The sequence below is a fragment of the Eleutherodactylus coqui genome, chromosome 3 (assembly GCF_035609145.1).
Source record: "Eleutherodactylus coqui strain aEleCoq1 chromosome 3, aEleCoq1.hap1, whole genome shotgun sequence".
Taxonomy (NCBI): Eukaryota; Metazoa; Chordata; class Amphibia; order Anura; family Eleutherodactylidae; genus Eleutherodactylus; species Eleutherodactylus coqui.
The window spans coordinates 114,786,183-115,074,540 of NC_089839.1; the positions used below are offsets into that span (position 1 = coordinate 114,786,183).

The 288,358-nt window shown below is 44.2% G+C and overlaps 2 protein-coding genes and 1 pseudogene across 2 annotated transcripts; 1 reads left to right on the plus strand and 2 right to left on the minus strand.

Moving 5' to 3' along the window:
- Nucleotides 1–15,787: 15,787 nt before the first annotated feature.
- Nucleotides 15,788–59,644, minus strand: SLC22A2 (solute carrier family 22 member 2). The gene is made up of 11 exons (XM_066594556.1): nucleotides 59,237–59,644; nucleotides 56,811–56,914; nucleotides 52,349–52,503; nucleotides 49,705–49,873; nucleotides 48,167–48,281; nucleotides 43,007–43,113; nucleotides 41,676–41,890; nucleotides 26,192–26,300; nucleotides 23,383–23,495; nucleotides 20,160–20,259; nucleotides 15,788–15,895 (listed from the first exon to the last, which is right to left on the minus strand). Exons 1-11 carry the CDS (start codon nucleotides 59,642–59,644, stop codon nucleotides 15,838–15,840), a joined length of 1,653 nt encoding a protein of 550 aa, XP_066450653.1. The 3' UTR covers nucleotides 15,788–15,837.
- Nucleotides 59,645–72,187: 12,543 nt separating this feature from the next.
- IGF2R (insulin like growth factor 2 receptor) lies at nucleotides 72,188–239,620 on the minus strand. Its single transcript, XM_066595978.1, has 48 exons — nucleotides 239,516–239,620; nucleotides 202,242–202,384; nucleotides 198,621–198,736; nucleotides 193,995–194,093; nucleotides 191,290–191,422; nucleotides 184,615–184,735; nucleotides 181,266–181,365; nucleotides 177,433–177,595; nucleotides 176,768–176,936; nucleotides 174,248–174,351; nucleotides 172,486–172,647; nucleotides 165,773–165,913; nucleotides 165,525–165,668; nucleotides 161,091–161,222; nucleotides 159,612–159,759; nucleotides 158,052–158,229; nucleotides 156,062–156,177; nucleotides 154,004–154,166; nucleotides 152,960–153,136; nucleotides 150,749–150,850; nucleotides 150,506–150,607; nucleotides 148,204–148,378; nucleotides 147,383–147,553; nucleotides 147,141–147,284; nucleotides 142,910–143,091; nucleotides 129,810–129,897; nucleotides 128,898–129,107; nucleotides 125,802–125,932; nucleotides 123,220–123,317; nucleotides 122,061–122,191; nucleotides 121,688–121,884; nucleotides 121,467–121,593; nucleotides 120,210–120,332; nucleotides 119,238–119,500; nucleotides 117,007–117,216; nucleotides 116,151–116,294; nucleotides 115,892–116,053; nucleotides 114,563–114,764; nucleotides 100,662–100,808; nucleotides 99,784–100,018; nucleotides 99,367–99,500; nucleotides 91,993–92,110; nucleotides 87,911–88,051; nucleotides 87,099–87,280; nucleotides 84,117–84,303; nucleotides 82,870–83,019; nucleotides 81,622–81,691; nucleotides 72,188–77,310 (listed from the first exon to the last, which is right to left on the minus strand). The coding sequence occupies exons 1-48, from the start codon at nucleotides 239,596–239,598 to the stop codon at nucleotides 76,924–76,926; spliced, it is 7,305 nt and encodes a 2,434-aa protein (XP_066452075.1). The 5' UTR covers nucleotides 239,599–239,620; the 3' UTR covers nucleotides 72,188–76,923.
- Nucleotides 239,621–283,553: 43,933 nt separating this feature from the next.
- LOC136620907 (ADP-ribosylation factor GTPase-activating protein 2 pseudogene) lies at nucleotides 283,554–285,362 on the plus strand (annotated as a pseudogene).
- Nucleotides 285,363–288,358: the final 2,996 nt, after the last annotated feature.

The following is a 288,358-nucleotide window of genomic DNA, read 5'->3' on the forward strand; positions in this document are numbered from 1 at the left end:
TTGGAGGTAGTGTGGTGCTTAGCTAAGGTATGCATTGCTAATGAGGGCTTTTCAGAAGTAAAAGTTGTTGGGAGGGGGGGGGGCACTCTTGTCGCTATTGTGGCTTAATAGTGGGACCTGTGAACTTGAGATGCAGCCCAACATGTAGCCCCTCGCCTGCCCTATCCGTTGCTGTGTCGTTCCCATCACTTTCTTGAATTGCCCAGATTTTCACAAATGAAAACCTTAGCGAGCATCGGCGATATACAAAAATGCTCGGGTCGCCCATTGACTTCAATGGGGTTCGTTACTCGAAACGAACCCTCGAGCATCGCGATAATTTCGTCCCGAGTAACGAGCACCCAAGCATTTTGGTGCTCGCTCATCTCTAATGGCAACACATTTCAAAGATGCACCAACTCTTTCTTTAAGCCAATGAACATAATTGCTTAGCTGCTCATTCACACAACAGCTATACACAAAACAGACCTTTACCCAAGGAAATCCGTTGTCATTAAAGGTCTCTCATCCCATTATCTGGTGTCCTGAGATTGCTTCTACAGCAGAGCGGCTTACTCTCCTTTCCTCTGGCTTTCTTCTGCACTGATCTCATGCAAGTCCCCTGACTGGTACTGTTGTGTAGAGGGCTGGAGCCATGCATTAAAGCTCTATAGGTGGTTGTGCACCCAGTGCAACACCATTATGTGAGTTTACCCACCTGGGGCTATCTCTCTGTTTTATGGTGGATCTGCACATTGGAGCACTGTCGCTATTTATTGCTTTTTAGAAAGAATAAGCTTTCTCCTAGCAACCCTTCCAAGATAAGCCATACTTGTTTAGTAATTTTCTGATTGCACTGCCATGAACTTGAACATTTAACATGTTAACTGAGTCAGAGCCTTTAGAGTCAGAGATATAGCTCTTCAGTTGTTTTGCAATTTCCTGAGCTTTTCCCTTCATAATCTTGGGGTAAATTTGCTCTTATGTCTACATCTGTAAAGATTGTCAACTATCTTGAATGTTTTCCACCTGTGAATAATCTTTCGCACTGTAGAATTATGGACTCCACATTGTTTGAAAATGCCCTTATAACCCTTCCAAGAATGATGGATAGCAACAATTGTTTCTCTAAAATTTTTGCTAAAGTCTTTCCTCCTTGGCATTGTGTTGACACATACCTGAATGCTCCAGTCCAGCAAACTGCCAAAACTACTTTTAAAGAGGTGGTCACACTTGCTGATTATCAGTTAAGGCACTTTTACACACAAAGATTATTGCTGAAAAGATGGCTTTTGAGCGATCATTTTGCTTAAACTACTAATTGGTACTAATACATATTAGTACCAATTAGTAGCGTGTGAGCCGCCAGGAGCTATATTCAAAGAACAGCAGTTGGTCTGTTCTCTGAATACATTCCCTTTGTTCAGTCGCGGGGTTGACAGCTATGACAATGTAATCAGCGCTCCCCGGGCAGAACACAGCGTGCGGTCCTTCGTATGAGCTCTTCTGCCGAACGACGGATTTCATGCTGAACTGAAGATCATCATTTAGCAAAAAAGTGAAAGATGGATACGTTTACACACAATGATTATCGCTCAAAGGAATAAAGTTTCGAGTTTCATACTGCATCTATCTATGCTGCCGCTGACTTCATTTTTGGATTATTGCTCAAAACATGGCTTTTGAGCGAATTTTGCGTGATAATCATTGTGTGTAAAAGGGCCTTTAATCAAGCACAGTTGATTAGCAGCATCTGGCTGCTACCAACCGCCTTAATTTCTATGGAAGCAGTAAGGGTGTACTTAATTTTTCACTCTGTTTCTGCATTTTGGCCTAATTTTTGTTAAATAATGACACTGTGTAATTTGTCATATGTTGTTGTTCATCTGAGCTTGTATTAACCTAATTTTAAGACCTTCTAAGAATGAGATTTTTATTAATTATGTCATGATACATAAAACCGTGGAATTCAAAGAGGGTATATAGTTTTTTCTCATGACTGTGCACTGCTCAAAAATATTAAGGGAACATTTGAATCACACACCAGATTTTGATGAATAAAATATTCAAGTTTACTCTTTCACATCTGTCACATGTGCTCAATTTGAACCTGCTCTCCGCTGTGATGAAAACAAGGCACCAATGTCGGACCTGCTAAATTTTGCATTCTCTTGCGAAATCCAATCAAGCTGCACAATGTTAGACTAGAGCAAAGGTCCCACCACAGGACATTAGACCCTCATGGTGTCTGCTTGTGACAATTTGGTCAGAAAAATGCAGACCAGTAGCCCACTGGAGGTCATTTTGTAGGCCTCTGGCAGTGCTCTTTCTGCTTTTTCTGTCTTTCTGTTCCTCCTCGCAAAAAGGAGTAGATACCAGTCCTGATTATGTGTTAATGCTCTTCTATGGCCTTACCTAGCTCTTCTCATATAATGTCCCACGTCCTGATATCTGCTCTGTGCTCTTGAGACTGTGCTGTTAGCATACCTTCTTGTGATGGCACGTATGGATGTACTATCCTGGAGGACCAGGACTACCTGCGTAGCCTGATTGGGCTGCAGGTACTGCATCATGCCACCAGTAGTGATAAGGACACAAGTATTACTATAGAAGAATCAGGAAGGATAAGCAGAGAGTAACTGTGGCAATCACCTTCAAAACTATTTCTATATGGGGTTGCCTTGCTGTTGCCTTTCCAGTGCACCTGTCGTCACTTTCATTTGATCTAAAGTAGGTGAGATTGATTCACAATCATGTATGCTGCCACTTGGGGTTGTACTGTGATACTTAAGTGTTCCTTTAATTTTCTGAGAAGTGTATTATTAGTCTGTGTTACTAATATTTTCTAGTAATTTTTTCATTTTAATTCTTTCTCATCTTGAGCTTAGGAGTCTAGGAGAGTCCTACTAAATGATTGACAATTATTTCTGTATGCAGTCAGTAAGTAGGACCACCCACTGGACTTTGATGACCAGAATGACTAAGGACACACTGTATATGAATATGTTCAGCTCCTCCTGCTTTGTACATTGCTGCCCATAGATCAGACTGCATTTTCAATGTTACAGGTTCCTTTTTATAAACATAATTCAATATATATCTAAAAAAAAATAAAATACCACTATTGACTAAATCATCCATACGAAATATTCAATCCCTATTGAAACTTAGGTGAGGTGTGGAGTTTGTAGCCCATGTAGCATAAAAATAGGTGAGTTTACAGCACACTAATGTCCATAAAATCAGTCAATTATTTAAAACACTATAAGTAATCCATGAAAAGAACACATAATTACATATTATTCATGAAACATGCTGCTAATAAGGACATACATGCCAAGCTAGTGCATGGCGATTGGCAGAGCGCAACAAGTGCGCAATGTCCACACGTGTACCTACCACCATGGCTGGCACACAGCATATTACTGCTATATTTAAGCCCGGACTAAGCCTAGTTAGGACAGAGACAATTGGCTGTAATGTGTAAAGAATATCTTTCACTGCAGATATTAATGATTATAAAACTATAACTTTGGTTTTTTCCTTTTTAAATTCAGTACTTGCTCTATTTAATCACACCTTGCACCCACATTCTAACAGTTATCTTCTGGACTCTGACTCATTCACCTGCAGTTCATTCCACTTATTAGCCCTCTGCAGACTGCGTACCCTTCATATTCACTTTGTCATGGCTTATTTGTCAAATGTACTCTAAAAGAAGAGCAGCAAAGGCAGCCGGCAACAGAGACGAAGTTCGGCAACTAAATGCCAATTTTCAGGAACCGGCAAGGAAAGACACGAAAATGGACTGGAATGAGCGTTGCAAACAATTTGAAGCTGAAGCCATGAAAGGCTATATTCAAGGTCTATTCTCACAGGCCAAGATGGCCCAAAAACCTTTTACGGCACGCAGTGGCACAATCAAAGGCAAAAACTGGAAGGCACTGAGTGACCACCATAGTATCAAGGATAGGTGGAGGGAATACTCAGAGGAACTAAATGCCTGCAACCACATACCTGGACCATTGCGTGAGATGGAGCCTATGGACTTGGAGCTCTCCATTATGGAGTCAGAAGTGGTTATGGCAATGAAACAACTAGCCAAAAATAAAGCACCAGCCATAGATTATATACTGGCAGAGCTATTGCTGCCAATGCCAGTGAAAACCATCACAGCGCTGTGCCAGGCAGTATGGGTATTCACACAATGGCCACAAGACTGGAAAAGATCTGTGTTCATCCCTTTACCTAAGAAAGGCGACTCCCAGAATTGCTCGAACTACCAAACAATAGCCCTCATTCCACATGCAAGCAAGGTCCTTCTTAAAATTATACAGGAAAGACTGAGATCAATAGTCGAAGTGGCACTCCATGATAAACGGGCAGGATTCTGGCAAGAACGCAGCACCTGTGACCATATTGCAAACCTGCGATGGACCATGGAAAAAGCTTGAAAATAGTAAAAGAATATCTACATGTGCATCATGAACTACATCAAGGCCTTTGATTGTATTGACCATGACAAGCTGTGGCAGGCTCTACAAGAGCTGGGCGTATCAGCACATCTAGTCAAGCTGATAAAATCCTTTATACCAATCAAGAAGCCACTGTGAGAACACAGTATGGGGATACAGATTGGTTTGGGAACGGCAAAGGTGTCCAACAGAATTGCATCCTCTCACCCTTCTTGTTTAAAGAGGTTGTCTCGCGGCAAACCTCAAAATTTTACCTTACCCCATTCCCCCTGTCACCCCCCTGGCATAAAATAGCAAATTAAAGCGGTTTTTAAACCGCTTGCTACTCACCGATCCGATGAAATAAGGACTTTAAAAACTCTTCTCCCAAAGATGGCCGCCGGTCCTTTCCCAGGGATGCACTGCGTTTTTCTCCCATGGTGCACTGCGGGTCTTCTCCCATAGTGCACCATGGGCTCTGTGCGTTCCATTGCCGATTCCAGCCTCCTGATTGGCTGGAATCGACACATGTGACAGGGCGGAGCTACGATGATGACGCGGTGACCAGCTCTCCGGCACGAGCGGCCCCATTCACCAGGCAGAAGACCACACAGCGCAAGCGCGTCTAAAAAAGCAAGAAGACATCAGAATTAGACGGATCCATGGCGACGGGGACGCTAGCAACGGAGCAGGTAAGTGAATAACTTCTGTATGGCTCATATTTAATGCACGATGTATATTACAAAGTGCATTAATATGGCCATACAGAAGTGTATAACCCCACTTGCTTTCGCGAGACAACCCCTTTAACCTATATGCGGAAATGATCATGCGGAAAATAGACCTAGATGAAGTGGAAACCGGGGTGAAAATTGGTGGAAGATTTGTGCGGGTGACACAACTCTGCTTGCAGAAACAGAAGCAGGTCTGACACAGCTGATATGTAAGACTAAAACTGAAAGTAAAATGGGCCTCTACCTGAATTTAAAGAAGACAAAAATTATGACAACTGAGAATCTATGCCAGAAATAAAACGTAGAATAGCATTGGGGCAAAGCACAATGCTAAGCATGGACAAAATCTGGAAAAATAGGGATATCGGAATAGTAACTAAACGCAGGATAGTGCAAACCACTGTTTTCCCCACAGCCATTTATGGATGTGAAAGCTAGACTGTGAAAAAAGCTGATAGAAGGAGGATTGATGCGTTTGAGCTGTGGTGCTGGTGAAAGCTGCTGCGTATGCCCTGGACAGCAAGGCCGCCTGCAGATGGGCGGAAATTCCGCTGCAGGATTTCCCGTGGGATTTCCGCCACTGGAAGCCTGCATAGGATTGCGTTAACAAATGCAATCCTATGCAGACGGCCGCGGTTTGGCTGTGCGAAATCTCGCGCGGCAAACAAACCACGGTATGCTCTATTTCTGTGCGGGGCTCGCAGAGCCCCGCACAGAAGCGTCGCTCACCCGCCACCCGCTCCGGTCTGTGCATGCCCGGCAGCCGGCACATGAAAGAGCCGGGGGCGCGGGTGAGTATGCGCTGCTCTCTGCAGGCGCTCGGGTCGGGTCCTGCGGCGAGAATTCTCGCTGCCGGATCTGACCCGGCTGTCTGCAAGTGGCCCAAGAGTAACAAACAGAGAAGTCCTGAATCATATAAGACCCGATATATCACTAGAGGGGAAGATGGCCCGCCTCAGGCTCACATATTTTGGCCATGTAATGCTAGAAAAATCTATAATGCTTGGACAGATCAGTGGCAAAAGAAGACCTGTCTGCCAAAGAACACGATGGCGGATACTGTCAAAACTGATACTAGCATAAACATCAACCAACTGAAAGAAGCAGTGCAAAACCAAAAAACATGGAGGGAGCTCGCCTTCAGGGTCACTGAGGGTCGTAAACGGCTAACAACAACATTTTTTCTTTCTTTTCCGAATTTTACCTGTCTCAAGTCGCTTCGCCACATTGTTTGCCCTCTCTCTGGTCCTTGCTGCAATTGCATTCCAAGTTAATTAAAGCTACCATCATTTATGGTTGCCACCTGATTGTCACTGCTGGCATAACCCTAAGAGACCACCTTCTCATCTAGAGAACCACTCCCTTACAGTACAAATAAACCATCCCAGTGATGCCATGCAGGTGACTCCTCTACCAGATGACCAAGAATTTCTTCCGGATCAGCTCAATCAAGCGATTATGGATCATCAACAGTCTCTCCTGGATACCTTTCAGGATGTGTGTCAACTGTGCTGCCATGTGCTCTGCAGTGGTATACTTGAAAGCCTAAGCATTGCCCAGTGGACTTTTGCATTGGGGAGGGTATTTTGGAAGAAGGGCGTTCTCACTGTATTTCATGACCGTCTGCTGATTATGGGGTGCCTCCAGTGTCTATGTCAAGTCCGCCATAGTCTTCTGTGCCTCCAATATCCAGGCTTATGCATCCTCCAGTATTGGTGCCTCCAGTGCCATGTCCGGCACAGTCTGCTGTACTTCCACTGCGAGGTCTGTCACGATTTGTTATGTTTCCAGTGCTTGGTCCACCATTGTCTTCTATGCCTCCATTGCCAGGTCTGTCATGGTCTGCTGTGTCTCCAGTGCCAGGTCTCCCAAGCCTGCCAAGTCCCCTGTGCTACAGGGATTTATTGGAAGGGGCCCTAAGAGGGGAGGTACTGTTATGAATAGCACTATTTGCCGCCTCCTCTGGCCTGCTTCATGATGTTTGATCCAGGTGGTCATGGACAAACCTAGCTGTTTTGGCTGCACCTTGCTCTGCTCTGCGTAACCATACCATGCACCAACATTCTAACAGTTAACATCCTCCCAGTCTGGATTCTGCCTAATTCACAGACTTTCATTCCCGTTTACAGTTCCCTATATGTACCCTTCATGTTCCTTTTTATCGTGTTTTCTTTATCCAGCGTATTCTGTCTGTTCTGAGTTTTACCCAGCTCAATTCACTTTGCCTTGCTCGTCTTGTATTGCCTTGCTTTTTCTTCTGGTCCTTGCCTTCTTTGTATCCTGAGTTAATTAAAGTTACTATCATCTACTGCTAACTCCTGCCTATCACTGCTGGCTTTACCCTAATGGGCCACTTTCTCGTTTAGAGAAAGCCCCCATTACAATATGCCATAAATGCCTGATAGATGTAGCTCCAAACTCTAAGACGTTCACATTTTTTGAGAACTGAGATCCCCTGATGTATCCATCCCACCTGATTAGGTGACCTCAGGCCTCCACATCCAGGATCCTATTGAATGCAAAAGTGGATGGAATTATGGAAACAGCTGAGCTCGCTGTGCCACGCTGTTTCTGTAACTCCCATAAGAGTGAATAGGAATCATAAAAACTATGCAGTTCATTGTGCTACGTGGTTTCCTTACAGAAATAGCATAGCAAGCTTGGCTGTTTCCATTCTTCTGACCACCTGTGCATTTAATCACAGCCTGGATGCAGTGGCCAGAGGTTACCTCACCAGGTGAGACATGGCTGGTGGACTTCCTTTCATAAAAGTTGGAGCCTATCAGACATTTATGGTATATACAATTGACATGCCATCAATGTCTAAAATGAGAATACCTCTTTATATACATACTTGTTACTGTTTTAATCCATTGTAAAGCTTGTACTATTCATGAATTATTTACTAGAACCTAGGCAACTCAAAGTAAAAAACAAAGCTTAAAGTTTTTCGGCTATATGTCTAAGATCATTTCTATTAATTAATTAATAATTCATTAATTAATTAGTTATCCAAATTTAAGCTCAGTGACTTAAAGTACCTGTTGCATCTGAACTGAACACCAAAACACCTTGTCCAGATCAGATGCAATTCTTGCCCACAAGACGGATATACACACAAGAAAGTAATTCCAGGAACAAAAATGATATATAACGTAACTGAAGAGGGGGAAATCTCTCTCCAACACGATAATATGGGAAGAACCTGCCTGAAAGCCGCTGCACCACAGCAGTACTATTTAAAAATAGTACAGTATATGCTGGACTATGTTTTTTTCTGTATGAAATGTTAATGGCTGATGTTATGCAATGAATGCAACATGTTGTGGACCAACCTTCTTCAAATATGCTATATATATAGGCCAGTGCATTGTGTCATGTTGCTTAGCCCGCAAATCCTCAAAAGTCTAAATGCTTTAAATAAAAACACTGCAATGGCAAGAAGAAAAAAGTTGTCCATTGTAACCTTTTATTTCTGTTTGCTTATTAATCACATTAATACAATAAAAATAGTATTCTCAACTTCAGTTTCAGCTGTGATAGCTTTATGCTTGAAATACTTCCTTAAGATTATTGTTTATACAAAATATACAAGTAAATTAGCAGTTGAAGGTGATATCTAGAAACAGTTATTTTATGGTGGTTTTTACACCTGCGACCAGGTTTCCACTTTCCTGCTCCATTCTTAGAGCCGGAAAGGGGAATCCACATGGCCGAACAGCTCAGTCTCAGAACCGAACCGAACGGTACCAGATGGATCCAATTAACTATTATGAGGCCCGTTCAAATTAACGCTCAGCTGCCCGGCATTTGAAGGCTGCATGCAGTGCTTTTGCTTCCGGCGTTTTGAGCCGGATCTGCAATCGAATCTCTGACCGGATGTTCCACCACAGATGGGAGACTGGCCTTATAGTGTTTTCCAAAGCACGAAACAGGTTACAAACAAAGGGAATATTCTAACTCTAAGATGTAGTAGCCTTTTCTAGAGCACACTGATGACTCCTTCCACCTATATTCCTGTAACATTGCATGCCAGTGTTTTTACAACTACCAAACTTTCTTATAACAGAGCCTTGATAATCTTGACACACATTTACAAAATGTGCGTGACAAATGGATTTCTGCTATATCAGTATCTTAAGGCTTAGTAACAGAAAATCTTATATATACTGTATTTAGTGTTTCATATACTTCAAATTAAGCACAAATTAACACCATCCAAAGCTTAATGAAAAAATAGCTAACTCAGAACAGTCAATAGTGGTGAAAGAATAATATTTGTGGTTGTAATTTTTGTAATTTAAAAAAGTACTTTGATCTAGTTGTTGTATGTGCAATAAAGTGTACCTATAGTTTGAACAAAACCTCTACAAGTGTTATAATCCATAGAGTAAAAAAGTCTATATTTCCCTGTCGGTTTTTTTAAGCTAAAACTTTAAATATACAGGAAAAGTGGAATAAAGAATATAGTCTATGGGCTTTAAAGGAAAGTTTCATACAGCGTTTTTGATTGGAAACCGAACAGACCCCATTAATCAATAGGCTACATTTGTCGCTGTTCGGTTCCATCATAAGATGGACCTGTTCGACTACGAGATTCCCCTTTCCTGCTCTACGAACGGAGCAGGAAAATGGAATTCCCAATGCAGATCTGAAAGACGCCAAAGTTATTCTAATAGTTATTCCAAGACATCAAAAGTATCTAGCATAAACATATCCAGAAACTTCTAAACAAAGAATACACTACAACACGACACCTTTAAAATAAATGACCTGGCTGTTAACCATTCTTTCCCATGTGTTTCAATGTATTTTTAGGTGTCAACAAAAACATTAACAAAGTTGCTAAAATATGAGAAATGACTTAATGCCACACTAACCTCCTTACCTCCCAGAGTGAGCTGTAATCCAGATATCTACTTGTTGCATGGAACAAAAGTAGTTGCTCTTGTATAAACCCAGATAACTTATATCAATTCTGCTCTCTTAATACTTAACACCACCAGTCCACCACCAAAAAATGTTATGATTAAATGTTACAACGGTTACAAAGTGAATTTCAGGCTTTAACACAGATGTGCAGAGCAGCACAAACAGTAACCCCTCCAACTTTCTGCATCGTACAAACTAATTGAGCTGCTGCTAGAACAGGCAGGTTTGTTTCTGAAAGGCTGCTGAATGGACCCTCTAAATAACAACCACCTCCCATTTTCTGGCCACATACAAGCTCTGTTGATCAATGCTAACTACAAACTGTAATGTAAACTGTGTTACACTTTGTCTCGTAGTGACATTCTGGATATATAAATTCTGTGGATGAGGAAATAAATAATTTCATTGATGACTTCTATTTAGACTTCTAGACTTCTATTCTCAAACAGAATAAGGCATTTAACCTTTCAGAGGAAGTCTGCCACCAGATTTTGGGCAACCAACTGAATACGCAGGTAGATGCCCAATGATATGAAGAGTATAATGGTACTTTTTTTTATTTTCCAGTGTGACTCCACTCTCTAGATATAGCCTGTTTTCTGGACTGCGTGCTATATGCAAATAAGGGTAGCACCGTTTGATGGGTGTTCTGTGAACCGGCTGTATCCCTGCCCATCGCAGATGAAACCTCACTAGAGATGAGCGAACCTACTCGGTCACGCCCCTTTTTTGCCCGAGTGCCGCGATTTTCGAGTACTTCCGTACTCGGGTGAAAAGATTCGGGGGGCGCCGTGGGTGAGTGGGGGGTTGCAGCGGGGAGTGGGGGGGGAGGGAGAGAGAGAGGGCTCCCCGCTGTTCCCCGCTGCTACCCCCTGCTCTGCCACGCCTCCCCCCCGCCCCCCAGCGCCCCCGAATCTTTTCACCCAAGTACGAAAGTACTCGAAAATCGCGGTGCTCGATCGAGTAATTACTCAAAACGAGTATATTCGCTCATCTCTAAACCTCACCCATTCAGTACTTTATTATGTCTCCATATCCACCCACTAGAGAAGAAAGTGCATTGTGTGACGTCAGTCTGGCCAGGAAAGAGTTACAGCACATGTGTCTGCTTGCTTAACATGTTACAAGCAGAGTGATGCTGGAGCACCTGACATTTCCAGCAGGCAGAGCTGGAGATGTCTCAAAGTACTGAATGGATGGGTTTCATCTTCGATTGCTTTTTGCATGGCAAGTTGTATTTTTCAATGCTATCATTTAATATACCACATAATTTACTGGCGAACTTTAAAAAATTTCTAAGTGGAGTAAAATGGGAAAAAAATTGTCATGAGACAGGGCCGCAATATACTGATCGCGAAGTGGAAATGGAAGCAGTACTAAGTCAGTCCAAGGCATGTTATGACACTTGAGGTTGTATGTTTGTTATCGCCTTGGGTTCTCCCTTCTTTGATAAAGGGTCATTGGAGTGCTATGTTTAAATTCCCCTAGATGGTTTGTGTTTTTCTGGGCTGGCTAAACTTCTTGAGAGTGGGGTTATATATTTCAATTTCTAGTTACTGATTATTCATCTATTTTGGGTGAAGTTGGTCTAGTCCTTTTTCCTAAGTGCTGCTGTTTGGATTAAGCTAAGTATTTGGTGTATTGATTTATATCTTAGTGTTGTTCCTGCCATTGCTAATGCTGCCATTAGTTGTTACCACCTGCCTATTAACATTTTCTGTCTTTACCAAGGGTCAGTATAGGTCAGCCTAGGTTCAGGACATGGGGTCATCCTTGTCAGGACATTCTCCCCACTTTAGGCTGGGGTATTTTCCCCCTTTTGGCTGGTAGTGCTAGATTTCCCTATCTTTTCCCGTTTGTGTGGAGTGGTCATTTTTGTGTTTTAGGGCTTAGTCAGACGGGCGTTTTTTCACGCGATTTGCGCATGTGCATACGTCCGGCGATTTTTTAAAACCATTGCTTTGCAATGGTATCGGACACATGAGCGCTTTTTATGCGCTCGTCCGATAAATTATAGAACAGAAATCGCAGATCGCACCTATCTGCGATCTGCGATTCCTGTTCTCTTCTCTATATGCGCTCAATGGGGCCGGCGGCAGCAGCGCCGACCCCATTGAGAACATAAAGAAGACAAATCATTCTTCTCTGCTACAGCTGTAACAGCTGTGGCAGAGAAGAACGATGTTTGCCCATTGAATTCAATGGAGCCGGCAATACAGCCGGCTCCATTGAAAGCAATGGGCTGCCGGAGAGCGCAGGATGAATTGTCGGGAGGGGCTTAAATATATAAGCCCTTCCCTGCAATTCATCCAGAAAAGTGTAAAAATAAAAAAAAATGTATACTCACCTTTCCGCTGCAGCCGGAGTTCAGCGGCGGCCGCCGGCAGTTCTCCTGAACTGCTTCTCTATAGTATTCAGCAGCCGGGGCTTTAAAATCCCGCCTGCTGAATGAGCTGCCTCTAATTGGTCACAGCCTGACCAATCAGAGGCAGCTCTCACTCACACACCCATTCATGAATTCATGAATGGGTGAGTGACTGCTGCCTCTCATTGGCTCAGCGCAGGGACCAATCTGATTGGTGGGACGAACAGAATTTGATTGCTTTGAAGGTTTCAATCTCATACACTATTGTCTTTATAATATTTTAGGTTGATACAGATGGACTTCGAGCCCTAGGTTTTAATATATACCTAATAAAAATTACGTTAACTGCCTATACTGTGAAAAGTTTAGTTTCTTCTATATGTCAGTGTACTGCCACTGTGATAGCGTAGTTTTGTATTTCAGTTTAACTTTGGCTATGTCTGTAAGTGGCATGTTCTGCAGAGTAAATTCCTTACACTATGTTAATGAGGTTTATTACCTGAGACAAAGACAGAAAGTCAACAAAAGACAAGGTACACAAGATTTTCTTTAGAACAATGGAGCCAACAGAGATTAGTCAAGAGTAGAAATGAGCGAGTACGCTCAGATAAGGCAGTTACTTGAGAGCATCCCTCTTCTCGAGTAACTGCATTCTTGTCTGAGCAGGCTACCCTCCGCCGCCCCCCGAGCCTGCTCGGACAAGAATGCAGTTACTCGAGAAGAGCGATGCTCGCTCGAGTAACTGCCTTATCCGAGTGTGCTAGCTCATCTCTAGTCAAGAGAAACTTATCATTCTTTACACTTCAAAGGAGAACCAGTTTGGATCAAATAAAGGATAGAGCTGTTTGGCTTTGTAACACCCCTTTCGGTTTCAACCTGAAATCTACCTTTTTGGCTATAAAAGCTGTATCTTACTACAATAAATCAGAGAATATACTAGTAACACATCAGATTGTGTTGCTTAGAGCATTTTCTCCGAGTTTGTACCAACCACCTAATATGGCACCCACAATTTGCACTAACAGTTTCTATAATGAGAAGAATCTACCTCTAGCACCAGGTTCCGAAGTAAAATTACCTGAAAGCGACTGCTCTGAGAGACTTTGTCTCTCCATACGGTAAGGATTGGTGGTTCCATTTCCCGCCTCTTTAGTGGAATCAGGAGCCTTGCCGCCTTTCTTAGAAATTTTGGGAAATTTTTGATAAGCAAATCTTATTTTTCACTAAATATTTAATAAAGTGCCTTTATGAATTCCATGCCTCCAGTATCTATCAGAAGACATTAACCCTTTAAGGACCAACATTAGTGAAGTTACAGCTCTTGGTCCTGGGGATTTAATTCTGGCCTATAGCGAAAATACAGTGCCGGATTAAAGCTCCTTCTCCGGCTGTTGGTCACAACTGAGGATCCTGAGGAGAAGGTAGGAGCTTTTTTAACTACTTTTGCCTTCTTTCTTGCAAGTTCCATAGTACTCAATAAGTGCTATGTAGTGAAGTATTACTTCCACTATTCGACCCGGTGATCACATGACCGCCGAGTGCTCACTAACACAGCAGAGCTGCAGGGTCCTAGCAGACCCTGATTAGCTCTGCTAGTGACTACACCAGGGGGCAGTAAAACCACCACATGGGTATAATCACAAAAAAGTGTTAGTTCTTTAGAACCAAATACCCTGGTACTTAAGGGGTTAAAATCAACTTTGCTAAACAATCTGGGGTACAAATTGAGCATCAATATGTTTTACTATTTATTTAGTTAATTATTTTTATTATTTATTCACAATTTTACATTTTTATGGTGTGTTTCTAAACTTCTGGTGAGTACTGTATTCAGCTTTCATATATAAAGAAATGTTAAAGCTCAAGAGAGATAGAAAAAGTAAAATTAAGAAAATGTCCAGTTCCTCTAAAGCTTTGTCTCATGTATGAGTCCAGCATGTATTGATTTCATATCTTTTACCATACCGCTATCTGGTGTTATGTGCACTAAAAAGTAAACGCAGTCAATAAGTGTTATATTATAGCATTAGACTGATCAACAGAAGCTAAAGTTCAAAGATATTTAATATTTTGTAGATACAGTAATAGTTACAATGTTCTAGTTCATATCCTTGTAAAGTACTTATACCACGCTCCCCTTAAAAAATTTACATTTAAAGTGTATGAGCATACACTGGGCTACAACAAACACAGTGCAAGTACCCCTTAGAGCAGTGTTTCCTAACCTTTTCAGCCTTGGAGCATCCCCGGGAAAACATTTTTACCACAGGGAACCCCCTCACTAAAAAAGCGGGTGTACTCAAGGTGCGTCGCTAGGTGCATAGCTTATCACAACATATAATTTTACTTCCATTATTCCAATAGCCCCCTATAGTAATTGAGCCTTTTCTCACTAATCCTGTAGTAACAGTGCCCCCTTTCAGTAGCCCCATAAGTAATAGGGACCCTCTCAGTGGCCCCATTAGTGATATCGCACCCCTTAGTGGCCCCTGTAGTAATAGCATGTCACAGTTGCCTCAAGACCTCCGATGTCCCCATAATTCCTGCCACACACACCCACATCTTTTTTATATGCTCACATAATGCCTGCCATAGATGCCCTTAAAGGGTCCCAACCTCAAATTCACCCATAGTGCCAGTCTGATATGCCCCCCCATAGGGTTTGTGGCCTCAGATACCCTACAGTACCCGTCACAGATGCTCCCAACACATGTTGACCCCTTCTGTGCTGCAGCCGAGCAGCATCTCTACAAATCTGCTGATCTATTCCAACTCACTCATTACAGACGCTCTGGACGCCGCGCTGAAGCAATCCACTAACTCCTCCCTCTGATCCTGTGCTACTGCTAATAGGTATATGTACAAAGCATAAACAGATTCTGGGGGATGAGTCAGATGATTGGGTCAACGTGGCATCCAGAATGTCTGTAATGAGTGAGTTGGAACAGGTCAGCAGGCTTATAGGGATGCTGTCGGGCATAAGGTTTAACATGGCTGCCTAATGTTTTTTTACCGGCTTTGAATATAGTCAATAAAAAACAATTACCGCCATCGCCAAAATTACCAGCTGTGCCAGCTGCGGCACCTCAAATGGGTTTCCATGGCGCACCAAGATGCTGCGACACTCTGGTCGGGAATCACTACATTAGAGATAAGGTATGTAACCTCCACGATAGAAATAACTCAGGTTGAGAACTTAAAAGGTTCTAAGTAACATTATATGTGAACTTCACTTGATGATCTATCAAAGAATAGTAAAATGTTTCCCTTTTCTGCTTAAAGAAAAGATTTTAAAAAATTAACACGATTTAAGACTGCTTTATTTTCTTTATTGCTTTTAACTTCTAATAGAAAAGTCCATCTTCACCATCTATCATTCTCTAGACTTTACTTCCAGATACGTAATCTTTATTTTGTTTGACTCGTGTTTTCTGAAATTCAAAGGAAAAAAAACATTAGCATCTATGTGAATTGAACTATTTCAATTAATGGACTATCTGGTTTGGGGCTAATAATGCTCAAGGGGGTTTCTCTGGAATTTTGTATTTAAAGTGGCTTGCCATGCTGAAAAATAATAAAAGAACATCTACTTACCTGTACCAGCCCCCGCAACTCCAGCACCAGGTGTGTTTACATCCTCCAGTCAGTCTGTATATGAGACGTCACAGACCTCACCTTTCATGGGGAAGTTGAGTCTGCTGTTGTGGATCTCAAAGCTATTGACTTTTTTTTATCTTCACAATTCTGTGTTGTTTTGTCTTGTGGATATTTTAGATGATTCTTTACAGATTTGCTGTGGATATTATCCACAGTAAGGCCAAATGCCCACAGACGGAGTATCAGCCGCGGCCAGACACCTGCCATGAATTCTGCAGCAATGTCTATCCACAGACATGCTAGGTTAAAAGATTCTCCCCTGCCCATGAGTGGAAATCAACTGAGATTTTCCGCTCACGGGGGAGTATTGCAGCATGTTTTATTCTGTGCGGAAAATTACACGGACGGCTTCCATTGCAGTCAATGAAAGCCATCTGTCCCGCGATACTTCAGCAGTGAGCACTGCAGAAGTATCGCGTGAATCCGCATCATAGCCCAGCGCTTGACGCGCCGCTCGCCAGCCGAGATACTCACGGTGGAACCGGGCAGATGAGTGTAAGTTTCTGGGGGGTACCGGGTCTGATTCCACAGCGAGCTTTTGCATTCGGAATCAGGCCCGGCTGTGGGCATGAGGCCTTAATATGACCCACGAGGAACTATTGATAAATAGTACCGCTAACTGTAAGCATAAATAGCATGGCTAAATTTACACATTTTCGCTCTATAACCACTATAACTCCTTTTTTTTTCTTCCACAGCAGGAACAGCAGCACTCTGTGTAACAGCAGCGCTGATAGTACGGTGGAAGGAAGGGACTAAGCTGTTGGGGGAGGCGGGAAGGCAGCAACAGTTCTTGTTGGAGCTCACCTCCAATTAGTGGCATGTATGGTTGGCGATGCAGAGGAGAACTACTCTCTTCTGCACTGCTGCCTGTACATACCGCCGACACTATTGCAGGATTGTGCGTCCTCATCATACTGCTATAGAGTGAGTCATACACTCGATTTAGCATGCATGTGCCTGAAGTTCATGAGAATTGGCTGTCAGACAAACGAGCGTTTAACCAGCAGCTACAGTCAGGCACACGGTGGAGGAACGGGAAAAAGTGTATGTATACAAATTACAGATTTGAGCATCCTTTCCGCTGTTGAATCATTACGTTGGGTTACTTCAGCCAAGGTGGCAAACTCTCTTTTACAACAGAATATGACTATTATACGAAACTGAACAGAAAATATTGTGCTGTTTGTATATTAACCGATACATAAGGGTCATTTTAGACTAGCCGATTCTCATTTGAACAAGCAAGTGACGTTACCGCTGGCTCATTGGCTCTCGTGCAGCCTGTTTAGACAGCCAGACACATTGTTGGCTTGTTCAAAGTAGCATTGTTAAATAAAGCTGTTTAGAAATTAAATTCCACACTTTGCCATGTAAAACTTTTCTATAGTTTGTACTTTTTCTCACTTTTGGCTGTGAGCAGGCAGAATTGTATCCATTTAATGTTATGACTGTGTAGAGCAGGGGTCCCCAACTCCAGTCCTCAGGGACCGCCAACAGGTCATGTTTTCAGGATTTCCTCAGTGTTGCACAGGTGATATAATTATTGTCGGTGCCTCAGACATTGCCACAGATGTTTTTGCTATAGGATATCCTGAAAACATGACCTGTTGGGGGTCCCTGAGGACAGGAGTTGGGGAACACTGGTGTAGAGGAAACAGGAGATTAGATTCTCTGTATTAATAAAATGAATGTCCAATTCCAATATGTGCAACCCCTAAAAATGCTATGTACCAGACTGTTAAATCTATTCCAGCTATGAGTTGGCATAGATTCGCCTTTTCCCATTTTGTAAAAAGTGGCATACGAGGTGCAAAACTACCAAAAAGTCACACATTTTTGTATAAGTATGACTTGTGCAAAACTTTGTGACTTTTTAACTCCAGAAAATTGGCATATACTGTTCAATAAATTACCCCCCATGTGTCTCTGCTGAATATTTTGAGTGTTTTACTTCCCTTTCTGTTATTTATGGAAAAGTCTTGGATGATGATATGCGACACAGTTAACAGAATACGATAGGACTGAAAAGGAACAATGTTATGGAATTTTAGGAAACCATTTAGAAAGCAAATAAACTTTTACGGTACTGTTACACAATCCTGACTTACTAGCTAAGGCCTAGCACCACAACTATTGGCACTTTAGGAACAAACAGGATCTCACACTTGGTATAGAATAATTATAATACGACAACACACAATACCAATAAGACATCTAGAACAATAGATTGCACTTTATTGGTATGGTCCATTAACAGAATAATTCTCTGTATCTTGCGGTACCCAGATATACTGTAGTTCACATAGACGGTACTGATGTATAAGGGTTTTGGCCCGACTTCAATTGGAAGTCCAATACTTGCAAATCAAGCTTTTAGTAAATCTCTACTGTCTGTCTTTCATCCGCAGCAGGCCTGCTCGGCTCTTAACACATCCTATTTGTGTGCACACACAATCAGTTTTTATTGAGGCTTGTCTCACTTACAGTAGTTTTGTTGTGGTATTGACTGTGACTGGTTCTGGCTAATCCAGAATCAGGAGCGTTCCTTGACTACAAATCCTGAAACTCCGGATGGGTATCTCAATGTCCTACTGCAGCTGGAGACTCTGCATGGATGCTCTCCCTCTCGCAGATTATCACCCTTTGGATTTGCAAATCGCGATGGACAACACATGAGCACCCTGTCCATATGCTGTCTGATCTGTGGGACACCACACATTACATGTCCTATAATTGTGCAAGACTCGCACAATAATAGATCATGGAGCAATATTTCAACTCAGATCATCGGTCTGAGTGAAAAATTGCTCATGCACATAAGCCCATTCAAATGGGATTTTTTTCCCATGCGAGTTCTGTCCATATTGCAATCGGACGGAAGTCATGCTGAACATCGCCCACGTGCAAGAGCTGTTACATAAATATACATTTTCTTTCTGCGAACAGGCTCATCCTGATGTGGAGTTTGAGAAGAATGCTTTGTGCGATGACCAATAAATTATGTTCCCTCCGTTGCTCCCCTTACCCTTACCCAGCATGAATCTCTCAGTAGCATTAAGCCTTTCCAAACCACTGTCTGATGTCTTCCTACATTCTGATTAAAGCCTGTGCAGCTGCGATGTTGGAAGGTGTCCAGCAGGGTATTCTTACTATATATTGCCGTCCGCTTTGTTGTCGGGGCCTCTCCGGCATGTCACATACTGCAGTACTGGCTCTAGCCAGCAGGTGGCGCCATTATATAATGGTAGAAAGAGAAAGCCCCCTAGAACCCTGAATCCAAAATTGGATTGCAAAGGGTTAACCCCTCTCTTCTGTCTCTTCATATATTTACTGACTACATACCTTTTAGTGACCTGAGGAGGTTTTAAAATGTTTACATTGAACCAGAGGCAAGGAACATGGAACTATAGGCTTCCAGAAGGCGAGTTCCTAACTAGTTAACCATTTCCATTGAGCAGGTTTGTTCTCTCCATATCTGCCTTGGTTTCCTCCAGATGCTCAATTTTACTCCCACAAAGCAAACACATGTTGTAAAATGTTTATTCCCCAGTTTGTATTTGTGTGACATAAGGGAAATCAGACTATAAGGCCGGATTCACATGAGCATATGCTTATTTGCACCACGCTTTTATGCATTGGACATTGCATATTTGCGTGCGCAACAGCATTTTTTACTGTACTGTACACAGTGGTGTGTGCAAAAAATATGCACCAATGTTCTCAGCCATTGAAATGGCCAATTAGTTTACTGAGCTTAAGATGTGTTCCTTCCCTGCACAAGTGCGCAGGAAAATAGAGCATGCTGCATATATTTTTTGCGCGATCAAATTGTGCGCACCAAATACGTGCAACTGAGTGAGCCCATTGAAATCAATGGGTTCTATTTTCTGCACATTGTGCACGTAAATATGTGGTGCGCAAATGCATGCACAAGCGTGCATCCGGCCTATGACCTTCTGCCACAGGAAGGGATTTATATTATATATGTATTGTATGAGAATATTAACTCATTAATATAACACTTATTTAACTCACCTATGCAAATTCTCTGCATCCTCGATAGTTTCTGGGAGATCACATCCTTTAGTTTCAGGAAGCAACAACACAAGTATCCCGGAAATGACTCCTATAATAGCTATGTGGAAAAAAATAAAGGTGAACTAAAGAAAAGTCTGGTAGAAGACCCTTTAATCATTTCACCACCTTTGACCCTGCAGCCTTATTATGATGTAAACTTAAAACCTTCCAAAAGCCTGACAAGGAGTTTATATAGGAAAAATATCAACATATGAAGAAAAGGAAAGTGGATAGAGCAGTACCGACAAAGATCAACCCCTTAAGGACCCGGGTCTTGTAATCCTAAAGGATCAGACACTTTGGGGGGATTTTACCCATGTGGTGGTTTTACTTCGCTATTTTTTTTTCAGCTACCAAAATTATTTTTTCCTGCATTTGGTTTAATATTCCCAATCATTGATGACTTGTTATAAAGTCACTTTGAATTGAAAGAATGCTGACACCCAATAGCTGGCACTGTAGAGGTACTTTTCCATCTTACTTATGTGCATTTTTTTGCCCCATGACAAATAAGGCAATTTTTTTCTGTGTTTTTGGTTTTATTAGGGGTAAAAAGCTAAAAAAAGGATTTTTTAAAAATTTATAGTTGTTTATTTTTAAAATTAGTATATTTATGCTAATATAAAGTACGGGAATGGGTTCCTCATTTTGTTTCGAACGTTTTGATATATATTTTGTATAGTCTTGGATTACAGGGTACATAAGGCCATGATGGTGTTAGTTGGCGTTGGCTTTAGGTCATTTTCTTTTTTATGTATATACTAGCTTACCCGTCGCGTGTTGCTGCGAAGACAGACATACATACATTCATTCGTTTTTATATATCTAGATAACAACCAATCACAGGGCAGCTTTCAAGTTACCTTAGCGGTATAATAAACAACCAATCACAGCACAGCAGCTTTCATGTTACCTCAGCAGTATAATATATAGCAACCAATCACAGCACAACTTTCATGTTACCTCAGCGGTATAATATAAAGCAACCAATCACAGCACAGGTTTCATGTTGCCTCAGCAGTATAATATATAGCAACCAATCACAGCACAGCTTTCATGTTGCCTCAGCAGTATAAGAAATAGCAACCAATCACAGCACAGCTTTCATTTTACCTCAGCAGTATAAGAAATTGCAACCAATCACAGCACAGCTTTCATTTTACCTCAGCATTCTCAATATCCAGCAATTGTCTTGCGAAACGTTCGGCGGATGCATCATTTTGTAGTTGAACACGCATCCCGTTACTCGTAATGCCTTTTGCTTTTGTGCTTGAGATGGAAATCAAACGATCTTTGTCTGGGGGGCATAACTGTCAACGATGCTCGCACGCGCGCCACCTATCGTAGGATAGATGTGCTATGCCAGTAATCTTCCCAGGAGTGTACTCAACAACTTCCCAAAGTTTCATGGCGATTAGCTGAATGGTGTAGTAGCGCAAAAAGGACAGACAGACCGACAGACATTCCTTTTTATATGTATAGATGACATCAGGAAGTGAAAGAAATAGATTCTGTACGCAAAATTTGGACGCTAATTCTTTTGCACTTAGAATTGAATAATCGAGTTGGGACCCATTAACTTTTTCTATTTTTGACATAATCAATGCTCGTGCCAAATTTCAAGTTTCTATGACATTGGGAAGTGAGAAAATTAGATTCCGTACGTAAAATTTGGATGCTAATTCTTTGGAGCTTAGAATTGAATAATCGAGTTGGGACCTATTAACTTTTCCTATTTATGACATAATCAATGCTCGTGCCAAATTTCAAGTTTCTATGACATTGGGAAGTGAGAAAATTAAATTCCGTATGTAAAATTTGGACGCTACTTCTTTGGCACTTAGAATTGAATAATGGAGTTGGGACCTATTAACTTTTCCTATTTATGACATAATCAATGCTAGTACCAAATTTCAAGTTTCTATGACATTGGGAAGTGAGAAAATTAGATTCCGTACGTAAAATTTGGACGCTAATTCTTTTGCGCTTAGAATTGAGTAATCGAGTTGGGACCTATTAGCTTTTCCTATTTATGACATAATCAATGCTCGTGCCAAATTTCAAGTTTCTATGACATTGGGAAGTGAGAAAATTAGATTCCGTATGTAAAATTTGGACGTTAATTCTTTTGCGCTTAGAATTGAGTTATCGAGTTGGGACCTATTAGCTTTTCCTACTTATGACATAATCAATGCCTGTGCCAAATTTCATGTTTCTACGACATCGGGAAGTGAGAGAATTAGTGGCAATGATGGAAATCAAACGATCTGTGTCGGGGGCGTAAATGTCGACGACGCTCGCACACGCGCCATTTATCATAGGATAGTTGTACTATGCCTATAATCTTCCCAGGAGTGTACTCAACAACTTGCCAAAGTTTCATGGCGATCGGATGAATGGTGTAGTAGCGCATAAAGGACAAACAGACAGACATACATTCAATTTTATATGTATAGATTTTTATTTTGTTCTGTTTTTTTAAACTTATTTTTGTAACTATTTTTTTTACCATTTATTCACATGGTCCTTTTTTTATACTTTTCCACTGTAGGTGGGGTGTCCATAGGAGCCACATCCTTGGGGACCCAGTTACAGGGGGAAGCATTCCCTTGCAGTGACAATAGTCACTGACAGAGCTGATCAGGGTCTGCGAGAACCCTGCATCTCTGTTGTGACAGAGAGCACTTGGAAGTCACGTGATCGCTGGGTCGCATAGTGGAACATAGCATTATGTACTACGGGTCGCATAGTGGAACATAGTGCTATGTACTATGTACTAAGAAGTGAAAGCGGAAGTCTTTGTTCCACTATGCGACCCAGCGATCATGTGACTTCCAAGTGCTCTCTGTCTTGGGAAAGGAAAAGGCAGAAGTGGTCCTCATCTGTGTCTGACAGCCGAGAACCGACCTGCTCCTGCTTGACTGCAGGAGCAGATGCTTACATCCTGCCCCATACTTCTACTATCGTCCGGGATTAAAGCCCAGCACCAAGAGCCGTATATTTACCTTGCGTGATCCTTAAGGGGTTAAACTGTAGTCTGTAGATTTGGTCAAGCAGTGTGGCTGTCTGTACTGGTAATCATCAAGGATGGTCACAAACAGGAGATATTTTTACATTTTAACAGTAAAATACTGAAAATGTTTTAGAAAATATCATAATTGCTTTAATGTGGCTTTCTTACCAAATACTATAAGCGGTAGTTCTTGCCAAATATTTGCTAGTCGGTAAACAATGAATGGTGTTATGGTTCCACCAAGATCGCACATAGATGAGCAGACCATTACGCCAAGGTTCCTGAAAATGTATCACATAGATAAATAAGGGTGGTCTCACATCTGCATCAGGTTTCTGGTTTCCTGTTCCGTTTTGAGAGCAGGAAAGGGGAATTCACTGGCTGAACGGTTCTGTGTGTGGACGGAACTGAACAGCGCTGAATGGACCACATTGACTATAATGGTGTCTGTTTGGTTTCTGCTCAGCTGTCCGGCATTTTACTAGAAGAAAAAGTCCTGCATGCTGCGCTTTTCCTTTCTGTATTTTGTGCCGAATCAGTGAGAGGTCCTCCGACCGGAGGTTCTATCGTAGATGTGAATCTGGCCTGAGACAGCAATGAGGCAGTGGTTGTAGAAAGAAGAAAAAATCAAATGAGGATTTGGCAGACGATACTGTAGCAAGCAAAGTGTAGTAAGTTATATTTCCTTTCCACAGCCATTTAGTTATTCTTACAACAAATTATGGAACACTTGTATGAATGCCAAGTCATTTGCTTTACCTTTCAAAATTACAGAAAGTAATGGTATGAGTCTCCAAGCTCATAAGATGGTTCAGGTACTGAATGGCTTTGTAAAGAAGTTGACACAATCCTAAAGGATTTAGATACAGCTTGAGTGTACGTACAGGTGCAATCAATTTATTCAAGCCCCATCGCAAATGAGATTTAGTTGCCAAATTTACAAACTTTCAGCTGCTTGCAAAAATCAATCAAACAAGAACACTTTAAATAGCTCAACACAACTAAGGATGGTTTTACACCAGCATCGGGGGTTCTGCATTCCTGCTCAGTTCGGGGAGCAGGAAAGGGGAATCTCCGTGTCCAAACAGCTCCATTTCAGGACGGAAGCGAACAGCGACAAATGGACCCCATTGACAATAACAGGGGGCTGTTTGGTTTCTGTCCAGCTGCCCAGCTTTTTCATGCTGCACTTTTTCTTCCAGTATTTTGAACCAGATCTGAGATGATTCTCGCAAATGTGAAGCCTTAAAAACCCAATAGAATCCATACTGATTGAAAAGAATCTGCATCCACACTTCGTCCTGCAGACATTTCAGTCCTGTGTGAAAGGTCCCAAAGTTGGTTTCTGGTGATAGAACCTGCCTACGAGCTAAACAGGCTGCGCGAGAGCGAACGAGTTAGCTGTGACATCACTTGAAACGAGAATCGTCTCATGTAAAAAGACTATAAGGTAGTTGGACCCAATTTGTCTAGGTGAACTTTGTTAGGAAATAAATCTCTCTGTGGCCATATTGTTCTACTAACAAATAAACTAATCAATTATGCTGCCATATTGTAAATATTATTGCAAAAACACAGTGGATCTTTTACTGCTTATTTTGTGCTTCAATCTCTTTGTAGCTTAAAAAATATTATTAAACTTTTTTTCTACAAATAATTAGAGGGCCACTCCAGCTAAAACAATTTTCTCCAGCCCTGCCCCCTCACCTGATTGCCTGTCTGATTCTGGAGGTCTCATCTCTGTATTCCAGCCACTTCCATGCAATGCAAACCCATTTTATACCTACCAGACACCAACTTGAGGCTGAGATGTTTTACATCAAACCAATGATGCATCCTCACAGCAGTAATTAAGGTTATACCATTCTGCCTGCTGGGCAGACAGTTTTATTATCATCACTTTCTATATTCACCTAAATAAGCTACAGACCATAAGTATACAGTCAGGAGGATAAGCTGTGATTTCCTCTATTATAACTGTGCGACATAAGCTGTATGATCATCATCAGTACCTGTATCCTCTTGCAAGCTGTTTCAGTGGTAGATCCATATTACATCATTACACAGACCAAGAATCTGACTAGAAATTAACTACATAACATCAAGTATATCTGAGCTGATCAGAACTGAGATCATATGACCATCTGAGAAAAAAGAGGCTGGAAGTTTTAGATGGAAAGAAATTACTAACCCAGGTAACAATACCCCACTTATATATACTGGGGGGCTAGCTGCATAATGAATGAATTTAAAAAATCATCGGAGTGGCCCTTTAAATCAGCATAGTACCGTATATACCGGCGTATAAGGCGACGGGGCGTATAGGACGACCCCCCAACTTTCACCTTATACGCCGGTAATACAGTGGAGAAAAAAAAAATCATTACTCACCTCCCCCGGCGTTCTGTCGCGCTCCGGCAGGATGTCGCTCGCTCCTCGTCCCCGGCGCAGCATTGCTTTCTGAATGCGGGGCTTGAAATCCCCGCCTCCAGAAAGCTAATACACACACGCCGTCAGCCAGTTACAGCCATTCAATGACAGCATTGAATGGCTGTGATTGGCTGAAGGCGCACGTGGCTTCAGCCAATCACACCCATTCAATGATGTCATTGAATAGGTGTGATTGGCTGAAGCCACGTGCGCCTTCAGCCAATCACAGCCATTCAATGATGTCATTGAATGGCTGTAACTGGCTGACGGCGTGTGTATTAGCTTTCTGGAGGCGGGGATTTCAAGCCCCGCATTCAGAAAGCAATGCTGCGCCGGGGACGAGGAGCGAGCGACATCCTGCCGGAGCGCGACAGAACGCCGGGGGAGGTGAGTAATGATTTTTTTTTTTTTACACTTTTTTTTGGTATTACCGGCGTATAAGACGACCCCCGACTTCAGAGCAGATTTTTCGGGGTTCAAAAGTCGTCTTATACGCCGGTATATACGGTAATTGTATTTTATTGCAATGCATTACAAAAGTCCACACCTGATAAAAGTTGGATACAACTCAGCATTGACCAAGCAAATCATCTCGTAGGAAAGTGTAATGCCCATTCTGCTCACACATCCCAGCGCTATCTTGAGTCCAGAGAATCCTACAAAGGACAAACACAAGAGAGCTGTTATACTAAGGGAAAAGTTATGTACACTGGTATTTTACACGCCAATCTAAATGCAGTGTGAACTTGACTAAACGCGCAAGCCTTGTAGTAATCGTGAAGTATGTATGGCCAATCCTTGCTCCAGAATGTGAAACCTAGGCTAGCTATGAGTTGGCATGGACTTCCAGTAAAATTTACATCAGTCTCTGACATACATTATAGTAAATCTCCCTGGCAGTGGGAGGATGCGCCTCTTTTTTCTAACATCGTCCAGTTTTACACAAATTGCAATTATAGAGCAAGAAATGAAGAAAATCTAATTTTTTGCACAGATGCAGTGTGTATATGTAATTTTTTTTCATCCTGTTAAATACATTTCATTGTTAGGCCTTAGTCAGACGTGCGTTTTTTCGCGCGATTTGCGAATGCGCATGCGTCCGGCGATTTTTTAAAACCATTGCTTTGCAATGGTATCGGACACATGAGCGCTTTTTATGCGCTCGTCCGATAAATTATAGAACAGAAATCGCAAATCGCACCTATCTGCGATCTGCGATTCCTGTTCTCTTCTCTATATGCACTCAATGGGGAGGGCGGCAGCAGCGCCGACCCCATTGAGAACATATAGAAGACAAATCATTCTTCTCTGCCACAGCTGTAACAGCTGTGGCAGAGAAGAACGATGTTTGCCCATTGAATTCAATGGAGCCGGCAATACAGCCGGCTCCATTGAAAGCAATTGGCTGCTGGCGAGCGCAGGATGAATTGTCGGGAAGGGCTTAAATATATAAGCCCTTCCCTGCAATTCATCCAGAAAAGTGTAAAAATAAAAAATATATATATACTCACCTTGTCCCGGCAGATGGAGTTCAGCGCGGCCAGCCTGCAGTGGGTGTGAAGGGGGTGTGAGTCAGACTTGCCCCTGATTGGCTCAGCGCTGAGCCAATCAGGGGCAAGTCTGACTCACACCCCCTTCACACCCACTGCAGGCCGGCGGTGCTGAACTCCATCTGCCGGGACAAGGTGAGTATATATATTTTTTTTATTTTTACACTTTTCTGGATGAATTGCAGGGAAGGGCTTATATATTTAAGCCCTTCCCGACAATTCATCCCGCGCTCGCCAGCAGCGCATTGCTTTCAATGGAGCCGGCTGTATTGCCGGCTCCATTGAATTCAATGCGCTGGACAGCTCCAGCCCATTTCTAATGAAACGCGGCTAGGAGCAGATTTTTCGGGTGATTTTTTGGCCCCGGTCACGCAATTTGCGGATGCGCATCCGTCATGCGATCCGCAAATCGCACGAAAAAACGCACGTGTGACGAAGGCCTAAAATACATTTTCTTATATATGTGCTACAAAATATTTCAGCTCTGGGCCTGTACCCGTTCCCATACTTAAACCGGGCTGCAAAACAAATTTATATACATGTTCTAGCCCCTAGACATAAGCTTTCCAAATACAACTCATTTCCTGGACTATGTGAAAATTAGTTTGTAGCCCTTTTTGCTGTGTTCATGGTTTTTGTTGCATTTTTGAACCACAATTAAAAAACACATCAAAAGAAACTGCATACCCTGTTAAAAACCGTATGTAAATTAAAACAATGCATACAACTTTTTTTAAACCAAATATTTCCCTGGCAACTAGCAGTAAACTAGAGGGCAGTAGAATCAATATCTGCATTATCCTCTAGGTTTAAGTCCGGCCACTAAGCCAAATAGGCTGACATTTCTTGGCAGGGAGATAGCTTGTGTCTTGAAGAAGGACATCCCAAAAATGTAAAGAGTTCTCTAGGGAGTGCGACAATTCAGATTTATTTTGTGATGCACAGGCGCACCTCCACCGTGTGGTGAGGTGGGGCGGAATGGGTTGCACATCATAAGCTATGCTACACAAACAAGCAGAAATGTAAGACCAGGCAGCATTGCTGCAAGTATGCGATTACTAAGTGCAGCAGAGCGGAGGGGAAGGGGGTGCACATCATAAGCTAGGCCTCCCCAAACGGGCAGACATGTGAGGGCAGACGTCGTTCCTGCACATATATAATTATTAAGCTAGCAGGGATAGTGCCTTGCCCAGGATTAAAACTTGATCGAAAGACACATAAATATGGATTGAGATTTTGAAGAAAATCTGTGTTGCCCATAGCAACTAATCATAGTGCAGCTTTTATTTTACCTCAGCTGTGTAAGAAATGGTTTCTTTTTGATAATAGTATTTCCTATCCATTGTTTGGTCTTCTTTTAGCATGCCGCGCAAGTCAGATCTAGTGCGTGGCTATAAAAGAGTTTGAGCTATGAAAATTACAAATTAGAAGCCTGGGGCTAAATATTGTAAGAGCTATTATTATGACTGGAATAGCAAAAGGAGAAAGGGTTTTAATTCCACACTTTTTCGATAATACAGACGGATTTGCCTTTTTAATTCAAAAGGCTGCAATTCCCTCTAAAAATAGCATTTCCGATGACAATAAGGCTCAAGGGCAAACACTTAAGGTAGCAGGTGTACATTTAGGAAAAACATGTTTTTCTCATGGACAACTATATGTGACGTACTCATGTGTATACAGCCCACAAAACATTCATATCCTAGCAAAAGATGACAAGACTAAAAACGTTGTGTACAGAACTGTGCTGACATAGCAGATTGCAGTTACATTCCTTTCGCTATTTCAACTTCTTACATTTCAATATACAGCAAAACACAGATTAGATTATAAAAATACAAATTCCTTGCAGATGAAGTCGCATGTAACTAACTAGTGTATATGTGTATATATATATATGTGTATATATATATACACACACACAAAGCATAGGATCCATCATGCATATAACCTCCAACAGACATCAATAAGTTATCTGCAGGTAGGGCCACTTTAACTATTAGGACAACTAGGGACATCGAGAAGATGTTAAAAAAAATAAAAACAGTAAAGAAAGTTTGTTTTACAAAGTTTTAACAAAAAGCATTAGTCGTTGGTGATTTAGAAAAAAATCTGGTCAAAAAGACCTATTTGGTTCTGACATTCCCCTTGATCCGCTTACCTACCTACTACATGTCCCTTCAGAATTTCAGGACTACTACAGTAGTACCAGGCTGCTCCTTCTCATCCTCACAACAGCCGAACACCTATTCGCACTGTTTTAGAAGTATATTGTCCTTCCAGGTTAGATCTCTATAGTTGTGTCAAGTATGTACAGACTCTATCCACAATACACTGGGTACATTTTATTCTATGGGCTCTTTGAGACTCTTACGCCATGTCTGTACACATGAAAAGGCTGCTGCTCTTGACGCTACCTGCCTACCCTCTTATGAGACTGTGCGAGCATGCTTTCACCCCCTTTTAAATATTAATAATAACCTTTATTTATATAGCGCCAACATATTCCACAGCGCTTACTAAACAGGGGGTAACAGATACAAAAAACAAAAATACAAAAACCACGGTTACATGTAGTAATCAATTGATGGAAACAGTAGGGGTGAGGGTCCTGCTCCAACGAGCTTACATACTACAAATAATTGGGTCATACAGAAGGTAAAGGATCTGGAGATGTGCACGGTATGGCGGGGTGGAGAGTGTGGGATGCTATACACGGTATTAGTGTATCTTGACGCCACCAGGAAGCTGGAGGTTTGACAGAGAGAACGCCCCTGTCACACCCCCAGCTCCCGATAGGGCCAAGAGACGAAGGTCGTTGCAGCACAGTGTGCATTGATGACTGGCTGCCCTGCTGCCTTAGGCTGACAGTGACTTCAATGTTACCGGTCTAAGCTGCCAGTATTCACATGTAATACTGTACGCCTAAGATGGGAAGTAATCGTCAGCATAAGGCAGCAGGGCAGCCAGTCATCAATGCAGACGCTGCAGCAATCACTGTAAGCAGAGCGGCCGTCCCCGGCTCTCAGGCAACCAGCGCCTCAGAGCTGAGTAGCGGCAGCCCCTACTGCTCCCTGACGGCTGCTCAGCTGCACACCGGCATGCTGCCACTGCCCGCTTATCTGTTCCGCCAGTGGCACGGGTGGGCGGCCGGAGGCTGACTGTAGCTTCCCAGCAGCTGCCGCAGGCTCACTGTTTCGTGAGGGCTTCTCCATCCCCTCAATGCTGACAAAGTAGCCGCTGTCCACGCATCTGCTGCTCCGCTGGCCACACAGCCGGCTGGCTGCCCCTTCACTGCTTTGTCCCGCTAGGCTCCACAGCCTCTGTGTTCCTTGCCAGCTGCTCCCCCGCTCACTGGTGCCTAACTTGCCGCTGGCCACGCATGTGCTGCTCCAATGCCGGGACAGCCAGCTGACCGCCGCCTCCTCTCTGCAACGTCCCGCCTGCCATCCAGGATTCATGGTTAATGGGCTTGCAGGACCTACAGCCCAAGCACATAAGCAGCTAATCACTGACTGGGGACGTCACCCCCCGTCAATCTTGACTCCACCAGGACTTCCTGGTGGCATCTAGATACACTAATACACATAGACAATGGTCAAAATTGAGCCATACAGTGGCTGAATCGGTGTGAGTGCAGGGGGGGTTGATTGCAGCTAGCAGGGATTGCAATCAGTAGGACAAGGAGCATGTTATCAGGTAGAGGAAAGACAGTTTGGTTTAGCAGATATGGTATGCCTCCTTGAAGAGGTGCATTTTTAGAGCACGCCTGAAGTTCTTTCTGTCAGAGATTGCCTGGATAGTTTTGGGTAGCGTGTTCCAGAGGACTGGTGCTGCTCTGGGGGACTCTTGGAAGCGGGAATGAAAGATTTGAATTAAAGGGGTGCTTAATCTGATTTAGTTAGCGGAGTGAATGGTGCGGGCTGGGTGCTGGATTGAGATGAGGGAAGCAATGTAGGGCAGTGCGGTGCTATGGAGAGCTTTGCAGATTAAGGTAATGAGTAGAGATGAGCGAACACCAAAATGTTCGGGTGTTCGTTATTCGGAACGAACTTCCCGTGATGCTCGAGGGTTCGTTTCGAACAACGAACCCCATTGAAGTCAATGGGCGACCAGAACATTTTTGTATTTCGCCGATGCTCGCTAAGGTTTTCATGTGTGAAAATCTGGGCAATTCAGGAAAGTGATGGGAATGACACAGTGACGGATAGGGCAGGCGAGGGGCTACATGTTGGGCTGCATCTCAAGTTCACAGGTCCCACTATTAAGCCACAATAGCGGCAAGAGTGGGCCCCCCCCCCCCCAACAACTTTTACTTCTGAAAAGCCCTCATTAGCATGGCATACCTTTGCTAAGCACCACACTACCTCCAACAAAGCACAATCACTGCCTGCATGACACACCACTGACACTTCTCCTGGGTTACATGCTGCCCAACCGCACCCCCTCCCCCCCACAGCGCACACCAAACTGTCCCTGCGCAGCCTTCAGCTGCCCTCATGCCACACCACCCTCATGTCTATTTAGAAGTGCGTCTGCCACGACGAGGGACCGCAGGCACACACTGCACAGGGTTGGCACGGCTAGGTAGCGACCCTCTTTAATAGGGGCGGGGCGATAGCCCACAATGCTGTACAGAAGCAATGAGAAATATAATCCTGTGCCACCGCCATCAGGAGCTGCACACGTGGGCATAGCAATGGGGAACCTATGTGCCACACACTATTCATTCTGTCAAGGTGTCTGCATGCCCCAGTCAGACTGGTAATATGCACCTTAACAGTAACCGCGTTGGTGGTAATGTGGTGGTGACTGCGGACCTAGTACCACGGTTGTATTTTGTTGGTTTTCGGAATGTGGCCAGGATTAAGTGGGCCGTGGCGGGGGGATGGTGGGGGGGCTCTCTTGTAGTGTCGGTAAAGGTGAAATTCTTGGACTGCCACCAGACGAACCAATGCAAAGGCATTTGCCAACAATGTTTTCCCTGTTGGAGGAGGAGGGGGATGTTTTTGAGGCACTACGTGTCCTCTCCACGTGTCCGTGGTTATATGCACCTTAACAGTAACCGCGTTGGTGGTAATGTGGTGGTGACTGCGGACCTAGTACCACGGTTGTATTTTGTTGGTTTTCGGAATGTGGCCAGGATTAAGTGGGCCGTGGCGGGGGGATGGTGGGGGGGCTCTCTTGTAGTGTCGGTAAAGGTGAAATTCTTGGACTGCCACCAGACGAACCAATGCAAAGGCATTTGCCAACAATGTTTTCCCTGTTGGAGGAGGAGGGGGATGTTTTTGAGGCACTACGTGTCCTCTCCACGTGTCCGTTCCATGTAAGCAATAGTAGCACTCAAGACAGGCCCCAGTAACAATTCTGAAGCAGCAGTATAGCGGGAGCGCAGTCTTCGTTCCATGTAAGCAATAGTAGCACTCAAGACAGGCCCCAGTAACAATTCTGAAGCAGCAGTATAGCGGGAGCGCAGTCTTCGTTCCATGTAAGCAATAGTAGCACTCAAGACAGGCCCCAGTAACAATTCTGAAGCAGCAGTATAGCGGGAGCGCAGTCTTCGTTCCATGTAAGCAATAGTAGCACTCAAGACAGGCCCCAGTAACAATTCTGAAGCAGCAGTATAGCGGGAGCGCAGTCTTCGTTCCATTTCAGTAGCCTTAGTATAGCCAAGGCACAAGTGACATTTATGTAGCTAAAGTGTAGGCCAACCCCACACACCTTTCTGTACCATGAGTGCAGGCGAAGAACATAGAAATTACTATGATTACACTGTAGGTGAGGGCCCCAAAAAATTGGTGTACCAACAGTACTAATGTACCTCAGTAAAAATTGGCCATGCCCAACCAAGATGGCAGGTGAATCGCTTTGGTTAATGTGGCTTAAGTGGTAACTAGGCCTGGAGGCAGCCCAGTGTAACGAAAAATTGGTTCAAGTTAAAGTTCCAACGCTTTTAAGCTAATTGAAACTTATAAAAATTGTTCTGAAAAATTATTTGAGTGAGCCTTGTGGCCCTAAGAAAAATTGCCCGTTCAGCGTGATTACGTGAGGTTTCAGGAGGAGGAGCAGGAGGAGGAGGAGGAGGAATATTAGACACAGATTGATGAAGCAGAAATGTCCCCGTTTTGGATGGTGAGAGAGAACGTAGCTTCCATCCGCGGGTGCAGCCTACGTATTGCTTACGTATCGCTGCTGTCCGCTGGTGGAGAACAGAAGTCTGGGGAAATCCAGCCTTTGTTCATCTTGATGAGTGTTAGCCTGTCGGCACTGTCGGTTGACAAGCGGCTACGCTTATCTGTGATGATTCCCCCAGCCGCACTAAACACCCTTTCCGACAAGACGCTAGCCGCAGGACAAGCAAGCACCTCAAGGGCATACAAGGCTAGTTCAGGCCACGTGTCCAGCTTCGACACCCAGTAGTTGTAGGGGGCAGAGGCGTCACCAAGGATGGTCGTGCGATCCGCTACGTACTCCCTCACCATCCTTTTACAGTGCTCCCGCCGACTCAGCCGTGACTGGGGAGCGGTGACACAGTCTTGGTGGGGAGCCATAAAGCTGGCCAGGCCCTTAAAGACTGTTGCACTGCCTGGGATGTACATGCTGCTCGATCTACGCACATCCCCTGCAACATGGCCCTCGGAACTGCGCCTTCTGCCACTAGCGCTGTCGGCTGGGAATTTTACCATCAGCTTGTCCGCAAGGGTCCTGTGGTATAGCAACACTCTCGAACCCCTTTCCTCTTCGGGAATCAGAGTGGGCAGGTTCTCCTTATACCGTGGATCGAGCAGTGTGTACACCCAGTAATCCGTCGTGGCCAGAATGCGTGCAACGCGAGGGTCACGAGAAAGGCATCCTAACATGAAGTCAGCCATGTGTGCCAGGGTACCAGTACGCAACACATGGCTGTCCTCACTAGGAAGATCACTTTCAGGATCCTCCTCCTCCTCCTCCTCAGGCCATACACGCTGAAAGGATGACAGGCAATCAGCCGGTGTACCGTCAGCAGCGGCCCAAGCTGTCTCTTCCCCCTCATCCTCCTCATGCTCCTCCTCCTCCTCCTGTACGCGCTGAGAAATAGACAGGAGGGTGCCCTGACTATCCAGCGGCATACTGTCTTCCCCCGCCCCCGTTTCCGAGCGCAAAGCAGCTGCCTTTATGGTTTGCAGGGAATTTCTCAAGATGCATAGCAGAGGAATGGTGACGCTAATGATTGTAGCATCGCCGCTCACCACCTGGGTAGACTCCTCAAAATTACCAAGGACATGGCAGATGTCTGCCAACCAGGCCCACTCTTCTGAAAGGAATTGAGGAGGCTGACTCCCACTGCGCCGCCCATGTTGGAGTTGGTATTCGACTATAGCTCTCCGTTGTTCATAGAGCCTGGCCAACATGTGGAGCGTAGAGTTCCACCGTGTGGGCACGTCGCACAGCAGTCGGTGCACTGGCAGCTTAAAGTGATGTTGCAGGGTGCGCAGGGTGGCAGCGTCCGTGTGGGACTTGCGGAAATGTGCGCAGAGCCGGCGCGCCTTTACGAGCAGGTCTGACAAGCGTGGGTAGCTTTTCAGAAAGCGCTGAACCACCAAATTAAAGACGTGGGCCAGGCATGGCACGTGCGTGAGGCTGCCGAGCTGCAGAGCCGCCACCAGGTTACGGCCGTTGTCACACACGACCATGCCCGGTTGGAGGCTCAGCGGCGCAAGCCAGCGGTCGGTCTGCTGTGTCAGACCCTGCAGCAGTTCGTGGGCCGTGTGCCTCTTATCGCCTAAGCTGAGTAGTTTCAGCACGGCCTGCTGACGCTTGCCCACCGCTGTGCTGCCACACCGCGCGACACCGACTGCTGGCGACATGCTGCTGCTAACACATCTTGATTGCGAGACAGAGGAGGAGGAGGAGGAGGAGGGTGCTTTAGTGGAGGAAGCATACACCTCCGCAGATACCACCACCGAGCTGGGGCCCGCAATTCTGGGGGTGGGTAGGACGTGAGCGGTCCCAGGCTCTGACTCTGTCCCAGCCTCCACTAAATTCACCCAATGTGCCGTCAGGGAGATGTAGTGGCCCTGCCCGCCTGTGCTTGTCCACGTGTCCGTAGTTAAGTGGACCGTGGCAGTAACCGCGTTGGTGAGGGCGCGTACAATGTTGCGGGAGACGTGGTCGTGCAGGGCTGGGACGGCACATCGGGAAAAGTAGTGGCGACTGGGAACTGAGTAGCGCGGGGCCGCCGCCTCCATGATACTTTTGAAGGACTCCGTTTCCACAACCCTATACGGCAGCATCTCAAGGCTGATGAATTTTGTGATGCGGACGGTTAACGTTTGAGCGTGCGGGTGCGTGGCGGCGTACTTGCGCTTGCGCTCCAACAGTTGCGCTAGCGACGGCTGGACGGTGCGGTGCGAGACATTGGTGGATGGGGCCGAGGACAGCGGAGGTGAGGGTGTGGGTGCAGGCCATGAGACGGTCGTGCCTGTGTCCTGAGAGGGGGGTTGCATCTCAGTGGCAGGTTGGGGCACAGGGGGAGAGGCAGGGGTGCAAACCGGAGGCGCTGAACGGCCTTCGTCCCACCTTGTGGGGTGCTTGGCCATCATATGCCTGCGCATGGTGGTGGTGGTGAGGCTGTTGGTGTTGGCTCCCCGGCTGAGCTTTGCGCAACAAAGGTTGCACACCACTGTTCGTCGGTCGTCAGGCGTCTCTGTGAAAAACTGCCAGACCTTAGAGCACCTCGGCCTCTGCAGGGTGGCATGGCGCGAGGGGGCGCTTTGGGAAACACTTGGTGGATTATTCGGTCTGGCCCTGCCTCTACCCCTGGCCCTGGCCACCGCACTGCCTCTTGCAACCTGCCCTGCTGATGCCCTTGACTCCCCCTCTGAAGACCTGTCCTCCTGAGTAAGCGTTGCACACCAGGTGGGGTCAGTCACCTCATCGTCCTGCTGCTCTTCCTCCGAATCCTCTGTGCGCTGCTCCCTCGGACTTACTGCCCTTACTACTACCTCACTGCAAGACAACTGTGTATGATCGTCATCGTCCTCCTCACCCACAGAAAGTTGTTGAGACAGTTGGCGGAAGTCCCCAGCCTCATCCCCCGGACCCCAGGAACTTTCGAATGGTTGGGCATCAGTGACTATAAACTCCTCTGGTGGGAGAGGAACCGCTGCTGCCCAATCTGAGCAGGGGCCCGAGAACAGTTCCTGGGAGTGTTCCCGCTCCTGAGCAGGTGTCATTGTAGTGGAGTGAGGAGGCTGGGAGGAAGGAGGAGCAGCAGGCAGAGGATTCGGATTTGCAGCAGTGGACGGCGCAGAACTGCGTGTTGACGATAGGTTGCTCGAAGCACTTTCTGCCATCCAGGACAGGACCTGCTCACACTGCTCATTTTCTAATAACCGTCTCCCGCGTGGACCCATTAATTGGGCGATGAATGTGGGGACGCCAGAAACGTGCCTCTCTCCTAATCGCGCAGCAGTCGGCTGCGACACACCGGGATCAGGAGCTCGGCCTGTGCCCACACCCTGACTTGGCCCTCCGCGTCCTCGGCCGCGTCCACGTCCTCTAGGCCTACCCCTACCCCTCAGCATGCTGTATTACCAGTGATTTGATTTAACAGGCAGGAAATAAATTGGCGCAAGACTGCAGGCCAAATATAATTTTTGCCCTTTTGGGAAAACGAAAGGCCCCACTGCCTCTAGTGAATGAATAATCTAAGTTTAATAACTGTGCTGTGTCCCTGCTTATGTGTCACAGAACGTGAGGGTAGCAGAGTTATTATAACTCTGGCAGAGAAGGTATTTTTTTTCCCAATTAAGGAAAGCAAATGGCGAAGCCAGCAGTAAAGCGTAGCTGGGTGCGTATGATTTAGCAATGTTTTTCACACAGCTCACACGTGTCCACAGGCGTAAGGACGGACAGAGGCTGGACAAATAGATTTGTTTTCAGTTTTTTCCCACCAAAAGGCAGCACTGCGTATATTCAATGAACATGAGAAGTTTAATAACTGTGCTGTGTCCCTGCTTATGTGTCACAGAACGTGAGGGTAGCAGAGTTATTATAACTCTGGCAGAGCAGGTATTTTTTTTCCCAATTAAGGAAAGCAAATGGCGAAGCCAGCAGTAAAGCGTAGCTGGGTGCGTATGATTTAGCAATGTTTTTCACGCAGCTCACACGTGTCCACAGGCGTTAGGACGGACAGAGGCTGGACAAATAGATTTGTTTTCAGTTTTTTCCCACCAAAAGGCAGCACTGCGTATATTCAATGAACATGAGAAGTTTAATAACTGTGCTGTGTCCCTGCTTATGTGTCACAGAACGTGAGGGTAGCAGAGTTATTATAACTCTGGCAGAGCAGGTATTTTTTTTCCCAATTAAGGAAAGCAAATGGCGAAGCCAGCAGTAAAGCGTAGCTGGGTGCGTATGATTTAGCAATGTTTTTCACGCAGCTCACACGTGTCCACAGGCGTAAGGACGGACAGAGGCTGGACAAATAGATTTGTTTTCAGTTTTTTCCCACCAAAAGGCAGCACTGCGTATATTCTATGAATAATAACTGTGTTGTGGCCCTGCCTATACAATTCTTTCCCTGCAGTATCAATGGAGGGTGGAATGCTCTGCAGAGGCGATTTTGAGAAGCCCAAAAAAAATGCAGCACAGCTAACAGCAGCCTGGACAGTACTGCACATGGATAAATATGGCCCTAGAAAGGACCGTTGAGGTTCTTGAAGGCTACACTCACTCCTAACACTCTCCCTGCCTATGCAGCACTTCTGTCCCTAATGCCAGGTGCAACGCTCTGCAGAGCCGATTTTGAGAAAAAAAAAATGCCACTGCTAACAGCAGCCAACACACAGCTATCAGTGGCCCTAATAAGGACCTTTGGGGGGTCTTGAAGCCTACACTAACTACCAATTCTTTCCCTACAGCAGCTCCGGTATAAACAGCACTGTCCCTCATCTAACTCACACCGCATCTGAGGCGAGCCGCGGGAGGGGCCGACTTTTATATTAGGCGAACACCTGATCTCGCCAGCCACTCACAGCAGGGGGGTGGTATAGGGCTTAAACGTTGCAGGGGGAAGTTGTAATGCCTTCCCTGTCTTTCAATTGGCCAGAAAAGCGCGCTAACGTCTCAGGGAAGGAAGTGAAAGTAACCAGAACACCGCATGGTGTTCGTTACGAATAACGAACATCCCGAACACCCTAATATTCGCACGAATATCAAGCTCGGACGAACGCGTTCGCTCATCTCTAGTAATGAGTTTAAATTGAATAATATATTTGACAGGTAGCCAGTGCAGTGACCATCACAGGGCAGAGGCATCCGAGTAGCAGCTGGACAGGAAGATGAGCTAATAGGTACATATTGTGCCTTTTTTATATGTAGTTAGCGCAGCCTCCTTTTTCCGTTTTTTTCCTCCTCACTTACAAAAAAATTATAATTTTTTTTTAGTTTTTCTGTTGATGTAGCTACACAAGGGCCTGTTTTTTTGTGAAATGAGTTGTGTTTATCAGTGGTACCATTTAATGTACCATATAATTTACTAAAAAACTTTTTTTTAAAATTCTAAATGGCATGAAAAATGAAAAAAAAAAGTTATTTGGTCATCTTTTTAGAGTGGGTCTTGTTTTTTGTACACACTGCAGAAAAAATGACATGGTAACTATATTCTTAGGGTCAGTACAATTACAATGATACCAAATTTATATAGTTTTAATTTTACTGTACTACTAAAAATTTGGGAGGAAAAAAATTTTTTATGCCACCATTTTCTGACAGCCGTAACTTTTCTATTTTTCCGTCAACATAGTTATGTGAGGGCTCGTCTTTTTGTGGGATGTCCTGTAGTTTCCGTTGTGGTTAGTATGACTTTTAGATCGCTTTTTATTACATTTTTTCCTGTAGATGACGTTACCGAATCCACACCTAAAATCCCAAACATTTCTACATCAAAAACCACAGTGCAGATTATGACTCTGATTTTGGTGTGGATCCTAAGCTGATTTCACTCCTTCTGTTAAAAGATTTCGACAAAGATTTTGATGCAGTTTTTAATGAAGAAATGATGCAGGTTTTGGTTTAATTTTTAACTGCAGAAAATCTGCATTATTTCTGCCATATGCAAACGTATTGGTTTTGGCTTAAAAAAATGCATGAAAAACTGCAAATGCACTTTCCAAAAAATGCTGTGTGTGAAGCCACCCTTAGTGTAATATTCACTGGGTATATCCCTTAAAATATAACTTTTATTAATCAATAAATATAAAATGATTGGGCCTCACAAAAAACAGACAAACTGGAACTAACAAACACAGAGCAAGAATTTTAAACCCTGGAAAAGGACCAGAGAAAATACATGCAATTGACACCTCTATTACAATGCAGAAGTATCCTGCAACGTGAGACACTCTAATGCACTCTTTTTCAGTCACCATTGGGGATGGATGTCACCCAATAAAGATTAGAGGACCATATTAGGATGCGTCCTTCACAAAAAGATGAAAGGAGGATGATCGTTCCATCAAGGTAAGTGGTTTACGGAACACCTCCAATGGTGACGTACATTCGGGCTCCTATTGTGTCTCATCAACAAGGATCAGAATTATTAGAGGTGAAATGACAAGAGGCCACCAGGCCTATGTCTTCTTAGTACACAAACCCTCTTAAATAAGAGATAAAATCTGGTTCTTGACCAGGTAACTGCCCTATCTGGATAATAGCACCGGGCTAAAGATGCTGAAACAGTAGGACACCAGCAGCAGCCTATGATAGGTCCTTGTCCGTGATGAAAAAAGAACTGTATATAGTTTCGTTTAGAATGGACAAACCACAAGCAAAGCTTCTGCTGATGCCCCCCGAGAAAAAATACACAAGTGGCTGATAGATTATCAACCACAGGTTATCAATCAATGAAGAATCAAATTCTGCTAGAAATAACCAGAGAACCACCATTAAGGTACTGATGCGTTCTCATGCAGAATATAGCTTCAATAACCATTCAGAACGAGATTCAGAAAAACCTTCTGAGAGAATTATTAATGCAGAAATGGTTCGTACTGGTTCAACGCGTTTCTGTCATACACAGACTCATCAGGAACCGTAATCTATGATGGTGTCATCAAACACGAAATTGTCCTTGGTAGTTATAACGTTTCTCTAATCTATGATACAAAGGTGCCATACACTGAAAATAATGCTGTTATCAGGCAATGAATATGAAACCCTGAACTTCCCTAAGTAGTTAAGTCCTCCTAGATGAGAAAAGGAGGAATTCGCTCCTCTAGATAAACCTAACCAGATTAAAACGGGACACTAAAAAAGAAGATAACGCGTCCCAAATAACCCAAAAATTGATTAAACCCCTAAAAAAGGGGAGTTTTGGGATAGAAAAGACAAACTGGGAACAATATCCACAGAAAACCAGCAACCCCACGATATGTGGAGAAAGCTTCTAACACAAAGGTAAACCCTAATCCGGTAGGAGACAGAGCAAAAAGTTGGAAGAAAAGAGTGAGAACAGCAGCTTCTGTCTTGATGGTATCATCTGTTTCTGACAACTGATAGTCACCAGTTAGCTCTGATCATGGCAGTTAACTATTTAGATACCTTGGTATGCTCTACGCACATTTAAACAGTCATGGGAGGAAGGACGCCTTCTGCCGCGCCCCATCAGCACCCCCTACAATGTTATTTGGGGTTGCCAATGGACAAGCATTACAGCCCAGCACCTATTGAAGGTTCCCAGAGCTGCCATGCATAGATGCCTATCAAGCCATGCCCGAAAACAAATTCTGCTGCCTAATTCTCTGTAACACACACACAGAAATAACAGCTACATGGAAGACAGTGTATAGCCGTACTAAACAGTGTAGATTCCAGTAGCTGTGTGACAGTAATTATTTATTATCCATTTCCTTCCCACTCTCCTTTGCATAGACTTCAATGGGCAGCATGATACTAAACCAGCCTCTACTTCCTGTTTATCTGTCTTTCTGTGTATGTTACTAAAACTGACTTCACTTGAAAACAGGCAGTGGACAGCAAATTAGAAGGAAGGAAAACCCATTGTAGCCACATAAGCACAAGTTACTTGTGACAAGTCAGTGACCATTTAAGTCTGACGTGGTAGCAATCAGTCATAGGAAGCAGTAAATCAGTAATGGAGCAAAGGACTTTTGGCAAAATTCCTTCTCAACTTGAAATATGTCAGCAACCCCCAAACAGTGACCTAGAACACATAACCTGTAAGATTTCTCTAAAGAAAGACCTTCAGGCCCCTTTTGATTGTTTTCATTGAGTGACCATCACACATACTTTGACAGAGTGCCAGTTTCACTTCTTTCCTTTCTCCAATCTGTCTTTGATATATAAAACCTTTCCCCTAGACATAGTGAATAGAAACCCTTAGTCATCATTTGATGATTGAGTAAAGTTTAACTTGTAGTTGTTGGTTTTGGTTGCTTTTTTTAGTTTGTATTTTAAACATGCAACAGTTTGATTTACCTTCGGGAATAAAAGCGGTCAGTAGACATGCCAGCCCTGTTATTACACACGCCACTGCCCACGGGTACCTCCGTCCAATGCGATCCACTGTCACAATTATTATTAGGGCTGAAGGAAATTCAACCAGAGCAGAGATGAAAAAGTCGAAGTAAATGTTACTGCTAGTACTTCCCATGTGCATAATAAGTCCCTGGTAAATAACTGCACATGAAAACCTGTAAACATAGGAAATTAGAATTTAGGCTTCATAACATTGCACATCGTTTAACAATGAGGGATTATTCTTAGGTGAAGCTCTTAATGTTTGACCACTGCCCATTGCCAATCAGTACAGTAAATGGGCAATGGTGCCCCTCCATTTTCTACATAGGTATAGTGGGTTGTCTGTGCAAGTGACTATGCTTCGTACTGCAGCACGTAGAGGTTCGACCACCACCAATCATAAGGATAGACCATCAATGTCAAAGTTTTCCCATTTGATCAGGACAAAAAAATCTAGTAATACAGCAGGGACCTTCTGAGGAAATTGGATCCCAATTATTACCCTGTGAAAACCTCAGAACAATGCAGGCTGCTGTCCCTACTGGTATGCAAAAAAGCTCTCCTTCCTCTCCTTTATTGACTTATAGAGTACCTATCTTCCAATAGCATCACCTATTGGAAGATAGGTACTCTATAAGTCAATAAATATCTGACCCTTTAAAGGGACACTGCAAAGAAAAGAGATTTACCAGCAGCACAATCTAATAGCTGTTTCCAGCAAGGCAGTTATAATGCACAACTACAAGGGAGCCCAAATCACGGATCCAAATCAAAATCAGAAGTAGTCAATGTGGCAGCATAAGCAGTGCACAAATATCAAAAGATATGCTTTATTTTTCCATGATGACAGACAGCAACGTTTCGACTACAAGAGTCTTTTTCAAGCTTGAAAAAGACTCTTGTAGTCGAAATGTTGCTGTCTGTCATTATGGAAGAATAAAGCATATCTTTTGATATTTTTGCACCATTTATGCTGCCTTGTTCTCTTTCTTTAAAGAGACAGTGTCTTCACCTTTCAACTCCACAAACAATGTTATGGGGCTCAAAGGTGAGAAGAGTCCAGGGAGCTCTGTCTTATACTTACCAGTTGCCCCATTCTAGTGATGCATACCCGCATGCTAGCAGCTTGATTCCTTCTGTTGGCGCACCTGCCATAGAGATGAATGGGAAATGGATACACAGAAATGGTCAAGCTGCTGACCTGCGCCAACTTCATGGGGGCACAACACTGGAATGGGTTATATCTAGAAATGAAGAAACTGCTATAAAGAAAGGATAAAGATCCTTACCAGATGTACATAAGAATAAATGTGTATTTTCTAATCTGAGGTGTTCTGACAAGGTCTGAAAAAGCAGGAACTTTCTTGTCACCAATTTCTTCTTTTTCCATCAGATTCTGTACATAATAAAATATAGGTAAAAAAATAAAGCATTAGTCGTTAAAGTGAAGTATTGTTTTTTTTATACAGCTGATACTGGCCATGCCTCTTTTTTACTTTTTCGCAATCAAAACTTCTGACGTAACCCATCCATGTTTTACATGGTCAGCAATTCATTTAAACTGCCAGCATGTAATAATACTTTCCCCTGCAGGAGATATTTATGGCCATCTACAGCAGGGTTCCCCAACTCATGTCCTCAGGGACCACCAACAGGTCATGTTTTCAGGATTTCCTCAGTGTTGCACAGGTGATGTAATTATTGCCAGTGCCTCACACATTGCCACAGGTGTTCTTACCATGGGATATCCTGAAAACATGACCTGCTGGTGGTCCCTGAGGACTGGAGTTGGAGACCACTGATCTACAGCTTCCAGGAGATAATAGTTGATCCTCTAGGGTTTTAAAACCCAGTGTGCAACAAATAGCTGGGTCGGAGCAGAAGCTACTGCTCCGACCTCTATGTAATGGCTGGAGCTTCTAATTGCAAGCGGAACTCTCATTGAAATAAATGGGACCCCAGCGTGCAATTAGAAGCACAGCTCCCATTGATTTCAATGAGAAATGTGCCTGCAATTTCAATTGCCGGCCACTACACAGAGGTCGGAGCAGTGGCTTCCACTCCGACCCTGGTGAATCCTTGCACTGACAACCGGCGCTGCCTGGAAAACTCCTTTAAATTTAAAAAGGGATTTTTTCATGAATCAACTCCTCTTAAAGGGGTTTACCAGGTGAAAACTATTGGGTACCTACCCCCGTGTCTAGGTCACCAATACAGATCAACAGGATTCGCTACCTGGGATGCCTGCCACTCATCTGATGAGAGGGAGCTACAGATAGTCAGAAGTCTCAAAACGCTGTATCTACTGTAGTTCACTAGACTGGTATACTACCATACCGAGCCACTGCAGTTCGGACAGCGTTTTGGCCCTACCAGCCATTCGCAGTTCATTCACCATTAGTTTTTGTCTGGAAAACCCCTTTAAGTCCTGTCAGGCCTTTGCTTTATGTTTTTTTCATGATTTTTTTTGTAACTGGAATTGTCATAGCAGTGAAAATAATCCTTTGTGTAATTTGTTACAATCAGAACTATGTTAGGTCTAAGTAAATCTCATAGCTACATCACACACTGTTAATGATGTGCTTGTAGGAATCAATGAAAAAGCAGCACAGGAAAAGATTTCTGACTTTTTGATTTCCTGCAGCAGTTCTAGTGATGCTTTTAAAGCCAAATCTCAAAAATGGAGCCCTTTAATCACTGTTGTAAGAACTATATCTGTGGTCATTAGGAGTTTAAAAAGTTCAAATTTTTTTGTGCTATATGAGCAGGCAGGCATGAAATTAAAAGTTAGTTTCTCAAATAAACCATATTTCTTCTGTACCAAAGCAGGAAAGTATTCTGTAAAGGCTGCTGGTAATCACCACTAGTGGGCGCTACATAACACATATTATAAGTGCAGTGTCTGGCATAATTATACAGTGAGAGTGAGAGAAAAATGTCTCAAGGCGCAGTGACTCCAAAAATGGTGATGATGGTGAGATATAAAGATTTTATTACATGAGGAGTAAAACCAGCAGAACAAATGCGTTTCGGGGAAAAACCTATTTTTCAGTAATTGCTGGGGCATGACATGCTGGCTGGCTACAATAAGTATTTAGGCTGCCATGCCAGCAAGGTCAATAGGGAAACTATAGGAAGAGGACCAGGATGCCAAAGTTCTACACCTTAAAATACAGGGGCTACACCAGGCTAGCCCCTGTTTTTTGAAGCGTAGAACTTTGGTATTAATTATAGTCAATCTATTGGTCCACAGGAGGCAATTTTGTTTGACTGGGGTTTACATCTTAAAGGGGTTAAGTCAGCCATCTAATTAGTTGCAGTGATTTTCCAAAAACTAACTAAGGGTTGTGAATGGGCGAAAACAACAACAACAAAAACACTAAGAAGTACAAAACTTTTTGAAAACTCATGGAAAACTAATGAAATGGGAACCATCATTGAAATAACAGCTTACAACTTTCAATGATACAAATCTAAATAAAATGTTGAGTAATTTTATAATACTTTGCCCTATATTTTTAGTGATTTTATAGTTACATGATGGAAAACAGCTATTGTGCTACATTTCTCTAGTTACTTCTATTAGAACAGACTAATTGAATTGCAAACCATTTATATCATCTAGTTTCAGTTGCATAACGTATTTGTGGCTGTAGCTGCATGACTAAAGGCCCATTAACACGCAAAGATAATCATTCAAAAGATATGTTTTGAGCAATTATTTTGCATTAACTGCTAATAGACACTAATGTCCATTAGCAGCTTATCACCTTTATTTGCATGTAAATGAGCCTCCGGGAGCTGTATACAGAGAACAGGAGGTGTTCTGTTCTCCGCATTCAGCTGCTTTGTTCTGACACGGGGGTGCAAGCTGAATACAATGTAATCAGCGCTCCCGTGGAGAATACAGCACTATGGATAGCAAACACAGCATGTGTTCTGTGCTATCTTCTCTCCGGCTGAATGGATTTTATGCTCACCTAAAAATCATCATTCAGCTGAAGAGTGAAAGATGGAAGCATTTACACACAATGATTATTGCTCAAAGGATGGCTTTTGAGCAATAATCGTTGCGTGTAAATGGGCCTTAATAGTGTGTCTGTTACAAGGAGTACTCATACAGGACAACTAACTAGATTTAGGTCCCTTTCACACAAAACATCAAAGGAATGATAGCTCTTCTGCTTTTCTACTCAACAATCGATCGTCGCTAATGAATGGAGGTGGAGCTGGTCGGTGAACTTTAGAGCCTACCCGCCTCCATTTACAGTAAGCAGGCAGTCATTCATAAGTGATACTGCCTGTTTATATGGACTGATCCCTCATTTTTATGCATGCAGAAACTGAATGACGAATGAGAAATAAAGTAATTCTCGTTTACCATTCGGTTGCGGTATTTACACTGAGCAGCAATCATTCAGATTCTCACTGGATACAGGAATCTGAACTATTTATCAGCCCGTGTAAAAGGCCCTTGCTTGATTCCTAAAACCGTGGAAAATGGGATACATTGTATCCATATATTATTTTTTATTCTTCCAATAAGCACTTAAAGATTGTTTTCAACTTCCATTTACTAAGACTCAATTACCTTAATATACAGTACTGGGTAAAAGTTTTAGGCAGGTGTGGACAAACTGCTGCAAAATAAGAATGCTTTCAACATCAGAAATAATAATAGTTTTTTGGTCAATTAACAAAATGCAAAGTGAAGAACAAAAGAGAAATCTAAATCACATCAATATTTGGTGTGACTGACCTTTACCTTCACAACAGCATCAGTTCTTCTAGATACAATTGCACACAGTTTTTAAGGAACTTGACAGGAAGATTGTTCCAGACATCTTGGAGAACTAACCACAGATCTTCTGTGGATGCAGGCTCGCTTAAATCCTTCTGTCCATTCATTTAACCCCAGACAGATGGTGATGAGATCGGGGCTCTGTGGGACCCATATCATCACTTCCAGAACTCCTTGTTCTTCTATACACTGAAAATACTTCTTAATGACCTTGGCTGGATATTTAGGGTTGTTGTCCTACTGCAGAATAAGGCCAGATTCACATGAGCATTTGCATAATTGCGCTGCATTTTTGCACATAGGAGGTTGAGTATTTGTACGCACAACTATGTTTTTTACTGTACTTTTTGCATACGCAAATCATCTTCATTTTCGTGCACAAAAAAACCCGCAGCCATGGTCCTGCACATTCAAATGGCTAATTAGCCTAATAAGTTTCATATGTTCTATTTCCCTGTGCAAATGCACAAAAATAGAACATGCTGCATATTTGCACAACAGAATTGCACAAGCAAAATACACGCTTGCAAACGAACTAATTGAACGACGCAATGGGTTCTATTCACTGCGTATTGCGTGCGCAAATACAGTTTTGTGGATCTAGGCTAAATTTTGAGCCAATTACACACCGCCTATTTTTGAAAATAATTTTTACTTTGCAGCATTTTTTCCACACCTGTCTAAAAGTTTTACACAGTACTGTAAGAGGCAGTTACCTAGAAATGTTCTTTATATCACTGGTTTAACAGTTTCTTGTAGTGTAAAATAATTGTACTCTTATTACAATGAATCACTGTAAATACTATGAACTTTCAGGTCTGCAGTGTTAAGTAGAAGGCCAGCTTCACACTGGCGATGGGCTTTCTTGCAATGCGAGAGTGAGTGAAAACGCATGATAATGAAACAATGGTTTTCAATGGTTTCATTCTCATTTGCGATGTCTTCACTCAACCCTTCCAGCATTAAGAAAAATCTGCGCTATCGCTCATTGTTGTCAATGGGGCCGGCAGCAGCAGCGCCGCACCAGCTCTATTGAAAACATAAGGAGTACATTGCGCTCCCCTGCCATAGCTGTGAAACCTGTGATAGCTATGGCAGTGGATTTCTTCATCCCCGCGGGGATGAAGGAATCCCCTGCACAGCTGTCACAGCTGTGGCAGAGGTCCTCGATGCTATCCCATTGCTTTCAATGGGGCAGGCGCTGCTGCCAACCTATTGAAAGCAGTGGGTTGCAGGCAACCCCTACAGCGTTGATTTTCGAGGGTTCATGGAATCCCCCTGCCATAGCTGTCACAGGTGTCACAGCTGTGACAGGGGAGAGCGGTGTACTCCCTATCGCAAATGGGAATGAAACCATTGAAAATCATTTGTTTCATAATCATGTGTTTTCACTCACTCTCGCATCGAAAGAAAGCCTATCGCCAGTGTGAAGCCAGGAGAAACCACCTGAGCCTTTAATATGGCAGGCAGCAAATGTCAGATTGCCTCAGACTCTCAGCAGGCGGTGCATCACAGCAACATAATGGTAAAAACAATAACAAAAATAAATGATATTGTAAGACAAATGATTGATGATGAAGTTCTTAATTAAAATTGCAACTTCAAATATAATGTTACTTCTCATAAGAAGAATAGATAGTGCCATTACTTCTATAGTATCGGGAACGGCTTTCTTGTTTCTCTTGGCAATTTGATTAATAATTGCAGTAGCTTCAGTTTTACGTTTTTGGGAGATAAGCCATCGAGGGGATTCTGGAACACACCTATAATAAAAGAAATGTATCTAGCAAGGGATGAAGTTGTATCAATGGATATCATTTATACAATACAACCAAGTCACGTCATCCATAATAAACCTCAGTAAAAAGTGTCAGCTCTTCTGGTCCAGACTCGGCTCCATAGTAAGAGGGATAGTCATGTAAATGTCTATCTTGTCTAGTAATCTCGTGCAGACGCTGTGCCCAGGGATTACTGCGCTGCTACATTAATGCTGGCGGGTACATGCGCCATTGAAGATTCTGGAAGACTTTTAATTATCTCCAAGAACACTAAAGAAGTGATCTGCGCATAGCACTCAATGAGCACTGTGTACTAAACAATGAAAGTGAAAGTGTTACTTCCACTATGCAACCTGGTGATCACATGGGATCACCGCTGGGAGCCCCCTGTTACAGCAGAGCTGCAGGGTCCTAGCAGACCCTGATCAGCTCTGTGAGTGACTGATGTTACTCCAGGGGGGTGTTTTTCCCTGTAACTGGGGCTTCTATGGATGCTCTAGCTACAGTGGAAAAGAAAAAAAAGACCCTGTGAATGACCCCAGAGGTCTTATATAACATCATGGGGGTCTTAGATAGTAAAATAAAAAAAATAGTTACAAAAATAAATGTAAAAAAGTTACAGAACAAAGTAAAAATATATACATAAAAAAGAAAATGACCCAAAGCCAACCAAAACGAGTGCTGTATGCACCCTGTAATCCAAAACTATACATATTTCAAAACATCCGAGACAAAATGAGGAACTCATTACCGCACTTTATTTTAGCATACATATACTACTTTTAAAAAAAACTATACATTTTAAAAAATCATTTTTTTAGCCTTTTACTGCCAATAAAACTAAAAAATGGGGGGAAAAAGTTTGTGAAAAAAGATATACAAAAAAGCCCTATTTGTCACAGGAAAGAAAAGCAGAAAAAATAATTTTGGTAGCTTAGGAAAAATAGGGTAGTAAAAGCACCACATGGGTAAAATCCCTGAAAAGTGTCAGGACCTTTAGGACCAAAACACCCTGGTGCTTTAGGAGGTTTACCAGTCTCGCTCATAATACTGCACTATAAATGGACCCTGTATGGCAGGATATGGTGACTACAGGTCCCTGATACTCTGTGTGCCTCTGTGAATATGACTACCTCTGAAACATGGAATGCTATTGAGATGTATACTGTAAATAAACTATTAGAGACATATATATAAATGTTTTATGTAAATGCAAGATTTAGAGCTTGAAATCAATGCGACCCTAGCCTGCAATTACAAGTGCGGCCACTACGCAGGGGACGGGGCAACAGCTGCCTGTGTATCCCGGCACTGACCGCCGACACTGCCTGGAAGACCCCATTAAAAGAATAGAAAATGTGCCCGAGTATAAATGAGGATTAGTTTAAAGTACAGTACAGACATTTACCAATAGTATGTTAAAAACACAAAGTTTGGCAAGGTGACAACCAGTTGTAGCCATCTCCAATTAGTAATGCCGTAAGCCACTCCTGAAAGTGCTAGAAGTCCAACGGTGAATGCTACTTGGTACACAATTCCTACTATTTTCCTGTATTCCAAGCCAACAAATTCTGCAACTAAAAATAAATTACAAAAATAAATTATTAAAGTTCTGGAACTACTATGTGAAAGAAAATCTCCAGAAATGGCAAGTATTAGTTCAGTAGATGAAGTGCTGAAACTTTTTGATTTGCTCTGCTGTGGAGGTGAGTTTTTGAGTTTTGTGCTATGTAGTATGCCATTGGGATCGCTGCTAAATTAAACTCTATACTGAGATATCATAGACTGTAGTACAGCAGATTCCAAAATCTTGGTTCAATATGTACTGTGTGCCCACTGTATGGATGTATGCAAACATATAGCTGAAAACTCAAGTTCAAATAGCAGCAGAAATTTAAGTCTATTCATTGAAACACAGCTTCTAACTTGAGTGTCTATTATGGACTGTACCAATTTTGGCCTTTTTGTATTTTTTCGATTGATCTTAACCATATATATAAATTAGTGACAACTTGGGGGGTTGAATGAGATCGCTGTCTTTCTGGTAAGATGGTTGGCACAGACAAAAAGGAACACTTCAGACTGGATTTCCGTTCAAACTGGCTGCTCCAGCTTTTATTTGCTTGTTTCTTCACAGCAGAACAAGTCCCAGCACTTCATATCACAGTGAATAAATGTCATACCATAGGAACAATACATAAACCCTGGGCCATCTGAAAATTAATTATATGGTGTTCCTCGCTAAATCAGGATTGCAATCAATATAAGGCCGGGCTCACACGACCGTATTTGGCATCGTGCAGGCTCCGAGATACTGAGTACTGGCTTCATGCTGCCCATAGCCATGTACTATCATGGCTAAGATCTCGTGTGAGCACCAACATGGCCGCCTGTGGCAGATTGGTACAGCATATAAAGCGCACAGTACGCTGTACCGACCTGCTCATATGAGCCTGGCCTAATTCAAACCCTACTGAAAATTAGATTTGCCAGATTTACAAACTTTTAGCTGTTCGCAAAGCAAAAAACAAAACAATCAAACAGGAACAATTTAAATAACACATTGTAACTGACACAACAAGAGGTTTCTGCAAATTTAAAACAAAATGTCACTTTTACTGACTACTGCAGTCTCAGAATTATTCAACCTCTTTGAGACAAGCGTCTTTAGTACTTACTAGAGCACCTTTTGCTGTTATGACCTGCTGCAAAAGGCCAAATGCGGGTTAGATGGCCGGGTTGGATCCCCCATGCGGGATCCTGCAGCGGGATCCAACCCTGCGCCCGGCCTTTGACCTCTGCGGACCCCCTGCGTACCTGTCTGCAGCGCCTTCCATCTGTATGCGGATTCCGCAGCATGTCCATAACTGTCACTGTGGATGGGCTGCAGATCGGGTGGCTTCCATTGACTTCAATAGAAGCCGTCCATGGGAAAACCACACTAAAATAGGTCACACTGAGATTTTCCCTCCGCAAGCAGAAAATCGCTATTGATTTCTGCTCGTGGACATGGAAAAGCATTTTTGCATAGCATGTCTATGGGCAGTATTTGTACACCCATAGACGCCGTGTGCATTGGGCCATAGTCAGACATCAACCTCTGATGGTGTTCCTGAGAAATCTTAGCCTATTCCTTATAGTGTTCTTCTCAGTGCATGCTTCATTCTTCCTCGTCCAGACATACAGCTGACCCATAAACCTGTAAAGTTCCAGATTTGTTTCAGCACTTCACAGAAGATAGTCTAAAACTTTCTGGGGCTTATTTATATAGTTTTGAGCATATTGTCTTGCAGCTGACTTTTCTTGTACCTTTGGCTCAGTAGAGGAGTTTGGGCATGAAGACCTTCAGTATTTAGTATGCACCTTACTGTGCAAATGGAAACCTCAGTGCCTGCTGCCTTCAAATCTTCCTGCAGGTCATTTGCTGTTACTCAAGGATTTTTGACCACCTGCCTCCTGAGAAATCTTGTGGCAGGTTTGTGTCACCTTCTGGGTAGATGCTACAGTGGCCGAAACCCTGGCTCAAATTTCCTTCTGCGGAGAATGGCAAATTTTGAGGCACTCGTCGAGCAAAGTTTTCAAGCTAGCTTTGGAACCAGGAAAGTTCACGATGGTACCATTAAACTTAGCATAAAAAGTTGTGCAGGCCTCCAATTTTTAGCTTTTATGATAACATAGTTCTAAATTTATTAAAAAATGCCATTTTAATCATTGTTGTGCGCACACTTCCAGACACCCCCCTAAACAGGGGGGTCTAACTCAGGAACCATTAGCTGTAGGAACCTAAAACTTTGGGAAATTTCTTTTGATACCATGGGTGTGTAATACACAAATTGTGAACAAAATCTGTGATATGAAGGTGGGGCACATTAGACCACTTGACAAGGAATGACTCAATAAGTCAATTTTCTGGACTTTGAGAACTATGTACAAATTTTAGAGTTATGTCTTAGAAAAATACTTCTCATTAGTTTAGGCAAAACAATGGATCGGTCACATTCAGTCCAAAAACTATACTTTAACTTTTAGTTGACTTTATTGCTTCAACATACCTAGAACGTATCCTGACAACCAACTGCCTTTGCTAACTAACCCTTGAATGAAGCGAAAGGTAACAAGCCATGGATATGTTGGAGCAAACGCCACTAGGACACCAAACACGGCAGTGATGAAGAGTGATGCTAATAAGCACGGCTTACGACCAAATCTAAAAGAAAAAATACATTTTTCTTTTTAGAGTTCATTCTTTAGTAAGGAATGTAACCAATATCTCATATTAACTCAAAAGAAACTGTATTGTAATTCAAGCTCAATCCTGTTTGCTCCCACTTTGGTTATCATACCAAGTTAATAAAATAATACGTGTTCCCTAAAAAAGAAATACAATTAAATTAACCCCTTCAAGACCAAGCCTGTTTATGCCTTAATGACCAGGCCAAATTTTGGAAATCTGGTATGTGCCACTTTAACAGGAAATAAGGGAGATGGAGCAATACCTCCGCAGTGCTACCTATTGGAAGGCAGCATTTCTTCAAGTCAATGTTAGACTCTCTATACAAACCTTCTAACAATGACCAGGAATTAAAAGCAAAGTCAGACTCCATGCACAGCTTGCCCCTAATCAGTGTGCAGCAGGATTCTGGCTTTGCTAGAGAGAAGCCTGTGACATGGGTTAGAAACACTTTATTTTCTCCTTAGGGAGAGCACCTAGATGGTGAGTGAGCAGACTTAACCCCTTCAGTGGCACACCCGGAAATATTCTGGGATGAACTCCACTGCCCATAGTGATATAGCCCAGAAAATTTCCAGGCTATGTTTCACTATGAGACCTGCAGGACTTCAAAAAAAAGAAGCAAGAAGATATTACTGATCTGTCAGCAACTTCCTGCTTCCTTTTTTAAAACTCCTGCACTGTTTTTTACCATCAGCTTTTCAGAAGCCGGCTGATGGTCCCTGTGGCAGGAAGAGCTGGTGATCGGCTGTCAGAGGATAGCTTGACACCAGCTCTTACAATGGAGAAAACCTCAGATCTCTGCTGTTTAGCCCTTTACATGCCACGGACTATGCAACCGCAGGCCTCCCTCTATCAGATGATAGCCGGGCACCAGCTCTTACAGCAGAGAACGGAGAAAACCTTCAATCTCTTTTGTTTAGCCCTTTACATGCCGTGGTCTATGAGACCGCAGCATGTAAAGAGCTGTCACCATAGGATCCCCCGCAATGTGATCAGGGGGTCCTAATGGGTCTCTGTGAAAGTTCCCTAAAAAGGACAAAAAAATTTTAAAAAGTAAAAAAAAAAAAATATTGTAAAAAAAATATAAAAATAAAAACGCCAAAACACCATCTTTCTCCCTTTACTTTAAAAAAAATTAAAAACAAAATTACACATGTGGAATCCCTGTGTTCCTAATGACCCAGATAAGGAAGTTACTACATTATTTAACCCCTTAATGACGCAGCTCTTTTTTTCCCCCCTTTCATTTGTTCCTTCTCCCTTTTAAAAAATCATAACTCCTTTATTTATTTATGGACGTCGCTGCATGAGGGCTTGTTTTTTGCAGAACGAGTTGTATTTTTCAATCGTGCTATTTAAAGCACCATATAATGTACTAAAAACGTTTACAAAATTCTAAGCAGAGTAAAAATTGAAGAAAAAAAAACATTCGGCCATCTTTCAGTGTGTTTTGTTTCTACGGCGCACAAACCGCAACAAAAATGACATGATAACTTTACTCTATGGGTCAGTATGATTGCTACGATACCAAACTTGTATAGTTTTTTTTTTTGGTGTAGTACTTATATTTTTTCAAAGACATTTAATTTTTTGAAATATTTTCTGCTGCATAATAACTTTTTTATTTTTCCATTGTGCGAGGCCCCTTTTTTTGGGGATGTCCTGTAGTTTACGTTAGTACGGATTCGGAATACATACAGTGCATTTCTGTCGTTCTTTTTTTTTTTTACGGACTATGTTCCCCACGTGGGGTAAATAATGTGCTACTTTGATATATTGGACTTTTATGGTTTTATGATTTAGATTTTTTTTATCATAGATATGGCAAAAGGAGGGTGATTTAAACTTTTATAACTTTTTTTTTACAACTAATAAAACTTTATTGATTTTATTTTTACTTTTTTTTAAGCCCCCTGGGGGACCACAACTAGCGATACTTTGATAGCTCTTGCATTATGAGGTAATGCTGTACGATTGAAGTTATTACCCGCGGGTGTCAGCTGTAATAAACAGCTGACGCCTGCGCTGTATGAAGAGAGGTTGCGCTACGATCGCTCTTCATACATACCCCGACGCTGCAGGACATAAATGTACGTCCTGGAGAGGGAAGAGGTTAATCTGCAGGGTGTACGGCATGAAAAAAAAATTGAAATGTGGCAAAAATAGTTAATTTAGCCTATTTCACCAATAAAAAACGGAATAGAAAGTGATCAAAATGCTGCACGGATCAACAAATGGTACTAATAAAAAGTACAACTCATCTTGCAAAATTCTTACAGAATTACAGATTTTGTTAATCTTGCCCCTGGAAAAATTTAATAAAAAGCAATCAAAATTTTACACGTTCCTAAAAATTAGATAAATGATCATCCTCCAAAAAACAAGGCCTTCTAGAGCTCCGGCAATGGAAAAATAAAATTAATATGGCTCTTGGGATGTGGCGACACAAAAGCAAACCTTTAAGAAAAAAAATGTTTTAAATGTACAAAAGTAGCAAAACATTAAAAAAACTGTATAAACTTGGTATCGCCGAAATCGTGTGACTCAGAGAATAATGTTATCACATTATTTATTCTGCACGCTGAATGCCGTAAAAAGGAAATCCAAAAAACAAATGGCAGAATTCTTTTTTACCCCAATCTCCCTACAATTTTTTTTTACAAAAGTTATACAATACATTGTATATACCCAAAAATTATAGCATCAAACAAGCCCTCATATGGCTGTGTCAATGAAAAAGTTATGGCTCTTGGAACGCGACTGGAAAATTAGTTGAAATTAAATGATTGTCCCATTTAAAAACCTGTCCTAGTAGGTCTGACAGCGTGGTAAGAAACCAGTCACTCAAGGGGTTAACCCCTTAGTGACCACACTTTTTTGTTTTTTTCCATTTTTGTTTTTTCCTACCCCCTTTTATAAAAACGTAACTGCTTTATTTATCCATTGACGTCGCTGTATAAGGGCTTGTTTTTTGTGAGACAAGTTGTATTTTTCAATGGTACTATTTAATGTATCATAGAATGTACTGAAAAACTTTTAATAAATTCTAAGTGGAGAGAAATGCAAAAAAAATTACATTCCACCATCTTTCAGTGCGTTTTATTTCTACGGCGCATAGACTGCAACAAAAATTACATAATAACTTTATTCTATGAGTCAGTTCGATTACCACAATACTAAACTTGTATTTTTTTTTTTTTTGCTGTACGACATATATTTTTTTAAAGATATTAAATGTTTTAAAATTATTTTCTGTCTCCATCTTCTGCGCACAATAACTTTTTTATTTTTCCATCGATATAGTTGTGTGAGGGCTCATTTTGTGTGGTACATCCTGTCGTTTCTGTTAGTAGCATTCTAGAATACATAGTACTTTTTGATCGCTTTTTATTAGATTTTTCCTGGCAACAAGGTGACCAAAAAGCGCATTTCTGGCGGGGGGGTTTTCGGACAACGTTCACTTTGCGCGGTAAATAATGTGTTACTTTGATAGAACAGACTTTTACGGATGCAGCAATACCAAATATGTATTTTTGTTGTATTATTTAGATTTTTTAATTTTAAATATGGCAAATGGCTTTTTTTAACTTTTATAACTTTTTTTTTATATAATTATTAAAGCTTTATTGTTCTTATTTTTACTTTTTCTTTTAGTCCTGGGGAACAACAACTAGCGATGCTTAGATTGCTTATGCAGTATGATGTAATGCCATAGCATTACATCATACTGCATTCTGCCAGGCAGCCTATCAAGCCACCCCTCGGGGATGGCTTGATAGGCATTCGGCCATAACAGCCCTGGGACCTTTCAGAAGGCCCCTAGCTGCCATGACACCCGCACGGCTCCCCCGATCTCACCGCGGGGGGGCTGTACGGGACCCCCGGAGATTATTCGGGGGATTTAAATGCCGCTATCAGATTTGGCAGCGGCATTTAAAGGGTTAACAGTCCTGATCGGCCGAACGGGGCTGTTGCCTGGAGGTGTCAGCTGCAATAAACAGCTGACACCTGGGATGTATGGAGGGAGATAGCAGCAGGACGTAAAAGCACAATAGGGTGGTCACTAAGGGGTTAAAAAGCCATTTATGGATAATATTAAAATAAGGGAGATGGAACAATTCCTCCACAGTGCCACCTATTGCAAGGCAGCATTCCTTCATGTCAATGTTAGACTCTTTATACAAGCCTTGTAACAATGACCGGGGTTAAATATAACAGAAGGGGTTAAATATTAATTCACTTGTGTCCCACAATTGAACATATAATAAACAGTGCAGTACCTGTCTGCAATATATCCAATAAACATAGAACCTAGAAAGAATCCAAGGTTCACAAAGGACTGAAACAGATCCAGCTTCCAAGCATCATCACATACAAGATTAAACTGAAAGAAAAAAATTGTGCATTAAAACATTAGCGTTATTGGACTTGCCAATGTAAATGGACATTTATATCAGATGTTAATAATATTTACAGAGAATGTGTCACTATGAAAATGCCCCAGAACTACTATAATGCGTGAATAGCTGAAGAGACACAGTTGTCGAAAATGTAGTTACTATAAGGCCTCGGTCAGACGGGCGTTTTTTCGCGCGATTTGCGCATGCGTCCGGCGATTTTATAAAATTGCGGAATCTGCGATCTGCAGCCCAAGCCACCCATGGTGAAACATGGGCGTCCGCACCTGAATGCGGATGCAGATTTGATTTGCGGATTTCTGAATGCGAAAATGACATCGCTGCACGCTCCATTTTTATTTGAAGTCAATGTAAGCTGTCCGATCCGTGGCCCGTCCACAATTGACATTGCGGATGGACCACAGAGTCTGTGGGAAAGCAGAAGTTTGAAATAAAAAACTCCACTGCGCATGTGAGCCTGCACACATCCACAGTAAAGAAAAAAGAAGACCCGGACAGGTACACAGGGTTCTTGGCCATGGGCAGGGCTGGATTTTAGTGCAGGCTCCCACATGTGGAATCAGACCCACCGGTGAACATGAGGCCTAAGTCTAGGATATTTCTAAACCATGAAGATTAGTTCTTCGGGGTCTGATCCATATATGAGTTAGGGTTGGTTCACATCTGCGTTGGAACCGCCAGTCAGAGGTTCCGACACAGATCTGGCACAAAATACCAGCATGCAGTGCTTTTCCTTCCGGTAAAAGCTAAGGCAGCTGAGTGGAAATTGAAGTGCTGTTTGTTTCTGTCCTAAGACGGAGCCGTTCAGCCAGGGGATTCCCCTTTTCTGCTCCACCCTAAAGGAACTGTGCTGCAATTCACTGAATAGAATTTCAATATTTATAATGGCACAATGAATGTGCAGTATTTACTACAAGAAAACAGGCCATCCTTATGAATAGATAACATTGAATCTGCAGCTGCATTCCATGTGGACTCAGCTAACATACTGTTCATATCTGCCCTGAATCTTCTGTTCACAACTGAAGCCAAACACTGTTACAGTCCATTGAAAACCAGATCTAAATGGTTCCCAACATTTTCATTGGCCATTAAGTTTTGGGAACATGTTGTGGATGCTGCGAACCCCACAAGCTGGAAGTTTGGAACTGACTCCTGCAAGGACTCGGGTGATTTACTTAATTGTATGCATTTTTTTTTATGCTTAACTACTTATTTGAGAGGATCTATTGACTTGTGAAATAAGATTACACAGATTCCAAAAATAGCTTCTCTTTAACCCTTTCCAGTCCATTGTCAGACCTCACCCGACATTGAGATTTCCCTGCATAGCTGTTCTGCATATATAAATTGCAGAATGCAGGACAAACATGCACAGAAAAAAATGTACTGTATCATTTAATTCAAATTTCAATTTTATTAGTAATCAAATTATATATTAAAAAAACAAAAACTGACTGCACCCTATAATGTCCCAAACTATGAACAAGTGGAGTAACTGCTCTGAAAAGGGCGACCCCACATATGTATATTACAGTATGCAGGACAGTGCTCTGACATCAGAGGTTGCTTTGCATATGTATATTATAATATAAAGGACAGTATGTATCGGAGAACTGTCCTGTATAGTGTTAAAAACATATGCTATACACATTGTATGCAGTCATAAGATGGCTTTGTATGGCACTGTATTACAGAGATAGATAGATATGAAATAGATAGAAAGATAAATAGATGTGACATAGATAGATATATGAGATAGATAGATATTCATTAGAAAAATTAGAAATGAATAGAGCCTTATATTTGTTAGTAAATCTCAGGTTGACAGGAGTTAGAGGGACCAAGTAGTTATTAGTTGGTTTCACCCCTGCCATACCCTAAGTGAATATAGCATCATTCCACCTGAACTAATAGATTAGGAGAGTGGAGCACCATAAAAATCTCAGTCATATGGTGACGGACGTCAGAGAATTATTCTTTTACCGTTGGTGATACATACATTGTTAGTGCGACACCTAATGATATTTTCTGAACCAATTAAGACTGCACTCTGTCCTCCCCTTCATTGATATTGATGTAGGTGTACCTACATGCATAATTTAGTTTTCCTTCTTTTTGCACGTGCGTCAGAAGTTTTTCATTTTTAATATTTAATAAAGGTTAGGTTTTAAGCAAGAGATTAGAATCTACACAGTGAAAAAAAAGTAACAGAGTATTAGGTCAAAAAATACAGGTATTTAAATCTAATGTAATATATGTATATTAGATGCTTTCTACTAACTTACCTCTGTCACAATGGATGACCCAGTCGTGTCATAAACCCAACCATTTGTACAGCTGGTAAGAGTGATGTTCCTGTAACCATAATTTGTAAAATTATTTAATGGATCAATGCAACTCAGAGACGTCCTGTTCCAGTCAAAATCATATTGAAGACACTGACTGGTCTGAGTGGAGTCATCCGGCCATGGAACGGTATAGTTAATCTCCTCTTCAATACTCCAACCACATTTGTTCCTCAGCTCTTCAACCGCAGGATTGCTGCATCTAAAGTCAGGCACAAAGCCTAGAAACACGATGCCAACGTATATCGGTGTAAACACAGCAGAAATTAAGCACATGATAAAGAACATCTGCTTTTGGAACAAGCCAAATTGTCCTATGTCTTCTAAAATATTATCAAAAGAAGTCATTGTTGGAGCGTATCACAGGACGTCAGTGGAAGAGCACAGCCTGACCAACTATGAACTGAAGTGCAAACTTCTAGAAAATATCTAGTATCTGTAAATCTGTCATTAACAAACGTAATTCTTAGCCAAAGATACGAGTTAGCTATCTCTCCGCCTATTACACATTGTATTATATGCTAAATCAGTATAACCAGCTAACAGAGACTTGGCAAAGTTTATGTTATTTAGCATTTTTAATTAATTAAACTAAGGACATAACCCCTCTTCCTCCCTGACGAACCTCTGATTAGGCATTTATTGTTAGATTGTTAATTTCAATAAAGTATATGGTTAATGTTCCCTTATAACCTCCTAACTATTACATGGAAATCTCAAAGGGAGGATCAATCTTATTTTTCATCGTATTGGAGTGCCTCGCAGTTCGGCCGGTCTCATACGGTGGTAATTAGCTGCATGCCGCATGCAAGAGACACTGCGTGAGCACGCAGCGAGTGTGCAATGACGTGGGCTTGCTGCGAATTCACATGCACTATCTTCCTTTTATATGCACAAAATACACTCCAAGATAGAACATGCTGCGATTTTTGTTTGCTTACATATTTTGCGCGGCTCATGGTTTTTTTTATCGGCTGTTTTATGTCATGCTGTAGACTAAGGCCTCATGTCCATGGGCAAAAGAAGAATTAAAATCCGCAGCGGATTTTAACTCTTCTCCTGCACGTGGATCCGCATCCCATAGGGATGCATTGACCACCCGCGGGGTAGATAAATACCTGCGGATGGTCAATAAAAGTGATTTTTTTAAAAAAAGGAGCATGAAAAAATCTGGACCATGCTCCAGGCTTCTATTGAAGCCTATGGAAGCCGTCCGGATCCGCGGGAGACAAAAATCGGGATTTACTCACCCGCTCCGGTTCTTCTCTTCGCCGCAGCACCATCTTCTCTACGTCGCGGCCGGATCTTTTTTCTTCGGGCCGGCGCATGCGCAGGGCACGTCACCGACGTCATCCTGCGCATCCGCCGAGCCGAAGAAAGAAGATCCGGCTGCGACGGAGAGAAGATGACGCCGCTGCGAAAAGGAGATCCGGAGCGGGCGGGAGGTAAGTTTATTCTTATTTATTCTTATTTTCAGCGCTCATGTCCGCGGGGCAGGAAGGACCCGCTCCAGATTCTCCATGGAGAACCCGGAGCGGGCCTGATTTTCCCCATGGACATGAGGCCGAAGGCCCAATGTCCACAGGCGCATTTTAATTATAAAATCCGCGGGAGAACCACACCCCTAGCCGCCCATAGGGATGCATTAGCGTCCACAAGGTAATTTTAAAGCATGCCGATGTGATTTCTTCCCGGCGTGCGGATCGCACGCAAGGGGAGAAGTCGTAGCATGCTCCATTTTTCTGCAAATCATGATCCGCAGCGGATTTTAACTCTTCTCCTGCACGCGGATCCGCATCCTATAGGGATGCATTGACCACCAACGGGTAGATAAATACCCGCGGATGGTCAATAAAAGTGATTTTTTTTTTAAATGGAGCATGAAAAAATCTGGACCATGCTCCATTTTCGTGCGGGTCTCCCGCGGGGACGGCTCCCGCAGGCTTCTATTGAAGCCTATGGAAGCCGTCCAGATCCGCGGGAGACGAAAATCGGAATTTACTCACCCGCTCCGATTCTTCCCTTCGCCGCGACTCCATCTTCTCTCTGTCGCGGCCGGATCTTTTTTCTTCGGGCCGGCGCATGCGCGGGGCACGTCACCGACATGCCCTGCGCATCCGCCGGGCCGAAGAAAGCAGATCCGTCCGCGACGCAGAGAAGATGAAGCCGCGGCGAAGAGAAGATCCGGAGCGGGCGAGTGGTAAGTTAATTCTTACTTTTATGCCTCATGTCCGCGGGGCAGGAGGGACCCGCTACGGATTCTCCATGGAGAATCCGGAGTGGGCCTGGTTTTCCCCGTGGACATGAGGCCTAAGGCCCAATGTCCACAGGCGGATTTTAATTATAAAATCCGCGGGAGAACCACACCCCTAGCCGCCCATAGGGATGCATTAGCGTCCACAAGGTAATTTTAAAGCATGCCGATGTGATTTCTTCCCGGCGTGCGGATCGCACGCAAGGGGAGAAGTCGTAGCATGCTCCATTTTTCTGCAAATGATGAGGGACGGCTTCCACTAAAGTCAGTGAAAGCCGTACAATCCGCAGCACAGCCATAGGTGTCACTGTGGACGTTCTGCGGATCTGCGGGAAAGTAGGAGATTTAAAAAAAAAAAATTATAATAATTGCACTGTGCATGTGTCTGGTGCTTCCAGACACATCTGCTGTGCTAAAGAAAGAAGAACCGTCCGGCACGGAGGAGACCCGCGCTGGATCTGGACGGGTAAGAAAATGTTTTTTCTGATCTGTGTCTGTGGATGGATTCTGCTGAGGGATTCAGCAGTGGAATCCGTGCGTGGAAGTGGACATTGAAGCAGCCACTGTGGGATAACTATTGCCCTCCTTGGTTCAATGTCAGAGCTGGAAGATAGACTTTGAAGTCTTTTTGTTTATAAGGATCATTTGGTGTTACGGCAGGCACTATTTACTAGGGCTACAACCCTGGTGAGTTCTATTTTATGTATATCTGAAACACCTCTTATTGCTGTCTGAGGGTGCTGTCTATTTTTATTCACACTTTTGCAATGTCCAAAGTATCATAGTTACATCTGCATCATACAGAAACCTCCCGTGTGCTTGATGTCCATTGATTGAACTGTGTATTTTTTCCTCTCATGCTTTTTCAAATGCTATTCAGAGCAATGAATACAAAGAAAAATCACCCCCCCCCCCCCCACAAAAAAACCTACAAAATAGTCCAACACATCCAGACATTATGAAATGCATGCAAATGCGCCCGCATCCATGGCTGAAATCAAAGAGGAAAAACAATGTGCAGCCATATTTAAGAACCTTAAATTTGTTATTATACTAAAAAATAGCAATAATGCAATTCACAATAATCCATGTATTTAATGATCATGTATGTCTTAGGGCTTCAGGTAGTGTTGAGATAGTTGAAGTCTAAGGATCTGTTTGTCAGGGTCCTCATACTGTAAAACTGTCTCTATGGCAGCTACTTTGAGGGAAAAATGTAGTCATAGAAATATCTTTCACAGATTAACAAACCAACAGCTCCACAAGGTCAGACCTCATCTGGAATACTGTGTCCAGTTCTGGGCACCCCACCATAAAAAAAGACATGGACAAACTGCAGCAAGTTCAGAGAAGAGTTACCAAGATGGTGAGCGGTCTGCAAATCATGTCCAATGAGGAACGGTCAAAGGATCTGGGAATGCTTAGCTTGCAAAAAAAGGTCTGAGAGGAGACTTCATAGCTATCTATAAATATCTGAAGGGCTGTCACAGAGCAGAGGGATCAGCCCTATTCTCATTTGTACAAGGAAAGACTAGAAGCAATGGGATGAAACTGAAAGGGAGGAGACACAGATTAGATATTATACAGTGAGGGTGATCAATGAGTGCAACAGGTTGCCATGGGAGGTGGTGAGTTCTCCTTCAGTGGAAGTCTTCAGAGGCTGGGCAGACATCTGTCTGGGATGATTTAGTGATCCTGCACTCAGCAGGGGGTTGGACTCGATGACCCTGGAGGTCCCTTCTAACGCTACGATTCAAGGTTTAACTAATTTTACTTTTTTCCATGTAAAGGCAGAGGAGTGTTTTTGATGTAGAGTGTTAATAAGTGGGTGATGGACAGACAGATGAAAAATGAATACTAGTGGATAACATTCATACCCTAGGAATGCTGCCTTTCATCAAATGTCTAATATGAGTGCCTTTAGGGTGCATTCACACGGAGCCGAATTGCTGCGGACTTGGTTACCGATTTTGAAAGGGTGAGAATCTGCAGCAAATGAGCTGTGTTCATTTCCAGTCATACTTGAATGTTAGCTGGATTCAGGGAGTTAATATTTGTTACCTTTTCTTGACCTAGAAATAACTGCCAAAATATGGGAAAATGCAAGAACTAACCAAGCAAGTAATCCTTAATTTTTTATTCAGTCAGTGTTGGTCAAAGTTAATGCTTGTGCAAGTCAAACATCATATATCCAATGCCAATAGTGGAACAAAGATAGCAGCTTTCAGCTCTTATATATAGAAGGAGCAGTCCTGAGCAAGAGAAAAAAACAAAAAGAAATGAACTCTTCATTCTCAGGATCTGTGTGAATCCCAATCTATGGCCACTCACCAACAGCGCCACTTTTAATTGATGAGCATCCTTGGCATGTGGATCCAGATGAAAACTATAGCGGAACAGAAAATCATTGATCATTTAGGGCGCTTTCACACGCCAGTATTTATGTTCAGTTTTTTGTGAGCCAAAACCAGGAGTGGGTCTAAAATACGGACGACATGCAAATCTTTCCATTATACCTTCTCTCCACTCCTGGTTTTGGTCCACAAAAAACTGAACATAAAAACTGTCGTGTGAAAGCGCCCTAAGGCTGGGGTCACACAGGATGGAACGTCAGCGGAATTCTTGTGGAATGGCCGCACTGAAAAAACGTGAGATTAGCTGCAGATTTTGCAGTCGGCATTCCGCAGCATGTCAGTTTTGTGCAGCTTGGCTGCAGCGTGTGGATGAGGTTTTTTGCAAAATCTCGTCCATTTTGCTGGCTAATCCTGGGATCAGGAGCTGTGGGCGGACTTTCCGCACGGAAATTCTGCCCAGTGTGAACCCAGCCTAACTCTTACTCTTGTAAGCTACAGGTTACTTTAAGCCAGCGGACTACCAGGGTTTGAGTCCAAATATAGGATGTCAGCATTCCAATGCAATAGATGCAATGATGTCACTGCATCAGGTTGCACTATGAACAGCAGTCTGTAGGAAGAGGACCCAAATGCTTGTTGTAAGTTGAGCGTTTCATGGTTTTTAATTTTTTTTTAAATTAATTTTCTTGGGTGCAAATTGAGCACTATTAATATAAAGGTTGCACAAATCGTTTTACCATAATTACGGTATAGGGTCACAAAGGTGGAACATTACTATTGTGTGGGGCCAAAAGAGATCACTATAAGAGTGTGGGACACCAAATGAGGCAATATTACCATCTGGGGCACTGTAGATAGCAAGTTTGTGCAGAGACAGAGAAGAGGTGCAGAGGATGCTGGAAAGCAAGGAGCCAAAGATATCTTAAATGCACGGAATGCTTTGACCATTCTGATCGCTTCACTGAGAAATGCCACGTTTCGGAAAACAGACTGGCCGAACTTGCTCATTCAACTCCTACTGCAACCCTAGCAAGAAATGTTCATGAAACATCTACAGTTGTATTGACCTCCTGTAACGGGACTTTTTATACATCACCTCACTCTGTAATTGAGAAGCCTAAGCATGGCCCTATTTTATATGCTTCATCTGCTTTTGTAAATTATGCAAGTCATTTCAGAGCAAGCTAGTAGTATAGATATGCAAAAGAATTTATATATATATATATATATATATATATATATATATATATAATGAACCAACTCTACGCAATGTTCTTCTAGCTCTGACTAAAAGCAATACTGTTTTGGCTTCCCTCTTGGCTCAGGTTGGTAGTCTGAAAGAGGATGTTGAATTTATCATACATGATTTGCAGAAAGTTAATGAAAGACGGTCTAAAGCAGACATGTATTAATGAAAGAAAATATTGGCTAAAGTATTTCATTGGACAGGTCAATTTGTCCAATCAAATACCTATTGTAGTTAAGGACACCGTCTGGCTTGGGGGCTCGGTGCTGGTGCCTCGTACTAGGCAGGGGGTATAGCTATGGCCCTGTATTGTAATCAATATAAGGACATTCCTCTTGACCTTATACTTGACACACAACACAGTTTTGCTGCATAGTGCATGGCTCTAACCCCTTCTGAGAATTTGCCCAAGCAGCTACTTGGGGAGGATTTTCTGTCTTTTGTTAATAGGGCCATGGTTTTTCTGTAAGTGAGGCTCTGAAATAGGGGGACACTGGTGTAACAATGATCCGGGCAGGAGGTGGTACCCTTCGTCCAGTAGTGGGTGCACCAATTCCCATACAATTTTTCCTGTAATTCCTAGAAAGGGGGCATTATAGCAGCTCAATTTTGGTGTCCTTCTCTTCATAAATCCTGAATGTATGGGTGCACCCTGGTGTAATCTTGCACAGCTTGTACATTTTCACACCATAAGAAGCCCTCGCACTGGGCGGGTGTTGGTAGAATCGAAGCCTTACTTTGAAATGTACCAGAGACTCAACTACAGATATGTTTTTTTCTCAGGTGTGTATGCCTTGGCAAACTCAGCATTAAAATGCTCTACTACCAGCCTGGGGTCATCGCTGGGTGGGCACTGCATAGTCATTATAATGCAGAAGTTTTAGGATTGCTTCAAAGCACATCCTTGACATAGCCACGTGGAACATTGGGGTCTGGTATAAATAAAATATCCATGCTCCAATAGCCCCATACATAATATAATCCCCCAAAACTTTGCAATTGATGCATCCAAAGGGGTCCATTTGTGAGTTTTGCAAAACCAAGGTTGGGTTATTTCTCTGATAAAATTCTGGGTATATAAAATAGTTCAGGCAACAATGTGGCCAATAAAATCATCCAAAAAAAACCACAACAACTTAAAGTTTACCCCTCTGAGACCTGCTGTATTAAATTGTATCCTTGAGTTCCCAGTAAAGTCAGGGGCTTGAGGTCTGAACTTTTCTGCAGTAATCCTCTGCACCTTCAGAGGACTCCAATTTATCTGATACTCAGTCCATGGATGCCTTCGCAAGGGTATAGGACTTCAGGCTCATTTGGTGATGAGGAGGATAATGCCATAAATGTGGGGTGACAATGTATGTCTGAAAGTCAATGAGTATCAAAATTGTATTTACTGCAGTGGTTTAATATGGGTATTAGATTAAACTTAAACTGTCCAAAATAGTAACATAGTATGTCAGGCCGAATGAAGACAATGTCCATCTAGTCCAGCCTATTATCCTCCTGTGTTGTTGATCCAGAGAAAGGCATAAAAACCCAAGAGGCAGGAGTCAATTAGCCCTTCTGTGGGAAAAATTCCTTCCCGACTCCCTAATGGCAATCAGACTAATCCCTGGATCAACCCCTAATAGTTCCTACCTGCCTGTATACCCGGATTAACAATTAACCTAAGATTTATATCCTGTAATATCCTTCCGCTCTAGAAAGACATCAAGTCCCCTTTTAAACTCCTCTATGGATTTTGCCATCACCACATCCTCAGGCAGAGAGTTCCACAGTCTAACTGCTCTTACAGTAAAGAACCCTTTTCTATGTTGGTGATGAAACCTGCTTTCCTCTAGACATAGCGGATGCCCTCTCGTTACCGTCGCAGTCTCAGGTATAAACAGATCATGGGAGAGATCCTTGTATTGTTCCCTCCTGTATTTATGCATAGTTATTTGATCGTCCCTTAGCTGTCTTTTTTTCTAAAGTAAATAATCCCAATTTGGACAGCCTCTCTGGGTATTCCAGTCCCTTCATTCCATGTATTAGTTTAGTTGCCCTTCTTTGAACCCCCTCCAGCACTGTAACATCTTTCCTGAGCACCGGTGACCAGAACTGTGCGCAGTATTCCATGTGAGGCCTGACAAGTGCCTTATATAGTGGTAAGATAATGTTCTTGTCCCTCGCCCCTATGCCTCTTTTAATGCACCCCAAGACTTTATTTGCTTTTGAGGCTGACTGGCTTTGGTTACTCCAGTTTAGTCTACAATCCACTAATACCCCCAGGTCTTTTTCCATCTCACTTTTCCCTAGCAGTACCCTATTTAGTGTGTATTGGTGACATCCATTTCTCCTGCCCATGTGCATATCCTTACATTTATCAACATTGAACTTCATTTGTCATTTTTCTGCCCAAGTCCCCAGCTTATCTAGGTCAGTTTGTAGCTGTACATTGTCCTCTGTTGCATTGATTATATTTAGAGATGAGTGAGCATACTCGCCAAACCTAGCTACTCGAGCGAGTAGTGCCTTAGTTGAGTATCTGCCCGCTCGTCTCTAAAAATCCGGCTGCCGGCGCGGGTGACAGGTGAGTTGCGGCGGTAAGCGGGGGGAGAGAGAGAGAGAGAGAGAGAGAGAGAGAGAGAGAGAGAGAGAGAGAGAGAGAGAGAGAGAGAGAGAGAGAGAGAGAGAGAGAGATCCCCCCTTTCCTCCCCGCTGGCAGACGAATCTTTAGAGACGAGCGGGCAGATACTCGACTAAGTACTCGAGCGAGTAGTGCCTAAGTCCAGAATGGCCCTCCCTCTCATTGGTTCCCGCACAAGTTGGGTAAGGTAGTTATCTTTAATTGATCTCAAGAACTTATCACCCCTATGAGATTTGCAGGTTCCGTTTTCCCATTTTATATCTGGAAAATTAAAGTCCCCTATGATAATTATTTCATTGCGGTTTGACACCTCCTCTATCTGCCTTAATAGTAAGGTTTCAGTTTTGGTGGTCTATAGAAAACCCCTATTAGGATTTTGTTATTTTTTTTCTCCCTGTATTTCTACCCACAGAGATTACACATGTTCATCTCCTGCCCCTATATCTTCCCGTAGTCTCGGCATTAAGTGCGATTTAACGTACAGACATACACCCCCTATCTGGTTTCCACGGTCTCTTCTGAAGAGATTGTAACCCTGTAAATTTGCCGCCCAATCACACTCATCATCAAGCCATGTTTCCGTTATTCCGACTATAGCATAGTTTTCATCAGTCATTCTCGTTTCAAGCTCACCCACTTTACCGATCAGACTTCTTGCATTCGTGGTCATACAATTTATACAGATTTTGTTTGTTCTTTAAATTCATTTTGTTGCTAGTGGTACTATTAGCTGATCTGTCTGTTCTAACTGTACTAACCCCATCCCCTGCTCGACCCCCCTTCCCATTGCTTAGACCCAGGTCGCTAGCTACACTGACTACCCCCCTATTTCTCTTTTTGCCCTCCCCCCCTAGTCCCTAGTTTAAATACTCCTCCAGCCTTCTAGCCATCTTCTCCCCCAGCACAGCTGCACCCTCCCCATTAAGATGCAGCACGTCCCTACGGTAGAGCCTGTAGCCGACAGCAAAGTCAGCCTAGTTCTCCAGGAACCCAAATCCCTCCTTCTTACACCAACTCCGGAGCCACTTGTTTACCTCCCTAAGATCCGGCTGCCTTTCTAGTGTGGCCTTAGGTGCAGATAGTATTTCCGAGGAAACTACCTTGGAGGTTCTCACCCTAAGCTTGGACCCCAAGTCTCTGAAATCATTTTTGAGGGCCCTCCATTGACCTCTAATTTGTTCATTGGTGCCAACGTGCACCATGAGCGCTGGATCCTCTCCAGCCGCTCCCAGTAATTTGTCAATCTGATCCGCGATGTGTCAAACTCGAGCGCCATTAAGACAACACACCGTTTGACGATCCCGGTCTTTATGGCAGATCTGTTCCCCTTATAATTGAGTCCCCCACCACTATGACCTGTCTAGCCTGCCCTGCGCCTCCTGTCCCCGTCTCACTGAAGCAGTCATCTCCCTGGCGTTCAGAGGACATGTCATGCTGCAGCGGTGATGGCTTTGTAATGGCATCCCCCTCATCTCCCAACGTTGCAGACTTGTTGGGTTGTGCCAGTTCAGGACTAGCCTTCCTGCTTCTCTTCCCTCTACGCCTCCTATCTGTCACCCAGCTAGCTGCCTGCTGCCCCTGCTCTTCCGTACTACCGTCCGCCCTGCCTCTACCCCAGCGAGTGCCTGCTCAGTGAGCAGCAAACTCTTTTCCATGTTGTCAATGGCTCTCAGTGTTGTTGCCAGTTGCTCATTTAGATCCAGGATTTGGGCTTCTAAATGTGCAACGTGCACGGTATCTTGCGCAACAGTATGCACCCTCAATCAGCTGATCAAGGACCGCATACATTGCACAAGTAGCACACTGGATGACATTGCCAGGCATGGAGCTCATCCTAATGGGGATCTACAATTTACTTCTGGAAGTAGTGAAGATAGGCAGCAGCGTGTGAGCAAGTATATGCGCAACCGCTCACATGCTGTTATATAGACTGTGCAGATTTAATGCATATGGTCTGGAATTGTGTTAAAGTGTGTGAATTTTGGAATAGAGTACAAGATAATTAAAGATATATATCTTGTTGATATTGGTCTTATTCCCAGACATTGGGTATTGGGTATTGTTCATGGGCATATAATCAGAAAGCATGGTTTCAGATGTGGAAGTTACTTACTACCCGTTGTATGGAGCCTGTTCTCGACAGTAGGAGATTTTGTTGCAAAGATAAGAGAGGTTATATTCTTGGAAAAGGGAATGGATTAAAAAAATAAATAAAAAAAAAAAATTATATATATATATATATATATATATATATATATATATATATATATATATATATATATATATTTTTTTTTTTTTTTTGTCGATGGGGAATTTTTTTTTTTATACAAATCACTCATACTTGTCTCTTTCTGTGGCTCACTGTCCAGCACGGGAGCCACTGTACCCACTTCACTGACGCTAGCTGTGGTCGTGTGACATTCACTGCGCCGTTCAATGTTACTACTCAGCCAATCCCAGGCTTCCGCAGCCATGGCAGAATCACTGCTGATGCCACAGAATGGCTGAACAATCATATACACAATGAACGGCATGCGACTGCGGCCAGCTTCTTCCAATGGGGAGCCACTGAAGGGGTCAAATATGGCTTTTATCTTTTATAACATTCCACCACTATAAACAGAAAATTGGTTTCCGGAAAACCCCTCTAATATCTATATAGCATCTATTGTTGGGCACAAAGTGAACTAACCTTACACGTTGGTTTAAAGTGCTTGATCTTTTCTTTCACGGGAGAGGTATCAATGTTACCTATTGCATAGATACTTTGTGCATGGGGGGGGGGGGGGGCAATGCAGTGACCTTGAAACTGCACCTCTATTTTGGGGACACTTATAAGTTACAGATCCTCGTGTGCCATCCTAAGCTTTCGCCCATGACCTGAAGGTTGCGGGTTCAATCCCTGAATGGTTCAGGTAGCTGGCTCAAGGTTGACTCAGGCTTCCATCCTTCCAAGGTCAGTAAAATGAGTACCAAGCTTGCTGGGGGTTAAAGATGACTGGGGAAGGCAATGGCAAACTGCTCAGCAAAAACAGTCTGCCAAGAAAACGTAACGATATGATGTTAACCTAGGAGTCGGTCACGGTAAGATAGATAGATAGATAAAGCTCCAGTAGACAAGAAATCATTCCTACCCCCATCCCACATTATAACGATGTTCTTACTTATTACAAGAGAATAATGCACTGTGCTGAGGAAGTAGCTCTAGTAGACACATTCTCCATGTTGCATTGACCAACGTTCTAGTGAGAGGTGGCTGGTTCACAGGCAGCAAAAGCTAGTTATATAAAAACAGTAGATTATTCCAAGTCAGGCCTCCTGCCCATGGGCGGGTCGGACCCCGTACATGGGATTCCCACAGAGTTAGACCTGGTGTCCAGCTGGTGACCCCAGCTTACCTATCCGCAGTCTTCTCTTCTGCACATGTGCGGCCGGCATACATGCACAGTACAGAGGACGCCACGTCATCACTATGGCGATGGTGGGCACATGATAATTGCAGAATGGCTGCGGGACGGACTGCTGTACGTAGCCAACATAAAATCGCAGCATGCTATGATTTCTCCCCTGTGAGCGGGAAAATCGCAATCGATTTCTGCTACTGAAAAAAAAACAAATTATTGTAGACAGCAGTACACTTACAAACCACACTTGTCAGTTGTGGGAAGCATCACACTACTGCACGCTCCATGTGTGATCCAGACCACGGATCCATATAGCCAATTCGTTTATGAAAAGTACAGGAGCAGCAATACGGTGCAATTTACATCCTCATATCCAGAGGAGGTTTCTTTATTGTGATCCACATAAAAGTACGTTTCGGCTGGTATAACCAGCCTTTTTCAAGATTTCCGCTCCTTGGGAAGGAAATTGCGTTTTGCCATAGCATGCTATGGGCTGGATTTGCTGCAGAATGCAAATCCGCCTGTGTGCAAGAGGTCTCACTCAGTGATTTCCTAGATCATTGCAATGCAACAGATGCGGCCTATTCTGTTTGTAGCTCTAGGCAAATAGTTATGGATGACACAAGCATGCAAGAAAACAGTGTTAATAAACTTATCACTGCAAAGGGGAAAATCAACTCACACATCACTGCCAGCAGCCATATTTACCTGTATACTAACACAAAGATCTACAAAAGGGCAGGTAGCTGTGTGAGCGGCTGTTCATCAGTACCTTGAACTTGTGCTATGCTCTTCCATATAGCAATCTACCTCTGCATTCTGCTAGGAAGTGGTGCTATACCTGCCCTTATATATCTCTGTAGTAATATATAAGTAAATATGGCCGCTGGCAGGAAAACATGAGGTTGCCTTATCTGTTCTTTAGCTCGCCCTTCATATTTGACGGGTAGACAACGTGATAATCTATCACATCACACATAAGGAATAACACACACACATTTTTGGTTTAACTTATGTTTAATTAATTTGCAGAATACTTTTATATTACAAGTGGATCAAAAATGGAAAAAGTCCATTGTACCAATCAAAACCAAAGAAATCAGAAAATACAAAAATGGGCAGCAGATTAGACAAACATGATGTACCTGTAGTCAGGGTTACACATTAAACAATGCAGAGCATTGGCTCTTAAGCAGCACTATAATGTCCATTTTATTTCCACTCTTGTGTATCTCATGTTACCTTTGCAGCAAAATAAGCTTTGACTTTCAAGTAGTACATCAAATGCGTCAATTACTTACACTGTACACAGTGTTATTATTAAGCACAGTACCTTTTCCTGATTAAACCTAGCAATAAATAACGGTTTAGCCCACTTCACACTGACATTAAACAAATACTACACTATGTGCATCATAAACCGTATTCTTCAGACTATGAGATGCACTTTTTAAACAAGAAGAAAACTAGCTAAAGGGTCCCTGCTTCATATACTCCGCCGTCAGGGGGATCTGGCAATGCCATACCCAACTGACTGCTTCTTTATTGATCTGGTAGAGAGTTAATAAAGTGCTCTTCACTGAGAGAACTGTGCGGATGCTGTTAAACACCATGCACAGTTCTCCCTACTGGGCACCGGCACCTCTACACCACAGCTGCACTCGCACCCACGAGTAGAGAAGACCTAAGTGCCATTTCTTCCCACTAGTTCTCAATCTTAAAGTGCCCCCAGAGCTGCAATGATTGAAGCAGCCCTCTACGCCTAAATCACATCACACTACATTCTTGGGACCTGAAGAACAAACAGTGGGAGCATTTACTTATGCATGGCTTCTCAGCAGCGCGTCAACCAGCAATGTACTTAAACAGATGCAGTTGCCTGAATAGTTTGGCTTTTTCTTTCCTGCTGAGACCCACAGTCTAGTCATGGGACAAACCAGGACCTCGATTCAGCCACCCACCACATCCAGCTACATCTCCTTTGGACCTCATGTCCAGTACACCCACCATCTGAACAAGTGCGATTTCCACAGCTGAGTCTATTCCAAACACTGTCCCTGTCTGACACAGCAGCCACTTCTAGAAAAGAAAGTCAGTCTTAGAGAGACAATCTGTAGGAGAATATTGGTTACGGCTATGGGTGATGTACATTATCCTGCTAATTCAGTAGTTTCCTGAGCACCACTGGTTATCCTTAGTAAACGCCAGGTTCATTTATTTATTATCTGGTTTGCTCTTTTAGCTACCATTCCTGGTTACATTCCAAACCCCTTTAATATTTTTAATATACCATATACCAAATATTAAACCCTGATATTAAAAGGGAGTCTGTCAACAGTTTTGACAATGCAAAACAGCTGACAGCACTAGGTAGGGACAGGAAGAGTGCTTTTAAGACATACCTATGATGAAGCTCTTAAAGGCAGCTTCAATGTAAAACCTTCGATCGCAGCACACAGCACCTGTAAATGCGCCAGAGGCGGTCCCTCTCTCCGACTTGCTTCACAGCTTCTTTCTTCTATTCCAAGACAGGAGAGCAGTTTCAGTAGGGGGGGTTACCTCCAGGGTACTTGCACGAACGGTGTGCATCGAGATCAAAGTTCTTGCTTTACACTGATGCGGCCACGAGGGCATACACAGGTATGTCTATTCCCCTTCCCGCTGCCTAGTGCATTGTCTAAACCTCTGACACAGTACCTTTAACCCCTACATCTCCTTCGACCTTGAGGGAAGTCTTACTTCGTATGAAAGATTCTTGTCCTATTTTCTACCGTCTAAATATCTATTGCCTTATAGTCAGATGCATCTTATAGTCGGAACAGTCAGTCAGGTCTTTCTGGGATTTTGTGATTTTACAAGCTTGTATTTAATGATTTAATGTAAAATAAAACATCATGCAATTATTCAATAACTTTTCAATATACTTTGTTTCAAATCTTGTTTTCAGGATCTCTGATTGGTGAATAGAGAAGTTCCTGCTTATAACTAGACCTAACTTAAAATGTATGTAGCTTATTAATTGGTGTGTCTGAGTTGTATCATCTCAGTACAACCCCTTCCACTAACTGTCATATACTCACCTCTATCCAATTCCACCGTTTCCCATGACGGTGCTTCGATTTCTGTTGACAGCTGCAGTCCCGTCCAGTTTGATTGATCGGGATTGATCACAGAGCTCTCTTATTGGCTGTAGCCCCTGTGACGTGCTGTAAATCGTGCAGAATTGCAGCTGCCAAGGGACTGGAACAGGGGACAGAGCACAGTCATGGGAAACAGCGGGAATGGGTAGAGGCAAGTATATGACAGTTTGTTATGTTAGATCATAGAAAGGGGTTGTACTGAGATGGTACAACTCTATCATGAGATTCATGCTGCCCAATCCATGGCCATCATGAATCCGGGGACAAGGATGCCCGTTGCTTTATTCTGAAATGCTGAGTCATTTCAGAATGAATACACTTTTGACTCGAGCTCATGGGGGAGAAGTCGCGAACTAAATTAATACTGATAGCTCTCTCTCTATACACAAGTAAGAAGAGGAGCTGTCAGTCTTCATGCAACAGCCCAGAAGAAGTCGATGCGGCCCACCCCCATGACTCAGAGCCTTACAGAGTCAAACCTCAAGAAGTTTGTTTATTCTGAAAAGCCACAGTATTTAAGAAAAATGCACCCACAGGAGCAACAGGTATCCCTGCTCCAGGTTCATGCTACTCGTAGTTCGGGCAGGATGAACCTGATGATAGGATCCTCATAAATGTATTGGAGCTCTCCTATAAAGGGTTTCATCTTCTGAATATAAAAACAATATTTTTATCCTGTAAAAGCAAGTAGAGATGTTTAAAATTAAATAAGTAAAATATATTAAAAAGTTGCATTATGTATCATTATGCAATAAATAAGCTTTTACTTGGAAAAATGCAGTTTTTTAAGCAGAAAAAAAGTCACAATTTTGCATTATGTTTTTCAGTAAAAATCAGCTCAAGGAAAGACTGTGAAAATAAATGATGCACATATATAGTACAGTAATTCAATACAAGAGTGAACTTAGGCTTATAGACACTAACAATACACCCAGTGTCGTCTTCATACTAGAAATGACTTGAGGCTTAAGACCAGAGATCGTCTGATCAGCAGACTACCAGAAAAAAAAAAAAGCAGGTTTTCAAGACTAAATGGCTTCAGGCAAGCGAGAGCTGTATAGTAGAGCTATATGAGCAATGGTTAAAGAAAAAAAAAAAGAGCAAAATTAGAACGTGGGATATTATACCCTTTAGTGGGACAAGAGGCACTCTGCTCTGCACCTCAGTCTATGGTTTGAATGTGTTGTAATTTGCTCAATTTAAGATTGCCTATAAAGGAGTTGCCAAGTTTAGGTCCCATCTACATCTCCGTCGCAGACTGTTATGCTGAGCTGTTTTTTCTAGTGAAATGACAAAAGCCATGACGGAATACAATGGACCTCTTTATAGTCAAGGGGGTCCATTGGGAGTTGTTGGTGTCAACCATCTAACAAACCTGCTGGGATTCACTACGATGGAACAGAAAAATGGAATACCCCACTTACAGAGATGAATAGTGTCCTAGAAAACCCATTTTCCAGTATTCTAGGGAAGCTTGAGCTAATAGAGGGGATTCCCTGTTTAAGGCCTCCATGTGTAAGGAGAGTGGATGCAAAGTCTCTCTCTGGAGGATCTGTACTGTGTAATGCTTAGTTTCCCCTATGTTAGTGCTATAGGGATCTTAAACATGTGCTTTTTACAGCTGAGCGCTCTGATCGCTGGGGGTCACAGATGTAGAACAGTCTGATCATCTTATCATCATGAAATACTCCTAACAATGAGAGATGACCAAAGTGAACACTGCTTTGAAAGTCCATAAGTGAAAATTAAGGCTTCAGTAGGGCATCAATTTATAAATATGAATGGATGGACTGGCATGAAAGAATAAAAAATGCTAAGCTGACAGCATCAATACAACTGATCTTAACGCCACGTACAGATCTTGTATATGGTTGCTTCAAGTTTAATGGCAGTTTCCGATATACACACTGTAATACCTTTTAAATTGGACACCGTGCAAAGGACAGCAGCAGATATGTACATATATTTATATGAGAAACACTTCAGAATTTACCACTTAAACCTAAAAAAGGATATTATTAACACATGAAATCATTGTCTGGATTCAACACAATGGTACCTGTAAATATTACCAAATAGGGAGTGCATTTCTTGATCTGTACCTTCATGGATTTAACACCCTGCCGGCAGGAATAGTAGAATGCTTTATTCAGCCAACCTGAGTTGTAGTTCATATGAATAAATAAGTAGTCAAACTTGGTTTGTGTTGCCAGAGACAGAGGATCCGGTAGGAATGGAAATAGCTTGTATCTCCTGACTTCCATTGATTGCAAAGAGCAACTTACACAATACAAGAAGATGCCAGCTCCCATAGTAAGAAAGATAGTTCCAATGATTACATTTTCCATTTAGTGCAGGGATTCGTAAAACAAAATAATGCACGTAAAGCTTCCTTAAAGTCTCCAGTGCAGAAATTCCACCATTGCTGTAAACCTAGAATGAAATAAAGATTCCCTGTCTTTCCATGTATTGATTTTATTTCAACCCATAAAGGGTTAAAAAAAACTTTTGCGAATATTTGGTTGCGGTAGCATTGTCCATTCAAATAATATTTCATTTTAGGCACAATTAGGAGGAGGGATTAAGTATGGAGAATTGCGCTACACATTAAGCATGTCCTCATCACTGTCATCATGAAAGGAAGCTATATTCAGCTTGTCTTCCTTTTTCCGTGGACCAGATCTGGATTTTCCAGTCTGTTCCTGTCCTCCATTAGCTATTCCTATCAAGTTCTCATCACTTCCAGAAGCATACTGGCCTAATGACCCCTTTGAATTCCTCTGTTTGTTTCTTGCAGACTGTATTCTGACTTCAGGGACGGTTAGGACCTCGTCTTCACTGTCAAGATCATCAACGTGCAGGGACGTGAAGGCTCCAGCCTTAACACTTTTAACATGACCATTTTCATGATGGGGTTTTCCATGGTTGGCAGATACTTCTTCCATCAGCCACTCGGTCTCATTGTCGGCTTCTTCTTCTGTATTGATCTGAATGATGCAAACCAAAAAGGCAAATTAAATCACTGAAAAAGTGAACGGAAGATTACGAGTATGAAACGTTTAGCAGTTGAAATAGGGGAGTAGTGAAGTCTGTGCTTGTGTAGCTATGGATTTAAAGGGATCCTAACTTTTCAGACAATGTATGGTCATCTAATAGCCTGTGTGCCTCATCAATCTTGTAATAAACAAAAAGCAATTGTAATGAAAGGGTAACAGCTGTAAATCAAGGTTGAAATGAAGTCTCTCGCCACTGCCCATTAGGCATTCAGCTTCTCTAGTAACTGGGAAGTTTGGATATCTTAGCTGTAGGGGCAGGACCATCTTCACAGGCAGCTCCTGTGCACTCACACAGCTCTCAGACCCGCGGTCCGTCTGTACACAAATCTCTGCCTCTCCTAATCTTAAAATTACCTCGCCTGCTATCTTTATATTGTACATATTATATGTGTCTCCAGTCTGCTGTGGACAAAGCAACATAATCCGTATTGGTCTTTATTAGCTGCTTTATTAGCTTGAGTGTTTTCATGTTACTACCATACATAGAGCATATACAGGGATATCTATCCCCCCCCCCCCCCCCCCATGTCTGTCCCTCTATATCTGTCTATATGCTGTGATCATGCAAACACCTAAGACTTAGTAAAGCAGCTAATAAATATCAATCTAATAAGAATTATACTGCTTTGCCAACAGCCTACAGATAGGTGCACATAGCAGCCTATGTAAATAAAACATGAGGAAAGGCAGAGATTTTGTACACACTGACTGCAGATCTGAGAGCTGTGTGACTGCAGGGGAGCAGAGTCTGTGAAAACAGCCCTTACCCCACAGCTAGAAACACATCCAAACATTCTAGTTGCTAGAGGAGCTAAATGCCTAACAAGCAGTGGATTGCAGAGAGGCTGCATTTTTAAACTTGATTTATAGTGGTTATAAAAAACAAAGAAAAGAAAAAGTATAATACAAGGTTGACGAGGCACACACAAGCTATTAGATGAGCATAAGTGGTCTAAAAAGTTAGTGTCCTTTTAAAAAAGCATTTTAGTTTTATATAAATAAAGCTCATCACTGTACAAATTAAAAGATTTACAACTTTGAAGTATACTTTGGGGGGCGGGGGGAAATAAAACATTTTTATCAAAAAAGGTGCACAGCTCTACATGGTATATTAACCCCTTCACACTATATGACATCCCCGCGGTCCCCACGGGGATGAAGCAAACACCTGCCACAGCTGTGACAGCTGTGGCAGAAGTCCCCGGCAGTCTCCATATCTTTTCAATGGGGCTAGCACTGCTGCCGCTGGCCCCATTGAAAAGACTGGCAATATCCCGGTCTTATTTCAGCGTCTTTCTTGCGCTGCGAGGCGAGAGTTTTCACGTGCTCTCGCAGCGCAAGAAAGAAAATATCGCCAGTGGGTGTCAGCCCTTAACTAAATGGGATGATCCTCTACTATTCTGGCTAGAAAGAATTCATGCCGTAAAGATGAACTTACTACCCCAGATTCTATATCTATTCCGGACTCTACCTATTCCAATCCCACCTGCAACGACACACTTTTCAATTCATTTGGGCATCTAAACGCCCCAGAATCAAGAACACTCTAATGTACTATCACAAGAGCAAGGGAGGTCTCTTTGTTCCTAATTTGGCAAAGTACTACATGGCGGCACAAACAGCCCAATGGATTACGACATTGGGCGGACCTGCGGCCCCCCTGTAAGTTGATATAGAGTCCGCCAGAATAACCCCCCCCCTAACCGGATATGGACAGATGGTCCTGTGAGTACAAATCTATTGCTAGTCCGCTCACTTATTACTCGAGAATCTGGAAAAATATTCTGTTTTAAGTATAGCTTATCAACAAGGTCCTTCTAGCATGCTCCCTATTGTCTCAAGAGTAAGATCCCCCCTATTCTGGACCTAGTCCATTTTCAATGGTGAAAGATCAACAAACTGACTAATCTACAACATTTTACAATAGGATCCCATCTAATAACATTAGCTCAATTCCAGGCCAGATTTAACTCCCCTGAAACGGAGAATTACTGAGTCATTCAGGTTTTCCATTTTCTACACTCTTTAAATCTGCCAACAATAATTCCTGAATTGACAATGTTTGAGAGACTCTGTAGATGTGATCCCCTGAGAAAAGGAGCTTTGTCCCTGATATATAATATATTGAACAATCCTCACACGGAGGGCAAGCTTCCATTTATGTTAAAATGGGAAACGGATCTACAAATTACTATGTCAGAAGAAAGGTGGTTTCATTGTTGCGAAATTGTTTCCAAGGGCAGCCACCAGGTCACCCTAATGGAATCCTCTATAAAATTATGCACCGAACTTATCTGGTGCCTGTTAGGATAAATACATTTTTTCCTTCTGCTTCACCCCTATGTTTTAGGGGGGTGTACAGAGATGGGGTCCCAATTGCATATTTGGTGGACGTGCCCAGAAGTGGATAGACTCTGGCCACGGGTCCTTGGCTTACTGCATAGACTATTCATAGGCCCATTCCTGAAATCCCCAACGATGTTCCTGCTAGGGGACCGCCCTCCTGGAGTTAAACATCAAGCCCACAAGCTTATTCAGAGTATATGTATGACGACCAGGATCCACATAGCAGCTAGATGGAAACAGCCCAGCCTGTCATTTAGAGCAGTGATGAACAGGATCTCACAAATCGCCTTCTTCGAGAGGTTAAATGCTATGCAATCTGACACTGGAGAAATATGGAGTGACGTGGGGACCGTGGATCGAATTAGTTGATATTCCCGGCCTAGGATATAATCTACTTTCAACCTAGGACCATCCCGATGACCACAAAAAATAGAGTTTTTTATATGTTCAAGTCTACTGTAACTGAGACCCCAGTGAGAATGGAGAGGACCTTTGTTAAAGTTGGTTGAGTTATGTGGTTTAGATTTATAACTCAAGATTCTATTGATATTCTATCGAGTAATGACAATAAATGAGAAAATTTGTAACAAAAATTTTAATATGTCAAATAAGTAAGTGATCTTAGTCCTCATAATCAACATTTTGCCCCCTGCGGAGGGATAAATGATGGCACGAATGATATGTATATTAAATTTTATACTTTAATAAAATCTTTTGAAATGAAAAAATCTAAATCATAAAACAAAAATACATATTTGGTATTGCCCTGTCCGTAAAAGTCAGATCTATCAAAGTAGTGCATTATTTACCCCCATCGGTGAAAGTCATCCGAAAAAAAAAAAAAAAAAAAAAAAAAAACAACATGCCAGAAGGAGTCACCCTGCCTCCCAGAAAAATAAATTAGCGATCAAAAAGTCGTATGTACTCCAAAATAGTACCAATGTAAACTACAGGAGGTCTTGCAAAAAATGAGCCCTTGGACAACTACGTTGACAGAAAAATAAAGTTACTGTGCGCAGAAGATGGCGGCAGAAAATAAATTTTAAAAAATTAAATGTCTGGAAAAAAAAATAAAAGTAGTACAGCAAAAAAAAAAAAAAACATATAACTTTGGTATCGTTGTAATCGTACTGACCTATAAAATTGTTATGTAATTTTTGATGCAGTTTGTGCGCTGTAGAAAAAAAACGCACAGAAAAATGGCAGAATGACTTTTTTTCATTTTACTCCACTTGCAATTTTTTTAAAGGTTTTTCAGTCAATTATATGATATATTAAATGGAAAAATACAACTCAGCCCACAAAAAACAAGCCCTCAAACAGCTATATAGATAGAAAAATTAGTAGTTATGATTTTTTGAAAGAGAAGAGTAACCGAAAATGAAAAAAAGAGAAAAAAAGGCAGCATCCCTAAAGGAATAAACACCAAAATATTAGTGCAAAGCCCTTGAGAAATTCCTCACTTTGTCTTTCAATTTTAACCCTTTCTAATCCAGAAACACACACACACATAAATTTTCTCATTCATTTTCAAAACATTGCTAATAGAATCATCATGATAGTTCATTTTTGTGTGTTTCTGTTAAGTAATTACCAGGAATCCACGATGCGCTTCCCCACCCAAAATAAATAAGAGCTGGTGTGTGCGAGTATCAAGGAAAATGGATTGGAAAGGGTTAAAGATCTGTCTGCTGTTGATGAATGAAAATACTTCCGTTTTCATTCACAGACTGCGAACACGTGTATTGCTAGTCCTGCTGTCAGCTGAGAATTAGACAGTTATATGCAGTGTAGGCAATGCCCTGTGAGCTAAAGAGCCTAAGGCAAGTACTGTCTGGATTGTGCATTGCTTTGTGGAGAGGCCACTGGGGGATTTCAGTGCAGAGCAGTCATTACCTTGGTGTATTTGTAGGACACACTGGAACTTCTCCGGCAGCAGTTGGTTAGCTTGTACATAACAGTTTCCCTTAGAAGGAAACATAAATGTCAACATGTAACACGGCATTTTACAAATGAAACCAGAGTAAGCAAACCAGCCATGAGTTAGCAGTAAAATCCAGTAACAAATTACTGGTCTCCATGTTAATTCTTATCAATGTAGAGCTTTAAAGGGGCTGTAAGATTTCCCATCATATGCTTTAGTTCTCACAGCTTAGGATGGCTATGTTGGAGATCTAGCAAATCAAGTGTAAAAGAAAAAAAGTGAAACAATTGCCAGTAGCAAACAATCAGGTTTCAGAGTTGGAATTTGACTGACCACTATCGCCTATACCTTTCCTTTCAAGATATATTGTAAGTGGCACCCTCTACATCTAGAGGTAAGAAGGTTTCTACACAACATAGAAAGGGGTTCTTTACTTTAAGAGCAGTAAGACTATGGAACTCGCTGCCTGAGGAAGTGTTGATGGCGAATTCAATAAAAGCATACAAGAGGGGCCTGGATGCCTGAGCAATACAATATTACAGGCTATAGTAACCAATCACTTCAGAAGGGTCAGTGATCCAGAGACTATTACGATTGCCAGATTGGAGTCCAGAAGCAGTCTTTGTCCCTTAAATGGGGAAAATGGGGTTCTAGCCTTCTTCTGCATCAATACTGGGGGGTGGGGGAGGGGGGGGGGGGTGGAGTAATAGGTTGAACTAGATGGACATACCATGTTTCCCCGAAAATAAGACAGTGTCTTATATTAATTTTTGTTCAAAAAGGTTTAACTTTTTTACATGTATAGCTGCCTGGACACTATTTAAATTGACTTTTTTAAATTAACTGTTAGCAGGGCTTAATTTTGGAGTGGGGCTTATATTTCAAGCATCCTCAAAAAGCCTGAAAAATCATTTCGCATCCTCAAAAATTCTGGAAAATCATGCTATGTCTTATTTTCAGGGGATGTCTTATTTTCAGGGAAACGGGGTAGTATGTTAGGCTTAAAAAAAGTCCTGTGTTACTATGAACTGACATTTTAAGGTGCCAATTTGGAGACCAGCTTTTAGCCTGTAAAAGACTATGAAATGATTCCGAAGTAATTTACCATGTAGTATTTCAAGTTATAGTTTAGACTACATTCATACCACTTTCGGTCACATGTTAAAAAAGGCACTGAGCATAGACATTCAGTTATATGGCTATAGATTAGAATTGCTTACCTTCTTTCTTTCTTGTACAACAATAGTACAACTAAACAAGCGACAAGAATCACTAGAAGAATGCTGAGAATGGCCCCCACAGCCTGGCTTCTGCCAGACAAGCCTTGATATTGATTCTCATCATCAGATGTCTTACCGATATCTACCTGCCTGTAAAACACACAAGTCATATATAAAAAACAGAATGTTATTTAACATCAACATTCTAGTAAAGGGAAGGAACAACAAGTGAAGTCCTACAAATTTAACATGACAGATACTTGAGGCAAAGGCAAATGGAAGACACCCATTAACCCCTTGAGTGGCACGCCCGGAAAATTTCCGGGACGAGCTCCACTGCTCATAGCAACATTGCCCGGAAGATTTCCGGGCTATGTATCACTATGGGAACTGCAGAGCACAATGCCACAAGCTGTGACAGTGTGCTCTGCCTGCACAGACCCACAAAGAACAAAGCAAGGGCTTTGAAAAACCAGCAGAAGATATTGCCGATATGTCGGCAACCTCCTGCACTGGTTTGTTTACAGGTTGCCATAGAGACCATCGGCTTGTCAGAAGCAAGCCGATGGTCTCTGTGGCAGGGAGAGCTGATTGCTAGCTGTCAGAGGACAGCTAGGTACTAGCTCTTACAGCAGAGATCAGAGAAAACCTCCGATCTCTGCTGTGTTAACCCTTTACATGCTGCAGTCTATGTGACTGCAGCATGTAAAGGGCTGTCACTGCAGCATGTAAAGGGCTGTCACCATCGGACCCCCGGAATGTGATCAGGGGTCCTGATGGGTCCCTGTGGAAGTCCCCTAAAGGGACAAAAAAAAAAAAAAAGTTAAAAAATTATACAAAAAATAATAACACTTGTCTCCCTTTACTTTGTAAAAAAATCAAAAATACAATCACACATGTGGTATCCATGCGTCGTACTGACCCAGAGAAGGAAGTTAATGGATTATTTAACCCCTTAATGACATGGCCCCTTTTTTTTCTTTTTTCCCCCATTTCTTTTTTTCCTCCCCCCCTGTTTAAAAAGTCACAACTTGTCCCGCAAAAAACAAGCCCTCATATGGCTGTGTCAATGGAAAAATGAAAAAGTTATGGCTCTTGAGACGCAACTGCAAAATTAGTTGAAATTCAATGATTAGACCATTTTAAAAAACCTGCCCTGGTGGGCATGACAGGGTGGTAGGAAACCCGCCACTCAAGGGGTTAATGGTGTAGACCAGAGCTTTGCAGAGCTTAAGACCGTAACTTACATCAGTGGACAAACAGCTGCCGTGTGCCAGGTGAACAAATACTGACAGTCAGCCGTTTCATGTAGAAATTCTGGTTGTCCCTCTCCATGGGTTGGACTGCAACGCAACAGTATGGAGGAGGTGGCATTTTTCGTAGGGTCTTTACCACACCTTGAGCTTGAGGTGAAAACTACATCCAAATCATCACCTGTTAAAGAAAAAAATTCACGGAATAAGTTTTGTTCTGTCTATTAGAAGAAAAGACATGTATATTTAAAAGGGGCTTCCAGGTACGAATACATTCTTCTTCTTCTTCACTTAAAAGGGGTTTTCCAGGGACTGAATTTTTTGTAAATCTCAGTAATTGCTTCTAAAATAATAAACGAGCCCATGTTCCCCCAGCCTATGCTCACTCCAAGGCACAGTAGGTCAATTGCTGTCTAATTACATTACGGCTGTAGCCAAACACTGACATTGGTGGTACCAAGACTGAGACTATTTGGTCAGTGGTCAAGTGCTTATGATGGCTATGTTGGAGTTGGTGACTGCAGGACCAAAGCGTTTAGATCAGAGGGATAGAGCAGCCCATGTGATTGAGCATTGTTCAGCAAGTGCCTAGTGCATCAGCTTTATGCTGCTGAAGGACCCCAGAATTATAGTTCTGGAAGCTTCAGAAAGAGCACATGAGTTGTAGCAACAAGTGCAAACAGCTGGCTATAGGAAGGTTTCCCATAACCTTATCTCAAGTGCAGGGAAGGAGCAAAGTGCTAGAGTCTCCCTAGGGCCCCAGTGAAAAACCTGGATAAGTAGTATGGGAATTGTGTGTAGAAAAATGGTATCTCCATTCGCCATCTCCTGAGTTGGATATATAGAAGTGGATTTATTATGAAGACATAAATAAACATGAGTTTTTCTGTTAACTACCTTCCTGACTCCTGTAGCACCTTTTTGCACGCTACATGACAACACTAAAGCGCTGTGGAAATCGGCCATGAAACTTGGCCTGATATCGCGCTTGTGCAATGTCCCCGCGGATGCAAGCTATTTGTGTATCAAAAATGCCTCCCATCACTTTTGGAAAGTTGCAATTCTTTGGCATAGCTTTCAGCCACAGTAGAGGATTAGCAACGCAGATGAATACAGGCTTGTTGATTTTGAAGAAACAGTCACTGAGGCCATTAAAAAAAACCTCTGTCTCTGCTCAACCCATTTAGGTCAATCTGATTTCAAACACTTGTGAAGACCATTTACACACAAATACCACTCAAGTAGCCTCTATGGTGTCTACATATACACATACTTCAGTAAATGCTCCATTTTAGCACAGGCAGATCTGTGCTGGGTCTAGTCAGTTATCACAGGTTGACGGGACCAATAAAGCACAAGGACTGAAGCTTCCGCTATTGTGTACACTGATCGCGATGTACACAATCTAGCAGATGGAAACTGTAAACCCCACCCCCAAAAAAACACTTCTTACTTCTCTATGCAGCCATTGTGCTGGAGCGTCATGTTTTATGGCGCTTTAGAATAAAACCCCTTGAAGGAGGTTGTGAAGATAAATTGGCAGCGATTCAGGAGTTTAAAAAAAAAACAAACTTTAAGGTCTAAAAACACAAATATACATGTCTACGTAGGGAGTGAAACAGAAAATTATTAACTTCTTTAACCCCTTCCTGCTCCAGGGCGTAAGTTTACGTCCTGGAAGCGGGTTACGTCCAGGGGATAGCACAAGATCATAATTGATTGCGCGCTATCCTGCAGTGGGAGGCGGCTGTCAGTCATAGCCGGCCTCCTGCTGCAACAACGGGGGTGCATCAGAGATGCGACCCCCGCTGTTAACCCCTTCCCTGCCGCGATCTATGTAGATCGCGGCATGGGAAGGGTTCACAGAGGGAGCGTGCTCCCTCTGTGAAGTTGCCGGGCTCTAGCGATATAATCGCAGAGAGCCCAGCTGGTTGCTATGGCAACAGGACGCCAGATACAGGTGTCTTGCATTGCCATAGCCTGTGATCGCTGTATAAGCGATAAGGCAGGGCAGCACAGAAGTCCTGCCATGCTTTATCACAGCGATCATCAGTGCTGTGCCTTAAGTCCCCTAGAGGGACACAAACCGTGTTAAATAAAAAAAAAAAAAAGAAAAATGTACTAAAAAGAAAAATGTAAAAAAAAGTTTAAAAACTTTGTGCTTTTTGACATATTAGTATTAAAAAGGTAAAAAAAATTAAAATCCCACATATTTGGTATTGTCGCGTCTGTAACGATGCGTACCATGCGTTGCAAATGCTTTTGACTCTGCATGAAAAAAGCGTTAAAAAAAAGCGCTAAAAAACTGAGGCAAAATGCTAATTTTTAGCGTTTTGCCTCCCTAAAAACGCAATATAAGTGATTAAAAAAAGCCGTATGTACCCCAAAATGGTACCAATAAAAACTACAGCTTGTCTTGCAAAAAATAAGCCCTTACAGAGCTTTGGACATAGAAAAATAATAAACTTAAAGGACTTTGAATGCAGCGATTTAGAAAAAAAAAAAAATGATTTCCAAAAAAAGGGGTTTTATGGAAAAGTGGAAAAACCAAAAAAAAAAAAAAAAAAAAAAAAAAGAAGAATTTTGGTATCGTTGTAACCGTACCGGCCCGCAGAAAATAAGGATTGTGTCATTTATGCTGCATGATTAACGCTGTAAAAGAAAAATAAAAAAAAATATATGGCAGAATTGATGCGTTTTCCCTTTCTGTTATCATAAAAAAAATAATAAAAGTTTTACAATATAGTCTCTGTACCCGAAAATGGCACCATCAAAAACTACAGTTCGCCACGCAATAAATAAGCCCTTATACGGCCGCGTCGACGGAAAAGTAAAAAAAGTTATGACTTTTGAAAAATGGAGATGAAAATCCGCCAAAAATCGTTATGTCCTTAAGCCTTTTTTTTTTTTTTTTATAAAGAAAAGGATCAGGATTCTAATGTAGCTCCTGTAACATAAAAGGAAGCATTTTCTCACCATCCAGGTAATATTTAGCATTTCCAGCAGAGCCGACAGCTCGAGTGAAATTCCCATTAATCTTTACTTGGCATATGCTGGCTTTATTACATTTCTGATTAATTGAGTCCTCCTTTCCAGAAAGCTGAACTTCATAGAAGTACTGATCTGTGGTCCTTATATCACCACTAGCAGTATATGATCTATGGGGAAAAAAAATGTTTATTATTATGTGTGTGATGAGGTGATCGTGTCTTTTTATATTTGGGTATTAAAAAGTTACAATAGTTTTTTTCTCACTTAACCAGTTTATTAATTTAAGTTTCCAATGGAGCGCTGTTCTGCATAGTATAACATACATAGGCGGAATAGCTTCTGACATTGGAGCGCTGTCTGGCATCATATCATAATATTAAATAATAAATATATTTATTTATCACACACACACACAGGCTTCTGACACCAGAGCTCTGTCCTGTATACTGTAACACACGTATGCAGAACAGCCTCCAACATAGGAGTGCTGCAGGAAAATCTTAATGTTGGATGAGGGCAGACACTGGATAGGAAAAGGTCAATTAAAAAAAAATTACTAATGAAATCTTCATTATTTTTGTGTGTTTCTGTTGAGTAATTCCAAGGAATCCAAAATGCACTTTCCCACCCAAAATAAAAAAAGAACTGGGGAGTCTGTGGGCGGCAGGAAAATAGGGTTAGAGAAGGTCAAATTTAAAAAAGTTACGAAATCCTTCACAAATTACAGACCTCAGTCAACCATTATTCAACAACTCTAAACAAGATAAAACCAGTATAACCCCACCTCACACACTTACTTGATGAAGATGCTGGTTAAATTAATGTTTACATTTTCTAAATGTATCATTCCATTTGCCATCATAACTTCTTTTGGTTGAACAACGCATGCTGCCCGGGTCTCCCACTTAATAGAACAGCGACAAGACTGTAAATCAAGCCTAGAAGAATTTGCAGACAAGATACCGGTAAAACAGCCATCAACTATATATTCATCTATCGGATGGGTAAGACATTTTGGCAGGATCCACTGAATTTAATTGGAGCATTCCTGTATGGAATTTATCTGACACGTGACCCAGACGAGCAGCATACAATGAAGTGAGAAAGGTTTCCATGGATCGATTTCAGTGTGAATGCACATTACAATGGGAAAAAGCAAGTGATCTGAGTGGCTTCAAACAAGGCAAGGTTATCAGTGTCACGCTAGCCCAGCCAGAACTTTAACGCCTTAGTGACCACCCCATTGCCTTTTTACGTCCTGCTTACGTGGGATTTAATCCCCAGGGACGTAAAAACATGCTTCCTCTGGGGATTAAAGCCATGTGGGCTGTGGACGTGACAGCTCTATGCGGTCTGTTCCCAGAAGAAGAAACCTGGAGCTGTCATGATGGGCCGCTGGACCCCCCCCCCCCCCCCCCGTGTCACACAATTGGCGCTATGCAATGGATACGCAACTACAATACAAACAAAAAAAGGTGTACTGTGCATGATCGTCTGTGTGAGTAGGCAGTTATGCGCAGTACATTACACAGCCATACACGGGGCCCTGGCCAGGCTCTCAGCTGGAATCCACTGCAGGTCTCCACAAGCAGATTCCACATACAGCCATGTGAACCTGGCATTATTCAAATCCCTACCTATAATGCCGACGTTATTTACAAGAAGTCGCCAGGAACGTTCGCCTTTCTGCAGTTCCAGGAGCAGCTTGTTGAGCGTCTTCTGTTTGAGACCGCCGCACCTCAGCATGTTTACGAAGCCTCACAGAGCACCACTTTCTACACCCCATCTCTGCCACTGAGGTCAAGAAATACCCCCCGAAAAAGCATGAGAGGAAGGATACCTGATTTTATTGCCCCATGTGCGCATCCCAACTATGGCTCTGTAATTACCACTGTCTTCGGACATACCACGCAGTTTACATTATTACTTTTATATAAGATTTAGGAAATGTTAAAAAGGTCGCGGAGAGGGAGGATTCTTTTTAGGCAGTCAATTTTTTTTTTTTGCACAAGTGAGCAACGGGACCTGGAATTTATTTATTCAGTTGTGCACTGAGGTCCAATGGGTGTTCCCTCCATTATAGGCCGAGCCATGTAACCGGTAAGTAGATTAAGGGCACAATGGGTATGTTTCTGAACACAGGACAAACAGGGGTATCCATTTTGGTGTGAAAGTCTTCATTCATATGTGTGCTGTACAAAAAAAATATTATATAAATATATATATATATATATATATATATATATATATATATATATATATATATATACATACATACATACACACACACACACACACACACATATACATATATATATATATATATATATATATATATATATATATATATATATATATATACACACACACACATATACATACACGATTTTTTTAGATTGATACAATTGCCAGAAAACGAAAAAACGCGATTTTCTTCCTTCTGCTTTACTCAGATTCATTCAAAAACTGTGGGGTCAAAATAAGCAGTACACCTCTAGTGGTCTCGTTTTCAAAATAGGGTCATTTGTGTGTTTTTTTTATTGCTTTGGCCGCTTAATGGCTCTACAAGTGGGCAATGGGACCTGGAATTTATTCAGTTGTGCCCTGAAATACGATGGTTGCTCCCCCCATTATAGGCCTAGCCATGTGTCCTGTAAATAGATTAGGGCCACAATGGGTATGTCTCTGAACACTGGACAAACCAAGGTATCCATTTTGGGTTACAAGTATTCATTCATTCATATGTGTGCTGCACAAAAAAAAACAACTTGTTTTTAAAATGACAAATGCCAAAAAAATTAAAATTGTATTTTTTTTCCTTCCGCTTTGCTTAGATTCATTAAAAAACTGTGGGGTAAAAATATACTAGAGAAATTTGTTAAGGGATCTAGTTTTCAAAATAGCGGCATTTGTTAGGGGTTCTCCATTGTTTTGGCCGCTCAAGGGCTCTACAAGTGTGCTATGGGGCTTAAAACACCTTCAAGGAAAATGTCTGTTCTGAAAGCCACCCGTTGCTCCTTTTATTTTGTGCCCGTTGTGCATACAGACATAATTTTAGGGCCACAATGGATATGTTTCTGAACACACGACAAACAGGGTATCCATTTTGGGGTGTAAATTCTCATTTTTATGTGCTCTATAGAAAAAGAACCTGCCTTTAAAATGACATATTTGCAAAAATATGAAATTTTATTTCTCCTCTAAATTGCATTAACTCCTAAAAAAGAACTGTGGGGTCAAAATACTCATGACACCCCTCAGTGAATATATTAACCTTTTACAATCCAATTTGCATCCTGGTTTTCCTATGGGGCTTACTCTTTTTCTGATGTTATACAACGGCGCTATATCCTGGCTAAAGCAAGTACTGCATGAGGTGACATGTTGGATAGGCTGTGACAGCAGAGTGGCTGGCAATATACAGTAAGAGAACCCTGACGGACATCTTCCAACATAGGAGCTGTACAGCCTTAAATTATAATGTCTTAAGATGTCAGACAGTGGATTGGAAAGGGTTAAGGGGTGTAGTCTTTAAAATGGGGTATCATTCTGACACCTATGATCCTTTGTAATGATGGCTTTGTGTAGGAGTGTTCCTCAAAATGTTGATAATTATGTTAAAGTTAAACATCTCCTAAACAGTTAAAAGAAAAGTTTTTCAAATGTGCGTCCAGAATAAAGTAAACAGATGGAAATATGTATCTTATCAAAAATTTGTACAGTATGTTTGCACATATTGCAATTGAAACTATGAAAAAAGACAGTTTTTTTTACATTTTTTTCCTAATTTGAAATACAATATGTGGCAAAAAACCAATGTCAAAATCACTTGGCTACGCAAAACCTTAACGGAATTATTCTATGTTAAAGTGAAACATGTCAGATTTCCAAAATTTGGATTGGTCATTAAGGAGCAAACATGCTTGGTCACTAAGGGGTTAAAGACAACTAACCTTGTGGGGCTAATCTCCCACAAAGGTGTCAAAATTTATGCCAAGAAAAGTGTGATCAAAGGAAAACAACCACTGAACCAGCTCCAGTGCCATGGCTGTTTAAGAGAAACAGAAAAGCAAGACTCCAGGTAGGCAAAAGAGTGCAAAAACTGGAACACTTGGAAGTGGAAAAACATCGCCTGGTCAGATGAATCCAGATTTTCGTTACACCATGCTGATGGAAGGTCAGAATTCAACACAAACTCCATGCATCGAAACCCCCTTCCTGTCAGGTATCAACAATTCAGGCTGCTAGGGGTGGAGTATTGGCGTGTAATGCTTTCTTGGCACAACCTGGGTCCCCTGATATGTCAATTGGTGCCATAATAAATTACTGTGGTTCTGAAGACCAAAAAAGTCCAACACACTACTAGATGGGTGTCTGTAATAAAGTGACCAGTGTATGTAGCCATGTTGAGATTTTAAGTTTAAATAAAACAATAAACACGTTTCTAAAAGCTAAAAAAAAGAGAGCTCAGACTTAAATGGGTTTTCCAGGGAGAATACTATTGATGACCTATCCTCAGGATAAGTCACCACTAGGTGATCGGCTGGAGTCGGTCATTGAAATCAACATGAGACGTGCCTGCAGTTACAAGTGAGGTTGGAGCAGAGACTTCCGCTCTGACCTCTGTGTAATTGTGGCGCTGTCTAATTTTATATGCCAGTCCCATAGTATTGTTCAAACCTAGAGGGGGGCTATATGGGAATGCAGATAGCAGAGGGGCTTTGCAGCTCACTTATGTTGACTAAGACATATGGCATACCTGCTTGTGGCTTTACAAATGGCAGGTTGGGTGTTGTGTACCCAGTGGTTCCATGGACAGAGTAATCCAATCTCTGAACAAGTTATTATAGAAAGAGGAGATACACAATATGCCACTTACTTTTCTAACACAGGCTTGCCGGTTACATTCTTGCATATCAAATTTATAGTAGTTGAGAATCTTTGGCGGCCATTATTGCAGAACTCTCCATTTGAATAGGTGACTAAAATGGCTTTATCTGGTGGATGTACAGAAGGTTTATAAGATAAGTCATTGCTGAGCATTTCATTTACTAATATAGATTACATTAACAACAACTCACTTTACATAAACTTAGAGGCTCTGTCAAGGTGTCACAAAGGTAAACTCCCACCATACCCAAATTAGTCCTGTCCCACGATTGCAGAGCCATTTTTTATTTTTATTTTTACTTTGGCTGCCTACATTCCCCCGCAACTGGATGGTTATTTTACATGCCAAACATGTAAGGGAATAGATAAAATTGACAAGCAGGTGGTCGCCACTATCCAGTGTCAGGCCGCCTGCACACAGCCGGGTTGGATTCCACAGTGGAATTGACCCTGTGCCTGGCCGGTGACCCCAGCGTACCTGTCTGCTCTCTTCATATCTGTGCTGCGAATGTGCCAGCCAGCACGCCGGCGCACATGTGCAGTACAGACTGTGCCGTGCTGTCGCTAGACGATGACGCAGATCCCGTGACCTTTCCGCAACGATGATTGTGAAAGGGTCATGAGGTAGACGGCTTCCACTGACTTCAGCTTGTATAGAAGAAATCGCTTTTTGCCATTGCACGCTATGGGCGGCAATTTCTGCGGAATCTGGAGGCAGACGCCCGTGTGCAGGTGGCCTCAAAGAGCTGAGAATCTAATCCGCTCTGTCACTGTACAATCACTATGGACAATGTTGGAGCACAACTCTAGCAGCATGATCTTGTGAGACTCTGGGCTGTTCACAAATTTCACCATAAAGGTATAACCCATTAACAATATTTATTACACTTATTTGCGGAAATACATTAAAAAACACTTTCTGATATTAAAAGTAAAAACAGCTCACAGTTTAACCCCCCCAACAGTTTAGGACAAGTTGTTCATTCCACAGGAAAAGGACATTTAAAAGTGTAGCTTGTTCTAATTTGAACGGCTATATCTTTGGTTCTATCAGAGCTACCAATATTTTTTTGGTGTCATTATATAGTGAAAATTCTTGGCTTTAAAATGCAGCCCTTACAGAATTGGAGCTACAGTCATCTGAAGTGGAGTGAGGACTACTGAAGTTACAGCTGTCACTTTTTAATCCGTGTGTCCGGGAAGAGAAAGTGAGGGAGAGGGGAGACCACCACACAGCAGCAAATATCTACAATCCTCCTGTATATCTCCCTGTCCCACTGGAGTGGGTGGCATGAAAGGTTTGTTCATGTTATTACACACTTCCCCCATCAACCAGAGAGGATATTTGCTCTCTGATTGTCACATATGGGGTTTATCCGAAAAAAGTAGTGAAATGATGGGGACTTGCTCATCTAATCACTCCAGTTTAACCCTGCAGATGCTGCAGTCATTGCTGACCGTAGCATCTGAATATTTATACAGAATATATTTTTTTTTAAACCAACTTTTTCCCCCTTTCACAAGGCTTTAAATAATTTAAGAATATAGAAAAAAAAGCCCTACAGATAACTGGTATCAGTACTCCAAAATAACAACGGGCATACATATGTATACTGCTGTGTATATAGTTATATCAACCCCAAAAGGATAGTCTCAATGCACAGATTAGGAATATATATAAAAAATATATATTTAGCAATCATATTAAAATATTTCTATTTAAAATTTACAAGTTTAACAAGAGTGCAGCCCTCACACAAACAGTACATCAGTCAAATATGCATTACTAGAATGGCTGATGTCCCATATGCGTGTTACAATGTAGAACAGTGCAATGCAGCATCATATCAAAATACATTGATGGCTTCTTTTGGGCGAAACACTGTCAGAGTGTACATCTAGGTCTGTGCTTTATATGGTATAAGTATGCTCAGTTATTTTGCATTGTAACAGGTTACTGCAATTAATAAACATTATAACGCACCATTATACTAAGGCATATTTGACTAATGATCTACTGTTTTTACTGACCTCACTAATGAACTTTAAACCTGCACATTTATCGTTTTAAAGGCGGTGGCTTGGCTGACTACTGACAGTCAGACGCCTGCTCTAACCACCAATAGCAAAGAAACCTCAGATCCTGGCAGTTTAACACCTTACATGCCACAATCCATACCAACTGCATCATGTAGGCAGATAACAGAGAGAAAGGGCTCCTATCACCCACTGGCATTCCATAGTGCGATTACAAGGTACAAATGGGTTCCCATGGCAGCCAGAAGCAGTAATCATACAGTTCTAGATAAGAAGGTTATTGGACTATTTTTACTAAATGGTAAATGGTGAACGCTGTCAAAATAAAACCTGAAAAGAATGGTGGAATTTCTTGGTGGTTTTTCTGTTCCCCGCCCGCAAAAAAGTGTAGTAAAAACACATAATATGTACCCCAGAGTGGTGCCATTAAAAGATACAACTTGTCCCACAAAAAAAAAAAAAAAAAAAAAAAGAGTCGATGTCGACAAGTTATAACTCTTGGAATGACACGATGAAAATCGCTTGGTCCTTAAGGCTAAGAATAGGTGTGTCAGTAAGCGGTTAGGCCACTTTCACACAGGCAACAAAATTGCACGATTTTCAATGGGTTTCTTCACATTAGCAATGTTATGTAGGCTGCTACATTGAGAGCGAAAAAAAATTGCGGGATGCTGAATATTGCCTCGATTTGCAATGTTTTGTAGCCAAGTTTTCCCTATGGAGCCTTCCTTTGTGTTGCATCACAACCACAAAATCGTGGTTTTGGTGCGGTGTCTGGAAACGTTTACAGTAGGAAGTCCTACTGTTTGTCCATAAAATAAGCCCTAGACACATAAAAAAAAACAAAAAAAACCCAAACAAACAGTACATTACCTAACAGGCGCTGTCTGCTCCGCTACACTTCTCATCCGACAGTTCCTTCACACTAGCTTGTGGTCTTCAGCTAGTGCATCCTGGTCAGGAGTTCAAAAATACCGCCTCCAGGAAGCGCTGGCACTGATTGGTTCTCGAGAATTGCGGCTCAGCCAATCATTGCAGCGCTCAATGAACCAATCAGAGCCATTCAATGCAGAAATTGTGCCAGAGCTGCAGGGGAGACGTGCAGCAGAGCTGAGAGCACCTGTCAGGGAATGTGTTTATTTTCGGGGTAGGGTTTATATTGTCAGACCCTCCCCCCCCGAAAATCCTGGCAAAAGAGTGCTACGAAGTTGCAATATCACCGCAGGAAAACGCAGCGATATCGCACAGAATACAGCTGCAATATTGGTGCGTTTTTCTGGTGGCGATATCACTGTCGCCAGTGTGAAAGAGTTGCCTTAGGACAAAAATCAGCTGTCACTAAGGGGTTAAAATGCACTTAAGGCGATTTAAATGAGACAAATTTAAAATCTACAATTGCAAAAAGTAACATTTTCGGGACGGTTTTTCAAATTTTAACTTTTGGGGGGGGGGGGGGGGGTGTTAATAATGAGGTTATTGCAGCCTGTACAGTAAGCATATGGAATACTGTGGTGCAAGCATTCCTTTCATGCAACTTGCAGCATATAAGTTACTAGCTGATATACCCGGCTTCACCCGAGTTAATTTGGTACTGGTATCTGGTGTTCACACGGAAAATCTTATAAAGTCGTGGTTACTTTAGAGATACTGAGGAAAAACATATGTTCACCATTTTGCATAGTTCTCTGCGTTACCCAGGAAACACCACGTGGAGGTAACCATGCGACGTTTCCTTCATATAAAATGACATCAGGAAGTGAGAGAATTAGATTACGTACATAAAATTTGGACACTAATTCTTTTGCGCTTAGAAATGAATAATCGAGTTCGGACCTATTAACTTTTCATATTTATGACACAATCAATGCTCGTGCCAAATTTCCCGTTTCTATGACACCGGCAAGTGAGAAAATTACATACCGCACGTAAAATTTGGACGCTAATTCTTTTGCGCATAGAATTCAATAATCGAGTTGGGACCCATTAGCTTTTACTATTTATGACATAATCAATGCTTGTGCCAAATTTCCTGTTTCTATGACACTGGAAAATGAAGAAATTACATTCCGCACGTAACATTTCGACGCCAATTCTTTTGCGCTAGAATTGAATAATGGAGTTGGGACCCATTCGCTTTTCCTATTTATGACATAATCAATGCTCGTGCCAAATTTCCCGTTTCTATGACATTGGGAAGTGAGTGATTTAGATTATGTACGTTAAATTTCGACGCCAATTCTTTTGCGCTAGAATTGAATAATCGAGTTGGGACCCAATTTCTTTTCCTATTTTGGAGATAATCTATGCTTGCGCCAAATTTCATGTTTCTACGACATCAGGAAGTTGGAGAACTTTTGGCGAGTCAGTCAGTCAGTGAGGGCTTTCGTCTTTATATATATATATATATATATATACACACTAGCTGATATACCCGGCTTCGCCCGAGTTAATTTGGTACTGGTGTTTATCTGGTGTTCACACGGAAAATCTTATGAAGTCGTGGTTACTTTAGAGATACTGAGGAAAAACATATGTTCACCATTTTGCATAGTTCTCTGCGTTACCCAGGAAACACCACGTGGAGGTAACCAGGCGACGTTTCCTTCATACAAAATGACATCAGGAAGTGAATTAGATTACGTACATAAAATTTGGACACTAATTCTTTTGCGCTTAGAATTGAATACTCGAGTTGGGACCCATTAACTTTTCATATTTATGACACAATCAATGCTTGTGCCAAATTTCATGTTTCTATGACATTGGGAAGTGAGAGATTTAGATTATGTACGTAAAATTTCGACGGCAATTCTTTTGCGCTAGAATTAAATAATCGAGTTGGGACCCATTCGCTTTTCCTATTTGTGACATAATCAATGCTCGTGCCAAATTTCCCGTTTCTATGACACCGGAAAGTGGGAAAATTACATTCCGCACGTAAAATTTGGACGCTAAATCTTTTGCGCATAGAATCGAATAATGGAGTTGGGACCCATTAACTTTTCCTATTTATGACAATCAATGCTCGTGCCAAATTTCCCGTTTCTATGACATTGAGAAGTGAGTGATTTAGATTATGTACGTTAAATTTCTACGCCAATTCTTTTGCGCTAGAATTGAATAATCGAGTTGGGACCCAATTTCTTTTCCTATTTTGGAGATAATCTATGCTTGCGCCAAATTTCATGTTTCTACGACATTGGGAAGTTGGAGAACTTTTGGCGAGTCAGTCAGTGAGTCAGTCAGTGAGTGAGTCTGTGAGGCCTTTCAGTTTTATATATATAGGCTAGCTGATATACCCGGCTTCGCCCGAGTTAATTTGGTACTGGTGTTCACACGGAAAATCTTATGAAGTCGTGGTTACTTTAGAGATACCGAGGAAAAACATATGTTCACCATTTTGCATAGTTCTCTGCGTTACCCAGGAAACACCACGGGGAGGTAACCATGCGACGTTTCCTTCATATAAAATGACATCAGGAAGTAAGAGAATTTGATTACGTACATAAAATTTGGACGCTAATTCTTTTGCGCTTAGAATTGAATAATCGAGTTGGGACCCATTAGCTTTTCCTATTTATGACATAATCAATGCTCCTGCCAAATTTCCCGTTTCTATGACACCGGAAAGTGAAAAAATTACATTCCGCACGTAAAATTTGGACGCTAATTCTTTTGCGCTAGAATTGAATAATTGAGTTGGGACCTATTAACTTTTCCTATTTATGACATAATCAATGCCCGTGCCAAATTTCATGTTTCCATCACATTGGGAAGTGAGAGATTTAGATTATGTACGTAAAATTTGGACGCTAATTCTTTTGCGCATAGAATTGAATAATGGAGTTGGGACCCACTAGCTTTTCCTATTTATGACATAATCAATGCTAGTGCCAAATTTCCTGTTTCTATGACACCGGAAAGTGAGAAAATTACATTCCGCACGTAAAATTTGGACACTAATTCTTTTGCGCATGGAATTGAATAATGGAGTTGGGACCCATTAGCTTTTCCTATTTATGACATAATCAATGCTCGGGGCAAATTTCACGTTTCTATGACACCGGAAAGTGAGAAAATTACATTCCACACGTAAAATTTGGACGCTAATTCTTTTGCGCATAGAATTGAATAATCGAGTTGGGACCTATTAATGACATAATCAATGCTCGTGCCAAATTTCCCGCTTCTATGACACCGGAAAGTGAAAAAATTACATTCCGCACGTAAAATTTCTACGCCAATTCTTTTGCGCTAGTATTGAATAATCGAGTTGGGACCCATTAGCTTTTCCTATTTATGACATAATCAATGCTCGTGTCAAATTTCCCGTTTCTATGACACCGGAAAGTGAAAAAATTACATTCCGCACGTAAAATTTCTACGCCAATTCTTTTGCGCTAGAATTGAATAATCAAGTTGGGACCCATTAACTTTTCCTATTTATTACATAATCAATGCTCCTGCCAAATTTCGAGTTTCTATAACACTGGGAAGTGAGAGAATTAGATTCCGTACGTAAAATTTGGACGCTAATTCTTTTGCGCATAGAATTGAATAATCGTGTTGGGACCCATTAACTTTTCCCATTTATGACATAATCAATGCTCGGGCCAAATTTTAAGTTTCTATGACATTGGAAAGTGACAGATTTAGATTAAGTACGTAAAATTTCGACGCCAATTCTTTTGCGCTAGAATTGAATAATCGAGTTGGGACCCAATTACTTTTCCTATTTTGGAGATAATCTATGCGTGTGCCAAATTTTATGTTTCTACGACATCGGGAAATTGGAGAACTTTTGGCGAGTCAGTCAGTCAGTCAGTGAGTGAGTCAGGGAGTCAGTGAGGGCTTTCGTCTTTATATATATATATAGATGTATAAACACTGAGATTTCTCAGGCAGATATACAATACACTTAATGCAAAACCCATCTGCCAGGTCTTCGAGTCATCGTGCTCCCTGGCAATTCCACTTAATGCTAACTCTGTGGAGCTGCATCATGTTCCTTACTCCTATTACAGGAGGTCATAGACCACTCTTGCCACAAAGGGTATGTTCAGTGAGGAAAATACAGATTTTCCATAGATTTCACACGGGTATTTGATTTACTGCAGATTACATTAAATAAGTGATATGCTAATTATTTCTGTGACGTGGCCTTTATAAATCTGTAGAAGTAAAATTTGGACTGTATGAACGACAAAGATTTCTACTGGAAGCAGATTTGCATGTGAACAAAGCCAAAGGCTGTCATATGGCGACCGCGTTGGGTGTCCTTCCTGCATCGGTCTCTGTAAGCACAGTGAGACACATTATCACTTACCTTGTAATGTGACGGTCTGAGTATGAACTTGGCCTAAAACCTGGAACTGGCCCTTGCTTTCCCGACACACGCTTGCCGTTTCCGAGCAGGAACTCGGCCCTTTGTTCACACTTTGGCAAAGATTAAGATAATACCTATGCAAAACACAGAGAAGCAATAGTTCTAGTAAGAAAATGCAATCCTTTAGACCAGTGTTCCCCAACTCCAGTCCTCAGGGACCGCCAACAGGTCATGTTTTCTGGATTTCCCCAGTATTGCACAGGTGATGTAATTATTGTGAATGCCTCAGACATTGCCACAGGTGTTCTTACCATAGGATATCCTGAAAACATAACCTGTTGGGGGTCCCTGAGGACTGGAGTTGGGGACCCCTGCTTTAGACTGCAGGCACTAGTGTAGAACATATCAGTCATTTACCTATCACCATTTGCTATAAAATCCCAGGATCCAGTCATGGAGGAGAGCATTCGAAGGTCGTAGGTTTGGTGATTAAATATGAATTTGCAGTCCAATTTTCTTGGAAGACAGGCCAGTTGTGTTTTCCATTCAAAGAGAGCAGAGCATTCCTTGGTCGCGCTCTGTAGTTCAGGTGATCCCTTTCCAGAATTTTCATCACATCTAAACAAGATGGTGGACTGCCTGATGTCAGTTGCTGGAAGTGAGCAATGGAACACAACATAGCATGAACAAGGTTATCTGATGCTTACGACTTAATATTCCAGCCTGTAAATTCATCTATAAATAATAAGAGGCACAACAAATCCCAGTGTCATGCGTCACGTCATTGGGCCCCAGTACTAGGCACAACACTGTAGCCATAGGGGTTCTCCGTGGACATTGTATTTTGTAAAACCTTGCTCAACCTGCAATATTAAAATAACATATTACATTCTCACCCATTCGCGCTCCCTGCTGCTGCCATCTCACTGGCTCACCAGTCACTGATAGTCTTCACTACCGGGTGCAGGGAGCTGATAATGACGTCCCCGACAAAAGGGTCATGTGACCACTGCAACCAATCACTGGCTCCCTGTGAATAGCTGCTGTGCTCACGTGACCCAGTGTCACATCGTCATAACGCCCCTCCCGGAAGTGAAGTTCAGCAGGGACTGGAGAGTCGGTGTGACGGCGGCAGCAGCAGAGAGCACGGAAGGGTGAGAATGTAATCTCTAATTTTCAATACTGCAGGGAGAGTGAGCAAGGCTTTACAGAATATCATGTCCCCGGAGAACCCCTTTAAGTGTTCTTTTAAACAATTGTGAAGCTATAGAAAATGAATTCCTTATTAAACCAACCTGAAGAACAGTAGCCCCAGTTTTCAGTTTTCTCAGGATCGGCAGCAGTCGCACACCACAAGCGTGGCCTGTCTTCTGTTGTGCACGTATTATACGTTTTACCTTTATAGGTGAATGGCAGTCGGCAGGGAACGCCGTCTTCAGTCACTAATGGATGAAAATGAAAAAAAAAGCATTGTAATACAAAAAGCTTTTAAAAGATCAATAACATTTACCAGTGCTAACACTATGCCCTCTGGTTGAGGAACCCACAAGCTGGTATAGAGATGCTCCTATAAGTGTGCCTATTAAATTCCTGCTCCTGCTTGTAAGTGCACTAAGTCACCCATTAGTACAATCTCCCCTTTATTGCCAATTAAGTAATATCAACCAACAGATTATCATAATTCTAAAATTGTCACAGAGGCTTATAGGGTAACTAGCTGATATACCCGGCTTCGCCCGAGTTAATTTGGTACTGGTATTAATCTGGTGTTCACACGGAAAATCTTATGAAGTCGTGGTTACTTTAGAGATACCGACGAAAAACATATGTTCACCATTTTGCATAGTTCTCTGCGTTACCCAGGAAACACCATGGGGAGGTAACCATGCGACGTTTCCTTTATATAAAATGACATCAGGAAGTGAGAGAATTTGATTACGTACATAAAATTTGGACACTAATTCTTTTGCGCTTAGAATTGAATAATCGAGTTGGGACCCATTAGCTTTTCCTATTTATGACATAATCAATGCTCGTGTCAAATTTCCCGTTTCTATGACACCGGAAAGTGAAAAAATTACATTCCGCACGTAAAATTTCGACGCCAATTCTTTTGCGCTAGAATTGAATAATCGAGTTGGGACCTATGAACTTTTCCTATTTATGACATAATCAATGCCCGTGCCAATTTCAAGTTTCTATCAAATTGGGAAGTAAGAGATTTAGATTATGTACGTAAAATTTGGACGCTAATTCTTTTGCGCATAGAATTGAATAATCGAGTTGGGACCCATTAGCTTTTTCTATTTATGACATAATCAATGCTTGTGCCAAATTTCCTGTTTCTATGACACCGGAAAGTGAGAAAATTACATTCCGTACGTAAAACTTGGACGCTAATTCTTTTGCGCATGGAATTAAATAATCAAGTTGGGACCTATTAGCTTTTCCTATTTATGACAATCAATGCTCGTGCCAAATTTCCTGTTTCTATGACACCGGAAAGTGAGAAAATTACATTCCACACGTAAAATTTGGACGCTAATTCTTTTGCACATAGAATTGAATAATCGAGTTGGGACCTATTAGTGTTTCCTATTTATGACATAATCAATGCTCGTGCCAAATTTCACGTTTCTATGACACCGGAAAGTGAGATAATTAGATTCCATACGTAAAATTTGGACGCTAATTCTTTTGCGCATAGAATTGAATAATCGTGTTGGGACCCATTAACTTTTCCCATTTATGACATAATCAATGCTCGGGCCAAATTTTAAGTTTCTATGACATTGGAAAGTGACAGATTTAGATTAAGTACGTAAAATTTCGACGCCAATTCTTTTGCGCTAGAATTGAATAATTGAGTTGGGACCCAATTACTTTTCCTATTTTGGAGATAATCTATGCGTGTGCCAAATTTCATTTTCTACGACATCGGGAAGTTGGAGAACTTTTGGCGAGTCAGTCAGTGAGTGAGTGAGTGAGTCAGTGAGGGCTTTCGTCTTTATATATATAGACTAGCTGATATACCCGGCTTCGCCCGAGTTAATTTGGTACTGGTGTTTATCTGGTGTTCACACGGAAAATCTTATGAAGTCGTGGTTACTTTAGAGATACTGAGAAAAAAACATATGTTCACCATTTTGCATAGTTCTCTGCGTTACCCAGGAAACACCACGTGGAGGTAACCATGCGACGTTTCCTTCATATAAAATGACATCAGGAAGTGAGAGAATTAGATTACGTACATAAAATTTGGACACTAATTCTTTTGCGCTTAGAATTGAATAATCGAGTTGGGACCCATTAGCTTTTCCTATTTATGACATAATCAATGCTTGTGCCAAATTTCATGTTTCTATGACATTGGGAAGTGAGAGATTTGGATTATGTACGTAAAATTTTGACGCTAATTCTTTTGCGCATAGAATTGAATAATGGAGTTAGGACCCATTCGCTTTTCCTATTTATGACATAATCAATGCTCGTGCCAAATTTCCCGTTTCTATGACACCGGAAAGTGAAAAAATTACATTCCGTACGTAAAATTTGGACGCTAATTCTTTTGCGCATAGAATTGAATAATGGAGTTGGGACCCATTAGCTTTTCCTATTTATGACAATCAATGCTTGTGCCAAATTTCCTGTTTCTATGACACTGGAAAGTAAAGAAATTACATTCCGCACGTAAAATTTCGACGCCAATTCTTTTGCGCATGAAATTGAATAATGAGGTTGGGACCTATTAACTTTTCCTATTTATGACATAATCAATGCTCGTGCCAAATTTCATGTTTCTATGACACCAGAAAGTGAGAACATTAGATTCCGTACGTAAAATTTGGACGCTAATTCTTTTGCGCATAGAATTGAATAATCGAGTTGGGACCCATTAGCTTTTCCTACTTATGACATAATCAATGCTCATGCCAAATTTCCCGTTTCTATGACACCGGCAAGTGAGAAAATTACATTCCGCACGTAAAATTTGGACGCTAATTCTTTTGCGCATAGAATTGAATAATCGAGTTGGGACCCATTAGCTTTTCCTTTTTATGACATAATCAAGGCTCCTGCCAAATTTCCCGTTTCTATGACATTGGGAAGTGAGTGATTTAGATTATGTACGTTAAATTTCAACGCCAATTCTTTTGCGCTAGAATTGAATAATCGAGTTGGGCCCCAATTTCTTTTCCTATTTTGGAGATAATCTATGCTTGCGCCAAATTTCATGTTTCTACGACATCGGGAAGTTGGAGAACTTTTGGCGAGTCAGTCAGTCAGTGAGTGAGTCAGGGAGTCAGTGAGGGCTTTCAGCTTTATATATATATACTAGCTGATATACCCGGCTACGCCCAAGTTAATTTGGTACTGGTGTTCATAAGATTTTCCGTGTGAACACCAGATAAAGTCGTGGTTACTTTAGAGATACTGAGGAAAAACATATGTTCACCATTTTGCATAGTTCTCTGCGTTACCCAGGAAACACCACGTGGAGGTAACCATGTGACGTTTCCTTCATATAAAATGACATCAGGAAGTAAGAGAATTAGATTACGTACATAAAATTTGGACACTAATTCTTTTGCGCTTAGAATTGAATAATCGAGTTGGGACCCATTAGCTTTTCCTATTTATGACATAATCAATGCTCGTGCCAAATTTTCCGTTTCTATGACACCGGAATGTGAGAAAATTAGATTCCGTACGTAAAATTTGGACGCTAATTCTTTTGCGCATAGAATTGAATAATGGAGTTGGGACCCATTAGCTTTTCCTATTTATGACATAATCAATGCTCGTGCCAAATTTACCGTTTCTATGACACCGGAAAGTGAGAAAATTACATTCCGCAAGTAACATTTCGACGCCAATTCTTTTGCGCATAGAATTGAATAATCGAATTGGGATCCATTAACTTTTCCTATTTATTACAATCAATGCTCGTGCCAAATTTCTTGTTTCTATGACATTGGGAAGTGAGTGATTTAGATTATGTACATTAAATTTCGACGCCAATTCTTTTGCGCTAGAATTGAATAATCGAGTTGGGACCCAATTTCTTTTCCTATTTTGGAGATAATCTATGCTTGCGCCAAATTTCATGTTTCTACGACATTGGGAAGTTGGAGAACTTTTGGCGAGTCAGACAGTGAGTGAGTGAGTCAGTGAGGGCTTTCAGCTTTATATATATATATATAGATAGATATCTAGAGATGAGCGAGTATACTCGCTAAGGACTAATCCTCGAGCGAGTATGCGGGTGTCGGCAGGGAGAGTGGAGGGGAGATCTCGCTCACCCGAATCTTTTCTCCCAAGCGGGCAGGTACTTGAAAAGGACAATACTCGCGCGACTATTTGTCCTTAGCGAGTATGCTCGCTCATCTCTAGTAATATCACATCAACTATACCCACAGTTCTCTAGTCCTCGTCCCCCACTGAGATTATTTAGAGGCCACAGCATCACCATCCAAGCTCCTGTCATCAGTGCTCACACCCTGGGCACCATGATGCCAGGAGTTTGGGACAGTGTCAGTGTGGGCTTCGATTGGCAGCAACAGTCATCAGGCTTCTGGCAGCTGTCTGCGCTGGGAAACGGGGTTGTACTTGGCATTGTGCGCAGAATTTTCCACTGGGGAATATCCACAGCATTTTCACTACGTGTGAACATATCCAAAGTAGAATGGTCTCAATAGCACAAATCATGGTTGGACCAGTTGACTGCCATATGTATTATATATCTACTTTCCTTAAGCTAATTTACTTGTTCAGAGCCCTCCCAATTAGAGGTTTTAATAAATTTGAGCAGGACATGATTAGAGATGAGCGAACGTACTCGTCCGAGCTTGATACTCGTTCGAGTATTAGCGCGTTCGGGATGCTCGTTACTCGTAACGAGTACCACGCGATGTTCGGGTTACTTTCACTTTCATCTCTGAGACGTTAGCGCGCTTTTCTGGCCAATTGAAAGACAGGGAAGGCATTACAACTTCCCCCTGCGACGTTCAAGCCCTATACCACCCCCCTGCAGTGAGTGGCTGGGGAGATCAGGGGTCACCCGAGTATAAAAATCGGCCCCTCCCGCGGCTCGCCTCAGATGCGTTGTGAGATAGCTGAGGGACAGTGGTATCGTGTTGGAGCTGCTGTAGGGAGAGTGTTAGGAGTTAGTGTAGGCTTCAAGAACCCCAACGGTCCTTCTTAGGGCCACATCTAACCGTGTGCAGTAGTGTGGAGGCTGCTCTTAGCAGTGTTGCACATTTTTTTTTTTGGTATATCGGCCGTGCAGAGCATTGCGCCCTGCAGTAATACTCCAGGGACGGAATTGTGTAGGCAGGGCCAGAAGACATATATTATAGATTGAATATACGCAGTGGTCCTTTTGAAAAAAATATTGAAAAAAAATCTATTTGGCCTGTCTGTCACTGTGCTCCGTGTCTGCTGGGGGTAGTAGTTCTCCAAATAAATACGCAGCCAGCTAAGTGTTACAGCAGGCTTGCGCCAAATTATTTCCTGGCTCTGAAATCACCGGTCTGTTGCAGTTAATAACAGTGCAACACTGCAGTTCCGTGACACAGTCCAGGGACAGAATTGTGTAGGCAGGGCCAGAAGACATATATTATAGATTGAATATACGCAGTGGTCCTTTTCAAAAAAATATTGAAAAAAAATCTATTTGGCCTGCCTGTCACTGTGCTCTGTGTTCTGGGTCTGTGTCTGCTGGGGGTAGTAGTTCTCCAAATAAATACGCAGCCAGCTAAGTGTTACAGCAGGCTTGCGCCAAATTATTTCCTGGCGTTCCGTAAGCGAACTCAGCCTCCAACCACAGGCCAATAAGCGGCACATTTAATTACAGTGTTGCGTTTCTGCATTCCTGGTAATACAGCATGCTGAGGGGTAGGTGTAGGCCTAGAGGACGTGGGCGCGGCCGAGGATGCGGAGGCCCTAGTCCGGGTGTGGGCACAGGCCGAGCTCCTGATCCAGGTGTATCGCAGCCGACTGCTGCGGGATTAGGAGAGAGGCACGTTTCTGGCGTCCCCACATTCATAGCACATTTAATGGGTCCACGCGGTAGACCTTTATTAGAAAATGAGCAGTGTGAGCAGGTCCTGTCGTGGATGGCAGAAAGTGCTTCCAGCAACCTATCGTCCACCCAGAGTTCTGCGCCGTGCACTGCTGCAACTCAGAATCCTCTGGCTGCTGCTCCTCCTTCCTCCCAGCCTCCTCACTCCATGAAAATGAGACATTCTGAGGAGCGGGCAGACTCCCAGGAACTGTTCTCGGGCCCCTACTCAGATTGGGCAGCAGTGGTTCCTCTCCCACCAGAGGAGTTTATCGTGACTGATGCCCAACCATTGCAAAGTTCCCAGGGTCCGGGGGATGAGGCTGGGGACTTCCGGCAACTGTCTCAAGACCTTTCAGTGGGTGAGGGGGCCGATGACGATGAGACACAGTTGTCTATCAGTGAGGTAGTAGTAAGGGCATTAAGTCCGAGGGAGGAGCGCACCGAGGATTCTGAGGAAGAGCAGCAGGACAATGAGGTGACTGACCCCACCTGGTTTGCTATGCCTACTGAGGACAGGTCTTCAGAGGGGGAGGCAAGGGCAGCGGCAGGGCAGGTTGCAAGAGGCAGTGCGGTGGCCAGGGGTAGAGGCAGGGCCAGACCGAATAATCCACCAACTGTTTCCCAAAGCGCCCCCTCGCGCCATGCCACCCTGCAGAGGCCGAGGTGCTCAAAGGTCTGGCAGTTTTGCACTGAGAGTGCAGACGACCGACGAACAGTGGTGTGCAACCTTTGTCGCGCCAAGATCAGCCAGGGAGCCACCACCAGCATGCGCAGACATATGATGGCCAAGCACCCCACAAGGTGGGACGAAGGCCGTTCACCGCCTCCGGTTTGCACCGCTGCCTCTCCCCCTGTGCCCCAACCTGCCACTGAGATCCAAGCCCCCTCTCAGGGCACAGGCACTACCGTCTCCTGGCCTGCACCCACACCCTCACCTCCGCTGTCCTCGGCCCCATCCAGCAATGTCTGTCAGCGCAGCGTCCAGCCGTCGCTAGCGCAAGTGTTTGAGCGCAAGCACGCCGCCACGCACCCGCACGCTCAAGCGTTAAACGTGCACGTAGCCAAATTTATCAGCCTGGAGATGCTGCCGTATAGGGTTGTGGAAACGGAGTCCTTCAAAAGTATGATGGCGGCGGCGGCCCCGCGCTACTCAGTTCCCAGTCGCCACTACTTTTCCCGATGTGCTGTCCCAGCCCTGCACGACCACGTCTCCCGCAACATTGTACGCGCCCTCACCAACGCGGTTACTGCCAAGGTCCACTTAACAACGGACACGTGGACAAGCACAGGCGGGCAGGGCCACTATATCTCCCTGACGGCACATTGGGTGAATTTAGTGGAGGCTGGGACAGAGTCAGAGCCTGGGACCGCTCACGTCCTACCCACCCCCAGAATTGCGGGCCACAGCTCGGTGCTGGTATCTGCGGCGGTGTATGCTTCCTCCACTAAACCACCCTCCTCCTCCAACGCAACCTGTGTCTCGCAATCAAGATGTGTCAGCAGCAGCACGTCGCCAGCAGTCGGTGTCGCGCGGCGTGGCAGCACAGCGGTGGGCAAGCGTCAGCAGGCCGTGCTGAAACTACTCAGCTTAGGAGAGAAGAGGCACACGGCCCACGAACTGCTGCAGGGTCTGACAGAGCAGACCGACCGCTGGCTTGCGCCGCTGAGCCTCCAACCGGGCATGGTCGTGTGTGACAACGGCCGTAACCTGGTGGCGGCTCTGCAGCCTCACGCACGTGCCATGCCTGGCCCACGTCTTTAATTTGGTGGTTCAGCGCTTTCTGAAAAGCTACCCACGCTTGTCAGACCTTCTCGGAAAGGTGCGCCGGCTCTGCGCACATTTCCGCAAGTCCCACACGGACGCTGCCACCCTGCACACCCTGCAACATCGGTTTAATCTGCCAGTGCACCGACTGCTGTGCGACGTGCCCACACGGTGGAACTCTACGCTCCACATGTTGGCCAGGCTCTATGAGCAGCGTAGAGCTATAGTGGAATACCAACTCCAACATGGGCGGCGCAGTGGGAGTCAGCCTCCTCAATTATTTTCAGAAGAGTGGGCCTGGTTGGCAGACATCTGCCAGGTCCTTGGAAAGTTTGAGTAGTCTACCCAGGTGGTGAGCGGCGATGCTGCAATCATTAGCGTCACCATTCCTCTGCTATGCCTCTTGAGAAGTTCCCTGCAAAGCATAAAGGCAGACGCTTTGCACTCGGAAACAGAGCCGGGGGAAGACAGTATGTCGCTGGATAGTCAGAGCACCCTCATGTCTATATCTCAGCGCGGTGAGGAGGAGGAGGAGGAAGATGAGGAGGAGGGGGAAGAGACAGCTTGGCCCACTGGTGAGGGTACACATGCTGCTGGCCTGTCATCCTTTCAGCGTGTATGGCCTGAGGAGGAGGAGGAGGAGGAGGAGGATCCTGAAAGTGATCTTCCTAGTGAGGACAGCCATGTGTTGCGTACAGGTACCCTGGCACACATGGCTGACTTCATGCTGGGATGCCTTTCTTGTGACCCTCGTGTTACACGCATTCTGGCCACTACGGATTACTGGGTGTACACACTGCTCGACCCACGGTATAAGGAGAACCTTTCCACTCTCATACCCGAAGAGGAAAGGGGTTCGAAAGTTTTGCTATACCACAGGACCCTGGCGGACAAACTGATGGTAAAATTCCCATACGACAGCGCTAGTGGCCGAAGGCGCAGTTCCGAGGGCCTGGTAGCAGGGGAGGCGCGGAGATCAGGCAGCATGTACAGCACAGGCAGGGCAACACTCTTTAAGGCCCTTGACTGCTTTATGGCTCCCCAGCAAGACTGTCACCGCTCCCCAGTCACGGCTGAGTCGGCGGGAGCACTGTAAAAGGATGGTGAGGGAGTACGTAGCCAATCGCACGACCGTCCTCCGTGACGCCTCTGCCCCCTACAACTACTGGGTGTCGAAGCTGGACACGTGGCCTGAACTCGCACTGTATGCCCTGGAGGTGCTTGCTTGTCCTGCGGCTAGCGTCTTGTCAGAGAGGGTGTTTAGTGCGGCTGGGGAAATCATCACAGATAAGCGTACCCGCCTGTCAACCGACAGTGCCGACATGCTAACACTCATCAAGATGAACAAAGCCTGGATTTCCCCAGACTTCTCTTCTCCACCAGCGGACAGCAGCGATACCTAAGCAATACGTAGGCTGCACCCGCGGATGGAAGCATCGTTCTGTATCCCCATCAAAAACGAGGACCTTTTCGCTTCATCAATCTGTGTATAATATTCCTCCTCCTCCTCCTCCTCCTCCTCCTGCTCCTCCTCCTGAAACCTCACATAATCATGCCGAACGGGCAATTTTACTTAGGCCCACAAGGCTCAGTCATATAATTTATCTAAACAATTTTTATACGTTTCAATGCTCATTAAAGCGTTGAAACTTTCACCTCAACCAATTTTTATTTTAACTGGGCTGCCTCCTGGCCTAGTGACCAATTAAGCCACATTAACCAAAGCGATTAATGGGTTTCACCTGCCCTCTTGGTTGGCCATGGGCAATTTTTCTAATGTACATTAGTACTGTTGATACAGCAATTTTTGTGGGCCCTCGCCTACAGTGTAATCAAATTAATTTTTAGCCCACCTGCTTTACAGCTGACGTTACATCAGCTGTGTTGGGCACTGCAATGGGATATTTTTATGTACCGCCGGTGGCTTCCTGGCACCCACCCATGCTGTGGGTCCACAGGGAGTTGTAAATGCATCTGTGTCCACTTGTAAAGAACCCCAGTCTGACTGGGGCATGCAGTGTGGGCCGAAGCCCACCTGCATTAAACATGACATTACTACCTCAGCTGTGATGGGCAATGCAATGGGATATTTTTATGTACCGCTGGTGGCTTCCTGGCACCCACCCATGCTGTGGGTCCACAGGGAGTTGTAAATGCATCTGTGTCCACTTCTAAAGAACCCCAGTCTGACTGGGCATGCAGTGTGGGCCGAAGCCCACCTGCATTAAACATGACATTACTACCTCAGCTGTGATGGGCAATGCAATGGGATATATTAATGTACAGCCGGTGGGTTCCAGGGAGCCACCCATGCTGTGGGTGCACACGGAATTCCCATTGTGGAGTTGTACCTGCCTGTGACTATTTATAAAAAACCGTGGTCTGACTGGGGCATGCAGACACCTTGACAGAATGAATAGTGTGTGGCACATAGGTTCCCCATTGCTATGCCCACGTGTGCAGCTCCAGATGGAGGTGGCACAGGATTGGATTTCTCATTGTTTCTGTACAGCATTGTGGACTATCGCCCCACCCCTTTTAAAGAGGGTCGCTGCCTTGTCGTGCCAACCCTCTGCAGTGTGTGCCTGCGGTTCCTCTGGCAGACGCACTTATAAATAGACATGAGTGTGGCGTGGCATGAGGGCAGCTGAAGGCTGCGCAGGGACAATTTGGTGTGCGCTGTGGACACTGGGTCGTGCAGGGGGGGTTGGGCAGCATGTAACCCAGGAGAAGTGGCAGCGGAGTGTCATGCAGGCAGTGATTGTGCTTTGTTGGAGGTAGTGTGGTGCTCAGCTAAGGTATCCATTGCTAATGAGGGCTTTTCAGAAGTAAAAGTTGTTGGGGGGGGGCCCACTCTTGCCGCTATTGTGGCTTAATAGTGGGACCTGTGAACTTGAGATGCAGCCCAACATGTAGCCCCTCGCCTGCCCTATCCGTTGCTGTTTCGTTCCCATCACTTTCTTGAATTGCCCAGATTTTCACAAATGAAAACCTTAGCGAGCATCGGCGATATACAAAAATGCTCGGGTCGCCCATTGACGTCAATGGGGTTCGTTACTCGAAACGAACCCTCGAGCATCGCGAAAAGTTCGTCTCAAGTAACGAGCACCCGAGCATTTTGGTGCTCGCTCATCTCTAGTAATTTTAGAAGATTGATTGCCACAATACTTTCTGCCTCTAAAATGGACAATAGTTGAACACCCCTAATAACACATTTCCTCTGAACTATACCTAAAATTCAGGAAATCCAGTGTTTTGAAAAAATAGTCCATAATCTAGAAGATAAACTTCTTATTTATGAAAACATTCTGGTCCGTTTGATCTTCTAATTACATTGCTTACAGTTTTTAAAGGGGTTGTCCCGCGACAGCAAGTGGGGTTATACACTTCTGTATGGCCATATTAATGCACTTTGTAATATACATCGTGCATTAAATATTGGCCATACAGAAGTTATACACTTACCCCCTCCGGTGCTGGCGTCCCCGTCTCCATGGCAACGATGAAGCCTCTTCTCTGGTCGCACGAACAGTCGCGCTTGCGTAGAGTGAAATCCTCTGCTGGATGTGTCCGGGCTCACAAGCTGCGTCCTGGCTCCAACCTCTTCTCCGCGTCATCGTAGCTCCGCCTCCGTCACGTGGTGCCGATCAGCCAATGAGGTGGCTGTAATCGGCAGTGGAACGCAAGACTGGAGAAGAACATCCACGGTGCACCATGGGAGAAGACCCGCGGTGCACCGTGGGAGAAGACCAGCGGCGCCATCTTTGAAAGAAGAATCTTCAAAGCTGCAGAACAGGGATCCAGGTAAGCGAATTATTTTTTTTTTTAAATAACAAATGGATTCGTGTTTACTGTGCACAATGTGGGGGTCTGTTTAAAAAAAAATTTTTAGGTTTTGGCGCGGGACAACCCCTTTAAGATCTATGCTATATATTCTCTTGTTCTTTAATTCATATGGAATGGAAAGGACATTTTGGGACTTGCAGTTTTTAAATTTTTTCCATGCCTCTTATCTTTGTTAACTTGCCTGTTAATTAGTAATTTTACCGTCTAGTTTTGTTTTTTCCATGGTCAATGTGAGAATTCGAAGATATCCAAAATTTAGCCACTTACTAATGGTTGCTTTAGACAACGATTATCCCTCAAAAGCCATCGTCTTAGCGATAAATAAATATCTCTATCTTGCGGTTGTGCAGTTTTCATTAACGATTCACACATCGTTGTCTTTCGGTCCACTTAAAATCTGTCGCTCGGCCGTTTGCTTCTTGTTTGATTAAAATGATATTCGTTCAGTCGTTCAACGATTTTAGGGGAGTTTTTAATCGTTTGGTGGGGCGTACATTCAACAGGCTACAGGCCCAGCGATTGGCTAATGGGAGGACAAAGCTTTGTTTTTAAAATGCCCACCTGGTGCTCAACCAGACTATCGCTCAATTATCGTATATTTTCCGTTCAATGCAAACACTACATAACGATAATACAAACCCTGCTGCTATGTCCATTTTCTAACGATTTTCATTAGGTTAAACCGTCCGTCTTTAAAAGCAAAACCATCGCTCACTTTTAATCGCTATAATGAAAATTGGACAATAATCTATGGGTCTAAATGGGGTCTAAGAGATTTTGTTGTTCGCTATTGTATATTTTCTCCATAATCAGGATTGATATGCTGTAACATATTTTTAGTCTGACCTTGTTGTTTTACCCTTTCACCCCTCATTCTTCTAATTGCTCTTAATATTTCCTAAATCATCCTTTTTATGTTATCGGCTCAGTCTTAACCTCCTGCATCCTGAACTATGGTTTTTTCTTTTTTTTTTTTTTTTTTTTTTTTACTAAAGAGCTTGAAAAACAAAAATACACCAAAAACTGCATAAATTACAAAACCTGTATATGCTGCAAGGAACATAAATACCTAAGATAGATGTCCTGACTCCTGCACAGCTAGATGAAAAGCTCAAAAAATATTCTATATGGAGGGGTGTTTGCAGTTATTTCAAAAAGGTACAGAAATTGTATAAGTGCAGTGCTGTCCATAAATGTGGTAGATAAACCTTACAGAGCACAAGGAGAAACATAAATAAGCCAAAATGAAACACAAAGAACTATGGTATGTCGAGTGCTGGCATGTAGTAGTTTTCTAATTCGGGATGACATTTATGTTCCTATTACCGTGTTTCCCCAAAAAGGAAGACCCTGTCTTATGTTAATTTTTGCCCCAAAAGAGGCACAGGGTTATATTTATATATTTGGGGGGGGGGGGTCTTATACTCACCTAACAGGCCCCATTCGGGTCCCTCCCGCTAGGCTGCGGGACTCCGGCAGTCTTCTGTGTAGTCCTTAAAGCCGACGAAGCATCACTTGCTGGTGACGGGGCTTGAATACCCCGCCTCCAGCAAGCAATTGCTCTGACTGGTTCAGAAGCACCGCCTCAGCCAATCAAAGCCATCAGGGGGTTGGACCAGATGACCCTGGAGGTCCCTTCCAACTCTACCATTCTAAGATTGCCGGTGCTCGATGAATGGTTGTGACTGGTTCATCGAGCGCCACCTGTGATTGCTCTGATTCAGGAGCGCCGCCTGAGCCAATCGCTTGCTGGAGGCAGAGTATTGAATCCCTGTCACCAACAAGAGATGCTCCATCAGCACTGAGGACTGGACGGAAGCCTGCTGGAGCGCCGAAGAGGCTAGGTGATTATTTTTTTCCTTCATGTAGTGTAGCTAGGGCTTATTTTTGGGGCAGGGGTTAGATTTCAAGCCCTCTCCGAAAATCAGGGTATGGCTTATTATCGGGGTAGGTCTTATTTTCGGCTTAACACAATAGTTGTATGCTGGAACCAGTTATTTGAAATTCATATATGCTGTAGGTTCTACAGATTACAACTATCCGCTAAACTACATTCTGTACATTAAAGGGATCCTGCACATGCCAGCGGTGCAATTTGCAGGCATGTGAAGCAGAGTAGATTGACATATAGTTTTATGGGGAAAGATTCATATAGAACTTGTATTTTATTCATTTAAACATCGCCTCATTCTGAGTTGAACAGTCCAATGGGCGGTCCCATCAGTGATTGACAGCTGTGTATGACTGTACCTACAGGGGTAGTTCCCAAGACCGCCCATTGGACTGCTTAGCCCAGAATGAGCAGATATATAAATGAATAGAATAGTTTTACTGAATATTTCCCCATAGAACTATATATCAATGTGCATAGCTCCTCCTGTGCTATAACATCATGCCTGCAGATTGAAAAGCGTGTTCCAGCTGACAAATTCCCCCTAAAACACAAAACTAGCAAAATACTAAAAAAGAAGAAAATGAAATGAGATATTAAACAGCACAACAGAATGCTTCATAGTTACCTGGTGGGCAAGGGTCTCCCCCAACATATTGAAGTAAAACCATATTATCTTGATGACGATACTCCATTTTCATTGCATTTGCGTTTCCGAAAGAGACTGCTGTATTTCCAGACTGAAGACATACAGCTCCACTACATTTACCAGTTGGCACATTTTGAGCCGGAGCGCAAACTCCAATATAGTAAGGATTAGGACCCGGTGTCTGAAAGTGAAAAAAATCTTATATCATACTGCACATAAGTTATTTTGTTTCCAGAGATTCTTCAAAAGCTTTGCCTGCTACATTGGAATACCACTTTTTCTTGTGCATACTTGAAATAAATCATTTCAACCCCTTCAAGACCAAGCCTGTCTGTCTAATAGGCCACGTATACCTGTGCACTTTTCTTTTCATTTAACCAATGGGTTTCTAGAAATGAAGATGTTTTGTAATTGGTTTTCATTAAACATTTCAGATAGTTTGATTTGTATGCTTGTATGGGTTTTCAAGGCAATGGACACTAGAGGACTGAAATCTTAGCAAATTCTGTCAGAGGGAACTGAACTGACGGCTCCCTCCTGTTACGGAGTGTATTCACAGCCTTTCACTGAGCTTTTACAGAGGGCTGTATGACTGTGCGGGGAATGGTGGAAAAGATTAAAAGGGCAAAGAGCAGAGAAAACTACTGCTCTGCAGGTGAAACTTAGAAGGAAGCGTAGCACTAAAAGTACTGCAGCAGCGACTTCAATCTCAGTATTGGCTGTGATTCAAGAGGTCGGACCCCTACTATTATAAAGTGATGGTATATCCTAGAATCTAATCAGCTGACTAAAATCTTTAGGCTTAACAAATGTGAGAATAAACCTAAAGACTATAATTGAGAAGGAGCATGAATCCGGCCAGCTTAGGGCTCACATGTTCATGGCAATGCTATACTCCTCTATAGTAGTACACTGCATGTTTGCATTGCAGACCTCTAGATGATCCATGTGCTGCCATATGATGTCTACTTGGGACACAGCATTCTCCATAAATTTTATGGTAGATTCTCATATAAACCACAATAAAAAAAAATCCAGTTGCCTCAGTGTAAAATAAGAGACAGACAGAAATACCCTACAAGCAGTGGTACTACTGACTGTTACAACACAAATCAATACTATGGTCACATGCGTGAGCCCTTATAACAGGCAGCGTGTTAGCTCTACATAATTTATTACATGATACTCTCATAACCCTCTTGATAAAGGACAGCAGAACGCTCTTCCTTCTTAGCTTGTCTGGCTTCCCTTCCGTACGTTACAGTTAACTGCATTCTATTACTAGGCATACATGCATTTCTTTCTTACATGGTACGGCTCTTTCGAGAGGCTGGAGAAATTAAAAGTGTATTGTAGCTGCTGATCCGTAAGTGAACATCCTGAAACACTTTCCTTATCCGGGCACACTAGTGGGGTGTCCCATTCAAAAAGATAGTTGCATTCGGAAAACTGGGCGAACTTTGGTCTTCCCTATGGAAGAATGATGTATGAAAACTAAAATTAGTTTATCAAAGTAGAATATCATTCTGAAAAAATAAACAAAACTAAAAGCAATGTACAAACTTACCAGATCTGTGCCTGCGCTGCAATGGAAGAGAATAGTGGTAGAATAATAGCCTGAAGAATCACATTGTGTCCGGCTGTCCATTCTTATGGTCACAGTTTGTGTAGTTTGATCAATCTGTGGAGCACCTGATGGGCGGCCAATGTCCTTTTTAATATAGTGGGGGTAAAAAATAAAAAGATAAATATACTCTATTTTAAAATCCAATAAGTGTAAAAATAATACAAGGATACTCTCTAATAATAACTGTAATAATTGGCCAATAACTGCAGAGAGTATTGAGTGGTCGCTACAGTTCCAAATTATGTATCATAAATTACATATAGCCCTTCTAAGCCTTATCATGACTCGATAAATAAGACTTTTAGAAGACTTTGGTGTCCTACATGTACATGGCAGAACATAAGTTTTGCACTTTTCTTTGTACTTCTGACTGGATCACCAAACGAGAATCTTTTCATATGTAATCCGTGGCTTAATACTATGCACACTATGCAAAACGTTTGCTCTTCACCATCTTTGAACCAGCATTTAACATCATGCAGACCATAAAAGGTTTGTATCAATCTGCCATATAGTATGAAGAGGATGCATGTCACTAAGAATTCTATCATCCTCTAGTAATGTCTGATGGCTGAAGGATATAACACACATACATGTGGCTTCAGAAACCTATTGGAAAACCATATTAGAGGGTAGAACTTCCTTTCTACCTGTTCCAGCTCATTGATGACTGTCACAAATGAGGGGCGCCCTTTCATTAACTTAAAATGCTCAAATAGAATAGTTTAAAGTTAGATTTCTGTTCTATCCACAAACTCCCTTTCAAGGAAAGTATACCTCAATCATGTGCACTTACAATGGTTTCACCAGCAGGGGTCGCTTTGCATACTGATGCCCCAGGGGGACATTTCACATTAACATCATCATTTAATGGCTGGCAGATATTGATGTAGAAATCTGAAAAGCCATCCTTCTCAGTGCTTTGTAGGACTTCATAGTAACCAACGCGTTTGATCAGCGGACTCAGATCAATAAGGGATGTGCCATTTTTCACGGAGCATTTAATCTGTACAACAAATAAGTTAAAACATTATTTTAGTGATTCAAAAGGAAAAAGATTATATTTCATCACATGATCGGGATCCATATTTTATAAGCTGCAATTAATCAGTGATGGTTCCCATGAAATGACAGGAAGCAAAGAACGTTAACCCCTTAAGGAATGCCTTTTTTTTTTCATTTTAACTTTGTTCTCCCCACTTGGAAAAAAAAAATCATAAACTTTCATTTCTACATCAACATAGATGTCTGAGGTCTTGTTTTTTTGCAGGATGAGTTGTATTTTTCAAGGACACTATTTAGGCCTCATGTCCACGGGCAAAGGAAGAATTAAAATCTGCAGCGGATTTTAACTCTTCTCCCGCCCGCAGATCCGCACCCCATAGGGATGCATTGACCACCCGCGGGTAGATAAATCCTCGCGGATGGTCAATAAAAGGGATTTTTTTTAAAAAAGGGAGCATGAAAAAATCCGGACCATGCTCCATTTTCATGCGGGTCTCCCGCGGGGACGGCTCCTGCAGGCTTCTATTGAAGACTATGGAAGCCGTCCGGATCCGCGGGAGACCTAAAATAAGAATAACTTACCCGCAGCGGACCGGGAAGGTCTTTTCTTCACGGCTGGATCTTCTTGCTTCGGCCTGGAGGATGTGCTCGGCGCATGTGCGCGGCACGCCGCTGACGTGCCGAGTACATCTGCCGGCCGAAGAAAGAAGATCCGGCCGTGAAGAAGAGAAGACCTTCCAGGTCCGCTGCGGGTAAGTTAATTCTTATTAATTCTTCTTTTCAGCGCTCATGTCCGCGGGGCAGGAGGGACCCGCTACAGATTCTCCATGGAGAATCCGTAGCGGGCCTGATTTTCCCCGTGGACATGAGGCCTTAATGTACCATCTGAAAGACTTGAAAAACCATCTTTAGGCAGGTCTTGTTTTTAAAGTGTACATACTGCGGCAAAAATAAATTTACACTATGGGTCAGTACAATTTAAATTATAATTTTTCTTCCTGTACTAGGTTCAAAAAACAAAATATCTTCATACAAAAAAATTCTGTCACCACCATAACGTTACATTTTTCTGGTGACCTATATGTGTTCGAGATAATTTTTTGCAGGATGTCCTGTAGTTTCTATTGCTACTATTTTGGAGTGCATTTGACTTTTTGATCACTTTTTACTACATTTTTTTCTTGGAGGTGGGGTGGCAAAAAAACAAACAAACAAACAAAAAAAACAAAAAAAACAGCACAATTCAACTTTCAAGTTTTTTTTCAGCCAACGTTCATCATACAGGACAAATAATGTCCGAACTATCAAAGTAACGCTGCTACAGACAGTGGTACCAAATATGTTTTTTGTTTTTCTTTTAATGTTTTGCAATTTTACTATAAATATTGCAAAAGTTTTTTGGATTTTTTAACTTTTACTTTATTTATTTTACTTATTTTTACTTATTTTTTTTAGTCCCTATAGTGGACTTGAACTTGTCATTTGATTGCTTATGCAGTATAATGCAATACCATAGTATTACATCATACTGTGATCTGATAGGTAGTCTATTAAGCCAAGCCACAGGTATAGTTCGACAGGCAATCAGCAATGGCAGTGCTGGGGGCCTTCAGAAGACCGTAGGCTGCCATGGCAACCAAATGGCACATCACAATCACATTGGGGGGTGGATTGCCTTTTGAGCCCCCTGAACTTCAATTAGGGATTGCGGTTAGAAGTGACAGTGGCGCTTAAAGGGTTAACAGTTGCGATCAGCGTGAACACTGATCGTGGCTGTTGCCAGCTGTAGGAAACAGCTCGCACCCAACATTGTAAGGAGCGGGATCGGCTCCTAATAACCTTCCATACAAAACGACAAATGCATAGGACATAAAATTATGTCCTGTGTTGTTAAAGAATTAAAACCATGCAAAACAACAACTTTTTTTTTAAAGTATATTTGAAAATTGTGTAACTTTTTGTTTTAGAAAGAATACCCCTTTAATATTAAGCCCCCTTTAAAAGGTTTGCCATCATACACACCTCTTGCTCACAGGCTAGGTGCGTATGCCAGGAGAACTCCCAAGTACAGGTGTCCTTTATATAGGAAGTCAGAGAGGGAAGACGGCCTGCAGCCGTATCTGCTGCACATACAAAAGTAAAGATGCTACGGTGTTTTTTCAGGGGGTTCTTGTCACACTGATCCCCATCTTCATAACTGAGTTTCAGCATTTGGTCCACATAAGAGATTCGCTTTTGTGATTTCCCGGCATTTATATATTTTCCACCTTGTGATACACACACACCTGTATGGCAGGCAAGACCATTAGCAGGGCAACATATACATATATAAGATGACAAACGGCAAAATATACAAAACAGTCTTTCATTGGAAGTTTAAATATTCTTTGGCCAAAGATGACTCACTGCTAACGTATGTTATAGAGTAAAATGTATCAAAGCTGAAATGCATATAATATAGGAGATCTCAGACTGTACTGGCTGTATATTTTAACCACGGTCATTAATGAACAACCGTCATTTAGTTTTATGCCCGTATCCCTCTATTCATCTGTGTTCAGCTGCTTAGATCTAGTGAGCACAGGATGTAGTCTATTCAGTGCCTGCAGTCCTCTACTCTATTACTGGCACATAAGCAGTCCATATTAGAATTTGGTAACAAAGCTGCTGACACTTGTTAAGTTATAAAAAAAACTATTTCCTTGGGCTCTCTTATGCCATTTTCTGTTCCTGGCTCACAACAGACCTATCAAGAAAAGACGAATGCAACTATTTCCGAGCAGAGGCAGCTTCTCCTAACAGGTCTGCAGCTGTCCGTGAACAGAAGAGAAAAAAAAATGAGATTAAAGTTACACTTCAAGGTTTCGTTCACGAAAACATACATTTAAATTTTTTTTTTTTAAGTCAAATTTTTTTGCACCAAAATATGCAGCTTTTTCAGCATGATACATTGTCCACTATATGTTCTGTACTGCGAAGAAAAGGTTTACTCACCAACTCCAGAGCCACATGAACTGTTGTTAATATCACTGCAAATATTTAACTGAATTGATCTTTCCCGATCCTCAATGCGATAACCAGCCTTGCTTGTCAATGAAGCCAGATTAAACTGATAGCCTGGGGGAGTAAAGCCAAGACGCTACAATGCTTGTTTATATACAATGCATCAAAATTAGCTATGCATAGAATCAACTATATGTCCAAATTCCTCATCATGGGTTAGATCATATATGTAAAAACATAATTTTTCACCCAAATTGGAAGCAACAGTTCTTAAAATGAGGAGTAAAGTTCTACAACCTCAGTTCCAAAAGTTGGTCCGCTGTGTAAAATGTAAAGGAAAAAAACCATGTAACGATTTGGAAATTTCATATAACCATATATTATTCACGAAAGAACATCGAACACATATTAGAGGAGGGGGGAGAAACACTTCTACATTTTATTTTAAAAAATGAAGTCATTTAGAAATTGATGGCAGCAACACATCTCACAAAAGTTGGGACAGCGGTAACAAGAGGCTGGAAAAGTAAGTGGTATTAATGAAAAACAGCTGGAGAGTCAATTTTCTACTAAGGGTTCATCCACACTGGAGTATGCTTTTTTTTTTTTGCGCATGCCGCAGCGCAACATACTTTGACTGTGTACAAGGCTTTTTTTTTTGCGCGTGTATCTGGCTGTACTTTTTGCACTTGCAGAGCATGTTTATTTGTGCATAGCAGATCAACATGCTCCGATTTAAATTGCTATTTAGCCTAGCGAGTTCCGTGTGTTCTTTTTTTTCACTGAATTGCATAGCATATTGTGCATGCATTTGCGCACACCGCACAGAATTCTATGGGGACCTTTGGTGCGTAAATGCGCAGAACGTTAGAGCAGGACCTATTATTTTGTACGCAAAATTGAGAAATATGTACGAATCTATTGACAATTATTAGGTTATGTTCTCTGTGTATTGCAAGCTTAAATGCATGAAATATGCCATGTGAAGGAACCCTAAATGACAAGAATGTGTAGAAAAAGAGCACGTTAGAGAGTTAGAGTCTCTCAGAAGCAAAGATGGTCAGAGATTCACCAATCAGTGAAAAGAAACACGTCTAAAAATTGTAAAACAACCTCAGAAAAATGTTCAACGTAAAATTGTGAAAAAACTTTGAATATCCCACTATCTACAGTATATAATGTCAAAAGATTCAGGGAATCTTGTATATTTAAGCAACTTTAATACAAACATCTGCAACATATCAATACCTGAAGCGGGGTTACTGACTCGACACTCATCATGTGTGCTTTCTGTCAGTGGACATGCATACGCTGTGACCCACAGGAAAGTATAGTCACAGTCCTGTAACATTGTGATTAACTGAGGTCTTGATGCCTACAAAAGAAAAAAAAGGGCGAATTGAGAATTGTTATGTATCCAAAATGAAACAATATGTGAGCCAAAAACATTTCACCTGCAAATAACTTACCGCTGTGTTCAAGTCACACATAAATCTTATTGTAGTCGTCTTAAATCTTATACCATCAGGGCAACGGTCTCCATTTTTATACTCAAGCACAGGCACTCTATTTTCCCATCTTGGACTGGATGCAAGTTCACCTAGATTTGTAGCCTTGTTCCCCTCCAACAAACAGGCAGCAGAACCATGGGGGCATGAAGCGGGCCCTTGAAACCAAGAAACAAAAACCACACTATGCATCTTTTCCCATTAACAGAGAAGAGAACATCTTCACTTGAAAAGATATCAGACATCAGTTAACCCATTCTGTCTAGAAGTAATTTTCATATGTGCCAAATAATATGGCATGCTGAGCCTATTAAGAATACATAAAAAGTCTTACCCGTCTCTGGCACTAGAGGTCTGCATACATTTATGTGGTATTTGGCGTTTGGATCAGTTGGAGAATCTGCTTCCCAGTTTTCATCATAATGTGACAACGGTGACAGATCGTATGACTTTCCAAGATTGTCCCTAGAAAGATATGCAACAAACAATGCGAAAAATAAAAAACATTGCAACAAAATCATATTCTGTAATGTAATAAAAAGCACAAGGCATCAACAGAATGACATTAATCAAAACTACTCAGGGCCCTTTTACGCAGCATGATTGTTGGGCGCAGAGGTGACAGTCGTCCCACCGATAATCAGTTCTGTGTTTTCACAAGGAAGCAATGATTGCTCAGTGAATGGAGGAAGATTGATCCAGCCGCCCCGCCTCTATTTACAGTAAACAGGCAGTCATTCATAGATAAATGGCAGCCTCTGTGTCTGCGTGTAAACAGGAGAGAGGTCAGCGGTCACAGACTCTGCAAAGGCTGTCCCCGGAATGGAGCTGCAGGCTGGGTGAGTGGAATGTCTGTAGGGATGCTGCCTGGCCAGAGGCCAATAGGTTGGGGAGAGAGGGTCACTATTACTACTGGGGTCAATATAGAGGACACTATTACTACTGGAGCCACTATGGGTGTTAATGATATTATATGTGGATTGCATTAAACTGCTAGAATAAAGTGGTCAATAGAGTATTTCAGATTGGACATATACAGATATTCAAAAATTGCAAATGTTGACTGCAATTCGTTGGCTTAACAGAAATATAGTGTATATTGTGATATTATTAGGACCGCATGCTTGCTGTTGAATACCTTAGCTATATTATACTTTTATGCTATATTATACTTTTATAATCTATGCCATTTTAGTGTGGTAGCTCTTCTATTGTATATTGTTCTCTATGTAAAGGAGGCAAGAGCGGTAAACTCAAGCCTATCTCGGGCAGCAAAATCCTCAAGCTTCTGTAATTCTGCCCCATGAACTAGTTCTCTGCAAGTATGCCAATGGGATGTGGGATAAGGCACATAAAGGGTTTATGTACTACGGGCATTAGAGAGTTAGTAAACTTGAATGAGTTCAGTCACCAATAAGAAATTTGAAAATCATGACCCAGAAAAATGCAAAGCATGAAATGATAATAGTGCGCTGACAACAACAAAATCTTACTTGAAGGAGCAGTCAATGGGTTTGTAAGGTAGACAGGCCAGCGGTGTACGCCATTGGAACTTGTATATGCAATCTGGAGTCTCTTTTAAAAATACAGGCTGAAATTGAAGATAAAAAGAGATCAATTTTAAAGATATCTGAATTTATACTCCCAGTCCTACCTCCATAGACCGCAGCTCGGCAGCTTCACTACTATGAACTAGTGGCAAAAATGGTGCTCTTCTGTCCAGATTAAAAAAGACTGACAAGCACAGTCACAATGCCTTCTTATTAGACCTAATTAAACACTGGTGCTGTGCGGATGCAAACAAATCCTGGCTTAAACTAGAATCTTCACACACTAAAAATTGGCCGACTGTCCTCCTGGCATCGGTGATTGGACTCTGCTCTGCAGCTGGTGGCTCGGGGGGAGTAGCTGCTAAAATTCGGGTGTGGAGTACAATTTGTATCTCACCGAGCACATCTGCATCTGTGAGGACCCATCTCTCGCTCTCTCTATACAGTCTGACCTCGCTGATGCCGAACTTCTGTCGAAAAAGGTGGTCCCAAGGACATGAGAGGACAATAAAAGATATATGTCAGGGGAACCGTGGTCATCCCCTCTTCCCAAGTGAAAGATTGATTCGGTGTCTGAGACTCAGTAATATACACATACATTCAAATCAGCAGCTAAATAAAAACCAACAATAAAACCTCCACAGCCATACCAGGGCTACTGGGGGAGCTCCTGCAACCTAATCAAGTCACGCATAAAAAAAAACCAAAAACTTACGAACTCCCTCTATCGCCTGCTCACAGACACAAACAAACTGAAAAAACAATGCAATTCCTAAATTGGAAAAAAGATCTTAACAAAATGTTCCCCATTACGGCATAAGACAAGGCACTAAAATGGGCATATAGATTCAACTGCCTCAGTTTCTCACTGGGAACAGTACAGAAGCTATTAAACAGGTGGTAATACACACTCGTGCGTCTTTCCCAGATGAGGAAAAATTCTTCCCCTGAATGTGGTTTACTCCATCCTCCATATATTTTGGTCATGCTCCATGCGGTCTGCTTTTTGGAATCAGGTTCACTGGCTGCTCTCCAGACTGCACATAGCCAACGTTCGGCTTACCCCTGAAATGGCACGACTCTTGCTAAATAAAGAAAGTCTACTAACTCACATAGAGTAGTCACTTCCCATATATTTCATGTTGCGAGACTTCTGATTGCCAAAAAGTGGAGGTCACCACACTGATCCCCAAAGTTGAGGAATTAGAAGACACCCTAGATCTGAATTTCTCCTATGAGGAACTAACCGCGTTTCAGCAGAATAGAGTGACTAAGTTAAAGAAAAATTGGGAACCCTGGACTTTATTATTTCAGAGTAAGCAGAAAGGACTCCCAATCTAAGATAAGCACACAGGTCTTAACTTAACGCATATTTGCCTTTCACTTCTACAGGGCAATGTGCCCCACAAGGAAGTGCCTCTCTCCTTCCCACCCCACCCATCATCTGTTCCCTTTCCCACTTTGTTGCATTTGTTGACCTGTGCATTACTAATGATGTAAGACTAAAAAAAAAAAAAAGGGAAAAAAACAGTTTTTATTTGGTTTTCAAAAAGAGACTGACAGGGGCAGAAATTATGCGAGATGGACCAAAGGGGTCCCATATTCACCCCTATGGCTCTGTTCTGGTTTCTGTCCCCATACAATTTTCTTACATGCAAAATGAAAACCAAGACAGAGAGGGCACTGTAGTGTTTAAACCAGGTCTGCACAACTCGGCATTAATTGGGGGCCAAAATTAAAATTGGTGAACCTCTTCGTAGATAGGTTATAAGCGGCTTCCTCACAAATTGACCTACTAAAACCTATCTATCTTATAGTTTCATAATTAAACTATTTTGCAAATTGCTTTGCTAAGAGGTACAACTTTTTAAAACACAGTTTGCACAATAGATGGCAGAGCCCGATCACTCTAGCTATGACAGATTAAACGCAACGGTTAGAGCAATTTCCCCATCGCCTCCCTATCCGTGACACCCTGCTTGGCTGAGAGTTTTCTGCCAAATTTGTGCTTATTTCACCTCTTGCTCTGCTCTAGGTGGTTTTGGGAGCCAGCTGGTAACAGCAGCTAACTGGCTCAAAGCCCTGAGCAACGGAACCTTATTGCTCGAGCAGATGTTCACTTCTGGCCGGTAGCATCTCTGTCATATTACCTCCACTTAAAATTGGTCTCTACAGGTCTTATTAAAATTGGATTTGTAATTCCATGGAACTCAAGGCATGCAATTTGTACAGCGTTTCTATATTTTTGTCCGCCCCCTGTATATTGGGTTGCAGAAAGTTGAAGAGACATCACAGGGCACTGTTCTGTTTCTGTACCTTCTCCTCCTACGCCTATGATCAGGTAAGTGTATAGAATATTAACAAGTTCCATAATACCTCCATTGCTACTGTTAAAGCAACTTTTACAAACACTTTACAGCCCATAAAAATAAGTGTGATTTGTCCATATAAACATGGAAAAACCACAATCTTTATCTGTTTTCTGTTCCTCCACTAGACAACAAGGCTTCCACGATTACACAAACCTTTCCTTCGGTCTTGTCACAGTGAAATATTATAAGAGTCGAACGATTATATTTATTGTGGCAGATTGCTCCTCCGGTGTAATTTAGCATAATAATTCCATCTTCATATACAAGCTTTTGATTGGTCAAACCTAACAACGATAAAAGCAATGTATTAGGTAAATTGAACTAATGTCAAAAGGGAACACCACTTTTGAAAAACAGTGAGAAGAGCTCACAGATTGGCTAGGTCAGGTTTCTGTAGCTTCCATAGACCTGAAAGGAGGAAGCCACAAGTTTACATGACCACCTCTCCAATCAGATCTGTCTGGATGTGGCAGGATTCCCATCTGGTGGATCAGAGTCACATATTGTACCGACCGTGAAATGGAAAACTATCAGACATTTATGGAATTTTCTAAGGTTAAAAGCCAGATAGATCTTTACAAACTATCCATTACTGCCTAATTCAGCCTAGCCATTTTTTAAAATAAAGCTAAAAAGAAAAAAAATTAAATATAAGAGAACTGACAATTACATTATGGCCACCTTCACAAGAGCATATTACGAGTGCATTTATGCAGCCGTAATCGTACAACGGTCCTGGCTCGACCCAAAGTATCCTGACCCAAAGTCAGACCATCATAGATTCCTATGATGCTCAGAGTTCAGGTCAAGATATGTGCAGTCAGATGAAGACTTGTCCGTATTAACCCTTTCCAATCCAGTGTAGGAAGTCGTCCGACATTGAGATTTCCCTGTATAGTTTTTCATGTCGGGCGAGGTCAACCACATGTTTTTAACACTATGCAGAAGAGAGTTCTGATAGTGTTAGAAACATATGCTATACACATTGTGTGCAGTTATAGGATGCCTCTGTATAGCACTGTATTACAGAGCTAGATGGATCAATAGACAGAGTATTATATAAAATGTTATATTAATATACATACATTTACAGGATTATTACAAATGATCTTCCTGATGTGAAACACTCATAACTCACCTTTAATTTTCAAAAAATTGCTAATAACATTTTCATGACAGGTCATTTTTGTGTGTTTCTGTTCAGCAGTTCCAAGGCATCCACAACAAGCTTTCCCACCCAAAATAAATAAGCAGGGGAGTGTGAAGGTGGCCGGGAAATTGGATTGGAAAGGGTTAAGCTTGTGTGAAACTGGCCTCTTAGGCAGATTATGCTTCGGCCCTACAACTCCATTCTAGTGCTCAATCAGGTTGACCACTCGTTGGCGGTCCATCTGCCAATGTGAACATGGAGACACGCAACTGACCAGGACAGCTGTTGGAGTAAGAACGAGTGTACTAACAATCGTTTGTCTCTGTCATATATGAACAAGAGCCAACCCACACGCTTTGTTACAGCAGATTGATCCTCGGCCCCTGTAAAAGGAGGCTAAGCGACACTTCAATCTGCCCTGTACAATAACACATTACATGTGGAGGTGCAGTTTTTTTAGACATCTCACACCTCAGACAAAGGCACGATTTTATGGGTAAAAATTTTAACACTTCATTTAGTTTCTCGGGAGCATTTAGTCTGGCATGTTAATCAAATACTATACTTTGTCTTTTTGGGGTTTTTCAATACATTTTTTAATGTGTGTTACTATAGTCCAGAGATGGTGAACCTATGGCACACATACCAGAGTCAGTACGCGGCGCCCCCTCCCTGCTGGCACGCGCACCAGCAGCCACTTACCACAGTAGTGAATATTGTCCGGGGTGCACCCGGGATCCTCCTCAGACTGGGACCGCTGTGTTTGTGGATGGGGAAGGGGTGGGGGGGGTCACCATTACTACTGGGGCAAGAGTGGGTTACCCTATAAGTCCTAAGGGGGACACTAACGAGACCACTGTGGGGACCACACTTCCTACTGAGACCACTGTGGGGACCCCACTTCCTATTGAGACCACTGTGGGGATCACTATTACTATACGGGCTACTGTGGGGGGTGGGGGGGCACTATTACCACTCGGGCTACTGGGGGAGGGGGGGGGTTGGTCACTATTACTACAGAGGCAACTGTGGGGGAAACTTACTATTGAAACTATTGGGGCTACTGTGGAGGTCACTATTACTGCTAAGGCCACTTTGGGGGATAATATTGCTACTGAAACCACTGTGGGGTCATTATTACTACTAAGGTATGTTTACACTTGGCAGAAATGCTGCAGAATGTTCTCAACGGAATTTTCCATGGCAAATTCCGCAGCATTTCCGCATCCAAAAAGCAGTCAAAATCTGCACCCTGTCCTTTGAAAAAGCCCTGCCCTTTTTACAACAACGGAGGTAAAATCATACGTCATGATGTGTTGGCACTTTGCGATAAATAAGTGGGTTTTGGGTTGCAGTGTGGGCACTTGGTCTGTAAAAGCTTCTCCATCACTTCTATAGTCTAATAAGAGAAGCCCATCAGAAAAAAACATAAAAAGGGGTAGGGGAGTTGAAAGGAGCCACACCTAGGGCATGCTGCAAGTAAAAAAAAAAAGTGAAGTTTTGTTGTTTTTTAAAACTCTGGAAAGAATATGAGGAATTACGAAAACTCGACAGAAAGGGCCACTATGTGTGAAACTACTCTTTAAATAGCAAAACTGAGAGTATTTTAAGCCTGGAGCTATCCTTTAATGCCATATTCACATCTGTATTTGCCATTTAGTTATAATTCTGTCTTTCTCTCTTCCATTTAACTGAGCAATAAAAATAGGGGTGCGGTCTCTTGCCAATGCTTTTGACTTTGCTGATGGAGCAGCTGAACATTGGGATCTTGCAGGATTTAGCATATGTGGGGATTTGAATAGGTCCTACGCCGTTGGGATTCTGTTTTTTAACTGAACAAATAACGCAGCTATTCCTCTAGTTAAAAAGGCAGAAAGCAAAAACGTAATGAAAGCAAAAATAGTAAGCCTTCCTTTTTTCGAAAACCAATTGAAATCCATGGAGAGAAAAATGCTTCCGTTCTTTTCAGTTTTAATTCCGGTAACGTAACAGACACACGGAATTATGACACAGGCAAAACGCAGATGTGAATGTAACCTGAGGGAACCATGACCTATTTGTGCGATTATGTCGGATGTGTCCGATTTCTCAAAACATACCTGCTAGTATTCCCTTCTTTGCGTTCATTTGACAGGATGACACTGTTGATCCTGCGGGTGCCTGGGACGAACACTCAGATCCATGAATTTCCCCACAGACTTTCAATTGGTAATTATATTGACCATCCACCACTTCTACAACCTTTTCTCCAAGTGTCCGTAGGTCATAAACATAATCATACTTTGGGTCTTTAACTTGGCAGTTGTCACCTGTATAAAGCAGACCTCATCCCTTAATATGGAGAAAAACTTTGACACTACAGGTATTACATCTGTACATAATATATGGCTGACAATAAGAAATAGATCTTTAACATATGGTTGGAAACCGGTTTATGCATGTACTCTAATGCTGGTAACTGGCGTTCCATCTATAACCCCAGGTGATCACCCCGAAACAGCCATCTGTGTATGGTTATTCTAGCTTTGGCTCACCATTTCCAGTTGTTTTTATAAGGCTTTATTTTTTTTTTTTTTTTTTAAAAGTCTGACATTGACTTGCAGGAATGCTGCAATCGAATAGGTGGCGCTGTATAGGCATTATTCCATCTTCCTATGTGCAATATGTGGTATATGGAAATCTCCATTAACAGTAATAATGATATTGGTATGCCTTTCAGCTTAAATATAGGCATGGCCAAGTTCTACACTGCATGCCCAAAACCAAGAATTCCCAAAAAGATTTCTACCAGAAGAAAATTATATTCATTTGTTTTAAAACTAAGAATAGAAATGATACAGTATATATGACTGCAGTCAAAAAGACCGTAGCTATAAACTTTGGGGCATTTAATGAGGTCTAAAAAAAGGGGCAGAGTAACTCTGTAACATGCCATAATCTTCATCTTGCAAAAAACAGAGCTGAAAAGGAAAAGTTGGACATCTTCTGGCATGAACTAGTTCTTCTCCTACCTTCTGCTCTAGCAACAGGACAAGCCTCAGAGGTTCTCCATAAGAAAACATATTCACAGCCATCTTGCTCTTGGAACACAGGAGACCCCTGTTGAAAAAGAAATCCCAATAAATGGTAAAAATAAACTAGAATCTAGGAATTAACATACCATATATACTCATGTATAAGCCGACTTTTTCAGCACATTTTTATATGCTGAAAAAGCCCCCCCCCCATAGCATTACATCATACTGTACAGGACAGATTGTTCGTAACTTGCGAAGTTTGTAACTCGAAGGTTCGCAAGTAGGGGACTTATCTGTACTCGAATGAAAATAATTTTTTTTAAAAATCTATACTTACCTCTTCGCTGCTGCCGGGGCTCAGGCGCATCTAGCCACTTTGGTCCCATTACTGTAATGAAGTTCCTTCAGCAGTCAGGGATTTAAAATCCCCGGCTGCTGAAACGGCTGCGTCTGATTGGCTGAGCGCTCAGCCAATCATAGGCAGCGCTCAGCCATTCATTGAATGACAGCTGAGCGCTGCCTGTGATTGGTCACAGCGTTCAGCTAATCACAGGCAGCGCTCAGATGTCAATCAATGTAGCAATAAATAAATGATTTTCATTGTCAGAGTTGCTACAAACATGGCAATACCTGTTATGTGCTGCTTTTCAAAAAATTTCTTTTACATTTTATCCATTTAAACTGGGATTTTATAGGTATTTTTTGAACTGGATCGTATAGGTCGAGTTACAAAGCAGACATGGAGGTGTTTCTTAAGCTTCCAGCTGCCATGAGAACTCAATGGTACCTTGCAACAACACTGTGGGGTGTCAATGGGTGACAAAGAATTCCCCCTCCCCTGTCATCTGCATATATGCTGCAGTTGCTATTGATTGTGGCACGTAAGGGGTTGAAATGCCAGGATCTGAGCAGTCTATTCTTCTGGCGGTTACAGCATGAGCCTGGCTGTCAATAGTCAGGTAAGCCACAGCCTTAGAAAGATATATGCGCAGGTTAAAAGCCCATTAGTGAAGTCAGTAAAAAGGTATGCTGGCCATCACTAAGGGGTTAAAAGTCTACAGTTTGGCACACCCCGAGTGAGCCTTCTCGGAGATACTGATGTGACGTCAGACGGAAGTGACGACAGACACCAGGAGCAGCGCGCCGAGACAGAGGCACGAGCGGGGGGCTGAAGGGGACATCGGAGCAGCGCAGCAGCCGATACCGGCGCCAAAGCAGGTGTGGGGGCAGTAAGGTGAGACCGGAGCAGAGCAGAGCAGTAGCCGGCGCCAAGAGGCCACCAGGATTCCAGCGCCAGCAGCAGCGAAGGGGACCAGAACGGAGCAGCAGAGCAGCTGAGACAGGAGGGCAGAGTGAGCGGCTGCCGGGAGTGCGGGTGACGTCACCAGGAGGAGTGGAGGAGCCGATAAGTATCTTCTGTGTGTGTTTGTGAGCAAACTGTGTGTCTTCTGTGTATCTGAAGCGATCTTCTGTGTGTGTCTTCTGTGAGCGGTTGCAGCAGCGCGTGAGCGGTTGAGCGGAGGCGGTAGCGTGTGAGCGGAGTGTGAACAAGTCTATCTTCACTACTTCCACAAGTAAATTGTAGATCCCCATTAGGATGAGCTCCATGCCTGGCAATGTCATCCAGTGTGCTATTTGTGCAATGTATGCAGTCCTTGATCAGCTGATCGAGGGTGCATACTGTTGCGCAAGATGCGTGTACGTCGCACATTTAGAAGCCCAAATTCTGGATCTAAATGAGCAACTGGCTACACTTGCTGCTCACTGAGCAGACACTCGCTGGGGTAGAGGCGGGGGCGGATGGTAGTACGGAAGAACAGGGGGAGCAGGCAGTAAGCTGGGTGACAGATAGAAGGAGGCGTAGAGGGAATAGATCCAGGGAGGCTGGTCCTGAACTGGCACAACCCAACATGTCTGCAACGTTGGCAGATGAGGGCGATGCCATTACAGAGCCAGGACCGTTGCAGCACTACATGCCCTCTGAATGCCAGGGGGATGACTGCTCTGGTGAGACGGGGACGGGGAGTGCAGGGCAGGCTAGACAGGTCCTAGTGGTGGGGGACTCAATTATTAGGGGGACAGATAGGGCAATCTGCCATAAAGACTGGGATCGTCGAACGGTGTGTTGTCTTCCTGGCGCTCGAGTTCGACACATTGCGGATCGGATTGACAGATTACTGGGAGGGGCTGGTGAGGATCCAGCAGTCATGGTGCACGTTGGCACCAATGAACAAGTTAGAGGTCAATGGAGGGCCCTCAAAAATGATTTCAGGGACCTAGGGTCCAAGCTCAGGGAGAGGACCTCCAGGGTAGTTTTCTCAGAAATACTACCTGTACCTAAAGCCACACTAGAAAGGCAGCAGGATCTTAGGGAGGTGAACAAGTGGCTCCGGAGTTGGTGTAAGAAGGAGGGATTTGGGTTCTTGGAGAACTGGGCTGACTTTGCTGTCGGCTACAGGCTCTACCGTAGGGATGGGCTGCATCTTAATGGGGAGGGTGCAGCTGTGCTGGGGGATAAGATAGCTAGAAGGCTGGAGAAGTGTTTAAACTAGGGACTGGGGGGGAGGGTAAAATGAGAAATAGTGGGGTAGCCAGTGTAACTAGCGATCCGGGTCCAAGCAAAAGGAATGGGGGTTGAGCTGGGGGTGGGGTTAGTACAGTTAGAACTGATAGATCAGCCATAAGTACGAATAGCAACAAAACAAATTTAAAAAACAAAAAAAATGATATAAATTGTATGACCACGAATGCACGAAGACTGATTGGTAAAGTGGGTGAGCTTGAAACGAGAATGACTGATGAAAATTATGATATAGTTGGAATTATGGAAACATGGCTTGATGATAAGTGCTATTGGGCGGTGAATTTGCAGGGGTACAATCTCTTCAGAAGAGACCGAAAGAACCAGAAAGGGGGAGGGGTATGTCTGTACGTCAAATCGAACTTGAAGCCGAGGCTACGGGAGGATATGGGGTAGGAAACGAACAGGTGGAATCTCTGTGGGTAGAAATACAGGGAGGAAAAAATAACAAAGTCCTGATAGGGGTCTTCTATAGACCACCAAAAGCAACAGAAAAAACTGAAAACTTACTAGTAAGGCAGATAGAAGAGGTGTCAAAGCGCAACGAAGTAATTATCATGGGGGACTTTAATTATCCAGATATAACATGTGAGAAGGAAACCTGCACATCTCACAGGGGTGATAAGTTCTTGAGAGTAATTAAAGACAATTACCTGAACCAACTTGTGCAGGAACCAACAAGAGGGAGGGCCATTCTGGACCTAGTACTAACCAACAAACCGGAACGTATAAAGGGGGTGCAGGTTGAGGGGCACTTGGGGAACAGTGACCATAATATAATCAACTTCCAGCTGTCAATCAATAGGAAGCCTTATCAGGGAGCGACAAAGAAACTAAACTTTAGTAAAGCAAAATTTGATGAGCTTAGAACTACCATCGGTAACATTAATTGGGACAACATCCTCAAAAATGCCAGTACGGAGGACAAATGGGAAAAGTTCAAAAGGATCCTAAATCACTTCATATGAGCAGTTCATTCCCATTAAAAATAAAAGAAACTCAACTAAAAGGAAACCAATGTGGCTCGACAAGATGGTAAGAGGGGCAATAATCGAAAAAAAGAAAGCGTTCAAACTACTAAAGCAAGAAGGCAGCGAAGAAGCGCTAAAATCATACAGGGAAAAAAACAAAATATGCAAAGATAAGATCAAAACTGCCAAGGAGGAAGCAGAAAGACGGATCGCCAAAGAGAGCAAAAACAACCCGAAGCTATTTTTCAACTATATTAAAGGGGTTGTCTCACGGCAGCAAGTGGGGTTATACTCTTCTGTATGGCCATATTAATGCACTTTGTAATGTACATCGTGCATTAAATATGAGCCATACAGAAGTCATTCACTTATCTGCTCCGTTGCTAGCGTCCCCGTCGCCATGGATCCGTCTAATTCTGATGTCTTCTTGCTTTTTTAGACGCGCTTGCGCTGTGCGGTCTTCTCCCCTTCTGCTCGGTCCAGGCACGAGCGGCGTTCTGGCTCCGCCCCCTTCTACGCGTCATCACGTAGCTCTGCCCCGTCACGTGTGCCGATTCCAGCCAATCAGGAGGCTGGAATCGGCAATGGAACGCACAGAGCCCATGGTGCACCATGGGAGAAGACCCACGGTGCACCATGGGAGAAAACCGCAGCGCATCCCTGGGAAAGGACCGGCGGCCATCTTGGGAGAAGATTTTTTAAAGTCCTTATTTCGTCGGATCGGTAAGTAGCAAGCGGCTTAAAAACCGCTTTACTTTGCTATTTTATGCCAGGGGGGGTGACAGGGGGAATGGGGTAAGGTAAAATTTTGAGGTTTGCCGCGAGACAACCCCTTTAACAGCAAAAGGATTTGCAGGGAGAGCACTGGCCCTTTAAAAAATAATGCAGGAGAAATCATTGATGATGACGAAGGGAAAGCAAATCTACTAAACAGTTTCTTCTCAAGTGTATTCACAAACGAAAAGGAAATGCCACACAAGATGCAGGGGAATAAAATGAACTCCTCACAAAATATCTCATACCTAACGCAGGAGGAGGTGCGGAAGCGACTAAAGAAGACTAAAATTGATAAATCGCCGGGCCCAGATGGATTACACCCAAGGATACTAAGGGAACTAAGTGATGAGATAGCTAGGCCGCTATACCTAATATTTCTAGACACTATCAAGACCGGTGTAGTACCATTGGATTGGCGCATTGCCAACGTGGTTCCAATTTACAAAAAAGGGAGCAAAAGTGAGCCTGGTAACTACAGGCCAGTAAGTCTCACTTCAGTAACGGGAAAAATTTTCGAGGGGATTCTGAGAGACGCCATCGATGAGTACCTCAAGGAGAATAAGGGAATAACTCCTCACCAGCATGGGTTCATGAAGGGTCACTCATGTCAGACAAATCTGATCAGTTTCTACGATGAAGTAAGCTCTAAACTGGACCAGGGAGAATCTATTGATCTCGTATATCTGGACTACTCTAAAGCGTTTGACACCGTGCCACATAATAGGCTAATATACAAAATGAGGCAGCTCGGACTGGGCGAAAACGTGTGTAAGTGGGTAAAAAATTGGCTCAATGATAGAAAGCAGAGGGTGGTAATAAATGGTTCGTACTCTGATTGGACCACAGTCGCTAGCGGGGTGCCACAGGGTTCAGTATTATGCCCCACTCTATTCAACATATTTATCAATGACCTGATAGAGGGGCTGCACAGCAAAATATCAATATTTGTGGCGGAGCATGCCGTTGGAGGAGTAAGGCACGCTGAAAGAGGGCTCCGGCAGAGACAGCAAACATAAGCGACTTACCGGCTTACAGCAGAAGTAAGGAGGAGAAAATGGGACGCAGGAGAGCCCACAGCACCTCTGGCCGCCTATCCGAGCCAGAAAAAGGAAGAATGGAGCACTTCTTGCGCCCACAAACGAACGCGGCCGGCGGGCGCGGCAGACCCAAGATGGCGCCGGCGGGAAACCCAGCGGGACAGAGAGGCAGTGCGGACAGCGAGGAGACGCCGGGAGCGACAAGCGCTGAGAACAGAAGCCGGGGCCGGCCACAGCACTCACAATCAAAGGCAGCAGCCGACCGAGAAGGACCGGGGGAGGAGCTGGAGGGAGAGGAAGAGCAGCAGCGCGGCAGCATGTCAGAAGAGGAGACACCAGGTGGAACAGGCAGCAGCAGGGGCTCTCTGGAGGAGCTGAGCCGAGAGACTGGAGCAGCAGAGGGGAGTAGGCTTCCACCCAAGGGACACACAAACAGCATGGCAAGGGAACGCCTGAGCCATGGAAGGTACTGTACCACCCCCCACCTCACACAGCCTAATACAGCAGGCTTAGGGGGAAAAGGACAGGCTCATAGCCCAATGAGGCAGTGGAGTGACCAGGTGGAGCCCCTCAGCCCAACAAGCATCCCCCCTGCACAGACCCCAGGAGTAGGCTCAAAAGTATGCATGCAGACAAACTCCCCAAAACAACCAGATAGCAGTGAAGAATGGGACTGGAGAGACCACCTACGCTCCTTACCCACTAAGAGAGACCTAGACAGCGCACTGCATAAACTAGAGCTATCCCACAAAAAAGACATAACAGCACTGCAAAAAGACATCATACACGTGGGCCAACGTCTGACGGAGGTGGAGGACACACAGGAAAAGCTACTAGATACAGTGGAATCACATAGAAAAGTTATTGAAACCCAGTCTACACAAATATCAGAACTATTCCTCCACCTGGACGACTTGGAAAATCGTCATAGGAGGAACAACGTACGTATACGAGGGCTAGCGGAAAGCGTAGAGCACAACCAGCTGAGAGAATGGGCACAGAAACTCTTCAATAGCCTCCTAGAGAGACCCCCAGACGAGCCTATCGAAATAGACAGAATCCATCGCACGCTGGGACCTAAATCCACAGACCCTGCAAGACCACGTGACGTGGTCTGCAGGATTCATTTCTTTCAAGAAAAAGAACTGATCATGCGCAAGGCTAGAGAGACAGGAAACCTGTCTCACCAGGGATCTACTATTCTCATTCTCCAAGACCTATCCAGACGCACGCTACAACTGAGAAGAGGCCTGAAACCGCTGTTGGCGGCACTGAAAGAAAAAGAAATCCTGTATCAATGGGGGTACCCCTTCCAGCTTCAGGCGCGTAAGGGAAACAAAAGGGCCCCCCTCAGGACCCTGGGAGACCTTCCGGGATTCTTAGGCACCTTTGAGCTCCCAATGATCGCCCTACCAGACTGGCCCCATCAAGAGGGGGCGCTAGCCCCATCCATAAGCTCGTCATGGCAAAAAGTCGGTAGAAAAAACAAACGTTGAGCGGGTGTTTAGTCGTATGCGGATGCAAAGCGCACTTATGTTTAAGCAATGCATATATGCCTGCAATTTTCACCATTTATTTCGTTACCAGGTCCGTTTGAAAGTCGTTCCTCACATAGCTAAAGAACATTGTCGGTAAAACAATATTCATTTTGTTGGTTTCATAGATCTGCCGGGGTCATCTAAACAGGTGGCCTCACCCTCGGATATCTGTACCCCCAAATAGGGCACGCAGCCAAAACGCTGCTTTGAAATTCGTTTCACAAAAGTAGGGTTATAATGTTTGGAGGCACTAGGCCTCTTGTTTCTTCAGTTTTTCGTTTCTTTTCTACCGTTGCCATCCCTCCCCCTCCCCTCCCCCATCCCAGGCCCCGTAGGGGTATAGGTGACGATTACCATCAGGCAAACCTGCACTCGCGCAATTATGGTTAATGTAACCACATGCTCATACAACGTTAAGGGGATGAACACCCCTGAAAAAAGGCGGCAGGTTTTATATCATCTGCATAAGAAGGGGATCATGGTAGCCATGCTACAAGAGACTCACTTCAAGGCAGAAAACACCCCACGTTTTTCATGCAGATTCTACACTACATGGATACACGGGCCGCACTCCACAAAAAAAGCAGGAGGAGTCTCGGTAGCATTGCACAGGTCTCTACAACATACGGTCATCGACAAACTGATAGACCCATTCCGTCGATACATCTTTGTAAAGTTGGAAATAATGGGCTCAGTGCTGTCATTCGCTAACATTTATTTCCCCAACCAGGACCAGGCCGCCTTTGGAGTGAAAATTCTGCGTAAGCTGACCAACTTCGCCGATGGTACAAGCATGATCCTGGGAGGGGACCTCAACATGGTGATGGATCCGGAGGTAGACTCATCGGCGGGTAAGTCCCCCATCTCCCACACAGCACGACGCACATTGAAAAAAAGAGCTAGAGAGAATGCAGCTGGTGGACGTGTGGAGCATATTACACCCAGGCGTCAGGGATTACAGTTTTTACTCAGCGGCCCATAATAGTTACAGCCGAATAGATCACCTCTTCATTTCGCACAGGCTGCTAGATGCCAACCCAGCATGCTCAATTGGCCCATTTCTGTGGTCCGACCACGCGCCAATATATGGAGAATTCACCAACGCGGGCAGAATACCCAAAATAAACCAGTGGAGACTGAACGAGAACCTCCTTAACGACGCATTATGCGTAAGCGAGATAAAAAAAACGATCGAGACTTTCGAAGTCACTCACAGGGACGACCCAGCCGATTTCCCAGTCAAATGGGAAGCACTTAAGTGCATCCTGAGGGGGGGTCTTCATATCCCATGGGGCCCGCCTCAAAAAGGACAGGTCAGCAAAATTGAAAAGATTATTAAGCGAACTACACGCCAAAGAGCAAATAAACAAGGGCCACCCAGAGGAAACTTTGAAAGCCGAAATCTCTACAATACGACATCAAATATTGTCTATTCTGGACCAGAGGTCGATGGGGTTCAGAGACAGAATGCGAAGATGCGCATTCGAATACGGAGATAAATGTGGGAGATGGCTGGCCAGAACCCTACACCCCAAAACTCCGATGACCCACATCCCTAAGATCCAGAAACAAGACAGGGGAGATCCTAGAGGTCTTCCATAAATACTACAAAAACCTATATGATATAGAAGGCAATCCCAACACAGCACGGGGAGGGGCAGAAGGGGGGGTAGAGGAGTACTTGGATAGCTATGACCCAGGCCGGTGGACCCAGAGGAATCCACCAATATGGAGGTCGTCTGATAAAAGAACTTAAAACAGGAAAAAGCCCGGGCCCAGACGGGCTCACTGCCAAATTTTATAAACTTTTCAGAGAAGAGCTGTCCCCCATGATCCTGAAAGCCTTTAACGCTATAAACAGAGGGTGCCCCTTCCCAGACCAGGTGCTTCAAGCACACTTGGCCGTACTGCCCAAGCCAGGGAGAGATCCCACGGCATGCGGGAACTATAGGCCCATTTCACTCTTAAAAACGTAGACGTAAAAATATATTTGCGAAGTTGATAGCAACCCGAATACAGCCCTGTATACCAAAACTTATACATAGAGACCAGGTTGGATTTGTCCCAGGGAGGGAGGGTAGGGACAACATAATAAAAACCATGTCACTCATGTCACGCGCCCAGAATGCGGGGTCCCCGCTCTGCCTCATGGCAATAGACGCAGAGAAGGCTTTTGATAGAGTCGGATGGAGGTTCCTGGAAGCCACTCTGGGGAGAGTGGGGCTGGGACCCCGCATGAGGGACTGGATAATGGCCCTATACCAAAGACCTTCAGCCAGAGTGAGGGTCAATGGGACTCTATCAGATAACATCCTCATAAAAAATGGAACGAGACAGGGATGCCCACTGTCACTGTTCTTATACATTTTAACAATGGAATCCCTAGCTAATGCCATTAGAAAGAATGACTCAATCAGGGGCGTCAGAGTGGGACAAGCGGAACATAAACTTTCCTTGTTCGCGGACGATGTCCTCATATACCTGTCCAGCCCACACGTGGGTATCCCGGTCCTACTGCGGGAGTTTGATAGATTTAGCACAGTGAGTAACTTTAAAACCAATTTACAGAAAACGGAAATGCTGAACATATCCCTCCCACGACGGGAGATGAGGTCCCTACAAGGGCAATTCCCATTCAAATGGCAAGCCAACTCGATTAAGTACTTGGGGGTTCAACTCCCATCAGAACCGGCGGATGTGATCAAACTGAACTACAAACCGCTCGTAACGAACCTAGAAAAAGACCTAAACAAATGGAGCCCGCTATTCCTGTCTTGGATGGGAAGAATCAACGCAATCAAAATGGATGCGCTTCCGAAATTATTATACATCTGCCAGGCTTTCCCAGTCAGGCTATGTAGGCCCTATTTAAGGCACATCCGATCCCTAATTACTAAATTCATATGGCGGGGCCGTAGACCCAGACTAAAATTCAGCACGCTAACCAGAGCTAAGGAGAGAGGGGGACTGGGACTACCAGACTTCTCATTATATTACAAGGCCAACATAGCCAACTGCGTGGTGAACCTCCTAAAACACAAAGAGTCCAAGCTGTGGGTCGAGATCGAATACGAGCTGGACCCGAGATTGGCACAAAGTGCATTCTGGATAACGGGCGGCCTAATTAGAGGTTCCCCCGATCTGTCCCCCCTGCTGAGACAATTGACAGAGGCCTGGTCGGATCTACTGAGAGGCTACCCGCTAGTCTCGGTCCCGGGCCCACTCACCCCACTGTTGGCAAATCCTCAATTTAAAGCCTTTGAGCAGAGAAAATCCCTGTTGATCACTCCCGCTAATACATCACCACGCCTGAGAGACGTGTGGGGACAGACGGGACTGAAACAACTAATAGAGCTTTTCCCAGAGGGACGGGTTCCCCCGGGGGCATGGATGGAATACCTGCAGATGAGAGGTTCACTGGACTCCCTGTCGCCTGGACCAAGCCCAACACAAGAACTCACACCCTTTGAAAAAATAAGCATGTCCACGGGCATAATCAAACACACAATCTCTCTGCTCTATAAGATGTTGCTGGAGTGGGAGATGAGGGACACCCAACCGGGATACATAGCGGCCTGGGAGGAGGAGCTGGGCAGGAGCTTCACACCGGCGGTATGGGAGAGGGCACTCGCCCTGACACACAAAGGGTCGGTCTACTCTAGACTACAGGAATTGAACTACAAGATTGTGTCACGCTGGTACAGAACCCCAGAGCGGCTGCACAGAATGTTTCCACAGACCACCCCCACTTGCTGGAGATGCCCGAACGCAAGGGGAAATATGTCACACGTATGGTGGGAATGCCCCGCTGATAGCAGCCCTGTGGGAGGACGTGGCCAGGTTACACAATCGTCTATGCAGGAAGGAAATACAACTTACACTAGAAATAGCACTGCTATCTATGTTCCCGGGGCCCATCGCAGAAACCAAGATGGGCCTGCTCCGCTTCTTTGTTCAGGCAGGTAGACAAGTCATTCCGAGGTTTTGGTGGTCCACGGATCACCCCACCAGGAGACATTGGGTGGAGGCGGTCAATGAGCTGGCAAGGTTCGAGGAGATGAGAGCGGAGGAAGTGACATGACTGTTGAAAAGTTCTACGCGAACTGGCAGCCATGGCTAGACTTCAGGGTGTCCCCTGAGGCCGCAGACTGGATAAACCGGGGAGCGCCGCCGCCTTAGATGTGCCATCAGACACCCCGATACCGGGAAAGAGGGAAATGGGAGACACCCATATACAACGTCCGCGGCAGTGCTACCCCTCGGCGGAGCTGACCAAACCCCGGAATGCCCCCACGTACGGCAGCGCGAGATCTACTATTGAGACATGATAAAAGCGCGTCACCTACCCCTACCCCTACTTCCCTGTCACCCCACAACCCCCTCCCCCTGTCTTGTCATCTGATTTGTTCTTCCCGCTGATATCTTCTCAGCATCTTACGGTCACTTTCTTTTGTTATAAGTGTACACCAAACGATTTAGATTTTAGGTTTTAATAAAGAGAAAATCTAAGGACAACAAAGCTCAAACGCTGGATAGCAGAATATGCAATGGGTGGGAGAGAGTCAATGTAAGAAATTTTACTGAATGGTATTCAATGTAAGGCAATAAGAAACGATATGTATGTATAACGTGATATGTCCTAATAAAAACATTTTGAACCAAAATATCAATATTTGCAGATAACACAAAATTATGCAATATAATTAATGCAACGGAGGACAATGTGCGGCTACAAACGGACCTAGATAAGCTAGGGGCTTGGGCAGGAAAATGGCAAATGAAGTTCAATGTTGAAAAATGTAAGACTATGCACATGGGCAGGAGAAACAGATGTCACCAATATACACTTAATGGGGTACCACTAGGGAAAAGTGATATGGAAAGGGATCTGGGGGTATTAGTGGATTGTAGACTAAACTGGAGTAACCAATGCCAGTCAGCTGCTACAAAGGCAAATAGAGTCTTGGGGTGCATTAAAAGAGGTATAGGGGCGAAGGACAAGAACATTATCCTTCCATTATATAAGGCACTTGTCAGGCCTCACATGGAATACTGCGTACAATTCTGGTCACCGGTGCTCAGGAAAGATGTCACAGTGCTTGAGGGGATTCAAAGAAGGGCAACTAAACTAATACATGGAATGAAGGCACTGGAATACCGAGAGAGGCTATCCAAATTGGGACTATTTACTCTAGAAAAAAGACGGCTAAGGGGTGATCAAATAACCATGTATAAATACATGAGGGGACAATACAAGGATCTCTCCCAAGATCTGTTTACACCTAGGACCACGACGGTAACAAGAGGACATCCGCTACAATTAGAGGAAAGTAGGTTTCATCACCAACATAGAAGGGGATTCTTTACTGTAAGAGCAGTTAGACTGTGGAACTCTCTGCTGGAGGAAGTGGTGATGGCAAAATCCATAGAGGAGTTTAAAAGGGGACTAGATGTCTTTCTGGAGAGGAAGGCTATTATAGGGTATAAATCTTAGGTTAATTGTCAATCCGGGTATATAGGCAGGTAGGAACTATTAGGGGTTGATCCATTAGGGAGTCGGGAAGGAATTTTTTCCCCAAAAGGGCTAATTGGCTTCTGCCCTTGGTTTTTTTTTGCCTTCCTCTGGATCAACACAGGAGGATAGACAGGCTGGACTAGATAGACATTGTCTTCATTCAGCCTTACATACTATGTTACTATGTATCTGAATACTGTTTTTGGTGATTCAGACAGAACCCTCAGATGGAAAGCTATGGCATCCACAGAAACATTGTGTGAAAGAAGCTTACCTGCAGTCTCACCATGTATTGATTTACCTGCTCATGGATTGTAACTTCTATTAAACTGGAAATTGAAAGGGCCTTAACCCTTTCCAATCCAATTTGTATCCTGGTTTTCCTAGGGAGCATACTCTTTTTCTGTCGTTATACAATAGCCCTACATACTGGCTAAAGACAGTACTGCATGAGGTGACACGTTGCATAGGCTCCGACAGCAGAGAGACTGGCAATATACAGTATACAATATATATACACAATATACAGAACCCCGACGGATGTTTTCCATTATCGGAGCTGTACAACCTTAAATCATAATGTCTTCAGAGGTCAGACAGTGGATTGGAAAGGGTTAATTAAATTAAAAAAAAAAAAAAAAAGGATTTCACTAAAAAGAAAATGGAGATACATACTATATTGTGGTCACACTGAAAGATAATCCTGGTCGAGTAATGCTCTTTGTCGGAGCATTTGTCCCCACTCATATAAACTATGATGAGGGTTCCATCAGCGGACGCCTGGGGACTCATCTGGATGTAGCCAAGATTTATATGTTCATTGTCTGAAGTCTTCATGCAGGACCCGATAGCGCCCCCTAAAAATACACACAAGATGACTGAGTAAAAGTCTGCAGGTCTGATTCATTGAACATTTCAAGTAAAGGTGGATCAGTTGGCAGCATCATAATGTAACAGCATTATTCACATGCATGGCTTTCTGGAAAGCAAGATTTCTAAGTGGTCACCTTTCAGCATGTTAACCCTTTCCAATCCGGCGTTGCCCCCACCCCCACTCCTCCTGCCCCCGTTCCCTGCATAGCTCCAATGTCAGACGACGTCAGACACACTTCTAACAGTATACAGGACAGCGTTCTGATATCGGAGGCTGTTCTGCAAATGTATGTAACAGTATACAGGATGGTTATAGTATGCTGTAACATACATATGCAGAACAGCCTTCAACATCGGAGCTATGCAGAGAAATCTTAATGTTGGAGGAGGGGTGACATTGGATTGAAAATTGTAAATTTTATCAAAAACATTTGTTAATAAAATCATCATGAAGGCTCATTTTTATCGGTTTCTGTTGAGCAATTCCAAGGAATACACATGTCGCCTTCCTACACAAAATAAATAAGAGATGAGGAGTGTGCAGGTGGCCGGGTAATTGGATTGGAAAAGGTAAAATTTTGTTCTATTTCCTCCAGGTAATTTTCCTTTGCAAATTTTCCCATAATTCCTTTCCTTTGTGTAATTTCCATTCCTGGTTTTGGCTTATGTGTACTGATCCAGGGTCTGGAGCATGGTCAACCCCCTCCCCTTGTCGCATCCATGATGTGCATAAAGATCTATTTACACAGGACGAATGTCGGGCAAACGATGCCTGACAATCGTCCATGTGTCTCTGCGCTCCCGTGCTCCTGCACGGGAGCTAGCAGAGCTGGCTCGCTCACGGAGTGGCCAGCACGGGGGCAGGGCAGTGCAGGAGATTTCTCTCCTCTCGCTTTCCCGCCGCTCTCCATTGAGATAACATAGCGGCCGTTCACTACTGAACAGCCGCTGTTTAAACTGAATGATGAGCTTCATTGCTGATCTCTTATGCTGCATCAACGATGACCGATGAGCTTCATCACTCATCGTTCAGTTTAAACAGCCACCGTTCAGTAGTGAATGGCCGCTCTGTTATCTCAATGGAGAGGAGTGGGGGAGTGAGAGGAAAGAAATCTGATGCACTGCCTCACCCCCCTGCTGGCCGCTCCGTGAGCGAACCAGCTCTGCTAGATCACGTGCAGGAACACGGGAGTAAGGAAACACAGGGATGAGTGTCAGGCATCGTTTGCCTGACATTCATCCCGTGTAAAAGGACCTTTAGGCTTATAGTACAATTGGACAGAGGTTGTCCGAATGGGACAAACGCTTTAAGAGATATTACATTTAGATAACTGTGCAGAAGTATTAATCAGGTGTGGAGAAAATGCTGCAAAGTAAGAATGCTTTCAAAAATAAGTTAATTGTGTCCTGAACACGGATAAATATAATCAGATACTTATCCTTCATGGAAACCATCTGGGTGGCGTCTGACTGGCTTTAAATTTATTCTACAGCAGAACTACCACCCCAGCATCTAACAAATGTTATTAAGATCAATCTTCAGTGAATAGCAGAACAAGGAGTCCTGGAAGTAATGGTATGGTCCACAGAGCCCTGATATCATCCAGTCTATCTGGGATTACATAAAAGTACAAAAGGATTGGAGTGAGCCGACATCCGCTGAAGATCTGTGCTTCGTTCTCCAAGATGTCTGGAACTTCCTCCCTGCTGAGTTGCTTCAGAAACTGTATGCAAGTGTACCTAGAAGAACTGATGCCATTTTATAGGCAAAGGACGGTCACAGCAAATATTTATTTTAGATTTCTTTTTTGTTCATTCACTTTGCATTTTGTTAACTCACAAAAATAAACTATTAACACTCCCATCTCTTATAGCATTCTTACTTTGCAGCATTTTGTCCACACCTGCCTAATGGCCCCTTTACCCACAACGATTACACTGTGCAACACAATTTTTGTAAATGATAAGCAGATAGGTGGCTTATAGTAACTTTAGTGCGCGGAATTCAAATATGATATCAGTTTTCTTTCTGCCATGTAAGGTTTTCCAATTATGGAGAATGTAATCCAATTGCCGTTGTATTGTATTTTTTGAAAATATGATTAATCCAGTAGGCTCGCCATTAACCTTGCTTACTAAAAAGAACAAAAGTAATTGTGCAACCATTCCATTATAACTGTTACAGACTGCATGCTGACTGAACACTATAAGGGTAGGTTATGTAACATATAAGATAAGTTTCCACATAGCGTAACCATTGTGGATCATCCACCAGTACGCTGTAATTAACGAACTGTGTTTTTACAGGGCATTGGTTAGACTAAATAAAAATCATACAACAAAAAAACATGTTGCTTGGTATTGCTGCTTCCGTGAAAGTCTGTTCTATTAAAGTAATGCATTATTTAGCCTGAACTGGTGAATGTCTTTCGAAAAAAAACAATTAAGAAGGCCAAAAATGCACTTTTTTGGTCATTCTGTCTCCAACTAAAAATGCAATAAAAAGCGATCGAAAAGTCGAACGTGTTCCAAAATGGTACTAACGCAAACTACAGGACGTCCCGCAAGAAATGAGCCCTTGCACAACTACGTGGACAGAAAAATAAAAGTTATTGCACAGAAAATAATGTAAAAAAAATTAAAGTAGTACAGCAAAAAAAACACAACAAAAAACTACATACGTTTCGTATCGTAGTAATCGTATTGACCCATAGAATAACGCTATCATGTCATTTTTGTTGCGGTTTGTGAGCCATAGAAACCAGACGCACCAAAAGATGGCGGAATTTCTTTTTTCTTTTTTTTTTCATTTTACTCCACTTAGAACTTTCTAAAAGTTTTTCAGTACATTACATGGTACATTGAATAGTACTATAGAAAAATACAACTCGTCTGCAAAAAAACAAGCCCTCATACAGCTACTTTGATGAATAAATAAAAGGAGTTACGATTTTTTAAGATGAAAAGAAAAAATAAAATCTTGGTTACTAAGGGGTTATATATAGAGATGAGCAAACCTACTCGGTCACGCTCCTTTTTCGCCTGGCGCGATTTTCGAGTACTTCCGTATTCGGGCAAAAAGATTCGGGGGGCACCGTGGGTGAGTGGAGGGTTACAGCGGGGAACCGTGGGTGAGTGGAGGGTTGCAGCGGGGAGTGGGGGGGGGGGGGGGGGGGGGGAGAGGGAGAGGGCTCCCCCCTGTTCCCCGCTGCTACCCCCTGCTCTGCCACGCCTCCCCCCGAATCTTTTCACCCGAGTACGGAAGTACTCGAAAATCGCGGTGCTTGATCGAGTAATTACTTGAAACAAGTATATTCGCTCATCTCTAGTTATATACCTTGAAAATGAGCCGATTATACTGGTAAAATGAGTTTTACCAGTGTAATCGTCATGTTTTAATTTTACAGAAACATATCAATTACTTTCGGTTATGAAAGCTTAAAAAATTTGTTGCACAGTGTTACTGCTCCAAATTCGCCCAAACGGCTAAAAATGAACGATAATCGTTACATGTCAACGCGGGCATCGTGCAATTTTTGTTTGAACGATGGATTTTGGTTCACTTGAAATCTATTGTTCAAATCTCTGAGAGGCTCAGCAAATAGATTCCATCTGAATGTATTTTGCTCATCTTTCAATAGACTGCAGAATGTTCTCCTTGCGGCTTGTAAACATGCCCCAAGTAAAACAATTGAATGTGATGGCAGTTGTTTGCAGAGCCCAGCATATGTTTAAACACACACCCAGCTGTGCAAACAACTCCTGGAGGTCCTTTTACATGCAAATGAAGATGCTAAAATGTTAAATGGCCATTAACACTTTATGCAAAAAGATCATTAAATCTTTCATTTGTTTAAAAGATTGTCTTTGCATGGCCTTTACACGTCTGCACAGTACTGTAGGTACCTAAAAAGTTCTGCATTTAGTCACATTAAACTGCAACTTCTCTATATCCCTCAGTAACACAATATTATCTGCTTCTGCATAAATTACTCTACAGGACAAAGAAAAAGAGCAAATCTGCGAAACTTGCCCGAGCATCCACGGGTATATGGCAGAGGCTTGCAGATGTTCAGATAAAATGTTCTTTTAATTGTTTGGTTAGAGGTGTCAACAGCAATCCAGGGTTCCTTATCCCGACTAAGGTCACTTAGATCGTACTCATTTCCATTGGTATCTAAAACAAAATAAAAAAAAATAAAAAAAGCTTTAACATTACAATTAAAAAAAAAACAACAAAACATACAAAACCTCCACAATGACATGTCTTCTTACCTGTAACTTGGCAGTCAACCGGGGCTGGGGAACAAGCCATGGCGGTTTCAAAATCAAAAAAAGTTTGATAAATATGCGCTCCGGAATTAATCACTTCTCTTTTGAATGAAAGGTGACCAGGATAAAGATCATCATTACATAAAAAATTTATTGTGAAAAGGTCTCCCGACCCTACAATGTACAAAGAGAGGGTCTTGTAAATAGGAAAAAAATTTATGTAAATCAGCGCCATTTATTTATTTTATTTTTTTCAATCACCGAACACCATTTTTAATTCTGTAATATTTCATGCATTTCCATTATATATATATATACATGCTCAAATTCAACCCAAAATTTTGTAAAAACTCATTAACCACTTAAGGACCACACACACCGCAAAAACTTATAGCGCTTAGTCCTGGACCAGCAATAGTTGATTGAAGAGGATCCCAACCGAGCCTTTTGTCAGTGCAGGGGCCCGGTTTGTTACGGCAGGTGCAGCTCCCATTGCATTCAATCAGAGCTGTGCCTGCAATTCCTAAGTGAGCTTCTGCAGTGTTGACGGCACTCCCTGCATCCGGCGCTGTCCCACTGACAGCGGGCATGGCAATCAGTGGGGCTCCCAAAGGGTGGACCCCTGCTGATCAACTATTGATGACCTTACCAAGTAAAAGTCTTGGACAATTTCTTTAAAAAATTGCCCCACCTTACTCAAACTTATTTTAGTTTATGAAACGCCATTCTAAATAATCCCCCCTTAAAATGTTCTTTGTCGGTGAACTAGAAGTTAGGTCTGCAGTGTGAAGCCATCGAGAAGGGCGGTGATCTCTGGTACTCACCAGTCTTGTCATCCTTTGCTCCACTGTAAGTAAGAGTAATGGTGCCTTCTGAAGTTAGATTCAGGGATTGACTTAGTTTCACCGGTCTAAGTGCTACATTGTTTTCAATTTCACACCCAGCCGCTGGGCTGTCCCCAACCTGGCCACAGCCAGTGACAGAGCCACAGATATTAAGCTATTGAAAGAGGACAAAAAAAAAATCAGATTCCAAATAATGAAAGAGTGATCATATTATGTGCAGAATCGGTTAGGATAGAAAGAGTTGACAATTACTCAAAAAAAAACAAAAACACCCCTATGCACTTGCTGTGGTTTCCTATAAAAACCTTGAGTCTCTTATTTACTACAACTTGTAGTAATAAAAGTTTGTCATTTATACTCATGAAAGCCGTTCTTATTCTTGCTGGTTCCCCATATTCAGCAGCTATATATCATGCTTCCATTTTTTTTCCCAAGCTTGACCAATTTATTGTTGGAGTTCAGCAATGGGTAACGGTAACTCTTCCAGACGTCACTGCTCTCAGCGTAGGTTTTAAAGATACATATTCATTGGATGTAATACAAAAACAGAAGCAATCCAATTTTTCATCAAAATAGGTGTTGCTTTCTATCCAGGTTCCATTCCAGCGGAATCCGTCTGTGACCAGGGCTGGCGACCCTGTGTACCAGACCTATCTGTAATGTGGATGACCATGGAGGCTCGTAGGAGGTCATGCGCCGTACAGATTTTTCTTTAAATATTTTTTTATTGACCGCACCATCTCTAGACGATGATGCGGGTACCCGTAAGCCATTACGTAATTGCGTATGGGCTGTGGGTCGAACGGCCTCCATTGACTTCAATTAAGGCCGTCCGTATGGAATCTGCAGGAAAATAAAGAATGCCGCGATTTTTTTCTCTGCTCACGGAATATGCAGTTTGTATCCGTGAGTGTGAAGGAAATAGCAAAAGTACATACCTTTCAATGCATGTGTTTTGCTGCAGATCCTTCACGCCGATGCCAACCGTGGGTTCCACAATAGGAATCCGGTCGTATGACACCGACCTAATACATTGAAAAGGTGTTGTCCTAGGCTAGGTTCACATATGCATCAGAGGCGCCTTTCAAATCCTCAATTGCAGATTCAGTCATATCTGAAGGTGGAAAAGCACCAGAAATGGGCAGAGCCTACCGTGCACCCCAAAAAGCAGCCAAAGAAGAGCACCAGTAGGAGTTGGGGTGTGACGACTATCCCACCGATGCAAAAGGAAGGATTCAGTTGTGAACAAAAAACAGGAGGGCCAGGAGAGGAGCCCAGACAGAAGGGGAACCATCCCAAGTAAAGACATGATAGGAGCCGTAGTAGACCGAGATAGTAGGAGTAGTGGGCAGACTCCCATCCAATGGATGAAGACAGAGAGAGAGCAGATAGGAGTGAAGAGGGAGAGAATACTTACCCCAAAGTGAAGCATAGTCACTAGAGATGAGCGAGTATACTCGCTAAAGGCAATTGCTCGAGTGAGCTGCGGGGGAGAGCGGGGAGGAACGGAGGGGAGATCTCTCTCTCTCCCTCCCCCCTGCTCCCTCCTGCTGACTGCCGCTACTCACTGCTCCACCGCGCCGGCACCCGAACCTTCTGTCTCGAGCGGGCAGGTACTCGCTAAAGGCAATGCTCGCTCGAGCAATTGCCTTTAGCGAGTATACTCGCTCATCTCTACTAGTCACCCATCCATAGAAAACAACTCCTATACTCCAGCAGTGTGCGCCCCAGTGTTCACCTACCCTTTGTAGAGGGAGGGAATGGTTTTGTTGGAGGGAGCACGCTATAGCTTGTGGATCATAGTCAAATGACTGTGTGACCGTTCCTTCTTTCCTTTTAAGGATTAGGCAGACAACAAGGTGGTTGGCTCCATGATGTTAGCCCTCCTCGGTGGGCCAACAGGGAGAGTCTAGTGCTTGCCCTGCATTCAGCAAAGGTAGTCATAGAAAAGGACCAAAGACTGATAATGGACAGGTTTGCCTCCTATGGATACCAAGCTAAAACTGATTAGCTTGGTGCCTGTAGGAAGGGTATACCTGGTAGGAGGGGCTAACACTTTTTTTCCCCTTCGTGTCCAACTTCAAGTGGCAGCAGCTATACTCACAGTCTGAGCTATGTCCCCCAATCCAATGACATGGATGAGCAAATAGCACTGCATGCAATAGGGTCTGTCATGTGCCCATTGTGCGACATTTGTGGCACTGCGTCATGGTTTCCGTTAAACAGCAGAAACCACAATACATATGAGAGTAGCGCCTTACACACAAAGAAAAATTCTTACCTTATAAGTCTTGCCATTGCCTTGTACCGTATAACCAGACTCATTATTCAAAGACTTAAGGTTATAAGTAAAGCCAGTGTTTGGGTTCTCTATTAAACAGTCCTGCAGGCAAAAAAAAAAAAAACACACTTTCAGACAGGTATGATTTACAGCTTAACTCTTAATTCTCTCTATAAGTAGAGGCATAAAAACAATAAGTTTTTTTGTGTTTTTTTTTTTTAAACCTGTTTAGGCCTCACTTACCTCTTTTCCATGTATGCTTTTGAGGATTGGACAAGCAGCTTCCGTATACCACAGAAAGGTGGCTAAACAGTTCTCAACAGAGATAAACTTAGGCCTGGTAGACTATAAAACAAGCAATAAAAATGAGATATAATTCAGCTTTTTAATAATTGTGTAAAATTATACCTCCAATAATACATAGAAATTATTACAGGAGTGTGCACGATTATGGTTTTCTGAAATAACTTGCATGCAGGTTTTGTCTCTATGGCCCATTTCACACAAGCACGTTGCTAAACATCCATAACACAGATCTGCAATGTGGGCAAGTGGTGAAATAAGATGCTGTATTACATGCGTATTTGTGTTCATTGGCATCTATAGACCAAACATGGATCCATTTTGGCCCAATAGAAAGTACCAATGAATGCAAAACGGATGTGATACTGATGGAATATGGATGCATCCATTGCTAAGCACTGTCTTTAGACATCAATGGGCATTTTCTATCTGCAAAAGAAATGGCAAGTATGTACAGGAATATAAACTGACTTAGAATACTATTAGCTCCTTATTATGGACAGAAAAAAATTGAATACTAATAAAAAATATGTTAATGTGAAATCAGCCTAAACACCACCATGGACAAGATGTGCTGCTCATATCTATACACTAAGAGACTGTTCTGTGCAGTATGGGGGCCAGCACTGTACAACATAAGGTGACTCTGCTGCACGGGCTTCAATACTGGTTATGGGGGCCTAGGAGAGCAGAACGCTCTGTCTACTAGTGCATATAGTAGACATATATATATCCTGCAGCTGTTACCTGCTAATATTTAGAAACTGAATCATCCATGCACTGTACCCAGAAAAACAAATCATCATATACTAAATGTTTCGCTTTTTAAGTTTTAGAGGAGCAAAAGAGGAAACAAATATTCTGACCAGGCAGTGAGGTATTACAGGAGGAATAAAGAGCAGTAGTACCGCTTTGGAATGAAGTATATACCACTTGTCAGCCTGCTATTCAGAATCCAGGGACAGCTGAGTGTAAATGTAATAGTGGTCTTGTTACTTGTCACCCAGCTTTCCAGGAGTCCTGAAGGCCATATTTGACTAGTTATAGCAATGTATGTTATATAAATTCTTGCATAACTCTGTAGTTGGCATTCAGGATCCTGGTAGAGATGATTGACAATGTAATGATTCCATTAGTTGTCACCCAACTATCCAGAAGCCCTGCATGGCATGTCTCATTATGGTGAGATATGGGGTATACATTTGTGCACAACTAGGCACCAATCAGCTGTAACTACGGGCGTCTCTCTTTCCCTGCTATGGAGCCTGCAGCTGTGTGATAAGGATGAGAGGGGAGCCGCCCATACAAACAGCTGATTGGTGGAGGGAGAGGGAGCAGCAGCAGTTCTCGCTGGCGCTCACTAATCAGCTGTTCATATGGGCGGCTGCTGTGTAGTGGACTTGCGATCCTTATCACACAGCTATCTGCTCCATATCAGGGGAGGAGAGCCGTCCATACAAATAGCTGATTAGTGAGTGCTGTAAAGAACTGCTGCTGCTCCCCACTTCCACCAATCAACTGTTCGTACAGATGGCTCTCCTCCACTGCTATCGCTGCAGATGCGGCCTGCAGCTGTGTAATAAGGACGCGTGATCCTTTTCAAAACAACTGCTGGCCGGGTCCGAATTTCGACATGCTTGCTTTATAGGACGCACTGACTACTACCCCCATCCCCCCCCCCCCCACCACTCTTTGTGTGGGGGTAGAGGAAGTGGGGTGGAGTGCATCTTAAGAAGCAAAACATACGGTACATTCCAAAATTTTACTCATTTTTCTGTATACGTAGAGGTAATTTTAACATGTGAAAATCACATACATAGGAGTAGGACTATCTGATGAATGACATAGAAGGAGGCTCCCTACTTCGTTCCATGTCCACGAGCCAGACCGTAGAGCCACTGTGCGTCACTGTTTTTTTTTCGAGTTTTATAGTGTCACCCAAGTGATACAATACTGACATGGCAACTCACAACTTCCAGAAACTTCAGAAGCAAAGGTTGCAACTGCTCGCTGCTTGGGCTTTATTTTCAGAAAGGGTTGCAATTATGAGACCACCCCAGTCAGCTTCTATGGCAGAAAATAAGCCAACTCCAGAAAGTTCACTTATGTAGCCATTCTATCGTAGACACATGGTCAGTAATAACGGCTTACCACAGCTCCCTTTTGACATATAAGTTGCAACTGTGACGAATATGAAACCGTCTTATTTTCTCCATCAGTACATTCAGAGCCATTTATGTATTCAATGATAATATTTCCACTTTCTATAACTGGTTTCTTGCTTGCCACACCCAGATTGTTGATGGCCACCGTTTCAGCAACCTTATCCTGCATTAAAAAGGATAAAGTTAAAGAGCACAACAGACATGTTATAGTTTGAACAAAGTAAAAAACTGCACGGGGCCTAGACCTGGACATAGAAATTACATTCATTGTCTGAAGAGATCTATTTTGAAGGGAAGCTGACACCAGGCATCTAAATAGTCAGCGGCGAGGGAAGCCCCCCTCCTGCGCCTCATCAACCCCCTGGGATTCAATCGTGGGGTGTAAATAGCATGGCAGCCTAAAGCCTAGTGAAGGCTCCCATGGCTTCCATGCATGGATACCTACGTTAAAAAGTAATCAAAAATATGTACATACCGCAAAATGGTACTAATACTACAACTGGCCTCACAAAAAAGCTCTCACAAAATCCAACTAACAAAAACGTTATCGTTCAGTATACAGCAACTAAAATATATATATATTTTTTTAAGTAGAGAAACAAAGTACTAACAACAACAAAAAATAAGTAAAATTTAGTTTGCCATAATCGGATGGACCTGCAGAAGAGTTCACATAAGTTATTTTGCATTGTAAAAATTAAAAAACACACAAAAAAAAAAAAAATTTAAGTAAAAAAAGAAAAAATTACATCACACAATTCCTTTCTCTCTCTTTAGTTCTAATTTCATTCTACTTAAAAAGGTTTTAAAAAGTTTAACTTTTCATTATATGGTACATTAAAACAGTACAACCAGTACCGCAAAAAGGAGCCCTCATACTGCTATGTTGATGCAAAAATAAAAAAATAAAAAAATTAGCTGTCTCTTGGAACATATAAATGAAATTAAGAAAAAACAAACAAACGGATTTTCAAACACCAGAGAACTTATTTAGACTTGAAGACAGACAAAAAAAATGAAGCGTACTTACAGATACTTTGGCATAGCCCATTTGGCACACAGCAGCAAACGGGTCACAACCCTTCACTGGCAACAACGAACGGCACACATTAATGTAATATTTCTTGTTATTCCCTTGTGTTTGATCCATGGCAAACCAGTTGGAAGAATGTTCTCCTTGAACTTTTGATAAACTGTGAAATGGTGGAAATGCTTATACATTAATAAAAATGATCAATGCCGAGTGTAACACCTTCAGAGCAACGTGTCAGTCTCGGTGTACATGTGACCAGAAATAACATTACATACGAATGGTGACCACTGCAGCCAATCCAGGGCCGTACACAGATTGTTTACATATGGACACCGTGTGATCACTGTGGACAAAGACCAGGAGGACTACCGAGCTGCAATGCTGGATCGCCAAGGTGGAGCACAGGGGAGTTTTTTCTTTCTTTTTTTTACTACTTTTGCAGCCATTTTTAATCCCTTCTTAAAAGCAGACAACCCCTTTAACATTAACTCTTAAAGTTTTGAGTTATATTAAAAGGGTGTTCTGAAATAAAGGGAAAAAAAGTCACAAGGGGAAGTTAATGGTGTTAAATAGAAAAATACTCTTACTCCCCTTTCCAATGACCTCCTCCGTCTAGTGCCACTGCAGGTTCCCCTCCCAGAAATGACTGCACTCATATGACTGATGAGGCCAGTGACTGACCAAATTGGTCACATCAGCAATGAACGTCATGTGACAACTGCATTAACCCCTTCCCGATCCAGCACGTACATTTACGTTCTGGAGCGTCGGGGTATGTATAAAGAGAGGCCGCGGGGCAATCTCTCTTCATACAGTGCGGGGCGTCAGCTGTTTACTACAGCTGACACCCGCAGGCAATAGCTGCAATTGGCCGTGCAATCAATTGTGGCAAATAACCCTTTAAATGCCGCTGTTAATTCTGTCAGCGGCATTTAAATTCCCCGAAAGATGTTCGGGGTTCCCGTACGGCCCCCACGCAGTGAGATCGGGGGAGCCGTGCAGGTGTCATGGCAGCCGGGGGCCTTCTGAAAGGCCCCAGGGCTGCCTTAGGAGACTGCCTATCAAGCCATCCCCATGGGTTGGCTTAATAGGCTGCCTGTCAATTGCAGTATGACGTAAAAAAAAAAAAGAAAGAAAAGTTTAAATCACCCCCCTTTTGCCATAGCTATAATTAAAACATCTAAATCTTAAAACAAAAATACATATTTCATATCGCCGCCTCCGTAAAAGTCCGATCTATCAAAGTAACACATTATTTACCCCGCACGATGAAAGTCATCTGAAAAAAAAAAAAAAAAAACACACCAGAAATGCACTTTCAGTCACCCTGTCTTCCAGAAAAAACGCAATAAAAAGCGATCAAAAAGTCATATGTAACGGAAACTAGAGGACATCCTGCAAAAAATGAGCCCTCGCTGAACTGTCGACGGAAAAATAAAAAAAGTTATTGTGCGCACAAGATGACCGCAGAAAATAAATTGGAAAAAAAATAAAAGGTCTTTGAAAAAAAAAATAAATAAATAATGCAGTAAAAAAAACAAACAAAAAAAACTATACAAGTTTGGTATTGTAGCAATCGTACTGACCCATGGAATAAAGTTATCTCGTTTTTGTTGCAGTTTGTGCACTGTAAAAACACAACGCACTGAAAGATGGCGAAATGTTGTTTTTTTTTCCATTTTACTCCACTTAGAATTTTTAAAATTTTTTTCAGTACGTTATATGGTACTTTAAATAGCACCATTGAAAACTACAACTCGTCCCACAAAAAACAAGCCTTCATACAGCGACGTAGATGGATAAATAAAGAAGTTACGATTTTTTTTAAAAGGGGGAGGAAAAACCAAAAGAAAAAAAAGGGGCCGCGTCATTAAGGGGTTAACGTGTGGAATAGAACAGTGGTGGTGTGTGCTGAAAAGGCAAGTATACATTCTTTTTTCTATTTTACACCACCATTCCATTCCCCCACTATTCCACCACTCCCTCCCCCCCCCCCCCCCCCCGTAATATTTTTTTTTTAATGTCAGAAAACACCTTTAATTACTTTGTTCGTACCTTGACAGATCATACTGTTCATCAGTTTCTTTATCCACCACAAGACACTCAACTGGTAGAGCTGGGCAAGCATATTTTGTATACCACTTGAAGTTATATGTATAGTTGTCTTCTTTCTACATGGAAAATAAAATACTTCATGTAATCAGTTTGTCATAGTCACCTCCTAACACTGAAAATACGAAGATACAAGGGATAAGTTTTAAAAACAGGAGTTAAGCCAATGGAAAATATGCATTTATATCATTATCAAGACTTATGCAACTGCCTTCACACAATTATATCTGGTGACTACAAAATTTACCGCTACACTGCTCATTGCTGATTGACTACAGATCAACAATTACTGTTTACTGAGAGGCTCTTCTGTATGGCCACCTGTGCCTGCTACTGCAGCTTAGCCTATCCACTAGGAACAAGATGCAGTACCACGCAGTGCAGTTTGTACGGACGAGCAGCTGTGCGCATATATACAATCAAGCCGATGAAAGCTTTACTGTGTTTATCAGGGAGAGTCCCAGACATCTGGTCCCACTAATCCAACATTGAAAGGCTATTCTAAATATAAGCCATCAATGTTAGAGTCCTAAAAAACCCCTTTAACATATATCACGCTGTCGGGGAAGGTGTATAGAGTGGGTTGGAGAGCAGAGCTCACTTCATATCCAGCGAGACAACAACAGTTGCAATCCGAGTCAGCTCTGATCATGACCGTTATTTATAGGTCATGGTGAAAATTGTCCGTAGCACCCCATCACTCCCCTCCTCCAAGAAGTGATTGTGAGGTCTCAATGGGTTGGTACAACAGATAAGGGCCTAATAAAGGGGTTTTCCAGTGAGAATAAATCAACAAAATCATTGAAATCAACGGGAGCCGTGCCTGTAGTTACAAGCACCGGCCACTACACAGAGGTTGGCGAGGAAACTGCTGTTCCGACCTCTGTGTATTTGCGGCGCTGACAGTATGCGCCTGCTCAGCTGATGGTTAAGGGTCCCGAGCGACAGACCCTAGCCGATCAAATATTGATGACCTATCTTAGGAAATGTCATCAATAGTATTCTCCCTGGAAAACCTGTTTAATGTGGGCTTAGGCAGCCTTAATATGCAACATATAAAGCTACAATATACACTACAATACAATACAGAAGGATTGCAGTATATAGTACAAGAAATCACAAGCTAACGTCTCCTACGAGAGTTAAATAAACATGTTAAACAAAACGTGTAATAAAAATGTTTAAAAAAAATTAAAAAAAATAGAATTTAAAAAGACCCTCAAGCCCCACCTTTCCCTAAAAAAAAATCTAACATATACTTCAAAAATTTAAAAAATATTGTTATCGCCGTATTCATAAAAATCTGAACTAGTAGAACATTGCACTACTTATGCTACATTGTGAACGCTGTGTAAGGAAAAAATAAATTAAAAAATACACAATGCTAGGATTTTAGGGTGGATTATTTGTCACTCTCATGTACAAAAAAATTGAATAAGAAGTGATCAAAAAGATGTATGCATCCAAAGTGGTATCAATTGGAACTACAGCTTGACCTGAAAAAAAAAACAAAAAACAAAACAAGACCTCTCACCCCGATCGACAAAAAATTAAAGTTATCAGGAGTATGGCAATGGAAATTGCTATGTTTTGAAAAAAAGGATTTTAAAAATAGCATTACATAAAATAACTATTTAACTTTGATATCCTTAGTCCTAATGCCTACCACCAGCTCCCCTCTCCAAAAAAAAAGATGGAATTACTTTTTTCCCTTTTCACCACACTTCAAAAATTTTACAAACTTTTTCAGCACATTATATGGTATAGTAAATTAAAGTCAAAGAAAATAAAAAAAAACCAAAAAATATTATAGATCTTGGAAGCTAAGGTACGAAAAAAAAGCACTGGTCTTGAAGAGGTTAAAGTATGAACATCCTCTTTAAAATCCTCTTTTCTCACAGTTCAGCCAACAAACATGGTTAGCAGGTTGTACCTGATATTCTGGCTGACCAATTTCAGCACTTCTGTCACACAAGAAAGTGATTAGCGATGAACGAGGCGTTTTCTTTTCATCATTGTAGGGGGTTCCTCCGGTGTAGCTGAGCTGGATCATTCCGTCATAGTAGGAAAGCTTAGAATTACCAATGCCAAGATTCCAGTTTTCATTTTTCCTGGGAGAAGGAATAACAGCAGCTGTATTTAAAGGGAACCTGCCATCACTGTTTCATGACTCTGCCTGGCTGTAACAGCGCCCTAAAGACTCTAACTTATTTACACGCAGCAAATGCACTTATGAAAGTTCTGTTTCTTCAAAAAGACCAACCGGACAATTTTACTATGGGCATGGATGAGATATTTGTCAGAAGTCCTATTCCACCATCCTCTTTGTGTAACAAAAACAAGTTGATGACAGGTTCCCTTTCAAGGGGTTGTCTCGCGAAAGCAAGTGGGGTTATACACTTCTGTATGGCCATATTAATGCACTTTGTAATGTACATCGTGCATTAAATATGAGCCATACAGAAGTTATTCACTTACCTTCCCTGCGCTGGCGTCCCCGTCTCCATGGCTCCGTCTAACTTCAGCGTCTAATCGCCCGATTAGACGCGCTTGGGCAGAAGGGTCTTCTGCCTTCGGGTCTGTCCGGCAGCAGCGGCGTTCTGGCTCCGCCCCTTCTACGCATCGCGTAGCTCCGCCCCATCACGTGTGCCGATTCCAGCCTCCTGATTGGCTGGAATCAGCACACGTGATGGGGCGGAGCTACTCGATGACGCGTAGATGGGGGCGGAGCCAGAACGCCGCTCGTGCCAGACCGAGCGGAAGGCAGAAGACCCTTCTGCGCAAGCGCGTCTAATCGGGCGATTAGACGCTGAAGTTAGACGGAGCCATGGAGACGGGGACGCCAGCGCAGGGAAGGTAAGTGAATAACTTCTGTATGGCTCATATTTAATGCACGATGTATACTACAAAGTGCATTAATATGGCCATACAGAAGTGCTGAACCCCACTTGCTTTCGCGAGACAACCCCTTTAAAACATTCCAAAATTATTACCAGCATTAAAGGGGACTACAAAATTGATGGCCGTTTCTCAGCGTAGGACATCAATATCAAATCGGTAATGCCAGGAAAAGCCACTATCAAAAGGTACGGAGCTATGCCTGGTAAACAATAAGGCCTCATGTCCACTAGAAAAATACAATCCGCGCAGAAACTGCCACGGATTTCCGCAGCGGATTCCGCGCGGATTTGCTTTAAGTGGTATTTTTTTTTGCATGCAGATATCTGCACACATTGCTATCAATGTGATAGAAATGTTGCCGATCCGCGTGGAATCCGTGGCAGAATGGAGCATGCCGCGTTTTTTCTACCGCGCGTGAAAAACGCAATTCTTTTAAAATGCCATCCGTGGGTGCAAAAATCAATTTAATGGACCGCGGATGGCCAATGATTCCCTATGGGCAAAATCCGCAATTCCATTTAGCTAGTGGACATGAGCCCTAAAGGGAACGTGGCACTTGCTGCCACATACATAGGATTTCAAGTTTACTTACATTTTAGTCAATTGGCACGCTCCTGAGTTGGGCTGACATGGTTGTTGGGTTACATTGCTGCAAACATTTATATAGAAATCATACGTATCCGTTTCAATCTTGTAGTTTTCGTTTTTATTTGTCAGCGGTGAAAGATCAAAGTAAAATCCTTCAAAATAGAAAACAATTTGGATATCAGTACACAAGCATTTCCCACTCAAGATCTTATACAGCAGATACTGAGAATCAATAGCAATGTGAGAGGGACTCTACTTTTACTCTACAATGCCTGACGTGTGCCAACAAAAGACACTCAGCATTCAAGACTATCCCATTACACAAGGATATACCCAGGTTCATCAATGGAGTGTTTGCTGTAACAGTACGTTTGGCTAAAAAAAAACAAACCTATGTCCATGCAGTTTAGCCTATTACCCGCAAATGTTGATCCAATGGAAGGCAAAACAAAAAACACTGAGGTAGAAGCCAATTTTCCCCATTTAAGAGAGAAAATTCCTTCCTGACTCCAATCTGGCAATCGGAATAATACCCAAATCACCAACCCTTTTCAAGTGATCAGAGATCTAACATGTATTATTGTAACACTCAGGAAAAAGGCATCCAGGCCCCTTTTATACTCTTATAGAATTCTTCATAATCACATCCTCAGGCTGAGTGTTCCATAGTCTCACTGCTCTTACAGTAAAGAACCCCCTTCTATTTTGCTGTAGAAACCCTATTTCTTCTAAAGTCTAGATGATTAGATAGTTGCCAATAAAATGCTTGTTCTGCCAACCGCAATCTACCCCAACCACTTGCGTACTTGGCAAACATAGCCAAAAATGTTATCCGTTTTCAAGCTTTCTTTCACATGTTTGCCAGTAATAAAGATCATCTTAAATTTCAATATATGTTTAAAGCGTTGAAAACAATGGAAATGTATCTGCAGACAGTTTGATTTACTGTAATTTACGCCAAAAACAAAAGTTTATCATAGGGGAAATCTATGCCAGCTCATAACTGGTGTACATTTTGCAGTTTCCTACGGAGAATGGCCAGACACGTGCCAAATATATTAATTAAGAGGTATGCGCCTCTTAATACATTTGGTGCACTTCACGCCGGGACAATCTTTAATCAGACCCGTGTATGAAACATTGGTCTAAGTAAACTTCACCGTTTATTTTCATGTAGCACTCATATCTCCTTTCAAGCTGGACCTACCATGAGTGATATATAAAAGGCTCTTCAGTGTATACAAGTCTCAAGACAACAAGTCCTATAATCAGGACAACCAATATGCGCAATCAAGCTGTGATCCTGTAATCTCAAGCACGATGTCACAGCATACTATGGCAAGATATTTAAAAGAACAGACGGTCATTTATACATTTCCTCTAGTAGGTCAAATTTAATACTTTTTGACAACGTTATATTGAAGACTCAACATTACATTTTAGATTAAAAGTGCTTAAAAAAGTGACAAGCATTAACACTTACCAGCCTGCGGATCTGCAACTGTGCAGTCACTTCCTTCCGCTTTGGACACGACACAGGCAGCGGCGGTATGCCACTCGAATTCATAGTAGCAGTCCTCAGCATTCATCAGTACGGGAGGGCTCTCGTGGACACCTACATAGAACAGAGGTGCTATAATTATCGGTGGAGCGAGCTGGTAACCACATACTAGATTTCATAGTTCTACAATGCTGTAAACTAGGTTTATGATCTTTTCACTACAAATGCCAGAACCACAATCTAAAAGATGTAAAGCATATAGTGTTGCTTGTTGTAATCAACCCGCCAATAAAATTGGACCAATTTTTGCTAAATCATATCGGATCAACTTAACCCGATTTTTGGCAAAATTTTTGAAAAAAAAAATTTGAATCTCAATAAAAAGTGTGTGAGAGAGGGCACATGTGAGAGAGCATGAGACAGCGCGAGAGAAAGACAGTGCAAGTGTGCTTTTGTTCAATATGGCTCAGTGATTAATACTATTACCTTTCAGTGCTGGAGTTCGAAGCTCAAATCCCATCAAGGACAAAATCTGCATAAACTTTGAAAACCTCCACCCAGATGTTGCCCATAGTCAGATTTGAACCTGTAACTCAAGCACCGCATGGAAGAAGTGCTAATAACTGAGCCACCACACTTGTTCTTTCAGCTCCAGAGAAGAACAAGAATATACACAAAGAACATAAAACCTCCATCCAGATGTTGCCCTTTGTCAAATTTGAACCTAGAACCCCGGCACTGCAATGCAACAGCAGTAGCAACTTAAGACATCAAACTTATTTTCCCTTCTCCAGAGAAAGAGAAGGTGGAGAAGAAAAAGAACACAAAGAGAACATACAAATCCATGCTGATGTTTTCCAGATGTAAACCTAGAACGCCAGCGCTACAAGGCAACCGGAGAGGAAAGAAAGTAGACCAAGAATGGTGGCTCAGCTGTTTTGCAGTGCTGGGGTAAAAAGTTTAAATCTGTCCAGAGGCAACATATGGATGGAGGTTTTCAAAGTCCATGTAAAGGTTGTCCTTGATGGGATTTGAGCCTTTTACTCGAGCACTGCAAGGCAATATACTAACCAATCAACACAGACCTGATGCTAAGAATGGAGCAGTGCAGAGCAGAGAGTGGCAAGTATACAATTGTTTATTAGTTATATATATGGGTTGCAGGTATTTAAAAGGGTAAAAAAAGGAAAAATAAAAAATCAGACATTCCTTTTAAGGGGCACAAATGGACCACTATTACTTTGTGAGCATAGAGGGGTATTACTTTTCTGTGGCACAGAGTGGGCATTATTATTTTGTGCAAGGGCACAGAAAGAAATTATTATCATGTTGAGCATAAAGCAAACACTATTTCTTCTGTTGGTCACTGCGGGGGAATTATTTAGTGCAAGAACTATTGCTCTGTGGAGCACAAGAGGGGGCACTAAGAGGGGCATTGGGGGTAGCAGCAGGATGGAAAGATCATGCAGTGAAGTCGTACCCTTAAAAAAAAAATCTATATGGCTGTCTGGGCTCGATGGAGAAAAGAAAATGAACAACTTTTGATCAACACCTGTGATCATTGGTGGTAACTGCTCTGTAATCTCTACCACTGTGTAGATGTAGAACTGGTTTTTATTATATGGTAGCTGTTTTAAAGGGGTTATTATAGCTAAGCCACTGTATCTAAACTGTCAAGCTATAAAATGTAGCTGGTAGGGAGGCCTCAGGCGCAGCGGCCCCCAGTAGTGATAGTGACCGCCCCGCAGCGGCCCCCAGTAGTGATAGTGACCGCCCCGCAGCGGCCCCCAGTAGTGATAGTGACCGCCCCGCAGCGGCCCCCAGTAGTGATAGTGACCGCCCCGCAGCGGCCCCCAGTAGTGATAGTGACCGCCCCGCAGCGGCCCCCAGTACTGATAGTGACCGCCCCGCAGCGGCCCCCAGTACTGATAGTGACCGCCCCGCAGCGGCCCCCAGTACTGATAGTGACCGCCCCGCAGCGGCCCCCAGTACTGATAGTGACCGCCCCGCAGCGGCCCCCAGTACTGATAGTGACAGCCTCGCAGCGGCCCCCAGTACTGATAGTGACAGCCCCGCAGCGGCCCCCAGTACTGATAGTGACAGCCCCGCAGCGGCCCCCAGTACTGATAGTGACAGCCCCGCAGCGGCCCCCAATACTGATAGTGACAGCCCCGCAGCGGCCCCCAATACTGATAGTGACAGCCCCGCAGCGGCCCCCAATACTGATAGTGACAGCCCCGCAGCGGCCCCCAATACTAATAGTGACAGCCCCGCAGCGGCCCCCAATACTAATAGTGACAGCCCCGCAGCGGCCCCCAATACTAATAGTGACAGCCCCGCAGCGGCCCCCAATACTAATAGTGACAGCCCCGCAGCGGCCCCCAATACTAATAGTGACAGTCCACAGCGGCCCCCAATACTAATAGTGACAGTCCACAGCGGCCCCCAATACTAATAGTGACAGTCCACAGCGGCCCCCAATACTAATAGTGACAGTCCACAGCGGCCCCAGTACTAATAGTGACAGTCCACAGCGGCCCCAGTACTAATAGTGACAGTCCACAGCGGCCCCAGTACTAATAGTGACAGTCCACAGCGGCCCCAGTACTAATAGTGACAGTCCACAGCGGCCCCAGTACTAATAGTGACAGTCCACAGCGGCCCCAGTACTAATAGTGACAGTCCACAGCGGCCCCAGTACTAATAGTGACAGTCCACAGCGGCCCCAGTACTAATAGTGACAGTCCACAGCGGCCCCAGTACTAATAGTGACAGTCCACAGCGGCCCCAGTACTAATAGTGACAGTCCACAGCGGCCCCAGTACTAATAGCACCCCCCCCCACGCGCGACCCATATACTTCCCCCCTTCTTCTTGTGGAAGCGCCGCTGCTCCTCTGCTTGGTGTTGGTCCCAGGTGCACACTGTGATGTCAGTGTGCTGCCGGATGCCTCCTCCCCTGCTCTCGCGGAACCTAAGAGGAGACGTCAGGGGAGGAGGATGCAGTTTGCACACAGACGTCACAGTATGCACTGGGATCAGGGCCACAGAGTGAATACCGTTTAGGGAGCCGCGGCACGCCTGCCGGTATTCACTGATGTGGTAAGCGGCCGACCGCGGCACGTGCCAGCAGGATGGGCTCCGCGTGCCGCCTCTGGCATGCGTGCTATAGGTTCGCCACTGCTGCTCTAGATGATGCGGACAGGGAAACTAGTAGAGCACTGTCCCTGTGACTCCAAGCTCTGTTCGAAGTGGATCTTCAAAGTAGGGTTATTCTGAAACGCAGTAGTGTTTCAAAATAAGACATATGTCAGCAATGTACTTGCCTGTCCCAGATTCATGCTGTTCATGGTTCAGGCAGCGGGAGCCTGGGAACAAGTTTCCTTTAATACAAAAGTACTACATTTTCATTGGACACAGGTAGTAACTGCCTAAAAGTCTTGGGGTGTATTAAAACAGGTATAAGGGCGAAGGATGAGAACATTATTCTTCCACTATATAAGGCACTCGTCAGGTCCCACATAGAAAACTGTGTACAGTTCTGGATATGGTGCTCAGGAAAGATGTTGCAGTACTTGAGGGGGTTCAAAGAAGGGCAACTAAACTAATACATGGAATGGGAGGACTAGAATATCCAGAGAGGCTATCCAAATTAGGATTATTCACCCTGGAAAAAAGACGGCTAAGGGGCAATCAAATAACTATGTATAAATACATGAGGACAATACAAGGATCTCTCCCGTGATCTGTTTATAGCCAGGACTGCGAAGGTAACAAGAGGGCATCTGCTACGTCTAGAAGAAAGCAGGTTTCATCGCCAACACAGGAGGGGGTTCTTTACTGTAAGAGCAGTGAGACTGTGGAACTCTGCCTGAGGACGTGGTGATGGCAAAATCCATAGAGGCGTTTAAGAGTGGACTAGATGTCTTTCTAGAGCAGAAGGATATTATGGGATATAGACATTAGGTAATTAGCAGGTTTGTAGTTCCGGGTCTTACAGTCAGGTAAGAACTACCAAGGTTGATCCAGGGATTATTCTGATTGCCATTTGGAGTCGGGAAGAAATTTTCCCCTAAATGGGCCAACTGGCTTCTGCCTCTTGGGGTTTTTGCTTTCCTCTGGATCAACTAGAGTGTGGAAATAGGCTAAACTAGATGGACATTGTCTTCATTCAGCCTAACATACTATGTTACAAGGTGCAGATCAAGTGGCGAGACAATTGACAGTGCTCTAACAGATTCTGACATTCGGCATCACCACCAGATAATGCCCATATTAGTGCTGCTGTATTGTGATAGCAATCATTAGCTTTCTACCCAGACAGGCTAGTATGCTCCTGCCACCTGCAGCCGAATAGTGTATTAGAGATTTCCATCTAGCATATAACAGCATTAAAACTGTTAACTACTGGCATATACCTGGGCTACATATGAGCGTGATGTCCGTGTGAATTTGTTTGCTTTCTGCACAAGTTGACCCATCTGTGTATTCAAGAACAATGTGCCCATTAACAAACTTTGGTTGAGTCAGGAACTTTCCTAAGTTTTTCTGGCCATTAGGACCTGCAAAGCAAAAAGATATCAAAATATAAACCAAGAAAATAAAACTATAAAACTAGTAACAAAAGTCATGAAACACTAATACTAATGGTAAAATATATCCTTACCCACTGCACAAACGGCTGCGTCGTCTTCACAGAGGCTGGCCTCTCCCGTCTTCAAGACATCATGGCAGACATTGATATAGAAACGTCTCTTATCTGACGGACTCAAATTGACTGCCTGCCAGTTTTGAGCATGGCTGGATTCTGAAATTCATGCAAATGGTCAGTGCTGTGTCAACAAAGTTAGGTTAAGAAGATAACTAGAAAATTGCAATTCACTTTATTTACAGAAACTGAAAAAAATTGTTCCAGAGAGTTGGCCACTAGGGGTCTCCCTTCCTGCTAATACCGTATGCTGACATATTTCTAGAAGAAAAAAAATTTTTATTCCACGCTGCGGAATAAGTTGGCGCTATACAAATAAAGATTATATATATATATATATATATATATATATATATATATATACACATACATATATACACACACACACACACACACACACACACATATATATATACACACATATATACATATATATATATATATATATATATATATATATATATATATATATATATATATATATATATATATATATATTTATTACACACACACACACTTTTTTTTTATTAAGGTCGTGTAGACCATAATTGACCATTAAACATGAAAAAAATGCTTCAGGCCGCTTGCAGACGGGCGGGTCAGATCCGGCGGCGAAAATTCTCGCCGCGGGACCCGACCCGAGCGCCTGCACGGACGAGCGCATACTCACCCGCGCCCGGCGGCCCCGGCTCTTTCATGTGCCGGCTGACGGGCAGCCGACGCATGCGCAGACCGGAGCCGGCGGCTGGGTGAGTGACGTTTCTGTGCGAGGTTCTGCGAGCCCCGCACAGAAATAGGACATACCGCGGTTGTCTGTATAGGAGTGCGTATTGTAATGCACTCCTATGCAGGCTTTCAGTGGCGGAAATCCCGCGGGATTTCCGCCCGTGTGCAGGCGGCCTAAAAATGCCTGACAAGTTTCCAGCACCCTTTTAGGCATAGGAAGTAAAATTAAAACAGTGTGATTTTAGCCCCTAGAAGTCAACACATGGCTTAAAGCCACATGATCATGAGACCAAAGCTTCAAGAGCAGGGGTCCAATTATCGAATCAGTTTGCAAACTCCAACAAAAACAAATACACACTCACAAAAAACACATGTACACAGAAAAAACACAAAATGCTAACTATTTCAACTAAATAGTTGAATTTCAGGCAGTGTTATAATAAGATTACTTGGAAAAGTGGTGGAACACACCTGCCTGAAAGACCGCAGACCCCAATTCACATAATCTCATGCATGTTAACCCCACATTATACACATTAATGATTAGATGGTGTGCGTTTATTGATCGAAATTCACTCACTGATAACACTTATTAATGCAGGCGATCTCTGGGCTATTTCATGACTATAAGGTCTCATGATCATGTGGATTTAATTGGCACCATGTGATGAATTCTAGGTGGTTTTAAATACACTTTGTTTATATTTCACTTGCTACGACTAAGGGCGTTAGAAACGCGTCAGTGGTTTAGAGCAATTTTTTAATGTGTAATGGTCATTTTACGGTAGGTCCACACTACCTTAATATATTTATATATATATTTTTTTTTAATTTTTTTTAGAACCACTAAATTAACCCCTTAGTGACGGAGCTTTTTTGCTTTTTTCCATTTTTGTTTTTTCCTACTCCCTTTTAAAAAAATCGTAGCTCCTTTATTTATCCATCGAAGTCGCTGTATGAAGACTTGTTTTTTGCAGGATGAGTTGTATTTTTCAATGGCACTATTTATTGTACCATATAATTTACTGAAAAACTTTTTAAAAATTCTTAGCGGAGAGAAATGGAAAAAAACGACATTCCACCATCTTTCGGTGCGTCCTGTTTCTACAGCACACAAATTGCAACAAAAACAACATGATATTTTTATTCTATGGGTCAGTACGATTGCTACGATACCAAACTTGTATAGTATTTTTTTTGCTGTAGTACTTTTATTTTTTTTTAAAGATATTTAATTTTTTTCAATCATTTTCTGCGGTCATTTTGTGCGCGCAATACCTTTTTTATTTTTTCGTCGACGTAGTTGAGCAAGGGCTCATTTTTTGCGGGATGTCCTGAAGTTTCCGATAGTGTCAATTTGGAATACATATGACTTTTTGATCACTTTTTATTGCGTTTTTTCTGGGAGACAGGGTAACTAAAAAAGTGTATTTCTGGCGTTCATTTTTTTTTTTCACACGACGTTCACTGTGCAGGAAAAATAATGCACTACTTTGATAGATCTGACTTTTATGGACACGGCGATACCAAATACATATTTTTATTTTAGGATTTTGATTTTTTTAATAATGGATATGGCAAAAGGGGGGCGATTTAAACTTTTATAACTTTTTTTTTTTTTTTAACAATTAAAAAAACTTTATTGATCTTTTTTTTTTACTTTACTTTGAAGTCCCCAGGCAGTCTATGAAGCCACCCTGTGTGGATGGCTTGATAGGCAGTCTGCTAAGGCAGCCCTGGGGCCATTCATTAGGCCCCCGGCTGCCATGACACCTGCACGGCTCCCCCGATCTCACCGCGGGAGGGGCAGTGCGGGACCCCCGAACAGCGTTCGGGGGATTTAAATGCCGCTGTCAGAATTGACAGCGGCATCTAAAGGGTTAATAGCCGCGATCGGCCGAACGGCCGAGCGCAGCTATTGCCCGCGGGTGTCAGCTGTAATAAACAGCTGATGTTCGCGCTGTATGGAGGGAGATAGCGGCGCTACCTCCCTCCATACACGTCCTGCAACAGCAGGACGTAGTTTCCCGATGGGGCGGTCGTTAAGGGGTTAAAATCTATTGTTTATATAATTTTTTTCCTTTGGAGGAGCTGGACGTCCTTTTTCTTTTTTACATCCTTACTGCGCTTGGTCAAGCCTGTCCGTGAGTCTGTCCTCTGGCGAGATTGGTTAGGGAGCTGGTGGTTTTTCCTTTTGTATTAGAAGTTTTGGTAAATGGACATAGGTGTGCAAGAACATTGTTGAACAAGTGTTTCTCTACTATATAACTATTATTGGAATAACACTTTCCACACTGGTAATATCTAGTAGTAGAGCTATAAGGGTACTCAAACTCTTGTCCTTTTGTCAGTAGAATGCAGACTACATTCATGTGTCTCCCAAAAGGCTAAAAAGGAGGGCATTCTTCTCTTTTACAGTAAGGCTGCCTGTCCACAGGTGATAAATCGCTGGCGAATCACGCTGTGTGAAGCTGGGCAGCATTGGTGTCCATGAGCGGAGAATCATTCTCCACTCGCAAGATTTAAATCGCGACATGACCAGTTTCTCTATGGTGAGCCTATCTATCAGATAGGCTCTCCTCAGAGACCTGAAAGCTCTCCTGCCTCATCCCCCACAGCGGAATATCGCTAGCAATATTCCACATCGGCAGAGAGCATATCCTACAGGTAAGCACTAAGGCCATCACTTTGTTTCATGTAATGGAATCTTTAATCGCATTTCATGTGAATTTTCCTACAGCCTCTAGGAGCTTCATGATAATGAGAATGGGGGGGGGGGGGGGGGGTCACAGCACTGACTAAAACTATTCCCTCTTCTGAGTTTTGCCCTGGAGTGTGCTGTCCTAGACACCTACTATGCATTCATTCGAAATTTTTGGCATGACCTCCACTGTTTTAAGCAAAACGCAGGAGAGGACACATTGCCAAGTTATCTCTGTGTCTTCTTGTTCTCAAGATCATGGCGGTATGCCTCACTTTGTGATGGGAATAACACTTAAAATGCCTCAAAAGGTTTCATGTTTTTCCAAATACACCCAATTTGCAGGATGGAGATTCTAGTAATAAGAGAATATCATGGAGTTTGTGCTTATGCTATATTTATATGCAAGTTCATCAAAAGGTACTACCTACACTGTAACCGACCGGCACTTTAGTTTGATTCATTTATCATTTCTGTTTTAACAAAAAGTTGCTGATAAAAAGGCGAAACCAATCCCAGGGAACTATAGCTACAGAAACAGCCGAATGAGTGCAGAGTTGTTTCTGGTGATTCCATCCATCTCTACAGCACATGATTGTTCTACTCTCCAGTTGAGAATGTGGATGTCACACCCCAACAATGGGAGTCCCAAAAGCTAGAACCACCACTTAACTTAAGGTGCGTTTAGAAGGAACAATGAACCTTTCAAAAAAAAAAAAATCGTTCAAGCGAATGGGAATCGTTCAATTTAAACGAAAGCCAATGTCCAATGAAAATCGTCCGCTTCACTTCTGTCATTCAGTTTCAGCCAGCATAAAAATCATTGTTGACTTGTTCACTTTCTTGTTGGGTTTAAACACTGATTGTTCAGTGAATGAGAAGTTCACAATTATCAACGATGGTCTGCTCGTCTAGACAGGCTCGTGAAATCACCAGCCCGTTCACTGGGGCAAACAAGAATTCTGCATTTCTCGTTGTGCGTAAAATGGCCATTATTCTTACGATTTGTCAGATTGAGGACAATGTCCTTTGGTTACTGCCTTATCAGACAAAGACCATTTTAGATTAAGTCACTTTTGTCTCTGGTCCATGAACAGACTGTAGACGACTATTTTTAATGTGCTTTTACATAGGAATGAGCATCGCTGACTGAATGGAGGTTGAGCGGGCCGAGGGATCATTTGGCTGCCCGCCTCCACAGTAAGCAGGAGGTTGTTCATACGTGATGCTGCCCATTTACATGGAACAATACGTCAATCAGTTTTCTGCATACTCAATGCTGAACGAGATGTGAACGATTTCTCTTTTGTTGTTCAGTTGAGGCATGTATTCACTCTGAACGATAACGTTCAATTCTCACTAGATGGTGGGAATCCGAATAATAACCGTTTAATATCCCCCTTTATCAGATTTAATTTGAAATTTCCTACAGCCATTCACATTATTATTGGAGCGCCTCCAGAGAGAAAAATACAATTAGCATCACATTTCCTTAGGGAAGCTTCTTCCTTTCTCATTGGGCTTCATTCACAAAGAATTTTAAACCCAATTCAGGAGTTCAACGGAGACCAAAGTTGTAGAGCTGTGACTTCTGTTATAGGGCTAATGCCCACAAATGGATTTTTACTGCGGTTTTCGTGACGTAAAATCTGCAGCAATTAGGTTCTGTTGAACTTATTCTGCCAATGCCGACACACGGAATTTTACTGCGGATTTCCGCCATGGGAAATAAATCGTGGCACGGTCTATTTCCCGTGGATTTGCGCCATGGGAGGTCTCCATTAACATAGTGTTAATGGAGACCGCTGAAAAAAAGTGCATTTTTCCACAATCGCTAGCGGGCGGGTTTAGTTTACTACCGCGGTACTCCTGCAGCTGAAATCCGCAGTGGAATTAGACAATGGCCGTGGTCATGAGCCCTTAGTAGGCTTCTTTTTCATTCTGGCTGGAGAGAACCACCTAGTTAAGATGTCATCCAGACAGAGCCCTGTGGAATGAAACCCAGGAATGGGGATTAAAACTCAATTTCAATGTAGCCTTACCATTATTGGCTAAATTTATACAGATGAGGTTAACATCTAAAAAAGCCCCTTTACACCAAACAAGAGCCTCACGATTCAAGTTTGCCCAAGTGAACAAGCTGGTAACATCATCACCATCTGATTCATACTCGTGTAGCCTGTATCACATTCCTATGTAAAACACTGTACAGGAAGTGTTTAAATGCAACGAGAAGCAATCGATGATTTTTATGCCGGCTGAAACTGAATGACGAATGAGAAGCGCACGATTCTTCTTAGTCGTTGGCTCGCATTTAAACTGAACGACTGTTTACTTTTGTTCAATTTTTAGACTGATACTAAATGCACCTTAAGGCCTTAGTCACACGGGCGTTTTTTCGTGCGATTTGTGGATCGCATGACGGATGCGCATACAGCCGGCTCAATTGAAAGCAATGCGCTGCGGGCGAGCGCGGGATGAATTGTCGGGAAGGGCTTAAATATATAAGCCCTTCCCTGCAATTCATCCAGAAATGTGTAAAAATGAAAAAAAAAAAAAAATGTATACTCACCTTTCCGCTGCAGCCGGAGTTCAGCGGCGGCCGCCGGCAGTTCTCCTGAACTGCTTCTTTATAGTATTCAGCAGCCGGGGCTTTAAAATCCCCGCCTGCTGAATGAGCTGCCTCTAATTGGTCACAGCCTGACCAATCAGAGGCAGCTCACACTCACACACCCATTCATGAATTTATGAATGGGTGAGTGACTGCTGCCTCTGATTGGCTCAGCGCAGGGACCAATCTGATTGGTCCCGCTGAGCCAATGAGAGGCAGAAGTCACTCACCCATTCATAAATTCATGAATGGGTGTGTGAGTGAGAGACGAATGATTTGTCTTCTATATGTTCTCAATGGGGTCGGCACTGCTGCCGCCGTCCCCATTGAGCGCATATAGAGAAGAGAACAGGAATCGCAGATCGCAGATAGGTGCGATCTGCGATTTCTGTTCTATAATTTATCGGACGAGCGCATAAAAAGCGCTCATGTGTCCGATACCATTGCAAAGCAATGGTTTTAATAAAGTCGCCAGACGCATGCGCATGCGCAAATCGCGCAAAAAAACGCCCGTCTGACTAAGGCCTAAATCTGTGTGCGCTTCTGGAGGACAGTTCGTCTCATACACACAAGAAAGAATTAGGCAGTGTGATAGACAAGTCTAAATACTAGGAACAGATATAATTCCCATACCTGGTGTGAGCACCAAACTAAACAAGTTGAACTGTTTCTTCTTTGATTCCACATAGCACATCTCCTCCTTCTTTTTCAGACACGCATATTTGCTTTGCCAAGAAAAGAAATAAGTACAATCTGCTTCGCTCTGAAATTCAGGCACTCCCTTCCCAGCGTTCACTTTGATAAAAACAAGAATATATTAAAAAATATATTATCTCTATCTATAGCTCATTTTCAAGGCAGGTCTTATTTTACTTACCCAGCAGCCTCAGTCCTGGTCCCACAGATCTGGCTGCAGTCCTCGGCCGCCCACATAGGATCACTTTCTGTTTACGGGATTCATAAATCCTGCCTCCACAAAGCAAAGGCTGTGATTGGTTCTTCGAGTGCTGCATTGACTGGCTGAGCCATGGCACTTGAAGAACCAATCACAACCACCTAGTCGTGGAGGTGGGATTGATGAATTGACTAAGCAGTGGCTCAGCAAATTGATAAATCCTGCCTCCTCGAAGCGATGGCTGCAATTTATGAATCCCGTAAACAGGAAGTGATCCTATGTGGGCAGCTGAGGACTGTGGGAAGGACCTGGACCGAACCTGCTAGGTAATATAATTTTTTTTAATGTAATGTAACCAGGCTTATTTTCAGGTTAGGGTTTATATTTCAAGCCTTTCAAATCTGGGGATCATGGACTACAAAAGTCAGTGTGTTAGTTGACAGATGTAGCATAATGCTCTGCAAAAGAGTTCTACATTATGAGGACAGCCCCCGGCCACCTTGATGAGCCACAATCTACACTGGGCATTACATTCAGACATCACATATGCCTTTACCCATTATGCTGCGTTTCTAAGCTTAATTTTCAAGCAAATATCAAGGGAGTTTGTTTCTCCAGTTTATTAATTGGGGACCAAGAAAATTTGCAAATCACCAAAATAGGCGCCTTCTAACTAGTTAGAAGATAAGAATCCTGAAACCCCTATTAGGGTTCTAATAAAATCACTTTTTTTCCCTAGTGTACGGTGTGCTAGAGAGTGGTTGAAAAACAAAAGTCACCCATATCAGAGCGGGCATCCCATTTAGAATGTCAGCCTGCAGGATAGAAAGCAATCAGCATTACACAGGCACAGTGACCACAATCATGAAGGGATGGCACTTGTCAGATTACACAAGTCCAGCAGCAGCTTGCAGGAGCATAGCTCACTTGTCCACCTTCCCTCCCGTTACAGTTGGATTGTCAGTGGTTATGTGACAAAAGGAGCGGTCAATCTCCAACCCTCGCAGTGACATGTACGATGGTGGCCCTACAAACAAGGGGGAAAGGCACAGGTCTTTGTCCCGTGAGGATGTGTCAGCTTATTATCACAGGGAAGGAAACTACAGAGCTTCATGTGTGAGTGGATCAACACAATGGCGTCCCTGGACGCAGTATTTATATTTGTCGGTTTATGCTTATAAAGCAGTCTGTGCAGACAAACACATTTTTGGTTTCTTTGAATAACCCCTTTAAGCTTAAAGTTTTATTTCATAAGAGGACATAATACAGTTATGAACCTCTTGGCCAACATCCATCATAATAAGTTTCTAGACAGAATAGCATACAAATGAGACATAGTTAGTCCAAAACGGTCCTAAAACTTAATTCAATCTCACTTCATTCTATGAAGGCATTTCAGGGGGTTCCAAAGTGTTTGGGGGGCTGGTGCTTAAATTTCCTGGTATCCTAAATGTAGGCAAGTATGTGTACATAAAATAAACAGAAAAGACATTCTCTTACCTGCAGTCTCATTACATATAAAATTAATTACAGTCATACGCTGGAAGCCAGAGCTGCAAGTTTGTCCCCCAGGGTACGTCAAAGTTATATCCCCATCAGAATACCTATGGAGAAAAAGAAGGATAAGAAAATATTTGATAAACAGAAAACAAAGAAACACACTAGAGTTAAAGAAAAAAAAAAAACACACTGACTATTTGCTATATCGCTATCGTTCATGCTAATATATTTGGCAAGTACTGAAGTTGCAGCAGGCAATACATGCATTACTAGCTGTCGCACACTAGCTTACATGCATCATTAAAAAGAACACCTTTTACATGCCAATTAGTACTTTTCCATTTTTTTAGTAGCCTAAATGACTATACTATACATACATACATACATACATACATACATACATACATATATATATATATAAAATTCAGCCTGTTAAAGGGGTTCTGACATAAAAAAAATTTTTATGCTTTAACAGCCGTTGTTCCCTGGTCTGCCTAATGGACACAGGGAACCCGCGATTTTTGGCTGTTAAAACATAAAAACCTCATACTTACCTTGTGTTCTGTTGTGGTTGTCGTCATCAGGGGGGGGGGGGGGTCATCTCCCAGCAGGCTCTCTTCTTCCTGTTCCAAGGTCCTGCAAAAATGCTGCCATGCTAGCACTGTAACATGGCAGCATTACAATGGGATAGTGTAATGCAACTAAGTAATGTAAGGCTTACAGTGAGGTCCCCCGCTCACAGATGCCGCCCGAACTCTCAGCTGCCTGTTGGCCGCTGCCCCGCTCAGCTCCGCGCTTGTGCTCCTCCGCCGGCACTGTCAGATTCCTGGCGGCGGGTCCTCCAGTAAGAGCTTGACTGCGCTTCTCCTCCGCCGCCGGGAAATTCCGCAGAGGTGGAGGGGGGAAGGCCGCCGCCGTGCTCTTCTGCACTCTGCGGCCGGCCCATAACAGCGTCTGTCACCCCGGCCCCTCTGTCAATAATATCGGGATTGCGCGCATGCGCAGTAGAGAGGTGCCCTCTGACAGGAGTCAGGACGGGCCGAGTCTCCACTGCGCACGCGCAGAATCTCCGAGTTCAGCCAGGACGGACGGGCCGCCATCAGCAAGCACTGCTTGTTACGTGCTTGCTGTGGGCGGTCCGTCCGTTCACCTCGGAAGTGGCTGACGGACGGACAGAGCAGGAAGCGGTCTTTTTGACCGCTCCTGCTCTGCTTCTACAAGCCGCAGAAGAAGAAGCCGGATGGAGGGGACATGCCTGGTGATCGGGCCAGGCCAGGCGAGTAAATTTTTTTTTTTTCATGTCAGAACCCCTTTAAAGGTTAAACAGATACATGAATGATACAAGTAGACAGGCAATTTTGCCCTCAATGTTTATCAGTCTGCCTTCACACGTGAGAAAATCACGCAATTTTAGAGCAATGCAAGAGTGCTAGAACACACAGAATTATGAAACCCATGATTTTCAATGACTTCATTCCCATGTGCGATGTTTTCTTTCATATGATGTTGCGAGGTTTGGAAACCGCTGCATGCCCCATCTTTCTGCGTTTTTTTTTCTTCTTACCCAGTCTTCGATTTATTACATCACAATACACAAACTTGTAATGTTTGTGTGCTAGGATGCATTTTTTTAACATTAAAAACGCCTATTGTCTATTATGCAAGAATATCGCTGGTGGCAGCCATGTTAGATTATTTTAAGGAAAAACCATCACTGACGTGCAAAAATTGCCTGAACACAAATACGATTTTGCCGCTGTGATATTGTGATCACCAGTGTGAAGGAGTCCTAAAGACTGATGAAAAACACCAGACCCCAATACTTTTATCAGTTTAGGCCTAATGTCCACAGGCGGGTCGGATTCCGCATGTAGAAGCCTGTAGCGGAATCCAACCCTGCCCATAGCCAAGGACCCTGTGTACCTGTCCAGGTGTGCCTTTTTCTGTGGCCGTGTGCGGAAATACCGGCCTGCGCAGTACAGCTTTTTTCGTTTCAAACTCCTGCTTTGCTGTGGAATTCGCGGCCCGTCCACAATGTCAACAATTCCACACGCAAGCCACACTGAAATGGAGAATGCTGCGATTTGCTTTCCGCATATGGAATCCGGTAAACAAATCTGCATGTATAAATTCAAGTGTGGACGCCCATGGTTCCCAATGGGTGGCTTGAACTGCAGATCTCAAATTCAAACCTGCCTGTGCACATAAGGCCTTAATGTGCATTCTGGTTACTGGAGCATCCCTGGCATCTACTTTCAGAAAAAGTGGTTTGGGATTTTTCAGACAATTTTGTCATTTCCCTATTAAAAGGCATCAGTATCCTTCATTTAAATCAACTTCCATGTTTTGGTGAGCAAATCAAGAACATTCCCCCTTCAGTGGCAGGTTTAGGTAGTCTTCAGCACATTTCAACACTGGTTTTTAGGAAATTTTCCAGGCGTGCCACTAAAGGGGTTAATAGAAGATCGAATACAAGTAACAAGTACTGGAGTTTGGTAGTAGGCAACACATCTCACACACCTGAGGGTTTGATTCTGATAGGAACCTGCAGACTTAGAAACTGTAGTTGCCTTAATTTGTTGACAAGACGACACGGCGTCACCTGTGCATCCACCACCTGATATCTGACCACACACATTGAGGTAAAAAATATATTCACTATTTGGATCTTCAGTATGGTAAGGAGTTCCTAAAACAGAAGGTCAGAAATTCCAATTGTGAACATTATTTTTGTACACTTTAGGTAACTTCTAAAAGCCAGTCACATATTTCATCAGACAAAAAAAAACTGGTGCACATTTATCCAAGACCGGTGGTTCATACATTAATACTACAGAAGTTCTGATAGAGTAAGAAGCGCCAAATGTATTAAGAGGCTCAAACCTCTCATTAAAATTTGCACATCTCGGGCCTTTCGTCTACCATAATCTGAAATCTATGCTAGCTTCTGACATAAAGCAAAGTAAATCCGGTGAACCATTGAAATCACATGACTATTATTTTGAAAACCACACCAATTTGCAGTAAAACCACGGTTTAGTGCGCATCACGACCACGATGGTTGATCTTTCCCCAAGATAAACCAGAACAAATTTACTCTACGGGATATTTAATACACTCATATATAAACCATTTACACCAAATCTTAATGAACAACTGGTAAGCAAGAGAAAATTAAATATGACCTGGTTTTTCTGTGAGTGGGGACAAGTCAATTGAAATCCCCCTTTCTTTGTTGATGAGCGTACAATTGTCACTTTCCAAGTACTCTGTGTGACATGCGTTCTCTGTAACCCATTCCACCTCATAGCGACAGTTGCTGCTTGCAGTTAGTTTTGGGTCAGTAACCTACAAGAAATTGAAATTAATACGTACATATTTTCTTTGATGAAAAGTTGATTCAGTGCACATACAGAAGTCCGAAAATAATGTATAGTGAAATGTACTAATACCGTAATTATAATCCCAATATTCTACTAAACTGGAGCAGAGTCTACATGGTCGGTTTAGAGAATATAGCAAGTACACAATAATATCATATGGAATAAAGAACAAACTATCTCAGAAGACCTTTCTAACCTGGCAATTATGTATTTACTGGCCACCATCTTTGTATGCTGCAATTACAGATCAGATGTCATACTATTTGTAGTAATGTCACGCTTACTTACCTAATAAGAGTATACATATAAAGGTATATTCACACATGGCAGATTTGTCGCAGAACATTCTGTGACTGAAAATTGGTTTCATCTATCTAAATTTGCAAGAGTTAAAAGAACAAATTCCCAAGCTCCAAGTGGGCTAGTTGTACGTGAAATGACAAGCCAACATTAAATAGGAAGTACCATACCACTTCTTGGCGGAGTCCATTTAACTGGAAGGGCTCTATAATCAAGGTCAGCCCTGAAGGTCCCCAAGGGTAAACATCAAAGTCCACAGATGGCTTTTCCAATTTTATTTCATAAATACAGAAAACACAAGGCGAAATTTTAAAATACATATGAAAAATTAAACATATACTGCAACTGGCCCCTTGGCCTCAGAAACGTCATGGCAATATACATTTTATTTTTAATTTTCCTTAAGTATTTTAAACGTTCATCTCATGTTCCTATATTTATGAAATGAAAATGGAAAAGCCATTTCTGGACTCTGACGTTTACCCTTGGGGACATTCAGTGCTGACCTCCATTATAGAGGAGTCTTTCCGGTTTTTTTAAGGAGTCAATTTTTATTCCGTACAAATGAGCAATGGGGCCTTGAATTTATTCAGTTGTGCCCTGCAATCCAACGGGTGCTCCTTCCATTATAGGCCTTGCCATGGGCCCTGTAAGTAGATTACGGCCACAATGGGTATGTTTCTGAACTCGGGACAAACGGCAGTATCCATTTTGGGGTGAACGTTTTCATTCCTATGTACGCTGTACAAAAAACTTTTTACATTGAAAAAATTGCCAAAAAATTTGAAAATCGTAATTTTTTCCTACTGCTTTGCTTAGATCTATTCAAAAATTGTACGGTTAAAATACACAGTACACCCCTAGATAAATTCGTTAAGGGGTCTAGTTTTCAAAATGAGGTTATTTGTTTTGGGCGCTCAAGAACTCTACAAGTGTGCTGTGGGGCATAAAAGGCCTTCAAGCAAAATTTATGTTCTAAAAGCCACCGACGGCTCCTTTCATTTTGGGACCCGTTGTGCATGCGGACATAAGACTAGGGCCACAATGGGTATATTTCTGAAAACAGTACAAACAGGGGTATCCATTTTGGGGTGCAAGTCTTCATTCACATGTGTGCTGTACAAAAAAAGCTGTTTTTAAAGTGACAGAATTGCCCAAAAAAACGAAAATCACAATTTTTTCCTTTTGCTTTGCTTGAATTCATTCAAAAACCGTGGGGTCAAAATGGGCAGTACACCCCTAGATAAATTTGTTAAGGGGTCTAGTTTTCAAAATGGGGTCATTTGTGGTAGTTTTCTATGGTTTTGGGCGTTCAAGAACTCTACATGTGTGCTATGGGGCCTAAAACGCCTTCAAGCAAAATATCTGTTCTGAAAGACACTGACTAGTACTTTCATTTTGGGCCCCATTGTGCACTCAGATATAAGATTGGGGCCACATTGGGTATATTTTTGAACACAGGACAAACAGGGGGATCTATTTTGGTGTGTAAATACTCATTTTCATGCAAACTATAGAAAAAAAATATATGTCTTTAAAATGACATTTGCAAAAATATGAAATTTAAATTTTTCTCTAAATTAAATTAATTCCTGATAAAAAACTGTGGGGTCAAAATACTCATGACACCCCTCACTGGATACATTAAGGGGTGTAGTTTTTAAAATAGGAGGTATCTATTATTCTGACACTCATGAGCCTTTGCAAACTTGGCTTGGTGCAGGAAAACAAAGTGCTCCTCAAAATGCTAAAAAGTAATGTTAAATTTGTACGTCTCCTAAATGGTTAAAAAAACATAAGTTTTTCAAATGTGCATTCAGAATAAAGTAAATAGATGGAAATATATATCTTAGCAAAAGTTTGTACAGTATGTTTGCACATATTTGATATATTACAATTAAAAATGTGAAAAAACGATATTTTTTTCAAAATTTTCCCAATATTGGCACTTTTAATAAATATACACAAATTATATTGGACTATTTTCACCACCTAAATGAAGTACAACATGTGGCGAAAGAACAATGTCAGAATCACTTGGATATGCAAAACCTTTACGGAGCTATTCTATGTTAAAGTACACGTCAGATTTTCAAAATTTGGCCTGGTCATTAAGGCGCAAACAGGCTTGGTCACTAAGGGGTTAATGTAAGCTTGTTACATCACATACATCTAAACCCCTGGAGCCTGGAAATTTGTTCTTTCACCTCTTACTTGTTTATATCACTGAGGTGATCTCACTAGCTGGATATTTCCCATAACGCTCTCCCCTGTGGATCAGGACACCCATCAGGAATCTGTTGGTGGATTACATTGAAGGCAACTCTGGACAGGCAGTGTGGACACCTGTCAATTCATGGGCGTTCCACACGAGGTAAGTCCATCTTAATCTTCCTAGCCTTCCACTATGATGGCCAAGTGATTAAGGTATTGGACTTAAAATCCAATGGATATGTATCTCAGTGGGTTCAAACCCCACTCGTGGTATTTGTTGCTTGGGATGACGTAGTGAATCCTGCACTGAGCAGGGGGTTGGACCCGATGACCCTGGTGGTCCCTTCCAACGCTACCATTCTAGGATTCTAATCCACATAGATTTTTTAGATGGTTTCCCTTCTTTTATCCTTCTGAATGGGTTTATTTCTGCAGCAAGCACGTGGATTTTTTGCAAATACAACAGTCACTTCCAGATTGCCCGCAAAAAAAATCTGCAGAGATTGTGCAGCAGCAAATCTTCACAAACAAATCTTTACCAAAGTGGTGGATTTGCCACCGCGGAACAGTTTAACAAAACCCACAACACACATTTACAAAAACTTCCTCCCTGCTCTTCTAAAAACATTTTGCCTGCTGCCTGCCAGTCTCCTGGCCCACAGTGATGATAACTTGAACGATGTCACCACTGCAGACTGTGACTGCCTCCAGAAGTCACAAGTCAGCTCAACGTATCATCACTGAGGGCCAGCGGGATGCAGACTGGCAGGGAACAAAATCTGCAGCCTTTTGATTTATATGCAGATTTTTAACCGGATCTGCTGCAGATCGCACCTCTTCCACTGAAAGGGGGACATCTGCTGCAGATCGGCATCAAAATCCACCATGTGTGAACGCACCCTAAAGTTGAACCCTTGAACAATGGACAGCAAAGTTAAAATTGGTAAAGTAAATGTTTATTTTTTACACTAGAGTGTGGATTGAAATTGTCAAATTGGAACACAGGAATATATTTATTGTAACCTGCATTCACCTGCCTATTTATCATGCTTTTTTGAATAACTTTTTTTTTTTTATTGTGTGGACAGGTTACCGATTTTATTCAAAAATGATCCACTAACCTCTGTGCCAGCTGATGGGCAGGTAAAGATTATCTTAACTGTTGGAGAATGGCCATTACAAAAGTCCGGTTTGTTATCTGTTTCATACTGAACAACCAGCCTGGAAAACAAAACGTCTTATCAATATTCATGGAAAAGTGACCCAAAAGGTGACAGGAGATCAATGGTGGTGGTGAGGGTCAATGGCTGAGACCCCCGATAGCTGCTAATAGGCATAGTAGCTTTAGCATGCTAATGGCTCTTATAAACGGGCTGATAGTCAGGTAAATGACTGCACGAGCACAGATGTCACCGCTAAGGTCGTTGGCGCTCGTGCGGAGTGTGTACACTGACAGACTTCACTACTTGAACGAGGGCTTCTTGCTCAGCGCTTCACCTCCTATGTGAAGCGCTGAGCGTTTAGACAGAATGACAAGCCCGAGATCCAGCGATGGTTTTTAAGCTGACTGAAAAATCAGCGATAAGATCCTGTGAACGAGAAGTTAGCGATTTTTGTGCATTTTAACAAACGAATTTTGAGCGATAATAGTCCCGTGTAAATGGCCTATATGTTAGGGTGCTTTTGAACTCTGATTATCGTTTACACAGGTTCACTCGTGCAGCCTGTTCATCGAGGAAGATAAAGATTTTGCTCTCAGTGTATGATGTACCAGTGAATGAGAACAAATGAATGATCGGTATTTAAACTGAACTATTAGCGCGTGATCCAACAATATCCTTCATTTAATGCAAGCATGAAAACTAAGTGGATGAATTATCATTCATCGCTCGATTGTTGGCAGTGTTTACACTGAATAATTATCTTTCGAATTCGAACGATCCAGCGGTTTATTTTATTTTTTTAACAACCATTCTGTGTAAACACACCTCATACCAAAAGTTGGACCCCTGCTGATATAATTATTGTAGCCTGCTTTTCACAGAAGACACACATAAAGAGACTGTCATCTACTGTTAGGTTGGACGAGATATATACTGTAACTAGGGATGAGCGAGTATACTCGCTAAGGCACTAATGTGCCTTAGCCGAGTATCTCCCTGCTCGTCCCTAAAGATTCGGGGGCCGCCGCAGCTGACAGGTGAGTTGCGGCGGGGAGCAGGGGAGAGCGGGCGGGAGAGAGAGATCTCCCCTTCGTTCCTCCCTGCTCTCCCACGCAGCTCCCTGCCCCCGAATCTTTCGGGACGAGCGGGGAGATACTCGGCTAAGGCACATTACTCGAACGAGTAGTGCCTTAGCGAGTCTACTCGCTCATCCCTAACTGTAACGCTTGATTTAAAGGCAATCTGTCACCTACTTGTAGGCCTTTCAGCTTACTCATAGGCCGACAGTAGGTGACCCATCGAGTCCAGGGATATAATTGTTATACTTACCGCCCCCATCATCAACCCACCCCCAGTGTCAGCGCTGAAAGCCGGCGCTCAATGCTTAGCAGCACTGCTAAGTAATCCTTGCATTATAAAATTGAAACGAGTGACAAAATTCTCTTTGAGTCACCAAATAGTGTCTAGCTGTAGCTGCCATGAGCAGCATAGAAATTTATAGACACATGCAAGCAGAATTTTAATTAGATTCAAGATTAGCCTTTACATCTCCTTCCATTAGCAAACAACCATAACAGACTAAACAGGGGGTCCCCCCAAACTGGTGATAAGTGAGGGTCTTAATACTCAACCACAAATGATCTAATAGGGTCATGTAAAAGTTATTGGCAACACCTGGCTACAGTTTCAGTATAATAAGGTCAGACAAAATGTGGTATATTATAGAGGTCATGAGTATTATCTATAGTATTGTTCATACCTCTTCTGCAAACTGGATGGTGTGAGCACCCGTCAAACAACACCAGCTCCCCAAATACCGCCCTATAACAATGTTCTCTCACTGTGAGTAAATTTATTTTGTGAAAATTTAGGTTACTCGTGGTAGGAATGCACAAAACTGTCACTAAGGCCTTCAAGAAGCATGTGGCAAACAGGCACTGCCATACCAAAGCGTGGTGCGATAGGTAGCAGTGTTTAAGGAAGGATGGGAAAGTGTCAAAGACGAGGTCGGAGCAGCCAAGTCTGTGAGGCCACAGATTAATCTCACATTCCTCAAGTCCACCTGCTGCTGCAGGAGAATGACAATGGACATACAAAGATTTGGCTGCGGAGATAAACATTTCATCCAAATCTGTGCCTACGATTTTGACGGTACACCTGAAAATGAGAAAGGTCTCTGGCAGATGGGTTCCACAAAAGCTTTTCAAGGTACCAGTTTGGTATCGAATAGTGTTCCAATCTGGCTTGATACAAAAGAGAACCAGAATCTTTTCGGAGACGCATTAACACAACTGATGAGACATGTTTACGGAGCTAAAGCCCAAGTATGAACAGCGGTCTACTGAGGAACCAACATTCCCACCAATCCAAGAAATTCAAGCAAGCACCAAGCAATGTTAAGGTAATGATTATTGTAGCTTATGACTACGAGGGCGTGATACTGTCGCAGGCCACCCCTCCTCATGTTACTGTGAATGCCCAGTACGACCATTCTTTCTTGCAACACCATCTTCTTCCAGAATTGCGTCGCAAGAGGCCAGTTCTCCTGCAGAATTGCTGATCATCCTATAGAACAACCCTCGCTGTCATGTGGCCACAACAGTGAACCAATTATTTCAAAGATGGGGTTGAAGTTTCCCCATTTACTCTCCAAATATGAGTCCATGTGACTGATTTGTTCCAAAAGATGAAGGTACAGCTACACGGATGCAGTTTCCAAACTAGGAAAGAAATTGTGACGTCTATAGGGCACTTTCTGAGGACCATCGACAACAGCAGGTATAGTGATCGTGTCAGACGTCATCCAGAGATCTGGAAGCAGGTTCTGGACAAGCAAGGGAATATTTCAAAGCTATGTAATAGGTTTCCTGTCATCCAAGTATATTCTTATATTTCTCTCCAAATAAAAACATAGTTGTCAATAATTGTACATGATCCTCGTATTTATTATTCTAAAGAAAGAATTTTGGATTTAATTCATTTGAATTTTTTTTTTAAAAAGTGAATTCTAAACTTAATTACTTAAGAAACTGCTCAGATTACTGTGGAGAAAACACAAACATACTAACAGAAAGCTAATGGCTGCATCAGGACAGTCTTTAGTCTCCATCCCATTAGGGCACTATGACTTGCCATTACTTCAATGTGAAGGGCCCCCAGTTACCTCACTGCATTTCTTAATCAAATGAATGGTAAGGAAATCATATTAGGTAATTAGATACAACATAATATAGGACAAACTACTAATGTGTTCTGAAAAGTAAAAAACAAAGTTTTGCAACTATTAAAATAAGTCCATAAAACATACCTGTCTTTTCCGTAGGAGGCAAGAGCATTTTTTGGTTGTCCAACATCATAACCCTTACCATCTTTTATAAGGCAAGCGGAACTTTTTGGGGGACAGCTACTGGTTTCTCCTGTGGACATGCCTGTCATGGATAAGAAGACAATAATGGTCAGCCACACTTTTTGATAAAGGCTATATTGCTCAAGAAGATATACAGCAGGCTGAACAAGCAATCTATAACAAAAGAAAGGAGAAGAGCCAAGAGGAGAGAGTCTAAATAATACCACCTAAAATACTGGTGCTAAAAAGTTATGAGGTCATCAAATCAGATAGGATGTTCGGTTATAAACACAGGAACTTTTATAAGTAACCGAACATCTTATCTGATTTGATGCCCTCATAACTTTAATGAAGCAGATAGCGTGACTGTTACTAGCTTCTGAGGAAAATAAATGATAACAGTCTCTTTAAGGATTTTTTTAGTGTTCTCCGTTTCAAAAAAATCAATTTATGCATTGAAATTTATGAAAGCTTTCCAATCTGAGAAAGTGGGAACACGGCTACAACTCTAATATAATCAAGTGATTCAGAGAGGCATGTATAAACATATCTAAAAGTACATTAATTGGGTCCAAAGATAAAACAAAATGTAAAGTTTATCGGTATAACAGAGTCCATTCCAATATTCAGGAACCTGATGACTTGCTTCCAAAAGCCAGGTATTTTAGGACATGGCAATTGAAGGAAATAAAAAGGTGCCAGATGCACAAGGACATTCTGGGCATGCATCTAAATAACTTGGTTGAAATTTATGTAGGCTAGAGGTAGTGTAACAGGTCATATGTAAATCAGTTGAGAATGGTCTGCCACACTTATCCATTACCACTTCTTAAAGAGACTGTCACCTACTTATAGTCCATGAGATAAGCTTATGGGCTGAAAGTAGGTAACCCACCAAGTCTGGGCATACGTTATACTTACCTGTCTATTGTGAGCACTGAAAGCCGCTGCTCAATGCATCGAGGGGTGCAGCCAAGTAGTCCACTCATCATAAGATCAGAATGGGCGGACTACTTAGCAGTGCCATTCAATGCATTGAGCGGCTTTCAGAGCCGACACCAGGGGAGCAACAGGAGAGGTAAGTATAACACTTAAATCCCCAAATTCAGCAGGTCACCTAGTCCAACCGTCTTAAAAAAAATAAAATAAAAAACTTGCCAGAGAAAGGGCTAAAGATACAAAAGAATTCAGAAGTCAGGTATACTCTCCAGTAACAAACTAGGGGTGAGTAGAGTTGGCAAACTGCTTTTTGCACAGATGCAGCAAAGTTTATCTTGACATATTAAACTGTTGCACCAAGTGTTTGCTTGCCTTTTCAATGGCTTTTGTTGCGTTAAAATAACTGGCTGCACCAAGTTATCAGCGTTGAGTTAAATTTTGCTACATCTGTCAGGAATATACTGACCACAGAGATTGCATGACAAATCCTCTCCTCACCACCCCCAGTACATTTGGTGTCACCAAGTTTTCATAATGGCCATGACATGAATGCCTACCTATAACAGTGTTACACAGATGTCACTCCTCCATTCTATACCCCCCTCCGCCCCACCTTTATCTTCCGGTGCCACACCACTGTTGTATTCCAGTTCCTTCGCCCCCCCCCCCTCTCTTGTAGGGAACTTGTCTGCCTAATCATGCCAGCAGCAGCAGTTATAGACCAGGATTGACATGCTGAGTCTTTTCCTATAAAACTATGACTTGTATTTTATTAATTTACATCTTTGCTCATTCTGAGCTGAACAATCCAGGGGGCGAAGCCATCAGTGATTGATATTTGGGCATGCTATGCTTTTCATCTATAACTATATACCAATCTGCTCGGTCCTCCTGCTCTATAACATGATCACATAGTTGCTAAATAAAAGGAATTTTGTTTTGCTTTTTTTGCAGGAATACAGCTTCTAGCAGCATAACTGTCCTGTACTTGTAGCCGACACAACTTTTTGGATCGGTGTATGCCCTTTTCAGCAGTGAAATACAAACTGGAGACCATTTTCACGGTATTGATTAAATCTAGCAGCGCTATGATCTCCACTTTGTGTTTTATTCCATTATGAAGAGCATTTTCTGCCAAGTGAAACCATTGGGCTAAAAGAATTCTCTTGTGTTGATGGATACTGAAATATCTCTTACTAATGGAGAGCATCTTTCCAAGTAGCAGCAGTAATGATACGGACACTGATGGAGCAGAAATAACATCAGGCATTAATGGACTAAATGTAAAATACAAGCTGTACTGCTAAATGTTCAAGCCCTTCTGCACAGTAATGAGAGTGGGAAGCCCAAGTATTAGAGACAGAATATTATCCACCCCCATAGCATATTGTGTGTAATGCTCATTTGGATGAATAAGCATACTTAATGTGGATAATCTTAGAGCAACAATAGTAGTGTTTATATCTTGGTAAAGAATCAGCATGTTGAAATTCAACATTTTCACAGTCCATCGCTGGTAGAGTCTTCGCTCCTATCTTTTATACAATAAACCGCATAGGGACGGAGACAACGGGTGCCCTGAAGTGAGCAGGCTTACACGGCTTATACCCTTTTCGTCTTCTAAACTGGATAGAAAAGATGAATTTATACAAAGTGTCGGCTCTACGTGTGAAAAAATCCTTTATTCTTTAAAAACAGCAGGCATCAGACTTACAGATGACGCGTTTCCACCGCCACGCTGGTCTTGATGACATCTAGCAAACCATTGCTTGAACTGACATTTAAAAATTTTTCTAGAACCAGTTGATAGCCTTAATTCATTACCCTCGCTTAAGATCCTCCCTTTTTCTTGTAGCAGATGCTAGATTCTGGAGAAAATGTACAGCTCGTACACAATTCACCTACAAATCTTTCTTCTCCAATCATTTACCTAGCCACAGATGACCATTATTTTTCTTTTATATAAAATGTGGCTTACAAAACATAGAACAAAATGCCTGACAAACAAATACTTCAGATTATGACGAGATTGCAATTAAACATTGATTTTTATGTAGTTGGTATAGTACTCTTAGGCCTTATGTCCACGGGGACAGATCTGCAGCGGGTGTCCCGCACGCGTGATCCGCTCCCCATAGGGATGCATTGAACACCCGCAGGTAATTAAATACCTGTGGATGTCATTTTCCCCTGAGGCACGGATTGTGTCTGCGGGAAAACACCCGCAGCATGCTCCATTTCAGTGCGGGTCTCCCGCGGGGACGGCCCCCGCAGGCTTCTGTTGAAGCCTATGGAAGCCGTCCAGATCCACGGCACACCCGCAGCTGAATTCCTGCTCTCCGGCGCGGGAGAGCAGGAGTTAAAAAAAAAAAGTGCCCGGCGCATGCGTGAGGCATGCTGCCGGCTTGCCGAACACATCCGCCAGGCCTAAGAAAAATGATCCGGCCGCGACGGAGGAAAGATTCGCAGCGTCCGGACAGTAAGTAAATCATCTTTTTAGGCCTCAGGTCCTCAGGACAGGAGGGACCCGCTGCAGGATTCTACATGAAGAATCTGCGGCGGGCCTGATTTTCCCCGTGGACATGAGGCCTTAGAGTCGATATATTTCTGCTTAAACCATACCATTTTTTATAACAAGAAAATATAATCTTCTTTAGGCTGCCTGTCCACAGACGACGATTCGCAGGCGATTTATCTTACTGCTGCAGTTCTCAGTGCTGACAGGATTCTATTCTCCTGGTAACTGGGCTTTGAATACCCTGCCTCTGGTAAGCGCTGTGATTGGATCGAGCGCCAGCTAATCAGAGCCAGCGAGGATCACGCTCTGTAAATCTTTCCATAGGGTTGCTATGGAAAGCGCAGCGCCGGCGTCCACGAGCAGAGAATCAGAGATTCTCTGCTCGCGGGATTTAAAAATCGCAGCAAGCCGCAATTCTCCATAGTAAGCCCATCTGATAGGCACAGCTCGGAGACCTGTCAGCTCTCCCCCCTCCTACCCCGCAGTGGAATATCGCTAGCGATATTCCGCCTCGGCCGTGGACAGGGGGCCTTAGAAAAAATCAAAGCATCTGCGAATACCGCATTCTAATCGCTACTGTGAACTAAAAATGGTCCAAAATTTATGCTTTGCTTTTATCTCAGGGCCCTCTTTGCTCTTTATTTAATACTTCATCGATAAGCCAGTTTGTATACATGATAGGCTTTGACCATGGGGTATAGCTTCTGCCACTAGGAGGCGACACTAAGTATAAAAGTGTTAACTCCTCCCACTAGCTATACCCCTCCTGCAAGCATTAAGCTAGCTCAGTTTGCATGCAAGCAGTATAAGCAGCCAAGTAGGATACAACTATAGTTAATAAACAACAATACTTAAGAAATGTAATTTATTCTACCACCATGTGTTACCGCACTGAGGACAGTCCAACCAAGAGGAGTATATTTTACAGTCATGAGCTGGCCTCACAGACAGGGTGCTAACCAGCAAAAGGTATCGGGACCACGCGCAATGGCAGACAGGGCCTGGCCGCGCCAGCATCGGAGGACGGCTGCGTGGCGGCGAACAGCAGCCGCATGTGTGGGCATAACACAAGCCGCATAGCGGCAAGACACGCCGCCTTGCAGCAAAGACAATAGCATGGCCACACATAACCTAAAAAGACATGCCGCACGGCGACAGAAACACGCCACTAGGCGACAAAGAGACACAGCATGGCGCTACACACTGCACGGCGCAAATACTCGCATACACAAACTACACAGCCTGTCATGCGGCGTGACACAAGAGGGGGCTCCTGTACAGCCAGGGGAGTGATACTCACCCATTTACTTATCTACTCTGCCGGGTGCCCTGATGCTGGGAGAAGCTCCCGCGCTTCCAGCAGTAAACCCATCTACATTACAACCTATGAAGTAAGAGAGGGAAGTGCTCCAGGATGGGGAACCCTATAGCTGGCAGACACCGATCTATTGCACAAGGGCATGAGCGTGCCAACTTTTCTTCGTGGAGGAGGAGAGAAACTTGCCGTTCACCCTCTTCGTGGGGCCAGGTAGCGAGTCGCCTGCCTTGTCCCCACATCTCTGTAGTCCTAAGGACCTTGTTTGAAGAGGTCTGCCTCCTACAGACACTAAACAAAAAGAACTGAGCTAGCATAATGCTTGCAGGAGGAATATAGCTAGTGGGAGGAGTTAACACTTTTTATATTAAGTGTCACCTCCTAATGGCAGAAGCTATACCCCACCGTCAAAGCTGCGTCCCTCCAATAATAGAGATGAGAAAACATAACTGTGGCAGAAGTGCTCATTCAGCTGGTCAGTTGTTGTCCAAAGATTATTCCATGTGTGTTTTGCACAAATGGGTGCACGCATTAACATTATTACCCATCCACAATCAGGAGGCTGGAATCGGCACACGTCATGGGACGGAGCTACGCGATGACGCGTACAAGGGGGCGGAGCCAAAACGCCGCTGCTGCCGAGCCGAAGGGAAAAGACCCATCTGCGCAAGCGCGTCTAATCGGGCGATTAGACGCTGAAATTAGACGGCACCATGGCGACGGGGACGCCAGCAACGGAGCAGGTAAGTGAATAACTTCTGTATGGCTCATATTTAATGCACGATGTATATTACAAAGTGCATTAATATGGCCAAACAGAAGTGTATAACCCCACCTGCTGCCGCGGGACAATCCCTTTAATGTACTACATAATTTACTGGAAAACTTTTAAAAAATGGAGTGAAATGTAAAAAAAAAAAAAAAAAAAAAAATGCAATTACGCCATCTGGGGCAACAATTACATGACAACTTTATTATGTGGGTCAGTAAGATTACCATTATGACAATACCAAATGTATTTATAATAATGCTTTACTTTTGCTGTTCTACTTTTAAAAAAATTCTCTTTGGAAAAAAACAAAAACAGAACAAAACCTTATTTTCTGCCGCCATAACTTTTTTATTCTTCTGTTGATCTAGTTATGTGAGGGCTCAATTTTTGCAGGATGTTCTGTAATTTCTATTTGTATCATTTTGGAGTTTGTGTGACTTTTTGCACGCTTTTTATTTTTTTCTTGGAGAGGACATGACAAAAAATGTGCAATTCTGGCATTGCGAATTTATTTTTATGACACTCATTGTGTTATTTTGATTGATCAGACCCTTTATGGATGTTGGAATACCAAGTAGGCTTTTAATTTTATTTTTTTACATGGAAAACGAGTTTTTTTTTTTTAAATTTCCAATAATTAAAAAAATCCTCTCCCCAAGGGACTTGAACTTGCCATCATTTGATTGCTCATACATTATGTAATACCATAGAATTACATTGTACCGTATTTTGAAAGGCTGACACAGCCTCCAAAAAGGCATTCATTCATGGTAACCCTGGGGGGTCTTCAGAACCCCCCCAGTAACCATTGCAAGCAAAAGGCATCCTGCAATCGCATCACGGGGAGGCCCTTTGGACCCCTGAACAGTCCAGGCATTTAGAGGTTTAACAGCTATGGTCAGTGTTAGCGCTGATCATGGCTGTTGTGTGTATGTTATCCCTATGCTTACAGGTCCTTCAGCTTTACCCAAAATTATAATGTTTAACCCACTAGATTTTTTTGAAATTGGCTCTTGTTAGAGGAGTGTGTAATAAGTATGAAAAACTGATTGGAGGAAATAACGGGGAAGAATAAGCATAATAATTACATACCAATAGTCCGACAAATATTAATGTACAAGTCCGAGTCCGGATCCCAGTCATTCACCAAGTGTCCGCCTGACGTCTTTATGAGGGGATTCAAGTCATGTTTCTTGTAATCAGAGTCAAAAACATAGCAGGGTACCTGGCCAGGAAAGAACAAAGGTTATGTATTCCTTATCACAGAGAAGGGTTTACTCACTGCATTACGGATGTCCTACTCTGCACTACGCTCACATCACCCGACGGCACACATGCGAAATACAGCATTGACCCAGAGGAGGGCAAAATACTTTTACTTACATCATCTGTATGACAGGTCTCAGCTTGCCATGCCTGACATCTACCTGTTTCGGCATATATACACCCATCAACCATAAAACTTTAAAACTGCTTGCCTAATACTGTGTAGGTCAAACTGAGATCTAAGAAAGTGGAAGTTCACACCTTGAACTTTGCCATGCTTGTCCAACCATTCCTGAACTATTTCTGTAGTGTGGTAGGGTGCCGAAAGAGACCTCTGCCATTGGGGAATATTTTGGCTTTTTGCCCCACACAATTGCAAAGCAATTGTCTTCATTTTTTCTGGGTGCCCCAGTTCCACCACAATCAGTGCCACTACTTTCCATGTCTCATATGCTAATGAATTGTCAACTGGGCGGCCTCGAACAGCTGGTATCAAATGGGAAAAAACCTGAACCATTTTGTCAATCAGCATGGACAGTATCAACATGGCTCCAGTAGGCATATATTTATTTTCAGCCCCACCCAATCAGGTTGCTGGAATTGCGAATCAGAACCAATCAGGTTGCTGGACTTGCTGAATAGTGCTGAAGTGGGGCTGAAAATAAATATATGCCTCCAGTAGTGTCTTCTCGAGACTCATACCATTTCATGAGATTGCACCCCATTCAGACAGTAATTAGGGAAATCGGGAGCCGAGGCACATACAGCAGCAGGGGAAGCAGAGGAGATAGGATGGTACAGCAGATTGTACCGGATTGTATACAGAACGCATCACTCTGGGGAACACTGCCCACAGAACTTGAACAAGACTCACCTGGCAATGTTTAAATCCAATTTTCTAAAAATTATTACTGCTATGAAAACTCAGAAATGAGCGAATCATGACAATAATCATCCGGTGTAAATGAGTCTCTAGAGCGGCTGTTTTCAGGCTCAGCACCTAGGGCAGCGTGTGTTGTAACCGGGCCCTGCTGCTTAATGTTTGCTTGAACCAAGCCTTGTGTGGCAGACTTAATTTAATCCAACACGGATTAGACGTGTAAGAAAGAACGCTAATGGAAGATCATAAAGCTCTGGTCAGCTTTGTTGTGCCAGCAGCAACTCAAAGGCTACACAGAAGGCAAGAAACAAGAACGTACTACATGAACCCTTTGCTTACCAATTTATAGACAAAATCCATGAACCATCTGAGCACAAGCAAATAGTTTATTACAAATTTTAACCATCTAGATTTTGTATTATCTGGATCACTACACTGTTCAATACCTCATCATCACCTCATTTAACCCCTTCAGTGGCAGGTTTATTAGTACCATGTCATACCTCACAGGGCAGGTTTTCTAAATTAGAGTCAACAATGCAATTTAATCTCGCAAATATTTATTAAGGAATGCAACAGCAGGAACCTGAATGCCTACCACCCAGAATAAATGCATGCGCAGACTGAACAACAAACGAGAATTAAAGGGGTTGTCCCGCGAAAGCAAGTGGGGGTTATACACTTCTGTATGGCCATATTAATGCACTTTGTAATGTACATCGTGCATTAAATATGAGCCATACAGAAGTTATTCACTTACCTGTTCCGTTGCTAGCGTCCTCGTCTCCATGGTGCCGTCTAATTTCAGCGTCTAATCGCCCGATTAGACGCGCTTGCGCAGTCCGGTCTTCTCCCTGGTCAATGGGGCCGCTCGTGCCGGAGAGCTGGTCCTCGTAGCTCCGCCCCGTCACGTGTGCCGATTCCAGCCAATCAGGAGGCTGGAATCGGCAATGGACCGCACAGAGCCCACGGTGCACCATGGGAGAAGACCTGCGGTCCACCGTGGGTGAAGATCCCGGCGGCCATCTTCGCAAGGTAAGTAAGAAGTCACCGGAGCGCGGGGATTCGGGTAAGTACTATCTGTTTTTTTTTTTAAACACATGCATCGGGTTTGTCTCGCACCGAACGGGGGGCCTATTGAAAAATAAAAAAAACCCGTTTCGGCGCGGGACAACCCCTTTAATTTGCTTCTCGTTTGTTGTTCAGTTTTTGCATACATAAAACTGATCGACGCATCGGCCCGTGTAAACGGGCATTATCACTTATAAACGACTGCCTGTTTACTGTGACCGGCCTGCTCGGCCTCCCTTAACTAAGCGATGCTCGTTCCTGTGTGAAAGCACAGAAATGATTATTACTGTAACAAGATTTGTATTGGTTTAATAACGGAAAATGTATATGTGAATAAGGATGTACCTAACAAAGTTTCTCTTCATTCTGTATTATGCAACACATTTTTTTTTCAAAATAAAACGAATTTAAAAAAAGAAATGATTATTACTGGGACGACCCGTCGGGCATCTGTGCTCAACAGGCTGTCCCATGTAAACGTACCCTTCTACAAGTTATACTAGTAAAATTAAAATTGGTAAAAGCAAATACGGACCAACAGTTTTTGGAAATTCAACCCTTGCAAGTAAAACCAACTTACCTCTTTAATTGGCTTAAATTTATTTTTCTTGCAAGCAGTGAATGTTCTCCACTCAAAGTAATGCACACATTCGTCATATTTAATGAACTCAGGAGTACCCTGTGGTAAGAAAAACATACAAATGTTACATAATGCCATGTAATAGAGCTCTATTATGGCCACTTAGTATGCTCACCCATCTCTAGAATATTTGCTTTGAGAAGAAGGAAAAAGAAAAAAAAAGGGTGGGGGTGGGGTGGGCAAAAAAAAGAAAAAGAGCTCTACATGCCAAATGTCAGCAAAACACTCAATTTAAATTGGGAAAATATTGGGTGTTTTTTTATTTAAATGCTTCTTGTTTGACTAGAAGCAAGTTTGTATGTTAGCACAACATTTCACTTTGTGGGAGAAGTCAGAACTAAGTGAAGGACAGCCAGGTTTTTGACCCTCCCAGGGTAATCTAGCTTACCATCCAGTATATCCTCCCCCCCCCCCCCCCCCCCCACGACAGATTTAGGAGGTTCTTATTGTCAGAGATAAACAACAGAGGAGTTTAAGTTACCTTATGAACACAGGTGCACTGATTTGACAAGCTACAAGCACAGCCCAACTCCCCTCACCCCAAGATCTTCCTCTTAAGTCTCCCCCCGCTGTCTTCTATACTTGTCTTTCCCTAAATGTTATTTTTGTTACTGGTCTACTTATGTCGATTCTATTTCATTGTATTTTAAGAGGGGTTTTTTAATAAAAGGAACAGAACCTTCAAATTTTCCTTTATTTTACCCTGTAAGAAGTATTACATGGATGTAATTATGGGCATTGGCTAAACTTTGTAACCCCCTGACTAAATACATGAATGTAATGTTGAAAGTCATAATTAATATGTTTTGACCTTTTGAAAATCAATAAAAATTTTGTTAAACAGAACTAAGTGAAGATCTAAGTTCAAAATGTTATTATAAATTATGGCTAGACTGTACACTTAAAGAGGCAGTTTAGGAAATGAGCACCCAGAAGGACTAAAAGTGACTACAATACAACAAGATCTAGACATAAAGAGAGGCGGCCAATAGTGATCTCAAAAGGAGCAGGCTGTAACCCATTTCTCAGTACAAGGCTAGGCTAGCTGGCTGTACACTAAAGACACATTGAACTGCTGAAAAAACGATGTAGACAATTTTTCAGCCAAATATCAGCAATTTTCTGTAACCAAAGGCAGCTATCTACACCAAACAGACTAGACCGTGACAGAGGAGAACTAGCACTGCATTCAGAGACATGTAATACTGCTCCAGATCGTTGTGAAGAGGCATGCACACTACAGTAAGATACACATCAATGCTATCAATAACTACTTGGCGACTAGAGAGGAGCACAGAGGGCAGACTCTTCACTCCACAGTCACTTGACTTCAAGCCCATTAACATTCATGTGGGTTAAAAAGGGGGGAAAAAGGGAATAGATAATATCACAAGTAGCTTTTCGGAATGCTCTCACATCCCACTGGGATAACATAGATCAAGTTTTCGATAAACTTGTGAAACTCTACCAGCTGAAGAGCATGCGAATACTAAAAACACAAAGGACATAACTACTCAGGAATTCGGAAGTTACTGTGAGCATTTTAAACATTCTACCGTTTTCTTAAATTGCTAGTCAAAAGAAAATTTCTTTCAATGAGATGTTGCCTAGAATCTAAAATGTTTCCAAATGTTGGCTAAAGTACAAAACGAATGAAAAATATAAAGTTTTTCACTAGTGTTCTCTGACTTTTGAATCCAGGTATCTATTATTGTGACCTTGCCTCAAACACATAATCCCAAAGGCATCCCTCTCCCTGGTAGCATTAGTCACAGATGCCACTCTCCATTTCATAGATGTAGTACTACTGAGGAAGCCACAGGTGGCGATGATATGCAATGGAGTTTCTATACTTACCCTGCCTGGATCTACATAACCTGGTGTTTAATGGTACTTAATAATATGATATTTTTTAGGGCAACTTTGCCTAGTCAAGGCAGCTAGGAAAGAATTACGTATTATGGTAATATCGATAGATAGACAGAGACAGACGCTACTTTTTAGTGTTTAAAACTTTAATAAAAAAAAGTTTGGTACCGTGTTAGCCAGTAGAGCAGAATGTGATTGTTCTTAGAAAGAAAAACCACTAAAGAAAATTCTACAAGATTACTTGGTTTCTCTTACTGGGAACAATCACATTTTGGATTAAATTTTGGTTCGAGAGGGGTAACATCACTCCTTAGGTAGAGAGCACCAAGATGATAAGTGAGACTTATAAGGCCATCCTTGCTCCTCTGGGTATTATGCAAATAAAGGAGATGGAACAATACCTATTGGATGGCAGCAATCCTTCAAACTCCTAGTTAGTTTTCAATTCCCAATCATTGCTCTAAAGACCTGCATAAAGGATCAAGCATTGATTTGAAGGATTTCTGCCATCCAATAGGTGGCGCTGCAGAGGTATTGTTTCATCTCTATTAGGCGGCCTGCAGACGGGCGGGTCAGATCCGGCAGCGAGGATTCTCGCCGCGGGACCCGACCTGAGCGCCTGCAGGGACCAGCGCGTACTCACCCGCGACACACAGCTCCGGCTCTTTCATGTGCCGGCTGCCGACGCATGCGCAGACCGGAGCCAGGTGGGTGACGTTTCTGTGCGGGATTGCGAGCCACGCACAGAAATAGGACATGCCGCAGTTTGTTTGCCGCACGACATTTCGCACGGCCGTCTGCATAGTATTGTGTTTGTTAAGGTGATCCTATCTATGCAGGCTTCCAGCGGCGGAAATCCCGTGGGAAATCCCGCCGCGGAATTTCCGCCCGTGTGCAGGAGGCCTTAATTGCATATTAAACTTTAATATCTTTTATGGACATCGGATGTATCGCACACCATCTGTTCTTGCTTATCAGGTGTGTGACACTGTCCGATTACAACAGAGTGCCGCAAGCCTTTCCCGTGTTACACTCATTGTAAAAAAAAAAAAAACACCCCAAGAAGTTGTTGGAATCTAATGAAACTTTCTCTGTGCGATTGTAACATTGATATAAGTGAGTGATAACAGTATCAGAGCAAAAAGGAGAATTTGTAGAAAACCCTGTTGTACCACCTCCAGCTTGGATACAAGATACAAGGGGGCATGGAGGCTTCCGTACCCTGTTGTACCACCACTAGCTTCAATGTAAGATGTGATACGGGCGCTAGCATGGATGCTCTAGTACCCTGTTGTACAGCCTCCAGCTTGGATACAAGATGTGATACAGGTGGGCATAAAGGCTCCAGTACCCTGTTGTACCGCCTCTAACTTGGATGCAAGATGTGATATGGGTGGGCCATGGAGGCTCTAGTACCCTGTTATTTTTGGGAAGGGGTGTATGGGGGTTGTGCCTTAACCCTTTCCAATCCAATTTTGGATTCAGGGTTTCCTAAAAGGATTTTTCTTTTTGAGGTTATACAACGGTGCCATCTGCTGGCTAAAACCAATGTGTGTGTGTGTGCCAGAGAGTCTCCGACAGCGGAGTGGCTGGCAACAGACAGTAAGAATACCCTGTCGGACGTCTTCTGACATTGGAGCTGTACAAGCTTCAATCAGAATGTAGGAAGATGTCAGACAGTGGATTGGAAAGGGATAATACTCACCTAGAGCCAGCTCTCGATGAACCAATCACAGCCATTCATTGAAGAACATAACTGAATAGCTGTGATTGCTTTATCGAGCGCCGGCTCTGATTGGCTTAGGTAGTGTTCCTGAACCAATCACAGCAATCTCTTGCTAGAGGCAGGGTATTCAAGCCCCGTTACCAGGAAGAGAATGCAGTGAGGACTACACGGAAGACTTGCGGATCCACAGAGCGGCGTAAGATACCTGAACGGTGCCTGCTGAGTATTTGTTGTTTTTTTTTTTTCCATGTAGTATAGTTAGAGCTTATTCTTGGGGGAGGGCTTATATTTCAAACCACCCCACAAAAATTAGTGTAAGGCTTATTATCTGGGTAGGTCTTACTTTCAAGGAAACACGGTGGTACACTACTGGTGTTCTGTTAAGGGCGTTCTGGTCGCCTTGTGTGCGGGTCCCAACACCTAACAGTCTGGTGAGAATGGCCCAGGTGGGGGACAATTCATCGATACGACATCCAGCTTACTTCTTACTTCCCAATAACACGCCCCTCCCAGACTCTGGTAACGGGTTGAAATCTCTTCTCTGTGTTGTAGAGGCGTCTAGTGGTCAACAACCTCCACACAAGTGGAAGAAGAGGTCACTACACACAAGGAGCCTCTGAGAGCCTTTTTTTTAAAGGCCAAGGGAGGAGCCACTTTTAAGGTTTCAGGTGGCAAGGCCGTTCATCTAATCACACCACAACTCTATTTACATATCTGCGTGAGATCTAAATGCATGCAGAATTTTACAGAAAAACTCCTCCTTATAGGGGCTGGTTTTTTTGTTGTTTTTTTTTTTACAACGAGTGTACATAGAGATCCTAGCAGCCATATCAACTGGATTATGCTCAAATGCACTTCAACCTGACTGGATACACGTATACATGTGGGATATCCATAAAAGCATTGAACAGATTTGAATACATTTGGTGCGAAAGCTCAGACACAACTACATGCTTGCATCAAACACTGACCAATGACTTCCCGCACAAAAGGTTGACGACACTTTGGATTTTATGCTCAGATTCTGTACAATTTCGGGTAGTATTAAACACCAGCACATCATCACCAAACTGAGCCGGTAAAGTTCCTAAAAGGAAAAAGAAAATATTTTAATTAAAAAGGGAAAAAAATGCCGTGTGCCCGTGAAGGTTATTACCATAGAAATGAATAAGCTACTTTGCATCAGTATGCAGCCCCTAAACTGGAAGGCCACATGTGACCGGTTGGAAGGACGCAGCAAGGATCATTGTAATTGTGCTCCGACAATCTTTCTTAAACCCTTCCCGCTCCAGGCCGTACATTTATGTCCTGGAGCGTCAGGGTATGTATGAAGAGAGGTCGCGGGGCGACCTCTCTTCATACAGCGCGGGCGTCAGCTGTTTACTAAAGCGGATACCCGCGGGCAATAGCTGCAATCGGCCACGCAGCCGATCTGGGCTATTAACCCTTTAAATGCTGCTTTCAATTCTGACAGCGGCACTTGAATCCTCCGAACATCTTCCCCCCCCCCCCCCCCCCCCCGTGAGACCAGGGGAGCCGTGCAGGTGTCATGGTAGCCAGGGGCCTTCTGAAAGGCCTCAGGGCTGCCTTAGGAGACTGCCTATCAAGCCATCCCCGTGGGGTGGGCACATTTACAATTTCTGTAACAGCTCAGCCGTATTCAGCAATTCCAGCAACCGGATTTGTTGTTTGGGTTGGCTGATTCAACCTGAATGGTTGTTAGGGCTGAGCTGTTACAGAAATTGTTAATATGCATCAGGTGGCTTGATAAGCTGCCTGTCAAATCACAGTATGACGCAATGCTACTAGCATTACATCATACTGCAGTAGCGATCAAAGTATTGCATGTTGTAGTCCCCCAGGGAAGCTTAAAAGGAAAGTGAAATTATCAATAAAATTTTATTAATTGTTAAAAAAAAAAAAAAAGTTATATCTAAAATAAAAAAATCTACATCGCAAAAGAAAAATACATATTTGGTAAGTCCAATCAAAGCAGCACATTATTTACCCTGGACAGTGAACATCGTCTGAAAAAAAAAAATAAAGAACACCAGAAATGCACTTTCAGTTACCCTGGTCTCCCAGAAAAAACGCAATAAAAAGCGATCAAAAAGTCGTATGTATGCCGAATTGGTACTAACGTAAACTACAGGACTTCCTGCAAAAAATTTGCCCTCGCACAACTTCGGCGAAAGAAAAATAAAAAAAAAAAGTTATTGTGCGCAGAAGACGGCAGCAGAAAATAATTTTTTAAAAATTAAATGTCTGGGAAAAAAAAAAAAAAAAAGGTAGTACACTAGAAAAAAAAAATGCACGTTTGGTATCGTAGCAATCGTAATGACCCATAGAATAACGTTATTATGTCATTTTGGTTGCAGTTTGTGCGCCGTAGAAACAAAACGCACTGAAAGATGGCGGAATATCATTTTTTTTTCATTTTACTCTACTTTAGGACATTATATGGTACATTAAAAAGCACCATTTAAAAAATACAACTTGTCCCGCAAAAAACAAGCCCTACTACAGGGACGTTGATGGATAAATAAAGGAGTTACAATTTTTTTAAAGGGGGGGTGGAGGAGAGGAAAAAACGAAAATGGAAAAAAAAAATTATAAAAGGGGGCCGCGTCGTTAAGGGGTTAACTACACCGATGTGTGAACAACTTGCAGATGTTTTACTGCTATATATGGCACCATATTTCTATAATGAGGGATCTTTGTCTTTATTACACATTCATTCTTAGTCTGACCAGAAAAAAAAAAAAAAAAAAAATTCATTGAAGTTTCATTAACCCCTTCAAGCCACAGAACATAAACTTACGTTATTTAGATGGAACGGGATTAGAAGCGGAGCCCACAGTGCGAGCTGGCTGTTACCGATAGTCGGCCTCCCACTGCAACAGTGGAGGTACATAAGGACAGGGATTCCCGCGGTTAACCCCTTACATGCTACGATCTTTGTAGTTTCAAGCATGTAAAGGGTTCCAAGAAGAAGCACGCTCCCTCTGTGACATCATCGGATCCCTGCAATATAATTGCGGAGGGCCGATGGGCTGCCATGGCAAAGTGATGTCAGATATTTGCCATTGCTGGCTTGCCACTGCCTAGGATTGCTACTGTACATGATAAGACATTACAGTACAGAAGTCCTGCAATGAATTATCATAACAGTTATAGTTCAGGTTCCCTACAGGAACGTGTAATAAAAAAAATAAAATTGTACCAAAAAATAGAAGCACATAAAAAAATAAAAGTTAAACTATTTTTTGAGCATTTTGTCCCATTTGTATAAAAAAAAACCCCAAAAAACACAAACATTTAAAGGAGCCAAAAGTAACCCAAAAAGAAAGCCATCCCTAAAAACCAACACTAAAACGCCTTTTCTGGAGACCACCATGAGAATTTACATAAGAGGCGCCCGTTTCTGACTATACATTGTGTCATGTTCCTCATACATTCTGCTCTTCATGCACCGATGTCACCAGGACGCCGCAGTGGTTTTCTCTGCTCCTTACATAAATTACATAACTTTATTCTGTGATCAGTACGATTACAACGATACCAAATTTTATCGTTTCTTTGCTGTACTACTTTTAAAAAATAAAATATCTTTGGAGAAAAAAAATATATATTTTCTGCTGCCATCTTCTGACAGCCACAACTTTATTTTTCCATTGACATAGTTGTGTGAGGGCTTGTTTTTTTTGAGGGACATCCTGTAGTTTCTATTGGTACCATTTTGAAGGACATACGACTTTTTGATTGCCTTTTGTTAAATTTTTTCTTGGAGGCGGGGTACGCAATTCTGACGACGCTCACCATGCATAACCAATGCATTACTTTGATAGATCAGACTTTTACGGGCGCAGTTTTTTACATTTTATTATAAAATATGGAAAGAGCGGTATAAAAAAAAAAAAAAAAGTAAAGATTAGTAGTTTAAGTTCTCATAGGGGAATGAACTTGAAATCGTTTGATCGCTCCTGCAGTATAATGTAATACCATAGTATTGCATTATACTGTGATTTTACAGAATCTACAGTGACAGCCATGGGGGCTATAGAAGGCTCCCAGCTGCCGTGGTAAGTGAACAGCACCCCGGATTATATATTGTGGGGGGCGTTCAGGAGCCCCCATATTCTGATCAGGGCATTTAAAAAAACTGCTGTCAGAATGGACGACAGTATTTACAGGGTTAGTAGCTGCTATCAGTGTGAGCGTTAATTGCAGCTGTTGTGGGTGACTGTCAGTTGTCAAGACTGCCAACACCTGCATGGACCCCCGATCCTGCTCCATACAAGCCCCGAACCTCCATGACGTAACTGTACATCAATGGAGCGTAAGAGGTGAAGCCACTTGGGGGAGTGGGTGGTATTTAGTAACTCAATCAAGTTTTTAAGCCCACCCCTTCCCTCAATAATTATATTTTCTCTGCGTATTCGTTAATATTCCCGCACTTACAAGCAGATGTGCAGTCTTCAAATAAGATTTGGCGTGTTTGCATTAAATGACTATGTAAGCTGATGTAAAACTAAGGGACACTGGAGAGCAGGAGAGAACATATTAACATATTAATGAGGATTTTCACTTACCGACTGATTCATAAGTGGTTCCCTTCGTGTCATGAGCACAAATGGCAGACACTGTCCCGTCACATTCGCTCGCTGCTAAGTTTTCACAGACATTGATTCTGTAGTGGACGTTTTTCTCATCATCTATTGCTTCCCACGTGTGCCTGCAAAGAAACAAAGTAGAATAAGAGGAGTTGGTCCACCTGCGGAGCCAAACACGGCAATGCCTTAATAAAAGTCCGTTTTTGGATCCCTAAAACAGGAAAAAAACGTTTGCATCAGACAGCAACACCATGACGCATAAGAAAGTGCAAATACCAGAAAGCAATGAAAGACGGGAGAAAAACTGGGGTGGACAAAAATCTACATTTTGGGAACCAGTTCTAGTTTGCCAGGAGACAAGCTGACATTTCTTAGCACCAACAAGACCTCCCAGTGACATTAGAAGAGACCCCAAACAGTTACCCAATAACTCATCTACTTTCTAGCTCGCTTTTCAGCCCTGGTGGAAATCATTACATCAAGAGGAAGTCTTAATAAAGACCAATTGATATTCCCAAACCTCTTCTTTTCCGCAAACCCATTTTTAAAAGGGGTTTTACACTTTATATACATCTTTATCAATTTAAATGTTTAATTTCTCAACATTTTCAAGGTATTTGTTTGCTGTCAGTGAATGGAAAACACTCACCCATCCTGCTCTCAGCGGAGAAGTGGGTACAATTGTATTCAGTCTGAGCAATCCTTTGTAAAGCCGGGCGCAACGCACAAGCGTAATTTCACAGCATAATACGCTTGCATCGCACGCGGTGAATGAAGTCAATGAAAGTATATTACTTGCATTGATCAATTCCAAATATTCATTGCGTGTGATAAGCGCGCAAAAAAATGATGCAGTATGTTCTATTTTGCTGCCTAGAGCCTATTGCGTGTGGGCGGCATTTATACGTGCCATTGTGCAGCCACAGAATGGGAAATTTAAACAAAAAACGAAACCAGGAAGAGTGCGCAGGACAGCGAGTGAGAGATATGCAGTCATGCGTAGTCCAAAATCGCTGCCACGTGCAGCAATGTACCTGCTCACCACCGGCTCCACAGCGGTATAACGCTGCGGGAGTCGCACACAGTTTTACACGTACGGTCACGGGAGCCCGGCTTAAGAGCTCATTTGAAACCTCTGTTGCCGATTTCCACTACACAATAAAACAAAATAGGACAAAATAGCGCAGCAAGCACTGCTACTGGATCCTGTAAATTCCGGCAAAATGCTGGACTGCCCATTGGAAATTAAATGGACCCCCATTATAGTTAAGGGGGTCTGTTCGACACAATTGGGTTCTGTTATGCCATTTCCCTGCTCCCTGAATGGCTAAAAAGACAACAGCAGCCGCCACAAAAGTCCCCCCGGCAGCGCGTTACAACTAGGCGGCTCACACACATTCCAGCAGCTGCGGCTAGCAAACGCTTTTTCTAGATAATTGTCGCGCTGCACTGGCACGTTCAGATACAGCCAGCAGTTATTGCATGAGCACCAAAAGAGGTTTCTGGTTATTTTTAATGACAACTTATTCTCTGCATAAATCATCAATAGTTGATGAGTTTGGGGTCCACTGCTAGTCATCCCGGCTGATGGGATGTTTTGGAGCCTGCAGTTACCGGCAAAACACAGGTGGTGGAGTAAAAGCAAATACCCTGTGTCCCCCAAAATCTTAAGCTCCTTAAGCCTGTGCGCCATACACTTTTTGTAATCTTCAGAGACACATACCGCAGAACTAAGACGAGACCAGTAGTAGATCAGAAGTAACCCGTAGCTGCGGTTCACACTGCGGCGTTGAGGTGGCTCCGGAATGGCCACAAGAGCCATGTCTTCGCTATGTGCCAGCACATTCGCAGCACAAGAGACCACGTCATTGCCATAGTGACGGCACGGCGTCCCCTGTACTGCGCATGTGCTGCCCAGCACATTGACAGCACAGGAGAAGACGCCAGACAGGTAAGCAGGCCTGACACCAGGTCGAACTGCGCTGCGGGAATCCCAAACGCGGGGTCCAACCTGCCTGTGTTTAGGAGGTCTAAATAGGAGCACGCTTGTACTTGGCACCTGAGTGAACAAAAGTTTGGGCGCGCCAATTCTCTTCTGCAAAATATGTTAGTATCTTTAGCAAAACCGAGAAAGTCGAGATTTGACCACTTGAAGTACGGAAGAAAAAAAAAACCACAACCACCACGTGACGACTCAGTATTAGAAAAACACCCCCGGATCAGTTTCGGACCACGATTTTCCTTTGGTTTTGAGTTGCCGTTTGCACTGGCCATGCTCTGCATCTATAATTCCTGAAGGTTAGGTCACCAGACGTTACATAGGTCACCGCAGAGAGACGGATCGGGAGCCTCCTCCATCCCTCATCACTATATGCAGCTTCCAGCCTGAGCTTTATTTATGGCGTACTTATTTACCTTAGTGAGTCGCACGGATCACAGTGCAAGCAGTATGAAGGTCAAGTCATTGCTTACTGAGTAGGCTTTCTGCGCGACGCACACTTGGATTGCATGGGAATTACGGAAAAGGACTAGCTGCGAATTACGGAAATATTCCACTTGTGTGAAAGGTCCGTAGAGCAGTCAGGCTCTGCACAAGCACTCAGACCACTTTCAAAAAGCTGCAACCTGATTGATGTCAGTCCAATGACCCCCATACACCTTAGGCAGGACTCACAGGAGTATGCGGTAAAACGCAGAGTTTTAGTGCTGTGAGCCGGTATATTGCTGCTGTGAAATACGCTGTCCTGCACAGTCTAACTAGTTTTTTTCTTAAAGGGTTTGTCTCGCGGCAGCAAGTGGGGTTATACACTTCTGTATGGCCATAATAATGCACTTTGTAATATACATCGTGCATTAAATATGAGCCATACAGAAGTTATTCACTTACCTGCTCCGTTGCTGGCGTCCCCGTCTCCATGGATCCGTCTAAATTCGCTGTCTTCTGGCGTTTTTAGACGCGCTTGCGCAGTCCGGTCTTCTGCCTGGTGAATGGGGCCGCTCGTGCCGGAGAGCTGGTCCCGCGTTGTCATCGTAGCTCTGCCCCGTCACGTGTGCCGATTCCAGCCAATCAGGAGGCTGGAATCGGCAATGGACCGCACAGAGCCCACGGTGCACCATGGGAGAAGACCCGCAGTGCATCGTGGGTGAAGATCCCGGCGGCCATCTTGGAGAAGGAAGAAATAAGTCGTCGCAGAGCGGGGATGCGGGTAAGTAATATATTTTTTTTTTTTAACCCATCCCTTGGGGTTGTCTCGCGCCGAAACGTTTTGGTTTTTTTTTTCTTCACTAGGCCCCCCGGGCCTATTGAAGAAAAAAAAAAAAAAAAAAAACGTTTCGGCGCAAGACAACCCCTTTAAGTCTCCTGCTCAGTCGCTTAGCGACATTGTGTATAAATGCTGCGCAAAAGTAATGTAATTGCGTATGTACAGCGCTCATTACATGCTTGTAGAGAACAATAGGGCTCTATCGCACAAAATATACTGTAAAATAGAACATGCTGCGTTCATTCTAACGCATGTATTCCACGCCATGAATATTTGTAAGTGTGAGTGGACCAATGAAAATCAATGTCCTTTTATTGACTCCATTCACTGCTTATTATGCACATGTACTCTATTAAATTAATTGTGTGAGCTTGTTCTTAATTTCGGATGAATCCACCAGTTTCGGCAGATATTCAGTAAACATAGGACCAAATTTCAACGTCCATTCTTAAAAAGGTAAAAAAAGCATCAAAAAATGATCTATTATACACACAGACACCAGATTTTTGTGCTTTAATTTTCTGTAGTTTTTTTTTTTCCTCCATTGTTAGTTACAATTTATATTTTAAAAAATAATAATCCTGAAATCCTGCGATTTTCACACTGAGCACAGTACTCACCTGGTTTGTAGAGAACTTTTTGGCGGTCGTCCCACTGACATCTCAGGTGGGATTAAGAAGACCCTTTTACAGTTTAAAATAATACTGGAACAAACATGTGACCAGCGGTGACGCAGCGATCGTATATTCTCTGCTTGGCATACGTTTACACTGAACAATATTTGGGTAGTTCCGATCGTTCACCAGATCCTAAACAGCCGCTGGTCAACCTTCTGCCGCCGCTTTCTATTCACATCACTGCCACACTTGTTTACATGAAAGGATTCGCAGCAGACGAATAATGATTTTTAGCTCCTTGTGAAAGATCCAAATCAGCGATAATTTCGTTTATCACTCATCCTTGATGACGGATGCCCTCGCAAGTCATGTTTAGGCAAGACGGCCGCCCCACAGAGAACATTTAAGTATCGCTCCTCCTCTTATTTTGCACCAGGCACAATAAAGGGTTCAGGTTGTCCAGTAACCAGACAACTATCGTGTTTCCCCAAAAATAAGACAGTGTCTTATATTAATTTTTGTTCAAAAAGGTTTAACTTTTTTACATGTATAGCTGCCTGGACACTATTTAAATTGACTTTTTGAATTAACTGTTAGCAGGGCTTAATTTTGGAGTAGGGCTTATATTTAAAGCATCCTCAAATAGCCTGAAAAATCATTTTGCATCCTCAAAAATTTTGGAAAATCATGCTAAGTCTTATTTTCAGGGTATGTCTTATTTTCAGGGAAACAGGGTAGATTGTAATCACAACTAGAAAATGTACAAAAAAGGAATAAACTGCAGAGAAGTAAACTTAATTACACTGAAAAGCTGTAGAACAAGTTTAAAAATGTCAGCCCTCCAGTTCAGTGGAGGCCACTTACACCGCGAACACAAAGCATAGTTCAGTCTGGCAGAACTGAGGTCTCCTCGGTTATATGACTTCTGGCACAACTCATGCCAAGAAACTACTGAAAAGGCACCGGCTTTACAGCACAATTGGTTACAAGTAGGAAGACAGAAACAGTATGCTGGGCTGAAAAAAGTCCCCCGTCCATCCAGTCCAGCTTATTAATCCTCAATATTCAACCAGAAAAAAAGCAAAAAACAGCAAAAGAGGTAGAAGCCAATTTTACGCATTTTAAGGCCTCTTTCACACGGGCGACAGCGATAATTGCTGCCACAAAAGCAGCAGCGATATCGCTATGTACACACGATTTTGTAGCGTCAGTGATGATTCTTTCTTAGCAAAAATGTAGCATTGCGTCGCTGCTACCCGCGATAGACTCACGCAATTTTATAGCATGAAAGTTAATAGGACTTTCTAATGTTAACATCGCAAGAAAATCGAAAGTTTGTGCTATGCAGTAAACAAGAAGGCTCCAGAGGGAAACATGGGCTACAAACATAGCAAATCGCGGCTGCATAGAGCCTGCTGCGATTTTGTATTCTTGCAATGTAGTAGGCTACAAAACATCGCTCATGTGCAAGAACTCGTTGATAACATGGGCTTCACAGGTTCTGGTGCAATATGTCTCCACCAGCAGAATAGGTGGAGATATGGGTTGTGTGACCTTACTGACAGGGAACAAGTTGGTCATGCCCCTAGTGGCTGATTGGCTTACCTGCTTTTACTGTGGATCCCTGCCACGCACTACCGGACCACGGTTCACTACCTGCTTGTACTGTGCATCCGACATGCAGCACCAGACCATTACTGATGGGAGGGGGAGCAGAGGAATAGTGTTCCTGTTGGGCCAGAGGACAGCGGCGTCCGGAAGATCGGCTTGCCTACAAAGGCAAAAACCAGACCTTGTCGGGGTGTTGGAGCCATCAGAGCGGAGGCCAAAAGGAACGGCTTACCTACAAAGGCAAAAACCAGACCTTGTCTGGGTTTTGAAGCCAGCAGAACGGAGGCCAAAGGAGCGGCTTACCTAAAACCTCCAGCAAAAAAATAAAAAAATAAAAAGAGCCAGCAGTTAGCTGCACTAATTGCAGCCAAAATTCCTTCCCCACTTTAATCTGGCAACCAGAATAATCCCCACAGCAGCCTGTCCTTACTAAGGTCTCATGTCCAAGGGTGGGTCGGATTCCACATGTGGGAGCCCGCAGTGGAATCAGACTGTCAGCGGCCGGCAACCCTGCGTATCTGTGTTTGCAGGCAGCAGCATCCACGTGGATCTCTATTCTTCTGCGATATCTGTATTGCGGATGGTCCACATGGCTCGCTGTCAGACATGCATAGTACAAATGTATTGATTTTTTAAAATCTGCTCTTCCCGCGGACGGGCCACAGATCGTACAGCTTCAATTGACTTCAATGGAAGCTGTCTGTACGGGAACCGCACTGAATTGGAGAATGCTGTGATTTGCTTTCCACATCACAATATCCACAAATGCGAAATAAGAATTCCTAGATTAGTACTACAATATTTACAGAAAGAAGATTTGTTAAACTGCTCATTCACTAGGAATATTTATGATTGTTTAACAGGGAATTATGAACTCAGCAAAAAAAATCCACTTGTTGAATTGGGAAAAGGACCTGGGGAAGGCGTTTTCTATGGATAGCTGGGAATCAGCCGTCAGGTTAGCTTCACAAGCGACAAAAGGAGCAGCAATACTTGAAACTTTCACGAAAATAGTGACCCGCTGGTATCTGACGCCGAGAGCTCTTAAAAATAGAGGATTAAGCGACGACGACCAATGCTGGAGAGGATGTGGCCACTCGGGGGACACTTCTCCATGTTTTTTGGGAATGTCCACGAGTGATACTCTATTGGGAGGAGGTTTATGACATGTTAAATAAAATAACAATTTCTCAGGTGCCCAGAAGACCTGAATTAGCACTACTCCTACTAGGCCTAGAAAATTATCAAATAGACACCAAAAAAATACTAGCCCACATTCTTATGTCAGCTGCAAATTTAATTGCCAAGAATTGGAAGGCCCAATTACCACCTAAAGGGAGTGACCTCCACAATAGGCTTCATGCCCACGCCACTATGGAAAAATTGATGGCAATGAGATCCAACACTCTGCACAAATACGAGAAAACGTGGCACATCTGGCTCACACACTATCCGAATTAAATGAACGAGAGCAATTTAGGGCTCATGTCCACGGGGAAAATAGGATTTAGGATCCGCAGCGGATTTCCTGCATGCGGATCCGCACCCCATAGGGATGCATTGACCACCCGCGGGTACATAAATACCCGCGGATCGTCAATAAAAGTGATTTTAAAAAAAATGGAGCATGAAAAAATCTGGACCATGCTCCATTTTCATGCGGGTCTCCCGCGGGGACGGCTCCCGCGGGCTTCTATTGAAGCCTATGGAAGCCGTCCGGATCCGCGGGAGACCTAAAATAGGAATTTAAAGCATTTACTCACCCGCAGCGGACCGCGAAGCTCTTCTTTTCCTCACGGCCACATCTCCCTTGCTTCGGCTCGGCGGATGTGCCCGGCGCATGCGCGCGGCACGTCGACGACGTGCCGCCGGCGTCAGGAATTCATCCGCCGGCCGAAAATGAAGATCCGGCCGTGAGGAAGAGCAGAGCTTCGTCGCCCGCGCCGGATAGGTAAATTCTTTTAAATTGCTATTTTCGGCGCTCATGTCCGCGGGGCAGGATCTGATTTTCCCCGTGGACATGAGGCCTTAAAGTTATGTTCTGTTGTTGTTATTAAACTGTTTTTATTTTAAAGCTATAAATGTCAATAAAGATAAGCTCTTGAATAAAAACTTATCAAAATTGTATGGAGGAACAGGAACATGTTATGCATACAAGAGGGACGGAAGCCCTCAAAATTATTCTGTTGCAATATAATTGTAATGTATTTCCTATGTTCCCTACTACTAAATAAAAAATGTTCAAAACAAAATCCACAAATGCGCATGCTCTAATTCATGTGCAGACGCCAATGCTTCTCTATGGGCAGCTTGAGTTACCGATTCCACAAATCAAATCCGCCCATGGACACTGAGCCAAAGAAAACCCCTTCAATAGCAAAAAATCTGTTCACATTTCAGAGCTTTAGAGCCAAAGTTTGTCGGACCTGTGACAGTGATGTATTTTAGAGTATTGTATGGAGGGAATTCGCTTCATGAGGAGGAGGGTGCCGTAAGGAGGTTTATATGCTGCTTTATGGAACTAGCATAGCGTGTGGGCAAGATAGTTGTTGTGTTAAATGTGGAGAATAAAATGCATGGGGGGGGGGGGGGCAACACTTATTCTGCAGCTCTTTCAGGTCATTTTACCAACCTCGGAAGGATGCAAGTCAACCATGAGCCGGCTACCTGAACTATGTACCTTAACACTCTGCGCCACACGAGGCCCCATAAATTACACCTTAAATCCAAGCTACAGGTGGCCAAACAGGGTGCTAGAGCCTCCATGACCACCTGTGTTACATCTTGTATCCAAGCTAGAGGTGGGACAACAGGGTACTAGAGCCTCCATGCCCTTATCACATCTTATATGCAAGCTAGAGGCGGTACAACAGGGTACTAGAGCCTCCATGCCTGCTCATATCACCTCTTATATCTAAGCTAGAGGAGGTACGACAGGGTACTAGAGCCTCCATGTCTGCCTGTATCACATCTTGTATCCAAGCTAGAGGTGGTACAACAAGGTACCAGAGCCTCCATGCTCGCCTGTATCACATCTTGTATCCAAGCTAGAGGTGGTACAACAGGGTACTAGAGCCTTCATGCCTGCCTGTACCACATCTTGGATCAAAGCTAGAGACTGTCCAACAGGGTACTAGAGCCTCCATGCCTGTATCACATCTTATACCCAAGCTAGAGGCTATATTTGAGGGGTCACACTGATCCAGAAGCATCCACTATCCAAAGGACAAGAGTCAAACATTTACAACATAATCACCCAATAGTATTTCCTCTTAATAGGATTTTCACGAAAACCACATGCAGCTGTCTTATTATATTACATGGTCTTCAAGGGTTTCACTTCCGCCAACGTCTCCACTATAGATTATTACTACATGCCAACTTGGTTGCCTACGACTGCACCTGGAATGGATACAGACTCGCTTTTAATATACTAACACCGTATCTTAAAGTGACCTTCTGGTCCTATAGGAACAAAGATAGCAACACTATTTCTGGGACTACCCGATACATGCTGGGCATAGTATGCATCAGGAGTCGCAGACACTACATACTGATCTGACTGACCAGATCTGCCCATGTAAACAGCACTGGTTAATAAAAGCAGGTGTAGGCTGCACACACATGTATTTGCACGCACAATATGCAGTGATTAGAGCCCAGCTTGCACGTTAAAAACAGTGTTCGAGAGCAGGTCTGCGTGGAACCCATTGAAATCAATGGGAGCGTTGTACCGCAATTAGTGATTAGAGCACTAGTATGAAAGTGGCCAAACACTTCCGTAATACACATCTATAACAAATATTACAACCATGTGTCAACAGTATTTCATTTAATCCCATAGTAACAAAGCCTGTTGGCACCTTAGTGACCAGGCCAAATGTGCGATACGGCAGCTCAGCAGCCGCATCGCTGCGGGATCTGCTTCGATACGGCAGCTCAGCAGCCGCATCGCTGCGGGATCTGCTTCGATACGGCAGCTCAGCAGCCGCATCGCTGCGGGATCTGCTTCGATACGGCAGCTCAGCAGCCGCATCGCTGCGGGATCTGCTTCGATACGGCAGCTCAGCAGCCGCATCGCTGCGGGATCTGCTTCGATACGGCAGCTCAGCAGCCGCATCACATAGGATCTGTTTAGATATAGCCGTACTATTTTTCAGTTGTGATGTGAACAATTTATAATCTTGATAAAACTGCCATTTCTCTAAAAAAAAAAATGCCATAGATCTGCTATAACTGCAACAATCATAGCAGAAACTGCAACAAACAGCTCTTGTAAATATACTGACTGTTTCCCAATAAAAGTACATATTAGTCTGCTCAGCTCCTCCTGCTCTATAATATGCTGCCAGTGCTTTGGACACCATATTTAAGCTGACAGGTTCCCTTAAATCTTCAGACTAACACTCATAGGATACATGGACACGGGCTATTTTTCCGTCTGATTTTCAGACCAAAAAATTGGTCCAAAAATTGGTGGGAAATAGCAGCCATTCATTTGGGTGTATGTGCACATTTATTTTCCCTTGGGCTGTCAAAAAAAAAAAAAAAATCATTAACCAAAGCATGTCTGAGTGGTACGTGGCTATTTGCAGTGCGCTCGCAGATCAAATGTGATTATGGCTGCTAATGTGTAAAACTCGCAGCATTTTACGGATATAGCCGTGGGAATGAACCCTAACATTGATCACCTTTTCTATTAACAACATTATTAGAATTAAAGTTCATAAATACCCGTTAGATAAAACGATCGACTACTCTTGCGCCAATTTCCACCAGGACCCCCTTAACTCTTTACTTACAACAAAACCGTGTAGAGTTTAGGAAGCAGTCCAAGCACTCCATTTGTTTAGTCATGTTATAGGCACACAGCATTGGAATGTTAAGACATTACCTTTTGATAATCTGATGTGTTATTTTTGAGTCTCCCTTAAAATTAGTACAACCTTTCCACAGGGGTGAAAGTTAGCAGACCATGTGTCCTGGGTGCAGGGGGTGGTGTCAAGAAGCCACTCTGATAGGACCGCGCATTCTGAGCTGAACAGTCCAAGAGCCGGTACTATCAGTGATTGACAGCTGTATATGACTGTACATACAGGGGTAGCTGTCAATCACTGATCGCTCCTCCCATTGGACTCTTCAGCTCAGAATGAGTGGAGATATAAATGAATAAAATACTAAAGGTCTACTGAATCTTTCCCCATAAAACTATATCTCAATCTGCTCAGCTCCTCCTGCTGCTCTAGAACATCAAGCCTGCAGTTTGGACAGCAAGTTTGAGCGGGCAGACTCCCTTAAAAAAAACAAAAAAAAACATTCTAGTGCAGACATCTTATGTAGCCTTAGGTGAAGTAGGAAAAAAAGAAAAAAAAGACATGAAAAAGCCAAAATACTATGAAGAGCTCCAAAGATACATCCTATTAAGGATCAAGGACTGTAAATTTACAGCACTTGGTCCTGAGCTTTACTCCTAGCTGATAATAAAAATATTGTGTGGGAGTTAAGCCTCCATCACACGGGGGACACTGAGAGAAAAAATCTCAGCGATATCGCATTGCTGGTCCGTGCAATATCACTGCATGTTTTCACGGCAATACCGTGATTTTGTAGAGCTACAAAGTTCCATGTGGTGCTACAAAAGTAGGGAGGGGGGGGGGGGGGGTTCAAATATAAACCTAGAAGCGCTGTCCGGGGCTCGGCTGCAGCTTCTTCCTAGTCGCTAGCACTTGTCTTCTTCATCTCTTCTGGCTGGAGATTGAAAAATCCCCGCCTCCTGGAAGTTCTTGCTGGGATTGGCTGATGCTTAGCCAATCAGAGCCAGCGCTCGATGAATACCTATGATCGGTTCATCGAGTGCTGGCTGTGATTGGCTGAGTGTCAGCCAATCCCAGCCAGCGCTTCCAGGAGGCAGGGATTTTTCTATTCCCGGATAGAAGACATTAAGGAGAATAGTGTAGGGGACCAGGAGAGAAGATGCGGCCAGCTGACAGAGTTTCTAAGGTGATGTATACAGTTTTAATTTTTTTCCTGCAGCCAGGACTTAGATTAGGGCTTTGACAGTAGGATTTTCTATTGTTGAAGTTGCATCGCACTGCACGAAAATCGCATTTTCGCGCAATGCAACAGAGGAAGGCTCCATACGGAAACATGGGCTACAAAACCTCACAAGTCATGGGCATATCTCCTGACCCATGAGCTGTTTGTGTCGTGTTATTGCATGCTACAAAACATCGCATGTGTGAATTAACCCATACGGAAAGCATGGGCTTCACATACATGTGATTTGTAGCAATGTATCAACGCCCATGTGAAGGAGGCCTAAAGCTCCTGCAATGTAGCAGCTCAGGTCAGGTCCTCAGCTGTCAGTTACAGCTGAAGATCTGAAGGAGAAGGTAGAAGCGGTTTTTCACTACTACTCCCTTCTCTCTTGCAGGCTAGGTGGCAATCACTGAAGAGAAAGTGGAAGTGTCACTTCCACTATTTGACCTGGCATTCATGTGACTGCCGGGTGCCTCCTGCCATAACACAGCTGAAGTGTGTTAGTGGACCCAGAAAAGCTCTGTTAGTGCCTACTGTCACACTAGAGGGATGTAATTACCAGAGCCAGCATGGCTTTGTAACAAACAAGTCATGCCAGACTAATGTAATTTCCTTGTATGACAGAATCACCGACTTGGCAAATGCGGTGGATATAGTATATCTTGACTTTAGTAAAGCATTTGATGATATTCATACCATACTTACTTTAAAAAAATGACCAAATATGGGATTGACAAGACAACTGTTAGGTGGATTCACAACTGGCTGAGTGATCGTACTCAAAGAGTGGTCATAAATGGCTGCACATCCAAGTGGAAGAATGCATCAAGTGGGGTACCACAAGGAACTTTGCTACATTTTACTTTAGTTTTCGCTGCGTCCAATACCGGCTTTTAGCACTCCTCATTGATAAGGTGCTCTAAATGCCCAAATATAGAGCAGACTGCGCTCAAAAATCATGGCAGTGGAAATCAACATGATCCAGTGACTGTCTGAGAGGTTCCATTGAAAACAATAGGAGCCTCTGACAGCGCTTAGCACTACACTAAAAGCAGTCCTCAGCCGCTCGTACAACATCACTTCCTGCTTATGGGATTCATAAATTCCAGCTACAAGAAGCGATGGCTGTGATTGGTTATTTGACTGCTACTCAGCCAATCAATGCAGTGCTGAATAAATCAATCACAGCTATCACATTGGTTACAACCAGGAAGTGATGTTGTTTGAGCAGCCGAGGATTGCGAGAAGCACGTCAGGGTTGTGGAGAGCAGCGGAAGGGACCTTGACCGAGCCTGCAAGGTAAGTATAATAAGACTCCCCCCCCAAAAAAATAAGACCTAGGGTATTATTGTAGCTTGACGCCACCGGAAGCTAGGGGTTTGACAGGGCTTCCATGGAGGAATGCTTCTTTCACAAAACCTAGCTCCCAATTGGTGCAAGAATGTAAGGTCCTGGAAGGTCTTAGGATGCTTTTTAGTCAACCACCGGCGGCTGTCAGTGACTGTCCCTCGCCTCTGTGGCCTCCCTGCGGCACTTACTGACAGCCGCCCTGTGCTGTATGACCTCCCTGGTGTGCTCCTCCTGCAGTACTCTGTGGGTGGCGGCTGCAGCGGCTATCCCCAGCGCCGGTCACCAGCACGGACATGGACCGGCGGGTCTGCCCGGGGGCTTCTCCGCCACTGCTTCAGGCACCCCACCGCCGCTCATCATGTTCTTCCCCTCAGAGAGGTGTGAGCGGTCTGCAAATTATGTCCTATGAGGAACGATTAAAGGATCTAGGAATGTTTAGGCTGCAAAAAAAAAAAAAAAAAAAGGCTGAGAGGAGACTTAATAGCGGTCTACATATATCTGAAGGGCTGTCACAGTGCAAAGGGATCAGCCCTATTCTCATTTGTACAAGGAAAGAGCAGAGGCAATTGGATGAAACTGAAAGGGAGGAGACACAAATTAGACATTGAGGGTGATCAATGAGTGGAACAGGTTGCCATGGGAGGTGGTGAGTTCTACTACAATGGAAGTCTTCAGAGGCTGGGCAGACATCTATGATTTAGTGATGCTGCACTAAGCAGGGGGTTGGACCTGATGACGCTGGAGATCCCTTCCAACTCTAGGATTCTAATTGGGGCTCTTATAGACGCCCCAGTTTCAGTGCTTATGTGTTAAATTAAGTTTAAAAAAAAAAAAAGTTACAATTATTGCAAATGACATCTATACATATAGTGTGGATGCTCGAATACTAAAAATAAACTATAAATTTAAAGAATTTTTTCTATATATTACATAGACACACACACACACGCACGCACACACACGATAATAAGACAAATTATCTATCTATCCATCCATCCATCCATATACTGTCTGGTTCTTTTGGAGTGAGACAACATGGTACTTAAGAGGTTAACAACCAATTTGAAGAGAGAAAACGACACGCGCAACATTTCTCTAATGAAGCCAATTAGCACCATCAGCATATTGCGAAAATAATTATATCAACAGTGAAAGCTGCTGCAGCGGGTGTGAATGTGACATTTAGTGGATGCAAGCAGTTCATATACTGGCTGTATATGAACCAATACCGACTCAACAGGCTTATTGGGACGAATTTAGTCTACAGGGACATTTTTTTGTCACAATGTTATCCCTATGGTGTTTAAATTCCACACCTGTTAAAATTTGTTTGTCTTTCCTTCAAAACAGCAAGGTCACATACCATGCAGGAAATATAATTCCACAATGAAAGTCTGAAAAACTTGAAAAACAACAAAAAAAAACACACTAGAAATTTCGCAGAAAGCACTTTGCAACAAAATTCGTATCGGCGCTGGTCCTGCAGACAATTCTATAACGTGTGAGAGGTCCCTAAATAGCAACATCTTTTTCGTACCCACATCAATGTATACTCATTGTCAAAACCAATCCCTCGTCTAGGATTAAAATATTATCCCCTTGGTGACAAAGCCTGTTTGCACCATAATGACCAGGCCAAATTTTTGAAATCTGACATGTGTCATTTTAACATAGAATAACTCCGTAAGGGTTTTGCATGTCCAAGTGATTCTGATATTGGTTTTCTGTCACATATTGAACTTCGTTTACGCACTAAAAATAGTCCTATAGAATTTGTGTATATTTATTAAAAACACCAAAATTTGGAAAATTACAAAAAAAAAAAAAAAAAAAGGCATTTTTTTTCACATTCACATGCCATATCTCAAATATGTACAAACATGCTGTACAAATTTTTGATAAGATATATAATTTCCATCTGCTTACTTTATTCTGGACGCACATTGGAAAAACTTACAAATTTAATAAAGATGAGCGAGCCTACTCGGCCACGCCCCTTTTTCACCCGAGCGCCGCGATTTTCGAGTACTTCCGTACTCTGGCGAAAAGATTCGGGGGGCGCCGTGGGTGAGTGGGGGGGGGGGGGAGGGAGAGGGAGAGAGAGGGCTCTCCCCTGTTCCCTGCTGCTACCCCCCGCTCCGCCACGCCCCCCCCCCCCCCGGCGCCCCCCGAATCTTTTCACGCGAGTAGGGAAGTATATCGCTCATCTCTAAAATTTAACATTGATTTTTAACATTTTGAGGAACATTTTCTTTTCCTACACCAAGCCAAGTTCGCAAAGGCTCGTAGGTGTGAGAATGATAGATTCCCCACAAATGACCCCATTCTAAAAAGTACACCCCTTAATGTATTCACTGAGGGGGGGGGGGTCAGGAGTATTTTTACCCCACAGGTTTTTTTCAGGAATTAATGCAATTTAGTGGAGAAAAAATAAAATTTCATATTTTTGCGAATATGGCATTTAAAAGACGGGATTTTTTTTCTATAGTGCACATTAAAATGAGTATTTGCAACCAAAATGGATACATTTGTCCTGTGTTCAGAGGCATACCCATTGTAGCCCTAATCTTGTGTCCATATGCACAACGGGGCCCAAACAGAAAGGAGCAGCTGGTGGCTTTCAGAACAGCCATTTTGCTTAAAGGCGTTGTCTTGCGGCAGCAAGTGGGGTTATACGCTTCTGTATGGCCATATTAATGCACTTTGTAATATACATCGTGCATTAAATATGAGCCATACAGAAGTTATTCACTTACCTGCTCCGTTGCTAGCGTCCCCGTCGCCATGGATCCGTCTAATTTCGCTGTCTTCTGGCGTTTTTAGACGTGCTTGCGCTGTGCGGTCTTCTGCCTGGTGAATGGGGCCGCTCGTGCCGGAGAGCTGGTCATCGCGTCGTCATCGTAGCTCCGCCTCCGTCACGTGGTGCCGATCAGCCAATGAGGTGGCTGTATCGGCAGTGGAACGCGGAAGACAGAAGAAGAAACTCCACGGTGCACCATGGGAAGACCCGCGGTGCACCGTGGGAGAAGACCAGCGGCGCCATCTTTAAAAGAAGAAAAGAAGCTGCAGAACGCTGATGCAGGTAAGTGCAATGTGCTTTTTAAAAACGAACACATGCTTTCTTTTTCACAGGGCAGAATGCAGGGGTCCATTTAAAAAAAAAAAAAAAAAAAAAAAAATTTGCTTTAGCCACGGACAACCCCTTTAAGGCGGTTTTAGGCCCCATTGCCCACTTGTAGAGCCCTTGAGCGACCAAAACGACAGAGAACCCCCACAAATGAAAACTAGACCCCATTTTGAAAACTAGACCCCTTAATGAATTCATCTAGGGGTGTACTGCGCGTTTTAACCGCACAGTTTTTGAATGAATCTGAGCAAAGCAATTGTGTCATTTTAAAAACATTATTTTTTGTGCAGCACACCTCTGAATGAAGACTTTCACCCCAAAATGGATCCCCTCGTTTGTCCCGTGTTCAGAAACATACCCGTTGTGGCCCTAATACTATGTCCATATGCACAACTGGGCTCAAACCGAAAGGCGCATCAAACTTCAACTGTGTCTTAACTTTTACGTAATCGCCATTATCCATTGGATAACGACGATTACGTGACCGGGGACCTCTCACTGCGGCCCTCAGTCACTGCTCCAGGCTCTCGGCTACCTTTAGTAGCCAGGACAGGAGCAAGGAGACTAAATTTCCCAGGCTTCTGCACTTGTGTCCGCCATTTTACTGATGGGCACATGCGCCAAAGTAGGGGGAAGGTCTGCGGATAAAGATCCCATCAGGTAAGTAATTTCACCTCCCCTCACGGATCGGATCTGTGATTGGAGGTGAAAATAACTTTTTTTTTACTTTTACATGATTGTCGTTTTCAATTGGAAAACAGCGATCATGTGACCAAGGCCCGCGTACTGCGGGCCCCCATGAAATCTCCGGGCTCTTGGCTTTGTTTGGTAGCCAGGAGCAGGGAAATTTTAAATTGCCCTGACAATCTACGCCTTTTGCACATGCGTCCGCCATCTTGCTGACGGGCGCGTGCGCAGAAGCCGTGGGGAGCAAAAGCATCATTTATTGTGGAGAACTGACCTCTTGAAGGGAGGCTCTAGTACCCTGTTGTACTGCCTCTAGCCTGGACACAAGATGTGATACGGGCGGGAATGGAGGTTCTAAAACGGGAATTTTTTCTTACCGATAATTCCCTTTCTGGAAGACATCATGACAGCATACGCTGGAGGTTGCTCACCTGCTGACCTGAAGGGACAGGAAGAGGCAGAGTATAAAAAGCACCTCCCCTCCACCAACACCAGTGCGTTCCAAATGACCACAGTGACCAGCTATTTAGCCAGAAGGTGTGTTTTTATTGACATCACACACCTCAGAAAACAAAGTTAAAGCATACACATTACCTCATGTGTTGGACAAACTAGGGTAACCATGTTGGTAAGGGGGGGAAAAAAGCCCGTATGCTGTCATGATGTCTTCCAGAAAGGGAATTATCGGTAAGAAAAAATTCCCGTTTTCCCCATGACATCATGACAGCATACGCTGGAGGAATACCAAATAAGTGGCATGGGCTTTTTAGGGAGGGATTACGGCTTGGAGCACCTTCCTACCGAAGGATGCGTCCTGACTATATTTAAAGTCCAGCCTATAATGTTTGATGAAAGTATGGCCTGAAGTCCATGTGGCTGCGTTACAGATTTGCTCAATCGACGCGTGCGCTCTCTCCGCCCAAGAGGATGCCACCGCTCTCGTTGAGTGGGCCTTCAATCCTTCTGGAGGGGGGATGCCCTTGGCCTTGTAAGCCTCCTGGATGGCTCTCCTGAGCCACCTGGCGATCGCATCTTTAGAAGCGGCCTTTCCTTTGGCCTGCCCCTGAAATTGAACGAAAAGTTTGTCAGACTTCCTGAAACTTTCTGTTGCCTCAAGGTACGCTAGTACCGCTCTTTTGACGTCTATATTATGGAGCTTTTGTTCTTTTGCATTTTTGAAATTTTGGCAAAAGGCTGGAATAACTATTGGTTGGCCCCTGTGGAAATCTGACAATACTTTAGGCTGGAAGGATGGGTCTAAAGAAAAAACTATTTTGTCCGGGTGGATAGTCATATATGGGGCCCTTTGTGAGAGGGCCTGGATTTCCCCCACGCGTCTGGCTGACGCAACTGCCACAAGCAGGGCTACCTTGTATGTCAGCCAGGCGATGGATAGATCCGTAATCGGTTCAAATGGGGGGTCGCATAAGGCCTGAAGGACTATGGTTAGATCCCAGGGTGGTGCCGTGGCCCGTGTGAATGGATGTAATCTGCTCGCCCCTCTAAGAAATCTCCTAATCCACCTGTGCTCCGCCAGCGCGAGATCGAAGAATGCCCCCAAGGCCGCAATTTGGACTTTGAGTGTATTCGGACTCAAACCTTTATCCAGGCCCGCCTGGAGAAAATCTAAGATTTTCCGGACGTCTGGCTGATCCAGCTGCTGGATGTCCTGGCCTAACCACTCCGAAAAATTTTTCCAGACTTTGGAGTAGATTTTGTGTGTCGAGGGTTTAAGGCTCTCGCTAATGGTGGAAATAACCTTAGGGGAAAGACCCTTCCCTAGGAACTTTACCCGCTCAAGCTCCAGGCCGTAAGCCTGAACTTGTGAACTTCCGGGTAAAGAAGAGGGCCCTGCGACAGTAGGTCCGGTCTTGTTGGAAGGTGGAAGGGCTCTCCCACTGACAGGGATCTCAGGAGGGGGAACCACGGTCTTTTGGGCCAATATGGTGCTACAAAAATTACTGTTAGGGTTGACTGCAGTAATTTCCTTAGCAGAAGCGGGATTAGTGGTAGAGGGGGAAAGGCATACGCTAGGTCCCAATCCCAGGGGTGAGAGAGAGCGTCCGTGCCCAAGGCCTGTTTCTCTGCGCCTCTGGAAAAGAAAAGCCGGCATTTGGTGTGTGCGCTTGACGCAAAGAGGTCTACTTCTGGTACCCCCCACTTCTCCACAAGAAGGCTGAACACCTCTGGATGGAGTTCCCACTCTCCTGGGTCCACTTTCCTTCTGCTTAAAAAGTCCGCGGCTGAGTTCTCGGCTCCTCTTATATGAAAGGCCGATAGGGACTTTGTTGTGCCTTCCACCCATTGAAGGATCCGCCCCGCCAGTCGTTGTAGTGGAGGATTCCTGGTGGCGAATGAGTGATACTGTTGTCATATTGTCTGAGAAGATCCTCACATGTTTCGCCACTAATCGTGTTTGCAGGCTACGCAGGGATTTCCATACAGCTTTAAGCTCCCTAAAGTTCGATGAGCTAGCTTTCTCGTGAACGTCCCAGGCCCCCTGTACATAACCGCCTTCAAAGTGGGCCCCCCACCCTTTGGCGCTGGCATCGGTCGTGATTATTACGGCCGGGTCCAAATTCCAATCGGATGCCTGAGACAGGTTGTCCGACGACACCCACCAACGGAGTGAAGCTCTGGCTTCCGCAGGAATAGGGATTGTCTGATCAAGCGAAGCCTGCAACTTGTCCCAATTCTGGAGAATTAGTGACTGGAGTCCGCGACTGTGGAATTGGGCCCAGGGGACCACGCCGATGCACGAAGTCATTAGTCCCAGGATCCGCATTGCGTCTCTTATCGTTACCCTATGTTTTTTATATAGGTTGGAACATTCCTCTATGATAAGATGTTTTCTTAGGGGAGGAAGGGACGAATTTTGTAGACTGGAATCCAGGATGACACCCAGGAATTTCTTCCTGGTTTCTGGCTCCATGTTGGATTTTGACTCGTTAACAATCCAGCCAAGCTCCTTAAATACTTGCAATGTGGACTCCAAGTGTGATCTCAGAGTAGACGGGGAATCTGCCACCAACAGGAAGTCGTCTAAGTAGGGGATGATCATGACACCCTGATTTCGTAAGAAGGCCACCATTTCCATCACGACCTTGGAAAAGATTCGCGGAGCCGAGGAGATTCCAAATGGTAGGCAGACGAACTGGAAGTGGCGGATTTCCCCCTCCACCCTCAGCGCAAACCTCAGGAATTTTTGTGAGTTGGCGTAAATAGGGATATGAAAATAGGCATCCTTAAGGTCTATTGTAGCCATTACGTTATCCCTGGCAATTAGAGGAGTTGCAGTTCTAATGGTTTCCATTTTGAATCTCCTATATTCAATGAATTTATTCAGTTGCTTTAGATTGATAATGGTGCGGTGGGAGCCGTCTGGTTTGGGAACCAGAAAGAGGGGGGAATAGAAACCTTTTCCCTGTTCCTTCTTAGGGACCGGGATAACCGCGCCGAGACCCTGCAGGTTCCGTACGCCCTCCAACAGAGCCTGTTCTAGGCCTGGAGACTGGGTTGGGGTTATCATAAACCTGTCCGGGGGGCGGGATAGTAGCTCGATCCTGTACCCCTCCGCCACTAGGTGCAGTACCCACTCGTTAGATGTAATATTACGCCAGCTATGGGAACAGCGAGTCAGTCTACCCCCTACCGGGCCCGAAAGTATGGGCTGAGGGACAAAAGTTAAAGTCTTACCCCTTCCGCCCTTTGGATAAGACCATCTTCCGGTCTTCCCCTTCCCGGAGTACGTAGACGAGGGATGAGGGGTGAAGGGTCTCTTGGGTGGTCTGGTGGCAGGCAGTCCGTGACTCTTGTCAGCTGCTTTCTCCAGCAGACGATCCAGGTCTGGTCCGAATATACGCCCGCCCCGGAACGGTAGGGTACATAGCCTATTTTTGGACGCTGCGTCCCCTGACCACTCTTTCACCCACACTGCCCTTCTGGCGGTGTTCGATAGGGCTGCCATGCGGGCTCCGAGGCGGACTGTTTCCATCGAAGCATCTGCCAGGAACCCTGTTGCCATTCGCAGCAGAGGGATGCCACTTGCGAACTCTTCCCTAGGGGCTTTTTGGTCGACTAGGGCTGCGAATTGGTCCAACCAGATTGCCATGGAACGAGCCACGGAAGTGGCCGCGATGTTAGCTTTCATGATGAGACCGGAGGTAGACCAGGCTTTACGCATGGTTGTGTCCACCTTATGGTCCAACGGGTCCTTTAAGTGGGACGTATCCTCAAAGGGCAACCCGGACTTTCTGGATACCATGGCAATTGCAGTATCGACTTTAGGTATCTCGTCCAAAAAGGACACTTCATCTCCCGGAAATAACAGGCGTTCTTTAAATTCCCTGGGGATTAGCGGAGCCTGATCCACGCTCTCCCACTCATTTAGGATCAGCTGCTTGAGTGTGGCGTTTACGGGGAATGAAGATTTTTGTTGCGGGAGTAACCCCGCGAACATATCCTCCTGGACTGTGCGGGGTTGCTGCACGTCTTCCTCCACCTGCATGGTCCTGCGTACCGCTTTCAGCAGTTGATCCATGTCTGCGGTAGAGAAAAGATATTTCTTGTCCTCCTGCGCCACTTCCCCGTCAAAATCCACATTTTCCGCTATGTCGGAGTCAGACTCAGACACCGCCGGAACCGACCTGCGTGTAACCCCGGAAGGCCCAGGTTGGAGGTCCGAAAGGGAGGACTGCACTTCTTCTCGGACGACTGACCGAATTTCGGCCATAAGGGAAGTTTTTTCCTCCTGCATAATTTTTGCGGAGCAGGTAGCGCATAACGTTTTTGTGCAGGAGTCGTCAAGTTTGGTTAGACATACTGGACATTTTTTACTCCTTCGTCTAGCCTCCCTTGGTTTTTGAGTATCCCTGTCCTGTAAGACAAGGGAAACTCTGTTAGTCGGGAAGTGTATGTAGTGCAGGTGTAGGTTGGTCCACTGGACCACTTACAGTTAGGAGGGTCTCTGGGTCCTCTCTGGTCGACATCTTGCGCCTTGCAGGAACGCTTCCTGTGCTTAGGATCGTTCCTTAGCGTGGAGAAACACCACCAGCTGATGCAGGGGCAGCAGATTTTTTAATTTGGCGCCGGCCGCGCCAGGCCACGCCCCCTTTGCGGAGCGTCAGACGTCACCGCGCTGTATCCGCCGAAACCACGCCCCCTGGAGCGCTCCTGTCGGCCCTGGACCCGGAGATGGCGGCCGCCGCCGCAATGACGGCCGCAGCGGTGCCGGCAGCCCGTACTTGGACCCCGGCCCGCCGGAGATGGCGGCCGCCGCCCGAGATGACGGCTGCAGTGGTGCCGGCAACCCGTACTTGGGCCCCGGCCCACGCAGTCCCCGGAAAGCTCCCAGATGGGGTTCTTCCCACTGGGTTTGCCGGGGCTGCCCGAAAAATCCACGCCGCCGCTTCGCCGGTAAGTCCTCCTCCGGCATGGGACAGCGTTGCTGGAGCTCTGCCGTTGCTGTCCTGAAGGGACAGGAAAAACACTGGTGTTGGTGGAGGGGAGGTGCTTTTTATACTCTGCCTCTTCCTGTCCCTTCAGGTCAGCAGGTGAGCAACCTCCAGCGTATGCTGTCATGATGTCATGGGGAAAACCCTGTTGTACCGCCTCTAGCTTGGATGCAAGATGTGATACAGGCGGGCATGGAGGCTCTAGTACCCTGTTGTACCGCCTTCTAGCCTGGATACAAGATGTGATACGGGCGCGAATGGAGGCTCTAAAGCCCTGATGTACCACCACCTCTAGCTTGGATGCAAGATGTGATACAGGCGGGCATGGAGGCTCTGGTACCCTGTTGTACCGCCTCTAGCTTGGATACAAAATGTGATACAGAGGAAGGGGGTGGGTAATGGGGCTCTAGTATCCTGTTGCACTGCCTCTAGCTTAAAAACAAGATGTGATGCGGGTGGGCATGGAGCTTCTAGTACCCTGTTGTATCACCTCTGGCGTCCCACATGTTCTCATACATGTTCTATTAGTAATAAATCTGGCAACCACGGAAGTGTAACAATGTGAGACATTCCTGTGGCCCCCTTAAGTGTACAGCTGAGCATTATCCTGCTGGAAGCCGCCATGAGAGGAACACATGTGGCTGCAGGATGTCCTAAACATATCACTGAGCTGTCATTGTCCCTTGTACCACTACTAGAGGTGACTGCCACATGTGTTGGCCCCCTAGACCATCACACCAGCAGTGGGGGCAGTGTGCCACTCCACAGCAAAGGCAGGACTGAGGAGTTCACCCCTAGGTCTCCAGACACAAACATGTGTGCCCAAACTAAACCTGGCTAACCACAGCAGTCCAGTTTCGTTGCTCACGACACCATTGCAAATGGAGCTGACTGTGGGTGGGTAGGTGTCAAAGGCTGTAAAGGTAATGGGTGCCGTGAGACCAAATGTCCTTCAGCCAAGTGTCTAGAACTGGTTCAGACAGACAGTTCCCTGCAACTATGGCACCACTTGTCTCTGGATGGCGGACAATTAAACAGCTGGAGCTGCTCGTGCTTGTCGGACAATCCTCTCTACTGGTGGTCTGTCAGGGGAATCCTGAGCCCGGGTTGCCCTGTGTGCCCTCACACATCCACTGGTCCCAATAACTCCAACAATCTGGTCAGAACAGCCCAAGTGGGGGGCTGTTCATCAATATGACCATCCAGTTTCTCACATCCCAATAATGCGCCCCCTCTCAGACTCTGGTAACTGAGTAAAATCTCTTCTCTGCGTCATAGAGGCGTCTAGTGGTCAACAAGCTCTACACAAGCAGAATAAGAGGTCACTACATACAAGTAGCCTCTAAGAGCCTTTTATAGGCCAAGGGGAACCACCTTCAGGGCCTCATGTGGCAAGGCCGTTCATCTAATCACACCACAACTCTAATCATTTGCATATTTGCCTGAGATGCAACTGCATGCCGAGTGTTGGAGCAAAACATCTCCTTCTAGAAGTGGGATTGTTTTTTTGAAAGAGTGTATATAGATATATTTTCTTCACTGAAGGATTATTTTAGAGAGAACAATAACAAAGACATATTTGCAAAGTTATCACGAGCTTCTGTAGAAACCCTGCAAAACAGGTCGAGCCACCTGCTACTCTGCTCACCTTTTAATGATGCTACTTCTCCACTGCTCTGCATTATTTCCCAACTTTTTGTGTGGCAACTCTCACTACAGCCAACAAACTGCAGAGAACGACACTAAAATTGGTATTTACTTCAGTCCCTCCTAATAACCAGGATAAAGTAAGAGGTAGATATTAACACATGAAGACCCAACCCACTGCAAACAATATGCTGGTGCCCTAGGGAGCGCCAGGGAAAATAAGCTTTTAACTCTTTACAAGAGTAGAGCAGGTGTCACGCACATTTCATAGAGCGTCTGTTGTGTAACACACCTGTGCACCTAATAGTATTCTTCACAACATGAGTAAAACTGAGGATTGATCTTGTGGTCAAAGCGATCCAGTGTGCAGAAGAGTCCGCAGGACCAACAATGGGGCTGAGCTCATACACAATTAGATTTAGTTTACCCTGTTTCTAATGCGCAGCCACACTGGAGTCTGCCAAACGCCATTCCTGGCAGCTCCAATTGAAGTTTCCCACAGAGCTGAACTTGTAAGACAAAAGGGAAATTAATAAACGTTTTTTTCTGGGATTATAATATCAAAGGCCTATTTTTAGGCTAGACTACTAACATGAGATTGCTGGGGTCTGACCTATGGCAGCCCAGTTGATCAGCTGACTAAGGGGCGGCTCACACAAAATCTAACTCTTTTCAAAGTGCCATGTGCACACTCTTCCATAGACTTGCATAACAAATGTTCTGGCAGGGAAAGGGTGCTTCAAGTTGTTAGTTAGGCGGCACCTGAGGAGCTTTGGTAAAAGGGAGGCGATCCCCTCAGCAGTCAGTGTGAGGCTCCTAGGTAGGACAAGTGTGAACCTTGAAGGTGTAAGAGGAGAAGCTCTCTGGACTGCAGCCAAAAATAGGTAAATAGACTGTGTTTAGGTGTAAGGAGTTACGCCATTAGGCCAAAGTTGATGTACAGAGAGTGACCAGATGGTCAGGGTTTATTTTGTGTACCGGTTAACACACAGTGTTGAATACTGTGGACAGTTGCTAAGAACCGTTAAACTGGCAGGTCCTAAACTTAAAAGAAGTTCAGAATGTAACAGTGTTCCAGAGAGTGGAAGTCAACCATCCCGAGAAAAGATGGTGATCCAGAGTAGTCACTAATCCCCTAATGTCACAGTATGCTCTGTATATAATCTGAGGGAGGAATCAATAAAAAGCACTTCCGTTATGTCTTTTTTGTCCATGACATCAATGCATCAAGCCATAAACCTTGTTTATTGCACCTCTCCCAGATAAAGCTGTAAGCACATAGTAACAGTTGCTATGCAGGTAAATTGTAACATTCAGCTTCACAGACCTATCTTGTTCTTATGTACTCAGAAATGGTTTTCATGACAGATGTCACGTCCGTGACAAAAAAAGGACTGTGGAATGACCCTTTAGTGTCATTTTGTACATGTGTTTTCCTTGTACTTTTGAAATCCCACAGAGAGGTTTATGGGTAAACAGTCTGGGCAAAAAAGCCAACCCCAAGAATACTACATGAAGAAAAATAAATAAAGCGCCCCAAAAAGGACAGTAAGCGATTGCAAATCAATACACTTTATATTTGATTATAGGCTTTAAAGGGGTTTCCCAGGAGAATATTATTGATGACCTGTCTTCAGGATCAGTCTACAATAGCTGATCGGCTAAGGTCCGCTGCTCCGGACGATGAGCAGATCGGGCACTCGCTGTCAGCATCACAATACATCGAGGTAAGGAGTGGAAGCTGCTGCTTCAAAGTGGCTGACACTTGTAACTGCAGGCTGGGATGCCATTGATTTTAATGAGAGCTGCAATTAGAAGCCCCGGCCACTACACCAGAATTGAAGCGGACCCTTTTGAGTGGCAGATAGCCGCGTAGTAATTATGGCCAGCGCAAAATTCTGATTTTACGCCAGGTATAGACCCTGCGGACTTTTCAGAATGTAAACCTGCAGCAAAATCTACGTGTTACATATGGATTTTGCTGTAGATTCACCATGCATTTTTCCCTTGAAAAGGCTGAATACTCTTCAGTGATCCCTCACGATCTTTGATGCATGCTTTATTCATAATTTTATTTTTTTTCCCCTCATAATTCCTTTTCTGGACAGTGGAAAGCATTCTAAGGCCAAAACTGACTCTAAAGGGAAGAAAGAAGTAACCAGGCAGCATTTATATACATTTTCATTCTATTTTACCATTTATTCGAACATTCACACCACCAATGTTTTCACCAGTGGGAGGTTGACAACTTGACAGAAAAACCACATGCAGAAACTACAGTCTTCCATAGAAGTAGGTCTAAGAGAACTTCCTAAAACAGAAGTGAACCTTTCCTAATAGTTCAATAGCAGCAAGCCCGCTTATACACATATATTGGACAGTAATTGAATATAAAATGTGAAAAAAAACAGACCAAGATGATTGAAATTACACATTTAAGGCTGGTTTCACATCTGCGTTGAAACCTCCAGTCTGGAGTTCCACTGCAGATCTGGCACAAACCACCGGAAGAAAAACCGCTGCATGCAATGCTTTTTCTACCGGCTAAGAGCTGGGCGGAAAGCAAGCGGACCCCATTATAGCACAGTTCCGTCCCAAGACGGAGGGGTTTGGCCATCGGGATTCCCCATTCCCGCTCCCCAGACTGAGCAGGAAAATGGAACCCTGAGCGCAGATGTGAGACCACCCTAATTTTTAAATAAAAGCTAGAGCTTCACTCTAGGCCTCCTTCACACAGGCAACAAAGTCGCGTGATTGTCACGTTGTGACAATGCTACAAATCACATGAATGTGAAGCCCATGTTTTCCCATGGGTTCCTTCACACGTACAATGTTTTCTAGCATGCACCAACCCGACACAAAAACCTTGCGGGACCGGCGATATGCCCGCAACTCATGAGGTTTTGTGGCCCACGTTTCTCCATGGAGCCTTCCTCTCTGTTGCATCGCATGCAAACACGATTTTCGTGCGGTGGATCTTTGACAGAAGGAAATCCTACTGTCAAAGCCTAAACTAAGCCCTAGGTGCAGGAAAAAATTTAAAAAAAAACCCCAAAAAAAAACCATACATCACCTTAGAAGCGCTGTTAGAAGCTGCTGCAGCTTCTTCTCAGCCCGACACTTTCTCTTTTTCTTATGGCCAGGGATTGAGAAATCCCCGCCTCCTGGAAGTGCTGGCTGCGATTGGCTGATGCTTAGCCAATCACAGCCAGCACTTGATAAACCAATCACAGCCATTCGTCGAGCGCTGGCTGTGATTGGCTAAGCGTCAGCCAATCACAGCCACCGCTTCCAGGAGTCGGGGAATTTTCAATCCCCAGCCAGAAAAGATGAAGACAACTGCTAGGGACTGAGAAGAAGCTGCGGCGGAACCCAGGACAGCGCTTTAAGGTGTTGTATACCTTTTTTTTTTTCCCTTACTGCAGCTACGGCATTTTTTCGGATAGGGTTTATATTTTAAGCCCTGCCTGTCTGAAAATCCTCACATGTGGTGCTACAACATCACCGTATTACTGCGAGAAATCGCAGGTATATCGCACTGAGCAGCGATGCGATATCACTGTGATTTTCTCTTTGTGATGTCGTGTCACCCGTATGAAGGAGACCTTAGGCCTCTTCCACAAGGGCGACAGTGATATCCCGGCTACAAAATTGTTGCGGTATTGCTGCTATGGACACGCGATTTTGTAGCATCAGTGATGATTTTTTCTTGAGAAAAATGTAGCATTGCGATCAGTCACTGCGATGGACAGGTTAAAGGAAGCAATCTAAGCTCTGCATGCAATAGTGCTGAAAATGAGATTGCCAAATCATCATACACCTGCTACTTTTATAATCCTCTTTTTTGCAGTTTTCCTGCACTGTATTAATTAGTTAAGTCAGTTTTTATTTGCGCAGACGTGACAGGCACCCCCCGCCGTTTTAATGGACAGGCATATTAATTTTCTATTCGATGAACTCCTGCGCAGCCGCTGTGCCGAAGTATCCACTTTTACTTGCGCTCACTTCATGTTCTGAATGTGCATTTGTTTTCTCGGTCATAACTTGCATCAATTGCAGTCCAGCTGCTGAGCTGAATGCAAATGCGCTTAGGTAGCCGGATGGCATCCAATATCAGGTGACCCTGCAAGTAATGGCCGAGAAAGGACATATGCATTCAACACAACATGAGCACAAGTAAAGGTGGCCGCCAGTATGCATCCCCTGACACAGCGCTTGCGCAGGATTTCACCAGGGAATCGAAAATGAACATGCCTGTCCATCACAACCGGGGGCCGAGAAAACTGCTGAGAAAACTTGACTCTTACCAAAATCTGACTCTGTACGCCCAATTTTAATACAACACAGGAAAACTTCAAAAGAGGATTGTAAAAAGGTATTTGGGCATGTATAACAGTATACAGCGATATGGCAATCTCATCACCAGCACTAGTACATGTAAAGCTTAGATTGCATAGGAAAACCCTGCTGAAGGGCTCCCTCTAATAATTGCCTGGGGCGAGAATCTCGCGATTCTCATTTACTCAACGGAACAGCAGCTCGTTCACGTTCTGGCAGCTCGTTTAAACTGCACGTTGAGAATCATGCAATCCTCGGACACTTATAATTTAACGTTTCACATTCCCATGTGCACAGTCAGTGTTTAAAACGGCACTAATAGGTGAACGAGCCACCAATGATTTTCATGCTGATTGAAACAGAACGACCAACGAAAAGCACACGAGTCTCGTTAGTCTTTCAGTCCTTGGCTCAGGTTTAAACTAAACGATCATGCAGTTTCGTTTGTTTGTAAACGGGGTTAAATCTTATTTATGAGCCTATGACGAGGGTGAAGACTAATTTAAAAGAAAAAAAAAAAAAAGAGGGCGCCACTTGCAAAGTGTCATCATCATTCAGAGATGAAAGGAAATCCAATGACTGAGTGGAGGCTTCAAAATTCGGCAAATGTGACAGTTTCTGTTATTGCATATATCCGTGTGGCTCGAACCTCGTTCCCAGCGTTTATCACGTATTGCACAGTAACTGTCACTACTTACAGTGATGAGTGAGGTAATAGGTCGGCTAAACAGAAAACTTCTAGCTGTAAGATACTGAATGCTAAGTTCCATTCCACTTTCAGATGCAATCCCTCCCATGCTGCAGTGCAGTAAGGAGGGACCACCAGCTGACACGTGGTATGCCAGTATGTAATGGCCGTTCACATGACACTATTCTGTTCAGTTCTTGTGACCCAAAACCAGGAGGGAGACCTACAGAGGAAAGGTAGAATACAAAACATTAAACCTGCGGCCCACAACCACCACCACTTAATAAACATTGGGGGGGCGCAGTGTGCTGCTCCACAGCAAAGGCAGGTTTTAAACGTTCATCCCAAGGTCTCCAGACACGAACACAGCCCCCGTCAGTGCCCAAACTAAATCTGGGTAACGATAGCAGTCCAGTTTTGTTGTTCACAACACCACTGCAGACAGAGGTGACGGTGGGTGGGTGTCAAAGGCAGTACAGGTAATGGGCACTGGGAGACCAAATGTCCTTCAGCCAAGAGCCAAGAAATGGTTCCAACAGACACAGGAGCCGGTAACGTTGGTGCCACCTGTCTCTGGATGATGATGATGGACTACCAAACAGTTGGAGCTGCTCATGCTTGTCTAACAACCAGACGGTCCTCTCTACTGGTGGTATGTCGGGGGTATCCTGAGCCGGGTTACCTTGTGTGCCCTCACACCTTCACTAGTCCCAACGCCTCCCAACAGTCTGGTCAGAACAGCCACGGTGGGGACAACTCATCAATACGACCATCCAGCTTCTCACATCCCAGTAATGCGCCCCCTCTCAGACTCTGGTAATGGGGTGAAACACTTCTCTGTGTCGTAGAGTAAGAGGTCACTAAACACAAGGAGCCTCTTATAGGGAGAGGGGGGGGGGGGGGGACACGACACTTTTAGGGCCTCAGGTGACAAGACCGCTCATCTAATCACCCCACAACTCTCATCATCTGCACGTCTGCCTGAGGTGTAACTGCATGCAGAGTTTAGCAGCAACACGGCAACTTCTTCTACGGGTCGGATTGTTTTTTTTTAACAAAGTGTATAACTTCAAAAACCCATCAGGCAAAGATCACAAAATGTCCATGCATAGCTCAATTCACATCAGCGTTAAGATTTCAGTCGGCCTGCTGCGCTATTCGTTCCGTTTAAAAAAATAGAAACCAAGCAGAAAGCTTTCCATTTTATAAAACCCAGTGAAATCCATGGGTGAAAAGACTGACCAATTTATTTCCATTTTAATTCTGTTTCTCTGCTCCAAAACAGAACAGAGGAACAGAATTACGACTGAATGCCCCAAAGCAGACGTGAGTGAACCTAAGAAGAAACACCTGGTGCAGAACAATCTTCTGTAGGAGGACGAGCGGCGGAACTTGTGACGTCACCGACAAGTAGGAGATTGTTACTGCAACAGATGTGGGACATTACCGAACGATACTGAAGGATGTGGACAGAAGATCAAGAAACCAAGGACCAACTGCTGCCGGCGTCCCGCAGCCCGATGATTGAGAAATCCTGCGGAATATTACTGTCATGAGCTCCAACACTCTAGAAAGAGGAAGGAGTACGAGTCACGAGTCAGAAGTCACAGCGTGAGGAGAAGGACACTAAAATATCACCAAACCACAGAGAGTGGCGTTTATGACCGCCAACAGCTTCAGCTTAGAGTTCTCTCACATAAGGGCGTGCTTCACCTATCTTCAACAAGATCTTCAATTTTTGGTTTTGGATTGGATTCAGATAGTTAATAATTTTTCCACCATATTTACAGTTTTTTTTTGTTTATGGATTAACTAATTTTTTCACTGTGCTTAATCGCTTTAAAAAACTGGAAAAAGTACACAAACTATGCAAACCTACAAGATGCCTTTTTAAATTCAACTCACTGACTTCTATATGCTAAATAGACTACTTTCAGATCCATTGAGACATGCTGTGTATTGAGAAAACAAACAAAAAAAAACCACAAAAATAAAATTAAATGTGAACCATTCATGTTACACCTGTAAGATGGAAGCATTTACAGGTAAGAATATAAGCCAACCAGGAAAACTACCCCTAACCCTTCAGCCCAGGCTAAAATCACTACAGACGCTGCCGCTATCACTCTTCCAGCAGCAGGCGTCCCCCTTCCATCTCCACTGGGCAAGTCCCCCCCCCCCCCTCCTCCTGACCACTATATTCACCCTGTCTGGCGGCTCTGTGTTCAGTAATGACCGGACGCTCTGTGGCGCTGACACTTGCTTCCCCCCCATCACAGTGTCTTCGTCACTGTGCCGCTGGTGCTGGTCCCGCCGCTGCGGCTCCTGCTGTTGGCGCACCAGTACAAGCAGTAGGTACCCTGGACTGGCAACTCTGTGATCAGAGCGGCCATTACAGATTGGTTTGTTATTTTGAATCATCTCCTGATATTTGTAATATTTTCTAAAAGTCAAAAATACCCTTGAAGGCAAAGTTTCCACACAGGTGGGCACAAAGATGGGCTGAAATACAACCGGATATTGTCACAGATTCTGAGTAAGATCTCACTGCATGCGTTAGCCTTCACATCACATTGGGTGAAATCCACAGCAAATCCGGTACATGTGAATGGAATTTAACACCCAATTCCCATACGTTGCAGTGTACTTTGCTCAGACATATACACGCAGTCACATAAAGCACCCAACCCTGTTTAAAGGGCAGAAACGTCAAGGTCCACGAGCTTTTAATCCCACTGCAGCCCTTATAGCATCCCAACCCCGTGGGCATTAATTTTAATTACTCTCTACTGGATGTCTGAGGTCATTGATACAAAACAACATTGATGGCCTCAGTGAGATTAAGACTGCCTATCCACGGCCGAGGCGGAATATCGCTAGCGATATTCCACCACAGGGGAAGAGGGAGAATCACAGGTGACAGGCTCACCGCGGAAATCGCGGAGTCGCTATGATTCTCCGCTCGTGGACGTCGGGCTGCGCTTTCCATAGTTCTCCTATGGAAAGCGTTCACTGCGTTACCCGCAGCCGAATTTTCACCACGGATAACGCAATGACAACTCGCGCGTGGACAGGCAGCTTAAGTGGCTCACAATGTAACAACGCTGGAGCTACTAGTGAACACCAAGTTTGCTGTAGAGCAATAGCTCTATGTATACAGTACCGGACATGGACCGCACATGAATGCGGTAGGCTCACGTACAAGGGAGCTCAACTGACTCGTACACACAGTAAACCCATATTATATTCCATGTGTGCCCCTTTACACCTCTACTTCTAGGATAATGTGAGCCTAAAGGAAACTTCTTTCTTCCATGATGATACACCTACAGAACATAAGAAAACAAGGCAAGCATAAGTTCCACAACACCTACAGCGTCAGCCTGCAGAAGATAATTACTACATCTATGAAGATTAATACTAAAGGACTGCATCAGTCGTGCACTTCTGTAAGATAACCCCTTTTTAATTATATCATCTCTTTGTTAGGAACTCTTAGTTGGCCTAGTGATCATACTTAAAGAGTGGTCATAAAGGGCTGCACATCCAAGTGGAAGAATGCATCAAGTAGGATACAACAAGGCTCTGTCCTAGGCCCAGTGTTATTCAACATTTTTATAAAGATCTGTAGGAGGGAATGGAGGGGAAACTGATCAAATTTGCCGACGACACAAAGCTAGGAGGGATAGCTAACACTACAGAAGAGAGGATTCAAAAAGATTTTAAAAAAGCTTCAACAGTGGGCGACAACTTGTTAAATACCATTGTAACAGAATGGTATTTAACAGGGAGAAATGCAAAGTCCTACATCTGGGAAAGAAAAATAACAAAAGCACATGCAGAATGGGAGGAATTGGGCTGAGCAGCACATGTGAAAAGGACTTGGGTATACTAATAGATCATAGACTGAACATGAGTCAACAATGTGATGTAGCAGCCAAAAAGGCAAACACAATTCTGGGATGTATTAGGAGAAGTATAGGGTCTAGATCACGTGAGGTAATTATCTGCCTCTACTCTTCTTTGGTGAGACCTCATCTGGAATACTGTATCCAGTTCTGGGCACCCCACTTTAAAAAAGGCATAGACAAACTGGAGCAAGTTCAGAGAAGAGTTACCAGCAAGGTGAGCGGTCTACAAATCATGTCCTATGAGGAACGGTTAAAGGATCTGGGAATGTTTAGCTTGCCAAAAAGAAGGCTGAGAGGAGACTTCATAGCTGTCTACAAATATCTGAAGGGCTGTCAGAGTGCAGAGGGATCAGCCCTATTCTCATTTGTATAAGGAAAGACTAGAAGCAATGGGATGAAACTGAAAGGGAGGAGACACAGATTACATATTAGACAGGGAGGGGGATCAATGTGTGGAACAGCTTGCCACGGGAGGTGGTGAGTTCTCCTTTAATGGAAGTGTTCAAACAAAGGCTGGACAAATATCTGTCTGGGATGATTTAATGAATCCTGCACTGAGCAGGGGGTTGGACCCGATGACCATGGAGGTCCCTTCCAACTCTACCAAATCTATGATTCTATTCAGTTAAAATATGAGGAGACATTTTACAGGAAGGCAGGAAACCACTATAAAAGGTCAATGACTGATATCAGTTCTCTCACCTAAGTGCTTAAGATGAGAATGTTATGAAGGGTCTACTTGTATTTAGATGTTCGGAGGGCGATGATCTGTAAACCACAAGCTGCAGTGACTTTGGGTGCACAATGGTGAGAAGTTATGACAGTCAGAACAGGGATGAAGTAAGTAATACCAAAGTGTACATCACACACCACCTCATGATAGCGGCACAAAGAACATTTACTTGGGCATGGCTTCTATCGGAGTGATTTGCGCTACACAAAGCTGGTAATCTCAGGAATTGGATGCCACAAGAAGCCACGTAGCCTGGACTTCATCAATCTACATCCTGAGATGTACACGTAAAATCAAAAGAGCAAGGAAGCCTTAGCACCGAGGAAAATGTTGCCAAAGTCCAACTTCTTAGGTTGTCTATCAATGCTACAAACATCTGTCCTGAGCAGCTACTAAAAAGCTCTGAGCGTCCGACATCTTCACGCTCTCCAGGTCTCGTTCCCCTTCAGCACTCCGACCGGCACAAGGTATTACACAGAACTTTTTCATGAGCATCCCGAGTGTTTAGCCCACAAACGGAGGCTTGTAGAGTTCCCACACCATAAATGAGCGTTTCTCAGATAAAGTTCCTATCGTGGTCTGAGGTCATCTCGGTGAAAGCCTACGCCAATTCCTAGAGAACGGCAGACTCAAGTAGATTGGATCAATTACGTGTTGGTGGGGTCATCGCTGTATAGAACCTGACGAAGGATTTAGTCTGAAATGTACCGTTGCTTCTGTACAGCATAAACTACAGGTCAGTCGTCATTAACCCTTTCCAATCCATTTATTTTATCTCATCCATTCTCCCCAGCTCCAAATAAATTGGAGCTGGGGAGAATGGGTGAGAAAAAATACATTTTCCCTGCACCCTCCTGATCTGACAGAGTTCAGGAGGGTGCAGGGAGGGACCTGCTTACCTGTACAGCGTCTTTCGCATTCTCCTTCTGCCTCCCGGCTCGGCGATCATGTGACCGCTGGGGTAAGGTGGCACCGGCGGTCACATGATCGCCGGGCCGGGAGACAGAAGGGAGAATGCGGAAGACGCCGGTCAGGTAAGCTTAAGCAGGTCCTCCCACAGTGCAGGCCCTCGGCTCGGCGTTCATGTGACCGCCGGGGGTCAGGTAACACCGGCGGTCACATGACGCCGGCCGGAATCTGTATGCATTACATAGCGCTAATTGAGCGCTATGTAATGTGTAAAGGAGAAGACAGAAAGGGTTAAAAACCCTTTCTGCCTTCTCCTCGGGCGTCCTTGATGAGGACCAGTGCAAGAGTGTATCTGCACCCGATGTGTCTGCCGATCGGGTGCAGATGTACTCCTGCACTGCAGTGTCGGACCTGCCCCGACATCGGAGCTGTGGAGGGAATTGACGATGTCGGGGCAGGCCCGACATTGGATTGGAAAGGGTTAAAGGGGTTTGTTGGGACCAGGATATTAATGACTCATCTATAGGATAGGTCATCCATAACTGATCAGTGGGGGTCTGTCATCCTGGATGTCCCACCAATAAGCTGTTTGAAGAGGCTGTAGTGCTCGGGTTAGTGATGCGTACTAGCTACATCGCCACACTGGGGAACACGGACATGGAAAAAGGACTTAAGTACCTGTAAGCGTAACTGGAGCAACCAGTATCAGGCAGCTGCTTACCAAAACAAATAGGACCATGGAGGGCATCAAAAGAGGGGCGCAAGACAAGGAAAAGGAAAAAAAAAACTGAGATAGAAACCAATTTTCCCCATTTTAGGGAAGGGGGAATTGGCTTCTACCTCATTGGGGGGGGGGGGGTTGTTTTTTATTTGCCTTCTTCTGGATCAACACTGCGGTGTAATAGGCTGAACTGGATGGACCCTGTCTTTTTCAACCTTACATACTCCATTACGGTAAGATGGGAAGCCCATCTGCTTCCAATCGAGCTGCTCTCAGGCCATGTGGCGAATGATTGACACTACTGGCCTGCAAAGATGTCACCACACTCACCCGAGCACCAGAAGCTGACCGGCGGGGTCCCACCCCCACGAGATAGGCTGCCTGTCCACAGGAGGGTTTGAATTGCGTTCCCCGATGCGCTAATCCGGCCGCGGGGAACGCAGAGAACGCTCTCCATAGGGTTGCTATGGAGAGCGCAGTTCCCCTGTCAACGAGCAGAGAATCATTGTGATTCTCTGCTCACGGCCGGCAAATTGCAGCATGCTGTGATTTGCCGCGAATCTCAGCGGTCAGCCTGTCAGACAGGCTGACAGCAGAAATCCGTCTGCCGGCTCATCTCCGCCGCGGGATACCACAAAGCCTGTGGACAGGCAGCCATACTGATGACCTAGTCTAGTCCAACCAATCCCCAATGGATCCAAGCTACCTGGTTCTCTCCGCACGCACCCATCAGATAAAATCGTGGTGAGCTGCAGCCCCAACACCACTGTGGTGACCACGACCAAGGTGCACAGTGGTCCGCACCGCCAGCTACATCCACTTCTTACACTCCCCCACATGAAGCGCCATTCCTTACATGTACATACGGTACAGATGCTCACTGACGTTATACATGTGGTTTCCGCTCATCCTGTGCAGTATATAGCCACAGACCTGCTGATGACATCATTGCACTGTAAGGTGCACAGTATGTAACCACAGACCAGCTGATGACATCATCGCGCAGCACAGCATGTAACCACAGACCAGCTGATGACATCATCGCGCAGCACAGCGCACAGTATGTAACCACAAACCAGCTGATGACATCATCGCGCAGCACAGCGCACAGCATGTAACCACAGACCAGCTGATGACATCATCGCGCAGCACAGCATGTAACCACAGACCAGCTGATGACATCATCGCGCAGCACAGCATGTAACCACAGACCAGCTGATGACATCATCGCGCAGCACAGCATGTAACCACAGACCAGCTGATGACATCATCGCGCAGCACAGCATGTAACCACAGACCAGCTGATGACATCATCGCGCAGCACATAGCACAGTATGTAATCACAGACCAGCTGATCACATCATTGGCTATACGGCACGCTGTATGTAACCGAAGACCAGCTGATGACATCATTGTGTGGCGTGTAAAGTGACATAGACCACAATCTCCCGGCGAACCAGAGCGCGTCCTATGTGGCATCAGAGATGTAGTCCTACCCACGCCAAGGGCTCGTTCACATGGCAGGGAATTACATGTGCAGAATACACACAAAATAGAACCCTGTGATTTCAACGGGTTCGTTCACGCGAAAAACATATGCATCATGCCCTATTTTGGTACGCATTATGTGCCGCAATAGTCCGTTAAAGGGAATGGGCCAGGGCACATATGCCCTCCGTAGTCACTGCACATTTGTGCACCAAATCAACGGCCCTTTCTGCGTATTTTTTCGTGTGCACAAATACAGCAGCGGGCGAAATACGTGGGGGCTATTTTTTTTGCATAAATATGCAGCGTATTTACAAAACAGAAATGCAGTCACACCCGTGTGAGCGAACCGTGAAGGCTTGTTTACACGGCCGTACTGCATATTTGGTCCGGAATAGGCTGCATATTCATGGACCCAAATACGCCGTTTCCCTGCGTGTTTCTGCCTATGGGCTTGTGCGTAAACCAAATACGCCCGTTGGTTAATACTAACACGGGGCAGGCTGCGTATTTACACTGGTGTGAACGAGCCCTTTAATGTCATGTTGCAGTTAACCCTCTCCTTCCACCCTGATCACGTGACTAGTGCCCCGCTACAGGCCGGCTGTGGCCCCGCACTATCATGTCCCGCACCCCAATGCCCCGCAGAGGTCACACGAAGTCGCACTCACCCGCACAACTCGCTGGGCTGCCCAGACACACCGGCGACGAGCAGCAGGACCGCGGCGAGCACCGACATCCCCGAGAGGCTCATACTGCGGCCGATCCCTGAGCGGAGCCCTGAAGCAGAGACACAGGCGGCACAGTCATGTGACGCCGTCACCTGACAGCCCCGCCCACTGCCAGCACGTGATATGTGCTTAACGCCTCAACGCCACCTCGTGGAGGAATGCAAGAGGTGTTACTGGCCTCTTTCACACCTGCGCTCGGGCTCCGTCAGTCTTCCGTTTAGGCCTTTCGTTTAGGCCGCCTGCATACGGGCGGGCGGGATTTCCGCCACTGAAAGTTTGCATAGGAGTGCATTACAATACGCACTCCCATGCAGATGGCCGCACGAAATCTCGCGCGGCAAACAAACCTCGGCATGTCCTATTTTTGTGCGGGGTACGCACTCACCCGGCCGCCGGCTCCGGTCTGCGCATGCGCCGGCTGCGCGGCAGCCGGCACATGAAAGAGCCGGGGCCGCCAGGCGCGTGTGAGTACGCACTCGTCTCTGCAGGCTCTCGGGTTGGGTCCCGCGGCAAGAATTCTCGCTGCCGGATCCGACCCGCTCGTCTGCAGGCGGCCTATGGAGAGAGGAATTCAACTGAATTTACACAGATCCGTTTTATTTCAGTTTCTCTCCTCCAAAAATGGAGCAGACAGACCGAAACCTGAACTGACCCTAACGCAGGTGTGAAAGCAGCCTTAGGCCTCCTTCCCACGAGCGTGACGGGCTCCGCCGCGTAATATTACGCAGTGAAGCCCGTCACGGCGCCCCCCAGAGCCCCTATACTTACCTGCGGGAGATAGCGTGAAAACGCTTCCCCGCCCACCGCCGTCGCGTCGTGTGACACGCCCACCGCATCACGTGACGCGGCCGGCAGTGTCACGTGACGCGCCGGCCGCGTCAAATGACGCTGCGGCGGTAGGTGGGGAAGCGTTTTTTCACGCTATCTCCCGCTGGTTACAGCGGGAGATAGCGTGAACGGACGGCTTCCATTGACTGCAATGGAAGCCGTCAGCGCGTACAGCCCGTCCTCACCCGCAGCAAATAGAGCATGCTGCGGGTGAGGACGGGAGAAATCGCGGTGCGTAATTCCGCGGTGGAATTACGCATCGTGAGCATTGTGCTATTAGGTTCAATAGAACCTAATAGCAGGGGGCCACGCAGCGGATTTTTGCCGCAAATTTACGCGGCGTAAATCCGTTCGTGGGAAGGAGGCCTAAGGCCGGGCTCACATGAACGGGTCGGATGTAAGTATGCACCGCATAAAGTCTGCGTGGAAGAAAGATCTCTCGCTCCTCTCCAGCCAGTATTTTCCTATGAAGTGGTGAGTGTTTCCGTGGTTCATATGTAATGTTAAAGGGGTTGTCCCGCGCCGAAACGGGGTTTTTTTTTTATTCAATAGGCCCCCCGTTCGGCGCGAGACACACCCAATGCATGGGTTAAAAAAAAAAAACGTTTAGTACTTACCCGAATCCCCGCGCTGCGGCGACTTCTTCCTTACCTTAGCAAGATGGCCGCCGGGATCTTCACCCACGATGCACCGTGGGTCTTCTCCCATGGTGCACCGTGGGCTCTGTGCGGTCCATTGCCGATTCCAGCCTCCTGATTGGCTGGAATCGGCACACGTGACGGGGCGGAGCTACGAGGACCAGCTCTCCGGCACGAGCGGCCCCATTCACCAGGGAGAAGACCGGACTGCGCAAGCGCGTCTAATCGGGCGATTAGACGCTGAAATTAGACGGCACCATGGAGACGGGGACGCTAGCAACGGAACAGGTAAGTGAATAACTTCTGTATGGCTCATAATTAATGCACGATGTACATTACAAAGTGCATTAATATGGCCATACAGAAGTGCTGAACCCCACTTGCTGCCGCGGGACAACCCTTTTAATTGAATATGGACGACAGAACACTCGCTTCCATTGACTGCAGGGAGGGCTGTCCTCGCGGAATCCGTGCTAGAATAAAGCATGCTGTGATTTTTCTGCCGTTTGTGGAATACGCAATTTGTACCTGTGACTGAATGAAAAAAATCAAAAACACATCTTCCAATCCCCGTGTTTTATCGAGGATTTTTCGCGTGAACTTGGATCGCAGATTCCGCAATTAAAATCTGTTCATGTGAGACCCCCTAAATGGATGTTTTTTTCCCATTAAAATATTTTTAAAAACTGAAATGTTTCCTTTTGCACCTATTCTATGTGACGTCGCAGCCTGCAGTGCTATTAGTCCTGTAACAAAAAACGTAAGTCAAGCAGAATGGATTCAAAAGGAAACATCTCCATTTTTTCTATCATTGATTTAAATTCGGGAGAAAAACTGTCCAGGGTTTCAGCCTCTGCTCAGAAAAAAAGTGATCAGTTTTTTTCCTCACTGATTTTGATGGGGTTTCAAAAGAACAGAAAGCAAAAGAAAAGGCTACCGTTCAGGAAAAATAACACAATCTGCAGCGTTATTTTTCCATCTAAGGGCGCATTCAGACGACCGTATATCGGCTGGGTTTTCATGCCCAGCCAATATATGGTGTCCCTCTCCGCAGGGGGAGGAGGCTGGAAGAGCCGGGAGCAGTGCACTGAGCTCCCGCCCCCTCTCCGTTATTTGCAGTGGGAGGGGGCCCAGAGCTAAGTTACAACACTTAGCTTCTCCCCCATCCTGCCCCCTCTCATTGCAAATAGTGGAGAGGGGTCGGGAGCTCAGCGCACTTCTCCTGGCTCTTCTAGCCTCCTCCCCCTGCAGAGAGGGACACCATATATCGGCCGATATACAGTCGTCTGAAGCCGCCCTAAGAGAAAGGAAACCTGAAGGAATGGAAGCAACTGAAAGCCTTCCCTTTTGTTTTCTGTTTTTTTTAAACCCCATTGAAATCCATGGGGAAAAGAGAATCAATCCTTTTTTTTTAGCTGCTCTCCACCAAAAACGGAGCAGAGAGATGAATGACCCGAATGCAGGTGTGAAAGCAGCCTATGGCAATCTGCCCGCGTGGAGTGTGATTTGTCTGAGGGTTCGTTCACATCAGCGTTGAAGGTTCCCTTTGGAATCTCAGTTGCTGATTTCCGTTAAAAAACAGGGCAGCATATCGCAGCAAGTTACGCTATTTTGTCCTGTCAATTCTGCTAGCCAGCAATTGTACCGACCCGATTATAACCAATAGGGTCCACTCGGCGCTGTTCAGTTTTGTCATAAGACAGACCAATTTGTTTTCCCGTTCCCTGAGCAGAGCAGGAGGACAGAACCCCCCCAAACACTGATATGACCGAGCCCTGCTCCATTTAACGGAAGCCCAGACAGATACAGACAGAATGGTGCCCCTTTGTGTTCATCACCAGTGAGTGCATTAAAACTGAAAACGCTGTTCCGTCTGGTCACCGTTTTTTTGATGTCCTGCACTTCCAGCCATATTTACACAGCTGAGAAAATCGGGCAAGTTCTGTGCATTTGTGCAATACAGAGAACTTGCATGTTATATTAACCCATTGAATCCTCCTGTTTGTGGTCTGATGAAAGTATCAATCCAATGCTGAAATGCTTTTTTTCATTGTCATGTATCTTTATCAGCAGCATTAAAGGGGCATCAGTAACATACAGTTACGTCCTGCACGTTCGAGGCATGCATGGAGGGGGATCATTAGTTGATCAGCTCCATACAATGCGGGTGCCAGCTGTTTCTTACAGCCGAGACCTGCCCATTTTTAAAATTAAATATCTTTGAAAAAAAATTTAAGTAGTACAGCAAAAAAACCTATATAAATTTGGTATCATAGTAACCATACTGACCGATTGAATAAAGTTATCATGTCATTTTTGTTGCAGTGTGTACGGTGTAGAAACAAGACGCACTCAAAGATGGCGGAATTTTAGTTTTTTTTCCATTTCACTCCAGTTTTTCAGTACATTATATGGTACCAGTGAAAAATACAGTTCATCCTGCAAAAAACAAGCCTTCAGACAGTCTAGTTGATGGATAAATAAAAGAGCTATGATTTTTTTAAAAGGGGAGAGGAAAAATCAAAAATGGGGAAAAAAAAGGGCCGCGTTCTTAAGGGAAGTCTGTCAGCTCATTTTAGTAGTGTAAACTAATGAAATAGTACTGTGTTAACTGTTGCTGAAAATAATGGTACCTTTCTTCTAATGAATAGATGCTTCAAATCGTTTAATGGGCAGCTCACATCTCGCCCCGATGTGGGCTCTCTCCCATTTTCTACATATAAACACGTCTCCTCCAGTCTTGATTGACATCTCCAGTGCTGTCATGTTTCTCAACTATCTGGTGCCTGTACTGTACCAAAGGATCTAGCACATGCGCAGTGACATACTCAGCTGGACATGTTCTGCACGATGTCACATGCATTCCCTCTCTGATCTTCTCTAAGGTTCCCAAGATTAGAGATATTGGAGGAAAAACATAAATGAAGATATTGCTCCAAAGGATTTACAGACTATCTAGAGCACACGTATCAAACACAAGGCCCGCAGGCCGAATCCAGTCTGCCGTCTCATTGTATGTAGCCCGCCAGCCATGCAACATTCCAAGGGCTCTTTCACACGGGCACAGGGATTTTCGGTCGACCGTGTCACGGCCACAACGTGAACGAAAATCGCGTGAACGAGAGGTATAGTGGCCCAGAGTTAGTGGGGCCCCTCCATAATGTTTTGTGCCTGTCTCATGTCAACATCCTATGTGTAGCATGCATTAGATTTATGCGTATTGCACTTCTGCAGTACTGAATAGGTTTATGTCTGGGTTATGTCTAGAAAATGTATCATTGTGCGAGTCATGTAATATATGTTTGCAAGTATGAGAGGAGAGTTCAGAGAGAATAAGCAGAACAGTCTACTCTAGTAGTGGAGAATTAAAGAAGTCTGTGAAACACTGGTCGGTCTGTATGTGGAGCATGGAGGAGGCCAAGTGATGGTTTGATGCTCAGCCTGGGCCCAGCCTGTCCAGGAAACCTCGGTACAACTGTTGAGTTCTGAGAGTGAGACAAGCCGCTTCAAAGCAAGGTGAGCACAACTAACGTGAGTGTGAACTGGTAGAGAGTGAGAGAAAGAGTCGCCGGGAGCGGGATTACACATATAACTGGGACTGTGGATCATCCGAGAGACCCAGAGAATCCTCCCTGTCACAACACTCTGAGTTGTTGTATCTGTGACAAGACTGTTCATGTGGTTTGGACTTTGTCAGGTTACATTACCAACCGTTCCCAGTTTTGTTCAGAAAGTTTCCCTCTGAGTGAACTCCTTTATTTCATCGTCAAGTTTCATGCTGCTAAACTCCCTCCCAACTCCCTTCTCCAGCAGCCCCCATAGGCTCAGATAGGAGTCTATGGGAGCCGCCGTGGTATTCCGGCGACAAGTCACTGTTACCACTATGGCCACTATGGTGGTCACTATTACTACTGAGTCCAATAAGGGGGTTATTGTTATTACTGGGCCACTATGGGGGTTACTCCTGTTACTGGAGTCACTTACTACTGGGGCCATTATTATGACTGGGGTCACTATAGGGGGCACTGTTACTACTGTGGCCACTATGGAGTTACTATCACTACTAGGGCCACTATGAGGGTCCCTATCACTACTAGGGCCACTATGAGGGTCACTTACTACTGGGGCCACTATGGGGACCCATTTACTACTGGAATCACTATTACTACTGCAGCCACTATGGGGGTCACTATTACTATACTGTCTTACAATTCCCTTTGAAGGCACCCATAAAGCTGATGTGGCCCTTGGTGAAAATGAATTTGATGCCCCTGATCTAAAGCAAGCATGTCCAACTGAGAAAAAAAAATTGAGCTGGATCTGAGAGAAGACAGACTGGTTCAGGCTCCATTGTCCCGGGAGAATAGGGTTGTGACTCAACCAGCTTGCTCTTGTATTTAAAGGTCCCATGTATATAGATGGCTGATAGGCCCAGTTGGTTAACCTCTGCCCAGTTCATTAGTTCATTATTTCCTTGCTTTCATGTATCAGGGAATGACTCCTAATTATTTGATCAGGTAGAAAAACAGTGCTAGGTTGTCAAACTGAACTGTGACCTCAGGGCCCTGAAGGATTGGCTGGAGATAATGAAGTGCCAACGTGACTGCTCTTGATTCTTTTAGGTTAGACAGGACCAGAGTTTTCTGAATCCAAGCTTTGAAGGCATGGACACCCCAGCCAAAGACTAAGGGTGCGTTCGCACCTAGGTACGAGCAAAAACACGCGTGAACACAGCTGCGTGCTTGTTGTCAATGGAGCCGCGGCTGCTACCGGCGGCTCCATTGAAAACAATGCTCTGCCGGCCCTCTGCATTATTTTTCAGGGAAGGGCTTTACATATAAGCCCTTTCCAGAAAAAGAAACATTTTAGTGTAAAAAAAAACAACTCACCTCTCCGCCGCTGCCGTAATCCTCACGGGCATGAAGAACACATCTGCCACATGCGGCAGATGTTTCCTTCACCCCTGCTAGTTAAAAGAATTCCCTGATGCTACATCTGCCACATCTGCTTCATAAGCCCTTCCCTGAAAAGCCATTTAAAAAAGTGTATTAAAAAAAATACTCACCTCCCTTCAGCTGCCGGGGCTCAGCCGCGACTTCTGGCCCTGTCCCCGGATCTGTAGTTCTGAGCTATCAGCAGGTGGGGATTTAAAATCCCCGCCTGCTGGTAGCTCTGATTGTGATTGGCTGAACACTTCAGCCAATCACAATCAGAGCTACCAGCAGGTGGGGATTTTAAATCCCCGGCTGCTGATAGCTCAAAACAGCAGTGCAGAGCCTGGGACAGTGGCAGAAGTCGCCGCTGAGCCACGGCAGCCGTCAATGATGGCTTTTCAGGGAAGGGCTTCATAAGTGCTTCAGCCAATTACAATCAGAGCTACCAGCAGGCGGGAATTTAAAATCCCCAGCTGCTGATAGCTCAGCAGCGCTACAGAGTCGGGGACAGCGGCAGCTGTCAATGGCTTTGCAGGGAAGGGCTTCATAAGCACTTCCCTGAGAAGCCCTTTAAGATAGTGTACAAAAATAAAGAAAAAATTATACTCACCTGCTGGGGCTCAGCCGCGGCTTCTGCAGTTGTCCCCGTCTCTTTAGTTCTGAACTATCAGCAGCCAGGGATTTAAAATCCCCGCCTTCTGGTAGCTCTGATTGTGATTGGCTGAACTGATCAGCCAATCACAATCAGAGCTACAAGCAGGCAGGGATTTTAAATTCCCGGCTGCTGATAGCTCAGCAGCGCTACAGAGCCGGGGACAGCGGCAGCTGTCAATGGCTTTGCAGGGAAGGGCTTCATAAGCCCTTCCCTGAAAAGCCAATTAAAAGTAGTGTAAAAAAAATACTTATCTCTCAGCCGCTGCTGTGTCCCCCGCGGCGATGAAGAACACATCTGCATGCGGCAGAGGTTTCCTTCACCCCCGCTAGTTAAAAGAATTCCCTGATGCTACCTGAGCCACATCTGTGGCAGATGCAGCATAGGGAATTCTTCAATTCTCAACCGCAGCTGTCACACATGACAGCTGCAGTAGAGAATCCTGCTGCCAGCATCCCATCAATGGCTTTTCAGGGAAGGGCTTCATAAGCCCTTCCCTGAAAAGCCATTTAAAAAAGTGTATTAAAAAAAAATACTCACCTCCCTTCAGCTGCCGGGGCTCAGCCGCGACTTCTGGCGCTGTCCCCAGCTCTGTAGTTCTGAGCTATCAGCAGCCGGGGATTTAAAATCCCCGCCTGCTGGTAGCTCTGATTGTGATTGGCTGAACACTTCAGCCAATCACAATCAGAGCTACCAGCAGGTGGGGATTCTAAATCCCCGGCTGCTGATAGCTTAAAACAGCAGTGCAGAGCCGGGAACGGTGGCAGAAGTCGCCGCTGAGCCACGGCAGCCGTCAATGATGGCTTTTCAGGGAAGGGCTTCATAAGTGCTTCAGCCACTCACAATCAGAGCTACCAGCAGGCGGGGACTTAAAATCCCCGGCTGCTGATAGCTCAGCAGCGCTACAGAGTCGGGGACAGCGGCAGCTGTCAATGACTTTGCAGGGAAGGGCTTCATAAATAAAGAAAAAATTATACTCACTTGCCGGGCTCAGGCGTGGCTTCTGTAGCTGTCCCCGTCTCTTTAGTTCTGAACTATCAGCAGCCAGGGATTTAAAATCCCCGGCTGCTGGTAGCTCTGATTGTGATTGGCTGAACTGCACAGCCAATCACAATCAGAGCTACCAGCAGGCAGGGATTTTAAATTCCCGGCTGCTGATAGCTCAGCACTACAGAGTCAGGGACAGCGGCAGAAGTCACCGCTGAGCCCTGGCAGCCGTGAATGGATTTTCAGGGAAGGGCTTCATAAGCCCTTCCCTGAAAAGCCAATTAAAAGTAGTGTAAAAAAAAATACTTATCTCTCAGCCACTGCTGTGTCCCCCTCGGCGATGAAGAACACATCTGCATGCGGCAGAGGTTTCCTTCACCCCCACTAGTTAAAAGAATTCCCTGATGCTACATGAGCCACATCTGTGGCAGATGCAGCATAGGGAATTCTTCAATTCTCAACCGCAGCTGTCACACATGTCAGCTGCGGTGGAGGATTCTGCTGCCGGCAATTGATTTCAGAGAAGGGCTTTAAATATAAGCCCTTCCCTGAAAATCAAGTAAAAGTGGTTTAAAAAACAAAAAAAATAGATACGCACCTCCCTTCAGCTGCAGGGGCACAGCTGTGTCTTCTCCTGCTGTCCTCTGCACTGTGGTGCAGATCTATCAGCAGGTGGGGATTTAAAATCCCCACCAACTGAAAGAGCTGAATGTGATTGCCTGAGGTGCTCAGCCAATCACAGGCAGCTCTCGCCCGTCATTCATTCGGGGAGAACTTACCTCTCCGCCGCTGCTGTGACCCCTGCGGGCATGAAGAACACATCTGCCGCATGCGGCAGATGTTTCCTTCACCCCCAGTAGTTAAAAGAATTCCCTGATGCTAAATCAGCCACATCTGTGGCAGATGCAGCAAAGGGAATTCTTCAATTCGCAACCGCAGCTGCGGTAGAGAATCCTTCTGCCGGAATCCCGTCAATGGCTTTTCAGGGAAGGGCTTCATAAGCCCTTCCCTGAAAAGCCATTTAAAAAAGTGTATTTAAAAAAAATAATAAATACTCACCTCCCTTCAGCTGCCAGGGCTCAGCGGCGACTTCTGGCGCTGTCCCCAGCTCTGTAGTTCTGAGCTATCAGCAGCCAATCACAATCAGAGCTACCAGCAGGTGGGGATTTTAAATCCCCGGCTGCTGATAGCTCAAAATAGCAGTGCAGAACCCGGGACAGCGGCAGAACACGCCGCTGAGCCACGGCAGCCATCAATGATGGCTTTTCAGGGAAGTGCTTAATAAGCCCTTCCCTGAAAAGCCCTTTAAAATAGTGTACAAAAAAATATATAGATACTCACCTGCCGGGGCTCAGCCGCGGCTTCTGCAGCTGTCCCCGGCTCTGTAGTTCTAAACTATCAGCAGCCGGGGATTTAAAATCCCTGGCTGCTGATAGCTCAGCAGTGCTACAGAGTCGGGGACAGTGGCAGAAGTCGCCACTGAGCCCCGGCAGCTGTCAATGACTTTGCAGGAAAGGGCTTCATAAGCCCTTCCCTGAAAATCAAGTAAAAAAGGTTTAAAAAACAAAAAAAATAGATCACCTCCCTTCAGCTGCAGGGCACAGCTGAGTCTTCTCCTGCTGGCCCCTGCACTGTGGTGCTGATCTATCAGCATGTGGGGATTTAAAATTCCCCACCTGCTGAAAAACAATTCAGGTGTGCTGGCAGACTATTGTCTTCAATGGAGCCGCCGGCAGCAGCAGCGGCTCCATTGAAGAGAATGCCTGCATTTTTTTTTTTTACACTAAAATTTTTCTTTTTCAGGGAAGAGCTTATATGTAAAGCCCTTCCCTGAAAAAGAATGCAGGGAGCTGGCAGAACTTTTATTTTAATGGAGGCGCCGGCAGCAGCCGCGGCTCTATTGGAAGCACTGCATGCATTCCCTATGGTGCACGCATGTCCTATCTTTGCAGGCGCACACCTGCAAAGTACGGACATGTGCACACACCATAGGGAATGCATTGTTGCAAATAGAAGCGTGTTTTTCTGCGTGCGTATGTACGCACAAAAACACGCGCGTGTGAACGCACCCTAAGGCATCCATAGTAAGTGTTATCTTTTAATGATGCATCAGAGATTTCTCATTGACAAAGCTTCTTGGAGCCACCATTTCAAATTCTTTCTGGTCTCTTGGTATATAGGGATCTTGTCATCCATAGAAGATTGATTTTTTGTTCCAGAAGATAAGTACATTGCTTTGTAAACTGAAAAAGGGACAGCATCCACTGAGGAGGCGAGACATCCCAGGACTTTCATTGCAGTTCTTACTGTTAACCAGGAGTGCTGATTAAGCGTATTATGTTTCGCGGCTGTCATTATACCTCTCCTAGTAGCTTTGGTGCACATCCTCTCTGGCTCCCCTGCAGGCAGCCATCTCCAGTGTCTTCCTTGTTCGCACTCTTGAAGGGTCAGTGTGCAACTTACTATTTTGTGTATGACCATCATGGAGCGACTCTGGTTATATCAGGCACCTTCTCCCCTTAGGTGCCTAAGCTTTTGGTCTTCCTGGTCCAGCTGAAGTCATTATTTGTTCAAACTAAAAAATCTAAAAAGTTGGTACCGTGTTAACCAGTAGAGCAAAATGTGATTGTTTCCAGCAAGAGAAACCACCAAATCTTGTAGATATGATGCCTTTTAATGGCTAACAAAAATACATGATGTTAATGCGAGCTTTCGAACCAGGCTTAGGGCTTTTGCTTCAGGCTTAAATGAAATAGATACGAAAAGGCAAGCATTTTTTACACGAATACTTGTGACAAGTCACAGACACGGATGTGAATAATTACAACAGAAATACAACAATCTTTAAGTAGTCACTGATACGGGAGTGAAAGTTTTTGTTACCATGCGGCAGCTGCTGGTCCTCTCGGGGCGGCGGTGTGTGGGGTCCCGACGTCGGGACGCGTCCCCCCGACTTGTTGTCCAGCTGCTGGGGGCGCGGTGCTGGTGGCGCGCAGCGCCGTGCGCGCGCACACCTATGAGTGCAGCTGCCGTGCACGAGCTTCCTTTTATTATGTTCTGTTGGGAGTTGGCTGTCTCCCTCTCTCTGCCCCTGGGCGGAGGCTTTTGTTTAAAGGTCGGGCAGAGACTGACAATCACTGCCAGTTATTGGTTTCCCTCAGTGTGCTAGCTAGTCTGCCTCTGTGGGTTTCCTGCTTCTGTCATCTTGTCTACTATATCTTGCTATTATCCGCCAGGTTTTTCCATCTGCCTCAGTTCTGCTTAGTATTGTTCATGTTGGTTATTTACATCTGCCTTTTCTGTCAGTATTCTACCCTTTCCATCCAGGTACGCCAGCGTCCCTTTTTCGGTCTTTAGTGAGAGTAGGGATCAACACCCAGTTGCCTGCCTGGGGTTAGCTGGGAGTGGAGGCAAGTAGGCAGGGACAGGGGTTGTGGGTGATATCTAGGGCACCCGGGCTGGCGTATTAAGGGTAGTATACTGTAACATAATAACTGGCCCTTAAAATTGCTCTCCAATGGAGGCCATGAGTACCCTCGCAAGTCAGTTGCAGGATTTAGTGCTCGTGATCCAAGACCTGTCCGGTAGTATGGTGGCCCAGGAGCAGCGGGAGTTAGTGCATGTTTCTACCGCCCCTTCTATTCCTGAGCCCAAGTATCTGCTTCCTGAGGTATTTTCAGGGGAGAGGAGCAAGTTTTTTGTTTTTGAGCAGGCATGTAGATTGTATTTTTCGATGCGGTCCCGCTCCTCCGGCTCAGAATCCCAGAAAGTTGAATTGATTATGTCTTTACTTTGGGGTCCCCCCAGACATGGGCCTACTCCTTATCCGAGAGTTTGGCTTGGCTGCAGTCAATTGATTTGTTTTCTTGGGAACTTGGAGTTTTTTTTGATGAGCCGGACCGTGCAGGGTTGGCGGTATCCCATCTCATGTCTCTACGTTAGGGGCAGCAGTGGGTAGAGGACTATTGCTCTAAATTTAGACTTATGCAGGTGAAACCTCTTGGAACGATAGCGCCCTTAAAGATGTGTTTTTGTTGGGTCTTTCTGACGCAGTTAAGGATCTACTCATTTCTCATCTCGCTCCCGTGACACTTAATGATGGGATGGAATTGGCGGTCAAAGCTGACAGGAGGCTGAGATCTAGAAAAGAGGAACATCAGGCCCGTAAGGCTAAGGAATCCAGCAGACCCGCTCCCACTTCTCCCATGCCAACTTCTGGTGCCGAGCCTATAGAAGTGGATCACCTAAGTCCTGAGGAACGGCGACGGTTCAGGATGACTCATCGCCTCTGCCTCTATTGTGGGAAAGCCGGACATGGTGTAGCGACCTGTCCTAAGAAGCGTCTACAACATCAGTCTGAACCGGCAGAAAACTTCAGATCCTAGGTGATCTTTTGGAGGATCGCCTAGGATCACAGGTACTCCCTAAGTTGTTGGTGCCTTGTCAGATTGGCTTCCGGAATTTCACTCGGTCCGGTCAAGCTTTTATTGATGCGGGGTCTGCCACCAATTTGATTAGTTTAAGTTTTGTCAGACCTCTGATGACTGAATTCTCAGCATTAAAGATTCCCATACGCTTCACTAGTATTGATTCTACCCCTCTGTCTGCAGGGGTTGTACAATGGAGGACTCCCATGTTACAATTCACTGTGGGTGTTCTCCATTCTGAGAATCTGTCGTTCTTGGTAATGGAAAGGATGCCTATTGATGTAGTGCTTGGTATGCCCTGGTTGGCACTGCACAATCCCCGATTTGATTGGTCCACTCGGGAATCGACACATTGGGGATTGTCCTGTCATAGTCACTTAGCTACTATATCCATGTGTTCAGCAGATACCATACTTATTCCTGAGTATTTGTCTGATTTTCATTATGTATTTTCCAAGAAACTGTCTGAGACTTTGCCTCCCCATAGGGAGTGGGACTGTGGTATTGATTTGATCCCCTGACAGTCCTATCCCTAAAGAAACCATTTTCAATTTGTCTGGGCATAAGCACGAAGCCCTTAAATCCTATATTTCGGAGTTTCTGGCCAAATGACATATCAGGCTGTCCAGTTCCCCTGCTGGGGCAGGTCTCTTCTTTGTGGAGAAGAAGGATGGGACATTGAGGCCTTGTGTGGATTATCGGGCTCTGAATAAAATTACAATGAAGAACCAGTGCTCCTTGCCCCTGATTAATGATTTATTGAATCAAGTGGTAGGGGCCCACTGGTTTTCCAAGTTAGACTTAAGGGGGGCTTACAATTTAAATCACATCCGAAAGGGAAATGAGTGGAAGACCACATTCAACACCTCGTTTGGACATTTTGAATGTCTAGTCGTGCCCTTCGAAGTTTGTAATGCCCCCGCTGTGTTCCAGGGATTTATGAACGCGGTTTTTCACGACTTCCTGGGGGTATTTTTTTTTTTTTTTTATAGATACTTTATTTAACATTTTCAATATATTTTCATACATTCAGTAGTCTGTTGAATAGTTCCTTCTGAGTAAACATGCATTTATATAACTTTGACAGATGTTGCAATATTGGCTTATGTATACTCTAGCCGGTCCAGATTGCATTTCTGTTTGGAACATAAATCTCATTTTCTAATCCGGCTCTGTCTGAACTGTTAATTACAAATAAACTGTACTATGTACCAATTCTAACTGTAACATCTTGATGCGAACTTACATTTATTAGGTAGGAGGGTGGGACGGAGAGGTTGGGAAAGAGGTGGGGCGGAGAGATTGGGGGGTGACAAGGGGGGTATCGCCTCTGTCTGTGTGTGGTCTCAGAGTTTAGCGAACTCTTCGGTGTTCTGGAATTCCATCCAGTGGTACCAGGTCTTCCTATATTTACTTTGCATACCTCTCATTGTGGCTGTAAGGTCCTCCATCTCCATCAGCCTGTTTACAGAGTTTAGCCACATCCTAACAGTAGGGGGCTCCGTTTGTCTCCACATTCTAGGAACGCAAGTTCTCGCTGCATTGATCAGATGGCGGACCACTGACTTTTTGTAGATAGAGATAGGGATGTCGCAGTGATGCAGGAGGAAGAGGGCCGGTGTTTTGTTTAGGGTGTATGTGGTGAATTTGGATGTGATTCTCCACACTTCCTCCCAGTAGCTCGCCACCGCCGGGCAGTCCCAGAAAATATGTAGTAGTGTCCCCTGTTCTGATCCGCATCTCCAGCATAGTGGGGAGACCGAGGGGAACATCTTATGTAGTTGGGCGGGCACCCTGTACCAGCGTGTCATGATCTTATATCCTGATTCTTGTATTTGACTTGATAGGGAAGTTGTGTGCGTCAGTGTAAATATTCTCTCTCTTTCCTCAGGGCTGAATGTTATGTTTAGGTCTTTCTCCCAATGCTGTATGTATCTGGGGGGTGGGTTTTCTTCTTCTGTGGTTAAGATGTTGTACATTCTTGACAGTGTGTGCCTCGAGGGGCCTTCTTCACAGCATGCAATCTCAAACTGTGTCTTGGGGCGCATGTAAAGGTTGGGGTGGGGAAGAGATCGAAGGAAGTGTCTCAATTGAAAGCTTTGCCAGAATGTGAACCCCGTTTGGTCTGACTCAACTCCCGGGTCCTCCCCCATCCACCACTGGCCCTCTCTGAGGAAATGGCTTGCCCTGAAGTTTCCCCTCTCTATCCTTTCCTGGTGTGTTTTCCCCTCACTTCCCGGTGGGAAGTCCGGGTTGCCCAGTATCGGGTACATGGGGGAAGGTCCCGGGGACACACCCGCCCCCTCAGAAATCCTTGATAGACTTGTCAGAGTGGGGCCTATAGTTGGGTGATTTGACAGTTCTGCTGTGGCCTGGTTTTTAGTCCATGGGAGTATTACTAGGGGTACCGACGTCGCCGACTGTTCTAGGTCAATCCACTGTTTGGTTCCCCTGTGTCTATGCCAATCTATTATGCGTGCAAGATGTGCTGCCTGATAGTACCGTGGGAAATCCGGCAGTCCCAACCCTCCCTTCTTTTTTGTTCTAGTCAGGATAGTGCGTGATACTCTGGTTGGTTTGGTTGCCCAAATAAATTTCGTCATAAGGGAAAGTAGTTGCTGGAAAAATTGCCTAGGGACGTGTATCGGCAGGGCCTGGAGTAGGTATAGCACTCTTGGTAAGATATTCATCTTAAATATGGCCCCCCTCCCGAACCATGAAAAAAGGCCCTTTGTCCATGTGTTTAGGTCTAGACGTATCTTGTTTATTAGGTTAGGGTAGTTTGCGGGAAACAGTTCTGACACCTTAGGCGTCAGATTGATCCCTAGATAAAGGATTTTTTCTCTCTTCCAGCGGAACGAGAATGCGTCTTCGAGCTCTTCCGCAAGGGTCTGTGGGAGTGAGATATTCATCGCTGCTGACTTCTGGTAATTGATTTTAAAATTTGATAATTTTGTATGTTTATCTATTTCTTTTATTAGGTTCGGTAAGGATATTCGCGGCTTCGTAATAAAAAATAAAAGGTCGTCCGCATAGGCTGCTATTTTATATTCTGCGTCTTTTAGGGCTAAACCCCCTATATCTTGGTTGGCACGGATGTGGTTCAGTAGAGGTTCAAGGCATATGACGAAAATCAGTGGCGATAGTGGGCAGCCCTGTCTCGTCCCGTTTGTGATGGGGAAGGGAGACGAGAGCTGGCCGTTCACTCTGACCTCTGCTGTTGGTTTGGAGTACAGACTCGCTAGCCATTGTGTCATGTGAGGTCCCGTCCCAAGTTGTGACAGGGTGGCAAATAGGAAATCCCAATCCACCCTGTCGAATGCCTTTTCCGCATCCGTTGACAGTATACACATCGGAGTGGACCGTTTTTCCGCGAGATGGATCAGGTTTATGGCTTTTATCGTGTTATCTCGGGCTTCTCTTTGTGGGACGAAGCCTACCTGATCCGTGTGTATCAGTCGCTTTAGATATGGGGATATCCGATTTGCTAAAATCTTAGAGAACATCTTTAAGTCCACGTTTAGGAGGGAGATGGGCCTATAGCTCTGGCACTGTGTCAGGTCTTTCCCCTCCTTTGGGATCACCGTTACGTGGGCCCTTAGTGAATCTCTAGGCATTTCGTGTCCTGTTGTCAGTGAGTTATATGCCCTTAGGAAATGGGGTGCTAGGATTCCTATGAATTTTTTGTAGTATGGTGCGGTTAGCCCATCCGGGCCTGGTGCTTTCCCTGTGGGAGTTTCTGATATAACTTTGAATAATTCGTCCTGCGTTATTGGGGCGTCCATTATTTCTATGGCTTCTTGTGTAAATTTGCCTAATTTCGCTTGTTGGATGTACTCCTGTATCCGTTTTTTGCGTGACTCTCTGTCCTGCTCTGATTGGGGGGGGGAGAGGTTGTATAACGTTTGGTAATATTCCTTGAATACCTCTGAGATCTGTTTGGGTATGTGCAATGTCTTGCCTTTAGTGTTAGTGATTTGTGGAATATATGTTCTCTCTCTTGCGTTGCGTAACGCCCGTGCTAGTGTCTTGCTTGGTTTGTTGCCGAATTCGAAGAAGTGCCTTTTGCATTTTAGCAGGTTTATCTTTGCCTGGTCTAGAGTTATTTTGCGGACCTTGTCCCTCAATTGTGCCAGTTCCGCTCCTTGTGCCTTATCTAATGATGTTTTATGGGCCAGTTCCAGGTTTTGAATACGTTTGAGTAGCTCTTGTAGCTGCGCTCCTTTTTGTTTTTTGATGTGGGCCCCTAGACTGATGAAGGAACCCCGTATGACACACTTATGTGCTTCCCATATCATCATGGGGTTTACTTCCGGGGTGTTATTTTGCTCGAAATAGTCTTGTAGAGTTAGGCTTAACTTCTCTAGTGCTGGTGGGTCGCTTAGCAGGGATTCGTTTAGTCTCCAGTTCCATTCTCTTTTGTGAATATTGGGCATTGCTAACGTGAGAGTGATTAGAGCATGGTCTGAGAATGTGATACTATCTATTTCAGCTGATATGAGCTGTGCCAAGGAGGAGTGGTGTACCAGAAAATAGTCGATTCTGGAATACACGTTATGTGGCGATGAGAAGAAGGTATAATCCTTCGTGGTCGGGTGTAGGATCCTCCACGCATCAATCAATTGATGTCTGTGTAGGATCTTTTTGAACCTACGGTGTGTGGATGTCGGGAGGGAGCTGCTTCCTCTTGATGTGTCAACCTGTGGGTCTAGTGGCATATTGAAATCCCCCCCCAGTACCAGGGTGCCCTCCCTGAACTCGTCCAGATCCTCCAGGGCCCTCTCCAGGAAGGACGCCTGGTTGGAGTTGGGAAAATACAGGGATGCCAGTGTGACTTGTGTATTTGCGAGCTTACCTTTGACGAATAGGAATCTTCCCCCTGGATCACTGCGAGTCTCCCCATGCTCCCACGGGATGGTGTTGGAGATTAAGATTGACACTCCCTTTGTTTTCGCCTCTGCGTTTGTGCTGTGGTACCCTTTCGGAAATCTCGCATTCTCGAACCTCGGAGTAGCGTCTGTGCGGAAGTGGGTTTCTTGTATGAAGGCTATCTTTGCCCTTTTTTTCCAGAGGAGATGGAGGATGGAGGACCTTTTTTCAGGAATGTTAAGCCCCTGTGCGTTTATGGAAACCACCAAGAGGTTAGTGTGGTCTGTAGACATATTCGGTTGCCTAGGAGACCTGCAAATCAAAGACAGTTGTTAAAAGCTTATCGTTGGGGGCTTAGGTAGGTGGGGGGCGGGGTAAGGAGGGAAGGGTAGTGAAGAGGTGGTTAGTGAGCAAGAGACTCAACAAACACAGGGGGGGGGGGTAAAATATCAATTACTCTATTCTTTCCGATTATCCGGGAGCCTGGGCCCTCGTCCAAGTGTGGGCTGGGCCAAGGCTTCCGGAGCCCTAATTGGGGGTACGAAGAAAGGCTCTGGTCGGAGAGAAAGGCCACCGGGCCGTTCTCTGTATTTTTCTCGTCGGTGTGGTCTTCACGGTCTGACGTTTTCGTAGGGTAGTTGTTTCGCTTTGTTGTGGGTGTGAGCTGCTCCGCCGCCGTTTGTCTGACCATGTCTGTGAAGACCCGCTCGTTTGAAAGGATTGTCTCTCGGTTCTCAAAAATGAGGGGTTTGAGATAGTGGGGGTTTCTTCTGTGGAGCCGCCTTGTGTCCTTTAGGGGACTATATGGGTGAGGTTTGGTAACATTTTTCTCTCACCACTCCCGTTTGTGTCCGTAGGCGGGTTCTGCGCTTCGGTGTCATATGGATATGCATAAGTCCTTTTTCCCTTAAGCTTCTGCGTTGCTGGCGATCATCAAGTGTCGTGGCTGGGGTAAGTTTTCAGTTTCTGGTAGTAGCGTAGGACCTCTCCTTAGTTGTGTGTCCTCGGAGGGTCTATAGGTAATGTCCAGTCTGGGATAGGAACTGGGGGCTCTTCCAGGAATGCAAACGCCCCTTCTAGGTCAGATGGTGTTTTGACCGTATATAGACGGCCTCTTTTGCGCAAAATCAGGTGGAAGGGGTGTCCCCATTTGTAAGTTGCGTCTGCTCTGCGTGCTGCGTCTAGAAGGGGTCGGATCAGCCTCCGGCTATTTAGCGTGAATCTGGATACATCTGGTAGGATGGTGATTTCACTTCCTCGGAATCTGACCGAGCCTTGTTCCCAAGCCAAACGCAGGATCTCCTCCTTTTGTCGGTAGAAGTGTACCCGGCATATGACATCTCTGGGAAAATTCGCGTTCCGTGCTCTCCCCCCTATTAGGCGATGGACTCTGTCAAGCTCAATTGTCCTGTCTTCAGGTCTGCGTAAAAGTTTGTTGCATATTGTCGTGACGCAGTCCTGTAGCGCTTCTGGCGGGATGTCTTCTGGGATGCCTCTCAGCTTTAAGTTGTTGCGCCGTCCCCTGTTCTCGACGTCGTCCAGATGTAGGGTTAATTCTTTGATTTGGTTTTGCTGTCTTTCTACTATTTCCGCCAGGTGTTGAACGTCTGTGCTTGGGGCGCCTGTCGTCTGTTCTAGGGTGTTGACCCGTTCCGTTAATTCTTGTACGGAGAGTTTCACCTCTGATATGGCTGATTCATGTTTCTCTTCAATACGCCTCAAATGCGTTTCTAGATCCAGTTTTGTGGGTAGTTCGCACATCATTTTCCATAATGCCTTTAAGGTCTGAGTGTCGTCTGACGGGGGGTCTTGCTGTTTTTGGGTGGTACTGGCTGCCGTTGGTTGATCGTTGCTTGCAGATATGCTGTGCCCCCTGCCCCCCGGGCCATCTGAGTGTGAGGCTGCATTGAGGATGGGGGTGGTGATAGTTGCTCCCTCTACTCTGCCTTCTATGCCTGTTGCTTGTTGTGGGCATTCTGGGGTTTCTTGACTGGGGTGCTCTCTGCAGCTTTTCCCCTGTCTCTGCATCTCCTGGTGCCCCACCTCTGCTTGCTGGTTCCCTGTCTTCCTGAGGGTGCTCAGTGTGTCCTCCTGAGGCTGTGCTGGGCTGCCCCTGGGAGATCCCCCCAGTACCTGGTGCGTTGTGGAGCTTCCCTTGCCTGGCGGTGGCGTCCGGCTCTCCCTCCCTTCTTTTCCCGCCGGTAGCTGGGCGCCGACTTGTGTGGGGATGTCTGCAGGTACCTCCGCTGTCTGTGCTCCGCTTTTCTTCTTCTCCCCTCTCTGTACCTGCGGCGCGGTCTGCGCTGGCGGCAGGGCTTTCTCAGCGGAGCGCGGGGAGTGCAGCTCCACGTGTCCTCCCGGCGCCATGTTCCCTGCCTTGCGGCCGGTCTCCGCGGCGCCCGCTCCTTGCAGGTACCTGCTTATCGGCGTGCTTGTGGTTGCCGGCGGGTCCCCCTTGCGTCTCGCTCCTCTTTTTTTCGTTTTGCCGCCCTGTTTGGAGTCAGTGTACTGATTTTCCGGTGTTAGCGGCGGAGGAGCTCTGTCCCATGCGCCTTTACTCCTCCATGCCTAAGCCACGCCCCACCTCCTGGGGGTATTTTTGGTCATAAATCTCGATGACATTCTGGTGTACTCCCCAGACTGGGATTCACATGTGCGGCACCTGAGGCTAGTTCTGACCCGTTTGCGTTAGTACCCAAGTTTCGTCAAGTTGGAGAAATGCATTTTTGGTACTAAACAAGTGTCTTTTCTCGGTTATGGGATTTCACCCACGGAGGTTCAAATGGAGTCTGATAAAGTGGCAGCAATCTCATAATGGGTCAGACCAGATAACCTGAAAACTCTCCAGTGGTTTTTAGGTTTCGCAAATTTCTACCATAGATTCATTAAAAATTATTCTGTTATTGCTCAACCCCTGATCGATCTTACCAAGAAGGGTGCCGACTTGGTAAGATGGTTGCCAGAAGCCCTATAGGCTTTTAGTCGCCTCAAAAGGGTGTTTACTGCTGCCCCGGTGCTAGTACAGCCTGACGCGTGGCGACCGTTCTTCATTGAGGTCGATGCGTCTGAGGTGGGGGCCGGGGCTGTATTGTCTCAGGAAGTCAGCGGGAGACCTGGGTATAGTCCATGTGCGTTCTTCTCACAGAACTTCAGTTCGGCGGAACGTAACTATGACGTGGGTAATCGTGAGTTATTGGCGTTTAAGTGGTCTCTAGAAGAGTGGCGTCACCATCTTGAGGGGGTAAGGTATCCCATTACCGTGTATTCTGATCATAAAAACTTGGTATATCTCGCCAATGCTAAGAGACTCACAGCTCATCAGGCCAGGTGGGCATTGTTTTTCGCCAGGTTTAACCTCGTCGTTACATATATTCCAGGGGAGAAGAACGTAAAGGCAGACGCCCTCTCACGGAGTTTCAGTTCGCTGGAAAGTGAGACAGTGGCTCCCGAGAATATCTTGGCACCTGGGGTGGTGGGGGCAGATGGTTTCTGCCAGAGACCTTGCGACTCAGAGTCATTAAAGAGTCTCACTCATCTGTTCTCGCAGGCCATCCGGAGGTTCAGGCGACTCTGGGTCTTTGTACTAGACACTACTGGCGGCCAGGCATGTCTTGGGAGATCTGCGACTTTGTTAAGGGATGGTCTTTCTATGTACGCAGTAAAAGTTGGCGTCATCGTCCGGAGGGGCCTCTGAGACCGTTACCGGTGCCTTTTCGTCCGTGGTCGCATTTATCGGTAGATTTTATCACCGATCTACCTGAGTCTTAGAAGTTCACCACTATCCTAGTTATTGTAGACCGTTTCTCAAAGATGGCACATTTTGTGGTGTTAAAGAAGCTACCTTTTGTGATAGAATTTCTCAAGAAATCATTCGTCTACATGGGGTTCCCAAGAACATTGTATCGGATCATGGTGGTCAGTTTGCGAGCCTTCTGTAGAAACCTGGGAACGCCGCTTTCCTTCTCGTCAGCATTCCACCCGCAATCTAATGGTCAGACAGAGCGGAAGAACCAGGATTTAGTGCCATATTTACGGTTGTTTGCTAGCGAAAAGGCTCATCAGTGGGCAGAATTCCTGCCGTACTTGTTCTTCCACTGGGGTATCTTCATTCCTGTGCGTATATGGTCAGCATCCTGGCTTCCTTACAGCTATTTCTACTCCGTCTGCCTGTCCTGCAGCTGCTGTCGCCACAGATGCGCTGCAGGGGGTATGGAAAGAAGTACAGAAGAACCTGGAAGCAACAGGGGCTCGTATGTAGTTGCGTAGTGGGAGGAGTCTGTCGGTATCTGAACTGTACAGGATGGGACAGAAGGTAAATTTGTCTTCTGGAAATCTTAAATTGAAGGTTCCGTTTTTGAAACTGGTGCCGCATTACGTGGGTCACTTTGTCATCACGCGTGTAGTAAATCCGCTTGCTTATGAATTTGATTTGCCAGCTACATGGAGGGTTCATAGGGTTTTACATAAGTCATTATTGAAACCTTTTCTCCCTTCGGTGAAGTTCATGCTCCAGTGTTGGTGCGGCGTTTCCACCGTCTGTTTCCAGATAAGCCTGGACATGGTGGCGGGGTCCCAGAGGTCCCCCATCAGAGGGGGGGGTAATGTTACCATGCAGCGGCTGCCGGTCCTCCCGGGGCGGCGGTGTGCGGGGTCCCGGCTTGTTGTCTGGGCAGTCATCCTTGTGTAGGGTATGATGGAGTTTCTTTGCGGTTTTCCTTAGTGCCTCTAGCTGTCAATTGTAGGTCACTACTACCAGTAGAGGTACACGATTGTTTCCTTCCTTCTCTGTGTATTGGAGTAGTTGATTTCTGGGTATCCTGGTGACTCTTGTGATTTGGTCATCAATTGAGGTGGGATGGTAGCCCTGGTTTAAAAATGTCCTTTTAAGATGGTATAGATGTTCTTCTACTATGTACTGACCATGGACAGGATACAAATCCCCAACACACAGCAGGACTATAAGATCCCGGGGACATTCACATGTTCCATGTCCAATGTTGTGTATCTGATCCTGTGTAGTAAATGTCCTGTTGGGGGCCTTTATGTTGGAGAAACAGGACAAAAACTGAAAGCGAGGATTAGGCCTCATCATCACACAAGTAAATAGAGAAAAACAGAATTACCTGTGGCGGAGCACTTTTCTAGTCACATGACTACTTAAAGATGTTTATATTTCTGTTGTAGTATTCTTTTAAGTGCAAATTATTCACATCCATGTCTGTGCCTTGTCACAAGTATGTGTGTATTAATATGCATGCCTCTTCGGATATATTTAATTTAAGCCTAAAGCAGAACCCTGCATTGGTTCAAAAGCTCACATTAACATCATGTATTTTTGTTAGCCATTAAAAGGTATCATATCTACAAAATTACGTGGTTTCTCTTGTTGGGAACAATCACAATTTGTTCATGCTGACTTCTTAGTCTCTGACTCCGAGCAAACCTGACTTTATTGCATTCTGCATTGCTGACCTCAGCCTGGTATATTGACCATTCTGCTGTCTACCGCCTGCCCTGACTCCTGCCCTGTTTTACCATACTGAATCTGCTCTGGTTTGTCCCTCAACCTGAAGTTCCACTGCCTACTTTACTCCAGAACTCCAGGATTACAACTTTGTACACAAACTCGAATACAGTACCCTGATCTATTATAGCGTCAGCACCCACATAACTGGACCACTTCCAGTATAATAGCCTAGGAGCCGCATAGCAAAGCCCAACTGAGGAAGAAGACCAGGCTTCTTCAGATAGTGCCTCTGGTCTTGGCTCAGAGTCAAACCAGTGTGTGGTTGAGGGCAGCCATACACGGGTGTAAGCACATATACGCTCGCTGTCCCAAGACGTATATGTGCTATGCTGGGTGCCGTATGTACCGCAAAATGGTGCCAATAAAAACGACAGTTTGTCTCTCAAAAAATAAGCCCTCACACACCTACGTCCATGGAAAAATAAAAAAGTTATAGGACTTTGAATGCAGCAATTTAGAAAAAAAAAGATTTCCAAAAAAGGGGTTTTATCGCAGAAAAGTGAAAAAAACCTAAAAAAATATAAGAATTTTTGTATCATTGTAATCGTTCCAGCCCGCAGAAAAAAAAAATTGATTGTGTCATTTATGTTTTATAATTAACGCTTTAAAAAAAAAATCTATGGCAGAATTGATGCGTTTTCTCTCATTGCGAACATAAAAAAAAAAAAAAAAAAAAAAGCTTTTACAATATAGTCTATGTATCCAAAAATGGAACCGATAAAGACTACAGTTCGCCATGCAAAAACAAGGCCTTATACGGCTGTGTCGACAGAAAAATAAAAAAGTTATGGCTTTTGAAAAATGGAGAATAAAATCCACCAAAAATCGTTGCATCCTTAAAGGGGTTGTACCGCGCCGAAACGTTTTTTTTTTCAACCCCCCCCCCCCCTCCGTTCGGTGCGAGACAACCCCGATGCAGGGGTTAAAAAAGATCACCGGAGAGCGCTTACCTGAATCCCCGCGCTCAGGTGACTTCTTACTTACCTGGTGAAGATGGCCGTCGGCATCTTCTCCCTCGGTGGACCGCAGGGCTTCTGTGCGGTCCATTGCCGATTCCAGCCTCCTGATTGTCTGGAATCGGCACGTGACGGGGCGGAGCTACACGGAGCCCCATTGAGAAAGCAGAAGACCCGGACTGCGCAAGTGCGTCTAATTTGGCCATTAGACGGCGAAAATTAGACGGCAACCATGGAGACGAGGACGCCAGCAATGGAGCAGGTAAGTGAAAAACTTTTGATAACTTCTGTATGGCTCATAATTAATGCACAATGTACATTACAAAGTGCATTAATATGGCCATACAGAAGTGTATAGACCCACTTGCTGCCGCGGGACAACCCCTTTAAGCCCAAAATAGGCCATGTCCTTAAGAGGTTAATCTTTCAATCGTTTAAAAGATTATCTTTGCATGTAAATGGGCCTTACATCGTTAGACACAGGGGGTAATGTTGGTTGACTCACTGACCTCTCTGTGTCATGATTCCAGGTTAACAATGAGTTACCATGACAGCTCAGAGTTTACAAAGGGCTCCTTGTCCTGCCGTATATTCAAGCCTATTAGACCCTGCCTGTAGCAGAGTTTAATAGCCACAATTGCTTTACAAATGTATTGCAGTATATTGTACAAGTCCCCTAGTAGGACTAAAAAAAAAAATGTAAAAATAACTTTAATAAAAATTTTTATAATAAAAAAATTTAAAGTTTAAAAAAAGCTTTTCCCCATTTTCACAAATCTAAACAATAAAATAGAAAAATTGTTGGTTTTACTGTGTCTGAAAAAGTTGAAACTCTTAAAATATCTCATTATTCATCCCAGATGATGAACACCATAAAGAAATACACAATGCCAGAATTGCAGTTTTTTTTAGTCATTGTTACCAAAAATGGATGAAAAAGTGTAAAGTGGATATAAAAAGTCGACACACCACTGTTAAAGTATCATGTTTTTGTCATGTTAAAAAAAAAAACTACAAAGATGGAGATAAATCTAAAATTATTCATCTCCACCTTCAATGTGACCCGTTATCTTTACAATTCCATTGAAAAAGCAAACTGAAATCTTTTAGGCATGAAAAATACCAAATCTAAAATAAATGTGGTTGCATAAGTGTGAACACCCTCTTATATTTGGGGTGTGGTTGTGTACTCCGCTGCCATTATTTACAGGGTTTCTGATTTTCCTCATATAAAATAAATCTCAGCATTTGTATAGCGCCAACTTATTCCGCAGCGCTTTCTTGGCGAGAGCTTACACTCTGCGCCACAGGAGGCTCATATAAAGTTCAGCTCTTATCGGAAGAGTTTACTGACATTTTCTTAGTTGGTCCGTAAAGATCTTACAGAACATCAAAGGGATCTGATTGTTGAAAGATGTCAATCAGGAGAAGGGGACCAAAACATTTCCAAGGCATTACTGTTACGATCGTGTGGGCAGGCAAAGCATGGGACCCACACGATCGTGACCAAAGGGGACGCACACAGGATTCACCAGGGTCACACGGGACTCACACTGGATTCAGGCAACTGACCCTGTGCTACAAGGAGGAATGAGAGTGGCCCTACCTAAGCGGGGACATTGCCCCAATAAGGGCAGCCCAGCGGTCTTCGGATCTGGGCCCTTGCTGATCCTAGGAGCCAGGCACCAGAACAGGATGCATTCACATGCCACCTGACAGACCCAGAATACACTGCATACAACATGCAACCACTAGTAACACATAAGCTGAATATAAATACCAGGTATTAGTTGACATGTTGTACAAGATGTTGAAAGCTAGCAGGCCACTTCACGGCTCCTGGTTATACTGCTAGTCCCTACACTAACCAGGAGTCCAGCAGAATCGGACACAGTTCACCACACGCTGCAACAGGACAGAACACAGATTGCAGGACACACAGCAAACTAACACAAAGCTGACAGAATTTAAACGTACAAACGGACATGAACCAAGTCACACTGCAAACCTCACCAGACAAGCATTCATGACTACTCACCTGAAGGGCCATGCAGTGACTGACCAGGGGCTGGGTTTATATGTGAGCACAGATCCAGGGGATTGGCTAGCAGACAGTACCACACCCAGCCAGCTCAATCATTAACCCTGAGAGTGCTGTGCTGCTGGAATCACAATAAAGCAACATGTCTCAGCAGCACACGTGAAGACTTCACCAAGAAATGGAGTAAATTTGGCACAACGGTGACATTACCAAGAACTATACGTCTCTCGACAGAGAACATCCAAGCCCGGCTATTTTTGCCCAAACCTCCATCACGTATGCCAGAAGTATGTGGGAGAACATTTTATGGACTGATGAGATAAAAGGTGAACTTTTTGACTATAAAGCCTCTCTCACACGAGCTTATTTTCGACACGTATTAAATGAGCATTTTGCGTTTGCATAATATGCTGTGCTAAACTACCATATATTTAAATTGTGGCTCTCTCATAAGCGTTTTTGTTGCATGGAATTTGTACGCGTAAAATCAAACACAACATGTCCTATCTTTCGTCATATTACATACACATTGCATGCATAATTCACCTATTGAATTGTATGGGTGCTTAAAAAATGCAGTGCGTATGCAATTGCCAGTGTTTTCGTGGCGTTTTTAACTCAGGTTGCTCAGAGATTGGGGAAAAGAAGAAAACAGGAAGTTGTTGCCAGTCACAGAGTTTGTGCAGACAAGCCGATATCATGTCTCCTATAGACAAGGGCAGATGTGTTGCTTTGATGGAGGGAAAACCTCTTGTATGGGATTCCAACTCACCTGATTACAAGAACCAAGCCTGGGAAGACCCCGCCATCTGAAGTGTTTCCTGCTGTGTGGCCTTGTGCAACAGCACATCCCCCCCCCCCCCCCTCCAAAAAAAATCTATATTTTCTGGGGGAAGTGTTAGAAATGACGTGTACAGGTTTAATATTTTTATAAATTTGTCTTTAAAAATGTAACACATACAGTAAAACTTTTCCCCTATCACCCCACCGCCCCCCAAAAATAAACAAATAATGCAGCTTCTCCAATTACCGAACACCACAGGCACCTGTAATCCTTCATGTGACTTGGTGCTTGGAGATGCAATGAAATGCCAACTCAAACTCTTTGAAAGCATTTATTTGTAAAAACAAAAAGGTAACGAGGTGCTGGTTTATATATTGGCCAAATTATGCAAAAGAAAAACAAAAAACATTTTTTCGGTTAAACAACTTTGGATATTTTGGCCAAAATATATGAGCTCGAAACGCAGGTCAAGAGTCCTCATTATCTTGCATGTCCCTGACTAAATAAAACATCTAACCAAAAAACAGAAAGTTGGTTAAAAAAAAAAAGCGATTTGGACAGTCCAGATCATCTGTCTTCTTGTACAGAGTCCATCTGCCACGGAACCTTTCTATGAGCAAACAGAAAGTAGTCTGTGAAGATGTCTCTGATTCGGAGTCCAGATACTGCTGGCCTACCCTGTGGGGTCTAATAATCTGCAACAACTTGGGAATTTGCTGCAATTTAATCATCTCCCACATTCCAATCCATGTCTTCCATCAAAAATTATGCAGAACCACCGCGGCTTCAATTACCATACACACATTCTCAGGTTCCATCTGAATACTGCCCAGAAAAACTCACTCATCAGCAAGGATAACAGAACTACAGAAAAGTACACTTTATAAATGTAATATCGGGATCCTGTGTTCATTGGCTTCTTCACACAGATGTGCTTGACATCCAGTGTCCCGATGCAGTTCGAAAACTGCACTGCAGCATGAAAATCTTCAGCAATGTCCATCCAGGATTGTGGACACGTTGGAGACATTACCAAAGAAGATTGCTGATCCTCTTGATGGTGGAGTTGCTCAACAGAAAATCAAAATGCAATGATGCAAATGAGTTCCTGATGGTGAGGAATCTGTTAAAAATGGGGGGGGAAAGGGGTTAAAAAAAACTATAGGTAACAAATCAAAAGTACACTACCTGGGAAACACTTGTGAGGGTAAAAGGAACTGTACACTGAACATTTTACATTCCAAAACACTAAAAAAAATCCTTATCTCAGAGTGACCATAAGACGTTCCTCAGGAGAGATAGATCAATACATGTTGGTGTAATTCAATCTAGAGTGCACCACCTCTAGCAGCTTTTAAAATAAAGTCACTGACAAACGGTAAAAGGTAGTGAACTTCTCTGGATGTGCTCTCAAATTGCTTTAGAGGCTTGTGATATGGCCTTTACAGCCTCACTGTGACACCAGAGGGTAAACCAAGAACTTTGGCTTCTTTCTTCTAGGCTCTTCCTCTAGCATTGGACATGGTGGAAGACTGTTCCATGGGTGCTTCCTGTGTGTTTGCCCAGTTCTGACATCTGCCTGATTACATTAGTTTTTGCGTGCGTAAAATATGTGGCAAAAACACATGCATACGCAGTGATGTGCATACAAACGCAGTTCTGTATGCAGTGAAAATGCTGCGTAACATACACAGTGTTTTCACATACGCTCGTGTCAGAGAAACCCAATTCCAAAACACTGCGCATCACTGAAAAAAAAACATACCCACAGTGAAGATGGTGGAGGCAAAATTATGTTTTTTTTGGCTGTGTTTTCTGCTGCTGAGTCACCGTAGAGGGAATTATAAACAGTTGCAAATATTAGCCCATCTTGAGACTTTGCAACAAAACCTTCATGGTGAAGAGGAATTTCACCTTTCAGCATGACAATGACCCAAAGCATACCTCTACATTTAACAGAAAATGTCACGTCAGTCAGCACACTGTCATGTATTTGCCAGCACACCTCTGTTTCTGTGGATTCTATCCTGACTAGTTAGGGTTAACATCTCCTGTGTTTACTAGTCCAGATTAATTAGTCCTGCAACTGTCTGCGAGGTGTGGCTGGTGATTGACATTTCTGTCAGCCAATCGGCTTCTCCCTCTTCCCTATAAGATACAGCTCTTCCTGGATGGAAGTTGCTGATGATTTTTAGTGTTTACTGAGCAGTCAGCCTGCTCAGAGCTCCTGTGTGTCTGGCTCATGTACTCGGGCTTGGTTTGTGTTGTTTGTCTGGTTTTCTATTGCTCTCATGTTTTTGTTATTGTCGGTATCTATCTGTTCTTCATTGCCAGTACTCTGGTTCCCCTCGGACCTCCGTCCTCGTGGAAAAAAAGTGGGTTGTCCTTTTCGGGGACGAGTGCTCCGCAGCGAGGTGGGTTCAGGCTGAGGGGTTCAGAGTTCCCACTCTATTCATAACCTCACTCTTCTGTTCTGCCTGTGTTTAGCCACCAGAATGGGTCAGTGACTTCTTTCCAGCCAGATGTCCATGTCTGAGCCACATGTACTACCTGGTATTCCTAGTTTTCGCGTCCGTTTTGGCTGCCCTCGTACCAGGTTCCTGTTGGCAGTCCAGGATGAATGTAACAGAAGAATGGCTTTGTCAGAAGAAGATCAAAGTTTTGGATTGGCCCAGCCAGAGCTCAGACCTGAATCCCATTGAAAATTGTGGGTTACCTGAAGAGTGCGGTACACACGAGCTGCCCAGTGAGCACTTTTGCAAGCAAGAATAGACAAAGATTGCTAAGTCAAGATGTGCTATTCTGATAGACACGTACCCAAAAAGACCAAATGCTGTCATAAAGTCAATGGGTACATTAACGAAGTGTTCGTTAAGGGCGTGCATATTTATGCAACCACATTTTTAGTTTTTTTAATTTAATTTTCCACCCAAAAAAGAGTGATTATACCTACCCGATAATCGGGTTTCCAAGAGTCTCCACGACAGCACCACCTGAGATCGCCTCCTCCTGATAGGACAGGAACACACCGAGCGGTTAAAATCCCCCCCCCCCCGTCCTCCCCTCCTCAGTGTATTATAACGAAACTGCCGGGGTAGGAACTAACTAAAACTTTTGACCTATCTGGTATTTTTTATTTATATATATTTTTTTGAATTATATATTTTATATATATATATATATATATAAATAAAAATTAAAAAAAAAAATATATATATATTATATATTATATACACACCTATATCTATTTTTTTTTTTTTTTTTTTTTTAAGGGAGGGAATGTACAGGTGCTGTCGTGGAGACTCCTGGAAACCCGATTATCGGGTAGGTATAATCACTCTTTTCCCAGGACGTCTCCACGACAGCACCACCTGAGACGTATCAACTAAATTTATTCTAGGGTGGGATTGCCGCTCAGAGGACCTTATGACCGAAGGACATGTCCTCATCAAGCTGCACCTTTACCCTGTAATGTTTGACGAAAGTATGGGGATTTTTCCATACTGCTGCCTTGCATATCTGCTCTACTGATGCCGAGCTATGCTCGGCCCATGAGGTCGCTATTGCCCTCGTGGAATGGGCTTTAAGAGCCGAGGGGGCCTCCTTCCCCAATGTCTTATATGACTCGCTAATGGCCAGGCGGATCCACCTGGCTATAGAACTTTTAGCTGCTTTCATTCCCTTGTTGGGGCCTGAGAACTGGACAAACAGGTTGTCATCCTGCCTCCATGGGCTTGTAGCCTCAATGTACGTCAGGACCGCTCTTCTGACGTCTTAGCAATTTAGGGCTCGTTCTCTCTCGTCTTTTGGGTGATTATAGAACGAGGGGATTACTATGTTTTGGGCCCTATGGAATGGGGATACTGCTTTAGGCAAGAAGGTCGGCTCCGTTTTGAAGACTAATTTGGTGTCTGTAATTTTAAGGAGCGGGTGGCGGATGGATAGGGCTTGTAGCTCGCTGACCCGTCTGGCTGAGGAAATGGCCACTAGGAAGATTGTTTTCACTGTGAGCATTTTTATTGAGAGACCCTCAATTGGTTCGAAGGGTTCCCCTGACATGGCCCCCAAGACTAAATTAAGATTCCAGTCTGGGCATATGTTGGTGGGTCTGGGTCGTAGCCTATCTGCCGCGGTCAGGAATCTACTGATCCTCCTGGCCCCAGCTAACTTAGTGTCAAATAGGGCGCTAAGGGCTGCTGTTTGGACCCTTAGGGTGCTTGGGGCGAGGCTCATATCCAGGCCCTCCTGCAGAAAGTCCAGGATCAAAGGGATGTCCGCACCTCTGCTCGAGGAGTCTCTCTCCTGTTTCCAAGAGGTAAACCTCTTCCAGATTTTCTGGTATATGCGGTTGCTTGTCTCTTTTCTACTTGCCATCAGCGTTCTGACTACCTTGTCTGAGAATCCCCTGCCCCTCAGTATGGATTCTTCAGTAACCAAGCTGTTAAATGGAGTCTGCTTATGTCGGCGTAGTTCAGGGGCCCCTGCGTTAGGAGATTCGCTTGAGTCGGAAGGGTGACTGGTTCCTGGATGCTCAGGTTCCTTAGGAGGCTGAACCAGCTCCTTCTTGGCCAAAAGGGAGCCACCAGGATCAGGGTGCACGCTTGTGACCTGAAGTGCTGCAGTACCCTTGGGATTAATGGGATTGGGGTAAAGGCGTATGCCAGTTCTCCCCCCCCCCCCCCCCCTCCCAATCCTGGCTGAGGGCGTCCACCGCTGTTGGTCGGTCCTCCCGTCTGAGGGAGAAGAAGTTCTCCACCTTGGCGTTTTGTCTTGACGCGAAAAGGTCTAGTTGTGGGAGACCCCATTTGTCCGTCACAATCCGGAATGCCTCCTAGGATAGAGACCATTCCCCTGGGTCTAAACGCCTTTGGCTGAGAAAGTCTGCCCTTTGATTCAGGGATCCCTTCAAGTGTACTGCCGATAATGAGAGGATTCGGCCCTCTGCCCAGTGGAATATTCTTTGTGTGATACTCTGTAGAGCTGGTGACCTCGTGCCCCCCTGGTGCCGAATATGGGCCACTGCCGTGGTATTGTCCGATAGCACTCGTACGTGCTGGTTTTTTACAGTGTCCCCCAGGTGCTGTAGGGCCTTCCAGATCGCCTGTAGTTCTCTGTAGTTCGAGGACTGGCGTTTCATCCCCAGCGGCCATGGGCCCTGTAGGAGCTGGTCTCCGACGTGCGCCCCCCAACCCCAGGAGCTTGCGTATGTCGTGACCTGCACCGCCAGGTTCAATATCCAGTGGACTTCCCTTCCTAGGTTTCCCGGGGACGTCCACCAGTGCAAGGATATTTTCACCGAGTTCTTGATTTGCATTCTCCTTTCTAGCGAGGATTGCCTGCCGTCCCATGCTGAGAGAACTGCTGCTTGCAGAGGTCTGGTATGCGCCTGTGCCCATGCTACCCCCGGGATGCATGACTTTAGACTTCCCAGGAGGGACATAGCCTCCCGGATTGAGCATGACCGTCTCCGAATGGAATGAAGGATTCCACCATCTGTCGGATTTTCTGTACTTTTGACTCAGAGAAGAAGGAGCACTGAGCTTCTGAGTCGAGTGTTATGCCTAAAAACACCTTCTCCATGCTGGGGTTTAGGCTGGACTTCTCCCAATTTATTATCCAACCTAGGAACTGTAATAGGTTGAGCACCGTTGCCAGGTTTTCTGCTAGGCGTTCCCTGGACTCGGCTATAATTAGGATGTCGTCCAGGTAGGGGACTATCAGAATCGACCTCTGCCTTAGGTAGGCTGCAACCTCCGCCATGATTTTCGTGAACATGCGGGGTGCTTAGGAGATTCCGAAGGGCAGGCATCTGAATTGGAGATGTCTTGTCCTCTTGCCCATCTCTAGCGCGAACCTTAGGTACTTCCTTGAATCCCTGTGGATTGGAACGTGAAAGTAGGCGTCTTTCAAGTCGATCGATGCCATGTAGGCACCCTTGGGGATCAACCTTACTGCTGAAGTAATTGACTCCATCCTGAACTTCCGATATTTGACGAAAACGTTCAGGGGTTTTAGATTTATTATCATGCGTGAGCCTCCGCCAGGTTTTTTTATTAGGAAGAGTCTGGAGTAGTGCCCCCAGGTCTCCTCTCTTTGTGGCACGAAGGACACTACTTTTAGACGTTGTAGGTCCTGTACCGCCTGCTGGAGCGGGTGCAGTTGTTGCGCTGGACCTCGCGTGGTAATGTATCTTCTCCTGGGGAGGGATACCAGCTCGATTCGGTATCCCTGCTGCAGGATCTCCGGGATCCATGGGCTCCTGCAAATTGAGGCCCTTCGATCCGCGAAGCTCCGCAGCCTCGCCCCCACTGGGATGGCGTCAGGGCTTCTGCTTGGCTGGATCCCCCTGGTGCGGGTTGAAGAGGAAGTTCCTCCCTCTGCCCCCCTTGGGGTAACTCCAGTGGCCCGTCTTGCCTTTGCCTCTGTACGGTTCCGGCTGTTGTGCTGGGGCCCGGAAGAAGGTCCTCCCCTTACGCTGTTTTTCTTCTGGGAATCCTTTCTTCTTATCTGACGCTTTCTCTAGGATCTTGTCCAGATCCGGACCAAAGAGGAACTGGCCGTGAAAGGGGAGCGAGCATAATTTATTTTTTGATGTCATGTCACCCGACCAGGACTTCAGCCACAGGACTCTTCTGGCCGAGTTGGTTAGGGCTGTTTTTGCCAAAAGCTTCACCGACTCCGCCGCTGCGTCCGCCAGGAAATTGGTGGCCATTTTCAGCATAGGGACGGAATCTATCATTTGTTCCCTCGGTGTTTTATTCGAGATATGCAGCTCCAGTTGCTCTAGCCACACTCCCAGGGTTCTAGCGACACACGTGGCTGCAGCACCTGGTCTGAGCGTACTGGCAGCTGCCTCCCAGGATCTTCTTAATAGGCCCTCTGCCTTCCGATCCATTGGGTCTCTGAGCTGTGTGGCGTCCTCAAAGGGCAAGGTTGTCCTCTTAGCCACTGGGACGTCCACTTTGGGTGCTTCCTCCCAATTTGTGCATGCCTCCTCCTCAAACGGATAGCGCCTCTTAATCCCCCTAGTGGAGAAGGATCCCGTGTCGGGTTTCTTCCACTCCTTGTGAATTAACTTGGATATGTTTTCGTGGACCGGGAAGGTATGCTTCCGCCTCTCTCCTAATCCCCCAAAGACCTCGTCCTGCATGGTGCGGGGTTCCCTGGGTTCTTCCATCTTAAGTGTGGCTCTAACGGATTTGATAAGCTCCGTTAGGTCCTCTCTATGGAAGCGGTATTTTTTGTATTCCTCTTCCTCTGAGGACTCCTCGAGCACCAGCTCTTCTGGTTCCGATCCCGAACTCTCCTCAGGGTCTGAGTGCTCCTCTGGGCTATACACCTTCCTTCGGCGTTTTGCCCCTGATGCCCCTTTGGGTGGCGTTTTAGGAGTCGTCAGGGCTGACCTTACTTCCTCTCGGACGAGCTTCCTGACGTCCTCGAGGAATCCCCCCGATTCCTCCTTGACCAGCTTGGCTATGCATGTTTTGCATAATGGCCTCACATACGAAGCCGGCAGTCTTGCGCCGCGTTCTGCGCACTTTTTCGCTTTAGCTCTGGGAGGGGCATCTCTTTTATTCCCCTGGCAGACAAACAAAATTTGCGTGTAAGGATGCAACATTCATTAATAACATACGCGAATATGCATGCCTTGTTTTGCCCCACTGGCTACTTACGGTTCCCGCCGCGGTTGAGCATTCCGCGACCTCTGGTGCTGGAGCACTCATTGCTTTGTCACTGGTGCTGCAGACACTCCTGGGGCAGTAAGCCAATACTCACTGAATGGCTCTTACTCACTCAGCGCCATCTTCTCTCAGGTTCCTTTTAAATTCATCTTTTTTTTTTGAATTTGGCGCCTTTAATTTTAAGCCCCGGTCCCCTCCGAGCGCCGGCCGCGCTTGCCGCGATGACGTCATCGCGTTAGTCACATGGCGTGGCGCCCCGCCCCCCTCCCTGCTCATTAAGGGGAGGCAGGAAGCGCCGCGCTCGTTCCTAAGCCGGCGCTGAGGAGAGCTGGAGCCCCGCATTGAACCCCCCCCATGGGCCGCCGCGGGAGGAACCTGGCCCGGGGCAACCACCCCATGTGGCGTCCCGGGAGCCGCTCTGCAGGAAGGGAGGACAGGCTGGACCATTGCCCTCCGATCCGCTGGTACGTTCTTCTGGCTGGCGTCCTCCACCAGCCCCTCTCGGTGATCCTGCCTCCTGGCAGGACAGGAAAACACTGAGGAGGGGAGGACGGGAGGGGGGATTTTAACCTCTCGGTGTGTTCCTGTCCTATCAGGAGGAGGCGATCTCAGGTGGTGCTGTTGTGGAGACGTCCTGGGAAAAAGACTTTAGTTTAACGGAATGAATAATGCGTAACATTGAAGGGGGAAATAAATCTGAAATTATTCATCTTTGTTGGGTTTTTCCAAGACAAAAACATGGCATTTTAACAGGAGTGTGTGGACTTTTTATATTCACTGTATGTATCTGATAATGGTGTACTTATAAACAACTCTCCCTGCTATAAAAAAGCAAACCATAACAAAGCACTATCAATGGGGAAAAAAAGTTATAGATCTATTTGAAAAAATATTTTTTTTAAATTTAAATAGGTGTAAAACAAAACTATATAAAGTTAGCAGCACTGTTATTGTAATGATCAGCAGAATAAAGTTAGCAACTTATTTTTACCACACCATCAGTGCTATGAAAAATAAGCCAAAAGAACAATTGCACAACTGCAATTTTTTAAAACCTTTTTCACATTAAGTGTGATTGTTCTCAGCCAGAGAAACCAAGTAATCTTCCTAAATGCCATTTTAATTACTTTGAAGGGTGCAGTTTTTAAAATGGGATGATTCATGGGGGTTTTCTAATATACAGGCTCTAAAAGTCCACGTCTTAACTGAATTGGTCCTTAAAAAAAAAAATCAGATTTTAAATTTGCTAGTAAACTTGAAAAAATTACTGCTAAATTTATATACTTTGTAGAGTCCTAAAAAAATAAAATCACATATAAAAAATTATTGCAGTATAAAGTAGGCCTATGGGAAATGTTAATTATTAACCATTTTGTGGTGTTTGACTATGACTTAGGTCTTATTCAGACGTGCATATATCGGCCGGGTTTTCACGTCTGGCCGATATACGCTGTCCTTCTCTGCAGGGGGAGGAGACGGGACAGGAGCAGTTCACTGAGCTCCCACCCCCTCTCTATCCCTTGCTACTGTTTGCAATGGGAGTGGGCAGGATGGAACTTAGACCCGCCCCTCCCACTGCAAAGTTTCACCCCGCCCCATTTCATTTCAAATAGTGGTGAGGGGCAGATAGGGGGCGGCAGCTCAGTGCACTGCTCACGGCCCGGCCAGCCTCCTCCCCCAGCCGAGAGGGACAGCGTATATCGGCCGTGTGTGAAAACCGGGCCGATATATGCATGTCTGAATAAGCTCTTACAAAGAAAAAAAATCAAAGTTTGAAAATGGTGAATTTTTCCACAATTTTAGTAAATTTGGATATTATTTTTTTCTTAATACAAAATTTATTGATGCAATTTTTCCACTAACAAAGTACAATATGTCATGTAAAAACAATCTCATCGATAGGTAAAAGCATTCAAAAGTTATTACCACAGAAAGTGACGGATGTCAGATTTGTAAAATAAGGTTTGGTCCTTAAGGCCAAAATAGGCCATGTCCTTAAGGGGTTAAAGATCATCTCTGCGTGCAAAAGGACCTTTAGATTGAAGGGGTAGGGCCAGCCATGGAGTGTTACATTTACTATAATTTATCCCAGAAGCTAGCATAAATTATAGCAACAATCTGTTGATTTATAGCTGCTATGGATTTCAGGTGCTGGTACACTGATGGTGCAAAAGTGGTTTATCTTTTCTTTTTGGAGAAAACTCTGGCTTTGACTTATATTCTTAGTCATGTTACAAGGCCTGTTAAAAGGTCTGACATTGACTTATACGGAAGATGTCTTCTAGTAGGTGGCATGGCACCAGACCCTTGGGTCTGACACGTCCGTGTGCTTGCTATAAAAAGCACAATTTTCAAATGGCTTAAACAGTAGAAACAGAGACTAGAGGGTAGCACCAGAGTAGATGAGGAGAAACAAAGGGGAACTAGGAACAAATGGGAGAAGAGAATAAGGAAAAAGACCATGAGGGAAGGGAAAATTACTTCACGGTAGAGGGGGAGAGATCCCTCTGGCACAGCCTGTCTCTAGCTGCCCTGCTATCTACTCCACCACATCTGGGCCACTGCTACTTCCCAGCACCCCCTCTCAGAATCTCTCGGTACCCGCTTCCCTACCATCCCACTGCAATCTGAAATTCGGGTGAATCACATGTGTTCCACCCAGGCACACCCACTCAAACACAATCCCTCAGAACCTTCATCACCCAGCTCTTCCATGTACCTTAGCTGGTTCAGCTCCTGAACAAATTCCAGGGTTGAGGGAGCGATGTTGCTCCGCCAATGGATCACTGCTCTGGCAGCTCTGAGGAAGTGTTGCAAGAGACCCTTTTTGATAGTGGCGAACAGGCCAGGAATAATCAACAGTAGTGCCAACTGTGGGGTGACCTCCAACGTGCAATGCGATATGCCCTTACATAGCTCAAATACCTTTTTCCAGAAAGGCTGGACAAGTGGGTAGTCGCACCAGATGTGCAGCATTGTACCACGCTCGGACCCACATCTCCCTCCCCCTCCATATCCACTGCAATAATCACAGGTGGGACCAGATCAGAGCTGCCTCCAGACCCACCCATTGCTTTGAGGCTGCATGATGATGCCAGTCTACCATTCTAGTGAGGACTGCGGCTTAGTAGTAGATTTTTAGATCTGGGAGTCCCACTCCTCCATTGGGTTTTGACATGGTTCAGTAACTAATGCGACTATTTTCTTCCCTCCCCACACAAATCTGCAAAACACTTGTTGAATCTGTTTAACCCCTTAATGACCAGCCCATAGTGTTTTTACGTCCTGCCCAAGTCGGCTTTATTCTCTGAGGACGTAAAAACATGCATCCTGCAGAGAATAAAGCCCCGTGGGCTCTGGACGTGACAGCTCCATGCTGTCGGTGCCTGCAGGTAGCCGACAGCATGGAGCTGTCATCCCGGGCTGCGGGGACCACCCCCCCCCCTCCGACATTGCGATCGGCGCTAAAAAGTAAATAAAAGTGCCAAAAAGTTAAAGTTTCAGCTGCCCTAATGGATCGGAACCATTAGGGTAGCTGAAAATACTCACCCGCCTTCTCCACGCAGCCCGCTAAAGATCTGGTCCTCCTGGACCCGCCGCCACTCTTCTGCACATGCGCGCCAGACGATGACGTTACGCGCAGAAGCCCGGGAGCCAGGAGGTGTTACCAGGGACCGCGGTGAGCGGTCCCCGGGCCCGCGATCGCCGCTATCCAATGGATAGTGGCGATCACGAAAAAGTTAAGAGCTTTAAAAAAAGTGCTAGTTTAACCTCCCCTCATGGATCCGATCCATGAGGGGAGGTGAAAATACTCACCTCAGGTCCGCCGATGTCCCCGGTGTTCCGGGACCCAAAGTCCCCCTCTGCGCATGCGCGCCCGATGATTGACATCGGGCGTGTGCACAGAGGGGCTCGAGCCCCGGGAAATTCAAAATCCCTCTGCTCCTGGCTGCCATGTGTAGCCAGGAGCAGAGGGATGTCACTGGGGACATGATCACTGTCATCCAATGGATGACAGTGATCATGTAAAGTTAAAAAAAGTGTAAAAAAGTAAAAAAAAAAAAAAAAAGTTTAAAAAAGTTTTAAAAAGTTTAAAAAGCATACGTTTCATCTCCCCTCACGGATCATATCCATAAGGGAGGATGAAAGTACGTATATAAGGCCCCCAGATTTATCTGCGGACCTTACCCCAGCTTCTGCACACACGCCCGTCGCCAAAATGGCGGACGCATGCGCAAAAGCTGTGGATTGCCAGGATAATTTAAATTCTCCCTGCTCCTGGCTACAAAACTGAGCCAAGAGCCTTGTGATTTCACGGGGGGCCGCGGTGAGCGGTTCCTGATCACGTGTTAGCCGTTATACAATGGATAATGGCGATCACGTAAAAGTTTTTTTTTTTAAATGAAGTTTTATCTCCCCTCAACGATGCGATCGGTGAGAGGAGATGAAACTTTTTACCTGAGGCCTCCGTATTTGCACCCCGACGCGATCCTCATCTGTGAACTTACCCGGATTCTGCACATGCAGCCGCCGGGAAAACACCGGACACATGCGCAGGAGTCGGGGAGCCCAGGAAACTTAAAACCTCCTTGCTCTCGGCTGAAAGCTCCTTGCTGAGAGCATGGAACAGTGACGAATGGCCTCGTTGAGCGGTCCCTGGTCACGTAATAAAAAAGTAGCGCTCTAACATAGGTCGGTCTCACATGACTGGATAGTAATTACGGACTCCGCATGCGTCTGATCCACGCTAATACGCGGATCAATCGCATTGGATTACACAATTCCGCTCACATTAGCGGGTCAGAATTGTGTAATCCACTCACAGAAACAGAACGTAGCAGGTTCTATTTTACCGCGGATATCCGCAACATAGAGCCCATTGTGCTCCATGGTCGCGGATATACCCGCTGCCCATACGCAACTACGTTGTGTACAGGCTGCGGGTACCCGCGTCATCGCTAAGCGACGGTGCGTGAAATACAAACAAAAAAAAAAGGTGTACTGCGCATGACCGCCCGTGTAAGTACGCAGTTATGCGCAGTACATTATGCGGCCGTACGCAGGGTCACAGCCGGGCTCACAGATGGGATCCGCTGCGGGCCTTCGCAAGCAGATTCCGCCTATGGCTGCGTGAGCCCGGCGTTATTCAGACCGCTACCTGTAATACGTATTTTACAAGAAGCACCGGGAACGCTCGCCTTCATGCAGTTCCAGGAGCAGCTTGTTGAGCGCCTTCTATGTGAGACCGCAGCACCTCATCAAGCTTACGGAGACTCACGGAACGCCACTTTTTACACCCCATACCCGCCACTAAGGTTATGAAATATCCCCAAAAAGCATGAGAGGAGGGGGGATACCCGGTTTTATTGCCCCATGTACCCATCCCAACCAGCCTCTGTAATTATCCCTGTCTTTGGAAATACCACACAGTTCACATTATTACTTTTATCTAAGATTTGCGAACGCCAAAAAGGGCGCGAAGTGTGTGTGTGGACGGGGAGGAAAATTTTTAGAGAGTCAATTTTTAATCCGTACAAATAAGCAATGAAGCCTGGGATTTATTCAGTTGTGCCCTGAAATCCAACGGGTGTTCCCTCCTTTATAGGCCTTGCCATGGGTCCTGTAAGTAAATTAGGGCCACAATGGGTATGTTTCTGAACTCGGGACAAACGGGGGTATCCATCCTATGTACACTGTACAAAAAAACTTTTTAAATTTAAAAAATTGCCAAAAAAATTGAAAATCGTTACTTTTTCCTTCTGCTTTGCTTAGATTCATTCAAATACTGTGGGGTCAAAATACGCAGTACACCCCTAGATGAATTTGTTAAGGGGTCTAGTTTTCAAAATGGGGTCATTTGAGGGGGTGCTTTATAGTTTTGGCCGCTCAATGGCTCTATAAGTGGGCAATTGGGCCTGGAATTTATTCAGTTGTACCCTGAAATCCAACGGGTATTCCTTTCATTGTAGGCCTAGCCATGTGTCCTGTAAGTCTATTAGAGCCACAATGGGTATATTTCTGAATACGGGACAAACAGGGGTATCCATTTTAGGGTGAAAGTCTTCATTTACATGTGTGCTGTACAAAAAAACCTGTTTTTAAATTGACGCAATAGCCCAAAAAATGAAAATCGTAATTTTTTCTTACTGCTTCGCTTGGATCTATTCAAAAATTGTAGGGTTAAAATACACAGAACACCCCTAGATAAATTCGTTAAGGGATCTAGTTTTCAAAATGGGGTCATTTATGGGGGTTCTCTATGGTTTTGGGCGCTCAAGAACTCTACAAGTGGGCAATGGGGCCTAAAAGGACTTCAAGCAAAATCTATGTTCTGAAAGCCACCGATTACTCCTTTCATTTTGGGCCCCGTTGTGCATGCGGACATAAGATCAGGGCCACAATGGGTATATTTCTGAAAACAGCACAAATAGGGGTATCCATTTTGGGGTGCAAGTTTTCCTTCATATGTGTGCTGTACAAAAAAAGAAAAGCGGTTTTTAAAATGACAGAATTGCCAAAAAAACGAAAATCCTAATTTTTTCCTTTTGCTTTGCTTGAATTTATTCCAAAACTGTGGGGTCAAAATACACCGTACACCCCTAGATAAATTCATTAAGGAGTCTAGTTTTCAAAATGGGGTCATTTGTGGGGGTTCTATATCGTTTTGGGTGCTCAAGAACTCTACAAGTGGGCAATGGGGCCTAAAAGGACTTCAAGCAAAATCTATGTTCTGAAAGCCACTGACTACTCCTTTCATTTTGGGCCTGTTGTGCATCTAGACATAAGATTAGGGCCACAATGGGTATGTCTCTGAACACGGGACAAACAGGGGTATCCATTTTTGGGTGCAAGTCTTCATTCATATGTGTGCTGTACAAAAAAAAGCTGTTTTTAAAATGACAGAATTGACAAAAAAATGAAAATCATAATTTTTCCCTTTTGCTTGGCTTGAATTCATTCAAAAAGTGTGGGGTCAAAATATGCAGTACTCCCCTAGATACATTCCTTAAGGGGTCTAGTTTTCAAAATGGGGTCATTTGTGGGGGTTTTCTATGGTTTTGGGCACTCAAGAACTCTACATGTGTGCTATGGGGTCTAAAAGGACTTCAAGCAAAATTTCTGTTTTGAAAGACACTGACTACTCTTTTCATTTTGGGCCCTGTTGTGGACTCAGATATAACATTAGGGCCATAATGGGTATATTTCTGAACACGGGAGAAACAGGGGTATCCATTTTGGGGTGTAAATCCTCATTTTCATGTAAACTATAGGGAAAAAATATGTCTTTAAAATGATAGATTTGCAAAAATATGAAATTTTACTTTTTCATCCATCTTCAACACATTTATTCGCCCGAACCAGCTCAACTGTTTAACAGCATACCCATTCAGTTCCTTTGTCACTTTGTTCAGCAGAGGAATGTAATTAAGATGGTGTAAGAATGAAACATCTGCCGCTATATGCACCCCAAGGTATTGGATGGAGGTCAAAAGCCATTTAAAAATTGAATTGATCTGCTAAGTGGGCTATCTCACTAGGTGGGAGAGAGATAATCATGGCCTCTGATTTGTGCAAGTTAACTTTGAAGTTACTTACGTGACCAAAGGTAGCGAATTCCCGCAAAATCGCTGGGAATGAATTGTGTGGCTGGGAAACGAATAGAAGAAGATAATCTGCATATAAGGCCGTCTTGCAGAACTGGGTGCCAATCAGCAGACCCCACACATCCAGGTTACTCTTCAGTGCCACAGCCAAATGCTCTATAACAATGGCATATAGGAGAGGGGACAGCCCTGTCTAGTCCCGTTCCTAATAGGTACCGGGTCAGACAGAAGGCCAAGATCTCCGCCAATGGATTCCCAGATAGTGCCAGGATCCAGTTCAGGAACCATAGCCCCAGGCTCAAGTGTGTCAGCGAGGAACTTAGAAAGTCCCAGCCTACACCATCGAAGGCCTTCTCTGCGTCCAACCGTTAGGCCTGACTAAACAACAAGTGGGTCTTATTGGTATTATCCCTAGCTTCCCGTCCCTTTATAAATCCCATTTGATCATTGTGAATATGGGCCAGCAGAATGGGAGCTAGTCTGCCCGCTAGCACTTGAGAGAACTTAAGATCTAGATTGAGAAGCGAAATAAGATGGTAGCTGGAGCATACCTCTGGATCTTTACCTGGTTTGGGGAGCACCGTGATGTGGGCCATAACTAACTGAGGAGGGAAAGGAGCTGAGGGACATATTTGGTTAAACATCTCTTCTAGGACTATAGTAAGGATTTCCCGGAATGGCTTAAAAAAACGGAGGTGAACCCGTCCGGGCTGGGGGCTTTCCCAGTCGGCAAAGTCTTAAAAGCCTCGCTGATTTCCTCAGCCATAAACTTCAATTCTAAGGACTCTCTAGTCTCTCCCGGGATACTCGGGAGGGTCGTTCTCCGTATATAGTCGTCGATCTTAACTTTCCGGTTGGCGGGGGTCATATCGGCCAACTGGCCCTGTATATTATAGAGGCCATCGTAGTAAGCCCTGAAAGCTTCTGTGATTTCCCTGGTGTCATGCGTCTATTGGCCTGCAATTTTTGTTTTGTGAGGAACGTATGTAATGTTAGATTTATTACAAAGAAAGTGCACAAGCAAGCGTCCGCATTTATTAGCGTGCTCGTATGAGTAGCGTTTCATACTGTCCCTAAACTGCAAATATTTTTGGACGAAGAGGTGCCTCATTTCTCTTGTGTTCAGCAGTTCATTCTGCGTGGATGAGGTTCCTGATTGGCAGTACAGTTTCTCCAGATTTACTAATTTGGCCAGTAGGGAGATAATTTTGGCCGCTTTCTCCCGTTTTAGGCATGTCCCATGCTTGATAAGGACCCCTCCTCAGGACACATTTAGGTGCTTCCCACTGGACCGGCTTAGATGTTGTGTCAGCAGAGTGATCATTAAGGAAATTTTCAATGGTGTTACGCAAGTCCGCACAGCTCAACGGATTTTTCAAAAGATTGTCATTCAACCTCCATGACCAAGACCTCTCTAGGGCGCCCAGGACCATCAAAGTGAGAAGAACTGGAGCATGGTCTGACCAAATTGCTGACCCAATAGATGTCTCCGGATTCCATGTTAGTGCGTGATGACTCGTGACTATAAGGTCAATGGGGCTGTGTGACTGGTGTGCCGGGGAGAAATAGGAGTAGTCTCCCTCTGAGGGTTGGGTCACCTTCAAGACATCCACCAATGGGAGCTGTCTAAGGGCTCTATGGAACAGGTGGTGTTGTGAAGCTGAGACTGACACCCAATCTTGCGCAGACTCTAAAGGGAAATTAAAGTCGCCCCCTAGCACTACCATCCTCTCCGCAAAATCCGCCAACTTACCCAACAAAGCTCTACCCATCTGTACAGGACTCTGACTGGAAAGGTACCATGCCGCAAAAGTGAGGCGCTTACCTCACATTCGAACTTTCAAGAAGACAAACCGCCCTTCTGGATCAGTCACTGCATCCAAAACCTTGTGTGGTACTGCTCTGTGTATCGCTATTGAGACTCCTCTCGACTTGGTTGCTGGGTTCGTGCTGTGGTACCATGCCGCAAAATGTCGGTCTTTCAAAGCCGGAATGTGCCCTGCACGGAAATGTGTCTCCTGCAGAAATAAGACATGAGATTTCAGAAAACATGGCTGCTGAGCCGACTAAAGCGGAGATTCAAGTGGTGTTTAAGCGGCTGCGGGCGGCACCTACCAACAAGTCATGCTTTGACTGCGGAGCCAAGAATCCTAGCTGGGCCAGTATCCCCTATGAAGTGTTTCTATGCATCGACTGCTCTGGCATCCACCGGTCTCTGGGAGTCCACCTTAGCTTCATCAGGTCGACTGAACTGGATTCCAACTGGAGCTGGTTTCAACTGAGATGTATGCAAGTTGGAGGCAATGCCAATGCAAGTGCTTTCTTCCATCAGCATGGCTGCACCACCAATGACACCAATGCCAAGTACAACAGTCGCAGTGCTCAGATGTACCGAGAGAAGATCAGGCAACTGGCCTGCTCAGCCATGTCTAAGCATGGTACTGATCTTTGGGTTGATGGGATGAATTGCCCTCTTGCAAACTCTCCAAAGAAGAAGGATTCTGACTTCTTTGAGGAACTGACCCAGCCCTCCGGCTCCTGGGACGCATCACCAGTTGTAGAACAAGTACCGGAGAGCATCCAGCCAGCAGCAAAACAGCCATCCAGTGACCCTACCAGTATTGAAACCCCATGTGTTGACTCGGGTCCAAATGTTGATAACCTGAGCACGTCACCAAAAGCAATAATAGAGGTGAAACCATCTCTCATTGGAAAGAAGAAACCTTCTGCTGCCAAGAAAGGGCTCAGGGCAAAGAAGGGTCTTGGTGCCCAAAAAGTGAGCAGCCAAAGTTTTAGTGAGATTGAGAAGAAGGCACAGGTGGCAGAAAAGTTGAGGGAGCAGCAGGCTGCTGAGCTCCGGAAGGAAGCAGAGGAGTCGCTGGTCTCCTCCATGAGGTTGGCTTACCAAGAGCTCCAGATAGATCGCAAGAAGGAGGAGAAGAAGCTGCAGACCTTGGAAGGGAAGAAGAGAGAACAGGCTGAGCGCTTGGGTATGGGCCTGGCTTCACGCAGCTCCATCTCGCACTCTGTGCTGTCAGAAATGCATGTAATTGAGCAAGAAACGCCTATCACTACTAAATCCTACCGGTCACAGCTTGACTTCATGGAAGATGCCAGCTTTACTTCTGGTCCTCCTAAATATAAAGATAACCCATTCTCATTAGGGGAAGGTTTTAGCCCACGATGGGAGACAGAAATCTCAACGTGGGGGTCCACAGATAAGGCTGAGGAGGAGCGAGAGGTGACCATCTCTAGTATTCAACCAGCACGAGACCGGCCTGCAAATAGGAGAAAGCCAGAGAGCACTCCTGCTCCAGAGTCCAACGAGGCACGCATGAAATTTGCCAGTGCAAAAGCAATCTCCTCCGATATGTTTTTTTGGGAGAGAGCAAGACGCTGAGTATGAAGCCAGATCCCGCCTGCAGCAGCTCTCCTCCAGTACTTCCATCAGCTCAGCCGATCTCTTTGGAGAGGCTGACTCGGTAAATCCAGGAGCTGGTGTTTCTTTGGGTAACGTGATCCCATCTGCTGACATCACCCACTTTAAGCAGGGAGTCAAATCTGTTGCAGGCAAGATGGCGGTCCTGGCCTGGTCTCCTGGTCTCTACAGGACCGATATAGCTCCTACTAAATAGTCGGGAAAGAAGTCGGATTCTTTCTGTGGCATTTTCCCATGGTTTAGGAAAACGGAGGGGTCAGGAAGGGAGGGAGTAACCAGTCGTCTCTCCAGCTGCTGGCAATGACCCCTTTCTAGAAAACGACGGCTTCAGTATTCCTCTAACACCACGTCCGCTCCAGGAGCATTTCTCACCCCACTTCCACAGTGTCCGCTGTCGCTCGTGCCCATCAGCTGCTGCTCCCCTGCAAGGGATGCCCAGAGACTGTGCGCTTTTACCTTGTGTGTTAGTGTGAGATGAAGACATGAGATTTCAGTTTGTGCCTTTGATTCAGTATCTGACTTCTTTTTTGCACCACATTGAGGCCCCGGAAATTTAGGGAGCAGAAATTTAATTTAGCCATATTTAGAGACTGCAGTTGAGACCACCTATGATGTAGCGAGGGTCACAGAAAGAGAGGGAGGGAGCAGAGAGACAGATAAAAGTATAATCTGACCCCTAGGGGTGAGGAGCAGAGGCCACCACAGAGAGTCGTCAGTCACCTGGTTCTAACCCCACGCTAGAAAGGTGAGAGGGGGAGGAGCAAGAAAAGGTCGTATTAATTTAGAAAAAGAAGAAAAAAAGGGGGGAAGGAAATCGAGGGGGGAAACAAGCAGCAATTAACCCAACAAAAATCAAACACTGAAGTGAGGTTTACCCAGAAACAAAATATCGGCAGTCTCCTCAACGGGACGGAGGCCACCGAATAGTCAGAGCGCACCCGCCTCCCCCACAAGTGAGAAAGATGCCTGTGCCCCCAAAAAGCAGAAACTGCCTGTGGGTTGAGCTAAGGTCATTCCCGGGACCCCTGGTCTGGGACGCGCTTTCTGCCAGTGGAGAGACCGTCCGGTAGGCAACCCCAGCCCACCACGGCCATTATACAAACTTATAGGAAACCATTTTCTAATTAACATTGGAAATATAATGCTAGCAGCATATAAAATGTGTAGTGCAAATGATGAGTCCCTTCAACTTATATCGATCAGCCACGTGGGAAACCAAGTGGCGAACATGCACTGCCTCCTCCCTCTCGGCATCTTCACCTTCTTGTGGGGCCCCTAAATGGCTGTTGAGGAAGCTCATTCATAGGTAGTAAAGGTAGGGTTGGCCAACCTAGGATATCGGGAACTGGGAGGCCAAGCATCTCGCAAAAGGCCAAAGCATCTAATGGGTGTCTCAGCTCTCTCATAATTCCTCTGTGATGGACCTGGAGACAAAAGGGAAACCCCCAGCTATATGTAATTTCCCGGCGGCAGAGCTTCTCAAGCAGAGGGCGAAGGGCCCTTCGCTTTGCCAGTGTGAATCTGGACAAGTCAGGCTATATTTGAAGCTGTGCCCTCTCATGCTGTATTTCTCGTCACTCATGAGCTCCCCTCATTATGGCTTCCTTCAGTTGGAATTTGTGAATTCTGCAAACTTTATCACTTGGTCGGTCAGGGTCCCTAGATTGTGGACTGAGGGCCCTGTGACATCTGTTCATCTCTAACGGAGCATCAGACGGAGCCTCTTGCAAGTCATTAAAGATGCTTTGCACTGTCACCTCTAACCGCGGGGGCTCTATATCCTCAGGGAGGCCTATGATATGAATGTTGCTCCTACAACCCCTGTTCTCCATGTCATCTAGAGAGTTGATTAGGAAGTGTAACTGGTGGGATATGGTGGTACTCCAATCTATCAGTAAGGGACGCTACATTGCCCTCTGTCGTCGAGACCCTCTCTCCCAAATGGTGGACATCCTGGTGGACGGAGCAGATCTTAGCCTTGTACGCAGACTCTAGGCATGCGACATATGCCTCCATATCCTCTCTAGTTGGGATAGATTGCAATTGGGCTCTCAGTTCACGGAATTTGGATATCATATATTCATGACCCGCTTGCCGGGGTGAGGTTGCATTAAAAACCCATGAACTGCCCGTTGACTTTTCCTCCCTTTGCAGCAACCCTGTGCTTCTGCCACTCTGTGTGACAGTATTTGGAAAAAGGTTACTTATAGCTGGCATCTGCACCCCCTTGCACGGGGTTATGAACCCCTCTGGCTGAGTAGGCAGGGCGCATCGAAATTCTGTGCCCAGACTTGCAATCTGAGCAGGGGCCACTTTAGTGAGAGTTAATCGAGAGCCTGCAGCTCCATTTTCTGTAGCATAAGCAGCTGGGGGAGACAGTCCCTTCATACAAATGGTGGACTACACCCCTGTTGGGGACAGTCTTCTGGGTGCCTGGTGCCGGTGTACACAGTATGCAGATATAGCTGGTCTCCTCTGGCTAGGGCCAGGCTTGTAGTCAGAACAGGAGCCGACTGATTGGGGATTAATAGAGAGCACGGAGCTCCATCTTGTGCAGCAGCAGGAGCTGAGGGAGACAGTTCCTTCATAAGGATAGGGAAATGCATCCTTGTTGGGGGCAGTCTTCCGGGTGCCTGGTGCCAGTGTGGGCATTGTGCCGAAGTAGCTGGTCCCCTCTGGCTGGGGTAGAAAAAGCGCCTTTAGATTCTGGGTCTACGCTTGTAGGCTGAGCAGGAGCCGCCTGGGTAGGGATTAATAGGGAGCATGGAGCTCCATCTTGTGCAGCAGCAAGGGCTGAGGGAGACAGGATACCTGTTGGCGGTTGGGGACAGTCTTCAGGGTGCCTGGAGCAGGGGTTCATGTGGTGCACAGGTGGCCGTGATCTCCTCTCTACCCCTTCCACCATACCTCTGCTCCCACACTGTGCGCTGCCGGGAAGCCGTGCTGCTCCTGCAATAGCCACCCCTTGCCGCATGGGTCTCTTTGCCTCGGGGCTGGAGGCACTACCGCTGGCGTCTCGTCCCTGCGCTGTGCTTCCACCGCTGCTGTTGCTTCCCGTGGGTGTTGCGGTGGAGGAGCGGGGGGACCTCCGTTCTCTCCATGCTGCTACAGTGAGGCTCCTGCTCCCATCTGCCGCCAGTGCCATCCTCTGTCTCCCCATGGCTGGACCCCAGCCGCTGCCTGCCGTGGAGCAAAGTGCTCAGCCCCCAGCCTGTGGGTGTCCGACAGTGGATTCCAGGACATCGCTGAACTCTGCTCTTTTTACTGCTGCCAATGGTGATCTCCAGGTGGTAAGTGTGGGCCGTCAGTGCCTCTGGTATGAGGACCTCTCAGAGCTTGGTGCCGATCCCTGCCATGGCCAGTTGTAATGCACAAATTCAGTGCATTACCAGCTGGTCGCACTGTCGGCAGCACC

Bases quoted from the DNA above. Each gene is read 5' to 3' on its own strand.
- SLC22A2 (XM_066594556.1), bottom strand. From the start codon at position 59,644: ATGACTTCTTTTGATAATATTTTAGAAGACATAGGACAATTTGGCTTG. The intron at 48,282-49,704 runs GTAAATGTCTGT...CTTTTATTATAG, and splicing joins GTGTTTTTAACATACTATTG to GTGTGTTCCAGAATCCCCTC. The intron at 23,496-26,191 runs GTGTGGACTTTT...ATACATTTTCAG, and splicing joins TTGTATCCAACTTTTATCAG to GAACCTTGGCGTAATGGTCT.
- IGF2R (XM_066595978.1), bottom strand. From the start codon at position 239,598: ATGAGCCTCTCGGGGATGTCGGTGCTCGCCGCGGTCCTGCTGCTCGTC. The intron at 198,737-202,241 runs GTAAGTGAAAAT...TTTTCCTTTTAG, and splicing joins AACCACTTATGAATCAGTCG to GAACTTTACCGGCTCAGTTT. The intron at 194,094-198,620 runs GTCAGTGTTTGA...TTCTTACCACAG, and splicing joins TTTTGTGCGGGAAGTCATTG to GGTACTCCTGAGTTCATTAA.